Source organism: Onychomys torridus, chromosome 23, assembly GCF_903995425.1.
Source record: "Onychomys torridus chromosome 23, mOncTor1.1, whole genome shotgun sequence".
In the NCBI taxonomy this organism is placed as follows: Eukaryota; Metazoa; Chordata; class Mammalia; order Rodentia; family Cricetidae; genus Onychomys; species Onychomys torridus.
The window spans coordinates 34,476,221-34,764,578 of record NC_050465.1 but is presented as its reverse complement, the minus strand read 5'-3'; the positions used below and the strand labels follow the sequence as shown (position 1 = coordinate 34,764,578).

The 288,358-nt window shown below is 42.9% G+C and overlaps 3 protein-coding genes across 5 annotated transcripts; 2 read left to right on the top strand and 1 right to left on the bottom strand.

Annotated features, from left to right (window-relative positions):
• Nucleotides 1-66,729: 66,729 nt before the first annotated feature.
• On the top strand, nucleotides 66,730-153,870 carry Stat4 (signal transducer and activator of transcription 4). The gene is made up of 24 exons (XM_036173486.1): nucleotides 66,730-66,760; nucleotides 69,221-69,349; nucleotides 71,269-71,413; nucleotides 112,564-112,662; nucleotides 116,120-116,212; nucleotides 119,851-119,929; nucleotides 123,203-123,288; nucleotides 124,907-125,058; nucleotides 126,899-127,057; nucleotides 127,585-127,677; nucleotides 130,407-130,466; nucleotides 130,712-130,729; nucleotides 130,828-130,921; nucleotides 132,627-132,671; nucleotides 142,958-143,041; nucleotides 144,357-144,455; nucleotides 146,415-146,550; nucleotides 147,873-147,922; nucleotides 148,125-148,219; nucleotides 148,521-148,657; nucleotides 149,438-149,629; nucleotides 151,800-151,866; nucleotides 152,254-152,362; nucleotides 153,630-153,870. The coding sequence occupies exons 2-24, from the start codon at nucleotides 69,222-69,224 to the stop codon at nucleotides 153,651-153,653; spliced, it is 2,244 nt and encodes a 747-aa protein (XP_036029379.1). The 5' UTR covers nucleotides 66,730-66,760; nucleotide 69,221; the 3' UTR covers nucleotides 153,654-153,870.
• A 12,546-nt stretch (nucleotides 153,871-166,416) lies between these two features.
• On the top strand, nucleotides 166,417-207,352 carry Stat1 (signal transducer and activator of transcription 1). Its single transcript, XM_036173240.1, has 25 exons — nucleotides 166,417-166,568; nucleotides 166,760-166,881; nucleotides 170,368-170,498; nucleotides 171,120-171,264; nucleotides 173,250-173,348; nucleotides 176,304-176,393; nucleotides 180,007-180,085; nucleotides 181,347-181,438; nucleotides 181,756-181,907; nucleotides 184,797-184,955; nucleotides 185,557-185,649; nucleotides 187,489-187,548; nucleotides 190,116-190,145; nucleotides 190,236-190,329; nucleotides 191,716-191,757; nucleotides 193,626-193,709; nucleotides 194,181-194,279; nucleotides 195,218-195,353; nucleotides 197,302-197,351; nucleotides 197,948-198,042; nucleotides 198,846-198,991; nucleotides 200,382-200,567; nucleotides 201,492-201,567; nucleotides 202,449-202,548; nucleotides 205,763-207,352. Exons 3-25 carry the CDS (start codon nucleotides 170,371-170,373, stop codon nucleotides 205,775-205,777), a joined length of 2,250 nt encoding a protein of 749 aa, XP_036029133.1. The 5' UTR covers nucleotides 166,417-166,568; nucleotides 166,760-166,881; nucleotides 170,368-170,370; the 3' UTR covers nucleotides 205,778-207,352.
• Nucleotides 207,353-210,075: 2,723 nt separating this feature from the next.
• On the bottom strand, nucleotides 210,076-281,338 carry Gls (glutaminase). Of its 3 annotated transcripts, XM_036172954.1 has the most exons (18): nucleotides 280,705-281,186; nucleotides 269,519-269,615; nucleotides 269,056-269,177; nucleotides 264,391-264,520; nucleotides 263,485-263,564; nucleotides 261,619-261,782; nucleotides 254,264-254,322; nucleotides 246,554-246,586; nucleotides 246,410-246,468; nucleotides 244,191-244,257; nucleotides 243,612-243,662; nucleotides 238,416-238,592; nucleotides 236,644-236,775; nucleotides 235,520-235,612; nucleotides 215,802-215,863; nucleotides 214,973-215,049; nucleotides 214,822-214,885; nucleotides 210,076-212,628 (listed from the first exon to the last, which is right to left on the bottom strand). In XM_036172954.1, the coding sequence occupies exons 1-18, from the start codon at nucleotides 281,121-281,123 to the stop codon at nucleotides 212,472-212,474; spliced, it is 2,043 nt and encodes a 680-aa protein (XP_036028847.1). In that variant the 5' UTR covers nucleotides 281,124-281,186; the 3' UTR covers nucleotides 210,076-212,471. The 3 variants fall into 3 exon arrangements, with proteins under 3 accessions (XP_036028847.1, XP_036028849.1, XP_036028848.1); XM_036172955.1 differs by lacking the exons at nucleotides 210,076-212,628; nucleotides 214,822-214,885; nucleotides 214,973-215,049; nucleotides 215,802-215,863 and adding an exon at nucleotides 232,006-234,522 and having other exon boundaries at nucleotides 280,705-281,338; XM_036172956.1 differs by lacking the exons at nucleotides 254,264-254,322; nucleotides 261,619-261,782; nucleotides 263,485-263,564; ... (2 more) ...; nucleotides 269,519-269,615; nucleotides 280,705-281,186 and adding exons at nucleotides 247,343-247,376; nucleotides 250,494-251,393.
• Nucleotides 281,339-288,358: the final 7,020 nt, after the last annotated feature.

Here is a 288,358-nt window from a genome sequence, read left to right as displayed (position 1 = left end):
GTTGAGCTGCCACGTGGGTGCTGGGAATTGAACCCAGGTCCTCTGCAAGAGCAGCAAGTACTCTTAACCACTGAGCCAATCCCTCCTTATTAGAACAATTCCTGCCCTGAGTGCACCAGGCCAGAAGCATGGATGAACATGGCTGTGTCTTTCCACAACCAAGTTTACTGAACAAGTTCACAAAGTCCAGTGTTTTCAAGGGTGGCATTTTCCAGACAATCTCACCTACATTGGTAATCTGGCAGAGGCAAAAATGGGTTCTTCCCTTCCAATCTTAATTGCTGAAGAGTATCTCTTACATCACAGAGTAAACACATCTTTTTACATATACAATATATGTGGTTTACGAATGAATATGACTTAAGAGGCTATAGCAGAGTTCAGAGGGTTTCAGAAGTGGATTGATGTAAATGCTAATGGAGACTGCACAGCCAAGGTGACAGCCCAAGACCAGTTGCTGCAGGGGCCTAAGCTGAAAAAAAGGCTCCACTGTGGAGTCCAGATGTGAAGCAAAAACACCTGATGCAGGTCCAGATAGGACCTAGCCAAGCTGAAACTACAGGACAGTTAAGAGCTCTCTGCCTCTCCGTCCTTGACACACAGTGAGTGTCAGGTCAGTGGCACCATGCCACCACAGTGCTAGGTGCCCAGCATGTTATAGCAGCAAGAGGAAGTTACAGCCTTTCCTTGGCCTGGTGTGACTGATAAGTTCTCTGGCCTGGCTTCCCTGATATGATCTTAATACAGTCAAGTACTCTCTCACCCATCCATTCTCAGTTCACCCTTTCTGTTCCCAGAAATGAGGCATTTATTAGCTTGTGCTGCATGGGTGCTGCTGGAAAGATGGTGAGGTTTATGGGTCCACCCAAGGGCTACAGTTGTCTTTCCCCCTCAAAATGGAGTCAAAAGCTATTTGTAAGATGGCAAATTTTTCTGAGAGCAAGAGATAGCCTGGGAAACCACCGTTTTATACAGTATGGAGTAACTTAGAAAAAGGCACAGCCTGGACTCAACTGTTCCTCTTGAATGGAAAACTCACCTAGACATGAATCTCACTCCCAAACTTCTGCTTGTACAAGAGTCTGTCTTGGGGGATGACAACACCATGAAGCCTCCTGTTTAAACCTTGACTCTGCCCTTCAGACATCTGGTCTACCAAGCCTGTCTAGTCTACGGGTCTTCCGAGCCTGTCACATCTATCCGTTTCCTGCCGTTGGTTTGCTCCTTCTGGGGCTGAAATAATACAAAGCTTTTGAGTGGTGTTTCCAATGCCATCTCACTTCTTCAGTTCACTTCTCATGATGCTTCCTCAACTTCTGAGTGGGGGAATGCAACCGTCTGGGCAGGAAGGAAAACAGTTTGAGCAGATACGTGAGCCTCTCCCTCGACTATCAGACTCTTGAAACAATGGATCTCAAGAAACAGAAATATCCCCAGGAATCTCACACTGGGAGAAGGAAAGGCTGGGGACACAGCGCCAGCCAGAAGAGGAACTTGTCTCCAGGAAAATTTACACCCTGTTGTCTGGCCTTGCCAGTGGGTCTGAGCCTACACATTGATGACAAGCAGGACCTTACGTTGGCTGGACTGCTTAGTTATGACAGCTCACGCCTTACCCACCTTTAGAGAACTGAAGAAGATGGACTTGAATAGGGAGACCACTAGATCTCTGTCTCCCTTCAAAGTGTGTTACCACATTGAACAAGTCTGTTTTCTACTTCTCAGTCATTTTAAAAATTGGTCTTCATAGAACCATATCATCTGATGTCCCCCTCCCCCACTGCCCTGTTTAAAGCCCTCTGAAGCACCCTTCTATCCAGTAAGTGGTCTCTTGAGCTCTCAGCCCCTTTACCCCATGCTTTGCTCAGATGTTTGAATTTGCAAACCATTTGCTTTGCCTTTCTTTGCAGTTTTTAAAATTATTTCCATAAAAAAATTTTACTTTGCTGTCATTATCTTCCCTCCTAGGTCTTCAGCTTGTGACTAGCTAGCTGGCTGGAGATGCAAACCAGTATCTCTGGCTCTCCCGACCAGCTAACAACTCGTAGACACTTGTTTAAAGAAGGAAGCTAAGTTGCTGTCCTCAACGGTGTACTCCGAGCCAAGAGAAATTACAGTTGTATCTGACAGCCAGCTACAGAAGTTACTATCTCATAGGCCATGAAGGGGTCCTCTGTGAGCATGTGATGCGGAATGAGGTGGGTCTAACGACTGTCACCATTTCATGGATGAGGACCCTAGGCCGTAGGAAGGTTCAATAACCTTCCTGAGGTCATACAACTAGTTAGTGGTAGGCCTGATATCAGAAGAAAATTGCAGTTAAATTTGGGTTTGAAGCTGAGCCCTGGGCCTCTAAACATGTTGAGCAGAACAGGTAGAGCACCCTTGAGGATATCTTGAGGACATCGAGCTTCTCAGCTTGCCTCAATGAAAAGCTCTCAGCCTGAGAAACTAAAGGCCACCAAGCACCCAGTCTTCCAGCAGTGCTGAGAACACAGTCTGAAGGGTTCCCACCCGTACCCTTTGTTTGGAAGGATGAGTGCCACCTTGTGGACACAGTTTTCATCTCTCTTTTATCTCCTGCTTTGATATCCACAACTCCACACCCGAGAGGATTTTAGGAGTTAGTTGAATATACATTTACGTACAGTGATACACTTAGCACGGTGCTAGGATCCTGAAGGATGACACACTTTTTCCTTGTTTCATTTTGTGTTTTATTTTTATTGAGTAAACCGTGAAGTTTTATTAGAAACAGGTAGAATTTTTGTCTTCCTTATTGATTATTTTGTCATTTTTTTTTAATAGAAAGGGGAAGTGTATATACAAACAGATTTGTGTTCCATTCCTTGGATTCTCTGTCTGTACAATGAGGATGATAACATCATTTACATCATGTGGTTGAAATGAGACTTAATAAGTTAGTGCATATAAGGAGCTAGGATAGTACCTGGGATACAACAGACATTCAGTAAGTTATGTATTATCTTCATCATCCCACAGAGAAAGAAACCATTCTTATTCAGAGTTAAGAGAAAACAAACAGTAATTTCTGGAATACCTAGGCATCATTCCCTTTGAAAAGGGACTGGTTTGAGAGAGAAGTTTAAACATTAGAACTCGACATCAAGTCATGGATTAAAGTTTCCATTTATTCTAGAACCCCTTCCCAGTTGTCTGATAGAGTAGGAAGGAAAGCTAGGATGAGGGCCAAGAGTGGAGACCCAGGGGTAACTCAGAATCCACAGGCTCCATTTGTGATCAGGGAAACAGATGGAAAGAGGTGAGGTCAGATCTGAGTGGAGATGCAGTTTTTGTCTGGTGATCCCAGGTAATGCCTCTCCCTTCCTGAGCCATGCTCCTCCCTTGGGTAACACCAGTAAAGCTCCTCTATTTCGGATACCTGACTGCTAAGCCATGATGAGATGGTTTTCGTAGTTCCCAGGTAAACAGGGCCCTGCCTAGGCATACTTGAGTTCAAAGAAGGAGTGTAGATGGTCTCACACAGAGGGACCCAGACAGAAAAACACCAATTGTCCTCCTCTTTTGCTTTCAGGTTTCTAGTTTCAAAATGTAGTTCTGTGACCTGTTCTATGGAGTAGCAGCCAAATGATCACTAGACGGAAAAAGTAAATCAAAGCTCCATGTTTTAATGGATTGAATGGACGTAGAAACAGCTGTGCCTCCATGCCCAGATAGTTCACAAGGCAATCCCAGGGCTTGGGAGAATGAGGAAGGAGGATGTCTATGAGTCTGAGGTTCAACTATAGAGTGAGACTGTGTCCATGAATAGCCTAAGAGGGAAGATTGGGGGTGGGTGGGTGGGGAATGACAAGAGAAGAAGAGGGCAGGGGAAACACCGTGAAATGTAAACACTTTCTCTCCCCTCCCAGCCAAGCATGCTTTCAAGGCCTTCGGTGTTGAGAAGTTCTGCTGGGCTTGTGTTTGTGGTAGCCTGATCTAGACATCATAGCTTTAACAGCTGTCCTATAAATGAGGGCACAAAGTCAGGGTGATTTTTATAAGGTAAACGGTGCCTGAGCTCCTAAAAGCATCTTTCTGGACAGAGCACCCAACAACTAGGCTTGAAACTTTAATTATACCTGTTAGCTTCCAGTACCAAAAGCAGGTCATAACAATTAAGTGGATTTCTGTTACGATTGAAACATTCAAATAGGTGGGATTTTAAAAAACCCTTTTGTCGGCTCTTCTAGCTGCTTCCTGACTTCCCTGCCCCCTTTCCATCAGCAGTCATCAAGAGATGCAAACAATGTTTTGTTTGCTTTTCAAGACATGACCTCTCATTGTGTAACCGAGGCTGGCCTTGAACTCATAGCAATTGCCCTGCCTCAGTCCCAAGGGTGAGAGTTCAGATGTAAGCCATTGTGCCCGACTAGACATTTTTAAAGTACAGATAGAAATGAGCTTGTTCTGGTCAGAGAATTTTCCTCTCTGTTCAGGGAGGAAAACTCCAGGAATAATTACTACACATATGCAGATGCAGAAAAAAAAAAAAGTGTTTCAACCCATGGACATGGCCTCTAAACTCTGAATGCTTCATGTCTTGTTAAGATTCAGTTACAGGTTTTTGTTTCTCACATCAAATAGATTTGAAGACTTTACCTATGAAACTCTCTCAAAACACCAACTCCTTCCCTGCACTTAGCTGCACATTCGTCTAAGTTTCCACTGGGGAAGACAGGGCAATGGATGTTCTCTGTTCAGAGTGAACTGTATCTTCTTCCTCCCAGTTAAACCATTTGGAAGACAAATGCTATCTTCCTATCACATGAAACCCTGCTACAAACTGGTGGGGTCCTCCAACGCTGCTCGGCCCACTGGGGACACAGTCTGGCACCAACAGGATAGCACAGCACTTCTACAGAATGGGACTAAATGAATGTTGCTCTAATTGAATTGGAAAGGCGAAGCGGCCCACAGCCAAGTACTGGCATGCAGAACCACTGGGATCTACTGTAATGTCACTACTGGTGAACACTGCTAATTCATCTAAGGCATTTTATCTCCGATGGCTGTGTTTTCCAGTCTGTAACTTTAGTGAATAACCAGTTTTTACTGGAGGAATTGTTTAAATTATGAGGAACATGGGAAGATATTGGCTCTCTAAAGTCGACCTATTAATATTAATAGGGCAATTATTATATTCCACTGGCATTTCATAAGAGATCATTTTATATATTTTTAAGTTCTGTTGCGTGGCTGCTTTCTGACCCAGCAAGTCCAACTGGTTTGCAAGGCTAATTGGTGTGGTACAAATGGCTTTCTGGATGGAAACTGCTCCTTCCAATCCATTTTATTTTGCTCAAATCACCCAATCAGATTTGCTGTGAGGGCTTGGGCAGCACCCAGATCATACTCCTTCCGGTGGGTGACTCTTCTGAGCCAACCACAAATCACAAGTTAATTACTTTAGTTTCAATAAAATTGGCTAAATCAACCTCTTATTTTAAAGTTAAAAACTCTCTTAGTGTAGACAGCCTTAAATTAACTAACTACAGTTTGTAAATATCGCCCAAATTGTCGGGGCTTTCCGATAAAGATGCTGTGAAAATAATAGTGATATTGTATAGATGGTCTGCAAAAAGACCATGAGATTTGTATTTTAAAACAAAGCTGGGTGTGGTGGAATTCAAAAGGCAAATTCAATATATTATGGCCTGGAGAGAAAGACTTATCTTAGAGCTAAGCAACCACGATCTGCATGTAAGCTACACAGTTGGGTCATAAGATCCCACACTCTAAAGCCACTGCAGAGCAGACAATGTCGCCTTCTTGTCTTTAAAGGCACAAGATGGGTTTTACAGGGGAAAAGCCCATGGCTTTGTTTTTTTCATTTCCTTAAACCCAGGGATCCCTGAATGCAACTGTCAAAACACAAAATATGTCAATAAATAAAATAAGGTCTTAATTTTTTAATATTAGAAATTTTATACAGTGCCAATTTCTTTCTTTTCTTTTTCTTTTTTCCTCTTTGTATAGCTTTGGAGCCTTTTCTGGAACTTATTCCGTAGTTCAGGCTGGCCTTAAACTCACAGAGATCCACCTATCTCTGCCTCCTGAGTGCTGGGATTAAAGGTGTGCACCACCACCTGGCTTTCTTTCTTTCTTTCTTTCTTTCTTTCTTTCTTTCTTTCTTTCTTTCTTTCTTTCTTTCTTCCTTCCTTCCTTCCTTCCTTCCTTCCTTCCTTCCTTTCTTTCTTTCTTTTTTTTTTTTTTTTCAATTTTTCAAGACAGGTTTTATCTGTGTAGCCCTGGCTGTCCCAGAACTTGCTGGCCTCGAACTCAGAGATTGATCTGCCTGTGCCTCTTGAGGCTGGGATTAAAGATGTGAGCCACTTCACGCGGCTTACAGTACCAATTTCTAAAGAAAATCTGATTTTATAAAACCTATTTCTTTTGAATGGTCGCTTAGTTTCCACAATTCTACCTTGAAATAGCTGTCTTCACCCTTTCCTGCTCTGCCTGCTTTAATCTAGGTCCTGGAACTCTGTCTTCTGAGACTGTGACAAGTATCAAAACCTAAAGCTCAAACCCAAAGGTAAACAGTATACTGATAAGGCCTTTTTGTTGCTACAAAAAGTGCATGAAGTTGGCACTTTATTTTAAAAGGGGTATGGGATATGGGGTACTCATTGCACAGTTTTGGAAGCTGAAAGTCCAAAATCAGTGGTCCTGTCTGTCTGGCCTCTGGTGAGAGCCCCTTTGGTGCTGTCTCTACACAGTGGGTGGCATCGAAGTCAGAACATGTTCCAGTGCCAGGGACTCCATGGCAAGACAGGAAGGCAGAGATGGGGCAGAGGACCAATCTTGCTATTTTTAGAACAGCATGTTCTTGTGAGAACTTACCCTGGGAGATGACCATTGCCTCCCCGGGCTGGGCTGTGATACCAGAATCACCCTCCATCACAGAATCCCTGCCTCAGCGCCACCACACTAAGTATCATGAGAGTCTATGGGGGGACCCATTCAAGACATCAAAATCAGGCAAGCCTACACACAGACAGAGTTGAGAGTTCTTCAAAAAGCAGCAGAATAAGGAATATGAAATCCAGACTGATGAAGACAGGTGCAGGACAGAAGGAGATGACCCAGGCAGGGGATAAACAGAGCATGGGAACCAGGAAGGGTTTTTGTTCATTGTAGCATGAATCTTAAGTGTTCTTATTAATGAAACTCAAACCCAAGGCCAGTTATTGGGGTGAATGCTGGAAGATCAGAGACAGAGAACAAGCCACAGCTATCTCACCTTGCTAGTTCCTCAGGTGATCCTTTTTCCTCAGGCTGGAAGCTTCTGAGTCCTCCTCCACATGAATCTCAGCTGAACTGTGTTGCTCCAAAGCCTGAATGCTTAACCAACCACATGCTTAACTAACTACATGCTTCACTCACTTAGTTCCTGGTCCTCACGCCTCATATACCTTTCTCTTTCTGCCCCCACTCCCTGGGATTAAAGGTTGGGTTTCTGGGATAAAAGGTGTGGGTCACCATGCTTAGCTGTTTCTAAAGTGGCCTTGAACTCAGAGATCCACCTGGCTCTGCCTCCCAAGTGCTGGGATTAAAGGCATGCACCACCACCGCCTAACTTCTGCTATGGCTTACTCTTCCCATTTTCTAGCCACAATTTTTGGCTTTGTTCTAGTGGCTGTCTGTTCTCTGCCCCCAGATATGTTTATTTCGGGGAACACACAATATTTCAGGGAACACAATACCCACCACAGTTCATAAAATCAATGATGCTTTCCTTCCAAGTGTTCCTTCTCATACTCCCTATATACCATCATTTATGCATACCAATGCACTATTTTTAAAGTAACAAAGTATTCTATAGTAACATTTCTAAGTGAGGCCAGTTAAAGTTGATTTAAAGAAGAGAGTTAGTAAAAAGCACTAAATAGTTCCAGGAAGAGTGTGAAAGTAAGACTGTAACTGAGCTTTGGGAGGCTTGGGCTTGAGGGAGGAAATTCCCTATTTCTTAGCAGGTCATAAACAGTGCAGACTTGGGCCAGTGAGCTGGCTCAGCTGGTAAAGGTGCCTTCTTCCAAGACTGGCCACCTGAGTTTGATCCTCGGGACTCACGAGGTGGAAGGAGAGAACTGACTTGTGGTGATATTGTGTTCCCCAAAATGTTGTGCACCCTAATAAACTTATCTGGGGTCAGAGAACAGAACAGCCGCTAGATAAAGGTAGAGGCCAGAAAATGGTGGCACACACGCTTTTAATCCTAGCATTCCGGAAGGAGAGATCCATCCAGATCTCTCTGAGTTCAAAGCCACACTGGAAACAGCCTGGCATGGTGACACACCACTTTAACCCCAGGAAATGATGGCAGGAAGTATATAAGGCGTGAGGCCTGGTTAAGCTTTTAGGCTTTTGAGCAGCAGTTCAGCTGAGATCCATTTGGATGAGAACTCAGAGGCTTCCAGTTTGAGGAAACAGGATCAGCTGAGGAATTGGCGAGGTGAGGTTAGCTGTGGCTGGTTCTGTTTCTCTGATCTTTCAGTGTTCACCCTAATATCTGGCTCCAGATTCCTTTTTATTAAAAAGGCCTTCTAATAATTCATGATACACAGGCTCCTGTGAGCTGTCCTCTGAATTCTACATACATGCTGTGGCATGTGTGCATTGTACCCCATGCAAACAAAATAAACAAATATGTAACAATTTTCTTTAATTAAATAAAGTGCAGACTATAGTTTAATTTAATATTCCCACCAATTTCTTCTCACAGCCTCCCTTCCATGCAAACCATAGTCTTTCAGGTTTCCATGCTGTGGTGGTTTGAATAAGTATGGCCTCTATAAACTCATGTGTTTGAATGCTTGGCCCATAGGGAGTGGCGCTGTTAGGAGGGGTGTCATTGTTGGAGGAAGTGTGTCACTGTGGGGCCAGGCTTTGAGGTCTCATATGCTCAAGCTATGCCTAATGAAACACTCAGTCTCCTTCCATTGCCTGCAGATCAATATATAGAACTCTCAGCTCCTTCTCCAGCACCATGTCTGCCTGCACACTGCCTTGTTTCCCACCATGGTGATAATGGACTAGACCTCTGAACTGTAAGCCATCCCCAATTAAATGTTTTCCTTTATAAGAGTTGCTGTGGTCATGGTGTCTCTTTATAGCAATAGAAACCCTAATTTAGACACGTGACTTTGCACATGATCATGGTTTGGATATGAAATGTATTCTCAAAACACGTGTGTTGAAGACTTGGTTCCCCAGTGCAATATTCAGAAGTTATAATTTAGGGAACAAATTGGATCATGAAGGCTCGGCCTAATCAATGAGCTACTCCATTGATATGTTCCTATTTGATGGTATCATTGGGAAGTGGAAGCAGGAGATAGGGCCTGGAAGGAAGTAGTCACTGTGTTCTTGGAGGGCTCATCCTGCTCCTGGTCCTTGGTCTCTGCATTTCTCTGCCATCATGAGCTGAGCAGTTCTGCTCCATCACACCCTCCCTTCCATGATGCTCTGCCTCAATTAGGTCCAAATCCTCTGTGCCAACAGAGAGCAGATCAAAACATCAGCAACCCTAAGCTGAAGGCAAATGTTTCCTCCTTTAAATGGTTCCCTCAGGTGTCTGTCATATTTCGGTGACTTCTCCCTACTGAATTCCAGTCTCTTTTGCTTGATGAACTCCTAATCAACCCTGAAAGACCTAGCTCAAACATTTCTTTCTGTCTGATACACAGTACTCTTCAAAGGCAGGATTTCCCTTTTAATTTCCAGAGCTTCTTATACACACACACACACACACACACACACACACACACACGTGCGCACACACACTCACAACACACAATATATGCACACAGACAAGCACATATATGTATGTACACACATATTCATGCACATACAATATGAACACACACACATACACACACGTGCACACACACACTCACAACACACACTCACAACACACACATATATGCACACACACAAGCACACATATGCATGCACACACATATTCATGCACATACAATATCTAAAGGAACTACACATCAAAGTGCTTACTCAGTGTCACACCTCCAGTACCCCAGGCTGTGCATGATATGGAGAAGGCGTGACTCTGCAAACACCTGAGAAACTGCCTTCGACAGGCCATCCGTCCTTTGCTCAAACTGCTCCATGGCCACCACCTCACTCGGGTCCCAAGGAATACAGCAGATCGAAATTCGGTTCTGCAAGTGAGGAGTGACCATCACCCAATAATCGGACACGTCACAGAGAGGAGTGAATAGAGAGGAAAGGCTCTGGGCAGGGGTTTTTTAGAGAGGAGCTGAGAAACTACTGTTTAAATACACTCATGGGCGGGGTCCCCTACAAAACTAATGGGGCCTGCTACGCACTGCTTCCAGAAGCTTTTGTGTCCTCAGTGACCAAGGGAGACTGGAGAGGTGGCAGGAGCAGAGACACATCACTGAGAAGGGGAGAGGACATGGAGCCTCACTACTAACTCTGCGCACACCTACACCTCAGGGGAGAGGTCAACATGAGCGGCAGACATTGGTGACTCAGGTGGGTCACCGGAGGCCCTTTCAATCTCCTCCCTCATTCATTAAGCAGTGCTTTACCAGGCACTAGGTTTGACAGCCACAGTGCGAGGTGCTGAGTGCCCGAAATCATTAAGGTTTAGGCTTTGCTTTGAAGGAACTCACATCCTACTAGCGATTTGACGTGTACAGAAATAATTTCAAACAATTGAGAATGGGACAAATACTTTGTGTTAAACAGAGGACAGCAAAATAAGTCTCAATGTAAAGTTGTTGGCGTGGAAACAATAGATGCGGAGAAGGTGAAGAACGGTCCAAATATTAAAGAAGGCTTGTGATTGCACACACACAGAAAGGGACGGTTATAAGGGGAGGAAGAAGGGAAACACTGAGTCAGCTCTAGGTGCTGATTGAGTGTCACACGCCCCTTTGATTCGAGAAGAGTTAGTGTCTTTGTGTCTGTACCAAACAAGGAATACTGTGGCGTGTAATATTTTTTAGAATACACAGAAGAAATGGGTGAATTAGAGAAAAAAGTCATCTACCAGCCCCACAACTGTGTAATGTACCAAAAATTATGCATTGTTGAACAACTTGGGTTTTCAACATTGTATGAAATCAAAGGGAAAATAAATGTAAAATTTTTTCAATTTATTTGAAAGGGATCTCTGGAGTATAGGGTTGAATTAGTCATTAAGGTCCATGATCTATTTCCATTGGTTAGTGCATAAAAACACCAAAATGTTATTTGCATTTTTTAATTGGACAGTCTTTCTTAATAATACAACTAACTAAACTTGTGTTTCTGACAAAAATGACACAGTCACTGGCTTTGGACTTGTGCACTGACTTCATTTAGAAAGTGGGGAATAACGTAGGAAAAAAACAAACACTTTTCAGAGGCTGGAGCAGGCAGAACAGGGAAGTGACTGGGAAAAAACAATCAGTGGTCGTGGCCACTCTGGACAGTACTTAGAGACGCTTTACGGACCATGCTACAAGATGATCAGTAAAGTATGTTTGGGGGTTTGGCTGATTGGCAGTCCTGATCAGGACTGAGGTCTGGATTTAACTGCTAGCATGGAAGGAGGGAGGAAGAGATGGAGAGAGGGAGAGGGAGGGAGGGAGGGAGGGAGGGAGGGAGGGAGGGAGGGGACTATCCCAATGCACAAAACGTGAATTAAAAATGTTCAACAGACAATAATAACAGGCTTGCCTGTGGTGAGAGAGAGAGAGAGAGAGAGAGAGAGAGAGAGAGAGAGAGAGAGAGAGAGAGTTATAAGGCTCTGGATTCCATCTAGGATTCAAAAAATACTAAATGTGAAAAGAAACGGGATGATGTGGTTGGTGACGGGGAGAAGTTAAACTGGAAACAGAATAATACTTTTTTGTCAACAACATGAATCAGAAGCTATCTCTGACACACTGAAAAGCTAAAGATCTTAAAGTGGAAGTGTCACCGGGCTAGAGTTCTGCACCTGGCAGACATGTCTTTCTACATTGAAGGCATAGTCAGGATGAACAGAGGCTCCCTCCATCCCTCTGTATTAAACACCGAAAAACCAACCTACACATATGCGCCAGTGTCTGTTTACACACCGGACAAGTCAGGGCAGGACGATGACCTCTGAGAAAAGCTAAAGAAGCCAGCTCAGCTCTGATTACTCCAGAGAGAATCCACGGCATAATGTGAATAGAGGAAAATCTGAAAAAGAGCCTGGGTGTCTGAGACCCCAAACAAAACTCCCAGTACTAAACCTGAAAGAGAAGTGGAGCACAGCAAAGTAAAGAGAGTGGAAATGACTCAACAGGATAAATAGGAAACCAAGTAAGTCAAGAGAAAAAGCCATTTAATTCAAAGACAGAAGCCACCCACAATGGACTATGAGGTGTGTGTGGGGGGGGATAGGGGGTTCAATTACAAACAAAACAAAACAAAACAAGGCTAGGGATGTGACTCAGAGAGACAGCACTTGTCCAGATGTGACAGGCCTTTTGATCCATCCTCAGCACCACCAAAACAGCAGCAAAAGCATGCACGTATACATCTACATGCATATACATATATACACTGCAGCACGAATTCTAATTAGTCTTAATAATAAAAACCCAGAGTCAGATGTCAGGGTAAATGTGGAAAGTTCAGAGCAGTAAAGGATCAGCCAAAGTCACCTCTTACCTCCATGAGTCCTCAGACCGAAAAGGGGCCAAGGTCTTGTCTCTGCCCACCTTATAGTCCTCTCTCTCTGCCCAGCCATATCACTTCCTGTCTCCTGTCTATATAGACCTCCAGACCTCTATGGTTAACTAATGGCTAGCTCTGCCCTCTGATCTTCAGGCAAGCTTTATTTGTCAGAACACAAAATATCACCACGATACACCTACATACACATGTATATCAAGCTATGAAATACATACAACTGGAACTCCAGAAGGAAACAAGAAATAAAAAATTAGAAATTAAAGGGAAAATAATAACTAAACATTTTTAAATATCCTAAAAACTATAAACTACCATATTCAAGAATTCAAACAAAGTAAATACATTTTAAAACAGAGATGCGTCCTTATAACAAAGCTCTGAATATCACTGCAAGAGAGAAACTTAAAAAGAGCAGATGTGAAAAAAGACAGAACAAAAACGTAAGACAGTCAAGCTATTGTCAGAAATTCTGTAAGATCAGAACAACAGTTCAGCATCTTCAAAGTATCGAGAGAAAAAGAAAATCACCACTACAGCATCCTAAATACAGAAACGCAGACAAATGGAACCCGAGGGAATTCATCAATGCAGATGTTCCTCCAAGAGCATTCAAGGAAGTTCCCCCAAGCTGAAGGGAGAAGGAAGGCAGGAACAGATGTGCGGGATAGAGAATAAGAACAGATAACTATAAAATGACTTTTTAAATATCAGCAAAGCAAATCCAGTCCTATTCTAACCATAACTGCGAGAAATTAGTTTTTATGAAAAAATTGATTTTATCTAGGGAATGTAAATATGGTATAAGATTTAAAAAGCAACAAATGCAATTCATCATATAAATGTACTAAACCACAAAGCATATGATCATCAAAATACATGCAGAAAAGAGCCTCTTAAAGTGTCCACTCGGGGCTGGAGAGATGGCTCAGCAGTTAAGAGCACTGACTTCTCTTCCTGAGGACCAGGGTTCAATTCCCAGCACCCACATGGTGCCTCACCACCATCTGCTACTCCAGTACCAGGGGATCCGAAGCTCTCTTCTGGCTTCCTCGGGGACCAGGTATGTACGCGGTACACAGACAGACGCGCAGACAAAGCACCCATACACATAAAATTAAGAAGTGTTTTAAGAAGTCCACTCTCCAGTGATAAACACACTTGGGAGAATAGAGAAAGGGATTGCTAAGGCCACAGCATTAGCGCCTAATGATAATGCCACACCGAATGACTTAAAAAACTGGATTCTTTTGCCTTAAGATAGGAAACAAGGAAAGGGTGTCATTTCTTACAAACTGTAATTAATATTACTGTAGACCCCAGCTGATGTAACAGTGGAAGAAAAAGAAGTGAAGGGGTGTGGAGTGAGAAACAGCCACATACCAAGCTTGTCTATACAGAAAACCCTAAGGAGCTGGGTGGTGGTGGCGGCGGCGGCGGTGGCGGAGGCGGCGCATGCCTTTAATCCCAGCACTCAGGAGGCAGAGGCAGGCGGATCTCTGTGAGTTCGAGGCCAGCCTGGTCTACAGAGTGAGTTCCAGGAAAGCCAGGTCTACACATAGAAATCCTGTTTCAAAAAACAAACAAAAAAAGCACATTTGCTACTCCTCTGGAGCGCCTGAGTTCAGTTCCCCGCACTTGTGTTGAATGATTCACACTGCCTTTAACTCCAAATCCAGGGATTATGTGTCCTCTTCTGACACACACACACACACACACACACACACACACACACACCCCCCACACACAAACACCCCCCACCCCCCACACTACTTCATTAACTAATTAAAATAATAAAACAATAAAATTAAAATCAAGAATATATAGACTCAAAAAGATGTAGTTTCTACTAATCAATAAAAGCCATTTCTAGATGAGAAAACTTAACAGTCAATAAATATATGAAGATATTCAACATAATTAGTCATCAGAGGAATGTAAATCAGGATTCTAGTGACAAACTACTTTATACCTATTTTGCTGTCAAAAAATACAAAAGAATGGGCTGGAGAGATGGCTCAGAGGATAAGAGCACTGACTGCTCTTCCAGAGGTCCTGAGTTCAATTCCTAGCAACCACATGGTGGCTCACTACCATCTGTAATGAGATCTGGTGCCATCTTCTGGATGAGTGCAGGCAGAACACTGTATACATAATAAATAATAAATATTTTTTAAAAATACAAAAGAAATGTTGTCTTTAAGCAATAGGAGTCTAATAGATTGCAGTTTGGTTGAAGGGGATTATGTATATAGTTATAATGGAAATAATCTTACAAAGGTAGCTTGAGACTACTTCCCAGATGTTACATGGCAGCTAAGCCTGGTGTGGGTGACTGACACTCAACAGGCTGAATGAAGCGGGAGGATCACTTTGAATTCAAGGCCTACCTGGGCTACAGTGTGAGACCCTGTTTCAAAGGAGGGGGGGGGGGAGGGGAAAGGGAAGGAGGAGAAGGAGGAGGAGGGGGAGGAGGAGAAGGAGAAGAAGAAGGAGGAGGAGGAGGAGGAGGAGGAGGAGGAGGAGGAGGAGGAGGAGGAGGAGGCCATCACAGGTAGGTTAGTCCTAAGCACCTAAGGTTTTGAAGCTCAGGGCTGGCTATGCAGGGTATGGAAAATTCCTTTCTTTCATACAATGTTTTATTTTGGCATGCTGCTTTCACTATTTCAGCACAAAGGAATGAGGAAGAGAAGAGGTCAGATAGTTTGGTAAATAATTTAATTTAATTTTTGTCTCAATGAAGAAGACACCTGGATTGATTGAGTGAAGCTTTTGGCCTCCCTCAACACTTGGAAAGTCCCATAGGAAACAATGGATTAAATGTCATCTAGAGTTTTAAAATGTGTTTATCCAAGGACTCCGTTACAGAAAGTGTAGCTGTGGTTGAACATGACGAACAATGCCATGTTGTAGCACAAAATACACACAGAGCATTTTTAAAAGTCCTTCCATTAATTTTTTTTGTGTCTACAAGAATTTTGTGATGAGGTGGGGGCCATGGGACTCGGAATGACGGCTCCTGCATGGTCAGGGTGGGATTAAAGCTACCTGGTTGTCTTGTGATCCCTCCTTTTCTCGAAGCACTCTTATTTCCTCCCTACCCGCTTTCTTCGTGTCTTAATATTAATTGTAAGCTTCTAAAAGCACTTATTTCCTGTTGAGAATTTCAAAAAGCCGACCGGGAAATTCCCACTGCTCGCTCATAGCCCTGTCACTCAGATGGCGACCACTGAGATGCTACTGTGCACCTTTTTCTTTAAGCATATGTATTTTAGAAGTATCAGCCAAAACAGGGAGGGGCATGTGGCTCAGAGGTAAAGGCACTTGTCACCAACCCTGATGACCTGAGTTCCATCCCCAGGTCCCATCTGGTAGGAGGAACTTACTCCAGCTAGGTGTCTTCTGACCTGCACGCGCGTGTGCGCGTGTACACACACACACACACACACACACACACACACACGTACACACACACACAGTACATACACACACACATACTCACACACACATGTACATATACACACACATGCACACACACATGTACATACACACATAAACACACACATGTACATACACACACAAACATACACACACATGTACATACACACACAAACATACACACACATACACACACATGTACACACACGTACATATACACACACAAACATACACACACATGTACATATACACACACACTAACACACATAAAAATAAATAAATGTAATACATTTTGAAAATAAAATATATTTTATTTAATTTGTTGTGATGTGACTTTTGGTTGTCAGTTTGATGCCAGTACCAGTAGAGTAAAAATGCAAATAAGTCTCTGGGCATGTCTGGGCATTTCTAGATCATGGTGATCAGGGAAGAAGGGCCCACTGGAGATGTGGGTGGCATCATTCTTGAGCTGGGGCCTTGCCCTCGGCTTTCTGATGGTAGCTGTATTGTGACCAAGTGCCTTATGAGCTCATCACCAATGCTCTCTCCATCACGTGGGCATATTAGACTCAGGTTTTTTAGGATAGGACACCTTTTGGAATGATCTTTGTAACATGCCACCTACCCATGCCCTAGACTTCCCTGGATTTTACTATGTGTTTTTTGCTTGATATTGTTTGCACTTATTGTAATTCCAACTTATCTAGGTCATTATCGCTCATTACTCCTGGACAATATTTGATAACTGTCTCTTTGTATATAGTCTTGTATTAGGTTAGAACTTTATTTAGATAAAAGGGGGAGATGTAGTGGATAGCCAACCCAGCATTGGCCTGGAAGTTCCAACCCCCACTGAGGCTTCAGTAATGGTCACGCCCACAAGGTGGGGCTGAGGGAGGACGCTGAAGACCCAGGATTGAGAGGAGAGGTCTCTCTTGGTTCTGGGACCCTAGATGCTGGAGGTAGACTGAGCAGAGTTCTCCAGAGAACACCGCTGGACTGCGCCATACCTTTGCCAGACCATACAACCTATCCCTTCATTTGTAAGTTACCCCACAAAATAAACCTCCCTTTTAACTACGTGGAGTGGCCTTAATAATTTCACCAATAGACGGTGAGCTAAAATAACCAGTTCCCTCACTAAGTTGCTTTTGTTAGGGTGTTGTGTCAGTAATGACAAAAGGTTATCTGCTTTAGGATACACACTTTTTCACTTCCTGTGTAATGGAAACATTTTTTAGATTATTACATACCTTTTGACTCCCAAGAGCCATAGACTGTCTAATAAAAACCCTAGTACCAGGCACGCGAAACATCCTTTCAATTATCAGTCAGGAGTCCAGAGACTCACACACAACACAGGCTTTCACTGTTGCTCCTGGTTGTCTCTCAGAATTTGAAGCTAAGTCCTTATTGCTGAAGACACCAATTTGGACACAGGAATCAGGGGAATGGAGCTGGATCTTGCTCGAAGTCCCCTCCTGGAAGATTAGCTTTCATAGAACCAGAAGGGGCTATGCAAGCTTCCAAGGTAAGGAAGCAATCAGTCCTGCTCAGCTGTGACATCCATGGTCCACAACAGTGACAGTATGGTAAGACATCCCTAAAGCTGCAATGGTGGTATTCATGTCCTGGCAGTGACCAACAGCTCTCTAATTGGACTTAAGGCCCACTTAATAGGGAAGACAAATCGTACCTGATGCTGGAAACCTGGCAAAATACCCATGGCCAGTGATGTCATGGATTTCAGAGAAGAAACTACTGCCTTTACCAAACCTGTGTGCTTCCTAACTGCATTCTCAATACTTAGCCTTATACCCAAAGATAAATGTAGCTCTCACCCCATGTCGGTACCACATGTTGGACCAGCCACAACTGGTCCAAACACAGAGAACAACAGGTCGTGGGGTGCCCAGTCCAAGCAGACACACCAACAAGGCAACCTCCACACCTATAGCTCAGGGGGCATCTCAGAATGGAGGGTAGAGAGATCTTCAGGGCCAGGAGACCACGGAGTCTGCTGTGAGATTGTTTCCTGGAAATGACAGGAAGGTATGATATGACTGTCTAAAGAGTATCAGTGCAAGGACACCACCCATAGACAGACTAATGTGGAAAGAGGACATCTCACACACCCTACCCCCCATGGAGAGCTGTAGGTCATTAAAGACAGTGGAGAAAAGGAGAATTAGTCTTCTCCAGGGATGAGCCCCCTAACTGATTGCATAATACCAAGGGGCTGGCCCTAAAAACAACATGTACATACAAACAACACTAAACAGACTCAGTAAGTGGTCTTTATATATTTAACCATTTGTACATATATGCATGTATAACAATCATTAAAAAAAGAGGTCATGAATTTGAGAAGGAGGTGAAGTATAGGGAGGGCTGGAGGGAGGAGGAAAAATGATGTAATTATATTTTAATTTTTAAAATTATAAATAAAAATGCTTTTTGAAACAAACTTTATTTTCTAGATAGTATTATAGTATATGAATATCTTGTTAATTTATTTAACCAAGATATTCTATCATGGACTGTTCTCAGGACTTTACCATTAAGGAGAATTCAATTTTGTGTGGGTATATACATGTCTCCTTGTATGAATCTTTGAGGATTTTAGTTGTTTGTTTTATTATTGAGACAGAGTTTCTTTGTGTAGTCCTGGCTGTCCTGGAATCCACTAGGTAGACCAGGCTGTCCTGGAACTCAGAGATCCCCCTGCCTCTGCCTCCTGAGTGCTAGGGATAAAGGTGTGTGCCACTAAAGCCCAGCCTAAGTCTTCTATGAAGACTCCTGCAAGTGGCAAATTTGAGGCATGCTTCTTATACTCTAAAATGCATGGCCAACTTGCCATTATTCCTGACTATGTGCACAGTCAGGAATGTCCAATTCCATGATTCTTTGTCAATGTTGTTAATTGTCATAAAAATGATGTCAAAAGTCAGTGAAAGTAATATTTATTTTAAAAATAAAAATATGTACCCCCTCTTGAATTTAGAAACTCCACCTATGAATATTTGTTTTGAGAGTTATGTTCCTCATGTGTGAAACAAGGCATAGTCAGAGCCACTCACTGAAGTGTTATTCATACAATGAAAGAGTTGTTAGGCTAATTACCTATTAAATGGCGAGATGCCCTATGAATGAATATGGAAAAATATTGTAATTGTAGTCTTCAAATTTTAAGAAGCAACTGACATTATGAAATACTTTTTTTTTTTTTTTTGTATGAAAAGGTGACATCAGGGTAAACACAGAACCAAACAAAATATCTGAAGTCTAATTTACACAAGTTGGGAGGATGGTGGTGCCAGGGTGTAGAACTGGGTGGCAGTGGGGAGTGTGTCGGGGAAAGATCTCCTCTTGAGCACTGAAGCTGTTTTTGTTGGTAGTTATCTAAAATGAAATAAAACAACCATGTGTGAACAGAAGTCAGCTCTGCTTAGCTGCTTTATTTTATTATTTTATTTTATTTCTAAGGAGAGGGGAAGGCGATCTTATGTATGCTAAGCTGCCTACCCCACTGTGCTGGTTAATTGTATGTCAACTTGATGAAGTTAGAGTCGTTTGGGAAGAGGGAGCCTCCGTTGAGAAATGCCATGGGCAAGCCTGAGGTACATTTCTTGATTTATGATCTACGTGGGAGGGCCTGAATTACTGTGAGCAGTACCAAACCTGGGCTCTCTAAGAAGGCAGACTGAACAAGCCATGAAGAACAAAACAGTAAGCAGCACTGCTCCACAGCTCCTGCATCGGCCCCTGCTCCTGGGTTCCTGCCCTGACTTCCCTCAGTGATGGACGGCTGACGTATGAGATGAAATAAACCCTCTCCTCCCTGAGTTGCTGATGGTCATGGTGTTTTATCTCGGCAAAATAAGCCCTGAGACAGATATCTACCCACGAGATGGGCCCTAGACTTTGAGAAGACAAGGCCCAATGTGGAGAAATGATAAAGAGTGAAATTGAAGTTCAGGGTCTGTGGAGACCATACAGATGATGGAATGATGGGCCAGGGCTGTTCTGAGGAGCCAGTGCAGCCACTCGATGCTTGGTAGTGACAAAACATACTTAACAATAGATATTTTTTAGCTAACATTTGTTGGATATTTATTGTGCTCCAGATACTGGGCTTAAAGTGGGAATGTGTCTCGATAATAATTCTTTATCTTAGGATCATTCGCCACTGTTAATGGCTGTGATTGTTCCTTTCTGAAGGCTAGCTTGCTCATCTGCCCTAACCTTCCCTAGCCCCTGTTCACACCTGGCTGTTCCCTTATTTCTCCACTGACAGTTAGCAGACCACCATGGGCTTGCTATGTTGAGTCTCCAGACATGACTCATTTGCCGATAGGGTGTTTAAGTATATTTGAGATGGAAACATTGTAAACCAGTCTGAATGGCGGTTTGCCCCTGTGTTTCAGCAGTATGAGAACAAAGTATGGCACAGAAAGTCCACTTCTGAGAGTTAGTCATTACAAAAGAATCAGAGATGTATATAAGCACACACACACACACACACACACACACACACACACACACACACACACATTTTTTTTTTTTTTTTTTTTTAGAAAAATACAAGGCCCTAGCAACAATGCAGCTCCAGGCTCTGGGATCTGGTAGACAACAGAGGCAAGCAGAGCTGACTTTTTCAGCTGGGCTGTGTATGATCTCTTCTGACACACCCTCTTCCGCTTCCTTTCTGTTCTTGCTTGTCCCTGTGGATAGCGGAGGTTTCCACGCCGTGTAAAACAGTGCCTGGGAGATGATCACATCCTTGCTGGCTCACAAGTGGTCATGGAAACATGGGTCTTCCCTGTCTTATCAGCACCGGCAGTCCCGAGAGCCACCGCTGAGAAGAGAAGCGAGGACCTTGGCCAGGGTACAAAAAGAAGACCATGGTTAACAGGTTGGAAAATAAAGCCTCCGAGACAAGTTTTAAGGAACTGGATTTTTCCTGGAAAAAAAAGAGGAGGGGCAAGTGGGTGACTCAAGTGAACAGGGGTAATAATGAAGGGAGTGGTGCCCAGTTGCTCCCAGGCCCAAACCCAGCCAAGGAACATGCTCATCCTGTAACAGGAAGAGCAGGGCTGCATGGGAGCTCTTTAAGACCAAGGCTGAGAGCAACTTCCATCTCCCCCAGCTGTCACCTGGCCAGACACACTTTCTTTATGAAACTTAACAAGTAGATCAGGTGATTCCTCAAATACTTTGCCAGCCTTAGTTCTTAATGTCTTCCTCTCCCATGGTCTCTTTTATTTTTGTAAGCTCATCAGAAAAAAGTGATAAAAGTTCTTCCTGGATAGAAAAAAAACATGACATGACCCACTTAAAATTTTCTTTAATAGTGTCTTTCCTGGATGTAATGCAGTAAACTAAAGTGTGTGTACTCTCTGTAAGCACACAACCAGAACGCAGCTAGGGAAGTGTGCAGGACTGCACACAATCAGAACACAACCAGGGACATGTGTAGGACTGTACACAACCAGAATGCAGCTAGGGAAGTGTGCAGGACTGCACACAATCAGAACACAGCTAGGGAAGTGTGCAGGTCAGCACACAATCAGAACGCAGCTAGGGACGTGTGTAGGACTGCACACAATCAGAACACAGCCAGGGAAGTGTGCAGGTCTGCACACAATCAGAACACAACCAGGGAAGAAGTGTGCAGGACTGCACACAACCAGAACACAGCCAGGGAAGAAGTGTGCAGGTCTGCACACAACCAGAACGCAGCTAGGGACGTGTGTAGGACTGCACACAATCAGAACACAGCCAGGGAAGTGTGCAGGTCTGCTTTCCCAAGTTAACTTTCATCAGTCAAATAGTGGTGGATATAGTTTGTTAAAACAAACAAACAAACAAACAAACAAACAAAAAACAAAACTCAGCCGGGCGGTGGTGGTGCACACCTTTAATCCCAGCACTCGGGAGGCAGAGCCAGGTGGATCTTTGTGAGTTCGAGGCCAGCCTGGTCTCCAAAGCGAGTTCCAGGAAAGGTGCAAAGCTACACAGAGAAACCCTGTCTTAGAAAAACAAAAACAAAAACAAAAACAAAAAAACCCAAAAAACTCAATGAAGATGATTTAGAACATTTAAGTTCGAGGCTTACATGGAAAATAATAACTTTTAGAATCATCTAGAGTCCAGATTATGCATTCTTCTGTGTTTTGACTTAACTTTAAAGGTAGTTGCAATTTTTGAATGTCCCTTCCTATAAAGAATTCTGCAAGTCAATGCAGAGGAGACAGAATGTCTCAGGATGTCTCATCCCTGGGGTACATTGATACAGTACAGATTCTGGTTGATAAGTAGTTATGAGACATTTAATACTTCAAAATAACAATAGCCGCCCTCCGATATCAGCCAAAGGTGCGCCAAGTACTATTCTTGGTAATCTTCATAATGCCCTGTGAGGACGGCATCGGTGTCCTCATCTGACAGGCCATGACACAGAGGTGAGTCATTACCAAGTCGGAGAACTAGTAAATGATGACATGCAGGTCCATTTCCAGGTTTCCTGGACCCAAGATCCCAAGTTGATTCTCTATGAACCTGTTCCTAGATGATAAACACACGTTGCTATATGATTCCCCCAGCATAGGAGTGAACAATTTAAGGTGTTATTTGGTCAAACTCTTGATGTCATTATTTTGTTTTCTAAGTCTGAAGGTAAGTAAAGATCATATTTAATGGTGACATTATTGTTAATCAGCCTGGATTCCTGTCTACGTCTGAAATTTCATTTTCCACCTTCTCCATGCCATTATTTGCTGACCTCTTTTGCCCTGAAGCTTTAAATCTTTAGTGTTAGGACTTTTAATTCCTACCAGAAAGCCTGGACCTTCCCCAAGCTTCTGAAAGGCAATGCGGACTCTAACTAGACTTTATGGAGTGGCCCATGGATTCTTTCCCATAGCATCAACCATATTTGCTGAAAACATAAATCCTGTGTACATCATTGATTCTATTGAGTCAAGACCTTCTTTAATACAGTTTTTATTCTTTAAGAATTTCATATTTGTGTGCAAAGGAATATGATCACATCCACCCCTATTTCCTCCCTCCAACCTCCCTTGTACCTTGTATTCCCCAACATCTCATCTCTCGTCTCTCTCTCTCTCTGTCTCTCTCTCTCTCTCTCTCTCTCTCTCTCTGTGTGTGTGTGTGTGTGTGTGTGTGTAGGTGTGAGGCCATTCACTGGAACACAGGGAACCTGTCAGTGGCAAAACCCTCAAAGGTGGTTTATTCTTCCTTCCCCTGTAGCTAGCAACCACCAATAACGCCACAGTAAGGGATGAGGCCTCCCTATTTATGTTGAAATTTTGGCTGGCTTGATCTTCTGCAGGTCTTACGTGTATAACCACAGCTACTGTGAGTTTGGCTACAGCAGCAGTGGCATGTGTAGAAGACAGCATTTCACACACACACACACACACACACACACACACACACACACACACACACCATCCTCTAGCCCTTATATTTTTCTACCTCCTCTTCCACAAGGTTCTCTGAGCCTTGAGGTCAGGAGGGGGTTGATAAAGATGTCTGTTTAGGAATAAGCACTCACAGTCCCTTATCATCAGCCCTTTGACCAGTTATGTACCCTTGCATTGACTGCTGACCGTTGTAGAAAGAAGCGTCACTGACCAAAGCTGACAGCAGCCCAGGTCTCTGTGTGTAAACGTTAAGTGTTTAGAAGATGGTTTGACAAGATTACCATTTTGTGAAACTACACCATGGGTTGTTCCCACTCCAAGCCTATGAGTTCTTGAGCCAAGGGCTTTTGACTAGGATTACAGTACCAAGCATGGTATTCCTTCCTGTGAAGCAGGCCTCAATTTCGAGTCAGAAGGCTGTGGAAGAAGAGTCAGAAAGGGAGGAAGTTCCCTGGTCAGTTAGTTTGAGACTGATTTCTCCATGTCTTAGAGCTAAGATGTGCAGCGGTGTCAGCTGCAAGGCTTGCCATGTAGCTGTTTTAGGAAGTCAAGGGCAAGTGCAATAGCCTGTATTGTTGTGGAGACCCGAGTCAGAATCTTTAGAGATCAAGAGATATACTGAAAAAGCATGGTAGCTAATGTTGACTGATAACTGGACAGCATCCGAGATCACCCAGGAGACAATCTCTGAGGGAGATTCTAGATTGGGTTGACTGAGATGGGGTAATTCACCCTAAGCATGGGTGACACCGTTCCATGGGGGTATGTTCTGGCTGATCAAAAGGAGAAAGACTGGACATGAGCAATCATGTCTCTCTTCTTCCTGACAGCAGATGCAGTGTGACCAAGCACCCCACTCTCCTGCTCCCATGATGGGCTGCACCCTCAGACCATGAACCCAGATAAGCCCTTCCCTAAGTTAACTTCGTTAGGTATTTAGTCAGGCAAAAAGAAAGGTGACAAGCACAGTATCCATAGTCCTTTGCACACACAGCAGACCTTGGGTGTTCACTGCGATCACTTGGGATCCTCACTCTGAGCTCTAACTTCTCAGAGTCTGATTTGTTTCTGAGGTGGTCTGGATACAGGATTTCTCAGAGTTCTCCAGCTGATTCAAATACATATCAAAGACCAGAATTATTGTCCGAGATCTAGAGTCATTTTCAGACTTGAGTATTAAAATCACCTGTGGAACTGTGAATGCCCAGGCTGCTGGCCCATCTCTCAGTCTCTGATCCAGTAGGTCCTAGGTTGGACCCACAGAGGCACTTGCTACTGAAGTTCCAGACTCCGAGAGCCGCTGGCTCAGTCCTGAATCCACCCACTGCTGGGTTTTAACTGAGGGAAACATCTGCCACCTTCCGTCTCCAATCTAAACACATTTGCGTGTGTTCATCTACTGTAGCCTGATGATTACCATTATAAATAGAAGATTTACTAACATGTTTTTTTAGAGGAGATTTAGCTTGAGATTGAGGGAGTGAAATCAGCATTTATTTCGAATAGATAATCATGCTTCCTAAGCAAATTCTCCATGTAAAGTGGGAAGGAACCCAATCAGTAGAGATCTATAAATATGTAGGTCGTCCCCAGTGATGTGTGTGCCTGCAAGTAACAAGCCATGGAAAAGAAAATGTTTTTGCAAAAGCACATGGAGGAATCTTGGCCTTTTCGTTTGGGTCACTATGGTTAGAGACAATAGGTATAGAACTGATGCTTTAGGGACTAGGGACCATTGGCCAGAAGCAGGTCACCACAACTGGCTTTATAGGCTGTGCCAAGCACTACCACAGGGGCACCATGCAGGCTTTGGTGGAGTTATAGTCTACCCTCTAGAATATGATAGATTTTCAAGAAGACTAAATATTATTCTGGAGTTATAGAAACCTTAGCAATCCAGGCAGAAAGACCTGGAAAGAATGACAACCCATGCCCACAGGTCAATGTTGAGTTGACTGCTCTGCCCTTACCACACACACTTCTGTTTCCAGGCATTGACTCTGGATGACCCCTGGGGGAGAGACGAGGAGGACAAAATAATCCTGGGGACATGAGAATGGATTTGGGTAAATCCTGGTATCAGTCCCCAGGTGATGGGTGATGTTGCTCTATATGCTGTGAATGTGTTGCTCTGATTGGTTGATAAATAAAATGCTGATTGGCAGTAGTCAGGCAGGAAGTATGGGTGGGATAAGCAGACAAGCAGAATTCTGGGAGAGGAAGGCTGAGTCAGGAGATGCCAGCCTGCCATCCAGGGAGCAGCATGTAATGGCACACAGAACATGTGGCAACATATAGACTAACAGAAAATGGCTGAGTTTAAGTGTAAGAGCTAGTCAATAGTTACCCTGAGCTAATGGCTGAGCAGTTTTAATTAATATAAGCCTCTGCATATTTACTTGGGTCTGAGCTACTGTGGACTGGGCGGGATACAGGAAAAATTCAACTACACCCAGGGACAGGAGAATCACAGAAGGAGGCCTTTGAGTGGGGTAAAGACTGTGAACGCACAGGTCCTGAAATTTGCCTGGAACCTCAGGGCCTTCTCAGAGGTGTGACAGAAGATCTTATTCCTCAGCTGTGCTCCTTCGTGCCTTCCTTCCTGAGGGGTCCTTCATTTCTTCAGATGTCCCCCAAGCTCACCTTAGAGCAAACCTAGACTGCACGTATCTGGGAATTTTCCTATTTTAATTACCCTTATCTGAGTTGAGACTGGGCTCAGTCCTTCTTCAGCTTGAATTATTGAATACAGCTTGAGGACAATCAGGAAGTTTCCACTCCATCTGTCGGATGCTCTTTATGGAAACTGCGTGAGCATCATGCATTCTCCTGGATAGAAGAAGCACATTCTGAGACTGGGGAGCTGAACTAGACTGTAGGGGAGTCATGCCACGGGAGTCATTCAAGCACACAAGTCATCTGTTTTTATGCTAATCTTCCAGGAAAAAAAAGAATGAGACCTGAAATGATTGCTTCTTCCAGGCATTTCATCTCAAACCCATTGTTACAGACTTAACCAAAGGTTTATTCACCCAGAATTCATATCTTGAAACTCTACATCCCAGTATGTATGGCTGCATTTTGAGATAAATAAAGTCACAAGAATGGAGCCCCAATCCATTGTAATTAGTGTCCTTATAAGAGGGAACTCCAGACAGCTTGAATTCTCCAATTACCATTTCAGGCATGTGGTTACATAACTGCTTATCATTAGTCCCTAAGTCAAGAAGACAGGCTTCACCAGAAACCAAATCAACCAGAACCTTGATCATGGATTGCAGGGTTTAGAAATGTGAGAAAATAATTCCTGTTGTTAAGACACTCAGTCTGTGGTATTTTATTACTGCAGCTGTAGCAGATTAATAAATTGACACTTCTCTTCTCTCCTATCCACAGTGCAGGCTTCATCAGGTTAAAGCTCCTCTTTGCTCTGCTATGGTATCTCCCTTTCCTCATCCCTGCACTATAAATAGTATAAAGGACTTCCACAAACCCCGCACACTCGGCAGGTTCTTCCCCTGCACTAGCTCAGACAGAACACACAGTGATGGGTAGCCATAGAGGGAACAGAAGAAATGTCTGTGAGGGCCTGTTTGCCAGTATCATTTAGTAGTTACTGAGAAAGCATCTATCCTTTTGCTAAAACTTTAGATAGCGTAGCTGGGAATGGCTCGGATTCCAGATCAATAATCAAGTAAACAAAGGTTATCATATCATTGTGGAAGACTTCATCTGCCTGACCCTCGGCACCTGTCCGTCATGCCTGGCTTGGAGTTGCCAGACTTCTTTTCTAGCAGACAGCTTGAGATCTAGGAGATAGCTATGCAGGGAACTTTCTCATTAGGAGCTTGGAGGTGGCATCACTGTGTCCCTGACTTGTCACTAGGATAATATAGCTAATCCTCAACAGGAAGCTAGGCTGGGCAGTTGTGCACACAGTGGATGCAACTGTGTCTGCATGTAGCAGCTGCTTACAGAGATGACTGGGCCAACTATCACTTCCTCCTTTCCCATTTGTTTAACAAAAGGCATATAAACAGGGTGCATCTAGACCAGGACAGGTAAATCTCTCCTGTCACTCAACAGAAAACTATTCATGCCACGACAAGACTTATCTAACAACTAAGCCACTAACAGAGGTTGGAGGTAGGACCCAGACCTAAATGATGCACGTGTTTAACTAATGCAAATGTTGCTCCTAATTCTAAGCCAAGAATAGGGAAATAAAGAAAGAATGCCTATAAAGGTCCTTGCCAAAAACAAATACACTAAATAAACACACAAACTGCCATCTAATTTCCATGGGTCTTATTCCTTCTAAGTCTTCAATCACTGAAAGAATAGATGTAGAGAGATGTATTTAGAGAATACTCCAAACAAAATGTTAATCTTTAGAAACCATGCAAAGTAATATGAAAAAATAGTTTCTAGAGGCCTAGTGTGTAAACTTTGTAATCTAAGAATCAATGATAGAATGAATGTAACTGAAATTAAGGATTCAAACCAAATTGTTTAGGCCACATAAATTCTTACATATTCTCTAATTAAAAATAGTGTGTGTGTGTGTGTGTGTGTGTGTGTGTGCACTTGAATGCAGTATCTGAAGAGGCCAGAAGATTGCATTGGATCCCTTGCACCTGGAGTTACAGGTAGTTGTGGACTGCCCAATGTGTGTTCTGGGAATAGAACAATACATGCTCTGAACAACTGAGCCATCTCTGCAGCCCTCTTGCACATCCTTAAGGCACATACTTTAGAGAAACTCCTATACTTGGACTGCATCTATGGAACAGGTGTCAAATTAGAATGTCTTGAGTTTTACTGAGGGGATTTTTAATTATGGATTCACGTCAACCATAATAAACTCCCTCAGTAGAACTCAAGAAATCCTAGTTTGCCTCAAGAATGTGTCAGAATTTATTTTCTATATAGTCTATATGGGGAAAATTCCCAAAGACCTTGTAATAACTGAAAGATGTAAGTCAGCGCATCCCATGGGCTTCCTTTTATTTCCTATGAGAAACCCACACCACCCAATGTCTATATAACTTTCTAACAGGTTTGGATGCTTAATGTGAGTATATAGGGTCTGCTTGTGGTTGACCCTAACAGTCATTTTCCATTTCTACTTAGTGTCTGAGACTTAATTTATGAACAGAAGTCAGATAAGCCTTAAAAGACTACATTGCCCTCTCACAACTCTAAGTGGGAAAGCTTGGGTCTGTCTGTACAAGCCAAACGTGTAGGCATCTAAAGAGCGCCCTACAAAGACAGAACCTAGCTCTTCTACCTTCTAACCTGCTTCCTGGAGCCTTGGCTCGGTGAGCCACCTTGGTCTGTGGCAGCTAGAGCTACATCCTGAGGATGTTGCTGCAGTCTAGGAAACAGAATCCCCCGGATACTCAGCATGGACCACTTAGCTCTGGAACTCTTATGCACAAGAAGGCAGCTTCTCCCTTATTTCAGCCACTGTGAAGTTTTCCCTTTTTTATTGATTGAGAATTTCACACTACATGTAATCCACTCCCCTTCTCTCTCCTCCAATTTTGTCCCGTCTCCTCCACCACGATTCCTTTCCAATTCCATATATTCTTAAAAAAAAAAAAAAACAAAAAAAAAAAAAAACCATTAATCTACATAGTGTGTGTGGGTGTAGGGCAGTCTCCTGAAGCATGTGTAGCTTATCAGGGGCTACCTGAAGACAACTGACCCTCCCTCCATTAGCAGCCATCACTGGCAGTAGTTCCTCAGCAGATGGGGAAATTCCTGAGCTGCTCCCCCATCCACATTGAGCTCTTAGCCAGCTTGATCTTGTGCAAGTCTTGGGTGTGCAGTAGCGACTGCTGTCAGCTCATGTGTGCCAGGTGCTGTAGTGACTCGCCACTGGGACCACAGATGTCCTCAACAAGGACAGAAACCACTGTGAATTTTGCTCTGGATTGCATCTGAGTTGATATGAATGAATATACTCAATATAAATCAAAAGCAGTAGGTTTTAATTTTATATTTACTAGATCCCTCTGGTATCTGGGAGAGGAGATGCTTGGTATCCTTAACAATAGGGAGGAACCCTTAAAGCATAATGTTCTAGCTACTCCAATTTAGGTAAATAGCCCTACAACTCTTCAGTGGGTGCTGAGGCTATCAATATGCCAAAGGAAAATTAGAGTCACCTGAATCGGTAATGATGGCACAGTTCCTTTATTTGTTTGTTTGTTTGTTTGTTTGTTTGTTTATTAAGAAAAGAGCAGATGGGAACTGGGGAGATGGCTCTGTAGGTAGGGCACTTGCCAGGCAAACACAAGGTCCAGAGATCAGGTCTCTGGAGCCCATGTAAAGCCCTGTCTGTCCTCTTGGGGCTGCTGTGGTAGGATGGGCAGCAGGGACAGGAGACTCTCTGGAAGCTTGAGGGCCAACTAACCAGCACACTCACATGGCAGCGGCCAACAACATGACAGCAGGTATTGTCCTGCGCCCTCTACACCCACCCACCTCCACTTACGTGTGCCCCATGAATGCACAAGTGGGAAATGTCATGTACACACAAAGGACACAAAATAAAGAAAGAACAGACCATGTTTGCTTTAATAGCTACCATAGGAACATTTTGATTAAAACTACCTAGTCTTCTAGAAGATTTCTTTCCCAATAAGTAATCAAAGGGAAAACATTTACTGGAAATTTTATAATAGGAAAGAACTTTCTTTTTGGCTTGCAGAATAAGTGAGATCTCATGCACATGATTATGCTGATTGAGCATTGTGCTGATTTTTATGTGAGAATTATTTTATTAGAATAGTTTTATACTTAAGTATTGCAATAATTTCATTTTGGTCTGCAAAAATGTGTTTTCCACGAGATAAAATAAAATAAAACCACAAAACAATAGAGAATGTAGAATTTTCAGATAATATACTTGAACCTTGGAGTTAACAAAGATGTAATATTTTTCTTCCTTTTATCCTGTTTTCCTTTTCTCTTTTCCTCTCCCTTTCTTCCTTCCTTTCTTTTTCTTTCTTTATTTTAATTTAAATCAGGTGAAAGTCTCACCTGAGTAAAACTCTACACAGACAGGCAGGGAGCCAGTGCGTTCTGGCAAGAATCAGAGGCAGGCCTCCAGGCAACTTGATCTTTAAGCCAAACTCAGATAAGTTGGGAAACCTGTGACCAGAGAGGAACCTACTGAGAACTTACTGGCTGCGTGCCAGTCTCCAAACAGAGCTGCAGATAGCAGCAAAGTAAACAGTAGAAGCAAAAGGTTAATGAACAAAGCCATTGGAATAAGTCCTTAGTGCTGCTTTTTATGTAAGGGAACAGGAGCTTCTCCCAATGCCAGGCCTCCAGGTGTCCCAGCTCTCACTCACTTGTAATCTTTGAATTTTTGGAATTGAGTCCCATCAGTTTCCACATTTTCTTTTTCTCATGAAGCTATCATGGAGGCAAGAATTATGCCCCTAATTCATGATCTACATAACAGCGTTAATTGCCTGTCATGAGGCCTAGGACACAGTAGGTCATGTTGGGTCAGCAGGCAAATGGAAGGATGAAAGAATGATTTAGAAAACAGAAGTTGGTGAGTTTGAGGCCAGCCTGGTCTACAGAGCGAGTTCCAGGATGGCCAAGGTTACACAGAGAAACCCTGTCTTGAAAAAAAAAACAACAACAAAAAAAACCCCGAAACAAACAAACAAACAAACAAAAATACAATTCAGAAGAAGGTATGACCAGGCACACAATAGGCAAGGCATATTTAACTGTAAATCACCCTTAACTATCCCCTTCAGCCTGCTAAAATCAATAGAGAGCAGAGGGTTTGTTTGGGAGAAAGGGAGAAAAAAATATCAAAGAGAAAACACACTAAGGAGATGTGAATTAGGCTGCTGAGAAGTTTGGCCAAATTGGCTGATACTCAAACACACTGTACACACACAGACACAGACACAGACACACACACTCACACACTCACACACACTCACACACGCCCCACATCTTCTAGTGTCCATAGCTGTCCAAAGGGAGTAAACAGAAAGGTGTACTCTGATAGGTTGTAGAAGTTATACCATTTCTGACCCCAAGCCTGACAGTGGCCCTCAAAAGCAGCCTTCTTATGTGGCAGGATAAGGCAGGGACCACAAGGGAGGTGGATGAATTTGCATTTTCTGCTGTTTTCCCTCTGGCTGTGGACTCTGGCTGATGAGTAACAGAACACCTGGAGGCCGGGCAAGAAAAAGGAAGAGGAGGAAAAGGGGCCTCCTTGTCTAGAAAGTGAGTCATACCTGGGGTAAACCACAGGCTTGTCATCCATTTTCCTACCTAGGAACATGAAGCTCATAGAAATACAGCCACAGAAAAGAGGCTAGAAGCATGATAGACCATGTGACCCGCGTCACTACAGCCATCACTGTCCTCATCCGGGCTCTCAGGACAAAAGCTTCTCCTCCGTCACGGCTGGAAGGGTTGCAGCTGTGAGATTCGCTCCATCAATAAAAGTGACAGAAGTCACATTGAAACTGTGATGAGTCATCATTAAACATCCATCAGAATGAATAAAAAAACCAAGGGCAACTCATGTGGAAAGTGAAGAAGGGCCGCCCAGCACTGCCCCAGGGATGTAACCTGGCAGGGCACTCTGAGGCACGTCTGGTGATTTCTTGTGAAGAGTGGTGTTCCCTGGCTGCTAAAAAGCATTTGATGTGATGTTTGTGTCTCTGTTTAACCGCCCACAGATCTAAGGACCCTGGATTCCTACGCTGGGTCCTGACAAAGGGGGTCGTCTGTGCACACACACATTTTCGGTTTCTGAGTACCATGGCTGTCCTGCCCTGTAATGTTTAATCTCATAAGACAAGCAGCGGCCTGCATGTGATAGGGCTGTGAACAGACTGTGTGCTTACAGGGAAATAAATGGAAGAGAAACTGGGAAAACCGGGAAAGAATCAGTAGCCTGTACCAACGTCAATCTTTTGGTCATGATGTCAAGTTATTAGCAAAGTGTTATCACTGGAGGAAACTGAGTTGTGGATACGAAGAGTCTCTCTGCCGTATTTCTTTTAAGTGCAGAGAACTCTGATAGTGTTAGTTTAGTGTGTGCGCGTGTGCGTGCGTGCGTGCGTGTGTGTGTGTGTGTGTGTGTGTGTGTGTGTGTCTTGATGAGACTGTAGGATGATCGAATAACAAACAATAAGTAAACGACACACCATCAAAGTAAAGCAAACCCTTTACAGGCAATTCTGACCCTTCTAGATTTCTGTGTTTGTCTTTAAGTTTACACTTGTTTACTCTCGAGCCCTATCCATGTTATTCCCCTAAAGAACCTTGTTTTTGTCCTTTTTAAGGGTTAAAATTGTTCATGCAAATAATGTTGAATTGGAAAAGACTGAAAAAAAAATGCTGACATAAAAATGAGACAAATAAATTCACACCCAACCCCACTACACAGTGGTAATTTGAATAGTATGTTATAAAAAATATACCATAATAGCAGCTGGGAGATAGCTCACTGTTAAAGTGCTTGTCACATAGCCTTAGAGCCTGAGTTCAGATCCCCAGCAACCTTGTGCGGAGACAGCGTCAGGACGATCCCTGGAGCTCACTGGCCGGCCAGCCTGGCTGGATCAGCAAGTTCTCGCTCAGTTCAATAAGAGACTGGCTCAGAAAATAAGATGGAGGGGCTGAGGAGATGGTGTTCATCTGGTGGGGCGCTTGCCATGCAAGCCCGGTGACCTGCATTCGACCCCCCAGAACCCAGGTAAAGGTGGAAAGAGAGAACCAAGTCCACAGAGTTGTCCCCTGACCTCCACATGTGCATTACCGTACACGCACACATGTGCGTGCGCGCGCACACACACACATACACACACACACACACACGCACACGCACACGTGTACACTCACACAGACACACACACGCACACACACGCACACGCACACGTGTACACTCACACAGACACACGCACACGCGCACATGCACACGCACACACAGCCTCATGTCATATACACACACAGTATCTGACACCCACTTCTGGCCGGCACACATGCCTACACACAGTGTACTTGCATGTCTTAGTCAGTTTCTATTGCTCTGATGAAACATTGTGACCAAAAGGAGCTTGGGGAAGAAAGGATTTGCTTCAGACATGGTTCTCAGGTCATTGCGGAGGGAAGTCAGGGCAGGAACTCCAGGCAGGAACCTGGACACAGGAACTGAAGCAGAGGCTTGCTCTCCATGGCTTCATTAGCCGGCTGTATTACGACATCCTGGACAGCCTGCCCAGAGGTTGCACCAACAATGAGCTGGGCCGTCCCACATTAATCCCTAATTAAGAAAATGCCCCAAGGCTTTCTGATGAGCCAGTCTTGAGGAGACATTTTCTCAGTGGTGGATCCCCTTCCTAGATGACTAGCTTGTGTCAGGTTGACAGAAAGAATTAACCAGGATAACACACTACAAACATACGTGTGTGTGCATGCACACACACAGACACAGAGGAAATATGCCAAAAAAATTTATAAATCCAGTGGTGGTAGTGGCGGCGGCGCATGCCTTTAATCCCTGCACAGAGGCAGGTGGATCTCTGTGCATTTGAGGCCAGCCTGGACTACAGAGAGAGTTCCAGGACAGCCAGAGCTACACAGAGAAACCCTGTCTTGAAAAAACAAAACAAACACACACACATAAAAGAAATATACTGTCATAGTTATTTTTAGTTTTTACATTTTTATTATAATTAATGAGCAAGTGGATGTGTTTATTTATTCTGCATGTGTGCTGGCATGAGTGTGCCAGCATACTTGTGGAGTCCAGAAGACAACTGACGGGAACCAATCCTTCCCCTCCATGTGGGTCATCAGGCTTGGCAGCAAGCTCCTTTAGTAACACTGAAGGCCCCAGTTTTATAACTCATTTTCCTTAAAATAATCAGCATTTTAGAGGCCACCAAGATGGCTCAGTACGTAAAAGGCTTCTTGCCCAAGCCTGACAATCTGAGTGTGACCTTTGGTAGCCATGTAAAAAACCAGATGCAGTGGCTCATCTCCTGGAAGGTTGTTCTCTGACCCCACACGTGCATCAGGGCACATGTGCACCCCCAAATCACTCTTCTTTGAAAGTTTGTATTTTATTTATAACACTGTCCCTCCATGTTGAGATCAGTAGGTGGTGTCAGTGTCAACGCCTGGGTTATGTGACAAGCTATAGTTCTGAATTTATGCAGATGCTGCACGCACTGTTTCCTCGGAATCATGGCAATGCTCAGAGATAGCATCTTGCAATTTCAGACCCATGAAAACGTGACTGTAACTCCTACCTAGATTGATTCCCAGAACCAAATAAACCAGGTATGATGGGACATACCTGTGATTTCAGCACTTGGGAGGTAGACACAGGGGGATCAGAAGTTCGAGGTCACCCTCAGTTACATAGCAAGTTGGAGACCAGCCTGTGATACATGAAGCCCTGCCAAAAACAAAACAGGAAGCTTCAGAGATTGCTCCTCCTGGATTTCTGTGTGCCTCGCTAGACCTCTTGGGTCTGAGGAGTCTATGCCCTCCAAAGTTCCCCATTACAAAACAAAGTAATAAAGGTGACTATGTGATTGTGTATGTGTCAGATCTCAGCCTCCTGATGCCGCAGGCAAGGACACATGCATGTGAAGAGTTGCTATTTCTTCTGTTCTGGGAGAGGTAGCTTTTAGCGCTGAGTACCGCCTGGTAGACCCAGAAACCAGCTCCATTAGTTCCAGTGCTTGCCTTGCACAGCTGATGTGATGATCGTGCCTTCAGTGGGCCGCGTTTATCTGTGTTTTCCTTTTACACACCAGTGTATACTTCTGTGGTGGAAGGAGACACAGGAGGAGACCCGAGAGCGCAGAGATGTGTCTCCCCAAGCTCTGCTGCTGTTTTCTCACTCCAGTTTGCTTTACCATGAAGTCAGAAATGACGTTCTCCCTTTCACAGAAGACACCCTGCGCCAGCCTCAGGGAGTATGGTGGTTGGCACCTACTCTTGGAAATCTGAAGCCAGCTCCTCGTTTTTTGTTGTTTTTTTTTTTCCAAGCTGAGCTGGGGAAGATACTCAAACAATTAGGTTGCCAGGCTAATTTAAAACATGATAGGAAACAGATTTTAGCATGCTAGAAGTAAAAATTTAAAAAAATTAAAAAAAAAATGCTTTTTTCTCTGATGGAAAGTAAAATGAGACGTTTCACGGGATATTATTTGGAATAAGAAGACAGGAGATAGGGCTGGTGAGGAGGCTCAGTGGATAAAAGTGGTTGCTGATAAGCCCGAAGACCCTAGTTTGATGCCCAGGTCCCACACAGTGAAAAGACAGAGCCAACTCCCCACTCAAGCTTCCCTCTGTCCTCCACACCTGCACTATGGCATGCACAGCCCCCAGGAAAAGAATCAAATAAGTATAGCAAGATTCTTTAAAAAGAAAAAAAGACCGGCGGATCCCACAGCAGCTTTGGTCGCTTCGGACCTTGGGCGATGGAAGGCAGAGTTCAGCCTTTCAGTGCTCTGAACCCTTTAGCACAGACACCAGGAGAGCAAGAGTTTCCAAATGGCGTCCCAGGTCATGCCTCTACCAAGAGAAAGCAATGTTGGACATATTTCCAAGAGACATGCTGTTTCTGTCCCAGGTGCTCACCGGTCCTTACAACAGCCACAAGTGTCTCCTTGCAGGCCATGCTACAGGAGCAGAGTCTGAGGCTTCAGCCGACACACGGATGCAAGAGTCAGGGGGAAAATCCTTCGCGGAGTAGAAGAAAGCGAGGGCAGGCGCCCCACTGCACACAGTGGCTTTTGTTGACTGTGCTTCCTTCTCTGGCTCATGCCTGATTTCATCTCTAAAGATGAGGAGGCTCTGCCTCTGCAAACACAGCTTCTTCTTACACTGATTCATCTGCAAGGAAGGTTGATGTTTATAAAAGATTCTTTTTTTTTTTTTTTAGCTCCCAAAACAACAGGATTCAAAACACATAGCATTTTTCCTTCAAGATTGCTTTTAGACATTACCTCACTGAACTAACACCTTCAAGAGACCAGTAAATACAAGGGCAGAGTTCGGGAAGCTCCGCCCACCTGCTTATCAGTGTGATACTGTGGAATGAAGATTGGAAGGGAGGCAGGCAGCCCCCCTGCCCGACAAGTGTTTATTTGATTTGGGGGCGTCTCTTAAGGCTTCTAAAGTTCATACTCTCAGATGGAAAATGGAGAGTCTGAATCAAATGATTTGTGTGGAACCTTTAGTTCTTTAGGCCCATGGAGTTCTGAAGTGAGACAGAGTCCTTAGGAAGACAGGTAGGGACCCATCTTCGCATCTTTAACATCTGGGCCTAACTGTCACATCAGGCTTTGTTTCCTTCTGGATATCCAAATTCCCAGAGTATGTGCACCAATTGCCCTTTTGGTGATTGAATAGCTCCCCCAATCAAAAAGACCCCAACAGTTCATCCCAGCACTACATTGTGAGTCCTGCCTGCTGCTGGGGCCCTTGAAAAGCACCAGCAGACACCGCCATCCCCGGAAGGAGACCACTGTAGGCACATGCTGCCCAGGCAGGATCTCGAAGGGCAGGGGCGGCCCTAGATGGGGTTGGTGCACCTCAGATGTGGGGGAGGCGGGCATAATGAGATCTCTGACCAATAGGAGATGAGAAATACAAGGACCTCTGAACAGGACGGCTTCTGCTGCTGCTTGCCCAGAAGACTCTTCCAAGAAGCCATTGTTTTCCTGTGGTGTCTTTCCAGGTGTCTTTCCAGATGTCTTTGCGAGACTGAGCGACTGCTGTGTTTGTCCTGGAGTTCTGGCCAGGCCGGCCACACACTCCTGGGTAGCCAGCTGTTCTTCCCTATTCTTGGCCTCATTTCTCCTTTTCTCTGGAATCCTACCCTATAACAAAAATCAGCACATGAAAATGTCACCTCAGTTTCCATTTTCCACAGAACCTGGGCTGGTACATTGTAATAGGAGCACCCCCAGAGAGCAGACCTCCAGAGACAAGGTTGGGTCTCCACAGCCGGTGGTAAACCATCAGGCCACCATCTCCGGTCTGCAATGATAACAGCTAAAATATCTGTCTGGCCTTGATTGGCATGTGGTGGAGGCAGAAGCTGAGATGTTGTCATTTGAAGTGGTTGTGATCAGGATGGAGAAAACATGGCAAGGAAGGTTTTATGTGGGAGTCGTTTCGATGGCATTGGGATATTTACAAAAAAATGAGTAGGAAACCCAAGGAAGCGAATTGCCCATTTGAGAGACTTTGTGAAAGCCTGGGGGTCTCCAAGAAAGTCTTTAAAATCTCTCTATACCCTGCAGCTGCAGAGAAAATGAGAAAGACAATCACGTCCAGGATTGTATGTTGTAAGGTGGTAAACCTATAAGGAAAAATGCACAGCCTCCAAGCAGCTCCCGTGCCAGTGAGGGCTGACAGAGTGTGGGCACCTGGCATGGGACAGGTGGTGGCTAGTACTGATACCTTGAATATCCAGCTTTCCCTGGCCCTCCCTGGAAACTAGCCAGATGCTTCACTTACAGCAGTGGTTCTCAAGCTTCCTATTGCTGTGACCATTTAATACAGTTCCTCAGGTTGTAGTGACCTTCCCCAACCATAAAATTATTCCATTGCTGTTTCATAACTGGAATGTTGATACTGTTATGACTCATGTGGAAATATCTATTTTCCGATGGTCTTAGGTGACCCCCGTGAAAGGATCGTTTATCCTCCTTCCCCCTGCCCTGAAAGGGGTCGTGGCCCACAGGTTAAGAATCTCTGACTTGCCAGGTGGCGGTGGTGCACGCCTTTAATCCCAGCACTCGGGAGGCAGAGCCAGGCAGATCTCTGTGAGTTTGAGGCCAGCCTGGTCTACAGAGCAAGACAGGCACCAAAACTACACAGAGAAAACCTGTTTCAAAAACCAAAAACCAAACCAAAACAAAAAGAACCTCTGACGTAGAGGCTATGTGATAGGAAGTCCTACATGGTGATATTTGTTCTCATCTAGGTCTGACTGCCGCTGCAGCTCATGTCCTCCAGGCTAGTAGTCATGGCAGAATCTCAGAAGGGTCTGGCTGGCCCGGTGAGGCCTGTTCCACAGGAACGATCATGGTAGCAAATATATAATGACGGACAAATGCAGTCTCTGGTACTACTTTCCAGAGTGGAAAGATATCTGCTCGAGGTTTCCTTGAGCTTGGGGATATATTCAACCACTCTTAGTGCCGCGTGTAACTGATGACGAGTCCCTTGAGGGATGAGGGTAGCTGCCACACCCAGGGCATTCCCCGGGGCTTCGACAACCTCTGTGCTCGGCAGCATCTATCAAAGGATAACTGCTCAAAGTGACTTCATTTACTCAGGCTCTAAAGGCAGAAGCCCCTCGGGGATGGAGACCTGTCTGTCATCGCACCAGACAAGCAGTAAAACTGAGCAAAATTCGGCAAGAATGAGAAAAAATGAGTTGGGTGAATGAAAAAGCGGCTACCCTTGGGGTCGCTGTATCGGCATACTCAGTAACTGGACCTGCTGTCTCCAAGCCTCTGAGGGCTTTCCACAGAGAAAACCCTCAACAGTAGGTCTCAGTCCTCTTTTGGGAGAAGGAAGACCAGTGAGATCTGGATACCACGTCCAAGTGGCACAGGGAAAGGTTTGCAAAAGGCTTTGCCTCCCTTTTTTTTCTTTTTAGAGTGCATAATATGATGATGACATCTCCTTCTTCCCTTCCTTCTCTCTAAACCCTCCCTTATGCCCTTTCTTACTCTCCTTTGGATTTATGGCTACTTTTTTTTTTCCTGATTGGTATTACATGCTTGTATGAATATGTATATTCATATATATTACTAAATATAACCTGCTCAGTCTGTAACAATGTTGCTTGTTCATGTGTCTTCAGGGCTAACCGTTTGGTGTTGGATAACCAGTTAGTGTGCTCTTCCCTGGGAGACTGTTTCTCCCACTCTCTGCGTGCCTTAGTTGCCTGTGGTCCGTTGTGTAGGGCTGAGGCCTCATGGTCAGCGACCCCACTCCACCCATGTTAGCATCACTGTTGTTGTCCTTGCTCGGCTCACGTTTAGGCAGTCATGTTGGTGAGGCTTTGTGGGTGTAACCCCACCTCTTCTTCATGCCTCCTGTGAAAAGAGAGCATCTCACACAAGGATGAAAGAATCATGGTGCCAGAATCATGTGCACCCTCAGGCTCTGTCCTGAGGACTCTGTCACCAGGAAGAGAGCAGAGGGGTTCCTGGGCATCCTGGCTGCCATGTATAACTAAAGAAATCTCTGACATGAGGGTGTAGGGCGATTCCAGTCATATCTGAAGTCAAATGCTCTCAAGTCCCTGAGCTGGACCTGCTGGAGCCATTGTCTGGATTCCAGCATCAGTTCCAGGAACAATAGCCGGTGAGTGTGGCCACCGGGGTTGAAGATTGGCCAGGAACCTCAAGTTCTCCGCAGGAGCATCAAAGCATGCTGTACTGAGGTTGCTCAGCAAGTTCCTCCAAAATCTGCAGGGTCACCAAGGACGGAGCAGACCTCCTGCCAAGCAGATAGCTGCTTGGAGCTGCAAGGCTGAGTGAAGCAGAGAAGGGGAAAGCTGTTACCGCTGCACACTCCGGTCATGCTAAACAAAACCGGTGTGTGTGTGTGTGTGTGTGTGTGTGTGTGTGTGTGTGTGTGGTGTTTTGTGTGTGTGTGTGTGTGTGGTGATACGGTATGGTCATGTTTGTATGCATGAGACAGTGATCCAGGGTAAATCAAAGAAGAAATTTTACTTTTCCCCTCAAGAGAACCAGAAAGGCCAAGTGGGAAGACTCCAGGAAGAGTATGGCTACACACGAGCTTGTTGAGATGTGAACCTAAGAGGAAGAGAAAAGAGGGCTCAGGCTCTGTTCGTTATGGAAATCTCTAGGCTGCTGAGCCACTGGACTGAGAGTCAGATGGCCAGAAGGACTGGCCTTAGAGAGAGAGAGAGTAAAAATAATGACCCAGGGTCAGAGAAGCATCCAGTCTGTGGAGACCAAGATTCAGGGAGCTAACCTGGGTGTTTCCACAGTTTGGAGCAACCCCCTTCTTGTATTCTAAGCACACAAGCATGTGATGAGCTATAAGAGGACTCAACAAATATTTGCGTGACAAGTAGTTATTTTGAAAAACTCTGGAGAAATTGCTTTAAGCATTCAAAGATTCAAACTTTTGCAGGCTGATTGTTCTAGTAAAAATCTTTTTCCCCGCCAGTTCCATACATGCATATAAAAATACATATGTGTATAGAGAACATGGAGGGGAGGGAGGGAAGGAGGGCTAGTGTGTTAGTCAGGTGGGCTTGGGGCCCAGGAAAGGGGTGCAGCTGAAGTGTGAAAGTGGTCTGCTGGCAGGATGCAAAGAATTCAGCATTTGTTTCTGCTTGTTTAGTTTTTCTTCTATTTAGACTTTCATCTAGTTGGATGAAGCCGCCCACCCTACATAATGGAAAGAATCTTTTCTCGAAACCCGATTTAAATGTTAGTTACATGTTAAGAAACATCCCAACAGAAACACTTAGAACAATATTTGACAAAACGTTGTAAACAGTACGTGAGTCTATTTAACTGGATTTTCCTTTGTTTTTCTGCACTAAGATACTGAGTGCATTTCCTGAATCTGGGAGAGGAAAAACCTGAATGCTTTGGCTAGATGACTAAAGAGCACCTTTGGGGCATATACATGGATTTGTTCTCTGGACTGTCCCCACACATCATCTGGTCCTGAGTGTCACAGGCCAGCTAACATCCTAAAATTTGTGCTGTTTAGTCATAAGGTGACAGTTTTTCTGGCTTTCCTGGGACTTTTGGGGTGTTGACATTAAAACTTCCATGCTTACAGAACCCCCATCTTATGAAAACCAGGATAAAGATTGCTCTCATATGTGAGCTATGCTAAACTGCCACCCACTTCCCTCCAGGAGCCGAGAAATAAGATGATTATTGTTTGAGCAGATGGAAATCACCTTCTGAGGCTGCTCACCCTCACTGGCAGAGATGCGAACACAAGCAGATGGCCAGCCACACAAGTGTTGCCCCTGCATGGCTTCCTCATTTGTGAGGGCTCATCAAACACTTCGTGTGCTGTCCTGGTGATTTCCCATCCAACATCAGAGTTGCTTCTGTGGCCTCTGGCAAAAGCCAGGGCCTCTCTAAAGGGTCCATGCCCTTGCATCAGGCACTAGGCAAGGCCTGTGATTGGCTCTGGTCTGTAGGTCACAGAAGTACCCATGACAGCAGGGTGGGGTCCTCCAGGTGTTCAGAGCCCTCCTGCCAGGCCATAATATTCCATCTGAGCAAAGACATAGACCTGTCACCTTCATGTGGCATCTGTTTGCTTCCTGGACCCATTCACTCAGTCAGTGTGTAGAAGTACTTGGAGTTTTCCAAACTTAATTTGGGGCCATACATAAGAGCCATAGTGTGTCAGGAAAATGCCTGAGGGGAGAGACAGGATGGCGCTGATGTCTTGAGGACCCCTGTTTCCTGTTGGCCAAAGCAGTGCCCTTTTCATTTATTTTCGCGTTGGGCACCCACACCAAACTGCTCAAAGAAAGTATGTGTTCTCCTGAAAATGTGTTAAATAAAATACAGGGTGAAGAGTATGTAGAATGCTTCTCTCTGTAAACCTGATTATGGAGCCTTTGAACTCGAGTGTTAAAATGAATCCACTATCACGGTCTTCCACTACACAAACATCTTTGCCCTTCCCTGTCCTTTCCAAACACAGAGCCCCTCTCCTTTCCTGCCCCCTTTAAATGTAAGGAGCGAGAACTTCCAGGTAAATTCAAGCACCGTCACTTTCTAACTGTGGGGCTGTGACAGGTGAACTGCAGCTGTCAGGGCCTCGGTTCTCGGTGGGTTCTGGGAGGAGTACGTGAGACAGAGCACATAGAGTTCCTGCCTGAAGGATGGTGACAGTACAACCCTGTTCTGTGCCACTGTCCACTCTGCGCTCTCCTCTCTCGTCACCCTCCTGCAGTCCACTTGGTTCTGGTTTGGGGAGCCTCTCGTGTTCTGGCAGAGAGACACTGAGGAACTAGTGAAGAGATGCTGTGGGTTTAGGGAGGGATACAGGGAATGACAAATTGCACTGCCATGCTGCCCCCGCGTCTCCTCCCCTGCTTCGGATTTGAAGTTCCAATTTCTCTTATGCCACAGTCCTGTCACAGCCTGGGTTCAGGTCTTGAGACAGGGAAAAGTCGCCTGCACAAAGAAATGAATTGTCCGATTACCAAACAAATTTCACCTGAATAGCTCCAGCTGTCTTTATACATAAAAAACAAGCATATTTTTTCCATACTAACAAGTTTTTTTTTCCATCCTCCTATGTTAACCTCTGGCAAAAATATGTCAAATATGTTGCCCCCTCACCCAACTTTTACATCAAAACATCCCTTAAACCCAAAACGACACTTACCATTTTGCTCGCTTGGCCAAATATGGAGCCAGGTACATCCTGTCCGTACAAAACTAAGAGGTGATTGACATAGGCACACATTTTCAAGAACAGCAATATCGTTCAAAACTTAACAAAGCAATGTACAGAAATAGGGGTGAGTTGCCTCCAAACAGTTCCTAGGGTCTGGAGTGACAGCTGGTATCCCCACACAAGAAACCTGAGATGCATCAGCTCCCAAAGAATTTTAGGGGAAAATATTCAAGAAAAGAATGGGGTTTCCAGGAACAATCACATCTGTCCCATGTGTGACTGACAAAGTGAATTGTCAATATTCTAAGAGAGAAGAGAGCATGCTGGTCTCACGGTCCCAGCAGTATTCTGTGCTGTCCCAAAGTCCACTGGTCTTTGCCTAGTGAGACTGTCCCCATGGGCCTTTGCCTCATCTGGAGACTGGTTGGATAAGCACTCATATACTGGTCTGAAATTAGGCCACGAGACTCCCAACATCTTTATGCCTCCCCGGACTCATCTCCGTTGGTTTTCTATTGCTGCACTGAATCACTATGACCCAAAGCAATCTGGGAAATAAAAGATTTATTTCAACTTACGGTTTATACTCCTTCGTGGAGGGAAGTCAGGGCGGGAACTCAGGGTAGGAATTAAAGCAGAAACTGAAGAGGGGTGCTGCTTACTGGCTCGCTCTCCATGGCTTGCTCAGCCTGCTTTCTTTTAGCACCTAGGATAGTCTGCCAAGGTGTGGCACTGCCCACGGGAACTGAGCTCTCCCACAACAATCACGAACCAAGAAAAGAGCCTGGAGTTGCCTAAGGACTAATATGATGGTTGCAGTTCCTCAAACGAGATTCCAAGACTAAACTCACTAGCACATCCTTGTGTGTGTGTGTGTGTGTGTGTGTGTGTGTGTGTGTGTGTGTGTGCCAGAGGTCAACCTCAGATGGCTTCTAGATTACCTTCCATCTTATTTTTTTGAGGCAAGGGTCTGTCACTGAACCTGGTGCTCACCAATTTGACCGGCAAAGCCCCTGGAATCCACCTGTGTCCACCTATCCCCAGCTCTGGGTTACAGGTGTGCACTGCCACACCCCGCCTTTACATGGGTCCTGGGGACCTGAACTCAGGGTTCTACAGCAAACACTTTACCCACTGAGCCATCTCCCCAGCCCTGTCTTGTTTGTTGGATCTGCCCCAACTGCTGTCTTGTTTCCTTTCTGTTGTTTTGACTTTTTCTGCTCTTTTTGGGGGCCCACCATCCAGCTCCCAAATAAATCACAGATGGCGGCTTACTATTACCTATAAATGGCCGGCCTTAACTTAGCTTGTTTCTAGCCAGCTTTTCTTAAATTATCCTGTCTACCTTTTGCCTCTGGGCTTTTTCTCCATGCCTGGCCCCTACTGTTGTGCTCTTCTTGTTCTCTTGCTCCTCGATCTCTTTTCTCTCTCTTCTCCTCCTATTCATCCTCTCTGCCTGCCAGCTCTACCTGTCCTTTCTCCTGTCTTGCTATTGGCCGTTCAGTTCTTTATTAGGCCATCAGGTGTTTTAGACAGGCAAAGCAACACAGCTTCACAGACTTAAACAAATGCAACATGAAGGAATGCAACACATCTTTGCATCATTAAACAAATACTCGACAGCATAAACAAATGTAACATACCTTCAACTAATATTCTACAACACCCTCCCTACTTATCTATTTTTAAATTAGTACATAATACCCTTGGTTCTGTCTTAGCGTTTTTCACACGTAACTTGCTTTGTTTGTCCCCCTGGCCCCTCTTCTCTGCCTTGCCCCTCCACCCTCCCACCTCCAGTAGCCTTCTCTCTCCTTCCAGTCACACATGTTTCTCTTCATCTGACCAGTCAACCCGACGGTTGACTCAGATACCAGCTCCTCGGGGAGGGCCCCCTTCTCTTCCCATCTGGATCTGAGATCCTCCTCAGCGCCCTACCATAGGACGCATCAGAAGACCATGAATGCGTGCTTAAATATTTTGCTTTCTGTAGGACTCCTGAAGCGAACAAACTCCAGCGAGTTCTAAGAGGATTGTCCTACTGGAGATGGGGCTGGTGGCCGTGTTTTATGCACTGTAGCCCAGCTCTCCGCCCACTCTCTCCAGCTGAGACGATCTGGAAAGGTCTGAGACCCTGACTAGAACCGCCGTCCTGCCACCTTACGGGGGGCTTCCACCCACGGGTATGCCAGTGTTGCCCTGGAACGTAGCAAGGCACACACGCCGCACCTGTCACCCTTAAAGATCTGAGTCAGATGTGAGCCCCGACGAGATGATTCTGGCAACAGCCAGGATGAGGGACTCTCTGAGACAGCATGGAGAGAAGAACTGGTTTCATTAGATTCTCTCTACAGGAAAATATGAAACAAATTCTGTAATCAATAGTGGGATGGAGCATGGGAGAATTTTATGAGACTGCATGAAAGATGTGCAAAGTCGAAAGCACCACCCGGAACTAGCAGGAAGCAGAGCATGTGGCCTGTGAAGGAGCCGGTCACTAGAGAAAAGAGAGCGGAAGTTATATGTAGAGAGAAGCCGACACCATGAGGCAGAGAGAATGGACAGAGCTGGAGCCTCGCAGGAGGGAAAAAGAAAAGACAGAGAGAGAGAACCGAGGCGGGGAGGGGAGAGGACAGTCCACAGGAAGAGGTAGGGGTAGTCAGAGAGCTCCTTCTGAACTGTGGCCACCTGCTTTGTCCCCCAAACTAGGAATCTCTGTGACTTCTCACTCATCACCCACATCCCCTTGTCAATGCACCCTCCCCCCATGTCTCCGAGATGCAGTTTTCTTCTCCACTGCTGCTGTTGCTGCCTTGACACAGGCTTTCTACAATGCCTGGTTCTTCTGCAGTGGTCTCCCTCAGCCTGTGTGTGCCCAGGCAGCTGGCCACCATTCTGCAGTAGTCTCCCCCAGCCTGTGCCCGGTGCAGCTGGCCACCATTCTGCAGTGATCTCCCTCAGCCTGTGCCCAGGCAGTCGGCCATCATACTACTCCATCCTTTGGATGACAAAGGGATAGGTCTTTTCTCTCTGCCTGACATCCTGTTTTCATCTGCAACATCTGGCCTCCAGCAGATCTGATTTTTCCTGCCACAGTGTGTCTGGCCTTTGTTCCTGTGAATTCTTAGCCTTTTCTTCGGTTTGGCAGCCTCCTGCTAAAGCCTTCAAAATCAGAGCTGGGGAGGTGACTCCGTGGATGAAAGCACCGTGGGCCAAGCCTGGTGAGCTGAATTCAATCTCTGGAACCCATACAAAGTGGGAGGAGAGAATCAATTCCACACAGTTGTCCTCTGACATCTACTTGTGTTCTGTGGCATGCACACACTTGTCCAACACACACACACACACACACACACACACACACACACACACACGCACACAGAGACAAACACACACACAGAGAGACATAGACACACACACACACAGAGACACAAGCACACAGAGACACACACACAGACATACACACAGACATACACAGACACACCCCCCACCATCACCACCGATGATAATAAAAAGCTGTCTCAATGCTGTCTTTGTCTGTCACTTCCCTGTGGTTCACAGAGGTCCTGCAGGGACAGGCCTGGGCTGTGAAGGAGAGCCACGGGGGAGACAGCCGTTCTTACCGTGTGTATCTCTCCCACCTAGACACACCAAAGAATGGTTTCTTTCCTTTCCACATTGATTCTTAAAGAAATGCCTCAATTACACACTGCAACGCTGGGCTTGTGAGAGGGCTCAGTGTAAAGAAGTCTGCCAGCAATGCGATGGTCTGAACTAGGTTGACAGAGCCTCCCCAAGGGAGAGAATTGACTTCGGCAAGTCATTCTCTGACTTCCTTATGCACATGATGGTACCCTCCACACATACTCCACAAACAAACAAACATTTAAAAGATTTTTTTTTAAAAAAAAGCACTAAATGAAACACAAGCAGCTGGACGCAGAAGTGAAGGCCTGTGGCCCTCCAGGTACTTAGGACACCAACTCCAGCACACTGAACCTTAGAGTTCTTCTGTCAGCTGGACTATGCAGTTTCACAAAAATAAAAAACAGACAAACGGGGGAGGGGGGGAAGGCCACAGGGTGGGAGGAGGGAGGACAGGGGAATCCGTGGCTGATATGTAAAATTAAATTAATTATAAAATAAAATAAAAACAAAAACACCCAAACAAACAAAAATCTTAAGTTTAAAATGAAAGAAAGAAATAGTGTAAGATAGCCCATTTTCTTTGATCAGAATCTGTCAGTCTCCAAAACTGTTTTGGAAGGAACTCTGTATCCAATGGATGTGGAAACCCATTATGATGCAGAAGTGCACACACAAAGAGCTGACGACTTGCATATTTCATTCCTCTGGAAAGTGATGACAGATTGAATAACATCTTCTTTCAAGAGAGGAATCCCAGTAGACTGGATGGAGGTGTTGAACTTGGAAACCTTTAGTAGCCGAACATGATGTGCTGAACATTAGTTCTAGGACTCATGAACCTGGCTGCTTCCACTGGCTGAAAAATGATTTAAAGTCATTTAATTAGATGGCAAGTATTTTCCTTTCGGTTGTGATTTCCACTTGATGGTATAGGATAGAAAACGGGCAGGGATGGGCTGCTGCTGATCCAAGGGAGCAGCAGACTAGACTGGGTGTTGCTCCATGTAGGATTCAAAATTTACTGCAAGCCAGCTTTTTCAAGGCCTCACACGTGTAAGCTAGCATACAACCTCTCCTACAGTGAGCTTTGCCATCTGGAGTGGAGTGTGCTCTTGAAATGTGTCAACCACCACGAACAGAGAGAGCATTCTGGGCTGGGAGACCAGCTTCACTTAGTAAGAAGTGAATGCCATTTCAGTTGGGAATGTGCTGATAGCCATTACATTCAGAACACCTACCCACCCAAGGCCTCTCCCACAGAAGAGGATTCCTGGGAAAGAAAAGGCTCCCCATGCAGCCCTAATTCTAAGAACTTCCTCAGAGTCTTGCTTTGGTAGTATTTAGAATCCCAGTGACCCTAAAGCCATGTGTGGTGCCCTTATGCTGAAGGGTAGCCTTTCTCCAGCCAGCTTGCAGGACTCCAATCTTGCTAGCCACAGAACTTCTGAGTCACCAGGCATCCTTAGAGCTATTTCCTGCCACACTTGTGGCTGTGATTTCAGTGCTTTCCACACTAAAGGTTTGGGACCAGATCACTGTTTCCTCCTCTCTGGCTGGAAAATGAAGTACAGATCTGGTTGACACTTCAAACAGGCCAGAGCCAAAGTTCGATTTTTGTGCTACTGTTACTTTAAAAAAAAAAACAAAAACAAAAGTGTGTGCATGTATGTGCACTAGCTTGTGAGCATGCACTCATGTAGGCCAAAGGTGAACCTCTGACATGTGGAAAGAAGAAAAACCCATCAGCTGTTTTAGGGGAATAGAGACCTATCCCTATGAAACACATTTCCTCACACAGGGAAGACCTGTTTGAGCCCAGCTCAGGATGTGAAATGTCTCAGATCTGTAGAAGGATGATAAAGATCACTTAGATTTAAGGGTACATGAGAAGATTTGAGAAGTCATAGGATCAAGCAAACTCGATTTAGGAAGACTACAGTCAAGAATTGTCACCTGAAGTGATGCAGCCAGAAGTCCGTATTGGAGATGAGTCCAGAATTGCCATTTACAAATTCATATTTCTGATGACTTCTGAATACATCTATGTGCTGAGTAACGCATCAAACTGAACTACCTTAAAATCTCAGTCTTGCCTCTCCTTTGCCGTTTGACCTTGAATCACCTACTTGAACACTCTGACTCTCCATCCCTCATCTGTAATGGGGGGATACTAAGTATCTTGTGAGGATTATCTTAAGATGAAATGTAACCAGGTCTCTCCACTCTGTTTACCCCAGTGAAGCTTCCGCCTACTCCCAGCTTCCTGCGGAAGCCAATGCCACCCCACCAGCCCCGCACTGTCTACCCCTGCTCCACATCCCATGTCTTCTCCCAGTCACGGTCAGAAACTCACGCAGTCTAGCCAGTCTGCTTAATTACCTCGCACTCATGTGTGCGTGTTCCAGTCTCTGTCTGTTCTAGCAATGGAATAAACATGAAAGGCGGTACATAGCTTATACAAATTAGTGTCTTGGTTTTTGTTTTGTTTGTTTGTTTTTGTTTTTGTTCTTTTGAGACAGGGTTTTTCTGTGTAGCTTTGCGCCTTTCCTGGAACTCACTTGGTAGCCCAGGCTGGCCTTGAACTCACAGAGATCCACCTGCCTCTGCCTCCAGAGTGCTGGGATTAAAGGCGTGCGCCACCACTGCTTTTTGTTTGTTTGTTTGTTTTTTGTTTGGGTTTTAACCTACTGTGGCCATTGTTCACTGTTGATATATTTGGCAAAATATACATGACAAATATATATATATATATATAATGAACTAAATGAGATGAGTAAATGAATCACATCTCGTAGGCACCCATATTATAAGGAAAATGTTTAGTAACTGCCTAATTTAGATGTTTTACATCAAGTTCATAAGTGAAATACAAGAATTCTGTTGAAAAGCAGAATCTTGCCAGAGATGTTCAGATGAAGTTTCTTTAATGAATTATTTTTGCAAAATAGCATGCATAATAACAGCAAGCCACAGAAAGTGGGAGTGTTATAGAAACATACATTCAAGAATAAGTTTCCAGACCTATAAGGAAGGTAAAAATAAAAATCAACTTTGGGAAGATTGAAATAATTTTCTTTCCATATGCTTTGTTCTATCTTTATTTCTGACTGTGACAAGAGCAAAGATGGTTAAAAAAATACACTATCTGTAAGAGCAAGGCACTGGGCTAGCAGCACATGGAAGCTGTCAGGAGCAACAGGCAAACAGTACTTTAGGAAATCTGATATCCCATCGGCCAAAGCTCCAAGTCCAAGACGGTGCAGAAGAGCCCAAGTTGTCATTGAAATGGTTGAGTTTAAACGTTATACGTTTTTACTCAAATTTTTTTAAAACCATAGTTTATTCTAAATCTTCAAAGTAGTAGAAAGAGGCAATCAAGACTTAGTTATCTTGTAACTTCTGTTCTCTGATTTATATAAAATTATGTGTGATAAAAGTCATGATCAAAATGCTTTTCAATACCACCATTTTCATAGTTCATCAACCAGCTATCTTTTTTTTTTTTTTTTTTTTTTTTTTTTTTTTTTTTGGTTCTTCAAGACAGGTTTCTCGTGTAGTTTTGGTGCCTGTCCTGGATCTCACTCTGTAGACCAGGCTGGTCTCGAACTCACAGAGGTCTGCCTGGCTCTGCTTCCCAATCAGGGATTAAAGTTGTGCACCACCATTGCCCAGCTCCTGGCTATTTCTTTATCCCCAGTAACCCATTTTGTAATTAAAACATTTAGTGTGGGGATCAAATGAAGTCCTGAGTGGATGTGTATTGTTGGCATGGGCACAGCCATTTCAAAAACCAAATTCTTGGACCATTATGAGTGGCAAAGCCTTCCCGGGTTAGAGGGACGGCAAGACAAATGCTGGTAGTGTGTACAGAAAATTTCCACCATACCTTTCTCCCGTGGACATTTATGGCCTGAAGACTGCTTCCCAACAGAAACTGTTACTACTGAGATTAGCTAAACCTATCTCCTCTTCAGCTGTGCACCATAAACTCTGCCTCCTTATTTGTGGGTAATAACGCTGTTTGCAATCATCCCAGCCCCTGTTAAAACTCTGAATGGTAAACATGCTGAGCATCCAGGTGCTGTGGTTTCTCCATCAGAGAGCCCAGACCACCTGACTCCAGCTTTTCTGTGTCCCTGTGTTTGTCCTTCATTCTCTTACCACCCTAGTTAGATCAATCCCTGAAGCTATGCCGAACAAAGCAATCCAGACTTGCAAAAAAGACTAATTAGTAAAGTGCTTGCTAAGCAAGCCTAAAAACCCAAATTCTGATCCCAGCACCCACATAAAAAGTGGGGTGTGGCAGTGCACATCTGTAATCCCAGCACCAGGCATGCAGAGAGGCCCACCCTGGAGCTTTAAGGCTAAGCAGCTTTAATGAACCCAGGAACTCCTGGTTTAATGAAAGACAACTGTCTCACAAAATAAGGTGCAGAGCAATGGAGGGAGACACTACTGACACTGACCTCCGGCCTCCAAACTCACATGAATATGTCCACACACTGAATAAAAGACGACATTTGGTAAGTGTTAGTAAATAAATGGATTGCTGCAAGGGAATGCAGAAACTGTCCTCTCAAAAGCAGCTGATGGTAGCTGTTTGTCTCAAAGTTCAATGTCTCAAGTGAACTAAACAGTCTCCATAGACCCATGTTTGGAAACTCATTTAAAGTTTTTAAAATTACAGTTTTCTTTGTTTGTAGACGCAGGAGGGTCTAGGCACATCATGGTATACATGTGCCGGGTAAAGGAAAGCTTGCAGGAGCTGGGTCTCTCCATCTGTCACATAAGCCCTAAGGACAAAACCCAGGATGCCAGGCTTGTCTACACAGATCTTTACCTGATGAGCTCAGCTTCAGCCCAGAAATTCACATTTTTAGCAGCAGAAAATAACATAATATTTTCGATGAACTTCGTTTTCTTAGATTTGGATCCGTGTTCCAGGTGCAACTCTGGCTCTGCTCTCCATTTCCTTTACTCCGGTGTTCCATGATTCCTAGGGCCTGGCTGTGCATCATTTCCGCCGATGAACTTACAGGTCTAGAGCTGATCCACAGACATTTGTCAATCATTTATCGGTAGGTTAAGATGTTAGATTGTTCTTCTGTTGGTTATTTACTTACTGTGGAGTCTCCCGCTCCTGTTCTAAGAGTTGAACTTCCACGTCTTTATTTTTCTGCTAAACCTTTCCCCCAGTTTTACACAACTATGTTATGTGGGCTCTCTCCCCAGGTGTCCCGGCACTTCCCCAGTCCTCCATGAAATGTCAAACAGTCTTTACCCTGCAGAGAAGTCAACCACGTCAGCAAGGACTCTGCAAAGTAAGTCTTGCCCCTTACAGGGTTGAATGTGACTCTAAAAGGAGTCTGCTGTCTCTCTCATTTTCTTTCTAGAGCTTTCTATCTTCAGGCTTACCTCTCAATCCCAAAGATGGAGTCTAAACTAGGTGACCTGATTGGTTGTCCAATCAGAGGTTCAAAGTAGAGGTCATTTTAAAATAGTGTGTATAGACTGAGGCTTAGGCGTTCCTCACAACAAAACCTAAAATGAATTGGTATCATGGCCACCACTCCAGAAAAGTTCTAGTCTCACATCCCAGACCTCACAAAACTCACCTTGAAAATTTGAATTAACTACAATCAGAATGAAAAAGGACATACGTCTAAGAAGACACCCCATCATCGAGAGGTGGGAAACTCGGGGTTTCTACTGTGCTAGTGAATAAATAATAAGCCCAGCACAATGTGCACTCTGAGCCAGAATTCACACAATGCAGGGCACAGCAAAGGCGACTTCGACTCTTTTCCCAGGTTGGCTTTGTTTCGTGGTGTTCTCAGGGGTAACCTGACCTTGAGTTTAGTATAGGTACCTTTTTTGAGAGCTAATTGCCTGCCACCAGATAGCATTCTTGCCCTTGGTTATCTCCAAGGCAAAGAGCAGCACTGTTCAGAGTTCCCATTTAAGGCATTAAGTGGGGTGTGAGCAGAGCCAACTAACACAGTTTGGTGCTGTCAGGACCACAAGGGAAGACAACAGAGTCACTGTAGGTCTCACTCTTGGCTCTTGGCCCAAGGCACAGTGTTAAAGTTCCAATCTGGAGATCCTGCCCTTTGCAGAAAGATCAGTTGTCTGGATGATTTAATTGGGTTTTCCCCTGTTAATCCCTGTATGTAACCCATTGTTACAGCTGTTAAGCGGCATCCGGTGGAAATTTCTGGAAGCGGTATAGAAATTATTTGAAATCTAAACACGGGGAACTCAGCCTGCCCTGATGATGTCAGTTTCTGTTTTAGTTTAAATATTTTTAGTGGAAAGCCAAGTGAAGCCAGACTTCTTGTTTACAATGGGGCAGTATTGAGCGTAGGCAAGAGGACAATGTACTTACAGTAGAGTTACCACTGTGTGGTTGGTTGTGTCCAAGTTTCGTGTTACAGCTTGTTAACTGGATGTTTCTGACAGGGCCAGACGTGACAAGCTTCTCCACCCTGAGGGGATTGGCAGGCCAGGAGCCATCTTTTAGGGAGTTCTTCACTGTATTACTGTGGATCTCACAATCCCTGGTTTTATTAATCTGCCTTTACATAATTAGCAGTACTTGGAATTTTCTATCCTATGCATCAATGAGAAAGTGAATGCAGGGACCAGGTCTTTATATTATAAGTGAATTAGAGTTTCACATAACAAAACAACCGACTTTACTGGCTCTACGTCTTTCCTAAATAAAGAGCTTAAGAAACAGCAATTTATTTGGAAGGGGCAGCCAGAGCACTTGTCCGAGCTGGGGGCTTTGCTACGTGAATCTGCCATCTTTAGTTGTTAGATGACTTGAAAGGTAGACATCACTATGGTGGGTGCTATGAAGAGACAGGATGCCCGAGCCGTCTAAGGAGTCACCACCCTGTGTAAATCTGACATCCCTGAGCACCTAAGGCAGAGAGGTTTTGTTTTGTTTTGTTTGTTTGTTTTAACCTAAATTAACCAAATGCCTAACTCCCAAGTATGCATTAGACCAGAGGCAATGTTCAGGCGTCCAGCTTCAGTACTGCCCAGAGTAAACTCCCATTGGCTAGTCCTATTTACTTCTCCCTTCCTCCCCTCCTACATTCTCCCTGGTGAATAGGATATCAGTACATTGCCTTTAGCCATACAGCAAGATGGTAGGGTCCAGCTTGTCACTCTGTAAAACCTGTGACACCACAAGGGCAAAACATTACATGATCACAAGTGAGAGACTGCCGAAGAGTAATACCCATCTCGTTCAGTGCGAAAGGAACTTAGGAACAAGGGAAAATGAACCCTAGTCTCCATTGTCACACCAGTGAATTAATTGCTTTCCATGGGAAAATAGTGCCCCCTGGTGCACACACAGTGTGCTCATCTTCCTAACGGGCCAAGGAAAAGGGACTTTTACAACTTGACAAACATCAAACTTACATATAGATATGACAGAGTAATCATTCTTCAGTTTGTTCTTCTCTATTGTACATTCTTCTCTCACTGTGTGTGAGACCACTCGCCATCCATGATCTTGCATGGCTCCAAGACTTTGCAGTCTCCACAAGATCAGTAAAGGACACAATCTGTGGCAGCTGGTTATGCATGATCTGACTCTACGCAATAAAATAGTTCTGGGAAAATAAGACATGCCTTTGAGGTTTCCTAGTTTCTGGGGCTGAATCCATTATTTTCATGTGCTGTGGAGCTACCTACCTCAGTGCCACTGAACCTTCTTCTGGAAATGTCCAATTTAGTCTGGTTTCTCTTTGTTTCAGACTAGCTATTATTGATCAGGTCTACACAAAGGAGACAGAGCACTCTACTCTGTTAGTTCCTTTGGGCAACTTCTGTGTGTAGCAAGTCGTGATGCTCATGTTAAGTCTTCTGGGGAAGATCTGGTACAGTCCTTGCTCTGCATGACAAAGAGGCAAGTCTGGAAGCTTTGTAATAGAATCGCGCTCACTATCAGGTAAGTCTGGGGTGGGTCACCTCATTCTTCATGAGAAGACCAAATTGACTAGAGCAGAGATGTTTCTGTTCCCATCTTACCAAATGCTCAGTGCTCAGTTGTCTTTCTAAAAAGGGCAATGTTTGGCTTAGTTTCTTCAGCTTCTTTCCTTCTTCACATCCCCTCACCTCCTGAAAGATCCCCAGTAGATACTAGAGAGGTGCACACGTGATCAGGGCTGCGTCAGCATGGGCAAGACATTAGCAGCTACACCAACTGATGCATGTTATTTGACCACAGGGTGCTAGTGCTGAGCCTGAGAGGATTCTACCAAAAGACTTTCAGCTCCATCATACTTCATCTCCTTTGTTCCCTGCACCAGCAAGACTAAAGTTCCCTGATTCTTTCCTCACCTTCTTATTGGTGAAATTATTAAGGCCACTCCACATAGTTAAAAGGGAGGTTTATTTTGTGGGGTAACTTACAAGTGAAGGGATAGGTTGTAGGGTCTGGCAAAGGTATGGCACAGTCTGGCAGTGTTCCCTGGAGAACTCTGCTCGGTCCACCTCCAGCGTCCAGGGTCCCGGAACCAAAAGAGCGAGCCCTCCTCTCGATCCTGGGTCTTCTGCTTCCTCCTCCGCCCCGCCTTGTGGGCGTGACCATTACCGAAGCCTCAATGGGGGTTGGAACTTCCAGGGCAATGCTGGGATGGCTATCCACTACACCTTCTTTTCCACAATGACCTCGTACAAAAATGTTCATGCTCAGTGTGCCTGTGACCATGGCAACAGCCCCGAAGAATCCAGTCAATTAAAGAAGCAATCATTTGGAATTGCTGGGGTGGAAGACACTTGAGTTCCTTTCAAGACCTCAGATATCTTATGAGGTACCTTCCCATTAGAGAAACCTCTTTATCCAACTAGATGGAGCTCCATAACAACAGGGCTCCTAACTCGGGAACTGGAACCGTTTACATATCAATCCCATTTGCCCCCAACAAGTCACTCTTGCTCAAGGAACAAATTGAACAACTTTTCTCAGAATCCCAGCACCAGCTACATTTGTTTAGGATGCTCCCATAACACCCTGTATTCAGGATCTTTTCCTCACAGTGCAGAACGAGTCCCATTTACTGATTATTTAGAGAAAAAGTCTCAAGGAGCCCAAGTTGGCCTCAAACCTCTATGGAGCTGAGGATGATCTTGAACTCTTGAACTTCTTGCCCCTGTGAGAGCTGGGATTATGGACATGCACCACCACACCATATCTGGCTAAGGATGCCAATTTCAGACCTGCATTAGCACTGTCCTTAGGAAGACTGAATCCAGCACTTTCCCCTTGTCCAGACAGAGTTCTGCTTATGGACTGCGAGCTCTGTCCTATGCAAACAGGAGCTCCTGAATACAGTTCTTCTATTCCTCCCTTTGTTGATGACAAACTTCTCCTGGCATTTGTTCACTAAAGTTCCTTTTAGCAATCATTCTGAGTTGTTGGGCATTTATTCTTGTTTGTTTGGTTGCTGTTTTCTTTTCAACATAATATTTTTATTGATTCTTTGGGATTTTCATATAATATACTCTGACCACACTCACTTGCCCAGTCCTTCTATGTCCACCCCCACCCCAACCCCTCCCTTGTGACCTCCTCAGCATGTGTGCCTGTGCACGCATGTGCATGTGTACACACACACACACACACACACACACACACACACACACACACATCCAATTTGTGTTATCTATAAACTCACTGGAGCATGGTAGAACTCTCAGGGGCCTGCTCCTTAGATAAAACTGAGACCTTCCCCTCCCTCACCCCTGCCAGAAGCCACCACTTGTGGAGAGCTACACTTCAGCATCCTTATCACATTTTTTAAGAGTTCTCTTTGATGGCTTCCTGTTTAGGCTGTTACTCTGGGGGGAAGCATTTCACTGATGTAACTGCAGAAGTAGCTTCCTTGTTCTTGGTTGTTGTTCGTTGAGACAGGGTTTCTCTGTGTAGTCCTATCTGTCCTGGAACTCACTATGTAGACCAGCCTGGCTTGAACTCAGAACTCTGCCTGCCTCTGCTCACAAGTGCTGGTATAAAAGGTGTGCACCACCTCATGCCACCATGCTGGGCTGGGTGTTTATTATTAATACTGTTGTTCCACAGGGCCTGTGTTAGTGTCTGATACTTACTTTGTTTTCTCTGCTGGTTCAACCCAAGTCCGTTGTATTATGATGAGCATGATGTGGGAACTCAGTAAAGATTTCACAACGAATTAAAAAGATTTTGAACAAGGCTACAGCTTTAGCAACCTAAGAGAACCTCTGGGAACTTCTGCCATTGGCTGTGATGAACTAACAGGGATTTGAATTTGAATTCCAGACCATCTTATAATATGAATATGGGTCATACATAGAATAAAAAGTATATGCTTGACATGGAATTCAAACTGAATGGGAGTCTTGTATAATTCATTTTCCTTGCTAATCCTGGCAACCATTCTGGTATAGATTGATCCTCACATCTTGAATGGTAGAAACAATACAACAGGAAGCTGGCCTTCAGACATTGGCTAACGGGCAGTGCAAGGATGTGATGGATCTCTAAGACGTGAATGGAGGAGGCAGCCATAACCGGATAGTGCTCCCTGGAGGATGCCCCCAAGCTTCCGGACTGAAGAGGGACTCACGGCATGGCAGCTTCTCAGAGTTGAGGTGGCACACATGAGTTTGGGCATGCCTAGCTGGCTAGAATTTACAGAGCAGAATACCATAAAAGGGACTGTGACCCTTTGGTTGAGTGCTGGTTGGCGTGGATGGGGAGCAAACGCTGCCATGGAGCAGGTAGAACAATTTTGAACCTTGCACAGGCAAGGCCTGGAAGGCAGGCATTGTCAAGTTGAAAAAAGCTCAAGATCCAATTGGATGCTGCCCGTAAGAAACCCACCTAAAATATAACTAACTACGTTAAGTGAGCAGATAGGGCAAGCGAGGCACCAGGCGCGTGCTAATCACAGGAAGATACAATTTCTGTAAATATCGATTTTAAAAAATCCAACGGTAAAGTGGGCTTCGAGGGAATGACCATCATTTCCTAATGACTGAGAGAAAGGTACAACATGGGCTGGGGATGCAGCTCGGTGCAGTGTGTGCACTGTGCCCTCACATCGATCTCAAACAACTCCTCAACTGGACGCCCCTCCCCCCCCAACAAACCTGAGTGTTTCTACAGTTGATAGCAGAGTTCGGAAATATGTAAAATAAAGTGACAAGTCAAGATTTATAACTAAAAACTTCAGTAGTCATATAATATCAGATGGAGTAAAATAGGCCTGATTGCAATTGGCCGAACTCTCTATCCTTCAAGAAGCAGAAAAAGAGTAGTCCTAAATATTTGACAAAGGTAGACCATTCTCTGTGTCATAGAACAAGACTCAATAAGCTTATTAAGATAATTTTTAAAAAATCACCTAACTACAACAGTCATGCTGAAAATATGGAAAATCTCTAGAAATGAATCCACACACCCTAAAAACAACAAAACAGAACAACAGCAACAGCAAATTCCTACAAACCCCGAAACTTAAGGAGTCACAAACAAACACCAAGCATTCTCTCTCTCTCTCTCTTTCAGGGGAGGATGTAGCAGGAATCTTAAAAGTTCTAATTAATAAAATCAAACCTGGGGCCAGTTATTGGGGTGAATGCTGGAAGATCAGAGAAGCAGAACAAGCCACAGCTACCTCACCTCACCAGTTCCTCAGCTGGTCTTGTTTCCTCAGACTGGAAGCTTCTGAGTCCTCATCCCAATGGCTCTCAGCTAAACTGCTGCTCGAAAGCCTGAAAGCTTAACCAGCCAAAAGCTTCTAGTTTCTGGTCTTCACACCTTATATATACCTTTCTGCTTTCTGCCATCACTCCCTGGGATTAAAGGCTCACTTTCTGGGATTAAAGTCACCATGCTTGGTTGTATCCTTGAACTCACAGAGATCCAGGTAGATCTCTGCCTCTGGAATGCTAGGATTAAAGATGTGTGCTACCACTGCCTATCCTCTATGTTTAATATTGTGGCCGTCCTGTTCTCTGACCCCAGATAAGTTTATTAGTATGCACAATATTTCAGGGAACACAGTACCACCACAGGAGGAGGTGTTTGAGACAGTGTTTCTCTGTGTAACAGTCCTGACTGTCCTGGAACTAGCTCTATAGATCAAGCTGGCCTCAACTTGCAGAGATCCCCTTGCCTCTGTCTCTCACCTGAAATATTTTCAACACAATGAATGAAAATTTACATCCACTACACTAAATTTTCTGGAACACAGGCTGAGCAGAGGAAAGGGGGAAATATAAACAAGCTTATGGCAGGAGAGGAAGGCAGAATCAGCCAGTCACTGATCTAAATTCCTACCTAAGAACATGAGATAGAAAACAAGCCAAAACAAAAGTAAACAGAAGAGAAATAAAAACAGGAGAAATATTTTTTTTTAAGGATAAAAAAAAAATCAATGAAACCAAAGTTTATTCTTCAAGAAGATCAATTAAAAAAGCCAAAAGAAGACACTGCTTACCATTATCTGGGCTGAGAGTAGTGACCGATACAGACCCTACAGGATTTTTTCTTTTTAACAGTTACTGAATTTTGAAGCTGGATCTCACTGCTGTATCCTTGGCTGGTCTGGAACTCACTGGGTAGACAAAGCTGGCCTGGAACTCACAGAAATCCACCTGCTTCCCAAGTGCTGGGATTAAAGGTATGTACCATCATTTTTGGGACATCTTTATTACAGTGTGTTATATGGGGTCCCCCCCTTTCTCTTTCTCCCTTCCTCCTCCACTTTCTTGTTTAGTTTTTGAGACAGGGTTTCTTTGTGTAACTCTGGCTGTCCTGGAACTCTCTCCATAGGCCAGGCTGGCCTGGAACTCAGAGATCCGCCTGCCTCTGCTGAGTGCTGGGATTAAAGGTGTGTGCCACCACTGCCCGGCTCAGTTTTCTCCTTCTGTTATGTGGGTTGTGGGGATTGAACTCAGGCCATCAAGCTTGGCTGGAAGCACTTTTATCTGCTAAGCCATCTCACCAGTTCCTTACAGATATTTAAAAAGAAATAGTATAATTCTATGCCTATAATATCTCAGGTAAATGGATAAATCATTTGAGAGACATATGTTATCAACGGTCACTTGAGAAAGAGCAAACAGATAACTTCAACGGTGACAACCAAGCAGGGTGTAGTTCATAAACACATGAATAGTTTTAACACTTGAAAACCAATTTAGTTCATTATAGTAACAAACTAAGAAAAAGTGCTTGTCTTAGGTACTTTTCTGTTGCTGTGATAAAATCATGACCAAGACAACTTATAAAAGAAAGTGTTTGGTATGGTTTATGGCTTCAGAGGAGGAGAGTCCATGACGGTGGAGAGAAGGAACAGCCGAGCGCTCACATCTTGATCCACAGCCATGAGGTAGGAAGAAAGACACTGGGAATCAGTCTTTTGAAACCTCAGGATCCAGCGACACACCTCCTCCAACAAGGATACATCTCCTAATCCTTCCCAAATAGTTTCACCAACTAGAGACCAAGCATTCAAATATATGGGGGCCATTCACGTTTTTTTAAAATTTATTTATTTTATGTGCATTGGTGTTTTGCCTGCATGTAGATCTGTGTGAGGATGTTGGGTACCCTGGAACTGGAGTTACAGACAGTTGTGTGCTTAGGCTTGTCTTAACAAGCTCCTGCAACTTAAATGAACCTATTCTATTAATCTGCCTTCATTCACATGGCATTATCTCTCTTCCATCTTGCATCTCTTGTTTCCTCTCCACGTTCCCTGCTGTCTTGCTGGCATAATCTGAGCACCTCGATTCCTCTTCCTTTTCCCCTTTCTATCTGAAAATTCCACCTATCTCTCCTGCTTAGCTATTGGCCATTCAGCTCTTTATTAAAGAGTAGCCAATCAGAAGGCACCTTAGGCAGAGACATATCTTTACAGGTGTACGGAAATACTCTGCAACAGAACACCTGTTCTATTCCAGGCACAGGTGGACACTGAGACGTGAAGAAAAATCATGTTCAGTCTTGATACTCTAAATATTCATCTTTGGGAATCAACATATAAACACACACACACGAAATATAAAGTGACTAGGGGGAGTTTAACTGGTCAGACAAGTTTTGGAAAAGAACTTTCAATTCAAATATCTTGTCCGCGCTTCAAATTTCTGCCTCAGCAGTGACAGTCCTCATGTGGACAATACAGACAACGCTATAGAGCCAGACACCTTGCCAAATGTTTTGGAATTCTTTTGGCAATGTGTCTGTCATTGTGGTGTGTTGGGACATTTTAAATGCATGCATGTATCTAAGGATGCTGATGGGTTGTGTCCTGGTTTTCGTTGTTTTGCCAACTTGACACAAGATGAAATCATCTGGGAGAAGGGAACAGCAATTGAGAAAACACCCCCAACCAATTGGCCCTCAGGCAAGCCTATGGGACAATCTTTCCGTGAATAATTGATGGGGGAAGAAGGCCCAGGGTGGTGTCACTCCTGGTTAGGTGGTCCGAGCTGTACAAGGAAGCAAGCTGAGAACTCCATGGAAAGCAAGCCAGGAAGCTACACTCCTCCGTGGCTTCTTCTTCAGTTCCTGCCTCCAGGTTCTTGCCTTGAGTTCCTGCTCCGAATTCCTTTTGTGGTGGGCTGTGATGTGGACTGTGAGCTAAAACAAATCCTTTCCTCCCTAGTGGCTTTTGGTCAAGGTGTTCCATCACTGCAATAGAACCCTGCCTAGGATGGATGGACTGTTTCTAATAATAGACGGCTGTGAGTGTTTTGAGTATGGGCTGCAACAAAGTAGTGTTGTGAAGATTAGGTAAACAGTGCAGATGAAGCTCTTAGCACCATGTCTGACAGAGTTCCAGCCAAGTGAGCCCTATTGTTTGGAAGAGTCTGGCTTGTACATTTCAATGCTTGGACAGTAGAGGGAGCACAATCATTAGGAACCAGACTTGAGAAACCTTAGCTCAGAGTTCTCAAGCTGTGGGCTGTGACCCCTTTGGGGGTGTCAAATGGCCCTTTCATAGGGGTCACCTAAGACCATTGGAAAACACAGATATTTACATTACGGTTTATAATAGTAGCAACATTATAGTTATGAAGTAGCAATGAAAATAATTTTATGGTTGGGGGTCCTCTGAACATGAGGAACTCTATAAGGGTTGCAGCATTAGGAAGGATGAGAACTACTGACTTAGATTTTTTTTTCTTTCTTTCTTGTTTCCACCCCCACCCCCACCCCCGTTTTTCAAGTCAGTGTTTCTCTGTGTTGCCATGGCTGTCCCAGAACTTGCTCTGTAGACCAGGCTGGCCTGGAACTCATAGAGATCTGCCTACCTCTGCCTCCCAAGTGCTGGGATTAAAGGCATGCGCCACCACCACCCGGCTGTTATTAAGCCCTTTTTAGAAGACTTGTTCTGATTCTGGGGGTGACCTGAATGCAGATGATCTGGGAAGACCCACATCAGACTGTCTTGTCCCAATAATGTTCACAGTACCATTCACCTGGTCCTGGCACATGCTACTGAGGAATGGGATACGGTTTTATGTATGTGTATAGTCTGTGTGTCCATCATCCTAGTTCAACTCAAGAAACATAACAGAGGAGAAGAGCCATAAGGTCTACCACAAGATGAAAACCAACACATGCTTATATTATCTATACAAGAAATGGGAGGAGATGGAGCTGACTTAATTCTCTTTCTGGAGATAACAGTGATACCCCTCCATCCATCCATCTATCTATCTATCTATCTATCTATCTATCATCTATCTATCTATCTATCACCTATCTATCTATCTATCTATCTATCTATCTATCTATCTATCCATCTCTCTCCATGTATATATTTCTCTATCTCTCTCCTCCAAAATAAGTAGCTGTCCTTGGTAGAACAGAAAAGCTCAGTCGGGTGAATGGATGTGGCTCCATTCTGCTCCTTGTTTTCCAGTGTGACCTGCTGCCCTGGGCTTCTCCTTTGCATCCACTTACCATCTATATAATAAGGGAGAAGAGAAAGGAGGAGGATCAACCTTTGACCTCCAGAGTTCCCCATAACTTGACAAATTATTCTTTTACCAACAGCTATTATTGCCTGGACATTCCTCCTACCTAATTACCATAAGGTTTATAATCCAGCATGGGGTAGTATCTTTACGGAGGGAAGGAGAGTCTGGGGGGACTTTCTAGTTTGAGATTCTTCATAGGGAATGTGTTTTAGAACTTAGTTTGCTTGTTTCACTTGGATAATTTTCATTGTTTGGTTCTAAGGTGGGCCAGGGCCAATGGAGGGACTTAACTGTTCAGACTGTCTTTAAACAGCGGGGTTAGCGCCTTTCTGAGATGCCTCCTTAAAATGGAGAGGCAGGAGGATGAAGATAGGCGTTTCCATCCAGAGAGAAGTATGCTCTTGACAGAGACGGCCTTGGAAAGATCTCATGGGTAACGTGACTGCTGTGCACAGGGGTGTTGCATACAGCAGGTGCTCTCTGTCACCTGCAGATTTTCACACGTGGCCCCAGGACATTGTGAGGGGCTTTGAAGTATTAAACTATTTTTTATAAAAATGTTTTGCTTTTCAGTAAATGGATGATTGTATTTGCTACTAAAAACGAACAAACAAACAAACAAATAGAACGAAAACCACACAAACTGGCAGCAAAGGAGGCAGTGCCAGTGCTTCCATCTTGACCGGAGCCTTCATTTCACATACTTAAAAACACTTAATGCTGTTTAGCTAAAGAATATTATTGACAAGGTGGTTAAAAAGTTGTACTAAGTCTCGGACCGCCAAGGTGAATTTTTTAATAGTATGTATGGTGGACCAGGACGTTACATATGAAGGCATAAATGCGCCTCTCCAGGAAAAGCACTGTTTGGTTGCCTGAGTTGCCAGAGTGATCCTGTCACTACTGGAAAGCTGGTGACCTGTCAAGCAAAACCCCAAACAGGGATACTCGTGTTCCCTACCATGAGCTCTGCAGCTTCCTGGCACCTACGGAGCCCATGGCGACATTTCCAGATATGGATTTCTATCATTGTGGATGAGCTGTCCCAGCATTCTGGGTGTCCGCATAATTCAATGGACTGATATGGATAAGAGTTCCACCAAAACTCAAGATACAAAGGGCTGGGCTAATCCAGTGGCTGGGTTCCTGCTCAGAGTGCCCAGGGCCCTGGGTTTGATCCCTAACCCTGAGGGAAAAGCCACACAAAGTGAAATACAAGTCAGACCAGTGAGGTTTACAGGAATAGCAGACACGAAGACTTTTGAGAAGGCTTCAGGTTCTACAGCGTTGTTGGCTCCTGAGAAACGACCACTTACTGAGTGAGAGTGTGGTTTCAAAGTGTAACTTTGTAACTTTCAAAGTGTAACATTGTAACGCCTCATCCCTTTTCGACTGTGTAGCTGATGTCAGTCTGGATTTTCTCCGCGCATTTCAACCAAGTGCTATTTTACAACATACTAATTGCAGGAGCAGATATGAGCATCCAACTGTCATTCTCAAGACAATGTACATCAAGACAGGGAGGTGCTGCAGCCTGTAAGCCCAGCTTGGGAGACCGAGGCAGGAGGATCAGGAAGTTCAAGGTCATACCACGTAATGAGTTTGAGGCCAGCCTGGGCTACTTGAGAGCCTGTCTCTAATCAAACCCTAAAGCCTCTCTTCTCACTGTACTGTTATGTACTGTTAAATAAAACATGTTCATTTTAACATAGAATGGGCATGTTATTGGAAGCTTGACTAGGTGACTTCAGATTTGAGTTTTAATATTAAACTGTTGCAGAGTTGTAATACACAAACATGGGTGTGCTCAGCGGTTTTTAAAAAGTGTTAAGGTGTCTCAAGAACTGCGTGAGGACAGCTAGTGGAGTCATGTGGGGAAAGAGAAGACACTCCATTTTCTGCAGCAGACCCTCAACAGTTAAATATAACAGTGAGGAGACAAAAACCAATGTGACTAACACTCCAAGGCAGGAAGTAAAAGTGTGAAGAAGTGGTCTTTCTACCTTTGCTGTCCAGGATGGGGGCCACTAGTCACCAGGGGCTTTGAGACACTAGAAAGAAATGTAGTCCCAACTGAGAGCTCTGAGACTCTAGGTATTCAGCGCGAAGGAGCATGGAGTAGCTTACATACAAATGTAAGTTTTTACACTGATTGTACCCAGGAACGTTACTATTTTGTGGTGATTTGTGCTATTGAAGCTAATTTATCCTGTTTTTCCTATTTAAATGTGGATGAGCCCCGGGAAACTGCTCAGTGTTGGCAAAGAACTTATATTCAAGTATGGGGACTTGAATTAGGATCTCCAGGACCCATGTGAAGCTGCATGGGACCATGCAGGAAAATCTCCAGCAGCTTTCAGGCTACCTGGGCTGGCTGACTCAGTGGTAACAAGAGTCCCTGTTTCCAACAGAGTTAGGAGGCAAAGACTGGACACCATTCTCTGACTTTCACTTGAGATCTGTGGTGTGCCAGCACTCACACAATGCCCTGCACACACACACACACACACACACACACACACACACACACACACACACCCTGGAAGAGAGATGGGCACAGAGGGAGGGAGGGAGGGAGGAAGAGAGAGACAGAGAATAAGAACATGATGAGGATCTGAAAATCCAGGGAGTGCATTCTGTTTCTCTCAGACAGCGGTGGTTTAGAAAGGATAACAGAAATTCAAAGGAGGGAAAGTACTGTGGGTTTGGGGCTTGGTTGAGGTCTTCACAAAGGCTGAGGTTTCACTGTGCCGAATGGCTGGAGAGGGTCACCGTGAAGGGGACATGGGTAGTGGCCAATCGGCTCCCGGGAGGGAGAAAAGTTTCCTGGGTAGGTTGGGGCCAAACTAAACTGAACTTGGGTGTCAAGGATATGGCTCTGTAGGTATGTAAGCAGAGAACAACTCATAGGAGACACGGGAGTTCTCTAGCAGTTCATGGATCTCCTGAAACAGGACTTTATTCAAGTGGGAACAGAGCAACACAAACTTCTAGAAACTTCCCTGTGGCTAAGCAGCCACGACCTGGCCCTCCTGAGCTGAGCTGTAAACGCATAAAGTTGGCCACAGTGTTGGTTGACACATGGTGAGGAATGGGTGACATCTGTGATATTTTGTCACCTGGGAGAGAAGGATCCAGGTGGTGAGCCTGTGGGATGGTGTTTGTGTGATGCAGGCGTCTTGCCTGGGTATTCTACCCTGGACACGTGTATCCAGGCAGGGGGCATTGCTCTCTTAGTTCACTGATTTATTTTGCTGAACCTTGTAGACCCAGTTTAAGGTATTAATAGCGAAGGTGCTGAGGCGGAAATCCCAGTGGCTACACCCCTGCTTAACTTGGCTTACCTGCTGGTCCTCAGTGTCTCCAGACAGAAAGTGAGGTTTAGAGCCAAATGGAATCTAGGCTGCAGACCCAGCTCTGCGATTCTAGTACAGGCCCAAATCACAGAGAAACAAAGAAGGAGGAGCACCCCACAATGACCAGGACAAGGTTACTCAGAGTAGGAGGAAGCTGGTCAGAGAGGGCAGACCCTGGGAACCTTCGCAGGAGTTGGCCCAGACCTCTGAAGGAGGCAGTCCTCTGGCAGGAGAGCAGACCTGAGGGAGGTTGGTGTACGGTCCTGGTTGCCCAGCGCTCCCATCCCAGGGCGGGCTCACTCCAGAAAAAAGTACGGTTTTGTCTGAAGAAAACAGGCATCCCAGGCACCCCTTTAGCGGGGGCGGGAGCAGAGGGTCTCTCCGCTGGTCTGGGAAAGCCTGAAAGAAAAAACCAAAAAACCAAAAGCCCTCACTGGAGATTTTATGGTACTCTCGGGCCGTTTGTGAGCGCGGCTCCTGGGGATGGGGGCTGCGCAAGGGTCTTCGGCCTGACTTCGCAAAGCGTTTCTAGAACAGAGTGGGTGGGAACCGACTCGAGTCCCAGAAACCCGAACACTGACGCACAGGAAAGCCTCGAGTGGGTGGAGAAATGCAAATCCCCCAGTGGCATGGCATCAGCCGCTGCGGACCCACCCTGTTGGCCGATTCTGACTTCGGACTTGAGCGGGACCAGCACCCGGACCGAGCCAGGTAAGAAGAGCTCGCCCCGCGTGGGGTCCCTCCCTTCTGGGCAGCTGGCACGGTGCTTGCTGCTTGTTTGAACATGCCTGGGGAGCGGTGCCTATAGAAAGAAGGGTCTTTCTTCTTACCCTCAAATCACCCAGTAAAACCACCTTCCGAGGAGGAGCTGAAGTTCTGGCGCGGGTCTTCCTGGAGGAGGAGTGGGGAGCATCGCTCGGAAGCGGAGCGGTGGGGTCGGGGCTGCTGCGGGAGGTGTGTCCGCGGGGGGGCCGGGAGAGAGCCCTCTCCAGTCTTTGGAGCCGGGATGTCTGACTGGAGATGGGCATAACTGGGTCTCAGAGAAACAGCACCCAGCTAGGGCAGCGGGTCACTGTGGCTTTGAGAAGTCTGAGTGATGCTGCAGGCTGGGTCGCCCCCTTTGCAAAGGGGTCAGCAGCAACGCAGCTGGCTCCCGGGGATGGACCCGAAGCCGGGAGGGAGCTGCCAGGCACCCAGGTTTTAGATGGAAAGTACCTGTCCTGAGGCAGGAGAGTAAGGCCCTTAGAGAGTGAAAACAGACACCCCGCTGGAGGTCTGAAAACAAAACCACACACAACAAACCCCAAAAAACACAACACAACACAAACAAAAACCCCAAAACCCTTTATTTAATTTCTTAAGGTTTCACTGAATGTTTTAATGTTTACTAACACTTATTTCATGTTTTAGAAAAGTAATTTTAAAAGTAAATTATCAAATCCACTCGCATCCCCTTACCCTCCGAATCTTCTGTTCTCCCCAGAATATTTCCTCTCAACTTTATGTGTTGTTTTGCGTTTGTTTTGAACCCACCGGGTTCACTTAGTGCTGCCTGTGTATGCATGGGTGACGGGTGTAAGACTGTCTCCTGGAGCATGGGTAGCTTCAGGGACCGCATCCCTTCCTCAGCAACTATCAGTTGCCTTTAGCTCCTCAGCCAGGGATGGGGCTTCCTGACAAGCTCAAGCCAGCAAGGTCTGCGGGCTTTCATCACCAAGGGCCTCCCAGAGAAGAGGGTCTCTCTGCACCGTGAGTGGCTTTGCTGACTGATTTAACTGTAAGGTAAATTTTCAGTTAGAAAACAGACTTGCGTTCGAACCATGGAAAGGATTTAGCAATAGAAACAATGGATGTGGCCATGCTGTCTCCAGCACCCCAACCCCTTCCCCCTCGAAGGTGTCACTATACCAAGGCTTTGTCGCTGGTAGGTGAGGAGAATGCTTCAATTTTGTTCCCAGATCTGGGAGGTCTGTCAGAGCTGCACACTGTGGGCAGGGGTCACATCCCCTCTCCTGGTCCTCACTTGTTTGGAAACCCAGAGATGCTTCCTGTCTTACCTACTCACGGCTCCATTAGGAGGGCTGCACATGCATCCTTAAACAGGCATTTGTGAAACATTCACAGCATACCCTACCTACATGAGTGCTCATGAACAGAAAGTCACAGGCAAGATCAAGATGGCTTCTCTTCCTATCTACTTTCTCTCGAGTGAAACACCACCTTTTTGGGGGGTACATTTTAGAGCATTTAGTGGGTGCTCAAGGAAAAGATGTCTTAAAATGTTCCCACTGAAATCTGAAGACCGTTATGTATATACTCAATTTGTTCTACAAGCAAAAGGAAACATGCTGTGACCTCCTAGATGTGTTGAAATATTGTTATTTACAGTGTGAAAGTTTTTCCTCTGACTTAACATTACTAATCAAGGATTCTGCATTCCAAAAGAGCAAAATACAGTAACTCCAGGAGGATTACGTCATACAGATAGTTCTAAGCTAGGAAGTACATTACAGCCTCCTTGCTGGCCAGATTGGTTTAGAACTATTTTGCACGGGTATAAGTAGAACCCAGGAGAAGTACACACTTGCAGTTCCTCAGGAAGCTGCCCCAGAAGTGGGCAGCCCCCCAGAAAGTTGGCTGGAGAGTGCAGAAAAACATGAGATAAAGAAAACCAGCCTTAACATTTTCATGTGATGAAGCTTTGCGAAGGAAGGCATGGATATGCCTTGGAGGACAGTCGGTGTGGAGGACATGTTTACCTTCGGGGGTAGGGTGGGGGGATGGTTAGGGAGGCGGATTTGCTGACCACAGACTCTGATGGAGTCTGTGTGGATAGTCGGGGTAGGGCATGGGGTGTTTGGGGAGGAGGGGCAGGACTTCCTTGAGCAGAGGCCTAGGAGGTCATGGTAGAGCAAGGAAGGATGTGGTTTCGGGGGCAGACGAAAAAGTCAGTCCTGCATTAGGGACACCTTTTAAGAAAACACTAAGAGGAATTGCTGAACATCGGGCTTTAAATGTATTTTCTCCTTCCTTTCTTCTTTGAGAAACTACAGAAGTTGATTTACCCCCTCCAATGAACTAATACCTAACTCTGTCCGAGGCAAGAAAAAAGCCTGCCTTGTGGCTCCCGACGAACAATTTTAAAACTCTAACTTCACCCTTTTTTTACAGCATGTCTCAGTGGAATCAAGTCCAACAGTTAGAAATCAAGTTTTTGGAGCAAGTAGATCAATTCTATGATGACAACTTTCCCATGGAAATCCGACACCTGCTGGCCCAGTGGATTGAGCATCAAGATTGGTAGGCTAAGATGGATAGATAGATGCTCTGTGTCCTAGCCACACACGTGTATTCTATGGTCTGTTTTTGACTCAGTAGATGCATTCATTTCGGTCAAGGTTTTGGAAATCCTTCTCAAAGGCGAGTTTCGTTTTGTCCACTATAGATGAAAACGTAGAGATTTAGTGCACTGCCTTTAAGAACCTCTCATTCCAATTACCTCAGTTACTGGTTCTACAGCTGTGAAGAGACGCCAGGACTAAGACAGCTCTTATAAAAGAATTTAATTGGGGGCTTGCTTACAGTTTTAGAGGTGTAGCTCATTATTATTATGGCAGGGAGCATGGTGGTTGGTATACATGGCGCTGGAGTAGGAGCTGAGAGCTACATCTTGGTCTGGAGAGAGAGAGAGAGAGAGAGAGAGAGAGAGAGAGAGAGAGAGAGAGAGGATACGCTGGGCCTGGCTTGGGCTTTTGAAACCTCAAAGCCCACCCCTAGTGACACACTTCCTCCAACAAGGCCATAGCTCCTAATCCTTTCAAATAATGCCACCCCCTGGTGACTAAGCATCAAATATATGAGCCTATGGGAGCCATTTTTATTCAGATCACTGTACCAATGTTTTAGGCATGACACATCCCACAGAAACACGTCCATTAAACATGTCAGTTCTGTTATTATAGACTCAATGCCAGTAAATCTTCTTTTTAGGAATCCCTTTCCACCTTCAGTGGAAACATTCACCTCCCTCAAACACACAATGTCCTGCCCACCCCCCACCCCCTGTCTTATTTTCAACAAGCTCCTTCCCTGTCTCTGGCTGTCTCTAATTTATTAGAATTATAGGAAAATGAAGGAAACAACATGCTCCGTGTTTACCATACCAAACTTTGTACATGAGAAATAAATAAAAAAAACCCCAGCTGTTTCTATATGAGTATGAGACTCTCCAGTTAATAAACATTTTGCAAAGCTCCGTTTCCCCTATAAAATTAAAAATTTCTTTTTGCTTAGTCATCTTTTCTGTTGTGTCAAAATATAAACCACAGAACAAAGGATTTTAACCACTTTTAACTGTACAGTTTAGTACTAGTTGCTGTATTTGCATTGTTCGAGACTTATCACCCCTATCTGCAGCACATAGCACTTCAGTCTGAAATTCTGGCGCATTAAACAGTAACGCTGGTCCTCAATACTCAGTTCCAATCTATTCTCTCTCTGTCTCTCTGTCTCTCTCTCTCATCTACAAATTTGAATATAGGGGTACTTTGTATGAGGGAACCACATATGTTTCCTTCTGTGGCTGACTTCTTTCACTGGATAGAACATTTTTCAGATTCATTCTTGTTTGCACGTACCAGAGTTTTCTTGGGATTTGAAGCTGAATAGTTGCACTGTGTGGATACACTACCTATGGTCACAACCCTGGACTTACTGATGGACATTTTGGTTATTCTACCTTCAGGTCATTGCTAGGGAAGCTGCTAAGAGCAGCCAGATGCCAGCGCCTGGTCTCCTCCCAGCTGATTGCATGTAGACCTAAATACAGAGCTGCTGGGTCCTCTGGCAGTTGTGTGTATTTTAAGTAATTGTCAAACTTTTCACACTCTTTCCGCCGCTTTTCATTCCATTCAGCAGTATATAAAGGCTTCAATTTCTTGCTGTTTTTCCAAGACTTGTTTTCTGATTTTGTTTTGATTTTTTTTTATTAATAGCCATTCCAATGGGGATGAAGTGGTATCATATTGTAGTTTTGATTTATGAAACTCTAATGATTAGTGATGTTGACGTTTTTTTATGTATTCATCTTTTAAAACACTTAAATGCTTATCACTGTGGAATCAATCTGACATTTTAAAATGTATATGGTAGAGAAGTAAACCTCTGTTTAACTGTTTCTTATCGGGTAGTAACACCTTGGACATTTTTATTTATTTTAGGGAGGTGGCCTCTAACAATGAAACTATGGCGACAATTCTGCTTCAAAACTTACTAATACAGTTGGATGAGCAGTTAGGTCGTGTTTCCAAAGAGAAAAACCTGCTATTGATCCACAATCTAAAGAGAATTAGGAAAGTACTTCAGGTAAGATGCATTCTACTTTTAAAAAGAATCGATGTGCACGTCTTAAGTTTGGGAGAAAATCTGAAAATGTACTCTTAAATTACTCTCAAAGCAGAGTTCAAGGTAAAATTTTTGTTTCTTCATCATTTAAATTTTTCTTGCTTGTTTTTTTTATTATATTTACTTTAAAAAAATTTAGTCTAAGATTCTATGGAAGTGAGGTGTGTGTGTGTGTGTGTGTGTGTGTGAGAGAGTGAGAGAGAGAGAGAGAGAGAGAGAGAGAGAGAGAGAGAGAGACTCATCTGGCTTATTTCTTAGTTATCACCACGTTTAATATCATGGAAACATTTAAAAGAGCGGCTATTCATGGCTGCCCTGTGACCATTCCGTGACTTCGTCTCTTGTGTAGCAATGAGAGTTAGGACTCTCATTTGCGTGTGTAAAGCATCATGTGTGATGTAGTTGACTAAATAATGTTGATACATTATTATTAGCTTAAAGCCCGAGTTAATTAAGGTGAATTGAGTATGATTCTAAGGATTTTAACAAACATGTCATTCATCTACTATTACAACATTGAAGGGTTTCGTCGTGCAGAAGTCTCTGTGCCTCGGTCTTCTTCCTTCCCCATCCCACGCCGAGGGCCTGAAATCAGTGGCCATTTCCCCCCTGAAGTTTGCCTTTTCTTTAGTGTCTCACAGTTAGAAACACAAAGTTAGTGGCTTTTTAAAGGACTGATTCTTCCATCTAACAGCAGGCACTTAAAGCCCCGATTTCATGCTGTGATAGATTTATCGTTAATCACTAAATAATATTCCAGTGTACTTATTTCATTCATTCTAAGTGAAGCTCCTGTTAGGAATCACATGTGGGTGTTCCAAGGGTCTAAGTTTTCATTTCTTCTGAGTCATTACTCAAAACCATGATTTCTAATGTTGCTATTCTTGGACTTGGTTCTTCTTCAACTTCCTTTCTTTCTCCCTCGGATAGAATGATGCACACTCATAATAAAAATGGAAACAATACAAAAAATATGAAGAAAGCTAGAAACAATCCAAAACCTAATTCTTGGAAATAAGCATGCTAATATTTGACAAGCATCCGTCCAACTCTCATCTATACATGTGTGTTTGCAGATAGCTCAGTAGAGTAGATTGAAAGTTCCACCTGCAGAATCTCACTCCTGTCTCCATACATCACGTGCATGCACAGATGGGAAGTGAGACAGTTACCCCCACCCCACCACCAAGTCCCCATGGCCCGCCCTTCCATTCATCCTTATCAATGCATTTTTTTTTTTTTTTTTTTTTTTTTTGTATTTTGAGACAAGCCTTTTCTGTGTAGCCTTGGCTGTCCTGCAACTCACTCTGTAGACCAGATTGATCTAGAACCCAGAGATTTGCCTGCCTCTGCCTAGTGCTGGGATCAGAGGAGTGTGCCACCACCATGCCTGACCTATAATTTCTACATCTGTTTTTTTCTTGTCTGAATCTCCAGCAAGGGAAGGATTTTGTTTCCTTCACTCTTATATCCTTAATGCCTATATAGTGCCAAAGCACACAAAAGGTAGTCAATAAATAATTTTAATAAATAATATGGGATTGTTGGAGTAAAAGTAGAATGGTATTATATAGAGCAGGATGGCCTTGAACTCACAGAGATCCGCCTGCCTCTGCCTCCCATGTGCTGGGATTAAAGGTGTGTGCCACCACTGCCCAGCTCTGAAAATAAGTTTTTATCTGTATTTATGGAATATTAAAAATTGTTTATCAAGTGTTTCCTCGTGTCCAGAAAGATTTTTTCCAAAGAAAGTCAACTCAAGTTAACAAAACTATGAAAAGCATAAGAGGGTGGAACATATGTACTATCTGAAGCTATATTTGACTTTGACTTAAAGATATTAAATGTGAAGAAACTGTTAGCCACCTGTCACTCCATCTCTGTGTTTATTAGTTACACTTTCCCATTCTGTTGTCAAACTGCAACCTATATTCCTTAATTTTATATCTAAGTGGATTCAGTGCACATGAGAACTTTTTACTATTAGTTCTTCATAAGATTTAAACATTTTAATTTATTAATTGCTTAGATTTTTATCAAGTAGTTTTTTTCCAAGAAGGTTTAAATGATAATATATAATATTTGAGAACTTTTATGCCTAAGAATGTCTGTACTTTAATCTTTCAAAATAGTTATTTATCCATTGTGTATGATATATGTATGTTTGTGGGTCAAGTGTGCCATGTCATGTGTGTGGTGGTCAGAGGAAAACTTTCAGGAACTGATTCTTTCCCTCTACCAAATAGGTTTCAGGAACTCAATGGAGGTGGGCAAGCGTGGCCTTTACTCTCTTCAGCCCAGGTCTGCACTTTAAGGGACACTGTGGCTGGGTACAGAAACCGTAGGTTGCTTTCTGTAGACATTGCTCCACAGACACTGAGGGAATGCTAGACCAGTCACATGTTTGCTTGTAGTTAAGATGGCCATGATGCTATGACTAAGCTAGTATACTCTCTGACCTCTCAAAAAGGTGCAGGATGCAATAATAGGATAGTCCCACAGATGCACACCCACTGTGCATCAGCACTACTGATAGGGAAGGTTCATGGAGAATAGCATTCTTCCGCACAGATTTATGTAATAAACTGTCCTTTCATGTATACTGGTTTCCTGAACTGGTTACAATTGTTTCCGGACCATCTAGAAAAGGCATGAATTTGAAGGTACAAAGCTTGTTGGTTCAGTCTGAGTACTCAAATGATACCATGCAGTTTGGCATCTGTCTACTCTTTCTAATACAAAACACCATGGATGGCTCTCTAGAGCTTTGTTGATATTTTATTTCTCTGAAAACTCATCTATTTCCCCTTATGTCTACTGTGTCCCCATCCAGAGGATGATGTAGAATGGGTCTTTACTAGTCTCTTCCATTTTGTTGGAGTTTTATATTGTGTGTTTGCACCGCTAAAGAATATAGAGTAGGTTTGTGGCCTATTGCATCTCACATAAATGAGATCACACTGTCTTTACACTTCAACAATGCTTCATAGTTCCCAAGATTCATCAGCACCAACCTTAGTTGCAATAGCCTCTCCATTTTTATTACTACACTGCATTCCTATATATGGATATATCAAAATTTGTCCATTTTATAGTTGGTAGACACCTGAATTATTTACCATGTTCCTTTTCTGTTTCAAATATCATTGCCCTGAACATCTAGTATGTGTCCCTTGATACCTTGCAAGAAATTCTCTACAATGTGTGTCTAGGGGTAGACCTTCTGCACTGTGGAGTTTATATGTCTTTAATTATGCTGAATATTGGTGGTATATACCAGCTTATCTTTGTGTGCTTTTTCTAGCTTCATTGCTATGTTTTCTTTTCAATTTTTCCTTTTTCATGAATTCATTTAAATTTGTATTTTAACATATACTTTCATTTTGTAATGCTTTCATTGGATATAAATAATCCATCATTCCATCCTTGACTCTTTCTGCCTAGATAAACTTTAAGATGACCCCCACTACACACAAACACTGTAGAATAAGGCATAACCACACCTACCAAAATTTGGAGGGATTGTAGAATAGTGGTTCAGAAGTAGCTGCAAAGCTACTTCCAGTGACAATAGGGAAGATAGTTTCCATGTGTTCTGAAAAAGAGCTCCCAGGTACAGTAAAACAAAAAGTTCACAGCAAACACAAGACAAGTTAAAATACATGGCACCAGAGAAAACAATGTGATTATAAAAAAAAAAAGAGAGAGAGAGAAAAACAAAACCAAATAACATGTGAAGAAATGAGACTGGGCGCTAAGTTGAAAGCTGTCAGAAGTGGAAAGTTAAAGCGGTTTCTTTACAAAACTAAGTTACAAAGTCCACCGACTTAAGACTCTACCTAAGTTCTTACCAGATTGAAATGTTCCATGGAAGATTACTTGTTCGTCACGATTTAATGAGTACTGGGCCACACTATAAGTACCTGGCCACATTGTAAGTACGAGGAATTCAATTAGGGGATGTCATGATCTTGCAGTTTAAAGAGTTCACACTTCCTGTGTTTTGGTTTTTAAATTTAGATGAAATTTTATGGGTAGTCTTCAGGTCTGCGTGGGATGGGGGCCGCAGGCACGAGCATCTGCCCTGATGCTAGAATCTTTTTTTCCTGTCAATCAGAAAGTTCTGTTCAGAGTCTCGGTGTTAGTTCTGTGGTTAGTAACTGCGCCACCTGCACAGTGCTTTTCACAGGCCTTGGTGGGAGGCTGAAACTCAGTGGGTGAGGTGATCCAGAAAGTGTAACCTTTAGCATACCTGGCCTACACTCCGCTTCACCATGGCCTCTGGGTTGGAGTGTGCTTGGGTAAAAATGTCCTCTTTGTTCTGTTAATGTGACCAAGTGAGTAAGGTGCACACTTGGCAATGCCAGGGAGAAAAAACCCAAAAAACAAATCGAGAATTATTGCTTAACACACTGAGGCCCTCTGAATTCGTCAGATCTTATCCCCAACCCACCGCTTTCTCAGTTCGCTCCTCTTCCTCCCCTCTGTGCTACACACACACACACACACACACACACACACACACACACACACACAGAGGGTGGGAGAGAGAGAGAGAGAGAGTCAAGAGATAGCCACAGCCTAAGCCCTGAGAGGAAAGTGCAGCCACTTTGTGTAATCCAAGGGTCACACAAAGCGTAAACCTCCGAGTGGAAGGTCCTGTACTCCCTTTCCATTCTGCTACTGAACAGCTCTGTCCATTTGTCAAGCTGCGTTACTTCCTCAACCTGAGAAACCCTCCCTCAAGATCTGTCATCCAGACAACTGTCTGGTACCCACCTCACGGCACTTCCATTTCCAAAGGCTCAGAGACCTACGTGTTCTGAATTAGTTGTCGGGACTTTGGGGCCTGATTTGAAACAGGATGGTGTACAGTTTAACTCCTTGTTTTAGGCACATCCCACCAAACTGGAATCCAACACCAGTCACAGATGTTTCTGAACAGTTCAACTTCGACTCATGAATTGCTTTGTGTGCATTCCTTCAGCCCTTTATCCTCTCTAAGACTGTTTAGAGAGCTCTCTAAGAAATTAAACCTTGGGCTGTAGTGGTGGCCCAGTGGTTAAGAACACTTGCTGCTCTTGCCAAGGACCCAGGTTCAGTCTCCGCACTTACATGATGGCTAACAATCATCCATGACTCTAATTCTGGGGATCTAATGCTGCCTTCTGACTTGAGGCACCAGGTGTGCACACAGTGCACACGCATGCAGACAAACACACACACACACACGAAATAAAAATAAATAAATCTAAAAAAATCAAATTTTAGTGATTTATTACTTGAGTGAATAACAATCTGACCTTTCCCTGGACTCTGAATGTTAATGAAATTGATGTGAGAGTTGAGGACGTCTCCATGGCATAGGTACTTTGTGTATACTATAGAACATGGGTATTTCTGTTTGCTTGCAAGTGGACTCATGTATGTGGTGGTGTGTGTTGTGTGTGCTTATTCCTCTGACGTGGAGCCTCTCACTGACCCTGATGCTCACCTTTTCACCTGTAATGGCTGCCCAGCAAGCTTGTGGGACTCCTCTGTCTCCACCCTGCCCATAGTGATGGGGTTACAGGCACATACACTACATCCGTATTTATGTTGGTGCTGAGGATTTGAACCCAGATCCCTGATGCTGGCACAGCAAGCACCCCTAACCACTGAGCCAGCTCCACAGCCCCCATGAGTCCTGAATGATCTTCAGTCATCTATAACCATTTGATTGACTGCTTTGTCAAGAATAACCTGTTCCCACACCAGCTGCTCTGTGGTCCCCCAGTACAGTGCACAGTAAAGTATAAATTGGTATAAGTAGCTGTAATGACTAACACTGACTGTCAGATTAACAAGATCTATGATCATCTAAGAGACAGACTTCTGGGCATGTTGGTGTAGCTGGAAGTTTTCCTGTGTCCCGGCCTGCCGGCATTTGGGACAAATCTCTCCCATTTGCATCTCCCAGGTAAACACACACAAGGCTTATATTAATTATAACTGCTTGGTCATTAGCTCAGGCTCATTACTGACTAGCTCTTACACAGAATTAACTCATAATTCTTATCTATGTTTAGCCATGTGGCTTGGTATCTTTTCTCAGTTCTGCCTTGACATCTTGCCTCCTCCGTGTCTGGCTGGTGACTCCTCACTCATCCCTTCCTCTTCCCAGAATTCTCATCTCTCGCCCCAGCTATACTTTCTGCCTGGCTACTGGCCAATCAGCGTTTTCTTTTTCAACCAATCAGAGCAACACACATTCATAGCAAACAGAATGACATCCTACAGTTGGTCACGGAGTTTATAGATTTAACACTTAATTGGGAGGACTCTCCCCAAATGTGGGTCCTAGACTGAAAACAGAGGGTAAATCAGGCTGGGCACCAGCGCTGGTTCCTCTCTGCTTCCTTACGGCAAGGCACACACTGTGAGCAGTCGCTCCACGCTCTTGCTGCCGCTCCTCCGACCCCCTGTGATAGGCTGTGCACACTCGAACTGTGAGCCCAGCAACCCCCTCCTCCCTCAAGTTGCTTTCCTTGGATATTTGCTGCATCAACAAGAAAAGCAGCCAGCAGCAGCCAGGAGCTATGGTGACACTCAGAGAATAAGACCCCGTCTATGCTCTCAGTGCCAAGAAGCCTGCTTCTTGTCATCTTACCAGAATACCTGCCTTAGTGAAGAGACATGGAAGGGAAACGCAGCCTGCTTTGGGGCACCCAGCTTTTGTAATTCCTCCCCTGTCTGTCCGGACTTAACGTTGGCTGGCTTTCCACAGCCAAGCACATCATCACAGCCTTGCTGCCTGCTTGAGCTTGTCCTGCTCCTTGCCGGAACAAGAAAAATCTCCCTGGAGATATAGGGAGAGGCCACCACCACCCGGCCACAGCTACATCTTTAACATGCCTGACACTGCCGGGCGGTGGTGGCGCACACTTTTAATCCCATCACTCGGGAGGCAGAGGCAGGCGGATCTCTGTGAGTTCGAGGCTAGCCTGGGCTACTGAGCAAGATCCAGGAAAGGTGCAAAGCTACACAGAGAAACCCTGTCTCAAAAAAACCAAAATAATAATAATAATAATAATAATAATAATAATAATAAATAAATAAAATAAAAGAAAAGAAAATGCCTGACACATTATGAACCATCCAGTTAGCAGAACTCCACATCTGACTCCCATCCAAAGAGATGGTGCTGGGAACACAGCTGGTGAGCTGCCAGCACTACCTTGCTGGGTGTTACTTTGTCTTTCCCAAAAGAAGCTGGCATTTATGTGGACAGTTAGGTGTGCCACATTTGGCCAAAACATAAAAATTAAGAACATTTTAGAAAAGAATGTTCAATATTCAAGTTTAATGACTAAGCAATCCATTTCTGAGAATGTATTTTAAATTCATTGTCATGCAGGTCAAGAGAGGGATAGACATCCAACAATGGTCATTGTCTTACTAGTCGTAAAGTGGATCCTAAACGCCCGTGCTTGAATGTCTGCAGAGATTGGAGTGTTTTCCCACACACTATTATCCTATCGAAATACTAAAGCCCTAACAACTTAATGTAGTGGAACAGAAGAAATTATTACAATTGCTAAGGTTCATGTATGGTAATGTTAGTCTTTGTGAATACACTGTAAATTGCATAGTCCAGTTTTCTCTGTAAAGAACATAATTATCCCAGGTGAAATAGTTACGCTCTTGTATAATGAAAGAAGTATCTACTATCAGTAAGAGCCAAACCAAACCAAAATGAAATAAACCTGGCTACAATGATTCCTTGCTTAGTGATGGACACATTCTGAGCAACGTGCCATTAAGTGATGTCATCATTGTGGGAACATCTCAAAGGGTTCCTATGCAGCCTGGGTAGTGCTGGTCAGTCACTTACCAGGGGATTTTAGTGTAGACAAGAAACTCATTTGTGAGACAGAGGAAGGGGATGCCTGTGTTTCACACATATTCTTTTATTGCTATGCTTGCTTATTGTGATAGAAAAACAGTGATAAACCAATGCTGTACCACAAGCACATGATGAAGGTATTGCATCATGATGTTACGGCAGCTAGGGTATGGCTATGTCCCAGCATTTTAACCTCCATAAGAATCTTATGGGATCATCGCTGTGCCTGATACATTGTCTTTTGGCACATGACCATGTCCTGAGAGGGAAGGACTGCTACAATGTGTCTCTAACAGTAGAAACTGTTTGGGTGATCACCCAGGGGCAGTAGGGGAGAAAGGAATTCTCACCAACCACCAACATTTCTATTAATTGAGCTCTAAAAGGAATAAACCCAAATTATATAAGTATTAAAATGAAAATCACCAGATTGACAAATCTTGTTCTCAGACATCCTTGGGAGAGGGCCCAGCAATCTGATTTGTAAATGTTTCACAGTGAACCGCCCAGGCTAAACCCACAGCCTTCGGATACGTTTCCTAGAAGTGGAATTGCTGTGTCAACGGAGTGAAAAATGTTAAGGCTTATGATAAGAGCTGCCGGGTTGTCCTCTGGTAATGTGCCAGTTCACATTCCCGCCACAGTGTGTTGAAGTTTATTTCATCGCCCGTGTGCCGTGGGATAGAATGTTTTAATCTCTGCCAGTTTGATAAATGAAAAGTGGCATATCTGATTTATTTCGACAGAGGCAATAGTTTGTTGCAGTTGGTTCTTTGTGGGGGCATTCTGTCCCATCTGTCTTCCTCTTGAGCTGTGTAGGTCGATTAGTCTCCTTCAGTTAGTACTTGGTGATAAAAGCCACCCGAGGAGCTTGTTAAAACGTAGATTTGTGGCCCCACTTGTAATTCTGGTTGTGCAGGTAGAGGTGGGTTTAGATATGAGGGTAGGCAAGGGACGGTGGTCCAGGGACAGAGCTGTGCGCCCTGGGCAGGAAGATCACAATTACAACAAGCAACGGAAAATACACACTATGCACAACTTGTGTTCTTAAAAAAGACCCCTGCTCATCTGTGCCATTTCCCTTCTGCCATGTTCCATGTGGGCTGCTCTGTGTGCCATTAAAATCTGCATTGGTTTCTCCCTCTTCTGCTATGTCGCAGCCCTTAGTGTCCAAACAACCATCCTGACACTGAGTAATGCAGCCACCACTTTAGATAGATTATTATTTTCAGTTGGTTCTCACCTAATGAAGGCAGGTGAAACATTATTTTAGAGCAAGGGGCTAGCCTAGACTGTAACTATGCAATGAATTACACACATAATACTTAATCAGAGGCAATGCCACTCTGGAAGGTGAGATCTGGGGTCAGAAGAGCCTTAAAGAATTTAAATAGAAGCTGGAGAGAGAACTTAGCAGTTAAGTTCACATTCTGCTCATGCAGAAGACTTGACTCTGGTTCCCAGCACTCACATAGGTCAGCTTACAACCACCTATAACTACAGCTTCAGTGATCCAACACTCTCTTCCAGACTCTGTGGGTACCTACACTCACAGCTGGACATACCCTGAAACATGTACAGTTAATCGAAAATAAAACAAATCTTCAAAAATTAGTAATCAAGAAGTTCTCTGCTGATGTGAAACTTTTACTTCCCAAAAGACAAAAATTGAAAACTACACATAGTTGGGTGTGAACTGGGCAGCTAAGGAGCCTCTCACAGTGAGATGAATTTGGAAAAGAAGGGTTTTCAATCATTCTTCTCAGTGTTGTCTGGTTTAAAATTTCCCACAGGCGTATTAAAAAAACAGCCCTGGTCAGCCCCACTCCAGAGCTACTGTTTCACCTGAGAATTTTTTTAAAGTTCCATAGGTATTTATAACAGGTGCAGCCAAAGCTGAACCTCATTGCCCATAAGTAACAAAAAACAGCCATGTGAAGTTCACACACACGCCACTATTCTTTCTTGTGGAAGTGGAGTCCCAAAAATGTAACTCATGCCTCTTGTCATTTCTGTCAAGTCTGAGTAAATTTGCTTCTAGTCATTCATTTATCCAGCAAGTGTGCATCGAGGGGACTCTGCTGATGTTGAGAATACAGCAGGCGACAAGCAGAGATGTGCCCTGTCAGCCTCTGTGACACAGAGAAAGAAAGTACATGAGTAAGCAGGATTCCACCTACTTTCACCAAGGAGACCGCCCTTTCAAACACATTGCCTTTCCTAATCGACGTCTATAAATCTATGCCTTCTAATTTATCAGAAATATGTACTGATATTATTGAGGGAATTTCTAGGTCAGTTGAGGTTTTTTTTGGGGGGGGGGAAGGATGGTCCTGAAATAACACTTGATGTCTTTTTTTTTTTTAAGATTTATTAATTTATTATATATACAGTGGTCTGTCTGCAGACCAGAAGAGGGCATCAGATCTCATTACAGATGGTTGTGAGCCACCATGTGGTTGCTGGGAATTGAACTCAGGACCTCTGTAAGAACAGGCAGTGCTCTTAACCCCTGAGCCATCTCTCCAGCCCATGATGTCTTTCTTTCAGTGAGTGTTGCATTAAAACTCAGCTGGCTCTCCTTGACCTACACGTTAGCTTGCAGGGCAGCTGTGCATCAGGAGAAGCCGAGGGAGACACCAGCCCAGGCTGGAATGGAGAAAACGGAAGGACCCCATAGACAGGTGCTCACAGGTCTATGCAGCACTACCAGCCCATCCGGCTCTCATCGGCCTCAAAGGAAGCCGTGAACAAAGGGGCATGTCATTATTTTCCATTGTTTCATTAAAAAATTACTCTTTTACAGTTTAATCACACACAATATAATTAATATATTTTGTTCCCGTTCTCTCTGGCACTATGTAAACTAGCCTAGCCTTGAATTCTCAACAATCTTCCAGACTCAGCCTCCTGAGTTACAGGTGTGAGCCACTATACCTGGGTAACACATTTTAATATTTTTCCTTCAGTCCTGGGGGCAGATCTCAGGTTCTCTCACATGCCAAAGTACATGTGGTCTTCATATCACCAATACAAGCATACTATAATGAAGCCATGACCTTTCTCAAAGTATCCCATGCCATGAGAACTGATTTTTCCTAAGGGTTGTAGTTTTTCTGACAATTCATCAGAATTCTCAGATTTTCCCCATGATTCCAAATGAATCCCCCAGCAAGAACTGTCTAACTGATATGGCCTTGTCTGAACGTTTAGGTAGCCATACAGTATCATTCAACAAAGAACAAAGTATTTAAAATCAGAATACCGAGGCTATGGATATGGCTTACTGGTGGAGTGCTTATCCAGCATGCATAAAGCCCTGGGTTCGATCCCCAATGTAACAAAAGCAAAACAATATAATCAGAATGTAATTTGAAGCCCCCCCCCATTTATATGTGTTGAATGTATCTTTGTATAACGTATATAAGAAACCACATAATTTATCAAGGACTTCATCGTTCTCTGTAAATGGTTGGAAGTCAGTTTCTGAGTACTGAGGTCATAAGAGGGCCTGGACCAAGACATCAACATCACTTGGAGAATTTGTGTTGTAAGCCGGGAGCCAGACGTGGTTGTGCACAGGTGAATGACAACCGACCCAGACGCATAGCAGCATCCAGACCAGAGAATCTGTATTCCTAGACCTGTGTGAGACATTGAAGCATGACTGAAAACAGACCATACCTGCCCACAAAGCTGCTTCCCTGGCCTGACTGTGAGACTAGCGGTCACCTTGGTTCTCTGTACTCTTTCTCCTAGTGAGTCCCAGCCTTTCACTGGATGTACAAGTTGGAGTTGTCAGTGAACCTGTCTGGCATAAGGGCAAGACATGGCTACTGGCTGAGGGGACAGTACTTAGAAGGAACAGCCTAGTGCAGAGCATGAGCAGCTCTGGGGTCTATTGAAGTGGATCTGCGAAATCAGAGCTCCAGAGCCCATTCAACCAGAGGCCCTCATCTGCACAGTGGAGAATCGTCACACTGTGAGAATGACCTGCTCTTTTTGCTACTGCGTGGCTGTGTTACCTGTGGCTGGGCTCAGGATTGGGCTCTTCGGCTTCTTATCCGAAGAATTAAAAACAAGGGCTCACACAGACTAGGAAAGAGATAGCCATTCAGAGCAAAGCAGTAGTACAGATTGCAGAAGGACACACTGCCAAAAAGGACAGCAGTCCACAGGATGAGAGTACCCAAGGGCTTGAATTCAGAACACCCTTTTATGGAGTTCGAGAGAAGAGAAGTCTGGTTACTAAATGGAGTAGTCGTATTTTGATTGACATATGAGTCATATACTCATATTTTCTACTGTGCACATCCCTTTCCATAATGCGTTTGATTTTAATCATATGTATGCCCAATTACGCATTGGCACTGGGTGGTAAATATGGGATTTATCCTAAAAAGTTTCCAGAGGGCACAATTTTGGTTAGTGTACATGGCACCCCAAACCAGTTCAGGCTGGATCAAGCCCTTCTGTTCTTCATACTCTGGTGCATTGGGAATACACTTGAGTAGAGACTGTCTACCATTGCCCAGAGTACACATAGCCCGATGTAGGTGGGATGTGAAGGAGATGCTGAGGTTGCCCGGCATGTTGTTTGGAGAGGGCTGTGTTTGCATAGTAGTAGGTGCAGGTGATGAAATTAGGCTGCCAAGTGCATTAGTGCAAGGGTTTATGCCAAAGGATGTCCCAGCGTACTCAACTATTTTAGGCTTGCCTGCCTCAATGGTTGGAGTGTTGTGTTAATACTTAAAAAAATATTTTCCCTCCTTTTTTCTATTATTTAAAAATATCCTATAAGCACAAAGGTGCTTATACTTACATGTAAATGAAAAGAAAATGAGCATGACTGGAGAGATGGCTCCGCAGTTAGTCCAGGGAACTGGGTTTAGTCTGCAGCACACACAGCAGCTCACAACCAACTCTAACTGCAGTTATGGGGACCCAGCTCCCTCTTCTGGTCTCCTCAAGATCTGCATACATGTAGTGTACAGACACATGCAGGCAAAACAGCCACACATACATCTTCTTAAAAAGAAAACAAAATGCTCCCCTGGTCTTAGTTTGGAATAAAGTCTGGGGCTCAAACTGACATTTAAAATATTCATCATTTAGATCAATGGATGAAGATGTGGCTCAGTTGTCCTGGGTTTAAACTATAATCTCAGGCCAGGAGATCAGGGACTTCTCAGCCACATTGCAAGTTTCAGACCAGCCTAGGTTATAAGAAATAGCTTCCTTTCACCCACCCATACCATATTTCAAAACAAAAAAAGTCATCCTAGTTAATCATAATGGCTTAAACCATCCCAGCACTCGAGAGGCAGAGTCTGGAGGGTCCTGAGTTCAAGGCCAGCCTGTATTACGTAGCAAGCCCCTCCAAACACAAACCAAATACTTTCTGCCACTTTGCCTAAAGTCATGGAAAAAGAAATCCTAAAAGACACATGCAGATTAACTCCAACCCCTGCATCAGAGACCAGATCATATCAGTCCCCACTGCTCCCACTCCCCTAACCTCAGGAGCACGATATTTTTCTCCTAACAACTGCCAACTTCTGTGTCACGTGTGCCACTGACTCAGAAGCACATCATGGTGCTCGCAGGCCTGTGTTCTTCTAGCTTGTGAGTTTCAGAGGGCGAATAGCAGGAATCACATTATTAGTGGGTAGACTGATTTCTAATGGATTGACCTGAAGGTCAAATTATATCAGCTGTGGGATCCCAACACTTACTACAGTATTTAGCATGTGACTGTGTTCCAATGTGTTGGTGGAAAACGTGCTTTTTTTTTTTTTCTGGCTGTACAATAATATGTATCTTTGCTTATGAAGCAGAATCAAAACGTGAAGAAAATGTTTATCTTTTTTAATCACACAAGCATTGGAAACAGCAGCCTATCAGTTCTAAAATCACAAATAACAGCAGAGTAACAACATGAAAAGAGGAGCATAAATCTGGGTCACGGTAGTGGGAACCACCTCCTGGCCCCAGCTCACCCTGAATTGGAGGCATCCCCCCTCCCTTCCGTCATTCTCACACTGGCTTCTCCCTACTCTAGAGGAAGCCCCTCATTTCTGCAGCCCAGGACGGTCGGGATCCATACATGAGCGCTGTGGCATGTGAACTATTTTGGTAGGTGAGCCCCAGTGATGTGCAGGCAAAAATGATGTCCCGTGCAATGTGGCGTTAGCATGATGTCCTCTGAAAGGCTGGCTATGCGCAGGGCGTGGCACACACAAACCCCGTCACTCGGAGTTGTGACTTCCTGCTAAGCCGTAGGGAGGAAGTGAGAACAGCAGGAGAAGCGGTGCCGATATGCTCCTGTCTTGACAGTCCATTTTGTGTGCTTCTGTTTTCTATTGCAGAGCACTCCACCGTGCCTGCTTATGACAGGAAACTTAGAAAAATAGCATTTTAGGTACAACTGGTGTGTATGTAACAAGTTATCAGCAAACCCATGTTTAGGGAACAGAATTCTGATACCATGGCTTTTACTAAGACATTCAGGCTATACTGTTTTTTACTGAGTTAATTTCAAAACCATCTTAACTTCCAGCATCAAACGCAACACACAAGGCTTGAGTTTTCCATCGTTTCATGAATAATAATTGCCTCGGGGGTGGCCATCCAGTTGTAAAACAATAGTAGCCCAGGCTGAATAAAAAAACAGCAGCTTCCTGTATCTCACACCTGGGGTCAGACCACAGCTTTCTTCAGAAATAATGTGTATTGACAGCTTGTCACTCCAGGGTTTAAGAGAATCCAGTAAACCTTTTAGGGTGGCTGGGAGGCAGGGGCATGAATATGAAACACGACGTATTTGAAGATGTTTTTGCTACACAAATCACTTTCTCTGTGTTCAACCCTTGTGACCCTAGCCTCCTCTTCTGCTCTTAGGGAAGGTCCTCTAGGAGGAAATAGGGTGTTAAAATGGAAGAGCCACCCAGAGAGTTCAGCACACTGCTCGCTGCCTGTGGTTGTATACATCTATACTGTTTCCCAAGTCCTTTTGCTAAAATGCCAATGTGAAACCCTCTGTTTACCTTTAGCTCTATGTTCCTCTTCCACGTGGTAATCACCGCCTTATGAGACCTTCCCAGAAGCCCAAAGGTTTACTGGATTCTCTTAAACAGATTCAACCTTGTTCAAGTTTGCCAAGCTAGGGCTGGAGAGATGGTTCAGCTGTGAAATAGGGGCTCACAAGGAAAGGCTCACACAAAGGCTTGCTAACCTCCTGTGAATTTTTTCTGAGCATTTATTTAAAAGAAATGCTTTTTTTTAAAAAAATCCCATCAAATACAGTGCTTTCTCTCCATTTCATCATTTTCAATTGTTTGTCTCACACAAGCCCTAAACTACGTGATCCTGTTGTATCCCTCAACACTAAAGGGTCATAGTAATCTGCATGGTAATCTAGAGGTCACATTCACAAAGGGCAAGGCAAAGGAAGAGATGCTCGTTCGATGTGAATGTTTATAACACCCAGAACAGAGTTGAGGATTGTTGATTACAAACATGTGGGGCAAAGGCATCAGCGGCATCAGTGATGTCTGCTGGCACCGGCTCTGAGTGCATGGGGAAGGTAAGCATAAAAAAGGTCTGAGCAAGTGTTACAGGCGAACCAGACTATGTGTGAGGGCACGTGCCGGGTAAGACAACAGGAGACTTAGGGAGCTGGGACTAGGGTAAGTTTGAGGCACCCTGGCTGTCCATGTAAGAGTAGCTGAAGGCAGGTGTAGCAACTGTGTGGGGGTGAGGTTGCCCTTCTTGCAAGAGGGCACATGGAATGCAAAGGTGAGCAATGGTTTTAAAGCTTTTCAGTATTTCACCAACTAGAAAGCTGATATGGTGGATTTCCCCCTTTTGGTTTGTCTAAAGAGTCCAAAACTTGAAGACAGTACCTGTGCACCATGTAAGAATATACCACTGCCAGGTGGGTGACACAAAAAATGTGGTATTTATGAAACTCATAACCACAAGAGCTGCGTTTTTATTGATTGATTCCTTCCTTGAGTTTATCACAACTTTATACCTTGTATAGATTGTGCCATACTATCTAAGTAAAAACTTCACCATACAAATGCCTACATAGGCATGTATACATCTTAAAATAATGGGAATGCTCACTATATATGCCTAGCCCAACAGAGTGCTAACTATTACCACCTCCGCCTTCAAAAATCCCTGGTGGATACTTGTTATTTCCTGCATTTTATAAAAGAAGGAATCTAGGCTTGGAAAGGCCAGAAAACTGCCAAAGGTCACAGAGCTAGGGAGCATTGAGATAAATCTGTTTTTCCCAATCCAGAGCCTGTGCCAGGGTGTTACATAGGTAGATTATTTCCCCAAATTGCGTCTTTCTTCCTCTCTAACATATGGTTTATGATACTTCAAGATCTTTATTAAAAGTTTATGGTTATAGACTCACCATCACAATAAAATTACAGTATTTAATCACCCTGAAATTCTTCATGTTGGCCGTGGACCACTTCACTAGAGTTCCAGACCCAGATAACCGCTGAGTAGTTTCTCTGTCCCTAAACATCTGTCTTTCCCACATCACATACCTATAGTCACAGAATGCATCACATAACTATAGTCACAGAATGCATCATATACCTGTAGTCACAGAATGCATCATATACCTGTAGTCACAGAATGCATCATATACCTGTAGTCACAGAATGCATCACATAACTATAGTCACAGAATGCATCATATACCTGTAGTCACAGAATGCATCATATACCTGTAGTCACAGAATGCATCATATACCTGTAGTCACAGAATGCATCATATGCCTGTTGTTACAGAATGCAGCCCTGCACATACCACGTCCTCAGGAGGTAAACGCCTAGGACTTCTGAAAGTGCACTGCTGTTTGAACCCGGTTTGATCATGGTTCATGTAATCCCCAAATGGTAGGCTTATGTTTCCTACACGTCTAATTATACATTTAACACAGCCTGCTTGGGTTTTTCTATCTTGGTAAGGATTATTCACTAAACAGCAATCATTAACCTAAAACTTTGAGGTATAGACATAAAATGAGTATCTATGGGAACTGTCTAACTTGACAGATTTTAGTGTAAGGATGTACATGAGAAGCCATTCCCCCAGTGAAAATAACAAACACAAACATTATCTCTAAATACACCTCATACCCCCCAGCCTACTTCCTACCTCCCCCACCTATCCCCTTCCCCGGCAACCACTGGTCTACTTTTGCTCACTACAGGGTTGTCTAGAGTTTGAATAGAGCAGCATAGTATGTGCTCCGTTTTTTATTTTATCCTTTGAAAAGATGCATTTTATGCTTAGGTATATATGTCTGTGTCTCTGTGTGAGTGTATGTCACATGTGTGCAAATGCCAACTGAAACCAGAGGAGGGCCTTGAATCTGGAGCTGGACCTATGACAGGTGCGAAGCTTCCAGATACCCGTGTTAAGAACCAAATTTGTGGCTGGGCAGTGGTGGCGCACACCTTTAATCCCAGCACTTGGGAGGCAGAGCCAGACGGATCTCTGTGAGTTCGAGGCCAGCCTGGGCTACCAAGTGAGTTCCAGGAAAGGTGCAAAGCTACACAGAGCTTTGCATAATCTGGAGGAGCAGCACAAGGCCCTTGGGCTCCTTTTGAATTGGCTTCTTAGGTCACTGTTTTCCAAGTTCATGAATATATTTGCGTGCATTAACACTTAATTCCTTCTTACTGCTGAGGAGTGCTCCATGGTATAGACTTTTTTTTTTTTTTAATGATTTCATTTAATGATAATCTAAACTTTGGCATATGTAAGGGGTAAAAACAAATCAGATTTTACAATTAAGTTCTGTTCTTTAAGCTTGTTAATACTTATACATACATCCTTGAAATTTAAGTGGGCATTTTAATTGAACCAGATGGGGAAGAGGAGAGAAATGGAGGAGAGGGTAAGGAATTTGCCGTAGAAAGAAAGAGTATCATTCTGTCTTCTAGCACCATGAAGAGCTAGGTGTGTAGCTCAGTTGTAGAGCATGAGTCCAGCCTGCACAGGCCTTGTGCTCTCTCCCCAGAATCACAGACAAAACCTGTAAGTTAACTTTGTGTCTGACTCTTCAATGTATGAAAATAACACATACAGCTTGGCATTGTGCATACAATATTCTGTTTGGTAGCTTATATTTATATAAAGTAATTTAGTATATGGTACTATATACATTATTGAAACACTGGATACAGTGCTTCCCTTTTATCATTAAGTTAATTAATGATACAATTAATAATAAATTAAATTAAATGTGCAACTTTTCTTTGGTAGTGTAGTTGAAACTAGGCAATAAATTCTTCCATCCTGGGTGCATTCATACTACAAAATAAGAGGAACACTTTAAGGAAAGAGGGATGGCTTTTGTTTTTTGCCAGACTTCAGATTGGAATCCCATGATGCCTCGCTCCAGATGATATGCTAGAGAGACTCATGAAGTCAGGTAGCTGCAGCTTCCTTGGCCCTCAATTGCTTGCCTATAAAATGACAATAGCAGTCTTGAAGACTTAAAGACATTGGGCTTTAAGTCAAATGGCATTTGTGAGCACACAATGTGCAGGAGACACTTGTAAATGTTCCTTGGTCCTCTCCCCCATTTCTGAGCAATCCTTAGACATATGGGTAGATTCTTTCCCCAAATTGTGATTAAGCCCATTGGTGTTTTGGCACTTTCCAGGTGCTTCTTACCACATATACCCCTGAGCCAGAACACAGAGGCCTGGGAGCACCCTTGAACAACTGTCTGAAGGAGCCCTGTCTTCCAAGAACTGACATCAAGCCAACTCTGTGGCTATGCACACTGAGGGAAAGGGGGGCTTGCTTTGTGATCACATTTCAAGGAGTGACTCACTGAAGGCTGGAGGCTCTTGTGTAGCTAACACCTTCCATGGGGCCTTTGGGAGACGATATGGTGGTTGGTCCTAGGTAGGAGGGAACAGCTCATATTGGAAACCAGAGGCTTGGACACTGGGTCTTTATGCAGTGTAACAGGGTACCAAGGACACTTGGACTAGCTAGAGTCGACTGTCAGAGGTACCAATTAGCAAACCTCTGCCGTGAGAAACCCAAAGAAGTTGCCAGGAGACCTCGAGAGGACATTAAGTGCTCAGAAACAGTCATGTTGAATTAGAACATGACAATTAAAGCCATGGAGTTGTTGCAGAAGCGTAGATGTGGGAAGTGTCATGGTGGAAACCTCTTCAACACTGCTGGACTAAGAAGGCTCCAACACAAGTTAAACATTAAAGAAGAAGGGTTAGGAAAACCCTCCCTACACTATAATAGAAGGGCTTTCAGGGGTCACTGAAACCTGGTTTGAGTTTCAGTCAGCCTCTTAGAAGGTCTATGATCTCACAGAGCAATTCGTTTACTGAGTCCTCAGTTCTCCTGTCTAGGAACATGTGAGTCATAGAACCTAAGCTACTGAGCGATGTGTCAAGAGCAGGGTAGGCAGTGTCCTGGATCGGCCAAGTGAAATCCTGGAGGAAGTGAATGGAAAACATCATTCTAACACCTTCCTTCTCCTGAAAAACAAAAACAAAAACAAAAACAAAAAACCCCTATCATGTTCTGTAAGTTTCCAAAGAAAAACTGAATTTCTCAAATCTTTGGGTGTGTCTATGTGTTCATGTGTGTGAGTGTAGGTCCCGGGACATCCTCAAGTGTCAGCCCTTGTATTTGAGACTGCACACACTGAGTAGGTGGCCCTCAAGCTCCCAGCAATTCTTGATCGCCTCTGTCTCACCATGAGAGTGTTGGGATGTCAGACACATACCTTTTAAAAGAAAAACGTAGGTTCTGGGGATGTGAACTCAGGTCCGCGGGCCTGCAGCTTCCCCTTTACCCACCAAGCCGTCTTCTTACTTCCCTGGAAGAATTTTTTTTTTTTATTTTTATCAAAGGTCATCAAATTTCCTCTTGGCCTCCTTCTCTCTGTATGGTGGGAACGATTCCACTTGGTTTCCAGAGGTACTCAGCGCAAATGTGTTCACCAGACATTTCAAACACTTCTTTCCCTGGGAGGAAACACAGCACACGGTCACTGCTTGTCAACATGTGAACATTTCTGGCCGTTGGCAAGCGCCTTTGTAGATAGGAAAGTAAATAAAGCAAATACCTGGTGATTTTCCAGTAGAAACCCAGCGGTTTCTGTTTGCCAGATGGAAAGAGGTGTCTCACAAACGCTTATTTTTCAGATATTTTGGTAGACATGGAAAATTCAATTGAGTAAAACCATATTTTTTAGTGAGTCTCCATCAAAACTGAGTGGCATGTCCTCAGTGTTTTAGAAATGTAGGGGAGTTTCCATCAGTGCATGGCTTGCTTTGGCTGTGACCTTTTGGCTGGGTTGCATCTGTCAGGCCTGACCACAGAGTCAAGGTCCCAGGCAGAGCGTTCATTTTCTCTTTTTACTTGTTCACTGCCCAGTTTGCTAACCAAAAAGATTTCCTTTTCTACAGAGAAAACTCACCCGCCTTTAACCCTTGCACAACTGTCATGCACGAAGGGACGAGTGAGACCAGCAGCGCTTCACCTGCCTCTCGTCTTCTTCCTCCTCTTCATCATTTTGTATTTGATGTCCTTGGCCTGGGCTGTCTAATGTCAGTTTCTGAATCTGTTTCTCAGGGTGTGCGGGTGCTGGTGTGTGTGTGTGTGTGTGTGTGTGTGTGTGTGTGTGTGTGACTGTTTATGTGCCTGTGCATGTGTGTGTGTGTGTGACTGTTTATGTGCCTGTGTGTGTGTGTGTGTATGCCTGTGTATATATCTGTGTGAGTGTGTGCCTGTGTGTGTGTGTGCCATGTGTGTGTGTGTGTGTCAGTGTATGTGTGCCTGTTTATGTGCCTGTGTGTGTGTGCCGTGTGTGTGTGTGTGTCAGTGTGTGTGTGCCTGTTTATGTGCCTGTGTGTGTGTACACTGACACACTCACACGGCACACACACACACGGCACACACAGCACACACACAAACACATATACACACACACAGGCACACACTCACACAGATATATACACAGGTTTATACTAGGTGCACACCTGTAATCCCAGCAGCCCAGAGGTGGAGGCTGGAGAATCAGAAGTTCAAGGTCATCCTCAGACACATGGGAAGTTGAAGGCCAACATAGGCTGCCTGAGACTTCATCTTTAAAAGAATGTTGTCTATAGATTCTTGGGGGCTTTTATCCTACATAAATTGGGGACCTTTCAACATAATAAATACTTGCTTTAAAACTGTGTAGATACTTCATTGAGATTTGTAGCAGAAGATCAAAAAGGAGTGATAATAATTAGGTTGAGAACAAAGGAATTAGACTCTTTTTTATTTTTTATTTTACATTTATTTTTATTGTATGTGAATTGGTGTTTTGCCTGCATGTATGTTTGTGTGAGGGTTTTGGATCTCCTGGAACTGGAGTTACAGACAGTTGTGAGCTGCCATATGGGTGCTGGGAATTGAACCCGGGTCTTCTGGAAGATCAGTCAGTGCTCTTAACCTCTGGAGGGCCGTCCCTCCAACCCCGGAATTAGATTCCTTTGCCAGGGAAAACTGAAGCCACATGGGCTTTCTCTAAAAACAAAATATCAACACTACAAAAAGACAAACTGTGGAAAGAGTGTAAGGCTGGTGTGTGTGTGTGTGTGTGTGTGTGTGTGTATGTGTGTGTGTCTGTGTGTGTGTGTGTGTGTCTGTGTCTGTGTGTGTACTCTGGGTCAGCCTCCCTGTCTTGAATTCCTGCTCTATTACATACATGGCTTGTAGCAACTCCTTGTTCTCTGGTCTTCCCTGAAAAATTGGGACAGCAGCAGAACTGTGCCCACCACCTGCAGCAGGAGGTTACTGAGACTATGACATAATCACATGAAGAGCTTGATACAGTGCCTTCCACTCCGGGTCATCCAGATGTGTCCTTTTATAGATATTGTCACACCTAGAACTGAGTGTGGATGGCCAGCTTGGCTTGCTTTGTCATATCTTTCTTTCCTGGAGGAGTCCAGGAATAATCACTCATGAAAATGGAGTTTCGTGTAATACTCGATGAGAGGCTCTGGGTGCTGTCTTGCTGTTTGTAAAGGATGTGTGCTTGCTTTCCTGGAATGATCTGTTGGTTCATACGCATTTTCCAGAAAGCTCCTTAGATTGGACCCATTTCATTTCCTTTCTCAAAAGCGTCCGCTACATCGCAGAACTCAATCAGCACCGGGCACACGTTTTGATTCGTCTCCTGTTCTGCCAAGTTGGAAACGTTCCCAGGCCAAGTAATTTACTTGGAGAAAAAAAAAAAAAAAAGCCTCAAAAGCATGAAGAGACCTCAAGCATACAGGTTCTTTTGTAGCATATGTGTTCTAGTGCATGGATAATTATTTTTGGCTTGAGGTAGGCTGACACAAAAGCAGGAAAATTAAGAGCTGGAAATCCATTGCCACTCTTAACTCCAGACGTTAGTGATGTTTCCATGAAGCCCAGGGCTCCCTGAGCAGAATTCCTCCTTAGCAGCAGCCGTGCTGCCCAAACGCCTCCTCGGCTCCGGCTCCTCTCTGCCATCTTCACAGGAAACCCCAGTGACGGGATTCAGCGTCTCAGACCATGGACGAGGCCCCGTGCTGTAGCCTGTATTTTCCCACTCTAGCTGCCCAGGTTACTTATTTTCCGTTTAACAAAAATGCTGAAGTTCTGTGGATATAAATCAGGGCAAGCTTAGAGTTTACGATGGAAATGACCTGATAGATGGTGGCCCAGCCAGACCATCCAACAGCATAGGTTTATTTACTGTTCTGTTTCTGAAGACTCATGTAAAAAATGTTAAGTGAAAACTTTGGACTACAAATATGCACCTGGAATGCCATTATATATCTAGATTTTGGGGGAAAACTTTAGATTGGAAGGAAAGATATCAAAATGTCAGCCATGCTTCTCTGCGTGTGTCGCAGTAATGATTTAGATTTCCATATTTTACCTTGCTCATTTTCCATCTCTTCAGTAATAGGTATGAATTCCATTGATATCCTGAAAAACAATTTTTAATAAAATAATCCACTGTACTAAAAATCAACCTAGAGGGAGGACAGCAGTTCTATAACTGATTCATATTTTACAAATGATGTGTATTTATATGATCATCACTTTATTTATGTGCACACGTTTGTCTGTGAAAGTGAATGCCACCTGTGTGAGGGTGCCTGCAGAGGCCAGAACAGGGCATCCGATCCCTTGGAGCCAGAGTTACAGGTGGGTTAGAGCTGCCCAGCTTGGGTGCTGGGAACTGACCTGGAGTCCTCTGTAGGAGCAGGAAGTGCTCTTAACCATGGAGCGGTCTCTCTAGCCTTCCCCTCAATCCCAATTCTCCTCCTTTAAAACAGGATTGTAAACCTGTACTGGGCACCGGACTAGGTGCCATCACGCTTGGCTCTGGTTTGCACAGGATATTGTACACTCTGTTTTTTATTGTACATTGAAAAGATATTAAGGGAGGGGGCTGGGATAGGGGAATGGTAGGATCCAAATTATATTTTAGCATGGTTGCTCCAGCTGACATGTTGAAGTAACCTTGTGGGAGGGCACAGGCAGAGAACATGGCTCAAAGACAGTGGTGAGCTAGGCTGACGAGAATGCTTGTGATAAAGGGCTGGAGGAGGGCTGAATTCTGGCTAATTATGCATTACAGCATTAGATTTTAAAACTATTTTCCCACATCCTGGCATTTATTATATGAACATCTATTTATGTCTATTTATATTTGATGAGTAGAAGCCATGATGAATCTAAAAAGCATTGGGTATAAGGAGGACTTCTCTCTAAAAATTAATGCCAAACCTGATGCTCCCTGGCCTCCTCAACACCTACCTGCCCGGTTCCTACAGTGATTCTGTCCCTAGGAGCCAGATAAGACAGGTTTTTTGTATCCAGAAGTAGGAGCACCTGGTAAGTTGAGTCTCAGTGTAAGAAGGTTGCAAACACCAGCCAGCAGTCATATTTAATACACTTTTCACCAGCTGGCAGTATAATAAGAGAAAACTAGAATTTTAAATTGTCATAATTATTCCTTCCAAAGGATATTGCTTTATGCTGTGATGATATGCCTTCTTTCCAGGCATTTGGGAAGGAATATTCCACATTTAAAATTTTTTTCATTTTATTAGTTATTATTATTGTGTATGTATGTGTGTATGGTATATGTGTGTGCATGCCCATGTCATGATGCATGGGTGGAGGTGCACATGTGGAGGTCAAGGGAATACTCTCAGGAGTGGAGTCCCTCCTTTTACTGTGGGTTCTGAGAACTGAACTCAGGTCCTCAGGCCTGCACAGCAAGTGTGCTCTCTTATCTGCTGAGCCATTCTGCTGGCTGATGAGATGCTAAGGTGGCTGTGGATCATCCTAATATGTTTATTTCAGCCCCAGAATCCTGTGCTCAAGATTTCTGGGCCTTAAAAATCCCAAGTCTGGAAAACAAAGGTCAGCTTCATAGCTAGATGCAGGAGACTCTCAGGGGGCTCCAGAGAGAAGCTGATATCTGTGAGCTCTTGGACAGCCTGAGCTACACAGTGAGTTCAGGGCCAGCCAGGGCAATGCAAATAAACAAAGCAAAATCTTTCATATGTACCCACTGTGCACTTCTTTTTTTTTTCTCTTTATTAAATAAATAAAAATAACAAGTAGTTATAGAACTTTATATCTACAACACGGTCTTATATTCTCCCAGAAAATGTTAGAGCTGAGCACGAGGAAAACTCAGTTCATTGGCGGTTTCCATACCAGTAGGCCTTTTCCTGCTCAGTGAGAAGAATGAGTTTTTCGTCTTATAATGAGTACTATATATTAACTACAGGAAATTTGGAAAATAAAGACAAATGAAAAGCAGGTGTTATCATAGTCTTACAGGGGTATTTCTTCTGTTTGTGAATTTAACTGTATATGGAGAGATGCCTTTTTTCACAAATCTGTGTTGTGTGGTTATTTGAGTGGTATTTTGCATGAAAAGATGATAAAAAAAAAAAAAAAAGGCTCTGGTACCTGGAATGCTCCACTACTTACTGCTCACAGTCTCAAAGTGCAGTTGCTCACCAGAGATGGTGAGTGGCTTTCTCTTTACCTGCTGTAAGACAGGAGCCCAGGGGAACCTATATGTCTCACTGTCTGAACAGTTTCTTTCAAGTTCAATAGAGAACAACAAATATTAAAAACATATTAGTACTCGATGAGATTTTTCTCAAAGTTAAGTGTTAAGATGAGAAGGGGAGATAAGGGAAAGGAAATGGGCCATTGGAATATTTTTATTTTATTTATTCAGTTTAGTTTAAAAACTATTTAAAGGAATTTAAATGTCTTTAATTGAAATAGAAGCACATCACTTTCCATCCTCCAGCCCTTCCCAGAAACCCTCCCTCGACCCCTCCCAAGCCCTCCCTCAAGTTGATAGCTTCTCTTACTTTGAACATTAACATTGCATACATTGAAACACAAGAATGTATGTGTACACATATGTACACACAAATGCATAAATGCCACCTGCTAGCTCTGTTTTTGTTGTTTGTATGTCTGCAGTTGCAGGGCCGAGCACTCTGCACTGGACAGCCAGTAAGAGGACTCATCCGTGGAAGAAGTGCGTTCTGCTTCTCCTGGTAGTTACCAGTTGTCTGTGGTTCTTGGTCTAGTGGGGGGACCCCATGAAATTTCTCCCTTCCATGTGAACATGTCCATCGATATTGCCATTGTTCCCCTCCTGTTTATGAAGCCATCTCTGGGAGAGATTGACTTCCTAGTATTCTGGCTGTTCCGGTCTTCCTGCCTCTCTCCCACAGAGTTCCCTGAGCCACAGATGCAGGAGCTGTGATGCTCATGTATCCATGTGGGCCGCTGATCTCTGTATAGTGTTCAGTTGTGGCTTTCTGTGACGGCCTCCATTCACTGTGAGTGAACAGAAGTGTCTTTGCTAACGAGGACTTCAAGTTTATACTTAGCATGAAAATCTCTCACAGGTTTCAGATAAAATATATGAAAGGGCAGGGCCGGGCTGGCACACACTTTTAGTCCCAGCACTCGGGAAGCAGAGGCAGGTGGATTTCTGTGAGTTTGAGGCCAGCCTGGTCTACAAAGTGAGTTCTAGGACAGCGAGAGCTGTTACAGAGAGAAAACCTGTCTCAAAACAACACACACACACACACACACACACACACACACACATTGATTAAAACTTATTTATATATACAACATTACAACATTAAAATGTGAGATGACTAGATTTTAAATTCTAAAATGTAAATGAAATGTATACAAGGATCAGTCAGATAAAAAATCACAAAAACCAACCTTGACACCCTGTAATAAAAGATTGCTAGGTGACAGATGTCTGATTTACAGCAAGAGACTCTGAGCATGTCTTAAGTATCACAGGATAGACTTCTGGAAATGATCTATTAACACTCTGTTGTCCGAAGGACTTTCTAGGAAACCATAAAACAAGGCAGAAACCTAGGAAGAGCAGACAAGTTGGACTGAAAAATTTAAAAGGAGACTATGCAAAGAGAACAAAGTGATGAACATTGGAAAGGGTCCCATGGCGGGAAAAAGAAAACGGGTAGAATTGATGTCATGGTGGATAAAGCTGATGCCATGGAGAACACAAAGAAGACACGGGAGTCTCATGGGAACGTGAAAGAACACGGCACGTGGAAATCAGACAAGGGATTGGTGGAGACTAGACAAAACGGAAGAGAAGGAGAATGGCAGCTGAGAACAAGTTCCAGAGCCCCCGCCCTGAGTTAACTAAGAAACCATGTAGGCATGAATTCGAAACATTTGAGCCGGTGAGATGGTTCAGTGTGTCAAGGCTCCTGCTGCCAAACCTTCAGTGGCTTGAGTGAGGATGGCCCCCCAGACTTGTGCATGTGAGCACGTGGTCCCCAGTTGTTAGAGCAGTTTGGGAAGGATTAGGAGGTGTGGCCTCTTTGGAGGAGGTGTGTTACTGGGGTGAGCATTGAGGTTTCCAGAACCCAGGCCGTTCCCAGTTATCCAGCTCTCTCCTCTATCTCTCTCTCTCCTATCTCATTCTCTGCTTTGTGGTTTTTGTCTCAAGATATGAACTGTCAGCTACTGATCCAATACCATGTGTGCCGCCATACCCTCTTCCGCCATGGTCATGGACTCACCCTGTACAACTGTGGGACAAAATCAACTCTTCCAGAGGTTACCTTGGTCATGGTGTCTTATCACAGCAACTTGAGAAGTAACTAAGGCTAAGCCCGACCACCTGAGTTCAGTTCTGAAACCCTCATGTTAGAAGGAGAGATGCAAGTCTTCCAAGTGGACCTCTGACTTCCACAAGGACTGCAGCGTGCACCCCACTCCTCACCTACAACAAATGAATGTCTAATTAAAACACGCCAAGTTTGTTATCTGCCGTGGAAATTCTAAAACCTTAGCTTTTATTCCATATAATAAAACTCTGGCTTCGATGGTGTTTCCCTCATCGTGGAACACTGCCTTGGTACTAGTGAAATGGTGTCAGCGAGGAGATGGGAATGTGCATAACCACTGACCACTCTGTCAGCACAGCAGCCCACACTCGGCAGTGGACGTGAAGTTATCGAGTAGGGGTGGTAACAGAAACAAGGCTGTGTGTAAAAATACTTCCGGTGAGTTCAATAGTCATTGCTGTTGGCACAATAGACTACTCACATAAAGGCAACAGTTTGTGTAGCAATAGACAAGCAAAAGAACTGGGAAGCCGATGGAGCAGAAGGCGGTGTCTTAAAGTGTAAGCGATGATCCTCCTGTTATGAACGTGGTTTTCCTTCGGAATCAACATAAAACTGAACCCTGACCTTTATAAGCAACCACCCAGTGAACGAGCTATTGAGAGAGCCCAAAGTAAAACACCGAGTATATAATGATATAAGACAAAGTATTGTCGCCACGCTATTTGGTAATATAGAATGAAAATGAGAAAATAGATATGACATTAATTTGGTACTAAGGACATGTAATCTTTAATTTACTGCTTATGAGATTTATAAAGCCATTTTAAAATGTCAAATTTAAACCCCAAAGTAATAATCGGGACAAATATTGTAATATTAGAAGAGACAATTTCAAATGAACATTTATGGATCAAGTTTATGGAATTTATGGCATATTAAGTAACATTAAATCACAATATGAAGTAGAAATTATAAACAAAAAATATAAAAATGTGGAGTATTTTAATGTATCTTGTTCAGTTTTCTAACAAGGTAAAAAATGAGCAAGATCTAAATGTTATAATTTAAGAAGTTTGGGTTAATAATAAAACACTTTGATGGTGAAAAACAAAAATCTAAATGGAAAAATTATTTTAAAAAATTAGACCAGGGCTAAAATAGCCATTCAATCACTATTAAAATTATATTACTGAAGAATTTTAATGTATTGAAGGAGTACCAGTTAAGCAAAATAGCAGATTAATAATGATACATAGTATGCTTTGAAATGTATTTTTAATGTATGCCTATAGGCTATGCACATGGAGAAAATATACTGGAATGCATCAAAATATTAAGATCACTTATACAGAGATTTAGATGATATTTTATCTTCTTTTGAATTTTCCTGAATCTTAGTAATTTTTGCATTTTAAAAATTCCCACAGAGGATATTTTTACTTCTGCAATCAAAAAAATATGTAGTATGTAATTGACCTTAATTTAATAATGATTATGTGAATGTCCCACTTAGTTCTCAAAGCTTAGGAGAAAAAGCAGGGCAGAGATTTCACGGCAGAGGGATCAAGGCAGTGGACGGAGGGTGGCCTTTCTCTAAATGTCATTTTTGATAATGTCATGAAAGCCCTGGATTTTGACTTCAAACCCTGAGGACTTTCTGGGGCATTCTTTAGGTAAACCGTCACCACAAGGGCTGTGTTCAAATGCTTCTGGATCAGGCTGTCAAATGCATCATTAGTGCCCAGAGGACACAGAAGGTACAGATACACAGCTTAATAAGAGTTTTCACCCAAAACAATAAGAGAAAGGTGAATACATCTCCAAAATGATCTCTAGGTCAGCAAGAGACTGAGGGATGGAGGCAAATGCATTTGGATTGAAATGGGAAATGGAAAAATGGTCATGGAGGCCCGGGTCAGTCAGCCTGAGAGGCTGACATTTGAGAAATGCAGGACCTCAGTTAGCATCTTCTGCAGTGTCCCAGTGGAGAAGGCAGGCATCTAGTGCAGCACACAGACCACCGTGAACTTCGCTCTAGGGGCCAGCACACATGCTCCAGCACTCTGAAGAGGCTCTGGGTCTGTCCTCAGGTCTGCAGTGGGCTTCCAGGTCCATAAGCACTAACCCTCCGTTATTTATGGGCCACTAACAACACTTGGAGTTCAGTCTCTCACAGGGTTCCAATTAGTCGTCATGCTTCCACCACCATTGAGGTGGACTTCAGACGTTTGTTCGGTGGGGCATGTACCGGGACTTTGACGATTGCTTCTCAAATGTCAACCCACAGAATGGTTTTGTTTCTTCTGATTGGAAGATTCTCCACTTCTGGTTTTAGGTCCCAATGCCCTATATTTTGATCATTATATGAACCAATTTTAAAAATTACCAATAAAACTCATTAGAATAAAAACTGTTTTGTGTTTTTTAACCACTTAAATTAAGGAGGTCCTCTTGAAAATTTAAATGATAACGACAAGTCTAAAAAGAAAGAAAGAAAAAAACCCCTAAAATTCCACCAAAATAAAGCAACCACTATTTACATTTCAGCTGCCATCTTTTTGTACTTTTGCTGCATAAGCACCCACATATCATTTCCCCTAAAGCAGATTGAATCACACTTACAGCTTTAATAAACTTTTTCATACTCTCTATTCCCCACTTCCATGCACTCCATCAGCACCACCCTTACAGACATCAGTGTTGGCAGTTAACAGGCATTCATATCCATGATCCCATGATTAAATAAAAGTGGAAACTGTGAATTATGCCCCTGTGAATGTGTGCATGTGGTTACAGAGTTTTGTAAGTGATGACGTCAGGAGTTTACCACTTACAAAAACGAAACTTCATTATTCATTTCTCTGCTTTCCAAATTTCACTTCACAGAAATCCTCTTACCGATGGTAACAAATGGTCTGCAGTGTGGGTGCACTGCGATTTACTGGGCAATTCCTGCTCAGTGGGCAATCTCCAAATTTCCAGTTGTTCATAGATTATCATGGGCATTGCTTTAAGTTTTATGGGATAGGAGTCTAGAAATGTACTTACTAGTTAAAATCATAAGCATTTTAAAACTTGAGAGAGATGAGATTGCTTTTTGAAGATGTCAAATTCACAATTCATTAGGAAAATAGGAAAGAATGATGTGTGCGTGTGCGTGTGCATGTGTGTGTGTGTGTGTGTGTGTGTGTGTGTGTGTGTGTTATGTATATGGTGTGCATCCCAGGGCACAGCTGTGGAGGTCAGAAGACAACTTGTGGAAGTTGGTTCTCCCTTTCCATGTGGGTTTTAAGGATTGAGTTCAGGTTGTCAGGCTTGGCGGCAAGTGCCTTCACTCACTGATTCACTCACTGAGCTCTCTTGCTGGCTGCAGCTACAGTTGTAATTATCTTTCATTTTTGCCAGTATGATTTTGGGGAACTCTTTTTTCTTTCTTTCTTTTCCTCCCTCCCCTCCCTCCCTCCCTCCCTCCTTTCCTTTCCTCTCTCTCTCTCTCCCCTCTCTCATTTTGATGACACTGTCTTACAATTGAGAATTTATGTTTTTAATTTATTCCTTCTTATAGCAGGAATCTTAAAGAATCTTATTAATAAAATCAAACCTGGGGCCAGGTATCAGGGTGAATGCTGGAAGATCAGAGAAGCAGAACAAGCCACAGCTACCTCACCTTGCCAGTTCCTTAGCTGATTCTGTTTCCTCAGACTGGAAGCTTCTGAGTCCTCATCCAAATGAATCTCAGCTGAACTGCTGCTCCAAAGCCTAAAAGCTTAACCACCCAAATGCTTAACCATCCAAGTGCTTAACCATCCAAATGCTTAACCATCCAAATGCTTAACCATCCAAATGCTTAACCATCCAAATGCTTAACCATCCAAATGTTTAACCAGCCAAATGTTTAACCAGCCAAATGCTTAACCAGCCAAATGCTTAACCAGCCAAATGCTTAACCAGCCAAATGCTTAACCAGCCAAATGCTCTAGTTTCTGGTCTTCACACCTTACATATCTTTCTCTTTCTGCTGTTACTCCCTGGGATTAAAGGCTGGATTTCTGGGATTAAAAGTGTGTGTCACCAAGCCTGGCTGTTTCCAATGTGGCCTTGAACTCACAGAGATCCACCTGGTTCTGCCTCCCAAGTGCTGGGATTAAAGGTGTGCACCACCACTGCCCAGCTTCTGCTATGGCTTGCTCTGACCCATTTTCTAGCCACCATTTTTGGCTCTGTATCTAGTGGCTGTCTGTTCTCTGATCCCAGATAAATTTATTAGCGTGCACAATATTTTGGGGAACACAATACCCCCACACCTTCTGAAACTTTAACATTTTCAGTATGGTCCTGGCTTACTTAATTCATAGAAGGCCTATATTTTTCTTGTATTTGTTAAGTTTTTTTTTGTTTGTTTTTGTTTTTTTTTTTGAGACAGGGTTTCTCTGTTTAGTTTTGGAGCCTGTCCTGGATCTCACTCTGTAGACCAGGCTGGCCTTGAACTCACAGAGATCTGCCTGCCTCTGTCTCTCGAGTGCTGGGATTAAAGGCAAGCACCACTGCCGCCGCCACCACTGCCGCTGCCATCAACTTGAGTGTGCCTTGCTTTTCTGGCATTTATCCTTTTGGTACAATGTGTTAAAATTCTTAAATAATTTCTCTTGCTATTTTGAAATGTAATTTCCCCCTATTTCCACTTATAATTATTGCCAACGAGAGTATTGTGTCATCTTGTTTATTCATGATATAATTTTGAGTCCTGTTGTCTCTGAGATACACTGTTACATCATCAAGAGAGATGGTGTATGCTTTCTTTACAAATATTTACACTTCATAGTCTATCTTCTTCTGTAATCTTATCTGAGCACTTTTTAATGATGACAGTGGTGTATGCATTATTGTTCTGGCAATAAAGGAGAGAAGGTAACTAGATGATTCTATAAGAAATAGATGGCCCAGGCATCTGTCTTTGTGTATAATGAGTAAGACTCATGGTTGGATTCTCCCCAGAGCAGCTCGGGACATTGTTGGAGGATCCCATCTAACCTTCCAGAAGCTAAACCACCATCTCACACTAGGAGTGTGCTGCACCCTGCCCTCCACCTAAACAATCTCAAGAACAGTTTTATGTATTGATGTTGCTTCGGAAGCATTTAAAGTCAGGCATCTGCCAACACAAAGATCATATAATACAGTTTTAAATTTTGCTTTCAACTAGAAATTCTAAAGAGGTCACATGTGGGCTCACTCAGGGTGTCTGCAAATTCAGTGGGTTGTGTTACAGTCGAGGCGAACATTGAACTTGATGAACTCGCTGCTTTGCTGGAAAAAGCAAGCCCAGTCTTCAGTAGAAGACCTGCTTTACCTTAGTACCATGAAGGCTGCTACTAAGAATATCCCAGAGGGAGCTGGAGTCAAGAGCGGCCAGGGCTTTACGTTCTCAGCATTCCTCATTAGATCCTGCAAGGGCACACAGGAGCACTCAGCAGCAGGCTGTCTTTACCAACAAGTAGAACTTCCACAAGCTGTGAGGCCTCTAAGTGACCTCAGCCCAAACCACTTATTTCGTGATCAATACGTGGCATCTTTCCACTATTTGTTTATGCACTGCACCTATCTTCAGGTTCCATAAATAATGACTGCCCAGAAAATGATAGAATGTCTGACGAAAATCAGATGAAATGCAGTTCATGGTTCACAGAGTCTAGTAGCCAAAAAGGTATCAGGTTGTTGTTGTCTTCAGGTAGTAGTGACTTGGAAAGCCCAAAGTCGTAGAATGAAAAGCAGCTGGCTTTGAGGTTGATTGTCCTTAAGTTTCTGGTTCTATGACTCCTTACAGACCATATAGTCCTCACACGTGACGTAACACCTGTGCTTCCTAATGCAAACCTTTCCAGTTCTACCTGGGATTAAAGTTGCCTGTAAAGTATACTGTAGGTAGTCAGTAAATGCAGGGACTGTTTTTCTTGTGTTCAAGCATTTGTGATAAGGTTAGTATCTACCTTTGATTGTTTCCTGCTTAAAATTAAAGTGTATCTATTGCAAGCTGTGAATTCCCTGTGGACACAGACTGATAGTCATCAGAGTGGTCTCCAACTTCTCTTTTGACTTGACTGACAATTTTCAAAATCAAAACTCATCTTTTACAGAAAATTCTGCAGAAATCAAAGTGAAAGATCTGCTTTGGAACATATATATAAATGTGTGTGCAAGCTTTATGATTTCATTTAGTTTTAATTATTAAACCAACACATGCCTAGCTATTTAAAAGAAATTCCAAAACCAGAGAACTGAAGTAGAAGTGAAAACCCCATCTTGAGTCTGCTGTCCAGGGTCGTCACTGCTGAGCGCTTGGCACTTGCTTTCCCCGCCTTTCTATGCAAGAGAAATGTAGCTTTTAACGAAGGCTTTGCTAACAACTCTGGCTTGGGAGCTAATTACTTGATTCAGAGCCGCTTGTGGTGCCTTTCTTGTGAGTCCTCGAGAAATGCCAGGAAAGTCCCCACTGTCATGTATTAAAAAAAAATACACACACAGTCTCACATTTTCTGAAGCTTCTTTCATATTTGTAGTTTTATATTTTATATTTGAGTTCCTTTTATACTTCCTGGAACACAGCTCAATCAGTTTGGTCATGTCTGTTAAACTAGGAAGAAATTGGGTTTTGCTGATTTATGTGTATGAGAGTCAAAACTCCCCTAACATAACCTTGAAGCCATACAGAAACCCTCTATTATTTAGAGTGCTTTGTGAGTTACAAAGGTCTTTTCAGTTGACTGGCGTGCTCCTCACAAGCATCAGTCTCTCAACTAACAGGGCAACTAAAGCAATGAAGATTAACCAGCGGTTTACTCAGAGCCACGAAGTGAATGTCTGAGGCACAGAATCAGGTCCTGTGGCTTTGTAGAACTTCGCAGAGTAACTGTCACATTTAGATTTGGTCTCCGTGGTGTGTTAGTCCTTTGTCTTGTTGCTGTGACTATGCCTGACAAAAGCCGCGTGAGAAAGGCAGGAGTGGGAGGCAGCTGGTCACACTATACCTGCAGTAAGGAAGCATCGACCAGTGACAGTGCCCAGCCCAGGACCCAGCACATGGAGCTATGGCACTACATTTGTGGCAGTCTTCCTACTCCAATTAACATACTCTAGAAACCCCCTCACAGATGTACCCAGAATAATGTCTCCTTGGTGATCCTACAAGCTGTCTGTCAAGCCAACAACCAACATTAGTCAATCAAAACAGATATAGGACATTGTCCCAAGAACGTACTCAGAGTTTACAGAAGACATGCCGAGTGCCTTTGGGAAGCATGTTCCTAAGAAACACACCATAGCACACGCACACTTACAGCTGATTGTTAGCTAGTTAAAGCGCATTGGTGTTGGCATGAAGAAAAGAAAATGTACACCTTTTGGAAGCTGGGTGTAGTAGCAAAACCCTGTAGTTGCAACGCTCGGAAGGCAGAGGCAGGTGGATATCTATGAGTTTGAGGCTAGCCTGGTCTAATAGTGATTCTCAGTCCAGCCAAGGCACAAAGTGAGACTTTGTCTCAAACAAAACAAAACAAACAAAACCTTTGAGAACCTACACTTCATTTCTGTATCATCAAAGCCAGCTTTGTGCTGGGCATGGTTGGATCGCACTAGAGAGACAGAGAAGCAGGAAATCGAGAGTTCAAGTCATCCACAGCCTCAAGGTGATTTTAAGGCCATCCTGTGCTATGTAAGACTCTGTCTTAAGAACCCCAAACAGCTGGGCGGTGGTGGCACACGCCTTTAATCCCAGCACTCAGGAGGCAGAGCCAGGCGGATCTCTGTGAGTTCGAGGCCAGCCTGGGCTACAGAGCAAGATTCAGGACAGGCACCAAAACTACACAGAGAAATCCTATCTCAAAAAATCAATCAATCAACAAATAAATAAAATAAAATAAAATAGCCCAAACAGACAAACAAACCAACCAATCTACTTTTGCCTGGGGAAAACACTTCATTTTACTTCACTCATTCCTAGTGAGAGGGTAGTAGCTTAAGGAGGGAGTGGGTAAGAACTGTCACTCATAAATAAATAAATGAAATTCCTGAAAAAACAGAGCAGAAAGTACAGAGTTCCCACATACATCCTACCTTCCCATCCTCTCTCCCACCAGCCAGCCTCTTAAATATTGTATTAACGTGATACATTTGTGGTAACTGGCGAACTGACAGTATAGTAACATGGACCAATGCCGTGTCTGCACCACAGAAATATTACGCAAGACTGTCTCACTGCTCCCCCTCCCTCCATATCCTCTTTGCTCCCCCCTCCAAACCCCTGGCAACCACTGACTCCCTTACTATCTCCCTACCCCGTGTGTGTGTGGGGGGGGAGGGTACATGTGTTCATGTGGATGCACATGAATGTGAAGGCCGGAGGTCAGTTCAGAGTGTCTTCCTCAGTTGCTCACCACCATGTTGTTTGAGACATGGCCTTTTTCTGAACCTGGAGCTCGCCAACCATGTGTAGATGGTGTTTGTGTGTGAGTTTCCACCCTCCTTAAATAAAAGAGTGATAAAAACTAGAGAGGGAGTGCCAGATGCCGTGACAAGAGTGTGTTTAATTTTTAATTTTATTTTCTTGTTCTTGTTCTTGTTCTTCTTCTTCTTCTTCTTATTATTATTAATTTTTTTGTTTTGTTTTTCAAGACAGGGTTTCTCTGTGTAGCTTTGCACCTTTCCTGGAACTCACTTGGTAGCCCAGGCTGGCCTCGAACTCAGAAATCTGCCTGGTTCTGCCTCCCGAGTGCTCTGATTAAAGGCGTGCGCCACCACCACCCGGGTATTTACTTTTATAAGAAATTGCGAACTGTCTTCCCAAACCCCTTCATTGTCCACACCCCCGTTAGCCGTGATGGCGAGCCCTCCCCTGAATCAGCTCATGCATCGTATATTCAATGCCTCTTAACTGCTGTCATTGTTATTGTGTGTGATGTGAAATTAGGTCACAGCCATTCACGTGCTTGTCATTTGACTTATACCCGCTGTTGTAATAACACATGTTGTTTAATTGCTTTGTAAATGTCACCAAAGTAGAGCACTACAGTTGACAGTAGGAACAAATAGTTGTGTGTGCAGAAACAGTCACAAACAAGTCAGCATTTGACACTTGTCTAATATGTATTTGCGTACTGGTTAAATGATCCAGATTCATCTTTCCTCGGAAAGCAGCAATAGAATGCTTTACAGGACGTAAGAAAGGAATCCACCCACCAGGTTGTATTCTGTAGCTGAATTCAGGGTGTACAGATTGCCTGTCACACTCAGTGGAACTGTGGCAAGAACAATGGCCAAATCGCTTAGAAGAGATGGAAGAACTCTGAACAGCCAGAAGCTGTAAGCTTGGCACAGCATCACCTTTCAAACACACATCTGTGTCAGAAGTTTCCTGCTGTTGGAACAGAACACACTTCGCTCTGGCACGATGCTACTGCAGGAAAGTGAAAAATGTGTTTAATCAAGCAACTAATGCTAAGGAGTGGAAGGTGTATTTGCCTTGGCAAGACCTAAAATCATATTATTTGGAGTTCTGGGGATCTAAAAAGGAAAAAAAGGAAAGAAAAAGTCTTTAAATGACATAAGATTCAGATCATAAAAAGCATGTATCACTGTTACCTTGTATCAGCTAATTAGTGCAGTTGCCCTCTATTTAATTAAAATTGTACAACAATATCTAAGGACAAGAACGGTGGCTAGAGAGATGGCTCAGAGGTTACAGCCATTTGCTACTCTTGCAGAGGATTCAGGTTCAGTTCCCAGCACCCACCTACATGTGATTCTCAATAGTCTGTAATTCTAGTTTCAGGGCATCTGATGCCTTCTTCTGACTTCTGCTGGCACCACCAGGCACATGCAGGGTACACATATATACATGCAGGCGAAGCGCTCAGACATGTAAACAGTAAGAACAGCCCCAGTGGTATCACTGAAAGTAGTAGTCGATGGATACAGACAGGTAGGTGTACCGTCAGTAGCAATCCCCTCATTGCACAGTGGTGTGGTTGCTAGTGACAGTGTGATCAGACCACTAGAACTCCTAGTGTGTCAGTCAGCAAACCAGCTAGCCATCCTGGAAGGGATTTGAAGGTCAGTTCTTGCCTGAAAACCCACTACTGAGAACTTATGGTGAAAATTTCAGTATGAAACCTTGCAGAAAGGAGAAAGTAGCTATCTGTGCTCTAGAGAAAGGCGTCACTAGCGTCTGGACAGCCCACAGGACTGCTCTATGGACAAACACAGCAGGCTATGAATCTGAGCTTGAACAAGACTCAGAAAAGCTAATTCTAAATTAGCAAAGAAGGGCTAGGAATGTGTTAGCCATGGTTTTGTTTGTTTGTTTGTTTTTGTTGTTGTTGTTGTTGGTGGTGGTGGTGGTGGTGTGTGTGTGTGTGTGTGTGCGTTTATCCTTTCATGTGTGTATAATACTGGTTACTCAATTGAGTATCTATATCCACTTTGAAATAGAGTTCTTGAAATAAGATAAAATGTATGTGACTAAAAAGGATTATGTCTTAGTTAGTCATCTTGCTTTAGGGTAAAAATGGTTACTGGAGATAAAGATCAGTTCATAGCTATGAAGGACTTTAATCATGAGCAATATATTATGCATCTCAATATTTCTATCAGAAACAGAAGAACAACTTACAAAGCAGCTTCTTTCAATAACTTATAAAATCGATAGTTAAAACCAGCCAGCACCAAGACAGAAATTTACACAAAATGACCCCTGACTTAATAAAGCAGAATAAATTATTTGGACCCAACAACCACAGAATACTCATTCCTTGAAAGTTAGTGTGAAATTTTCACATCTTATCCATATGCTGGGGCCACAAAGCAGATATCAACAAACTTAGGGGCTGAGGTCATCAGAGTCTCTATCTGATCAAAATCAAAATCTATCAGAAGTTGTGTTGTAGGAGAAGTAGAAGAAAATTCCTGTGTTTGGAAATTAACCAGTATACTTCCAAACAAGTCTTGGAGGTGAAACCTGGATGGCCAGGAGATGATTGAAAAGGAGGAAGATTCTACCAATGTTGTACAAGAGCCGATTAACGGGTGTAGAAAATCTAGAGGAATCCACAGACAAAAATTTAGAATTTACAAATATTATAAATACATCATTAGAATCCTTAGGAGTCAGCAACTTTGCTATACTCAAAATCAACACACAAATTGAACGGTTTCTATATATCAGCCACAAGAGGAAGCTATCAGGTATCTTTGTATCAAAACAGTATCAACTAAACAGAAGCAACCCTAACAAGATGCTTCAGATCTCCTGTGTAAAATTAAGAATGCTTATTAGACATTCTACAGTTGTAATATGACTGGATCATACCAAATCTCCCTTAATGGCTCTGAAGATCCAGCGGTACTGAAACTGTCAATGGTGTGTGTGTGTGTGTGTGTGTGTGTGTGTGTGTGTGTGTGTGATTGTATGAATATATGAGGTTTGTGAGTGTGTTAGCGTGTAGGGGACTCTTACAAGCTGATTCTGAAATCTGCATGGAAATGCAAAAAGCCATATTCTGCTTGCTATCAGGACTTACCATAAAACTCCAATGACACCTCAATGTCACCTCCAGTGATCCTTAGATGATCTCTAGGATGGAACCGAATACAGGAAGAAGGACCTCTCATATATTGGTGGGAACACAGGATTTGTGGCAGAGCAGGGCCAGCAGAATGGGAACAAAGCGTTCTCAATGAATGTTGTTGGAATTGTGCATCCAAAGGAAAAACTGAAAGATCTTCCTCACTGAAAAGCTCCAAATACACTGCAATTAACAGCAAAGCGAGTTTATTACAGTTGCTAATGTTGTTACTCTTAATATTACAAAGTTTCCCTTGTTTTGCAGCTAGAAGGGCCGGCTAGCATGTACCATGATAAAATCGTAGCAGCAATCACAGCCATAACATTTCCAACCCATAACCCCTGAGTTCATCTAGACTCAAAATGATAGAAAAATCCCCACTATAGAATCTTAGCAAAAGGTTTATTAAGCACATCATTAAATGTTCTAATCACTGGGGAAAAGACTAATAATCCGACTTTGCTGCAATTACAAACCTCTGTTGATTGACACCAGGAGACAGCGAGAGGACACCGCAGAGAGCGGGAGACCTTTGCAACACCTTGACATAGAAAGAAGTAGAATGTCGCAGGGGTCTCCCTTGGGATTGCTTTGTCCCTTGCCACCAACACACATGTTGGGGTTCATTTTATTGCTGATCTGAGATCTATACACATAGTCAAAGGTGAGCAGGAGCGTGTCTTTAATACTCAGGAAAGTGAAATTGTCATTTGACATTGAATACATAGTGATTTTTCATAAGACATCTTGCCTCAGATATTGGAGTGAGGCATCAAATTAGGGGGTAATTGAGAAGTGAAAATGTATTCTTTGATGAAAAAAGTGTGGAAAGAAATGAGTGACGTAACCTCAGCAGACGTTGAGGGAGGCAGAGGGAAAAGAGAGTGGTGGAGCTGAGTTTGACAGAGGACTGAAGAGGAGCTCAGAGTGTCAGGACGGCACCTCCGTGGGACGTCCTCCATCCTGAGAAGAACAGAGACAGCACCGTGTATCTGCAGCCTTAGAGAGACCCTCATCACAGAAGGACAAATTCTCAATTAGTATCAATACCAGAGCTCCCAGATTAGCCCTAAAAGAAACCCTTTCTTAGCAATGAAACATTTTTTAATGCCCTTCAGTTAAAAGATGAGAAAACATAGGTTTTGGGGGAAAAAACACTTAAAGGCAAGCTGTATGAAAAGAACCAAAAGATGTTAAAATTAACAGGAGTAAATTCAAATAGACTTTGCAATATAGATGTTTTAGAAACATGATATTCCCACAAACTGTGTGGAGTCACTTTCATATCTATGCCTTCTGAGGTTCAGTTAATTCCTTTGTTTTCTGCTGGAAATTTCTGATCTAAAGAAGGAAAACATTTTTTAAAGAGTGAATATGGAAGAATAGGAACTCAGTTGATTTTTTACCCCAGTTTCACAAATGGAAATGTTAATCGACACAGAATCTGATAAATTATTGCAGAAGTCACAGCTATAATGTTTACACCAACAACCTTCATGTTTCTCCCCAGAAAGGTCCTTTGGTTTAGCTGTCTGTAGAATCTATTTTTGATTAGTGTTAATTTTCTGCTTTTCGGACTGTTAACTTTTTTGCTATTGACCTTTTGTCCATTTCATGGGTATCAGTAACACCTCAAGAAAGGATGGCAGAGATTCAATTAGTGTGCTTGTCTCCTGCGCCTCTTGCTAATCTTGCCTCAGAAAAGTCTAGCAAAGAGGTTTTAACACCACTATCTAAATGATGGTGTTCCAGAGAGCCCTGTAAATCAAGGCTAGAAAACACAGTGCTTGCAGGTAAGATAAATGAGTGCACACTCGTTGCCGGGCACCATGACAACCTAAAGAGATTCATGGTTTTCATTTACAACAATGTATCTGATGGCTCAATTAGTGCCTGGGGCTGCCAATTAACAATGTATGCATCGTTAACCTTGGCAATAAAAATATATGCATGCTTCAATGTCAAAAACATTATTGCTGAAATGTGGGTAGAGTTTTGCTTGCGTATAGTGTTATGAGGTAGTTGACATGAATGTCGTCAACTGTGGATCACAGCAGAAAGCTATCACATGTACATCTAAGACCCTCTTGGTTCTTGGGAGCTCATAGGACATAGCCACAGTGTCTTAAACCTGCCTACGACCTAAAATAAGCTGACCCTCTAGTGTTCAGGGTCTCTCATAAAGAAATGCTCAAAGAACAGCTATTGAGTCTTGAAAGTGAAGAGAGCAACTTTCTCTCGTAAGAGTCCAGATATCCAAGGCACTACAAAGGATTAGATTATTGGAACAGATCCCAAATAATTTTATAGGGAGATTATTGTTGGTTTTCAAGTATGACATTCCTTATGATGTCAAAGCATGTCATGCTGCTTTTGCTTACTGTTTTTCAGGGGAAGTTTCACGGAAATCCAATGCATGTAGCGGTGGTAATCGCAAATTGTTTAAGAGAAGAGAGGAGAATATTGGCTGCAGCGAACATGCCTATCCAGGTAACCTTTTCTGATCCGTACTCATATGCATTGTCTGGCCCATTACTGGCTTGCCAAGTGATAGTTTCTGAGTGTGTGATCTTGCTTTCTCCTTGAGTCCAGTTTTCTGCAGAATCAGTTTCTTCTTCCCTGTTGCTGGCTCCACCCTCCTTCCAGGCACCCGTGCTCAAGGTCTTAGGCTCATCTCTGAGAAGTTTCTTGTCCTTTTTGACATAATTACTAAATCTTTTCAAATCCCTTTTTTTTAAAAAAAAAAATGGGGCCTCATGTAGTGCAGGCTGGCCTTGAGCTCACTGTGTAGCCGAGGCTGGCCTTGTGATCTTTCTGTTCTCCTTCCAAGTGCTGGGATCAAGATGTGTGGCACCAGACTGGCTGCTCTAGATTCCTGTCTGTTTCCATGGCTAAGTTCTGGTCTAAGATCTTACAATATTAATCTAGGAATGCAGTGACCTCATTTCAGTTAACTTCCCAATTCCAGTTTGGACTCTGCCTCCTCGGCTGTCTGTCTTCACAGCCTGATCTTGACTGATGCTTCCAGACTGTCTGACTCCTGAGTCTAAGCTGCTACTCCACCGACAGGAATTTTGACTTACAGAAGCTCCCTAAGTACTTGTTTGACTGTTCTTTGCCCTAATGTTGTTTATAGTATATTTTTATCTCATTCTTCTGAATGTGATAAGAATCTAGCAAAGATAAGTAAAGGAATTGATAGTCTCTAAGACATACTTTTTTAGTTAAACCAACAAGAAAAAGATTCATAAAACAATATGTTTTCTAAATGACATTCTTCATACTTTAGTGAATCATACAACTTATGAAGATCTAACAATAGCGTATTTTTTTTAAGTATTAAAACTTCTAGCCGGGCGGTGGTGGCACACGCCTTTAATCCCAGCACTCAGGAGGCAGAGGCAGGTGGATCTTGTGAGTTCGAGGCCAGCCTGGTCTCCAAAGCACGTTCCAGGAAAGGCGCAAAGCTACACAGAGAAATCCTTTTTCGAAAAACCAAAAACCAAAACAAAAACAAAAAACCCTCTAGTTACGATCAGGCTATGGATGTTTTTGTAAGATTTAGCAACTTATTATTCCTGGATGATAATAAATGGTCTTGTTTTCATCTGAAAACTGTAGTTTCTAAGCTATAGTTTAGGGTTGTCCATTTTTATACCTGTCACATATATGGTCATTCCTGTCTCATCTCTGTCTCTATCTCTCTCTCTCTGTCTCTGTCTCTCTCTCTCTCAGGTATATGTGCCCTCTGCTCTCTCCAAATGTCAAATATTAGTCAAATCCAAACATTTAAGTACATACTAATCAAAGGAACTCTGAAAATATGTTAATATTGCATACTACTATAAAAAGGAATGTTTTTGTTTTTGTTGTTGTTGTTATAGTTTTTTTGGAGCTGAGGACCGAACCCAGGGCCTTGCACTTGCTAAGCAAGCGCTCTACCACTGAGCTAAATCCCCAGCCCCAGGAGTGCTTTTTTTTTTTTTTTTTTTTTTATTTCAAGTAGGTAGACAAATCATGGAATAATGGAGCTGGACATGATGAAAGGGAAGCTTTCCTAGTCTGAAGGATGTGGGATAGTTAAAAACACTCCACCCAGAGTTGAAAGCATGGGTTTTCCTTGAGGTCCCCCCACTGCTCTGCTGTGTACTGTCAAGTTATCAACCTTTCTAACCTGTTCTCTGCTCGACTGTATGGTGCAGGGGCTGCTTACATGCCTTGTTCTCATCTTCAGATCACTGTGGATCTTTGTGTTTAAAGGCCACACTCAGTGTCAGATCACTGTGGATCTTTGTGTTTAAAGGCCACACTCAGTGTCAGGTTATTAGAGTGGCCAAGAAATGGTGCTTGGAGGAGCCACTTGGCCTTTCTGCTGAACCAAATCATTTTTCCATTTCCTGCAGCAAGTTCCCTTTGCTTTAAAGCAAAAATAAATCACATCTCAGCAGGTTCAACACCCTCAACTGCTAATTTAAGCCTAAGTTAATGTGATCCTTTAGGACTAATTTAAAATTACATGAAGTTCAAGAGTAATGGAAGTAGGCTGTAGGAAATTATGAACATTCTTTTAAGACATAAAGGTAGGAGCTGGAAAGATGGCTCCATGGTTAAGAGTGCTGCTGTTCTTCCAGAGGACCCAGTTCAGTTTCCAGCACCCACAGACTAGCTCACAACTGCCTACAGTTCCAGCTGCATGGCATCAGGCTTCTAGACTCTGGTGTCACCTGCACACATGTGGCACACACACACACACACACACACACACACACACACACACACAAACACATGCACACACACAAAGATAAAATCTTTTAAAAATCACAAAATAACACATTTTTTACTATTTAGTGTTAATATTACATTTTGGTATATGTGCTGTTCTTGTCATATCCACTTAATTCCACATATCTATGCACATATTCATATACTTATGGATATATATATATATAATATATGTATATATATAATATATATGTATATATATATGTATATATATATATATATATATATATATATCTGCATGCATATCCAAGTAGAAATTAAATCTAGTGTTTTATAATCATGGGCTGGAGAGATGGTCAGCTGTTAAAAAAGGCTAGGCTCACAACCAAAAATATAATCTGCTTAGTTGCTTAGATTGTAGTACTGTCTACATCATGTCATTTAACAGTTTCTACAGTGCACAGAACCAGACTGACCCAAGACTTTCTCTAAGGCCCCAATGAAAGGACAAAACAAAACTTCAGTTCTGTGTCCTTGTCCAGGAGTGGACTTAACAAGGCTGATTAGGGCTGGAGCCTGTGCCTCAGAGGAGCCAAAGCTGTGTCTTCTGGGGACCCACCTTTTCCCCTTGGACTGTGGTTGTCTGTCCTTAGACAGCTGTCTGAGGTATCCTGTGTTCTTGCCAACACTGTCTGAGACTTCACTCTCTGCTGACCTTGGCTGCCCCCTCCCCAAAAACAGTACATATGATGTTGTACTTCTTAATGAACTTCCTTGGCATAAGTGACCAGTTTGTGTTTGATCTCCAGGTTTCAGCTGTTGATTTTTCTTCTTTATTTCTTGTCTTCTGCTGGTTGGGGACAAGTGGCACCCAATGTGAGGCACGAGAATGGGACACCAAGCATGGCTACCAATTGTCCCAAACTGACAGGAACAAGCACACTGAACTAATGTTCCCTTTGTGTTTTCATCATGGCATCTGAAAGTTTTGAGTTGGTCTGACTATGGACACTACAAGCAGAATTTTTATCTGTTCTGGGGGTGGGAATCTGGAGCCTTGTGCATTCTCTGCCAGTGGGTTATATGCCCGGCTCTTTCAGCGGGGGTTTTAATGGTCATAGAGTATTATATATCACATTGTTCTAAACCTCGGGTCAAAGTAGGTCAAATAACCATAAACACATTTTATCAACAACAATGAAATCTCAATATATTCTTTTTCCAGGGACCTCTGGAGAAATCCTTACAAAGTTCTTCAGTTTCAGAAAGACAGAGAAATGTGGAACACAAAGTGGCAGCCATTAAAAACAGTGTGCAGGTGCGTGGCCTTATGTAGATGTCTCAGGTGAGGAGTGGCGGTCTGTGTGCCACAGGCCAGTGCAGACAGATCTCAGAGGACAGTGTGTTTCTCACATGCCGCATTTGTACAGCAAAGATTCCCTTGAGGAGGCTTTTAAACTTGACTTTTTTATGATACCAAGCTGCCACAGTATCTGTCTTCTAGAGTAAGTGTGGTAACTTGTAGTTCTTAAAAAGTACAATTAGATACATTTCATCTAATTGACTCTATATTCTTTTATTATCCTTTACCTGTAGAATCCTTTAGGTCACTCACTTCCTTTGATGTTAGAACATTTAGTTTCCCCTCCCCATTGGTCTTGTAGATTTGTAACTTTCCTTGATTTGGAAAAAAATCATTTTAAGGTAACAGACTTTCCGCTGTGTGGTATATAGAGATAATATCAAATTCCCTTTCCAGAATCTATGTAGCATTTATTTACTTGTTGTTTTTTCATGGAAATAGAAACAATTCTCTAAAAATCAGCTACAGACAAGGCAAAGCTCTCCACACACTGTCCGAATTGTAGGCAGAGTTTCAGTGAATGGACTTGTAAGCTTTACTTCCAGGAAGGTTTAATGATCTTTCACAATAAGTAGACAAGCAGACATGCCTTTGTTCCCACCATTGCAAAGAAAGAATCAGACTCCCAAAGCAGACCTAAGGCCAGTGCCTGAGTATATTATGATGGTAAACCAAGGACTGTACCGATGCCATGAGTATGTAAAAGCAGACCATGGCTATTGTATCATATTAAATAAGGATGCTTATGTGCATTAATCAAGTACACAGATGGCTCCAGTGTTTTTAGTGGATATTAGTATATGATAGGCCTGAATCCAAGACCCGGTGCCTGCCAAGTCAGTTCTCCACCACCGAGCTCCATAGTCCTGGGATTCCTTATTAACTCCTGAGAAGTTTGGTGCAACCTAGGTTCACCATTTATAGCTCTGCCCTGATCCTTCCCTTGGGCCCATAGACCATCCCAGGTCTGCGAATGTTGGTTGCTAAGGTCTTCTTTGAGATTGCCTGTCCAGGGACCACTAGGCCATCTTCACACAGAGTGAATGACACAGCCTGAGAGGAAACACCAGAACCTGCACTCAAGTGAGCGTTAACTTTGCGTCGCAGGCCATGCTCCTGAGTTCCCTGTGGGAACAAAGCTAAGCTAAAGCCCAGGACAGACCACCTGCTTGCTCAGCTCCTCCCTACCCCACCCCTATTCAGCAAGTCCTTTCTGAGAGCACACCGCCACTAGATCCCTGTACCCAATCCAGGGTGCAGGCTGATTCCAGGATGCCAGACCTGGCCCCTAGACAGAGCAGTAGTTTCCCACCCATATACTTTGCTGCTTGGGCCATAACCTCCACCTCTCCATAGAGTGTTCTGGAATGTAGCATTCACAAAAGGATTCCTGACCATCATGAGAGGTCTTGAAGTTATCACAACAAACATTTTACAAAATTTTTTTTTCCAAAAAATCACTATACCTGGTGACAATTATCTGGAGCTCTTTAATTAGTTTATTGTTGAATTTTCAAATCATGGTTTAATATACTTTTTATTTATTTAGGTTTTTTTTTTTTTTTTTTTTTTTGTTAGGAGACTCTGAAAGCATCTTTTAATTCTGAGGTCAAATGATATATCTCTGCTTTAAAACTATATTTAATTTTATCATGTGTCTCCCAAGTATGTGAGTTCGCTGTCTCTTAGCAGTCCATCCCTTTCTGTAGATCTTTGCTCTTGAGAAATCGAACAGTCGCGTGAGCTGCTGCAGGTGTGTTGAAGGGGTGGGAAAAGGAGCAAAGACTTTGAAGCTGAACTGGATCCAGGTGGCTTTGCGTTCTCACCTGGAACTTGTCGCCATGTGTCTGTGAACCTCAATTTTCTCATATGAAAAACGGCGGGGTGCCGGAGGACAGTGCATGTAAGGTTCAGGCCCGATGAAGTCGCTGAAATACTGTAGTGTCGTTACCAGGTGGACAGTATGCGGCAGAGTCAAGAGCCAGTGCCTTTTCGCAGATTTAAAAATGTCAAGAGCGTGAGCTAACAGAGGAAAACAGTAATCATAGCTGATGCTGGCCAGGCATGTGCTTGATAATAGGCGATGTTTTAAGCATTATATACAACTCAGGTGACGTGACATGACCCCCCTGAAGTGAATGCGGCTACGGCCTTTCCTTTGTGCCTCCCTCCCCCTCTCTCCCTTTCTTCCCCTCCCTCTCTCCCTCCTCCCGCCTCTCTGTTCTATAAACAGAGGCATGCACATTTTATGAACTGTGGCGCACACCTTTAATCAGGAGGCAGAGGCAGGAGGATCTCTGTGAGTGTGAGGCCAGCCTGGGCTACAGAGAGAGTTCTAGGACAGCCAGTGCTACACAGAGCCTGTCTTACAAAGAAACAAAACAAAGCCACAGAGGTGAGGCATAAATTCATACTGACCCCAAATTTGATATTTTTCCTAATCAGTAATTTAAACGGTGAAATTGGGAGATTGTGGAGACAGGGAAGGATGTGTGCATCTTTAGAGAAGACCTCTTGGGATGAGGGAAAGCAGTCTAAATGCAGGATTCGGTAGTTGGGCTTGGGGCCAACACAGCTGTGCTGCTGCATTTCCTCAGACATGCAGCTCACTTCACATTGTCAAGCTTGTGTTTTCTTTTTCTTTTCGTTCTTTTTCTTCCCTCGCCTTTTTGTTTTTGAGACAGACTTTCTCTGTGTAGTCCTGGCTGTCCTGGAACTCACTCTGTAGAGCAGGCTGGTTGGCTTCAAACTCACAAAGATCCTCTGCCTCTACCTCCTGAGTGAATGCCAGGATTAAAGGCGTGTCCCACCATGGCCAGGCTCAAGCCTCTTTTCTTTGTCTGCAAAAGCAAGAATGGACACAGTGGGCTCTTGATGAGTAGTGAGAGAAGGTAATCCATGAAAAGCCGACATTCAAGGTCTCAACTATTATGACTGAACAGGAAACACTAATGGGTTTGGAGGGAAAAAAAGACAAAAACGCAAAGACAAAAACGGCAGGCATGTGTTAAGAAATAGGAAGAAAAGCTACTTAAGCAGAATTGTCCTAAACCGCGCTTCTCTGATCATTGTACACTAGGGCAAAGTAGAGCCGGAGAGAACAACAAGATCAGTTTTCTCCAGCAAATGAAGTTATATGATCAGCAGCTCTTGTAACTAATGGAGAAATGAGGGGGAAAAATGCTGAAAGATTTCCTATGCAGAAAGAAAAAGAGTTGGGGGAGAGAGATCGCTCAGGGGTTAAGAGCACTGTACTCTTGCAGGTGACCTGAGTTTGGTTCCTATATGGCAACTCATAACTCTGTCACTACAGTTCCAAGGGATCTGATGTCCTCTTCTGACCTCCTCAGACACTGCATGCATAAATATAAATATTTCTTAAGGTGGAAGAGAACGTTTAACTCGGTCTTCCAGCGGAATGCAGCTTTCCTGTGGAGTAGCTCTTTGGAGGTGTTGGCTCCTGACAGACGCTGTTGGCAGCTGGGATGGCCAGTGTATTATTGTTTACAAGTACATATGATGTTTCTATGGTGTGCTTGAACATTGCAACATAGTTGGTATTTCCTTTTGATCATGTTTTCTTTTGTTTAAAGATGACAGAACAAGACACCAAATACTTGGAAGATCTGCAAGATGAATTTGACTACAGGTATAAAACAATTCAGACAATGGGTAAGTGGCTGTTTTGTCTATAACTCTACATGGGGACATAAAAGTAGCATAATTATTAGGGCTCTTCACCAGTCAGAGTCAAGCTGCAAGCAAATTTGATTGGTGAGCCCCCCACCAACTTCATTTTTGAGGAATGTAGACAAAGAATATTTCCAGTTTTGCTTTTTGCCTTTTCTCCATTTAGGTTATACATGTATATTTATTTACTAACCAATTCAAAGCAAATTACAGGTCACATGAGAAATGACACCCACTGCCATGTGTATCTCCCCCTGGAAGAACATTCTAAGGGGTCAGAAACTCAGGGCTGGGTGTGGTGCACATGCCTAGAATCCCAGTGAGTCGAAGGCTGAGCAGGAGGATGGAGAGCTGGAAGCCAGTCTGGGATACACAGCAAGAGTCTGGGATACACAGCAAGAGTCTGGGATACATAGCAAGAGTCTGGGATACACAGCAAGAGTCTGGGATACACAGCAAGAGTCTGGGATACACAGCAAGAGTCTGGGATACACAGCAAGAGTCTGGGATACACAGCAAGAGTCTGGGATACACAGCAAGAAACTTCCTCAAAAGAAAAATCACTGGCTAGGCTCTCCTTCAACTTGGCATACCAGACTTTGTTGACTACCATGGAAGGAAGGCCTTACCCACTCTGAGGAGTGGATGGGGGTAGAGTGGGAGGGAGGGGGAACTGAGGTTGATATGTAAAATGAAAAAAATTTTAATAAATAAATATATTTAAATACAAAAAAAGAAAAATAACTAATGAAAATAAAAATAATCATCTAATACTGTCAGGAAGTTACTGATATTTGATGAGTTCTTACAATTTTCAAAAATTATAAAGTAGAACTATGCTTTTAGAAAAAATTGCAAAGTAGGCAAAAGCATTAAAAATAAAAACCACATGAAGTCTCGCAATCTACAGATAAACATGGTTTAAAATGTCTTACATTTTTCTTTACATAGTCACAAACATATATATCTAGGTATTTATCTTCCAAAGAGTTAGACATTTTATAGATATTCATGTGTATGAAATTTTAAAGTTTTTATCTTTAGGTATTTCTAAGACAATTTTAATAATTGAGTAAATGTCAAAATACAAAGATACTGAATTTATTTGACTCTGTGTACTTAGACATTAAGTTTGTTTCTAGTTAGATGATTTTTAATAGATGGATGGAGAAAATGAAAATACTTTTAAGGCCTGAGATGCATGAGAGCAGAAGTGGATTGATATTCTGTGCTATTGATAACTATGCTGCAACTATTGGGCTAATCGCTGAGGTTCTAGTTGGTTCTGTGTGGATTCGCTGCAGAACTGTGCCAGTGTATATTTGGTTTCCATCATTATGCTCTGCTCGTGTCAGAGACTAGAAGACATTAGACACATGTCTTAGTTACTTTTCTATTGCTGAAAAGAGCAACTTTTAGAAGAAAGCATTTCATTGGGGCTTGCTTATAGCTTCAGAGGTTTAGTCCATTGTCATGGCGGGAAGCATGGTGGCATGTGTGTAGGCACTGGAGCAGTAGCTGAGAGATACATCTTGATTCATGGGGGAAAGAGAGAGGCAGACCCTGGGCCCGGTATGAGCGTTTGAAACTCAACAGTGACACACCTCCTCCACAAGGCCACACCTGCTCCCATCCTTCCCAAACAGTTCTACTAACTGGGGATCAAGCATTCAAACATAGCAACTATGGGGCTGTTCTCATTCAAACCACCACAAGGAAAGATGGGAACCCTGTGATAGTTTTACAGTTTTACTTATCTCAAAATGTTTTTAAAAGAAAGCAAAGCTAAACATCTATATCACAGAACCTCCTTTAACTATTTGGATGTTAACACAGACTGTGAAGGCAGCATGAGTGACTATTATCGAATGCTTCCTTTTTTCTGAAGAAGGTGTTTTGCATTCTCCTGTCCTTGTCAGGATGCCATGACTGCTGTGAACAATGCAACATGTCCATGATCATTTACATGTTCAGACTTTCTCTTTAGAAGAAACAGTGAAGCTTAGGTTTAATCACTTACCAAAGGCGTCCACAATCCTAGAGAAATCTGGAAACACTGTGTGTTTCATCAAGTGTCATTGAAGACAGACTTATTCCAATTTCCACATAAGCTATGAAGTTTAAGATTTACAATATGACAAGATGTTGTTAGACAATAAGACTGTTTTGAATGTAGCATTTACTTTGTATGTCACCTCAATATTTTTCAGCGTTCATGTGCATTATAAAGAATTAAAAAAATGAATCCAGGTGCGGTGGTTTACACCTGTAACCCAGCACTTAGGAGGTGGCATCAAGGAGAGTTTAAGATCATCCTCAGTCATTCATACAAGTGAAATGAAGGACAGCCAGAGAAACAAATTATAGAGGAAGCTGGAAAATATTGGCTAATGAAGTTCCAGTTGATAAAGCAATAGACACACAACATTTTACTGTGTGTAGTACCCAAGAATTTGTGAACTGTTACAACCAGAAATATCATCCTGAAAAATTAGTGATAATTAGTAGAGAAATTTGTCACAGTAGTTTTGTTTGGCATTTTTTTTTCAATTACGCAAGTTAGAAAAGCATCCCCAACCCTCAGCATTTGCTGTGTACCAATAGGTCTAATGTTCAAGCTAAGCAATAGGGTATTTATTGGTTTATGGCCTAGCTTCTCATCTGAGGGACTAAATAGTTCTTCATTTTGTTTTATTTTCTATTCTTTCCCATGACCAGTTTTGCTGTGAGGATGGGTCCATTTTGTAAGGAAAATGAGAAAGTAAAAATTTAGTTTTATAGTTCCTGTAAGTTGACTAAGACTAACTCTATCAGGCAGAGATGAAAGGGTTGGGGAGATGGTAGAGGCTGTAGAATGAGTCACATGATTTAATTACAGGCACAAGGAATTCCCCTTTCCTTATATCTAACAAGTATTTTTTCCTCCATTCAGGAAGAGCCAGTAAAATAAGTCCATTACAAAACCTTCCTCTGTCCACCACCGAACACTGAGTACTAGGTGAAGAGCACCCCTTCCTGCTTGCAGCTAAATCAAAGGTCCCCATGCATGCTTGGCTGAATTCTTTCTGGCAGGTCAAGAACATTCCCAGACTGGACTTCCATGCTCAACACCAGGCGCCCACTTTGTCTCTAACAGCCTTGACCCTGGTCCAGTCCAGGGCTGGTTTGGAGCTGGATTGAGATGGACTTGACTTTGGGGATAAAAGACTTGTCCCAGAGATGATGACTCTGAACCCGCTCTCCTTCCCTTTGCAGACCAGGGGGACAAGAATAGCATCCTAATGAACCAGGAGGTTTTGACACTGCAAGAAATGCTTAATAGCCTGGACTTCAAGAGAAAGGTTGGTGAAGAATTTGCCTGGTGTTCTTTCCCTAGACCTCATCCTACTGAAAGTAGGCCTCAGAGTTTATCAGTTCCATTTATGCTGCATGAAAAAAAAAAATGGTACTGTTTCCAGGAACTGTCTTCCGTGACTCAGTAAACTTGCATGGCCACCCTGTCCCACACGCCCCTGGCCTGTGAAATGCTGCTGGAGATACCATTAACTTAAGGTGGAAACTGTACCAATTTTTATTTTTCACTGTTTAATGTGCTAAAGTGAGTTACACTACACATTTAAAATTAAAAGCTACTTGATGACTTAAAATATGATTGGAAAAATTAGTGTTCTATCGTCTATTCTGAGAGTGACATGCTCATGAAATCTCCCAAACTTTAGAAAAGTTTGTTGGCAACCAAACTTAAAATAGTTTTTGGCTCAATGAAATATTTTCAAGAGATTTAATATTCCTTTTTCAATTCTCTACCTGTCTTTAAAAGTAAATACAATTGGTATTTAACCAATAGCTGTTAAATCAGTTGTTCATTTCTAAAAGATCACTTTCTGATGAATGAATATGAATCCACATAAGTTTTTTTCACCTTAAATTGATTATAAATATAACTAAAAATATATAATATTGCAAGCATGGGAGGAATTAGTCCAAGCTAAAATATAAGGCTTTTATGGTTAATCTGTTTAGATCTTACATGTACCATCTTATTTTGCTTGAAAAATTCAAGAGAGAAGGAACTCTGAAAATAATTTAACCCATCCACCAATCACATATAGGAGATAGCTAAGTTATAGCAAGGTTAAGTGCTTGTCCAAACTCTCAGTGCTAGTGAAAACCTGAAGAGAAGCTCCAGCTCCTACTCCTCATGCCTATGAAAGTTCCTTCATGATGCCTCCCTAAGCACAAATAAAGTCTGAAGAAAAGGAAAAACACAGGAAGACCCAAGTTTTAATCAGTGTATTTGCAAATAGACTGATAATCACATTCATAAAAAAACAAAAGTAGAAAGAGGGGCTGAAGCAGTGGCTTCAGGGTTAAGAGCACTGGCTGGTCTCCAGAGGATGTGGGTTCTATTCCCAGAACCCACATGGTGAGCACTCACCACCAACTGAAACTCCACTCCTAGAGAATCCAACACCTCTTCTGGCTTCTGTGGGCACTGCACACACATCCTCTGGACATACATGCAGGCACAACACCCATACACATATAAAGAAGTAAAATAAACAACTGTTCCAATGCATGTTTAGGACAGCGAGATTCAATACTGGCACAGACGTTCCCGTTGGACACATTTAAACTGAAACGTGGGGTTGGGGATTTAGTTCAGTGGTAGAGCGCTTGCCCAGCAAGTGCAAGGCCCTGGGTTCGGTCCTCAGCTCTGGAAATAAACAAACAAACAAACTGAAATGTGAGGATGTCAACTGTGGCCACGTTCTTGTGATATCATCCGATTGTAACAACTTTACTGTTTGAAAAGGCAACGCTATACCAAGTAGAAACTAGTCTTGATCGACTATTTGGTTAACTTTAATTAACCTTCATCTCTCAGATGAGTGTGCTTTGTGGGCAGGATTGTAACCTGGGTGTTCTGTGGCTCTGTCACCTGCCGTCTGTTTTTAGGAAGCGCTCAGTAAGATGACACAGATAGTGAATGAGTCGGACCTGCTCATGAGCAGCATGCTGACAGAAGAACTACAGGACTGGAAGAGGCGGCAGCAGATTGCCTGCATCGGTGGCCCGCTCCACAGTGGGCTGGACCAGCTTCAGAACTGGTAAAGCCACTGACTTTAGTTTCTAGTGAAAACCACAGGAAGTGCAGGCTTCAGTGTGCCAGCCAGAGGACAGGTTACACCACGCTGGGAACTATTGAACTGTTGAGCACCAAGGCTCCTCTGCTCAGTGAGGTCTTGGCTCTCCTCCTCTGGGAAGGAAAAGGAAGCCTTTCCCATGCATAAGAATTCTTCAATTTGCAGACCTGATATCCTAAAAGACTTGAATGATTCTTTTGAAGCAAACAGTGCATTGTCTTTAAGGATAAACATTAGCTTCAAAAATCTTAAAAAACAAATTTTAAAATGTGTGTCTTACAATACGAGTTAAACGTTTAGTTTTATGCTTTCAAACACATTCACTTTGTTAAGGATGTTGGTCAAGGATGTAAAATTTCAGTTGGAAAAAATAAGTTTAGAAAATCTATCACACATCATGATGGCTGCAGTTGGAAATAGTTCATATACTCGAAAGTTACTTAGTATATTTTCTGTTCTTACAAAAAGGTTGTGTGAGACAATGCATGTGTCTGAGTTTTGATTTGGCCATCCTTCACTATACAAACACAGCATAACACCATGAATAAAACTACAAAAATACACAATGTTTGCTGGCCAGTTAAAAGAGAGGTAAGCTAGGCATGGTAACACACACACTGCCATCTCAGGGAAAGGACACATGATCCAAGCCATCCTCATCTACATAGCAAGACCCTCTACAAAATTATAACACAGTAACAAGTGACATGATCTCCAGCAGTCGACACAACAGGGCATCTCTATTTAAAATACAGATATGCCATTAAGTGTAGATACTATCTTTTTACATTGCAAGATAAAGATGTTGACAAAGTTTCCTTACTCATACATACAAAATAAGACTGTCTGAAAGAGCAATAAAAAAACATGCAGAGAACCAAAATCTCTGAGTTAAAATTCAAAATTGCTTTCTAAGGGATAATCCCAGAAGTTTGCCATGCCCCTGCTTGTTCAGAGAAGTAAAGACATGTCCTCATTTTAAAACACACTGATTCCCCTCCACACTCTAAACCCAGAAAACTCTGCTATGAAAACAAGTCTAGCAATGAAGGGGGTGGTGAAGGCCCTAATGGTGCATAGGGTGAAGCCCAGGAGGGCCGCAGCTCGCCCTGGTCCCTCCGGTCTGATGGTCTGATGCTTGGGAGAGGAGCTGCTGTGAGGATGGCTGAGGTGCCCTGCTCCTCTGGCTGCAGCCCCCTCCTCTCCCTAGTCCAAATTAGTCTTTCTTGTCCTCCTTTAGCTGACCTAATCCTCACCTCCATCTCTAAGGAAGGATCAGCACATAGGGAGCAGGATTCCACTCAGAAACAGCAGCGAGCATTCCCAAACACTGGGTAACTTCTGCCAGAACAACTCAGTCCTCACTCTCCACTAACACTAAGGAACTGTAAATGTGCATAGTCGGGGAGGGAGGTGGCTTTTACACGTAACATTCTCCGTGTCTTGTACTCTGTGTTTTAAATTGTTCTGTCTATGACTCAGTGAAAGCCATATTCTTAATGTGCATACTTAAGAGGATCTAAAGACCAATTAAAGGGGATTTGGCTCCAGATGTGGACAATATTTTATAAAGGATGCCTGTAAATTAAAATCACAAATTAGAAAATACTTAACATGATAATGAAGAGGAAAAGGTTTAGGAAAAACAATAAAGATCGTCATCAATCATAATTGGGATTAAATGATTTGTTTAATTAATTTAATCACTTAATCATTTATTAATTATGAAATATGATCAGCTGTTAAACTAGCTCAGTCACTAACTGGGGGAAAAAAAAAAAACCTGTCATTTGCTGTTCAATAGCTTTACCCTGTTGGCAGAAAGTCTTTTCCAACTCAGACGACAGCTGGAGAAATTAGAGGAACAGTCTTCCAAGATGACTTATGAAGGAGACCCCATCCCCACCCAGAGAGCACACCTGCTGGAGAGAGCCACCTTCCTGATCTACAACCTTTTCAAGAAGTGAGTGCGTCGCTGTGATGGCAGCACCGAAACACATTTCCATTCTTTACTCCTCAAGCATGTCTTTTCCATATGGTAATGAACCTCATCACCTACCTCCCACTCCATTTTCACATCATAGAAAAGAGGAAGGATTTCTTCTTGAGAGCACATCCAATAAATGAGGGTGGGAAGCGCTTTTGTAAGATCACTGGAGAAAAAAAAAAAAAACCTCAAATTTTTGGCACCAGAAGTTCCAAAATGGCATAAAATTAAGTGTCTCTTTTGTTATATAGGATAAGCATGGATCTTTATTGAGTCCATAACAGGTAATTAAGAATTACTATTGTTAATTAGGGATGACCTTCAGACATTTTTTTCCTGTCATTTTACACTAAGGATTTGAGAAGCTGCTCAGAAGACTGGAGTGGAATGGGTGTTTCAGCATCTTCCAGATGTAAAAAGTTTGGACTTTGTGGGGAAATAGCCTCCAGTTATCCATGGATAACATCTTTAATGTTTTCCAATGTTATTTCCTTCTCATGTAGCTCATTTGTGGTTGAGCGACAGCCGTGCATGCCAACACACCCTCAGAGGCCGCTGGTACTTAAAACCCTCATCCAGTTCACTGCAAAACTGAGGTATGCAGAACACACTCGGTTGTTTTATGTCTGCGGCACTACAGCCACGGCTAATTATGGCGCCTTACATCCAGCTGTTCTCCGTGGAGCTCCTGCTGAGAGCCCAGGCTGAACTTGGGCAAATCCCTGCAGAAAAGTTAGCATGAGAGCTTGCTTGTCAAGAACGTGACAACGTGGGGTATTAATGAAGACATGAGGGATATTAGCACGAAAGTGTGCAGTCATAATATCAGGCACTCTGGGACTAATTGCCGAAAAGGTTAATGTGAGAAAAGACTGGAAAGACAGAAGAGGAGACTTGTAGGAGAGCGAGCGTGCAGAAATAATGGCTGAGTCTGTTCTGTAACTGTGGAGCAGAGAGAAATAGAACAGACAAGACAGATGGGGACAGGCTACAGAAGACGGAATATCCAGGAAATGAGTGGCACACGCTTCCCCTGTGATAACCCGGTAATGGTTTAGTGGGTTTCCCACAAAAACTCGAGCACTGTAATTTTCAATACATCCTTGCTGAGTACCTGAGTTAGAGACATGTGGGCTTGGGTGATTTTCACTGAACTTTCATCGCGTATTTGTTACATTTTTATGAGCGTGAATAATCAAAACTTAGGTTTTCCCTAGTAAACTTAAGACAACGTGTTTCAGTCTCACTTTCAAAGATTTTGATTGTGCCTTCGACTCCAGGCCAGGAGCTGCACATTCCTCATCACTAGGAATGCGGATCAAATTAAAACGCCTTTATTGATCCCACGGTGGAGGGCAACTGAGGTCCTGTGGCAGGACTCTTAACCACCTAGCAGCACTGGAACCCAATTTTTAAAGGGAAGACACCTTTCAATTTGCATTTCAAAACCTCTAATTAAATCTCCTAGTCGATTTCGATATCTTTGTATGAAATTTGCACCCAAGATACAAGAACAGAAAACAGAGGGGATTAGCCAAGTTCCTTTTTCAAGTTTCTCTCTTAAACATTGTTCATTGCTCATCTCCAACCTCTGCGGAAGCCAGGAGACAGTGACCAGGGAGTTAGGATGGAGATGTGGTGGATATTCTACTTTTTACTTGAGACATCCGTGTAGATGACAAGGAAATTGGAAATGCTGGATGAGAAATGAAAAGATAATAAGGACTGTCTAGCAAAACATTCTGAGTGGAAGAGGTCCCTGAGCAGGTAGCATTTAGTGCTTATTTGAAATGATGCCTAAGCATAGGTCCCTGTCCTGGTGTGAGCACCCTGTCCTCCTCCTCAGCTTGACTGCTAGGTCTTCATCCTCCTTCCCTGCACTCTCTTACTAGATAATGCAGACTTTTCCTCTAAAGCATCTCTCTGCCATAGCATTGTGATCTCCTGTTTCAAAGAGAAGGCGACATGGGAAACTCTCGGACAGCGGTTCCCGACCTTCCTAACACTGCAGCCCTTTAATAAAGTCCCTCATGTTGTGGTGACCCCCCACCCATAAAATTACTTTTGTTGCTACTTCAAAACTGTCATTTTGCTACTGTTATGAATTGTAGTGTGAGAGGTTGAGACCCACAGTTTGAGAACCACTCCTCTCGGCTCAATCAGTGCTTGGCAGTGGATCAAACCCTTTCCGGAGGAGGACGATGGGAAAGAGAACTGTCTGTCCATGCCCAGGAGACCAATACACCCTGTCCTCCATCTACTACTGACTTCACACTCAGCATGTTCCACCCTGAAGCCAACCTGTGCTTCATGCAAGACGTCTAAGGACCCTTTGCCTCGCTGCATGGGCATCTTCGCGTGGGCTGTTGATGAGCTACAGTTTTGTGTCTCCAATACTAATGCATTTCCTCCATTTTCTATAAATCCTGCCTGGCTGGATTCTTTTCTTCTACACATAGCCATGCCCACTTTTCTCCTTTAGCCAATCTTTGCTGCATGAGTTTTCAAATATCTGAGCCTATACTCAATATACATGAGGAGTTGAGTATATAATGGATGAATGTATAAGGCTTAGGATGGATGGATGAACGGATGAATGGATGGATGGATAGATGGGTAAGTGAATGAGTGAATGTGTCTGCAGATGCAAGGAACCCACAGAAAAAAGCATGTCATGGATACCTTGGGGATTTTGGGGGGCAGGGGAAACAAAAAAAGAGCTGACTGACATCCAAAGAAGGAATTCTTACCTGAGTTTGGATTGTTCCTTAGTTTGAAATTGTCTTTTTTAGTTACAAGCATGTTTGCTGCTATGAAAAATATATAGCTCTTCTTGAAATTACAAATATAATTTAATAGAGATTTTCTGTAGTCATTTTAGAAATTTGGTCTTTCTCAGTATTTTTCACCATCAAAATTCTCAAACTTAGTTTTGCTAAGTTCACAAAACATTTGTTTCTGTAGTATGAGGAAAAGAGGGTGTCGTGTTAATAGACTTGCAAAGAACCTTTCTTAAATACTTATGTTTCAGATTTCAACCCATACACACAGCTGTTTATCTGAATGGGCCAAGGAATCTAGCACTTATCAACTGAAAAAAATGTGCAAACAGCCAGTGTGTGTCAGTAGTGACATTGACTGGTGCCAGCAGAGTCACAGAGCAAACTCACGTGGCCTTACATTTTAAAACACATTAACATCTAAGTGGAGATAATGTTTTATTTATATGTATATGCTAGAAATATGTTTAGTTATTTCAATGTAGGAAAAGCTTTTACCATTCCTAAATTTTGATCTTTTATTCTTTATTCCTGTTTCTTTCCAGACTACTAATAAAATTGCCAGAACTCAACTATCAGGTGAAAGTGAAAGCATCAGTCGACAAGTAAGTTTTCTGATTTCATTTCAAATAGTCAGTGAAAGGTCTTTTAAATTCTTATATGATAATTTTAAACTTTTGTGTCTATTCTCTAACTTTACATATCACTATACTTCAAATACTTGATTTCAAGTTCAAACATTTAACAGTGAAGACTTAGATGATGCTCTGTGTAGTGAGACAAAGTAGTCTAGAAATACCTTCCCGGGTCTAATAACCAGCCCATTTAAAGACTCTTCTTGGTTTTACAGGAATGTTTCAACGCTAAGGTAAGAAGATATTTACTTTGTAGATTTTTTTTCTTGATATTATCTTAAGTTTATGTTGACCCAAAACCTTTTTTAAAAGTGAAGATTTTTCTCTCTAGCAATAGAAGATTTGTGCTTTGTGGAACTCAAGTCAAAGCCATGTCCATTGAGGAATCCTCCAATGGGAGCCTCTCAGTAGAATTTAGACATTTGGTAAGTAGCAAATAAGATGGCGTAAACATCTCCCCTCTACCCCTCACCCCTGCCACCTACCCCTGCCACCCACCCACACACCGCCTAAAGCTTGGCTAATAGGCTGTATAATTCAGAGTATTTTGTTGTGTTCCTTACATGAGAGTTTCTTATGTGCCACCGTTTCTTTCTTATTTCATATAGTTTCTTACTTAATTTACTTACTGTTAAAATGAGTTTCTTCCATAATTTCTTACTTCTCACTATGATAACATTAAGTACCATAGTGAGAAACAAGCTGTCATTATTGACAAAACAGTAGAAAGGACATTGAGCAGGAATCCTGACAGTGAGTTCTGAGCAACTGCAATGCAGACATCCCCAGTGACTGGCCAGTGTTGATCCTAACCACTGCAGAGAAACATTCCCAGAGTCTGGCCAGTATTGATCCTAACCACTGCAGAGAAACATTCCCAGAGTCTGGCCAGTGTTGATCCTAACCACTGCAGAGAAACATTCCCAGAGACTGGCCTGTGTTGATCCTAACCACTGCAGAGAACATCCCTAGTGACTGGCCAGTGTTGATCCTAACCCCTGCAAAGAAACATTCCCAGAGAAGTGGCCTGTGTTGATCCTAACCCCTGCAGAGAACATCCCCAGAGACTGGCCAGTGTTGATCCTAACCATTGCAGAGAACATCCCTAGTGACTGGCCAGTGTTGATCCTAACCCCTGCAGAGAACATTCCCAGAGACTGGCCTGTGTTGATCCTAACCCCTGCAGAGAAACATTCCCAGAGACTGGCCTGTGTTGATCCTAACCCCTGCAGAGAACATCCCCAGTGACTGGCCAGTGTTGATCCTAACTACTGCAGAGAACATCCCCAGAGACTGGTCAGTGTTGATCCTAACCCCTGCAGAGAACATCCCCAGTGACTGGCCAGTGTTGATCCTAACCCCTGCAGAGAACATCCCCAGTGACTGGCCAGTGTTGATCCTAACTACTGCAGAGAACATCCCCAGAGACTGGCCAGTGTTGATCCTAACCCCTGCAGAGAACATCCCCAGTGACTGGCCGGTGTTGATCCTAACCACTGCAGAGGTCTATATTAAATGCAGAGCAGTTCTGGTTTGTTTTTTAAAGTCCCCCAGGAACTGACATCCAACAAAGCATGGCAGGAAGCACTTTCATTTCAGAACAACTTAGGCTGTTTTGGGGGTGTCCCAATACACCCTTGTACAGTCTGTCTTGGCATTGTCTAGAAAGCTCTGACCCCACCCCATCCTGTGTGCTTCTCCTGTTTACCACTTCCTCTTGACCTGGAGTTCTCTTCCTGTCTTCTCTCTCTCTTTCTGATAGTTCTTAGATTTCCGAGACCCTATTGCCTTTCTTTCCGTGAGCATGCTATTTCTTTGGTTTATTAACACGTAGCTAGCATCCACCTGAATGCTGGATGCCTCTGCATCAACCGGAAGGGTCCACTTTCTGAAACACAAAACTGGTTAGCAGAAAGACATCTTCACAGACAAATATATGATGACTTGGGGTTTAGTTTATTTTCCAGTATTAACTTCTGTTGGATCTAGGCAGAGAAGTGAGGTTTCAGTGAGTGAGATGACATGAGTTATTGTTGAAGAAGTCAAAACTGTGACAGTAGGAGGTGTGACCAACTTGATATGTTCCTGATAATGATCCTCCATCTAAACTCTATTATTTTCTTTCAACAGCAACCGAAGGAAATGAAATCCTGTGCTGGAAGTAAAGGAAATGAGGTAGGAAATACCAACCCTTGGGGAATTTTTCTAGGAAACAATCCTATAACAAACACCCTTTCCCCAAAGCTCTCAAACTGCTTAATTTTATATCAAATGGAATCTATGTTTCCCTGATTATAAACATCAGGCTTGGTCATAGCAGATCATATGGGAATGTTTGAAGGGTAAAATTAAAATAACACATCATACCACCCTGCAGAGAAAACACTAACCTACAGGGGATATCAGTCTAATCTTCTATGCCTCAAAAATATGTCAGACAGGCAGTGGTGGCACACACTTTTAACCCCAGGACTTGGGAGGCAGAGGCAGGCAGATCTCTGAGTTTGAGGCCAGCCAGGTCTACAGAGTGAGTTCCAGGACAGCCGGGACTACACAGAGAAACCTTGTTTTCAAAACAAAACAAAACATGTCACATACATTGTTTCATTACCTTTTGATTGACATGGCTACACATGGCTAACAGCTTGTCCTCATGCCCAGTCCCTTTGGAGAATGATTTAAATTGTTTCATTGTATTTTATATAGGTGTCTTGGTTTCTTTAATTAGCCCTCCACCATGGTAAACTATCTTAAAATCATTTGTTTTCCCACAGATGTGAAGTAAGTTTCAAAAATTAGGGCACATTACATGAAAATCATAGCTGAAGAAATAATTCTTTAATTGTGTAGCATCAATTACTTTGGTCTCTAATGTTCATATTTTACCAAGTGACTTGGACAAACATGTCAGTTTGAACACCCACATTCCAGTCAGTAGATTGGTCAAATCCTGACCATGAATGCCACCTTTTGAGTTATGCTGGAAAAGTCAGCATCCTATTTTTTAATCTTCATGTTTAAATGTGGGAAATCTAAGTTTGAGTCCGAATTCCTAACAGTGTTATGTTTGGAAAAATACGATAGAGAAATATTGTACTTGATGTTCTAAGAGATGGGATAACACCTGACACACCCTGCTTAGAGATGCTGCCTAGGTGAACCTTAGTCCTTGAAGCAAAGCAGTTGCCCAGCTTCAGTGTTACAGTTCAGTTTGTACAGATCCAGTCACCAGGCTTTGAAATTACAGCTCTTAGGACAAAGATGTTTGAATCCTTTAGAAGAGCTATATAAACCTAGAATCGAGTGGCAGTCTATCACACACCCAGGCCACATGACCCACCACAAAAGTTTATGTCACGCACCCCTCTATCAACTCTTCCTCTTCCCAGTTGTACCTTAGAAATCATCATATACCCATTGACAAGCTGTGTTCCTTGCAGAGACGTCACTGCTTAAGGCAGAGCCTCAAGCAAGTCTTCCCTCCCTGTAACGCCACTTGAGTGGAGCGTCTGAGTTTGAGGGTTCTAGCAAACCAAATAAGTAGGAGGAATTCTTTCCCATGAAGGTTTTTCTAAGTTTCCTGAACTACTGTGATAAACAAAAGCCCACGACGCACACCTCGATGGAATTTTGAACACAGTTGTAATATTTCATTCAGCTTGACATCCCTGAATGTTATTATTTACAAGTCTGAACAAACCAAGCACAATTATTCTGAACTTTTCTTAAGCAAAACAGATGCAGTGGGAATACATCTAAACAGTCAACTCTTGCAGTACATTGTCATCTTTATCAACGAGAAATCAAAATCTGTCCTGGGGTTTCCTTAGAGACAGAACTCTAAGCAAATCATCTTCCTCTATAGAAAATCTAAGCAATGTCTTATTAGTAATGTCTACTTATATTGCTTTGAATTTATGTCCTCTTATTTTCCAGTTGATAACAAAACCATACAGCCATACAATGACTTTGCTTCTTTTTTATTTTTTCAAGTTTGCTAAAGGAGAGCCATTGTTTAAGATATTCCTTGAGCTCCCCCTATTGATAGACTGATAGTATGGTGCCAAGGTACATCTAGAACAAGCCAGAGGCTCAAATGCTGTTCTGTGTGCTCAAGAAAACAGTTGACTGGTAGGAAACATGTGAAGAAAGATGATCCAGCCATCGGGGGTTTTGTCAATCAGTAGAAATGACCAAAGGGAAAGTAGACTAGAAGGCATGAGGTGGTGTTCATAAAGCCACAGGGCTATCAAACGTCATGACACATTTCAGGAAGGCAGGAAGCAAGGGTACCAAAACCTTATTTTCAAGCTTCAAAGGTTGCTATTGCTTATCTAGGAGCCCCTGCAGCAAGTGCACGTACCCTGCTGAGAATTCATTTAGTGGTTCCTCCTGGTGCATACTATGAACTGGGTATCGGGGTTAACACTGTTGAGTAGATAGCATTCACATTCCAGTTAGGGGAGCTGAGCTCTGCTTAAGTTTGCAAAGGTAGTTTAATGTCAAGGATCAACATTAAACCCAGGCAGTCTGTACTGCTCATCCTTTTCACACTCTCTGGGAGGGTGCAGCACCTCATGCTTCCACCCTACTTCATACATTGCCTGTTAGTTCAGAAATGGGGGCTATTTCAGCATAGACTCCTTGCCAAGTCTAGAAGGAAATTATCGTAACACTTCCTTAGGAAATGTTAATGCCTTTCATCTGCTGCCCCCCTCCCCCCCCCCCCCCCCACCCCCCCCCCCCACCCCCCACCCACCCCACCCCACCCCCGGCATCCCTGCTACACTTCTGGAGAACGTGAAAACAGCACTTGATTTGGGCTCTGCTTCTCGTGGGAACGCTAACTTGAGCTCACTTTTCTCTTCTCAATTTCCTTATCCACAGAACATGGTTGATGTACCCCTACACATCTCAGGGGTTTTGACAGAACCAAGTAAGGATGATGCGTGAGTTAGCTATCGGTGGTATGTGAGCCGAGGTCGGCCATGCCTCTTACAGATCAGGACTCCATGCTGCCTGCTCTGTGGAGGGCAGATATTACATTGATGGGAAACTCACATTCAATGACTTGAAACAACTGTGGATCCTTGTCCTTCTCTGCCCATGTGCCACATGCTGAGCGTGAGACATGGCCTCTTTCATGGGACATAGGACACAACCTCTATCTGTCTCCAAGTCTGCAAGGCCTCCTCAGACTACAGTTTAAGTATGCCTCCTTTTGTAGACTTCTTGTCTTGAGTTTCCTGAAACCACCCTAAGTACTCCTACGCAGCGCGCGCACACACACACACACACACACACACACACACACACACACACACCATAACCACAACAACCAAACACAAGCGCACACACAACTTTGGGTTCTTAAGTTGTTCTTGTGATTGCGAGACTCATATTGGGTGGCTGTTCGGTGACAATGGAGACAGCAAGGAGTTGGGGATGACATGTTCCTTAATGTCTTCGTTCTCCCTTAGGTTTAAAGTACCCCATAACTGCAGGCTTCGGCAAAGGGAGGAAGTGGCCTGAGACTCATTCTGTTCTCAAAGATCCAGGGGACCCAACAGGGGCTTCAGGCCTCCTCGCTGTGGACTGTGGATTGGGAATCAGTGTGACTCAGGGTTTTCACCCTTGCTTATACTGGGACAGCTTTACCTATTCTTGTTTATAGACAGGAGCATGGATGGGGAAATTTAAAAATGTGTTTTGAAGTTTAACAAAACAAGGAGGCTCAGGTCAGTGGAGATGATGCAGTGAGTAAAAAAGCTTGTCACCAAAGCATGCTGACCCGTGTTCAGCTGTGGCATGTACCACCATGTACTGTGAGTCGTGGCTTGTACCCCTCAGTCTCCACACTATCTGTTTTTATTTTTAAACTCATTAGAATAGATAGTCTCTGAACAAGCTTCTTTGACTAAAATCTTACAGTCCTCAGAAGTACAGCGTAAGGTAGGAGCTTCAGATTGTTTTAAAATCTTGTTTTGGAATATCTCAGCCTTCCTTGAGTCTAGCAATCACTGCTTGCCTCCCCCACCTTTGTCCCTTCCCAGGGAGAGTCACAATAACACTAAGCAAATAAATAAATGATCCTGTCACCTCTCAATTGAGCAGGCTTGGAAGCTACTACTCTAACCTGTAAAATGAGCATTCCTTGGAATGACCTTTCTCCCGGGTCCTTTCCCAATAGAGAGCTGGCCAGAGAGAGAGAGAGTACTGAAATGTGGAAACTGTCTGCGGAAGGCTGCTGGGATTACAGTCTCTCCAGCTCGCTCTTTGTCCTAGGCCGAACTGATAAGCGAGTTTTAGCCACAGACTGAGATGCTGTAGTTCTAGGTGGTAGAAAGTCTCGAAGTTCAAAGAAGCTATTAGTAAAGCCTGAGTGACAAGTTTCACTTCACAAAACAGCCGAACAGGTGTTCTTTCATGGTTCGGTGTCCTCGGACACGGACTCACTCCTCACGACCGACTGGGCCCTGGCATTTCACAGCAAGTGTTTTTCTTTGAACTGAAGGGAGGGGTTGTAATACTTCCTTTAGGAGAGACAGCAGCAGCAACATCTTCCCATGAACCCGGCCCTTTCTGAGTGCAGCCTCCATTCAGTGTCCTCTTCGTCCATGCTGTCCATACCTGTCATTTCATGTGAGTCCGTGCCTCCGCGCTCTCCTGTGATGGTGCCATTAGCTCTCTCTTCCCATGATTTGCCAGCATCCAAGCCAGTTCTTGGTTTTGTTTTTGTGTTTAAGGTGCTGGATAAATATTTGCTGAGAGGATTGTTTCCTAAGTGCTGCCTCTTTGCCTGTGCTATTATGTCGGTTACAGCTTGTTAAGCAAAGGGCTGGAATTGTGGTGCACACAGGTAATCTCAATACTCAGAAGCAGGGAGGAGGGAAGGAAGAAGTGTGTGGCAGCTCACAGCAAGTCTGAAGCCAGCCGAGGCTACAGGACACCCACCTCAAGCAATCGGACAAACAAACACAAAGGAACGAACAGGACTTTCTTCTTCCTGGAGGATTTGAGTATTTGTTCATATTGCCTTGGTTTCTAGGATGTGCTCCTACACAGTCAGCAGAAAAAAATAATAGGGACAGGCTGAGGGAAAGACTCCAGGACTATGAAACTGAGCCGTGTCTGGCTTGGGCAGCACTGACAAAATAATGAAGACTGTGATTGATGGCCCTGGAAGTGTTGGAAATTAATGATGCATCTCTCTGCCAGACTTCTTTTATCCAGTCCTGTGTATTGGATATTGGCCTCATTGCTGTATTTGGTTGTAAATGGATCAGGAGGTTTCAGGTAAACAACATAAATTGGTTAGAGTCACCAAGAAGACTTCTTATCATCCAAATCAAATCAAAACAAAACAAAAAAACATAAAGCATGAAATTTTCCTCAAAGTTAAAGGCATGTGCCACCACTGCCCGGCCTGACTCTTTTTAAATTAAAATATAATAACTCCATTGCCCCATCCCTCTTACTCCTCCATGTCCCTAACCCTGCTCCCTCCCAAACGTGTGTGTGTGTGTGTGTGTGTGTGTGTGTGTGTGTGTGTGTGTTCCAAGACGCTACATTTGGATGTTAAACGCGTGTGTCATAACTTTAAAAAGGCAGAGGGAAATATCCACAATGAACTATTACATGCATACTTACTCATATGAATTAAGTTACAGAGTAGAATGAGGGGGAAGGGAGACGGGGCTTTTCTACTCCCCCAAATATATACAACTCTGAGGTGCTGAGCTGGTCAGTTAAGTTAGGTGAAGACTGTATGTCAAGGCAAGAGGCTAGACCATATTGTAAGAGTTTGTTAACTTGGTTTATGGTTATTTGTGATCTGTGCTCCTGACCAACAAGCAACAAGTCGGTGTTCCCACAGCCCCCTTCTTGGGCTCAGGTATTTTACTGGAGAGGCCCCCAGAATTCATGGAAATATGCATTTCTATTTCCCAGTGTATCATAGAGGCTATTACAAAAGATAGATATATATAGAAGATACGTGGGAAGGGCTGTGGCATGCCACCTTCCAGGAACCTCCATATCATTCAGACAGAACCTTCTCCAATCTTGTCCTTTGGAGTTTTTCACAGAAGGATTATGTAGGCATGGCTGATTACATCATCACCACTGGGGATAATGCAGCTGTCAGCTCCTCTCCCCTCCTTGGTGTTTGGGGCTGGTCTGAAACTTCCAACTTCCTTCCTTCCTTCCTTCCTTCCTTCCTTCCTTCCTTCCTTCCTTCCTTCTTTCCTTCTTTCTTTTTTTTCAAGATAGGATTTCTCTGTGTAGTTTTGGTGCCTGTCCTGATCTCACTCTGTAGCCCAGGCTGGCCTCTAACTCACAGAGATCCACCTGCCTCTGCCTCCCAAGTGCTGGGATTAAAGGTATGTGCCGCCACTGCCACCACCACCACCACCCGGCTAAAACTTACAAATTGTAATCGTACACTTAGTGACCCTAGCATCCAGCCCCCGTCCTGGAAGCCACCAAAGTCACTTCATCAGAATAAAAGATGCTCTTGTCATCCAAAAAGTCACAAAGGATTTAAAAATTCCGAGTCAGACCTTCCGATCACTCAAGACATTGCACAGTCTGTGTCAGGAAATGAAGTCAAAGACCAAATATTAGAACAAAGGAACCTTGAGGCTTATGTGGGGGCACACACCTTTAACCCCAGCACTTGGGAAGCAGAGCATGTAGATCTCTGTTAGTTAGAAGCCAACTGGGTCTATGTAGAGGGTTCCAGACCCTGTCTCAAAACCAGACAAAATAACAACAGAGGGCTCTTCTGGCACCCTACCTATAAAAGCCTTAGAAATCCCAAGAACTAGAGACAGAGACCACAGGTGTATTTATTATGTCACAGTATTGTAGGACTTCCAACTCTTCCAGCTAGAGCCTTCTCGACCTACAGAGCCAAGGTCATTTCTAGGTGCAAGGCAAGCCCTGGGAACCATGATTTTCATTTGAGGCCCTTCACAGACATGGAAGAGAAGCCATGGAGCCGAAGGGCCATGCCTTAGCCATGCCACCATGTTCTTGAATGGAACTCTGGGGTGTCAAACTGGTCAGTTAAGTTAGGTGAAGGCTGAATGTCATAGCAGAAGGCTAGACCATATTGTAACAGTTTATTAACTTGATTTGTAGTTCTTAAATATTTAAACATATTACTATTGGGTTTTCATGTGCATGCTTGCTGGAGGCGTCTCAAATAATCTGCACATTCCTATCTACTATTGAACTGGATAAACACATAAATTGAATGCCACTCCTTTGTGAGCATAAAATGACAATGTAAGTTCCTCAGTCATCTTGGTGATGTGCTTGCACAATGTAAGCACCTGTCTTCACAGTTAGTGAGGTTTTCTCTTCTGTAAAAGTAGTTTGATGCAGTTGGTGCCCCAGTAGAAGCCAGCTACTTGGTCTTAGGCTCAAGGACGATGATAGACTTCAGTGCTGTGTGGAAAAGAGAAATTGACTAGGTGGTATGCTCATGTACTAGGAGTAATTCAGAAGTTGCCTAAGGAATTTGCAAGCAGCATTTACACATAATTTTACACAGCATCCATAACCTAGTGCAAAGTGACTAAGTCCACTAATGTCACTATATCTAGGCAGTCAAGCATAGAACGACCTGGGAAGAGACTTTTTCACTCTGTGCTTTCTTCTGAATAACACATCCTAAGTTTAACATGATCAGCACTACTAAAGTTCTCTCGAGTAATTCTTATTCATATCACATTTGGCTAATTTTTATTATTTTAACATTAATACAATGGATCCAGAATTGTTATTGATACCCAGTGTTATTCCTCCACTTCTCCCAGGGTGACCCTGTCCTCTGGGAACTCACCCGACTTTTAAAATTTAGACAAGTCCATTTCTGCCCACTTGTTCCTAGGCTTGTTTTATGAATGGTTTAAGCTTTCTATCACAAAACTTCCCGTGTCCCTTTGAGAGTAAATCAAATGTTAATGGACCACATCAAGAATAATTGCTTCCAAAATTCTGCCTGTAGTTCTTGTTAAAATGCAAAATCTGCTTCTGTAAGCCTGAGCTAGACACCTCATTTTTCTAGTAAGCTTCTGGAGGATGACAGTTCTGGTGGTTGTAGGCATAGCGAAGTACTGTAGGGTGTCATCAGAGAAAAGCGACCATTTCTCTCCCAGTCATTCCCACCTGAACCACTGTCTTTGAATTCATTTTTTGAGCTCTGGATATAATACTGGTATTTCTTGAGTCTTTAAATTTTTTGTATTAAATTCCTAAATTCTTTCCTGAATACAGGATTAAGTTATGACTGTTTTATTAGAAGTATAGGTACACACAGATTTCCCTCTACTTTCATATATTACACAAAGTAATTACACTGATGTAAAACTTAATGTCTGAGTCAGTCCGCACACTGGGATTATGTTCCCATCCTTACATTGCTTTTAGTTTTATCTGGATATGGTAGTTCCTTGAGTTTTTGCTTAATTAAGAACCTGTCACAACTGTAACCCCAAACTTTCCATCAGAATGAGATGCTCCCTCATTATGGTCAAGCACCTCAATCTGACTGTTTCTCTTCTCCTTGTCTTCTATGGTTCTATCCCCCATACTCGCGGCTAGTGAAGTTTTCTGTTATTTAAAAATACAGTTTTGACCTGATTTGGGCTCTAATTTCTCCCTCCAGTCCTGCCTGTTCACCGACCAACTCTGTTTACAATTGTTACTTGGCTTGCTTTTGCTTGATGGTCTGGTTCTCTTTTCTGTGTTAAAGTTCTCTTCATTTCCCTGCTAGGGATCTCCTCCCCATTCTTCTGGCTGGGTCTGTGCCCTCCTCTTTCTTAGCTGACTCTTTCTTTTGACTTTATTAGAGGAATTCTTGCAATAGCTTTCAGAGAGAAAGTTGCAGGAGCCAGCTCCCTGGAGCTTTGCTTATCTAGAACACTTTCTGTGGGCACACTGGACTGGTAGTTTGGGTGGGTATAGAAAACTGAGCTGGAAATAATTTTCCTCAGAATTAAAAAAAAAAAAAACCTGCCTTCTAGTTATTTTATTTTATGTTCTGATTCTCAATCATTTGCAAATGGTACTTCATTTCTGTACTCCTGAAACCTTAGACGTCCCATTTAATCTCTGGTTTTCTGAAAATTTACAGTGATGGGGTGGGTATGGCTTTTCCTTATTCATCGTGACTAGCATCCTTGGATTCTTTATATGGTTGCTTGGCACAGAGTAGTATCCATATCCACTCACTAAAATGGGATCATTTGTCATTTATTTGTTGAACAAACTGAGCCTGGTATACATTTTTTACTTTTTAAAAAATCGTTTGCTTTTTGTATTTTCTTCAGAAGTTTTTTTGTTTGGTTGGTTTTGGTTTTTTGTTTCTTTGTTTGTTTTGCACCTGTATTTCATGTGAGAGACTTCGTCAAATATCTAATGGTCATTAGCTTGCTGTTTCCCAAGTGAGGCCGTAGGCCCCATTTAGAAGTCCCCTGTGTATAAGTCTGCAGAATCAGGATGAATTATCAGAGCTGGGTCTTTCTTGGGGAGCAGCTCAGCTCCCTAAAAGTAATACTTGTGAGTTTGCCTTTGGTCTGGTCCACATCCAAGGTATATTTCCTGATGTCAATGCAGACGGGGATTGGACTTCACCACAGACTTTCACAGAATCTTCTTCCTTTCAGCTTGACACAGCACCCCTGCCCACAAGTTGTTCTCTACCCAGGATGCAAAGTTTTCCTAATTCCACTGACTCCTCTGCTCTGAAGAGAAAACCTCTCATCACTTGACCAGGTCAAGGAGTGGTATAAAAGTCAGTGTGTGGCCAGGACTCTAGGCTGCCCTGTTTGGGCTCTTTCCAGCCTCAGAGCAGTTAAGAGCTTTGAACCTCTTCCAGCTTCTGCACACTTCCCTGCCTCTCTCTGGGAATCTAGATGACAATTTTGTTTTACTGGAATCTTATTAAAGTTTCTGGAGCAAACAGAAGAAAATGTATGTATCTCACATGCTATCTTTAGCCAGAGGGGCCTTGATTTCTTTTTCCAATCAGTTCATTATGAGATTATAAGTTCTTTCTATAGGCTCATTAATACATGGCTTTTTAAAATTAGGGGTTTTTTTGGTTTTGTTTTTTGTTTGTTTGTTTGGGTTTGTTTGTTTGGTTGGTTGGTTGGTTGGTTGGTTGGTTTTTTTTTTTTTTTTTTTTTTGCAAATCCAAAGAACTAATTTTCAAGAATTAGAATAAAAAATGACTTTGCATTTCAACTACTGAAAACATACCAGAGTTTTAAAAGCAAGAACTCATGTTTTGGAAACTGAAAATCATAGTTTGTAGGAAAGAAGATTTCTCTAACTTAACCTCGTTTTAAAACAATAATATGGGATTTTTGAGGACACTCACTTTGTGAATTGCCAGATCTCTAATAGAAAAGCTGCATTTGTAAGAAAATAATCCCTGTGTTTCCCCGTAGGGCTGCCACATGGTGACAGAGGAGCTGCACTCCATAACCTTTGAGACCCAGATCTGCCTCTATGGCCTCACCATTGACTTGGAGGTGAGGGTTTCAAGAAACACATACTCACTAGTGACATTCTCAGCCACAAGTCAGCATTTACAACGAAAGCCCAGTCATTCCAGGCTTTGTCTATTCTTCACATAGTCTTTAGAAAAATAGTGCATCTAGTGTCCACTAAGTGGTTAAGATGCCATTCTGGTTAAATAAAAATGATAAGAAAAAAAGTTCATGACCATTGTGAATTCAATAGATGTTGAATAATTTGTTATACACATTTTTATTATTTTCCTGAATCATGAATACTTAATAGAAAGCGTAAAGAGAAATAACTATCCTTGAGCTGTGTCATATAGTATTATATTTTCAAAAATTTAAGTTACATACTAAAATCTCTTGTCAAGTTTCTCTGCTGTAATGAACAAGGGGAAGCAGTATGGACGTTGGCGGTACGTTGTTTTATGATCATCTAACAGTCGCCATTGAACTCTAAGAATAAAGAAACCTTGGGGTGTTAAACTGAACACGTTAATTATGAACTCTTTAAAGTCAGGGCATTATGCTTTGCTTGTACATCATTGTCTGTACACAATTCCAAAAACATGCTAAAGGCCCCATATATGTTGAATAATCAAATCGTGTATCCATTAACATGCTCCATTTCAGGTATCTTGAGGGTGATTCTACTTAACAGTGTGTTGTTTTAGATTCTGCCTTTTCCTTTTTGACGGAGCATTCAAATGTGTGTAAAATCCTCCACATCTTTCTCCTAGGCCACCACTTCCATAAGCTGCTTGGTTCCTCGGTTCCTGGGTATTTACTAGCCACAGGAACGTTGTGTCTATTAGGAAGGGATTAGTGTACGGTGCTTTGCCTCCCAAGCTAGTCTGTGAAAGCCTGTCTGCTTTGTAGGATAGAAAGCTGCATCAGTGATGGTCTGAAACTATTCTTCAGAAGCAGACAGGGCAGCTCCAACTCCCATAGGGCACCTCTCCAGTAGGGACTTTAATTGGGCATTAGGTCATAATTTGATCAAATTTTTTTAGTATATCTTAAAATCATCACTAAAACTACTTTGGTTGTATTTGGGACATTGTGTGATGTAAGGAAGTATAGTCATTTCCCAATGTCCAGAAAGATACTGAGGAAACTGCCTGATTGCTAGCTTCAGGTGCCCTGAAAGGGTTCCTGTCTTATTGTGTTCCGGCTTATATGTGCTCAAAAGTTATTCACATGGCACCTGGGTACCAGGATTGGAAGAAGGGGGTTAATTTGAAATGGCCTTCTAGAAGAGAAGGTCAAGAGTAGTATTAATGCAAGTTTGGACTACCTGTAAACTTCTTTTTTTTTTAACTAGACAAGCTCATTACCTGTGGTGATGATTTCTAATGTCAGCCAACTGCCTAATGCTTGGGCATCCATCATTTGGTACAATGTATCAACCAACGATTGCCAGGTAAAGTTCCTTTTCCTGTCTCTCCATTTCTCATCCTAGGTAACTTTTTCTTTCAACAATGTGCCTGTGGTGGTGGTGAGGGTTTTTCTAGATGTGTGGGTCCTGTTAGGTCATGTTTAAGGTGTTCTGCTGGAGCTGATGTTAGGTCATGTTTAACGTGTTTTGCTCAAACCGAACATGACGGCACATATCTAGAATTCAAGCACTTGGAAGTCTAAGGCGGGGAGACTGTGATATGAAGCAAGTCTGAGTCAAACCTGGGCTACATAGCAAGATCCTGCCTCAAAATTAAGTAGAACAATAACGAGGAGGTTGTGTGTTCTGACAGACTTGTACTGTGAGAGTTCTGGCTAGTGGCTGTGGCAGGTGCTGGCCATTCCTGAGTTCTGACCGGCCCCACGACTGCGTCACTATGAGTTCTGACTGTCCTGTGGCTATGCTAACTGGACTGCGGGGAAACACCTTGTTCCAGAACTTTCTGTCTAATTGCTGCCAGAACATGATGTCTGACTACCTTAACTCTCGGCACACTTTTTCTCAGTCTCTTCTAGAAAGGCACAGAATTAGTTTCTAAATAAGCAGCCAGGATATCCATCAATCTTGCCTGAGTTCTGGCAGCACAAATTTTGCAGTTGATTAGGTATAGATTTGAGCCTCTCTAAGGTTTAGGCTGGATGTTAGTGCCATCTGGTGGTCATTTGAGGCACTTGACCAAACTGGACTTAGTCACTGTGCCCATTATAGATGTTTTTACATGAAAATCAGGGAAGGGAAAAAAGAAAAAAGGATTATTTCTACACTCCCTCTTGCTCTGTTCTTAAGACAGAGACAATGAAACCCCAAACTGTGTGTTGTGTTGACAAATATTTAATTCCAGAAGAAACAGCTAAAATAAACCATCCTTCTTTACACACACCAGTTTCTGCCAGAAGAATTATTTCCACTGGGTGACTGTGTAATGATTAATCACTAAATGAGTCCTCTTTCTGTGCCTTTTCCTTTTAATGGAATATTCCAAAACTGGCTCAGCCCTGTTCACCCCCATCCCCAGATGCCTGGGCATCTGAGACAGATCAATAGCTCAGCCCTGTTCACCCCCATCCCCAGATGCCCGGGCATCTGAGACAGATCAATAGCTCAGCCCTGTTCACCCCCATCCCCAGATGCCCGGGCATCTGAGACAGATCAACTTCGAAGAGAAAGGCTGTTGGGGGCTAAGAGTCCTCCTGGGCCAAAGAATCTACGGGATAATTCTTTAGTCTCTAAGACCAAGAAAAGCCCTCGGCACTAAATGACACTTTCTCTTCCAACCTTGGGGAATGGGAGGAAAGTGAGGTGATTCTGTCCTCCAGTTTCGGTGCAGCACCCCACTTGGATTTCCTTAGCAACATTCTGCTAGGAAACTGCCAAGGCCACCACACGCACTCTCCCAGATCTGGACACTGAGGTCACAGCCTCTTCACGACTTCATACCAGGCAACTAACACTGACTTATTAACCCTCTGTTCCTTCAAACTCCAAGCTCTCATCCCTTAATTAGACTCTGCCCTCACTGGTCATTTTCCAGACATACTTCTCAAGGAGAAAACCTCATCCCTAGAAATTCTTCCACTTCCCTTCTCTTCTTCCTGTCTTGTGATCTTTGTTGGATGCCCTCTCTCATGATGAGGCAATTAAACATGTTTAAGATGGATAGTATTTCGGGGAAGGTTGTCTGTCCAGTTACAGTAACTACTTGTGTAAGTTGATTGCTAGTTGAGTTGGCAGTCAGGAAACAAGTGATTTTATCAGGAAAGACGGATCCCGAGTTGTATTATATTAAGGAACAAACGCACCAAAAAGATTGACAGTCTGTATTGTTGACTTCCCTTGACCCTGAATTTAAATCAGGACTGCGATGTGTTCAATGTGATGTTCCCCATGCGATTAACAGATACAATCACCATGATTCTATTTCAGAACTTGGTTTTCTTTAATAATCCTCCATCTGTCACTTTGAGTCAACTCCTGGAAGTGATGAGCTGGCAGTTTTCGTCCTATGTTGGTCGTGGCCTTAATTCAGACCAGCTCAACATGCTGGCAGAGAAACTCACAGGTGAGAGCTATAGGCGCGGAGGGTTTGCCTGTTTGTGGCACCTGAGTGTTTTAAAGCGGTTACGTCACTACCATTGGTAAGAGTGATGACTGTCACAATTCACCGAATACCTACTATGTGTTGCCTGCACAGGGTTAAGTGTTATTTTACTTTTAATTCTCACAGTGTTCCTTGGGGCCAACAGTAGTGTCTTGGTTTGAGGACACTGAGGCTCAGGGGTCACAGCCTCACCACACAGCCAGGAGGCAGCAGAGCCACACTGTGAGCCAGGCCGGTGCTCCTTCCTTTCCACCCACACTCTGGTTTCTAGAAGTGCTTAAACCACTTCCTCTGAATACACTGTGAAGCTTTTCGGGGTGATGTTAGCCAGCTAGAACACACTAGGTCAAGTACAGGAACTGTAACAGAAGTTTAAACACACCAGCAATGACTTAGTTCTGCACATTAAGGAAGCTTCAGTGTCTGGATTTTGCAGACGTCATCAGCACTTCATGTACTAACGTCAGTCTAAGCTTTGCCTGAGTTGCTTAAAGATACCCGAATTTTGACAAGCGAGCACCCTCAGCACCAGGGAGAGCTTACACTGAATGCATGTGCATTTGCCGTTAAACTAGTACCAAAGCCCGATGCTGGCTTGCTTGCCATGCGCACCTTTTGGCTCCTCGGTGGGCATTCAGATACATCTGGTCTTTTGGACAATTTAAACACTTACTGAACATAATTTTTTATCCTGAATTCATAAACAGCAGCAGTAGCTATTGGTAAAGTTTTGTTAATGAGTAGCTAACGCTTTTAAATATATTAGTATGTTACCAGCAGTAGCACAGATTAGTAGGAACTGCAACTGTAATCTCAGTGTCTTTAGCAAATTATCCACAGAAATGTAGTTAGTTTCCTTAGACTTTCTCTAGTAGTAACCTTTTCAGTGTTCTAGGTCAAAATAGTTGCTGCTGCTTATTACTTAAATGGTTTCTAGTCCGTTCTTTTCATTTTAACAGGCAAGTCACCGCCCTATGCTGTTTCTTCCCACAGCTCCTTGTCCTCCATTGTTCTTCCTTCCTGGGATGGCTTCACTTAGCCCTCTGCCAGCTCATTCCCCTATTCATGGAGCTTCCTAAAGCCATTGTCGGCTCCTCCCTCATAAAGCAGTTTACAGATCCTGAGTTCTTAGGCACCAGGATGACACATCAGACCCTCCATAGCACACAGACATTGTATCTCCATTGCAAGTCCATGAGAGATGCTTGCAAGGGGGCGGGGGAACTAAATCAAGCACAGAATGAAAAGTCTCACTGTTGTTAATTTGTTTTCTTTCATTTTAGTTCAGTCTAACTACAGTGATGGTCACCTCACCTGGGCCAAGTTCTGCAAGGTACAAACGGCAGTGGGGGGTGTTGTCTAGGAAGTTCTTGGTCATGATGCTGCTTTCTAAGGCACCTATGCTTTGGAGGAGTTCCTGGATGAGGGTGACTAACACAAAGTCCTGTCCTGCTCACAGGGAACATTTGTCAAAGTTAGAATGAGTTCTGTCAGGGTGTGGCTTAAGTCATGGATGTGCACCTTCCTCCTGACAGGAACATTTGCCTGGCAAACCATTTACCTTCTGGACCTGGCTTGAAGCAATATTGGATCTAATTAAAAAACACATTCTTCCCCTCTGGATTGATGGGTGAGTTTACAGACTCTCTTGATCATATGAATACTTTTTTTCTGCTTTAATTATCTTTTTTCCTTTTTTTAAAAAAGTGTATTTAGGAGAAAAAAACACAATTGTAGCTTCTACAGAGACTATTCTATAATATTATCTATTCTATAATAATAGATTGTACATATATCCTATATGCATGTATTGTCTAATATATATGAATTGTGTAATGATACGAGAGTTCGGTCTATTCTTTATGAATGAAATAAATGAAGATGCAGCAATAATCAGATGAGACCATATCTTGCCCTTGCTTTTATTTTAGGTACATCATGGGCTTTGTTAGCAAAGAAAAGGAGAGGTTTCTGCTCAAGGATAAAATGCCCGGGACATTTTTGTTAAGATTCAGTGAGAGCCATCTTGGAGGGATTACCTTCACCTGGGTGGACCACTCTGAAAATGGTATGTAGTCACACTCACTCATTGGTTTGAATATAAGTTGGTCCAGCTGGCCTATAACCAGGTACCTGTGAGTTCTGAAAACCTACCTTGCCACCCTCTATTGCACATACAGTCTGCACTGGCCAGACTTCAAAAGCTCATACCTTTTTGTAGCAGGAATATTAAATGGTCTTATTAATAAAAATAAAACCTGAGGCTAGGTATTGGGGTGAATGCTGGAAGATCAGAGACACAGAACAAGCCACAGTTTCCTCACCTCACCAGTTCCTCAGCTGGTCTTGTTTCCTCAGACTGCAAGCTTCTGAGTCCTCATCCAAATGAATCTCAGCTGAACTGTGTTGCTCCAAAGCCTAAAAGCTTAACCAGCCAAAATGCTGAACCAGCCAAATGCTGCTAGTTTCTGGTCTTCATGCCTTATATATCTTTCTACTTCTGCTGTCACTCCCTGGGATCAAAGGCTTGCTTTCTGGGATTAAAGGCGTCTGTCTCCATGCTGACTGTATCCTTGAACACACAAAGATCCACTAGCTCTGCCTCCCAAGTGCTGGGATTAAAGGCATGCACCACCACCACCCAGCTTCTGCTATGGCTTGCTCTGACCCATTTTCTAGCCACCATTTTTGGCTGTGTTCTAGTGGCTGTCTGTTCTCTGACCCGAGATAAATTTATTAGGGTGCACACTATTTTGGGGAACACAATACCACCACACCGTTTAGCTATGGAGATACCAGGGGTAGGGGGAATGACCACAAAGAAACGTTCCAGTCTCTGTGTTTTCAGGAGAAGTGAGATTCCACTCTGTAGAACCCTACAACAAAGGCCGGCTGTCGGCTCTGCCTTTCGCTGACATCCTGCGTGACTACAAGGTCATTATGGCTGAGAACATTCCTGAGAACCCTCTCAAGTACCTCTACCCCGACATTCCCAAAGACAAAGCCTTCGGGAAACACTACAGCTCCCAGCCTTGCGAAGGTGATGCCCTTTGTGTTTACTTTTCTCTTGAGGTTTTGGAAAATGATGCAAATCGGAACAAAGAGAAGGAAGTTCCTCCTTTTCATTACTTGGACCTTTGTAATATCCTAGGGTCAGATGGAGGCAGAGTCTAAGGAAACTAAGTGCTGTGTCAGTGGTTAGTAAGAGTAACGTTCATAGCTGCAGCTAGACTTCACCATGGCCAAACCAGTCCTGTGTAGAGCCTGGAGTTCATCCTCCTTCAAAGAGGAGTGCTGATCCTTGTACTTCTGTGGCTGGGGGCGGGGGAGGTGGGGGGAGAGGTGGGGGGAGAGGTGGGGGGGGGGGGGGGGGAGAGGGCAGTGATTGCAAAAATGCAGCAGGTCTGGAGACCTGTATTTTGTAAAGGAACTTGAGAGTTAAAAAACTAAGTTTTTCTGCTTTACTGTGGTGTGTGTGTGTGTGTGTGTGTGTGTGTGTGTGTGTGTGTGTGTGAGTGAGAGAGAGAGAGAGAGAGAGAGAGAGAGTGAGAGAGAGAGAGAGAGAGGGAGGATGGAACTCAGGCTTTGATGACTACTAGGCTAGTACTTAACACTGAGTCATATGCCCCATCTGGCCTTACTGTAATCTTTACTCAGAGTGTTTATTCTCTGCCAAAGAAGAGACATGGGGATCTGTGCTTCATTCTCCTACCTTGGCAAACTTTTCTTCCACGTACCCTAAGGGTCTAGAGGAGTAACTGTCCAAATAGGCATTCAGTAAATATTGAATACATAAAGAAAATTCATAAAATTAGCTGTCTGAGGTAAGGGGGCTCACCATTCTCTCATGAAAGCACAGTTGGCCTCTGTGTCCACAGTTTACACATCTTACTCAGCCAACCAAGGATCAAAAATGGCTTTTAAAAATTGCAACTGCATTGAACGTGTAAACCTTTTCTTTCTTCTATAAACAGCATAGGATAACAACTATTAAAACATCATTTATATTGAAGCAGTATTGTAGGAAACCTAGAAGTGATTTAAAGCATATAGACAGGTGTGCTTAGATTCAAAACAAATGCAACGCCATTGTACACAAAGGATTTGAGCACTGTGGATTAAGTGTCTGCAGGGGTCCTAGAGCCCAGTTCCCTACAGGAACCGAGGGAGAACAGTATAGGTCTCTAAGGCTCTTCAGCTGTGACTAGAGGAGCACAGTCTTGTGGAATATCCTACAGCTACCACAGAAAGTGTAACTTATTGCCACCCAACTTTATCTGAAAGAAATAAAATACAGAAGAAGACAAATACAGAGGACAGGCTTTTAGCATCACTCTATGCCTAAGAGAACAAAACACAAGTGTCAGTACAACAAATTAAAAGTGGAACACTGTACTGCCATGTGCCATGTGCATGGTGCAGCTGGGAAGACCAAGGTTTGCCCATTACCATTACTGTTGGACTGTGGTGGTTGTCATGGTACAATGTTACTTCTAGGCAAGCTGGTGTACATGCTTCAAAACCTCTGTGTAGTAATAAGGTTATAACTGGTGTCCTAATGAAAATGAAAAGAACTGTGTTCCTATATGTGTCAGTCAAAGACAGAGATTTGTTGGGTTTACAGTTTGGAAGGTTCAGTCTATGGAGGTTGACCCCATCACCTCTAGGCCTGCAATTAGACATCATGGTGGGAGTGTGTGACCTGGAAGCAGAGAAGAAAGAGGATGATGTCTCAATATTCCTTATAAAGCACACACCCAGTGACTTTCCTTCCTCCAGGCCCCACATTGGAAAGGTCCTACTACTCCCCAGTTGCCCCACAGACTGACAACCAAGCCTTTATGGCAAGGACCTTTGGGAGACACTACAGCACTATAAATTTCCTAATACACAAATAAAGAAGATACAACTGCTGGACTTTAATGCAACATGAAGGGCAGGTGATGGAGAGTCTCAGTTGTCTTCAGATATGTTAGAGTCATTAATGTTTGAGGTCACATCAGCCTGCTAAGAGTCTTGATGTTTGCCCTTGCATTTCATGTTTGCCTGTGTGGCTATTTCTTCCATTCAACTAAAAGTATTTGTGAATTATGAGACATCCACATTATTTATTTTCTTCTGAGCATTGCAGATATTTTCCTAGATGTTTCATTTCCAATTTTACCAATAATGCTAACATTTCTCCCCAACATTGTGCCTTTCTTTTTCAGTCTCAAGGCCAACAGAACGGGGAGACAAAGGTTATGTTCCTTCAGTTTTTATCCCTATTTCAACAATGTGAGTAACTTTAGTCACATGTAAAATATTTATTATTGAATTGATTTTTTCAAAAGGCTTTCCTAAAAGATTTAAGGACAGATCAGAGCACATATAACAGAGGATAAAGCATTTTTAATGCCCAATAAAGCATTTTATGTCTCATTTCTTTGAACACATAAAGCTAGTCTTCAGGGCACACTCTCCAGTTTGTTAAGGCTGGAATTATAAAGCTGCCTTTTTATATGCCATATATTCCATAGCAGATTGAATGCTCTGATATGAAGTGATGAATTAGGCAGCTCAGTGTCACAAAGAGATAAAGCGCTCAGCGAGTCCTGGACACAGCAGGTTACCATGAGCTATTATGTTATAACCCTTGTAATACTCTTCCGTTGTCTCTTTAAGCCGCAGCGACACCATGGAGCCACAATCTCCTTCAGACCTTCTCCCCATGTCTCCGAGTGTATATGCTGTGCTGAGAGAAAACCTGAGCCCCACCACAATTGAAACTGCAGTATGTCCTTCCCATTTCAATGGTCTAGGGTGTTTGCAATGAAACAAATGTGAATCCCAGGGTTCGCAGCACTGCCTGGTGAGGAGAAAGCATGGTTGCTAGCCCAAGTTCAAGAGCCTATCTATAACAGAAGGTGCTGTTGGTGTGGCATGCATGTTGCTAAGTATGTAGATACCAAGAGCAAACACTGTGGCTTGATAGAACTGCTTTAGGGTGTTTACCACAACACCAGAGGGCCAAATATCCCTGTACCTCTTTCTGGTACAGCCATGGGCCATACCACTCCCCAGCACACACACAACCAAGGTCTGTAAGTCTACTCTGGCAATTCTCTTAAGAACTTCAGGAACCACAAGTTCCAACTTCTCTTGGTTGTTGTATAGCCAGTCTCTGTGGCCCTTCCATCTAGCGCATGAAGAACCAGTAGAAGCCAAGTATTTTTAAAATAATTTATTTAACTTTGCTTTATGTGCATTGCTGTGGAGGTGTCCGATCCCCTGACACTGGAGTTACAGACCGTTGTAAGCTACCACGTGGGTGCTGGGAATTGAACCCGGGTCCTCTTGAAGAGCAACCATTGCTCTTAACTGCTGAGCCATCGCTCCAGCCCAAGCATAAGTATTTTTTTAAGAACTGTGTCATCATCTATAATATTACTTGGGATTCATTCTATTTGTTTCCATCCCCCAGTGCCATAAAAGGGTTTAACAGCCCCAGTTTCCATAAGGTAAATATATCATGCGAATACATCAGGTGAACAAAACCTTGCAGGGATCTGGATCCCCAGGAAACTGGTTCCTGGCTAAAAGTCAAAAGGTATTAAATTCTTCAAGACTTCCAAGGATGGAAAACCCATGGCTTACTCCAATGTTGAATGTCCTTAACTCACCAAGTTACTTTTATCTATCTGAAGTTTTGCCATATTTTGTACCCATTTCCTATTATTTTTAGTGTGATGAGTGGGTTTTTAGTTTTTAATTATTGTGTGTGTTTGTGTGTTGAACAAACTTTGGGGCCTTTGGGGCAAGGGCTTTCACCTGCTGAGCCATTTTGCCTGCCTGGTGAGTGGACTTCTTAGCGCAGTTTTTAATCAACTCAAATTACACCTTTTATTTCAGGCTGATCAGCCCTAATTACTTTAATGAATTCTTGGTTAATTGGTAGAAAGATTACAGATTGTTTAGTAGACAGAAGAGTGTTTACTCCCTCAAAACTGATTCATTTGCAAACCAGCTTCCTTAACAATCATTTCTGTTTTCAATCTTAGATGAAGTCTCCGTATTCTGAATGATGGTATAAAGCGACTCTTCCAGGAAGAGAGCAGATGAAAACAGACACTGTTCTTTGCCAAAGTCCACAATTCATTTCTTCAGCTTTGTAAACACCGGTTTCTAGAAAATGGCACAAATCCGAACCTTTCCTCTCACTAGGTAATATCCCTAACTGGGAGTGCCATGACCGAAATGCTAAAGACCAAAGCTTCAGATAAACACGCAGGAAAAGACAGCTTCGAGAAACCTATGTTCGTGACAATATAACAGAAGACTGCTTTGCATGCATTGTTTCTGACGTTATTTCTCAGGTCTTATTTATTATTTTGGCTCTGGAAGCTATGTTCACATTTCAGGGTGGGTCAAGAATACAGTATCATGTCTGAATTATTCAAAACCACAGGAAGGTTTAGCTGGAAACCCAGATAAGAATCATCAAAGTAGATCCAAGATGAGGGGATGATGGGACATGAACAGCAGAGATTCACAGGCCCCAGGGTTGAATCATAAAGCCTCCAGATTGCCAGGCCAACCTCATCACATCTGTGATGCTCACAGCTACTGTTACCACTACCAGGCTGGGTCTCTCAGTAGGAAGAAAGATCCAGAGTCATCCCTGTACATAAATGCTCTAACATTAAAGGCATTGCACATGGACAGATGGGTAGAAGTCTCAGGAAATGCAGAGTGGGATGTAGATAGCAGCCTGTACCTGGGATTCCTGACATCACCTGTAGGTTGCATACTTCCCATCTTTAGAACATGTTGGATTGGATGGGTTCAGCAATCCCTTCTGATTCCACTGTCTCTGGTCCTGGTAACTTAACCTGAGACTACGGAGGGGGCAAGACCTTTCAGTCTGTGGTAGAGAGAAGGGAGGTGCTTGACTGAGAGGCATCACAAGTCTATAAACTGCAGGGTACTTTGGGCATTATTTCAGCCTGACTATGGTCCATGATGTCATTGCTTACTCTGCCTTTGGCCTTTCCATGTGTATGTATTCATGTTCACACATGCATACACACACACACACACACACACACACACACACACACACACACTCACAGCCAGTTATCCTTATCTCTGGTGCTCACTCACATTCCTAGCTAAGCTGCCAGCTGCCTCTAGGGAGCAGCCTGCCACCTGTCCCAAACCTAGTCCTTTATCCATTTGCTCTTGATGGTGTCTTGAGTATGTGACAAGGACCAGGCCAACATCAGGTCATTCTCAGTTCCTACTGCCTTCTGGAAATCAGCTTCCTGAAGTCGCCTGAAACTGACAGTCAAATGGAAGGAAATACTATAAATGTGGGTGGTAGAGCAAGCTTGTAATGTCCTACCAGGAAATGCTGCATTGGACTAAGATGGCAACAGGGTTTTAGAAGCTTCTCATTCCCTGGTATTTTTGAGAAGTGCCACAAATTCATAACTACCCAGAAGACATTGTAAAAAGTTTTCAAAATAGAGCTTGGTGACAGAATGCCAAGGTTCCCTGTGTGTTCATAGCCATCACGTGCTGTTTGGGCTGGAAGGAGGGTTTGCTCTCTCTGCTAGAAGGAGGCGTTGCCTTATGAGTTCAATAGGTGGTTATTTTTATTTGCGTCCAGGAAAATCAAAATAAGTTCTCTTTCTAAGCTTAGTTTGTATTATTTTTAACCTAGGGCAGGTATGTGCACATAAGTGTAAGTACCCTCAGGCTCCAGGGGTATTGGATCTCCCTGAAGCTGCAGTTATGGGCAGTTGTAAGCCACCAGGTATGGGTTCAGGGAACCTAACTTGGCTCCTTTGTGAACACAGTACACAACTAGCCCCCCAAACCAAGTTCTTGACTCCACAGTTGCAAGATTTTTCCTCAAGTGAGGCTTGTACTCCAGAGATCATCTTTTGGGGTGACAGGATTTGGCCAGAGGAGATTCCTGTTTAGTCTAATTTAAACTGGACCACAAGCTAGAAATGCAACAGGATGGAATTTGGAGCATATTTCCACCAAACCCTACTGCCACGGGTTTTTCTGTTTAACTGTGGTTTAGTTTAGACTGCTATAAAAGTACCATGACGGTGTGGCTCCAGCAACAGGAACTTACTTCTTCTCACCATTCCAAAAGTTGGAAGTATAAGATCAGATGTCAACAGGGGTGGGTTCTCCCACTTCCGGGCTGCAGAAAGTCAACGTTTCATCTTCTTGTGTCATCATACAGCAGAGAGCGTCCCAGGAGCTCATGTGAGGGTGACAGTCCCGTTCCTGAGAGCTCATCTTGGGGAGAGCCACAGGGTAGAGCTTCTGTGACCTAATCCCCGACAGAAGCAGGGAGGGGACATTAGCTGGCTCTCGTTGTCAGCCCATCATGGCGGGGACACATTGAGGAGCAACTCCAGAGGACGCAAGGGCAAGGCTGTTCTCAGTGTGGCAGACAGACATCAGAAAAGGCAAGTCAGAACTAAGAGTAGATTGAACCTCCAAAGGCAGATAACCTACTTCCTCAGCTAGGCCCCATCTCCTAAAAGATCCATAACCTTCAAAACAGTGGCCAGAACCAAGCATTCAAAGTATAAATCAGTGGGAATATTTCCGATTTAAACCTTGATTTCAGCATGTGAACTTGGGAGACGCAAACCTTCAGTCCATAACAAGCTGATGGCAAATAAGATGCTTTTAATGAAATAAGATACAGATGATTTGATTTCAAAATCTTTCCCTTCTCCTCTCACTGGCCTCAGACCAATCACAGATACACATTTTCCAAATCATTTTTAATATCACTTCGATTAGGGAGATAGTTCAGTCAGTAAACTGTTTTCATGCTAGCACCAGAACTGGAGTTTAAAGGCTGAAAACCCACAGTAAACACACACACACACACACACACACACACACACACACACACACACCCACACATACACACACACACACACACACACACACACACACACACACACACACACACACACACACACATACACACACACACACACACACACACACACACACACACACACACACTCACTCATCCATCTGTAACTGCAGAGCTAGGAAGGCAGCACCCCTGAGGCTCACTGGTCAGACAGCCTCAGCTCCTAGGTTACCTCCAAGCCAGTGAGAAACCGAATCTCAAGGGAAAGGGAGGGAGCACTTGAGGACTGGCATTCAAGACTGTCCTCTGGCCTCTACATTCGTGTGCAACTAAGGGATTTTTCTTCACCTCACGTGGTTCAGGAGGCCCGTGCACTCCCTGAAGTAGAAGGGATAAAATTTTGGGTCAAGCATAGGACTTTTCTGTGCCATTGAGTAAATAATGACACAGTTCAGATTTAGCAGATTGGGTACTGTTCACACTTGCGCCAATTTCTGACAAAGGGCAGATACCTTTTAAAAGTTGAACCTGAACATTTAATGATTCAACTGATTGCATGTTTTAAATCTGGCTTCTCAGTATAATTAATATCCAATAAAATGAACTCTGTATTGTGTCAGTATGAATTCTAACAAATCCATAGGGTTATGAAATCACTGTAAAGCATAGACCTATCTGGATCCTTATGAAGAGGACTCTGCGATAAAGCTACAAAATAAATCATATTGTGATAAAGCTACAAAACTCACTCACCGCAGAAGCCCAACAATCTGAGTTTGGTCCCAAGACCACACATAACAAATGTGATGCGGCAGCTTGCATCTGTGACCGATGCAGAGACGGAGAAGTGTGTAAAAACTCAGTGGTCAGCCAGCCTGGAGTGTGCAGCCTGGTAGAAACAAGAGAACCCTCAAAAACAAGGTGGGAAGAAAAAAGCAACTCCTGCAAGTTCATCTCTGACCTCCGCATGGTCTCTGTGCACACGTGGGACTGCATTCACACATCCAAACATCATACAGTAACAAAAATAAAAATGGAATCCTTTCACTCCTGCTCCAAATCTTTGGGTGACCCCTAACTCTCCACATTTTGCTGGAGTAGAGGGATAGAATTCAGGGGCTCATGAATTTGAACTGCTAGCTTTATTTCCACTAACTTTTAGCTGAGTTGAGATTTCCATCAATTTTGAGTTTAAGGCAGCAAATCATAGCCCATGCCACCTGTGTCTCAGGTCACAGTCCTAGTCACCTCGGAATATTGTATACACTAAGCACAGTTTAGGAATTGCATTCCTCAGCCCCTCTGCTAGATCCCAGTTAAGGCCACTCATAAAGAAGCACTTACATTATGTCACATAGGTGATCTCAGTCTGGTTCTATGTATCACCAAGTTCACTAGATATATATTTCTATTTATATATATTGTAACTGGTTTCCTTTTTAATCTTATGAATTTTCACTGAAGACATTATGCTTTGAGATGTTCATAGGTTTTGTCAGACTGCCAAAAGGGTCCATAATATAAAAGTATATTTAACATTAAACCTTGAATAAGGACAATGATTCTTAACAGATCTTTCCAAAGTCTGTGAGGCTCTGACTACCTCACCTCCCCGTGCTGTTTTCAGTTCTCCAGTCTTGTTCTGCCGACCCTCTCCCCTGGATAATGTTCACACATGCTTCGGGCTCCGAATAGCCCCCTCTCTGCCAAATGTGCTCGCGTGTCAGCATGTGGGAGGAAGGCTCAGCTCACGCCTTTTCTACAGCTTCCCCTAAGTCCCCCAGCAAGTGCACATCTCATGTGTCTTCTGCAGGCATGGGACAAGGACAGCCCTGTTAGCAGGACTATCCCCAGAATCCAGCACAATCTAATCTTAATGCCAGTGCTTGAACACAAGAACAACAACAATGGCTCATCCCTTCTCTTGCTTCTTGGTTGGCCTGCAAGACCAAGTTAGAATTCTCTCTATGATACCTACAACTCTAAACTCACAGAACAGTCTCCTGTACACATCCTGTCTAACCACAACACACCTGTTTTCGATATGGCATTGAACACACTTCCTCTCAATGTTGCTTCAAGCTCAACTTCTAAGCTCTGATAAATGATCTAGAACCATGTGTTATTAACTCCCAGCTTTGCCTTGATTTAGATATCTCCCATGTGTACCTAACAGCCCCCATGTCTGTCCATTCACAGGTGAACCCAGTGTCCCTGAAATATTCCCTAACCCTGCCTTCCTTAAACCTATGTCCATTGCCACTTGTGCAAGGCCCACACAACATTCTGTCAGGATTGACAGTCATTGCCTTAAACAGCTATTCTACAGATGCAAAGAAATATAGAAACCATCCAGACAGGCTAAACAGGCAGTGAGTGTGGGGGCGGTACAAAGGACTGGCTTTCACATTTATATTCTGTAGGGAAGTTTTTCAGAGTATATATGCACAACCCAGTAGGCCTAAGGGCCTTTGTAAGGTCTGAACAGTTGAATTAGCCTGTGATCCCTCCCCCAGTGTTAATGATAGAAATGCATTAGAAATAATCCTGAGAACTGCTCTGTATCAAACATTGCCTTTCTCATGCAGGATTTCCCACCTGAGTCATAACAATTTCTGTATCTATTCACTCAGTTCTCCCATGGTGAGCACACAGTATCACTCTATGTATTTATAGGGGAGAAGGTGATCATTATGTTGTATCCAGAGTCCCCCAAAGACCACCAAGAGAACAAATCTGATGCAAAAGCAAGAGTCTTTTTATTGCAAGTTAACTAGGGTCTGACACAGCAGCAGAGCAAGAGAGACCCTGAGTAGCAATGGGGCAGGGTTTTTAAAGCAAAGGGGCTTGGGGTCTACAGACTTCATAGGAACAGACTCGGGATTGGTTTATGTGAGAGGCAATCATGTTAGTAACTTTTAATTGGCTAGGGTTAGTTGGGGTTTACATTTACCATTTTGGGGCAGGCCTGGACAAGTCCCAGGCTCTGTCCTTGAGCTGTCATGGAGGCTGGCTGGCCTAGCACGTACTGACTGTGGGGGCTGATTCAGTGGCCCAGGCTCTGTCCTTGACTCATGAACATATACCTCTAAGTTGGGGAGGGGTCCCAGACAGTAAACAATTGGCTGAACCTTGAGCAGTCAGAATACGTGCAGAAAGGGAGCTACTGCAAGAACCGTGTCTTTTGTTCATGGCCCTCCCAGAAACTGCTTACTCAAGTATCAGGAAACTGAAATTGAGGCCTGATCTCTGAGAAAGACTGAGCAGCCTGTTATGGCATCTGCTTGGCCCTTTCAATTGCACACAGAGACACATTGAGGCTGTAGGTTTCTTTCATGACATGTGAGCTGAGCAAAGCTGTAGCATAGCGAAAGTCTCTCCTGAAATGGCTATGCTCTGGTAAGGATAAATGAAAACAGACAATAATACAGAGGGGCAGACTTAAGTGTTATGAGGATTATAAAACGTTATTGGAAGAAGTGATCAGTGGAGGCCTTTACAAGGAGGTGACACAGCTAAATACAGCAGGGGGGCAGCCCATGAACTTGGCCCATTAGCCAGCATCCCAAGGACCAGTAGGTTAAAAACTTGGGGTATTTCACGAACCCAGGAAGGCAAGGGTGAAGGGAAGGAGCCTGAAGTACTGACAGAGTGAGATAACAGGAGGAAATAGGCAGATGGGACCAAATTATGTAGGGCCCTCTGTGGGGAAAGCGAAAGGCTCTGGATTCTATTGCCACTGCTGTAGAAAGCCAAGAGAATAAAACCCGGGAGTGGTGGTATAAAACTTGCTTCCTTATATCTAAGTTTGTGTTCAAATGAACATCTAACAGGGATTCTTTTTAAATGAATACCCCCACCCCGTCTTTGTCCTTGTGGAATGGCTTCTGCGGGGGTGGGGGGTGGGGGATGGGGGTGAGAGGTGAGGGGGTGGGGCTGGGCATTTGGAGTCTGTTCTTGAGTGGCTGCATGCCTTGCCTCAAAAATCCTTAGTAGGTTCTGCACTTGCCCCACATTTTCATTTTGCCCTGGGCTCTGCGTATTATCCTGCTAGTCCAGAGTTGCAACCTGGGAAATAAACATGGTTTTTCCTTGTGGGATTTATGTATCAACTGTATGTCGGGGTGTGCAAGTGGGGTGTGTGGGTCCTCTCTGCCACTTAGGCAGATCCTCCACACTCTACCTAGACTGCTGCAATTGTCACCCATCCGTTCTTATTCGCTGAGGAAAGCTACAGGACTCAAACTCTCTGCCTCCCAGGTTCAGAGAAGTCATAAAAACGACAGGCAGGGCCCAGAGCCTTTTCTTTGTCAGCCGAAGTCAGAATCATTTTCCAGTGACTAAGCGATTCTCATCCCTTCTGGTTCTTCCACACGTCTGTGATCACCCTGGGTGGCAGGGGTCACGAAAACACCAGGACAGGATGTGCCTGCCCCCCTGCCCTTGCTCCTGTAGCCAACCAGGCGCTCACACCCCATCTCTGGCTCAGGACCTGGGGGTAGCCCGTGTGCACGCGGGGAGGGGGGAGAGAGTCACGGGAGGGAAGGACGAGGAGAACGAGGACCCTCCGCCCACGCAACCGCAGCTCTCCACGCGGGGGAGAGCCTTCCGCAGTCCCGCAGACGCGCGGTGCGGAGGGGGCGTGGCGGAGGGGCGTGGCGTGCGGAGGGGCGTGGCGGGCAGGCTGTGGGAAACCCCCGGGCCGCGCCTGCGCACTGCCCGCGGGATGGTGCTTTCGCTTTTCGGTTTCCTCGCAGAGCCGCGGCTTCTCGGTGCCGGCTGGTTTCCCCGAAAGCACGTGGTGCGGCTCTTCCCAGCAGCCGCCTCCACCCCCCGCGGCGGCGAGCACCGTCCGGGCCGCCCGTGGGGTCCTAAAGCTCGGCCAGGCTGCCCCTCCGGGGATAGTGGGCATTTAAAAATGTAGGGGAACGTGATCCACCACCTCAACGTTAGCATTCCAAGACTAGCTGCCCTAGGCTTTGTTTATTTATATTTGCAGGGTTCTTACAATACAGACTGCTTTTATTTTTATTTTTTTATTTATTTTAGTTAGCTGTTAATTGGATGTTTTCCAATGTAACTAAATAGTCTTTGTCAGCATAACTTTGATATTCTGTCACATGAATTGTGCTTTGATTTGTCAGCTGGACGACTCTTCACGGATACAAATGGAGCTCTGGTAACAGTGCCCTCCACCAGCACAAACCTTTCACACATAGCTGGTTATTTCCCAGTGGTAGATTTCCTGTTAAGTCCAAGAATATTGTAAAAGTCTTCACAAATTATATTTATTGTTTTGATATGAATACGCGCATGAGTTTATGCGCACCACACGCATGCAAGTGCGCTCAGAGGCCAGAGGATATGCGATCTCTTGGGCCTGAAACTGGCGTTACAGATGGTTGTGAGTTGCCCAGTGTGGGTGCTGGGCACTCAACCCTAGCCCGCTCTAAAAGCAGAATATACTCCTAACCACTAAGCCATCTCTCCATCCTTAGCATTTTAATGTTTAGTAAAATTTTGCATGATGTACTTACTACTTGTCATTAATTGAAAGAATTTGGTTTGGCAGTTCATGGCCAGTCTCTACAAAGTGTTTTGGAAAGAAACATATTATATGCAAACAGCAAGTTTACAACGTGGCATGTACCTTGTATGTCAACAAGCTGCAAGGTACGGGGGCTCTTACAGAGCTGCTATTGGCTGAGAAGGAAACACACACCAAGATAAGGGACTATACAAAATTTAAACCCAATAATTAAAGTAATTTTAAAAACAATCTATTTCCATGTGTTCAACCATGTTCCAGATACACAAAAAGGGCGTATATCCAATGAAGTGGCATTCTTGGGAGTGCATAGGAGCAAGACTTAGAGTTGGCAAGGAGAAGAGAGAAAGCATTGGCAGGCATTATAGGAGTTCCAATGGATAGCCATTTGGATTATGGCAATACCACTGACAAGAAGGTATAGCTAAATTAGACTATGTCGGGTGAGAGGCAAGGGGAATTTTACTAGACATTTATTTGCTGGATATTTAGCTGCCATTTTGAAACAGATCAAGGCTGTGAAGAAATATTCTAAACCTAAGTTTTTTGATGAGATTGTCTTAAGCACACACAGGATAAGGCATTCCTTGAAGAGATGCTCCAGGGGCATGCCATGGGAAAGGGAAATAGGCCTGTTCCACTTGAGAGTTTTTGTCTAGAATTCAGTTCTTAGACGCTCTGCTCCCACAATCTGTATCAGTGATTATATATATATATATATATATATATATATATATATATATATAATGCAACTTAGCATGGCAAAACAACCATTTACCACTGCTGGTTAAAGACTAGCCAATGTTCTGCTCATCTGGGTCAGACCATCTGATCTTGCCGCAGTTTTCTCACAAATGTAAGGCCTAACCCTGAAGAACAGCACTGACCCCACAGTGGCCCATGTGGGGTCACTCCACCCCTCAGGCTAGCTTGACTTGTTCAGGCTCTGACACTGTGTAATGTTAGCCTCCAGCTGACACAATGTCATATCTGTTGCCTAATATTGTTCCAAGGAAGTCATAGGTCAGCCCCGATTTCAAGGTTGAAGAAAATGTTCCCTCATCTGTTAAGGAAGTAAACACACTGCCGTATTGCAGAGAGGTGCAGGAAACAGAGAAGAGGCCAGCATGGTGGCCGCTGAAAGTCCCGCAATGGAAGAAGGACTGTGTAAATGATAGTATCTGTCCATTTGCCCTGCCTGTTCCGTTTCTATTTGCATGTTTCTATTTCTAGTTACTGTAAATATTTATTTAATGACTTAAAAAGTGTTATAAATGCTTAGTGCAAGAAGATAGGTATAACCAATTAATGTAAGTGGGTGACTGGAGAATATAAGAAGGCGTGAATAAGGAATGATCTTGTTTTTTTTTTTCCAGGAAAAAATAAATGTTCTCGAAATGAGAGATTCAGAATGCTTTCTCGGGGTCTTTCCCCACAACATCATGAATCGCGAGTTACTCCAGTGCCTTCATTATTTGTTGTACAGTTTGGGTCCCAGGTTCCTTACCACCACAGACTTCCTTTTGTCTGCATACTAGCTCAGGCATGCTAAAGCATAATTTCTTCTTACCTGATGCTTCTGGTTGATTTCCGGTGATTAAAGGGCATCTTGTCATACCCTGGCCTTTTCTTTCAAACCCTATGCAAGTCTTTGTATTTATTGTATACAAGTATTTGTATTGTTTTAAATTTTTCCTATTGGTGAAATGGCCAGCAGTGTCCTAACCTGCTGAGATTAGTTAGAATGATTATTTTGTCATCTGTTAAGTAGCCATTTCAGAGAGGGTGGGTGGGGGAATCTCAGATACACAGGATAGCAAACATGGAACAGTTCTCCAGTGGCAGGCTCTACAGGGTTGCGCGGGCCTTTTTCTGGATCAGGCTGTAGGAGCAGCTGCACCTGGGGATGCCATGTCCTGGAAAGAGAATGAGCAAAGAATAACAAATTGTTGCCAAAGAGGGTGGCAAGTACTCGGACAGCAGGACACCACCATTCCTTTTGCTGGCAGAAGTCTCAAGCCTGAGTCAGGGCCCAGAGAGCAATGCTCTACTCTCAGTGAACCCATGACAAGTTAGGAAGAAGAAAAAAAGATTTGAAAATTATAATTTACCAGATATGGCATCAATTGTTGTTGTCTTTTTTAAAGTTTTATGTCTTTTGCGTATTTCAAATTGTTGTTACAAAGATTCAGCTTCCTGAGTTGAATCCCTGGATTTGGAAGTTTCTTTCTTGTAGGTTTCTGTTTTGTTTTTGGAATGGTTTTGTTTGTTTGCTTGCTTGCTTGTATGTTTCATTTCTAAACATTTGAGAATCTAATATAATTACAACACTTTCCTCTTTCCTCCCTCCAAGCCCTCCGGTACACCCCGCCCTGCTCTCCTATAGAGTCATGAACTCTTTTCTCACCAAGTGTTCTTTGCATGTCTGTAACTTAAGTACAGTCTGTTCAATCTGCATACTCTTACTTGTATGTGAGTTTTCAGGGCTGACTTTTTGGGCCCTGGAAACCTCTTCCCTGAGGAGGACCACTCCTTCTCCCAGCTTTTATTAGCAGCCCGTAATTGAGTAGAGTTGAGACCTCAGACTTTCCCCTGTCCCGTTTAGCAGCTGATACCTTACATGGTAGTACCTACAAAATAAGAGAGTGATTTCCCTCCAGAAACTGTAGTTTTTAGACACAATAGGACTTGGACACTTCAAAAAAAAAAAAAACATAAGAAAGAATTAAAATGAAAACTCTGAGGACAAATTATAGACAAATTTAATTGGGTAATTAGGTAAGGTGAGACCAGGCAGGAAGAAAGGCAAGGCTGTTCGTGGAGACAGCTCTGCGCTGACTTCGGGAGGATGAATGTATGACAAGAAAGTAGACTGGACAGACAGAGAAAGAATAATGGCTGTAATGTGCACGCATCTATGCACATCCCTGGGAACTTCTCAGATCCTTGTGCTACCCGAAGTTGCTGGGTTACTCAAGGATTCAGCTTCCATCTACTCGAAGGAACCACCGGATTCTACAGGTGTACGTTCCGAGAGGGTCTAGTCGGGCCTCCGTCATACCCACGTAGAGAAGTGACGTTTGATCCGAGGTTTTAAGATGCGTTACCCACCAAAGAATTTGGAGAGCGCACGTGCTTGCCTAGCAAGCGCAAGGCCCTGGGTTCGGTCCTCAGCGCTGGGGGGAAAAATGTCCGCACAAGCTCTTTAGAGAAAGTGACAGGGGACAAGGCGGCTTCATAGAAGATACCGAGAAATTCGAATTGTGTAAGAGCAAGCAAAGCCGTCATGAATTTTCCAGATTGGAATGATAGGATTAGCTTCGCAATTAGATGCACATCATTAAAACGACTACCTGGAGAACGAATTCCGTGGGCGTGAAGAGCTGCAGCGAGGCTGGCATTGGGACGCTGCTGCCATGACCCATGTTGGGGGGGAGGTGGGGGAGACAGAGGGGAGTCAAGGAAACTTAGGAAGGAGGAGGAACAGAGACCCATGGAGGTTCAAGGCCCAAGTGGTGCAGACCAGGGAGAAGGCACATCGCTTCTGTGACTTGTCACACATCATTTCCAGGCTAAGAAGGGTCTGAGGAGAAAGCTGGTGGCTTTTGTTTTCAGTATAATTTGTCTACAGGGTCAATAGGTATCCAAGGACAGGGGAACTGTGGGGCTTGGGGGAAAGCCAAGGGTTGGTATACACGCATCTAGGAGTGATCCAGGACATGGAAGCGAGAGGGGAGGCCATCAGAGGTGCAGTGGGAGAAGGGCAGAGCAGGTCCTGACATTAGCCTTTAGTGGTTTGGTAATGGAGATGGGGACCCCAGAAGTCTAGAGAGGCAGGAAGGTGCAGAGGTTCTGTAATCTATCGTGATGACTAAGGCGGAAGAAGTTTCCATATCGGAGGTGTCAGCTGTATTAAACCTTTGTTTCTTTCTTAAACTTCTTAACTGGATTTATTCATTTGATTTCATGTGTTTTCGCTTGCATGCATGTTATGTATGTGCACTGCTTGCATGCTTGGTGCCTGAAGATGTTGCAGCTCTCCTGGAACCTCCACGAGGGCCCTGGGGACCCCACCTCCGTTCTCCTCTGCCTGTAGTCACAAGCTCGTCCCCAGTTCTGCGTTCTCAGCGATGCGGCTGGTTAATGCAGGGCCTCCGAGGCCGAGCCTCGGCCAGCACAGAGCCTCCTTCTCGCTGTTCTCCAAACTTGTAAACAGGACTTCCAGTCTGCGGTTTGCACCGCGCTCCTACACGGGGTGGGGAGACCCGGGACAGGAAGGCGGAGCGGCGGCCACGCAGCACAGTGGGGGGAGCGGCTGGCCCGCGGAACAGCCGACTAGACCCCGTCGCTGATTGGCTGGTGCGGAAGGGGGCGGGGCGCGCGGGGCCTTTTCTCCCGCCCGGTGCTTTCGTTTTTTCAGCCCTGAGTCTGTCCAGGCGCCTCGGTGACCGCGGGGACCGGGACCCTCAGACCCCTTTGGGACGCAGCTGAGCGGCGGCGCAGGGAGATCTGCCCAGGCTCGGGCACCTGCGTGCAGTGAGTGAGCCCCGGGTGCGGGCGGGAGCGGGGCGCCCTGACCCCGGCCATTCGCGGTGCTGGGGTAATAGAAATGGATTTGTGCAATGGACAGCTCTCCCCGGAAGACGCGGCAGCTTCCCTCTTAACCCTTGCTCGCCCTACCTCCTGTCTACTTTCCGCGGCCGTTAACAGTTTCTTCTTTTTCGCAGTTGTTGCCGCACTGTCCCGGCCCCAGAGCTGCCGACACCCTGTGCGTGCAGCAGGCACCCAACTTGCTGTGTGTGGTGGCTGCTCCTGTTGAATCCCTCAGCCTGCACCGGGAGACAGCCCCGTAAGTGTTCTTGACAGTACCGTAAGTGTTCGTGGAAATGAATGCATTTGGAAGCTCGGTCTGTAGCAGCCCTTAACCGGGTTTCTGGAACCTAGACGTGGTATTTAGTTACTGCAGAAGCACTAATGGTATCATTATTATTTAAAAAATAACTCCCGGGCACTACCAAAGAGTTCTGGGGTAGTTGTACAGGTGGGTGAAAGTTGTTTTTATGTGGAAGAAATTACTTGAGCGCTGACTGCTCAGTGAGCATCTGCCGGACTCAAACTTGTAGGATCATCATGGGGTTTGCCTTTTTGCTTTTCAGCGCCTACTGAAACATACAAGGTTTCAGTTGATTTAGGCCATATACCAGGCACTGTTCAGGGTCCAGAGGATGCTAATAGCACAATGAATCGCCTCCGAGGCTCTGATGCTTACAACGCTGTGGTACGCTTCCCAGGGAAGATTGGAGCTGATGCTGTAATAGCAAAGCAAAGTGCCACGAGGTTCTCACCCAAGGAAGCTAGATGTGGGTGTGACAATGGACAGCTTTAGGAAGAAGGGCCATTTATATAGAACTTTGATTGTTGGCAGCAGTGTGGTCCAGTCTGTGGCCCAGGGTAGATGAGAGGGTAGGATGTTTGTTGGAGGCACCCCCAAACTTGGTTTGAGCCGGGTGATGGAGGGTCTTGCCAGTCCCGGGTTTAATGAGAATATGAACTTGATTCTGGGTTTGTTAAGATGACTCTGTTGATGCACGGGTTTGTATCCAGTCTATATGTGTTTTAGCACACACAGTCCTAGCCAGTATGTGCACAGAGGAGTAACTAAGTATCTGACAGTACATCACATTTACTTTGGGCACGTCCCTAATGAGGCAGGGGTGGGGTGGGGTGGGTGGGTACTGCTTTGGACATCAACATAGGTAAATAAATCAGGTGTAAAAAATCAAATTGCTACATAGACATGCCACAATGGTGGGCTGGATGCAAGGACCAGATGACGCCATAACAGGCTGCTCAGTCTTCTCTCAGAGATCAGGCCTCAATTTCAGTTTCCTGAGACTTGAGTAAGCAGTTTCTGGGAGGGCCATGAACAAAAGACACAGTCCTTGCAGTAGCTCCCTTTCTGCACATATTCTGACTGCTCAAGGTTCAGCCAATTGTTTACTGTCTGGGACCCTCCCCAACTTAGAGCTATGTTCATGAGTCAAGGACAGAGCCTGGGCCACTGAATCAGCTCCCACAGTCAGTACGTGCTAGGCCAGCCAGCCTCCATGACAGCTCAAGGACAGAGTCTGGGACTTGTCCAGGCCTGCTCAAAAATGGTAACTGTAATCTCAACTAACCCTAGCCAATTAAAAGTTACTAACATGATTGCCACTCACATAAACCAATCCCGAGTCTGATCCTATGAAGTCTGTAGACCCCAAGCTCCCTTTGCTTTAAAAACCCTGCCCCAGCCAGGTGGTCATGGCGGCGGCCCATGCCATTAATCCCAGCACTCGGGAGGCAGAGGCAGGCGGATCTCTGTGAGTTCGAGGCCAGCCTGTTCTACCAAGTGAGTTCCAGGAAAGGCACCAAACTACACAGAGAAACCCTGTCTCAAAAAACAAAAACAAAATAAAAACAACCCTGCCCCATTGGTGCTCAGGGTCTCTCCTGCTCTGCTGCTGCGTCAGGCAGACAGAGAGTCCCGAGTTAACTCGTAATAGTAAAAAGACTCTTTGCTTTTGCATTGGATTAGGTCTCTTAGTGGTCTTTGGGGGACTCTGGGTACAACACTGGAGCCCTTTTTAGTGGTATTTGAAATGGTAGCTAGCTTTGTCCAGACATTTCTTCGCTGTCCATTAGAGGGACATTTGGAGCAGACAAGACTTCATCCCTGCACATGAGTGTTTGAAAACAGGTATTTATCTACACATCTCCATACCTCCCCTGAAAATACAGACCTTTCCCTAGAGGTCTGGCAGGACCAGACAGGCTTCGCCACTCTGAATGTGGTGATGCCCATGTTCACTGGTGTGTGTCCTGTTATGTGATGGTCGTACAAAACTTGTTCTTAAGACTTCCTTAAATTAGGGATTGCCATAATTTTTAACCTTTAGGATTATAATATAGAAACTGACTTCATAGTTATCTGAAGAGAAAAGTGCTACTTTATTCTTTCAAAAGCATTTAGCAATGCTGTTTGAATAAAATTCTCTTGTGACACGGTGACTCACTGTGTAACCTTGTAGGCTAGGCTTGCGCTCTTGGTGCAGCTCAGGCTGACCCAAGTGTTGTGATGTCAGGTGTGGTCAGCCAAGGGGGCTGTTGTTTCCGTCTGTGGAGATGGCTTCACGGCACACAGTTCCTGCTGTGCATGCATGAGGACCCAAGTTTGGATCACCAATTAAAAAAAAAAGACAGGTATAAAGACATGCTGGTGTGACTTCAGTGCTGGGCGCACACAGCTTGCTGGGGAGCGAATCTAACCAAAATGGGTGGAGTTTCTGTCTCAAAAAATAAAATGGAGAAGGCATTGAGGCTGGAATCCTGATAATAACCTTGACCTCTCCATGTACCTGTCAGCACATATACAAAAATAGCTCCTTATTGAGATGTAAGCTTTTTCTTTTGTGCCAGATTTATTGTTTGCTGTCGGAACAAAAAGAAAATTTATTTCTTTTAAAATTTGTTTAACAAAAATACTTTACCGTATGAATCATAAATATAAAATATCAGCTTGAGTCAGAGAGGTGGTTCAGTGGTTACAGCTCTTGCCATCAAGCCAGAGAACCTACATGGTGGAAGGAGAGACCCGACTCCTACAGGCTGACCTCTGACCTCCACTCACGTGATGTGGCACATGTGCACACATGTACACAACACATACGATAAAGTGTAACCATAAAATACCAGCTTTAAAATGTAATCTGTAGAAACACTTTTAGGAAGTGCTTGTGATATCTTAATTCTAATAATGTTTTCTACTTGTTTGATAAAGAAGTAGCAATTCACTGTAAAATATTTATTGGATGCCCAGTTTGTGCCAGACATTGTTCCTTCTCTTTTCCTTCCGACAGAAAAAGATAATGAGGTACAAAAGAAAGCATGTGATGAGTCTGGGTGATAAATGCTCTGCAGAAAAATATACCAAGGGAAGGGGTAGTGTTTTCCCAGGAAGGGTGGGACCACTGCAATGAGATGGCTGGAGTAGCCTGCCCTGACCCTTGAATACAGACCTGAGATGTTTTTTTCAAAAGAACTGATCCTCAGCATGTGGGCCTGACCCCTTGGACAAACCTATATCTCTAAAAAAAAATATTTACATTACAACTCATAAAAAAAATAGCAAAATTACAGTTCTGAAGTAGCAATGAAAATGATTTTACGGTTGGGAGTCACCACAACATGAGGAGCTGTGTGAAAGGGTCACAGCGTTAGGGAGAGTGAGAACCGCTGGTCCAGAGGCTTTGCCTGGAGCAGGAGCTGTCTGTTCACGCGTGTGTTCTTTCTGCAGAGGATGTCTCAGTGGTATGAACTGCAGCAGCTGGACTCCAAGTTCCTGGAGCAGGTTCACCAGCTCTATGACGACAGTTTTCCCATGGAGATCAGACAGTACCTGGCCCAGTGGCTGGAGAAGCAAGACTGGTAAGCAGAGGTCACTGGCCAGGGAGTGAGCCCCCCGTGGCCATAAAACCAAAGTCATCGGTCATTTCTAGGCTGTTCTGTCATTTACTTATTTATTTTTGTATTTTTTTTTTTTTTTTTTTTGGTTTTTCGAGACAGGGTTTCTCTGTGTAGCTTTGCACCTTTCCTGGAACTCACTCTGTAGCCCAGGCTGGCCTCGAACTCACAGAGATCCGCCTGGCTCTGCCTCCCAAGTGCTGGGATTAAAGGCGTGCACCACCACCACCACCACCTGGCGTGCTTTCTATTCTAAAACATATTGTTCGCTAATGGCAAGAGCTTTAAACATTCTGAAAATATTTGACATAGAAAGTCCAGGCTCCTGTGGATTTTTTTTTCCTTTCTGGAGATAAATACCATGAATAGTTTTTCCACACAATCTCTGCCGCTTTCTATAATTTTTCATGTCAGTTGTGTGTGATAGAGATACTATGCAAATTGCTAATAGAAACAATGTCACCTTGAAAAAAAAATAAAACTAAGAACCGCGTTATCTTTTGATAATCTTAGTAAGGAGAGCAGCATTTTCTTTTGAGTGTTTTGAGTAGTGTCTAGAACGCATTGTAAATTCCCATCTCCTAGGGAGCACGCGGCCAATGACGACTCCTTTGCCACCATCCGTTTCCATGACCTCCTCTCTCAGCTGGACGATCAGTACAGCCGCTTTTCCTTGGAGAACAATTTTTTGTTGCAGCATAACATCAGGAAAAGCAAGCGCAATCTTCAGGTACGAACGGGCTTTGCTGGAAGTGTTTCCCTGCTTACATTATTTCCCCTCGGCAGATGCTAGTCAGGACACACTCACTGGCATTTAGAGAAGTTACGGGAATAAAGAAACTCTTTCTGTGGCTGCTATTTATAAGGCATAAATAAATGCAGTTTCTATTTGTTTTAGAAACAAGAGTTTTCAGGTTTAAGTGGGATGCTATAAAAACTCCGTTTAGCTAAACATTGTTAATATTTAGACCAAAGAAAAGGGGGCTTCATTTTCAGAGCAGTGAGCTATGGTCACACATTAAGCTCCAAGAAATTTTAGTGATCAACTAAATCTGAAGCCCTTGTGGGTCCCAGTGAAGATATCCCAGGACGGTTTGGCTCACCTGAGGCTTAGTCATAAGTGGGTGAGTGACTTGGACTAGACCCACTTTGCCTTGCTTCTGGCAGACTTGTCCACCATTGGGTGTTCAGATGTACTCCCAGCATGCCCTTAGCCTGGCTGCCACATTTATTCTGTAGAGTAGAACTTTCTTGTTTTAATGGAGGTGAAAGGTCTCATGTGATACACCAAGCATTTCACCCTGGGTAACTGGCTGCCTTCTGTTTTGCTTTCTTTTTGAACATATCTGTGAGTTTATGTCAGTGAGAAGGAAAATCATATTAAGTTTATAAAGTTTTGCTCTTACTCAGGCTGCGTGGTGGTGACTTGGTGTAAGAACATGATTGCCAGTACTTTGACAGTGGAAACAGAAAAATCGAGATGAATATTTTTTTTTTCTAGTTAAAAGTATAGTTGTACTTCAGTTCCTATGTTGAGGAATTAGTTGAAGACTATCATGAGTAGTTCTTAGATTGTTTGCATTGTCTCCATTTCCTAACATAAGATCACTGGCTTCAAGATTCCGTATGGATGGATACCAGAACATTACTGAAGAGGTGTAGGTATGGCTCAGTGGTCAGGGTGCAGGCTTAGTCTGCCTGAAGCCCTGGATTTTATACTTAATACTGCCCCAAACCCTCATGATCAACATATGAAAATATTTTGTTTTTAAATCAAATTGCTCAAATTTGGTAAGTTAAAGTAATTTTTGTCCTAATTTATGAAAGAAGTATTTTGTTTTTATGAAAATATGTCACTGGGCATGGTGGCACATACCTTTAATCCCAGCACTCAGGAGGCAAAGGCTGGAAGATCTCTATGTATTCCAGGACAGTTACAACTACATAGAGACCCTGTCTCAAAAAAACAAAAACCGAACCAAAACAACAGTAGCAAAAATAAAATCCCTTAAGCCAGATTTAGTAGACAGAAAATAAGCTTCTTGAGGAATAGAAAAATTTGTATTAAACCAGGATTTTACAGACTTTCTATTCATGACCTCTTTTTACTCAAGAAATTTTTCCACAACTTCATGCATATCAGTAGATAAATTAGTTACACAGATCAGGCATTTATTGATTAATAAATAAAATAAATTTATTTTAAAACAATTCTTTGATATATGTGTAATTCTACCATTTATTAAAGATGAAATCAAATTTACCTATGTGTTAATGGAGTCTTTGTCTAATATGATAAAATTCAAAGATCTGTTAATTTTATTCAGGCTTGGAATGTAAGAAAATATCAAAGGCTCTGTTTCCCATAAGTAAGCCATTATGTTACCCAAAGAGCAGGAAACTTTGTATGTAGACTCAAACCCTGCAGTTAATCGCATGCGATCCTCTGCAGTCTGAGCCAGGCTGGTTTGAGCCTGTGGCGTGGTGCTCTGCGGAGGCAGGTGCTGTGCTCGGAAGCAAGGCGTCAGTGGGATTGAACGGTGCCACCCAGGAAGCAGTGCCAGAATCCTATGTGTCTGACTTTTAATTTACCCGTAGTTCTGCACGTTCAGAAGCCTTTCAGGGTTGCCAGATTTCATGTCATCCTCATATTCCGTTTCATTCTGACCTACAGTTACTCTGAAATTTATTTTTATCCTAACCGTCTGTGTCTAGGATAACTTCCAGGAAGATCCCGTACAGATGTCCATGATCATCTATAACTGTCTGAAGGAAGAGAGAAAGATTTTGGAAAATGCTCAAAGATTTAATCAGGTACTTTATTCTGAAGCGGGTACTGACGGTTAGAATAGAAATGTGTTGTGTATTTCACAGATATTATTACCAGGGCCTTTCTTAAGTCACTGATAATACACCTCTGGCTTTATAACTTCAGAAAGCAGAAACAGTCAGATCCAGGGGTTTTCTAGAACTATGCTGTAAGAAGCGTCATTGTCTAGATGAGTTGATTCCTAGTGAGAGCGACGGCATGTAAGCCAGGTACTTGCAGGTAGGGGTGAGGATGCCATGTTGGTTGTGACATGGCCGGGCGGGGCCTGGGTCTTCAGGAGTGGAAGCGGGCGGAAGCGTGGGGTTCTGGTAGCCTTGCCGAGGGGTGGCCGTGGGAGGTGGGAAAAGTACACCAGTTCAGGGTGTGTGGGGGACAGCAAATGACCACTTTGCAGTTGTGACTTGAGTCACTTGGAGAATGCCGTCTGCCGAGGGAGAAGGGAGAGAGAGGCAGCAACAGGGTGTTTGCAGGACGCAGCAGATTTGGGAGGAGAAGAAAAACACCAGTAGGAAAATAAAAGCTTCATTACTTCAAACAGTGCATGAATCCGAGTCATAACACTGCTGTGTGTGGGCACATGGCTTTGCTGGTCATCGTGGGGGCCTTCCCAGCAGCTGGGTTCAGCGAGGTTTAGGGCGTTTTTCATTGTTTTCCTAAGAAGTGTAGTGGTGCTTGAGGACAAGGCAGGCAGGGGGCTGTGAAACCATGGTCGTGTGAGTTCTGGCCAAACCATTCCAACCCTGGAAGGAGGATGCAGAGGACACGGTAAAATGTCTGCCTACTGCATTTCACCAACAGATAACGCTGTGAACGGTGCCACCGTGGGGGACGAGAACAAACAGAATGTGGCCAAGGCCTTTTTCCCTGCTTTCCCGACCCTTTGTCTGTCACATTCCAGGAGAGCCTGGTCTTTCCTGAGGCATTTAGTTACTATTCCCCTATGACAGTGAAAACACCTTGATGTGCTGCGTACGTAAATATTATGTACCCTAAACTGAAGCTGGATGGTTCACTCGGTACCTACCTTAACGTGTGTCAGCATTAGAGTGAACTGTGGCTGCCTTGACGCCCAGTGGAGGCAGACGTGTGTGCGTGTAAGAAGCCTGCGGAGGAAGTTCTTATTTATGTGGGATTCTCATACTAGCGGCAGCAGGCAGTGAGTCTCCCTGCATGTCAGATACACTAGCTTGCAGAACAGACTACCCCCACCTTTGCACATGGGTATGCCACTCTTCCCGTTCGACCTCCAGCCTAGAGTGGGCATTGTAAGCGGCAGGAGTGGTCTTGGTTCTGCCGTACCAGCCCCACCCTCTGGCTAGTCATGGGGACTTGAAGGCTGGCCCACTTTTGAGCTCCTGTTAAAAAGGCATGTGACTTGGGGAGAGGTTCATTTTGAGCCTCCCACATGACACCTGAGGGTTGAACACGTGGCCAAGGCCTCTTTGGGTGTGAAGGAGAGTCTCGGTTTTGGGGGTGGGGTGGGATGAGGCTCGGGGAAGGTGAAAGGCACAGTGGGCGCCCTTGCCACAGCGCTTTAGTCTGACCTTTCTTTGACGTTCCCCCCTTGCTGACGTCACCAAGTTCTTGGCTTCATTAATACACAGGAGTAGGGTGACAGGTCTGGTATGTGTGTGAAAATAATGCAGTTTTGCGGGAGAGTGGAATCAGGGCCATGTGGATGGAATGTCCTTATACATGAGTGTGGCTCCAATAGGTTAAACATGTCAACCGTGCAAAATGCTGAGTCCATTCAGAGCATTTCAGGAACATAGAATTATATAGAAGCGTTGACACAGAAAGTGTTGTCCCCTATGTGTGTGTGCGTATGTGTGTGTGCGCCTGTGTGTGTGTGTGTGCCTGTGCATGAGCACGCTGACGCCAGAGGAGGACGTGAGAAGTTTCCTGTTTGCCTCGCCACTCTCCGCCTTAGTTTTGAGGCAGCATCTCTTACTGAGCAGGAAGCTCTCCTTGGGCTTGGCTGGCCAGCCCTGACTTCCTCAGGCCGGCCTTGCCTGTCTCTGCCCTGGGGTTACAGGAATGCTCTGATGTGCCTGGGTTTTACACAGTGACGGGTACTTGAGCTCAAGGTCCTCCTGCCTTCACAGCGAGGGCTTTTACCCACTGAGCCTTCTTCTCCCCAGCCCACCTCACTGTCTCCCTTGTTTTTCAATAAAATTTTTAGGAAAAAAAAAAACTACATTACACATGTTTTTGTAGGAGACTGTAAAGGTTTTACTGCTGCTTTTGGTGCTTCTGTGGTCACAGTGTTCCTGGGTCGTTGAGAGCTTTAGAGTGGTCTGGATGATAGTGGCATTCAGTGAGTCCCGGTGTGGTCCCAAAGAAGCAGCTCCTTAGTAGGAGATGGGAGTAGGGCAGAGGGGTGGAGGCAGGGGGAAATACCAGAGTCACATGAATAGGCTGAGGCGGAGGGTCTTGGGCTCCATGTCCATTGCCAGACTTTTCTACTAAGCAGCATACAGCACTAAGGCAGCCATCAGGGAGTGTATCTCATTCTTAACATTCTGTCCACACCCCTGGTCACCCACCTAGCCTTTGATAGCTGGGGAGGAGACCAGGAAGTCGGGATCCACCAGTGACCTCTCCTTCTATATGGGTATAATGTGTATAACCTGTGTGCAGCATTTGACAAACCTGAAGTAATGCTTACATGCTCCATTAAATGACACAAATTAATGGAAACTTGTACAAACCCTTGACGTGAATATGCCTACATTTCTGCAGCTTTATTAGTTTGTCCACATTTTCCAGGGCTTGGGAAATGAGGATTGCTTTGTTTTGTTTTGTTTTGTATCCACATATGGGGAGTCTGTAGTGAGATTTGCAATGGCCACAAGGTATGGAACTGGCTTTGGAATGTAACCATGTGAGTAAATATATCAGAGAAAATGATGGCCATTAACACTGCGTTTCTCATTAAGGCGCAGGAGGGGAATATTCAGAACACTGTCATGTTGGATAAACAGAAAGAGCTGGGTGGTAAAGTCAGAAGCGTGAAGGACCAAGTCATGGTGAGTACTGAGTGAATATGTGCATTTTCCTATCGCTTCGGAAGGGGAAATGTTTCAGTTTCTCCCAGTGTAAACCTAATACAATAACTAATCTAAGTTGGAAGAAAAAAACCGTTCTAACGCTCTGAACAGAAGTAGACACGGTCAGCTCTGTGTCTTACGGCCTCTGCTTTGGCCTCTAAATCCCGAGCTTCCTTTTCTTCTTTGTGGCTCATGCAGCCAAGGCTGACTTTGCCTTCATTGTCCAATAAACCAGATGTTGCCCCTGTTGGCCTTTCGCATCCACATTTCTCACAGGGTGTCGCTGGAGTTCCATGGGGCTCCAGGATCACCGTGGCCCGTCTTCTAGACCACTGTTTTACTCTAGGACCCAGAAGATGAACAAAAACCGTTTCATTCAAATACATCTCAGCACACTTGATTAGACTAAGGGGTCTACACCAATTTTAGATGACACCCCAAGACAGCTGATGGAAGGAAATGACTGGGGGGACCCTCCTGCCTCCCCAGCTCCATGTGATGGTTATTTATGGAAAAGGCCTCTGAGAGGTTCAGAAGTGCCGCAGGTCTGGGTAACAGGAGCAGGGCCTGGACTCGGGCTTCAGGCAACATCCTTCTGAACCCCAGATTTTTGCAGCAGCTTTATTCTGCACTCTGTCAGGGAAATGCTCCACTAAAGTAGAAGTATATGTCCCTAATGTGGAAATAGCAGGGACATCCAGAGGAGGAATACGTAGATACGTGACTAGATCTCAAAACAATGATGAGGCTTGTTTGTAGGGTGAATATACGTTTTCTTGTTCAAGTTGAACTGTGTCAGAGTAAGAGGGCCCTGTTAATCACACCAGGACTGCCCCAGTCACCCAATCACACCTGCTCACCCTGTTAATCACACCAGGACTGCCCCAGTCACACAATCACACCTGCTCACCCTGATCACACCAGGACTGCCCCAGTCACCCAATCACACCTGCTCACCCTGATCACACCAGGACTGCCCCAGTCACCCAATCACACCTGCTCACCCTGATCACACCAGGACTGCCCCAGTCACCCAATCACACCTGCTCACCCTGATCACACCAGGACTGCCCCAGTCACCCAATCACACCTGCTCACCCTGATCACACCAGGACTGCCCCAGTCACCCAATCACACCTGCTCACCCTGATCACACCAGGACTGCCCCAGTCACCCAATCACACCTGCTCACCCTGATCACACCAGGACTGCCCCAGTCACCCAATCACATCTGCTCACCCTGATCACACCAGGTCTGCCCCAGTCACCCAATCACACCTGCTCACCCTGATCACATCAGGACTGCCCAATCACACAGGCACACCTGCTCACCCTGATCACACCAGGACTGCCCCAGTCACCCAATCACACCTGCTCACCCTGATCACACCAGGACTGCCCAATCACACAGGCACACCTGCTCACCCTGATCACACCAGGTCTGCCCCAGTCACACAATCACACCTGCTCACCCTGATCACACCAGGACCGACCCAGTCACCCAATCACATCTGCTCACCCTGTTCACACCAGGACTGCCCCAGTCACCCAATCACACCTGCTCACCCTGATCACACCAGGTCTGCCCCAGTCACACAGGCACACCTGCTCACCCTGATCACACCAGGACTGCCCCTGTCACCCAATCACACCTGCTCACCCTGTCACACAGGACTGCCCCAGTCACACAGGCACACCTGCTCACCCTGATCACACCAGGACTGCCCCAGTCACCCAATCACACCTGCTCACCCTGATCACACCAGGACTGCCCCAGTCACCCAGTCACACCTGCTCACCCTGATCACACCAGGACTGCCCCAGTCACCCAGTCACACCTGCTCACCCTGATCACACCAGGGCTGCCCCAGTCACACAATCACACCTGTTCACCCTAATCACATCAGGACTGCCCCAGTCACACAATCACACCTGTTCACCCTGATCACACCAGGACTGACCCAGTCACACAGGCACACCTGCTCACCCTGATCACACCAGGACTGCCCCAGTCACCCAGTCACACCTGCTCACCCTGATCACACCAGGTCTGCCCCAGTCACCCAATCACACCTGCTCACCCTGATCACACCAGGTCTGCCCCAGTCACCCAATCACACCTGCTCACCCTGATCACACCAGGACTGCCCCAGTCACACAGGCACACCTGCTCACCCTGATCACACCAGGACTGCCCCAGTCACCCAATCACACCTGCTCACCCTGATCACACCAGGACTGCCCCTGTCACCCAATCACACCTGCTCACCCTGATCACACCAGGACTGCCCCAGTCACACAGGCACACCTCCTCACCTCTCTTACTTCTAGAGGACAAGGTTTTCCACAAGCTTGTTTTTTCCCTACTGAATGCTTCACAATGAGATTATAAAATCATTGAGACTCAAATGTGATAAGGGCTGGGGAGGTGGTTCAGTGGATAGAACACTTGCTGAATAAACATGAGGATCTGAGTTCAGATCCCTAGAACCCATTTAAAAAGCCTGGGATGTCCAATTACATCTGTAACCCAGATGTTCTATGGTGTTATTGATACTGCTGAGGCTTGTTGGCTGTGAGCCTAGCACCAGGATCAGTGAGGGACCCTGTCTCAAGGAAAATGTACAGCTCAGTGTACCAGAGGGACAGTGTCTTAGTTAGGGTTTCTTTTGCTGTGAAGAGACACCATGACTATGGCAACTCTTATAAGGAAAAACATTTAATTAGGTGGCTTACAGTTCAGAGGTTTAGATGATTTTCCAATATCATCATGGCTGGACACGGTGGCATGCAGGCAGACATGGTGCTGGAGAAGGAGCTGCGAGTCCTACATCTTTCTGGCAACAGGAAATGGACTGTCTCACTGAGCATGGCTTGAGCATATATGAGACTCCAAAGCCCTCCTCCACAATGACACTTCCTCCAACAAGACCACACCTTCTGATAGTGCCACTCCCTTTGGGGCCATTTTCTTTCAGACCACCACAGGCAGGATGCCGCGTTATCATATGTACAGTTTGATGTACCAGAGGTCTAGGATACCACAACATTTACCACATTATAATATGTACAGTTCACTGTACCAGAGGGCTGGGAGACCATGTTATAATGAGTGCAGTTCAATGTTCCAGAGGGGCTAGGATGTCATGTTATAATATGTACTGTCAATGTACCAGAGGACCAGGATGCTATGTTATAATGTGTACAGTTCACTGTACCAGAGGGCCAGGAGGCCATGTTATAATGTGTACAGTTCAGTCCTCGCCATGTTATAATGTGTACAGTTCAGAGCACCAGAGGGCCGGGAGGCCATGTTATAATGTGCGCTAACCAACTTTGCGGGCATTTGGTTATCTATCATCCCAGACATAGATAAAGTCCCCCTGCTAAAGCTGCTTTCCTGGTGCTTGTTTCTCTTCTCATCCCATGGTTCTGTCAATAAGGGATGCACCAGTGCTCACCTCTCTTATGTTCAGCTGGAAGCCACAGGCTTGTTCTTATTATTGAGATATTTTGTGTAAAAGATTAAAGTTCTGTAAGGCTGGCTCATCTTCCAGGGTGTTAGAAAACTTATTTATATCCTTATTTGCAGAGCATAGAGCATGAAATCAAGACCCTAGAAGATTTACAAGATGAATATGACTTTAAGTGTAAAACCTCACAGAACAGAGGTAAGAATCAAAACAGTGTCCGTTGGCTGTATTTTTTTCCCTGTCTACAGTAGTGAACATTTGCCAGATGTTTTCTGATTGGTTGAAGCTTTGGGCTTCTTGATGACCCAGGTCAGTTTTAAGTGCTCAGGTCTGCTGACTGTTTGGGCCAGATGTTTTCATTTGGCTCAATATCTATAATTCAGTCACTAGATGCGCATAGTACTGCCCACCCACCCCCAGTGGTGACGATCAAAATTGTCCTCAGCCATTGTCAGATATTTTCAAGGGAAGAGGACGAAATATTTGTTGGCGAAGATAGAATGGTACACAGATGGAGTTTCTGTGTCCTGACACTCATGGACACTGCCGTGGCACAGCGTTTCTCAAATGCGACAGCAACATCCCCTGTTCTATTGTTGCTACTGTTTTTAAAAATGCTAACAGAAACTAAAATGACCCAGAGGGCCAGTCGACAGAACACAGGGCCCTGGTAGTCAGTTGGTCACTAGGGAGAGCTGATTAGTGTAGCTGGGAGATGGATGGGGGAAATGGAACCTCAGCTGCCGCCTTCTGGCTTGTCTGCTCCTCCCTCCAGGCCATGGATGTGCCTTGTATACACTTACGTGACGTTTTGCACTTGGTTATAATCGTGTAAGCAAAATTCGGACCATGACATAAATGGCAGATTTCCAGTTTTACGTGGAAATTTATAATTTTCCAGTTGACGTGGTTTGCTGAGAACTGGTTCTTGGTTTAAGTGTGGATGCACTTAACTGTTTCTGTACTTGGGATATTTTTTCTCATTTTTTCAGTGAACACTGCCTTAATATCTTTCCCTGATGCTGTGAGAAAATAGTCTAATGAAAGCAGCCTAAGGGAGAAGGGTTCCTTTTAGCTTACAGTTCAAGTACAGCTCGTCACAGTGTGGGGTCAGTCAGCTTGAAGGGCTGGTCGGGTCGCGTGGACAAGCAGGAAGCAGAGAGAGACAAATACACGCTGTAGTTAAGTCCCCTCTCCCTCTCTCATACAGACCACGATCACTGCGTAGGGACTGGTCTGCCCACAGTCAAGGTGGGTTTTCAGTCCCCGTAATCAGTAACCCCTCACAGGCATGCAGGGAGCCTGTCCCCAGGTGATTCTAGATTCTGTCACGTTTACAATCAGCATCAAACGCGAATCAGACTTTTCATTTTTGTCACGTTTCATTAAGTCTGTGTGACCCTTGGCTTGAGGTGGGTTGATCTTCTTGCACATTTATACTTCTCTTCTTCACCCACAGAAAGTGAAGCCAACGGTGTGGCCAAGAATGACCAGAAACAGGAGCAGCTGCTGCTCCACAAGATGTTTTTAATGCTTGACAACAAGAGGAAGGTAGAGGCTGTTTAAAGGAAGGGATTTCACTCTTTAATCACACTTTGTTCAGTTCGGGGGGGTTGGGGACGACTTGCAGTAGTCCCTCCTCTCCTCCCACCGCGTGAGTCCGGGGAACCGAGCTTGGGCTTGGCAAGCACCTTCACCTGCCGAGCCAGCCCACGCACAGCCTGGAAAAACAACGAGATCTATAGCCGCTCTGCATAGAGCTCCAGCCGAGGACGAAGAGATCTATCTGTCTGTGCTTTGCTTTTAAAAAAACCTTTCAAAGCTCGGTAGTTACAACCGGATTTATGTCGCCTCGGTTCTTCCTTTAGGAGATAATTCACAAGATAAGGGAGCTGTTGAACGCCATCGAGCTCACTCAGAACATCCTGATTAACGATGAGCTCGTGGAGTGGAAACGAAGACAGCAGAGTGCCTGTATCGGGGGGCCGCCCAACGCTTGCCTGGATCAGCTGCAGAGCTGGTAAGATTTCCCCGGAGTGCAAGGCTGCCGCTGGTGTGCGGGCCATAGAGGAAGAAGAGCACCTTTAGGCCGGTGCTGCATTAGTCAGCACTGCATTGGAGACCCTGACGTAGTTCAGCCTCTGGCCCTAGAACATTTGGGAAAGGCTGTGGCCACATGTTCATCCACGTCTGCATGGTTTGGACACGCCTCATCTGACTATACCAGGACCCAAATGACATAGCTGTTACCTACCCCATTTACCAACTTGAGGCCCGATACTTATTAAAAGCAAAACATCTCAAGGGATTTTCCAGGCTTAAATGAAGTGATAGCTTCTTATGGGCCAGCCATCCATTCAGTCACCCATCCACTAAATAACCTGTGAAATGTTGGCTGGCCGGCAGACACTGTTCTGGGACTTGAACACCCAAAGAAGATTGATGTGTGGGGCCTTCCCTTCGAGAGCTCTGCACTGGCTGAGAGTGAAGGGCTGCTTTAGGGAAATAGGGAGGCATTTGTTCCATCAAGAGATTCATGTGATGGAGGAACAGACGTGAGGGCATGCAAAATGGCCTGCTGGATGGCGGGAGAGGGGACGCGCGGGCGGGAGGCGCACTGCTGGCCTTGGAAGAGCTCAGCCTCTTTCTTGAACCGGCTTCGCCCAGCTGGCACTTGAAGCAAAGCAGGCTTCTCCCTTACACAGGCTCTGCCTCTTCTCTGCGTCTTTGTGTAGAAAGGTCACAGCAGCAGGCTGGAGGACAGACTAGAACAGAAGTCCATCAGTCACTTTACTGCTGCCTGTTACTGTGGTCCAGGGAGGTCCAGGGAGGCCTTTGAGAACTGCTGAGGGTGGAGCAGAGGGATCCTGGAATGAAAGCAGAGGGGTGGTGGGCTGAGATGGCCACCAGGGCCGGAGGTCTAACGATGCCCACCAGGCACCCAGGGCCGGAGGTCTAAAGATGGCCACCAGGGCCAGAGGTCTAAAGATGGCCCCCAGGCACCCAGGGCCGGAGGTCTAAAGATGGACACCAGGCACCCAGGGCCGGAGGTCTAACGATGGCCACCAGGCACCCAGGGCCAGAGGTCTAATGATGGACACCAGGCACCCAGGGCTGGAGGTCTAAAGATGAACACCAGGCACCCAAGGCCAGAGGTCTAATGATTGCCACCAGGCACCTAGGGCCAGAGGTCTAAAGATGGCCACCAGGCACCTAGGGCCAGAGGTCTAAAGATGGCCACCAGGCACCTAGGGCCAGAGGTCTAAAGATGGCCACCAGGCACCTAGGGCCAGAGGTCTAAAGATGGCCCCCAGGCACCTAGGGCCAGAGGTCTAAAGATGGCCCCCAGGCACCCAAGGCTAGAGGTCTAGTGGGGTTATTTCCTTGAGACTGGACTATTTTTTTTTTAAAGTTAAAATGAACATGCAGCTATTATCTTTATTCTGTAAATTGTCTGTATGCCTGTCCTAAATGGTTCATTGGTAGAAAAGAGTTCCCCAACCCTGTTTGACCCTTGTGCCTTCAGGGTACTGCCTCCCTAGGCCCTCAGCTGGTCAGCCCTGGGCTGTCTGGAGACCGTGGTGGTTGCCACAGGTGGACCCTCTTTCAGTGGCACTAACTCTCAGTGTGTAGATTGCCATTTTCTCCGTGAGTCACCGTTTGAAGGGATCTTCCGGGAGACACTGGGTAGATTCTCCCAGCCACCCTCTTCTTATGTCATGCCGAGGAGCCCCCTGGTAATGCTCTGAGCGGTCAAGTCACCAGAAGAAGGTGTTTTCTGCCAGGAGAAGGTGTTTTTTTCAGAGACGTTCTACTCTGGCTCTCTGAGCAGTGTAGCGCTCCCACGTGCCTGCCTCAGAAGCTGTGACACCTTGTAGAGAAAAAAGCAGCTGTCCCTGGCCTCCCCCTTGGGCAGGTTTGTGGGGTGTGACCTGTGCCGCCTCTCCTGTCTTTCCTCTCCTCTTCTAGGCTGCCCCAACCCCAGCCCCTCACAGTGTCTCTAGGAAGCCTTATGGTGTCAGCCCTTCCTTAAGCGATGCCACCTGAGGGCCTCTGCTTTGCTGGTCCCCATCTGTCCTCCGTGTGCTGCCCTTTTGAAGTCCTAGATACTTTGAAGTCAGAGGTCACCGGGAGCCCTGCCCTGGTAGACCTGCTGTAGAACAGTGTTTCTGTTGCTGTGATTAAAAAAAAAAAACATGACTAGGGGTTGGGGATTTAGCTCAGTGGTAGAGTGCTTGCCTAGCAAGCACAAGGCCCTGGGTTCGATCCTCAGCTACACACACACACACACACACACACACACACACACACATACCCCATGTCTAAAAGCAGCTTGGGGAGGAAAGGGTTTATTTTAGCTTACAGCTCTAAGGTCACACTCCTTCACTGAGGGAAGTCAGGGCAGGAACCCAAAGCAGGAACCTGGAGGTGGGAACTGAAGATGAGGCCAGAAAGGGGTGTTGTTGCTGGATTGCTCCCCTTGGCTCGCTCAGCCTGCTTCTTACCAGCCCAGGGTTGGCACCACCCACAATAGGCTGTCGGCCCCCCCCCCCCCCCCTCACGTCAGTCACTAATTGAAAAAAATACCTCCTCCAGGTTTGCCTAGGGCATTCTGATGGAGACTCTTGCTCCATTGAGATTCCTTTTCCCAAAAAACAATGGCTTATGTCAAGTTGACACACACACCCAGGCTTCCAGAACTGAGCAGAGAGAGGCCTTTGACCATGTTGTAATTCTTCAGGGCTAATTTTTTTTTCTCTACAAGTGAGTGAGCCAAGCGTTACCACGGGCCCCCATCTCCCCATCTCTCCGACTGTGCAGTCTAGCACCACGTGTCGATTCTGCCATTCTCCCTAAGCGGGCTCCTTTGGGGCTGGCTCACTGGGACTCCGGTCGCGTCCTTCCCCAGGTTCACCATTGTCGCAGAGAGTCTGCAGCAGGTTCGCCAGCAGCTGAAGAAGCTGGAGGAGTTGGAGCAGAAATTCAACTATGAGCAGGACCCCATTACAAAAAACAAGCAGGTGTTATCAGACCGCACCTTCGTCCTCTTCCAGCAGCTCATTCAGAGGTGAGCCCGGCAGGGTCGGCTGTGTCCAGGAGCACATCCGTGGCCGTTCAGACAGGGCGGAAGGCCGAGATGGGCTATGCAACTCCTCAATGGCACTGGCTCTTGCTGGCCCTGCAATCGATGGCTCTTCCTGCCGTTGGCTTCCTAGGGAAAGTGTAGCTGTTTCACTTCTCCTGCCCCTCAGCCAGTCTGTGTCCACCTCGGCAGGTCTGACCTCAGCATGCCTCTCCCCTTCTCCCTGTGCTGTGGCCTCAGGACTGCCAGGCTGTCCTATCCAGTCTCCTGACTCAGCCTCCCAACCAGCCCTTCACCCTGGCTCTGAGACCCACAGCAGGCTTCTGGTCTGGCCCCTCATTACCTGCTAGCCACACGGTTCCCTCAGGCTACACCTTCAGGGCCCCTGCCCCCAGGGACCCGGAGGCCACTCCACACTTAGAGCAGACTTGACTTTTCTTGCCCAGTTTGTTGGCTCTCTCCAGGGTCTTCACTCCTTCAGTCTGCCCACCTACTTCCTCTTTGGGGAAAAAATCATTTATTTATTTTTGCTGCTTCAGCTTTGATGGAAAAGCTAATGTGTCTATGCTTTCCTGGACGTTGCCAGCTCGTTTGTGGTGGAGCGACAGCCGTGTATGCCGACGCATCCTCAGAGGCCGCTGGTTTTGAAGACTGGGGTGCAGTTCACTGTGAAGCTGAGGTAATGAAGTTCCACGCGCTGCCTGTCCTGGAACTTGTGTCTTTAATCCCCCTCCTCTTTTCACCCCGACTTCCTTCAGACTCACGGGCCTCCCGCCTCAGCTTTCCAAGTGGTGGGATAGCAGGTGCGCACCCCCTCATCCAGCCCTTTGATTTCCTTCTATAAAATGGCTCTGTAGCGTGCTCCAGAGAAAAACAGTTTTCTAGTGGGCATTTTAATATGAATTCTTACTTTGACATAGCCAAGGACTAGCTCAAAATAGAACTATAGCTAGTATAGTTGTAAATATACACATGTGCCTGTTTTTTTTTTTTTTCTAATTATAAACTACATTTTCTTAGTAAGAGGAACTCAGAATTTCAGAAATGCGTATAACAGACAGTAAGTTCCCAGCAGCCTTCCCCCTGATGTGCATAGGCTCATAGTGGAGCTTTGTGAATCCCACATTGACACTGAAATAGTGTGTGAGTGTAGATTATGGCATCTGCATTTTTCTGTGAGTGAATTCCTATCTTTCACCAGGCTCTTCCAGTGGTCTGTGATCTAACTGTCTGTGGACAACTGCCGTAAACAACCCATGTCTATCCCCCCATAATTCTGTCCATAAATATAAAAACACATGTGTGCATGTTTCACATATAGACACATGTGCATAAATACATGGCATGCAGCATTTCCGTTGTTAAAACTATATTTGTATGTAGCCTGCCTTTCTCCTTGCTGCAGTTGTAGAGATGCTCTGTATCTGGTTCGGCATATTCTAGGGGTTGGCTACAGTCAACAAGCATTGCTCTGGGATGAGCAGTAGACCCCACAGAGATGGGCTTGTCTAGACCCCACAGAGCTGGGCTTGTCTAGACCCCACAGAGCTGGGCTTGTCTAGACCCCACAGAGCTGGGCTTGTCTAGACCCCACAGAGCTGGGCTTGACTAGACCCCACAGAGTTGGGCTTGTCTAGACCCCACAGAGCTGGGCTTGACTAGACCCCACAGAGCTGGGCTTGACTAGACCCTGCACAGCTGGATTTGTCTAAACCTCACACAGCTGGATTTGTTTAGACCCCACAGAGTTGGGCTTGTCTAGACCCCGCAGAGCTGGGTTTGTCTCCTACAGGGTGCTGCTGTGGGTGTACAGGCGCTGTTTCTCTGGCAGTCAGTGTTACAGCAGCACACATAAGCACCAGCGAAACCTAGAACTCACAACTGAAAGGAAAGAGGAAATTTCCCGTCACCTGTTCCTGATCAGAGGCTGCAGGTCCCCCCACACACACGCACACGCACACACACGGTCTCTAGCTATCAGAGCAGGGGCACATGTCATCATTCTGGTCTCTTTCTACACCACCAGTGTTGAGGTGCCATCCTGCGTTTTTTGACTACGGGTAGCAGGTGTAATTTAATGTCTTGGCGGAGCTTTATATTTTGTCCTAATAGCACAGGCAATTAAATACAAGTTTTGTAAAGAGTGATACTCAGTTTTTGCCCTTACAGCACTGGTCAGAAGTGGGGATTTGGGTTGAAACTGTGTTGGCGGGGTTCTCTGCGAAAGCACTGATTCACTAACGGTTGGTTAGAATGTAGTCAGTGCTGCACGCCCTTAGAGTTTAGTGTTAGAATCTTGTGCCAGCATTGTCAGCTAGGGATTGATTCTACAGATGCACATAAGGAGAAAAGCCAACTGGCCATACAAACATGTCAGTTCATTGTAATCCCCCTAACCTGTAAGTGAGGAGAGTGGGTTACATACATGTTTACAGTTGGGGAATTTGCATAATAATACATTTCAGTCAGTAGGCTTTTTTTTTTTTTTCAAGGTAATGACTGTTATTTTTCTTTTCAGACTGTTGGTGAAATTGCAAGAGCTGAATTATAATTTGAAAGTGAAAGTCTCATTTGATAAGTAAGATTTCTTTCGTCTCATCTAAGATGCTTTTTAAAATACTGGCTTTGTTAACCTCCCCATCAAAGAAACAGACTGGACATTCTTCCCAGGACCCAAGGCTGGACTGCAGGTCCTGAGCCTGGCCAGTTAGGAGAGGCTCCTGTGAGCTACCCAGGGCCACCACAGACCTTCCTAGCAGGGTGACACCACCAGCTCCTTTTCTGAGGGCTGAGACTTTCTAGCCTAAAGAACAGAGGAGAGGAGATTGCCGGCATCAGGTCCAAAGCAGTAGGACCTGGCACCTGACACCTGCTAGGCCAGCCCCAGAGAAGAGGCCCTTAGTCCAGCACACACCCAAAGATCCAGGCTGTGGTCTGCAGCCAGTGGGGAGGTTGCTTCTGGAGTGACGTGAGAGACGTCTGGGGGTGGGGTGAGGTGGCATTCCCTTGTGTCTCCTCTAGACAGTGGTGCGAACCCAGTAACGGACAGGATCTTTTATGGCAGTCCAGATGAAGGCGCCTCATCCTATTTGCCCTCGGGCTACATCTCCGTTAGCACTGACCCAGCCTCACCACTGACGTTTAAGGAACATTCTCCCCGCCCCAGACACCTGCGGCTTTTGTTACATTGTGCTGTGTGCTGATTTAGCTCGTTTCAAAATGCTGTGTGATGATTCAGACCCGCTTCCTCGGCTTTCTGTTTCTTCCTACCCCGTTATGAGTGTTCTTCATTGCTCTCTCTGCCTGTGCCTTCCCTGTGGTCATGCTTTGTTTTTCTGTGTGTCCATTAGTTTTTGCTGTGTAGCAAAGTGTCCCCAGAATTCAGTGGCTTTAAACCTCAAAGCTTATTATTGCTCACTTTCTGTGAGTTGTAGGCAGTCCTCTGGTATAGCTCGATTGGGACTGGCTGGCCCAGCATGGCCTCCTTAGCTGTCTGGAGTCTCAGTGGGTGGGACTGGCTGTCCTGGTATGGCCTCCTTCCTATCTGGGTCTCAGTGGAACCACCGGGTTCATCTTCAGTGGGCCTGACCTTTCTACATGACAGCAAGCAGGCAAGACCTGTGGGGGTTCGCTTGGAATGTGCGCAATACCACTGCCTTCCCTTGTGTTGCTAGAAGCTCGTCCAGGCCCCTGAGGTGCTGGGGTACTTCCCGAAGCTCCTCACACACACACACTCTGCTGTAGCTCAGTTCTCTTCCTTGTGTGTCCTTTGTCTCTCCTGTTTATTCCAGGTCTGCTTTTTCTTCTGAGACTTCCCACAGCAGCTTTGTATCACAAAGCGTTTTCAACACAGGGGAGGAAATAGGTTCCTTTTGTGGACATTTTTATTCCTAAAAGCACTGACCTTCTAGTTGAGATAGAAGAGTGAACTTTTGTGGGTGAGCCGTACGGACATATATTTCCTGCTCTATGCCGTTTGATAGAACATGACCGTCTCAGCTCATTTTTGTGTCGCTATGACAAAATACTTGACCTGGGTGCTTTTAAAGAAGTGAGGTTTATTTATCTCACGTTTTGGAGGCTAGGAGACCCCAGATCCGGTGGCAGGGAACGGCCAGGGGCCTGTGCATGGCGTCACATGGCAGAATTGCCTGCGACAATCACCTAGAAGAAACAAGAGCAAGCCGCGACAGCCACTTGGCCTTACAAACCTGCCCTACAATGCAGACACTAGTCTTCCGGGGCCTGGTGACCGAACCCCCTCTCCTCGGGACCCAGCACTCAGCATCACTGGGGACCAAGCCTTTAGTACATGGTCTCTGTAGCAGAGTGCAGCGCGACAGGAATGACTGGATTTATATTTGTGTGGAAATCTTCCACGGTTTGGACTTCGGGCTTTAGGAGACTGCCTCACCCTGGGCTTAGTTACCAGCATGGAGAGAGAAAAGGGAAAAATTTAACCTCAGGCTTCAAACTAAAACTGTCCGACTTCCCCAGGTGGTTGAGTTTCTTGGTATTTTCCCGGGATCACTCCAGACAGTAGAGAACATTGCTGTCTGTGGCTCCCTAGTGCCTGCAGAGGGCGTACACGAAGCATGGTAGTTTACTGAGCTCTTCACACCCGTTAACAGTTCACCCTCCTCGGTGCACTGTGCTTTAGGGGTGGTAGCAGGCTGTATGGGAGAGATGCAGGGCAGACGGCTCACTTGCCTGAGACCATTCCGTCACTGCTGGGCGTGGGGAGGAAATGAATGAGCCAAAGGACAGGCAGACCGCAGGTGTAGAATATTTATTACGTTGTTATTTTGCATGTATTTTGTGTTCTTTTGAGACTGGTGTGCTCTCCGGTACAGGCTGGCCTGGACCCCGAGGTCTTCCTGTCTCTGTCTTCTGCACCCACCACCCCTGCTGGTGGATTTGTCTTTACTCTTGGCTTCCTTTCGTCTCATTTCCTTTCCTTTCCCGCAGTAGAGGAAGAAGACACACTTCCTGAGTAAAGAGGGCAGTGGGCCAGGAAGTAACTACAGACGGCCGCCTGCGGCCCCTGCATTATTTTCTTCCTTTTATTTATACAAATCTGTGTTACCATGTGCATCTATTAAAACGTATTTCAGATTTGCATGTTTTTGTTTTTTTTTTTTACAGAGACGTGAACGAGAAGAACACAGTGAAAGGGTAGGTGAGACGTCTTCCTTGCACTTCCTTGCGGTCTTGTTTATCGCGTAGTTGGAAGCATTTTAAGGATTTATGTCTTGTGCTACACAGATTCCGGAAGTTCAACATTCTGGGCACGCACACGAAAGTTATGAACATGGAAGAGTCCACCAACGGAAGCTTGGCAGCGGAGTTTCGACACCTGGTAGGCAGAGGGCGGGGCGTCTACCCTCCAACCCCGCAGCTCCCCAGAGTTTTCCCGAGTGCGAGCAGTGGGAAATATTACAAGGATTTAGATGGTGGCGATAAACAGAAAATGAAGGATAGCCTCGAGAGGGCCTGGAACCTTTTCCAACGGGCCCTGACTGTCTCTGCCCCAGTGTGGGGCGTTTACCCACCAACCCCACAGCTCCCCAGAGTTTTCTTGAGTGTGAGCAGCAGGAAATATTAGATAGAAGGATTTATAGTGCGGAGATAAACAGATAGAAAATAAAGGATAGGCTCGAGAGGGCCTGGAACCTTTTCCAATGGCCCTGACTGTCTCTGCCCCAGGGTATTTATAGAGACGCCAAGGGAGTGGAGCAGAAGACCTCCTTCCCCAGCACAGCCAAGTGCAGACCATCTCAGACACCTGCACTCAGGCCCGTGGCCCTAATCATCCTCTCTGTAAGGACCTGCTGGGTAAGAGCCACGAGGAACCTGAAAGTGGGCTCCCACAGCAGAGCACTTTGTTGTCTTAAAGCTGCCGCCGGTCCCTTGAAACCCTCATGGTGTGGTGGTCGCTAGACTTCCCCTGCCATGGCATCCTGGTCCTTCTCCATATCCCGTTTCTCCTCGCTGTGTTTTTGGACAGGCTTTCTCTAGAAACACTCTTGGGGCTGTACTGATCTCATAAAGTTCTTCATAAAACTGGCACACACATTGATTATATAAGCACCCGCCATCTCTGTCTCTGAGCAGTTGCCATGGTTCCTGCAGTGTTCCCAAGGAAACCATTCCCATGCTCCATCTTCACCTCTCCCGCCTTCCAAGTGTGTAGCAGCCCGATTACCGCTGTTGCAAGCGGAGGCCCCTGTCCACGTGTAGAAAGGCAGTGTTTCCCTCTGCCTCCCTGAACCCAGTGCTGGGATGAGCCTGAAGGGAGGTTGATGCACTTTGTTCCCCGGGTACCAGCTTGTGAGCGAGCCACAGACCTCTTAGCTAGAGAGCGACTGTGAGTGAGGCAAGCCCTTCTGTCCAGCTTGGGTGTCCAAGAGTGTCCAGAACAGCCCTTTTCACCTCCAGGATTGAAGTGTGAACTGGGAGACTAGTCGGCCTGGAGTGCCGAGCCTAGCCTGCTGAGGCAGACAGGAAGCTGCTTCGTGAGCTCGGGGCCATGATGCTTGATGTACCATTGCACACAGAAGGGCCTTGGCGCTGGGCATCATCTCCATCTGCGTGCCCACATCCCGCCAGGCTGCTGGAGGATTCCCTTCTCTCTTGTTCTGTGGAGATCGTCACGTCTTGCTTTCTAGTTCTGACTAGGGACTGATTTGCGAATAAAGATATTGACTGGGATGATTAACTTGCCATTTGGTTTCTCCTTTTATAGCAACTGAAAGAACAGAAAAATGCTGGCAACAGAACCAATGAGGTAGGCATCTCTGGGCTGTGAGTGGGTCCTAACCAGACTGATATGTTTGGAGAGGACACATCACAGAGGTCCTCAGACCTGACAGGGAAGAGCATCTGGGGTGTCTGGGAATGGTGAAAATGTTCTGCCTTTGTACTTTTGGGTGGGAGGCACTTTAACCCATAGTCTCATTGGACCCACAAAGACAGCCAACCAGCTGGGGCATGGTGGGCTTTGTTATCGTTCCTATCTGGGTGAAGAAATGGAGACCCAGAAGTTAGCATGATCTACGAATACACAGAAAAGCGAGAGACTCAACATGACTATCTTAGTTATGTTTACCAACTGTGATGAAACACATGATGTTTCATACATGATGAAACACCATGAACACAAAGCAAGTTGGGGAGGAAAGGGTTTATTCTGCTTACACTTCCATATCACTGCTCTCCACTGAGGGAAGCCAGGACAGGAACTCAAGCAGGGCAGGAACCTGGAGGCAGGAGCTGATGCACAAGCCATGGAGGGGTGCTGCTTACTGGTTTGCTCCATGTGGCTTGCTCAGCCTGCTTTCTTACAGACCCAGGACCACCAGCCCAGGGATGGCACCACCCACCATGGACTGGGCCCTCCCCCACTAGTCATTAATTAAGAAAATGCCCCACAACCAGATCTTATGGAGGCGTTTTCTCACTTGAGGCTCCCTCCTCTCAGATTGACATAAGATTAGCTAGCACAGTGGTTGATACTGAAAACCCAGTGTTGCAGAGGGTTCCCGGCCAGTGTGTCTCCTACCCAGGAGCCTTGTCTTGTCGAAGATCCCTTTTGACAGCCTGAGCCTTAGAAGTTACATCTGTGGTGATTGAAAAATGAATGATGGTTGGGCAGTGGTGGCGTGTGCCCTTAATCCCCAGCACTCGGGAGGCAGGGACAAGCAGATCTCTTCGAGTTCGAGGCCAGCCTGGTCTACAGAGTGAGTTCCAGGACAGCCAAGGTTGTTACACAGAAATTCTTTTTCGAAAGAAAGAAAAGGAAAGAAGGGGAGGGATGGGAAGAAGATAAGGGGAGAATGAGGTGGATAGAGGGCACAGTGTCTGCCTCTGGTCTGGCTTGAAATTGTCCTCTGCATACACCATTTGCTGTCATTCCACATCATGACCAGTAGAGGTCACTGGAGCAATGAGACAAATGCTGGTCTGTGCAGCATAGACACCTTCCAGTGAGTTTTGCACAGTTGTCTTTGTGGCCTCCTAGGTCTAGCAACTACCTCTGTAATTCCAACACGGTGTGACACTTACAGAAGAGATGTGGATGAAGGCACATTTGGAAACGGTCCCTTTCTTTTCTTTCTCCCCAAACCCCCCACCCGGAGACAGGGTTTCTCTGTTTAATCCTGACTGTCCTGGAACTCTATCTGTAGCCCAGGCTTGCCTTGAACTCACAGATCCACCCACCTCTGCCTCCCGGAGTGCTGGGATTAAAGGTGCGCGCCACCACAGCCCTGTGAAAAGATTCCCTTTACCAAACCAATGCACTTATGACCGCCCAGCTTCCGAGGGTTAGGTGGTGCTTTCAGGAGAGGCCGTCACGGGTGAGACATGAACTCTCTGTCCTGGTTTCACCACTGCCAGGCAGACGGTGGCGGTCAAGAGGATAAACCCACTTGGAGTTGCCATTTTCCCGATTGGTGTCTCTTCCTCTAAGTAGATTTGCCATAATTACAAACAGCTCCGAGGGAACACCAAGGAGCCTGGAACAGTAAAATCTGGGGTAGATTATTGCATCCTGGAGTCTTCTGGACTCCAGTGGGCTTTAGGATCTCCACAAGCTGTCTGCATTTTGGGAGTGGCAGGATCAGTGACCGAGCTGCTCTCTTTTCCTTTGCCCAGGGACCTCTCATTGTCACTGAGGAACTTCACTCTCTGAGCTTTGAAACCCAGCTGTGCCAGCCAGGCTTGGTGATTGACCTTGAGGTAAGATTTACAGCTTCCCAAGGGAGAATGCACTTTATTTTCACTTCTGTGAAGTTCAGTGTTTCAGTTTTTATTTCAGAGTTAGCTTACCTAATTGCTAAAAAATGGACAATCCCCTTAAATTTTTTTTTATTATTTTAAGAATTTATGTGTGTGGATGTTTTATCTGCATGTATGTCTGTATACCACATGTATGCCTGGTGCCTGCAGAGGCCAGAAGAGGGCATCAGACCCCCTGGGGCCCCAGTTACAGACAGTTGTGAGCCCCCATGTGGGTGTGGGTGGGGACCAAACCTGGGTCCTTCACTGCCGAGCCAACTCTCTTGTCCCAAAGGTGATCTTTTCCAGCGGATACCAGGTTGGCATGAATGATTTAGGAAGCTTGAAACTTGAAGTAACTTTAAAGTTTTGTAAAAAGAAATGTTCTGATGGAGAGATTCCAATGATCTCAAGGTCTCTGTTCGATTTTAGACCACCTCTCTGCCTGTCGTGGTGATCTCCAACGTCAGCCAGCTCCCCAGCGGTTGGGCCTCCATCCTGTGGTACAACATGCTGGTGACAGAACCCAGGGTATGGAAAACACATTTGCTTTAGTACGGTGGTTCCCCAAGACTGGAGCTGCCCGCTGCTCCTGTGACCCTGCGGCAGCACTAAGAGTGACTGGGGAGTAGTCAGACGTGGGCAGACTGGTGATTTCCCTCCCGTGTGGATGAACTCCGGCAGTCCATGATTTTATCTCTGGTTGTAGAGTGAGTCTCGTGGTGGTGGTGTTTGTTTGAAAATTTATGGATTTGTTAAGTGAACATGCTGTTTTCTCGGAGCATGAATGGACTGCCGATTGGTTACTTGATTCTCATTAGGTGAAATACTTGTGTGCTCTAAAGTAGCCAGGAACTCTTGTTAAATACAGGATCATTGCTTCCAGGGGAAATACAGAGTTCAGCTTCTGTCAGCTTCTAGTCACGGCATTTCTGTCAGCCCATCGGTACATAACTTAAGTGTCTTTCTTTTTAAAGGCACCTTATCTAGTGTGTTTGACTTGTTACCACTGACTGTGTAAGCCATGCCTGCATGAAGTTTATCTAACACATACATCCTCTCCATAATGGACTCCTGGCTTTCTTGTGTGTAAGCACATCATACCACATCAGCACAGTGTGTGGCACGATTTTAAACGATGAAGTCACCAACAAAAGTCACAAAAATTCAAAAACCAGAGAGGCCAAAACAATTGTGAGCTGCAATAAAAAGCCAGGATATTGTTTTGTTCCATCACATGTGGGAACACCAATCTGTGACCACAAAGTGGCCTCAAGTATTGATTTTGGGGTGACAAGTAAGTGTCAGTGAGTAAATAGATGCTGACATCTAATTCTGAGACTTCTCACCCCAGCCGTGACAGCCTGTGTGTCACAGAAGCTAGCACTGAGCTCTGGGGCAGGCTGTGCCTGCGCTGCCTGTGGCCAGTGGCTCCTATGTAACCCCAGCTTCTGGGTGTTTCTTTCTAGAATCTCTCCTTCTTCCTGAACCCGCCTTGTGCACGCTGGTCCCAGCTCTCAGAGGTGCTGAGCTGGCAGTTTTCATCGGTCACCAAGCGAGGTCTCAACGCAGACCAGCTGAACATGCTGGGAGAGAAACTTCTGGGTATGGTGGACACGCGGCTCCTGTCAGCTCTCCCTTTCCATCTTCCTTTATTCTCTGTTTCTTAAAGGTGGGAGGATGTTAAAAATCAGGTGGCTTTTTAATTACAGCCAAGTGATATTAATGCTTTGAAAACGAAATTAAGTCCTGGAAAAGGAAAAGTGAATCCCACCTCTCCCTTAACATTTCTGAGACGGGATCTTTTATTATTATTATTATTATTATTATTATTATTATTATTATTATCATCATCATCATCATCATTACCATTATTATCATTATTATTATTATATTTGTGTTTTAATTTTACACATCAGCCATGGGTTCCCCTGTCCTCCCCCCTCCTGTCCCCGCCCCCACCTTCCTCCCAGCCCCTCCCCTCCATTCCCATCTCCTCCAGGACCAAGACTCCCCTGGGGATTCATTTAAACCTGATGGATTCAGTACAGGCAGGTCCTGTCCCCTCTTTCCAGGCTGAGCAAAGTGTCCCTGTGTAAGCCCAAGGTTCCAAACAGCCAGTTCATGGACTAAGGACAGGTCCTGGTCCCTGAGATGGGATCTTTTAGATTATTAAAATATGTCACATGAGCCCGAAATAAGTTATTGATGGGCAGATGAGATCGGACTTGTCCTTAGGGAGTATACGAGGAAAGTCCCTGACGCAGAATCAAGTTCTAGGCTTAAAAGCCCCAGACCCTTGTATCAAGGCAGGCCCATGTCGCAGGAGGCAGGGTCAGTTTTGCTGATCAGGCAGAGTCTGGACCGTGGTAGCTAATTCTCTCAGTGGCTGATGAAGAAAAGACTGATCACTGACAGATCTTCCAGTGAACGGGAGTATCTGAACCATGTCTTTCAAATCCATCAACACTGTTGTCTGGATTTGCTGTCTGTGTAGCAGGGTGGCGAGGACTCAGCGGAAGTGGTCTGTCTAACCCGTGGCCCTCCTCAACCCATGGCCCTCAGCAGAGCCTTCTCTCAAATGCACCCATTAACAGAAGTCTAAGATCTTGTTCTGTATCTGCATTTGATGGGATGCCAGGAGGTTTTTTGTTTTCCTGCTTGTTGCTTATCTGTGGTTTTTGTAAACGAAGGCAGTGGATTAACATCGCTCAGACCGTGTGCTGGTTTCATTTCCACGGCTCATCATGATTATCGTTTGCAGAAGGTGAAGGGAAAGAACCAAAGTCTAAAGCAAGCTTGTACATAGAATCGAGTACCAGCTCAGCTGGTCACTGGGGGTGATCTCGGTCTTACCTCAAACTCTTCAGTTAATCTGTAGGGCTTTTGGCAGTGGAGACTTCATGTCGGCAGTTATGGGAGCAACAGGAAATGCTGCTGGATGCGAGTGGGGCAGAGGGCTTATCCAGAGAGCCTTGGGAGTTGGGGGGTGGGGGGCAGACAGATCATGCCACAGTGAGATCAGCTAGGAAGGCAGTGTCATGTAGCGAGATTTAGAGATTTGTCCTCTCTCCGAGAAGGGGAGCTAAGAGGCAGCAGATGGCAGGGCTTTCCAATGCTTCAGCTGCATACTTTCTAATGCTTCTCTGCATACTTTCATAATCAGATGCCCAGTAATCCCCACTCATTCCTTCATGCGGTTAGCATCCATGGTGGTGCCCATCTGTAATCTCAGCACTGATGGAGGCAGAGGCCAGGGAGCGGGTGATGAGTTTGAGGCCGGGCTGGGCTACGTAGAGAGACCCCTGTCTTACAAAATAAAGAAACACGGGAAATAAAAGGACCATTCATAGGTTGTAGACAACCTTATGGTATCCACTCAGTCTGTGTAACTGCTGATCCATTTCCAGTTAACGTACCAGAGCGTCAACCATGACGTAATCACCTTTGCAGTGAGCTCTTCCATCTTCCAAACTGTTCTGACTAGAGCGTCAGGACAATTACAGTCCAGTAAAAAGGCTGTTTTTTTTTTTTTTTTTTTTTACCCCCTTAGGTCCTAATGCTGGTCCTGATGGTCTTATTCCGTGGACAAGGTTCTGTAAGGTGGGTGCTGCGTGAGTTTTATAGCTGTGATCCTGCGTCCTTTCCACTCTGGGGAGGCTTTCCCATTTCTCATCTTGGTAGTTCACTGTTTGCTTATTCTGGCGTTTTTATCTGCTGCCCCTCACACCCCGTGAGCAAGTTGTTTACTTTCCTCTGGTTCAGGAGGTCGTCTCCAAGCCAAGCCCGGCAGGAAGCACCTGCCTGGGCGATAACAGTCTCCAGGCCCTCACAGCGCCTCTTAACCAGCAGGGCTTCGCCTAAGGCCACATGAAATGTGTGCAGTGACTTGTGCAGAAGCGCTCAGGCCGAGGGCACTTGCACAGGATGTTGACACAGGGGCCACCAGCTGGAGCTGAGCAGCTCACCCTGGCCTCTGCTAGTGTGAGGGCAGCTCTTGTTTTCCAGTTCCCCTGGGGTGCTGCAGTTGGGAGAGGACTCTAGGGAAAGGAAGAGCGCCTGTAAGTCAGTCAGAGGCGAGGGACCCAGGCGCCCCCCACTCAGGGACAACTACCACTCATGCCTGGGCTGGGCCTCTTTGGAAGGGGAAGGACAAGCCACTGCTTTGGTTAACCAAGTGTGCGTTTCTGCACTTGCAGGAAAATATCAACGATAAAAACTTTTCCTTCTGGCCTTGGATAGACACCATCCTAGAGCTCATTAAGAAGCACCTGCTGTGTCTGTGGAATGACGGGTAAGGGCCACCGAGCGCTGGACGGATGTGGACAAAGTCTGGGCTGGGCTTCATCCTTTGGAAGGATTTCTGTCTTCCTCATGGACATGCACACCTAGATGGTGTCAGGGTTGTGTCACAGGGGACCCTTAGAAGATATGTCTTAGGATATATGTATATAATTTTTAAAAGCTAAATTAAAACAAAATCCTCCAAGGGCCGCTAATGCATCATTCATTCCTACGAGAATTGTCAGTATTTACTGTAGTGCCCTAATAAAGAAGCAAAACCCACCAGGTGGGGTGGTGCATGCCTTTAACCTCAGCACTCTGAAGGCAGAGGCAGGCTGATCTCCGTGATCATAGCAAGTTCTAGGCCAGCCAAGGCTACACAGTGAGACGCTGTCTTAAAATAATCATAATAACAATAATAAAAGAAAAGGTGTTTAGCTCATTTGTTCTCAGATCAACTGATAGTTTAACAATAGTTTTCAGTTGACAAAAGGTGCTGGTGTATGAAAATATACCATCTGAGGCTGCATCTCAGGTGTGAGATGCAGATGCAGACATTCATGGTGTTTAAAATCAGAGACTAACCACAGAAGACCCATCATTGATGGAGCTTCACACCAGTGCCCATTCATCCTGATGCTTCCTTGAGCAAATCCACGTGGAAGGCTTACGTCCCAGTCAGACATTTTGAAAGTATACATTTTTATAATATGCTGTTTTCAAGTGGCGGCCATTTCTCAGAGCGTAAGTCAAAATGAAAATTAAACCCATGAGTGAAATACAAAATGTTCCATTCATCTCTTTAATGTCCAGGTGCATCATGGGCTTTATCAGCAAGGAGCGGGAACGCGCCCTACTCAAGGACCAACAGCCAGGGACGTTCCTGCTTAGGTTCAGTGAGAGCTCCCGGGAAGGGGCCATCACTTTCACATGGGTGGAGCGGTCCCAGAATGGAGGCGGTGAGTGAAGTGTGTCCCGGCTTTTAGGCCTGCCGTGCATGCATGCCTGAATCCGGCACTGCGCCCGGATGGGGCCGTTTGTGTAGCTTTGGGACTGAAATTGCATATCCCTTCAGTTACGCATCTGGGCTCTCTGCTGCAAGAGCCTTAGACCACCAGGAGCACTGGTGACAGGCTGCCCAGGCTTTCTGTTCCCTAAGAGTCAATACAGTCTGCACCCCATTGTTGGAAGGGATCACATGTCCCACAGTGTAAGATTTCAGGCTCAAATCCTCCAGGATACCTTGCCTGGGCGAGGACCGGCTTTGTGAGAAGCAGGTTTCTCTATGCACTGTTGTTACAGGGGCTGCTGGGACGAGGTGCAGCTCCGCCCACCTTCGTCTCTGCCTGCCATATCTTAGATTGCGAAATGACTAAAACCACTCCAGAACCTTGGTGTTATACAGCAGGCTTCTTGTAATAAAACAGAACAGAAAAGTAAGAGTAACAAACAGATAGTTACTTATGGCTTGCAGTTTACAGAGTGGGAGCTGGATTACCCTAGGATTTTAGATTCAGAAAGAAGGGATAGCCTTCTGATTCTACCCCGCCCCCATGAAAAAAGGCAGGAGGTCAGGAATCAGGCTTAGTGTGGGCAGTGGACTCCGAGGTCTGCCCAGTTTCACTTTTTCCTTGTAGTTCATTTCCCAAGCCCACTGAGAGATGGGGCCCGGAGACTGATCAAGAGGAAAACACTTAGCAGCCAGGAAAGCGTTGGCCACAGGATACTCAGAAACCCAGAGGACTGAGGCACAGTTTATGCCCTAGGGGGCTAGGGGGAAGAAGCAGCTTGCAGCATCTTGGTTTTGTTTTAATAAAACAGGGTTTTTGGGGCTGGGCAGAGGTAGCGCACACCCTTAATCCCAGCACTCTGGAGGCAAGGCAGGAGGATCTCTGTGAGTTCGAGGCCAGCCTGGTCTACAGATCGAGTTCCAGGACAGGCACAAAGCTACACAGAGAAACCCTGTCTCAAAAAAACCAAAAAAAAAGGAAAAAAAAAATAGGATTTTTCAATATGAAAGGAAAAGTAGGGAGGAAGCCAATCTTTAATAATGTGATCTGCAGCCTGAGCCCAGTGACCCAGCCAGTGATTAGTTATCTGTGGACAGGCATTGCTTTGTTAAGGATGCAAGCTTTGGGCTAGAATTAGACCCTGACCAGAGAGCAACAAGTTAACTAATAGTGAAGGCAGCGCTTGCTTTTCCTCCTTTAAGGAGGATTATCGTGTCTGTGGAGGCCCTGGGTGTACAGACGTTGCAGGCTGTACCTGGTTCTCACTGGGCTCTGTCTGCAGGGCTGTTGTCCTCTTTGAGGTGCTCGGTACTGAGCCTCACTGGTTTCCTCCTTTCAGAACCCGACTTCCACGCGGTTGAACCCTACACGAAGAAAGAACTTTCAGCTGTTACTTTCCCAGATATTATTCGCAATTACAAAGTGATGGCCGCTGAGAATATTCCAGAGAATCCCCTGAAGTATCTGTACCCTAATATTGACAAAGACCATGCCTTCGGGAAGTATTACTCCAGGCCAAAGGAAGGTGAGTGTGAAGCAAGCTGTCGTGCCCCGTGAGGGAGCTTGCAGTGAGCGACTTCCTGGTGTTCAGTTGCTCCCAGACAAGTTCAGTAAATCTCATTGGTGCTCACCGTCCTGTGGGTGGATCATGGTGACAAAATGCCACCCCATGTGGTTAGTGTTACCAACCCATCACTTTTGAATTGATGAAGCAGGCTTTTTAAAATAGCATGAACTCAGTAAAGTTAGGGAAATGTATCGATTGGCCTGGTGCAGATAGAAAGACACGAATACACACTTCTGTTTTAAGGATATTGGAAAGGCCCATTTCTGATTTTGTATATTTGTTACCACTTTTTCCACACGGAAGGGTAAAGGAGAGGAACCAAAGCTAACTAATGTCTTGTAGCCTGCTCGGGTTAAAGCGGAGGAAGCCAAGATCTCAGATAAGTGAATCCAGGTCGGCTCCAGTACTTAGCAGAACCTGTTGTCGGGACTGTTGTGGACAGGATTCCTTGAATACAAGTCTGCCTCTCAGGTCATGGGATTACATTTGGAAAAAGTTCCAATTAACCCCACCCAGCTAATAGCTGTGTGAAGTCTGAAGTCTAACCAGCAGTCCCTTGACTCTGGAGTAAAGATGCCTTTAGCCTCCCCGACAGCTGTGCGTATTCCATCAGGGGACCAGCAAGACCGTGGCATGCCTGGGCTTCGTTCACCTGCTGGTAGATTCACAGCCTGGGGAAGAGGAAAGCGGCTAGACCCCTGGCTTCCTCCTGCTTGGTTCTCCATTCCCACCGGGGTTTTCAGATAACTTAGGCAGGAATGTCATGACCCCGTAAAGTTTCAGGGCACTAGGCCGTCAAGTCAGACAGAATGACGACAGAGTGACTGTCTGTTCCATGGGATTTCCGCTAATGTGATGTATACTTGATGTGCTTGCTTCCAGCCCCAGAACCGATGGAGCTCGATGACCCTAAGCGAACCGGATACATCAAGACTGAGCTGATTTCTGTGTCTGAAGTGTAAGTGAGCACAGAAGACTGACATGTTCCGAACCTCAAGCCAGCCTCGCTCCTGGCTGGGGCCCACTGATTGCTCTGGCATGTAGCTTGTTTTCCTATTGTAGTTGATGTGGCCACCACGGTCGGACTTTTTGGAAAGATCCTAACTAGTCCCAGTGTGACTGCTTACCAGCATTTTACTGCCTTAAGATAAGCCACAACAACAACAACCAAAAACCCCCCAAACAGAACAACAATAAACAAAATAAAAATAAAACAAAGCTGTATGTAAGGAGTATACTTTCTCCCCAAACTGATACTTTGAACAAGTATGAATAAAAGAAACAAAAATGGATAAATGGGAAAGTAGTTCTTCTCGATCAAGGAAAGGCCGAGGTCGTAACTGAGATCCATCTTCTCCACCTGTTTTTATTGTGTTGTTTCATTCCACAAAAGGTAGAAAGTTTTGGAAAAGTCATTGTCAGTTTTTTGGCTTGCGGCACTGTCTTGGGGTGAATGGATGTAGCCTTCATGTAAAACCACTCTGTGGAGCAGCCTAATCCGCATACAACCCTCAAGGTAGGGACGAGGGATTCCCCAGACATTCCTCCCGTGCTCTTCTGTCCAGGGTAAGCCTCACGAGCCTGCCATCTCCGGATGACACGCCACACGCTCACCCCGAGGCTTCACCCAGGCAGCAGTGGTGTAGGCTTCAGTCTGGCAATTGCTTACTCGTGTCCAGCGAACCCCCCGGGGCCGGGCTGGGACTTAAACCTCCCGTGGTCTTCACTGTCTGAGGAAAATGATATAAAGTGGTCACTTAATCACAGATAACAGATGACAGTGTCTCTGCTGCCTACATACGTAACCCGCTGTTAACACTGTCCCCCTCTCTCTTCTAGCCACCCTTCCAGACTCCAGACCACAGACAACCTGCTTCCCATGTCTCCAGAAGAGTTTGACGAGATGTCCCGGATAGTGGGCCCTGATTTTGACAGTATGGTGAGTACCGTGCCAGGCCGTTCCCAGCCTGAGAAAGCCTGAGCAGGCGTACTGCAGCAGATCGGAAGTCTGCCTGTGAGGAGCAGCCTTGGGCAGAGCCAAGGAAAGGGCTTTTTGTTTTTTTCTTAATAGATGAGCCTGCATTTAAGGTAGCTGCATGATCAGCAGGATTTTATCCCCCGTTTTCCAGGTGCTCACATCCCCTTCCTCTATGAAGTAGAAAGGTCTAGCTGTGTAGACAGGTCACACACTAAGGGGCCACGGTGGGTGTTCAGAGACCGAGGAGTCTACCCGGGGCTTCTGTAAAGGCGTTCTCTCTCTTTTTTTAATTAATTAATTAATTAATTAATTAATTAATTAATTAAAAAGGCGTTCTCTTTAGGACAGGACAGATGCCTGTTGGCATGCTTTGTAGCTCAGATCTAACTCATCCTGCCAGCGTCTGGGGCTGTGAAGGACGGCCATGATGACCGGTTCAGGGAGGGAGTTAATGGGTTTCACGCCCTAAACAGAAACACGGTGTTTGCAAAAGAGAGACCCTTCTTCGGGGAGAATGTTTTCAGCAGAGCCAATAGGGCCACTTGCCCACGTGTTTTGTTTGGGGAACTGGCGGTCTTGCCAACGCTGTTTAGTTTTAAGCCCCCTTTTTCACATGGAGTTAGGCCAGTCCATTTCCAAAGCTTGCTTAACGCTTTCAAAAAGAATTCTCTTAGCCGTGGCAGGCCTCTCTTCATCACTGTGTACTCGGTGCCTAGCAAAAATGTGTTCAGTAAGGAGAGCATCAGAGAAGCGGACAGGAGAGGGGGCGAGGAATGTGGGAGTCAAGCTTCTCACACAGACGCTCACGTGCGCAGGGAATGCCCGAGTGTCGCCTCAGCGATGCCCGTTTCTCATGTGTGACTTTGACTTCAAACAGCTCATGAAGTAGACTAAAAAGCTTAGAAAGTACTTTCCTAGATCTGCCTGGTCGTAGAGATGCTCAGCTAGTGTGTGATCACAAAGTAACTGCTGTTTCTTGGTGGAGGGGGCCTTCGGTCTGTGTAAAGTAGCATCCTGACCTGACTCTGGAAAGTGTTTTGTAAATCTCAGATGAAAATGGAGTAATGGTAAAGTTTGATTCAGAAAATGTAAAACAGATCCAAGGGTCCAAAACTGGGGTGAGCTTTTACCCCTCCTTTGTTGCTCAGAAAATCAGATCACATCACCCCTGCCTCTGTGTGCCAGACGGGAGCTCTTTGCCTCTACTGAGGTGAAGGCGAGGCAGAGCTGGGTAAGAAGCCTGTGACTGGAATTTGGCATACAGAGTTCCAGCTGTCATCACCATTGTTCCCTGTGACCCACAAAAACTAAGCCGCTAATTCCTCCGTTTGTACAAGGGACACTGCTTTCAATGTGCTGGCACGGTGATGCTGCAGAAGCATTTTCCACCCTCAAACGAATTCCAGAACATGGGTTTGTAGTCTTTGGATGCCCCGTGTAGCCATTCTGTTCTAACAATCTTATTTGTGTGATTTATGGAATAGATACAGAGGATATGTAGATATAATAAGTTAGTATGTGATAAATACCCACTTATCGTAGTAGTCTCCAGGTGAGCCCCCAACGATCTCTGGGACTCTCTAGTGGAGGCCCTGCTCCAGTTAGACAAGGTGAGGATGAGCTTGGCCTGTTGAAGCAGCGTAACTTCAGCAGTGAGCTCCGTCTGCAGGCCTCTTCATGACTTCTGTCCTGCCTTAACTCGGAGTAAGAGCGTGAGGGATGAGATGGCTCTGCCTGGAATCCCAGCAGTTGTGAGGCTGAGACAGGGGGATGTCACGTTGGAGGCCACACTGGGCTACACAGACTTGGTCACAAAACAAGTGGAATTAGGTGTGTGCTCTGAGGTGAAAAGGACTCTGAGCTGCCTTATCCCCACCAATGTGGAGGTGGCAGCCATGGACTAAAGAGGCAGGAAGAGTTGCTAACCGGGCCAGCCTTGGCGCTCAGGCTCCTGAGGTGATTGTCCACGAGGGCCGGCCAGTATACCAGGGTGTTTTATGGTATGGTATTTATGCAGTCTGACATTTCCATACAATAGACTTGCCTCTCGAAGCTGGGGTAGAACCAGTTAGTTCACTTTCCTGGAGGCCTTTGTCCAGGGCTCACACCCACACTGTTTTCTTTTGCTGGGCTGGACATTTCACAAATGCTTTCTTTGACCAAACCTGTGTGTTAGGCGCTATTAGCCAACTTAGTACATGAAGAACTGGAGGTTAATAAGCCAATCACAGTGACAGGATTTGGATGCAGGTTCTCTCCCTCTCTCTCCCCGTCTCCCATTCTTCCCTTCCCTCCCTCCCTCCCTCCCCCCTTCCTCCCCCTGCTCCTACAGTACACCATTTTAACTACAGACTTTGTGCCCTCAACCAGACTGCAACCTAAGAGGCAAACCCTTCAACATGCCTTTCAGTCTAAAATTGCTTTCCTAAAACTCTCCAGAGGCTTTGTGGTCTAGCGCTCTATGTGATTAGTTCTTCTGGCATTTGAGGCTGGAGAGTCTTGGTGTGGGGCTGCCCTGTCCACGGATGGATGTTTAGCAGCACCCTGGCGTCTGCCCTCTGGAACAGATGTGCCAGCAGCACATGCACACACGTACCCTCTAACGGCAGTGTCAGCAATGTCTTGAGAGCAGCCAGGGGACAGAGCCATCCTCGGTGTGAGCCGGTGTCCTCTGACGGACAGTTTATTGACACCTGTATCCAGGGCAGCTGGGCAGGCGAGGGTGGGGAGCTGAGGTGCTTCCTAGTGATTTTACTTCTCTGGCCCACATCCGGGACACAGGCTTTGTTTATTTTGCGTACTCAGTCATCATTTCCTCTGATCCCCCTCTCTCTCTCTGGCATAGGGCTCAGCATTTCCTCACATTTGTTTTGAATGAGCTGATTTACCATTATGCTGTCCCCAGACTTGCCTAACAGCAGAAAGCTTTATATCGTCTGTCTGGGTTAAGTCACAAAACTAATCCAGCAGGCCAGCGAGTAATAACCCATTGGTTTAGGTGATGTAAGCGACCCTGGTAGTCCAGGGAGGAGAGGACATGCTGGCCCTTCTGGTTCCACAGTGGGCATTTGCTGTAGGGAGCATCCTCCTGCTCCAAGGGCAATGGTGTCACATATATGAATCGCATGTCACGGGACCTGTGTAATGAACCTAACTGCATTTTGTCTTTTTGCAGATGAGTGCAGTATAAACACGAATTTCTCTCTTTGGAGACATTTTCCTTCCCATCTGTGATTACCTCCTGCTACTGTTCCTTCACATGCTGTATTTCTAGGGAAATGCAAGGAAGAAGAACATGTTTGTTGCACCCTGTTGATAGCAAGTGGATATTTCTCTAATTAGAAAGCTGTTACTTTGAAGGACTTCATGCATCTTACTGAAGGTGAAATGGAGAGTCACTTACGAAAAGTAGATTTTGTGAACAAAAGACCAGAGATCCACCCAAGACATCAGGACTAGGATGCGAGTGTTTTGGGAAAGGTGAGGAATATAAATAACATCTAGTAAAGGCTGCGTAGTCAGTGCCCAACTGCTACACATCACTGGACAGATACACGGTTACGGGGACCCTTCTTGATATAGGATATTTCTGTCCTGAAGACACTGGCATGTCCACTCTGCTTTATGGCTGGAAGTTTACCTATGGCACAGTTCAAAGCCAACTTTACATGCAGTGGTATTATCAAACTATAGTGGACATCCTTCATCTGAGTGGGAGGAAACAGTTGTGTTCTTATGTCTTCTGTGGTGGCCATGTAAAACTAAAGACACGATTCTCTTCAGGGAATTAGCTTTGTTGTTGGTTGTGGCTAAATGAAACTAAACACCCATAGAAGAAAGAACATTTTCCAAAATTCACAAGTAGCTTCTGTTAAACATATACTCCACTAAGCTAAGTGGGTTTTGCTGTCATCCTGGTCATCGGCTGAATAAACTCTCTTTGCACATCCATTAAGGGAACCAGCTTTCTTAAGGCAAATAATTTTTTAAGTTGAAATTACGGATACAGATAAACCTATCAGTTTAATCCATATTCTTAAATGGGCTGTCTTTATTGTTTTTAGCTGGTTGTCTTAATTAGCCATAAAATTGGAAAAAGTAGTAACTGACTTGAGTCATTAGCCAAATATGAGTATCCAAAAATTTCAGAACACACCCCATAGAAAGGCACTGAAAACCATTTTTCACGGATAAATGCGTTTTTACGACATTACACTCACCAATGGTTCCATGGTCTGTCTGTCCTGTGCTTTGTCAGACACCTTTCTGAGGGACCACGTTTTATGGCGTGTGCTGATTTTTCACGTTCTTCAGTGGTGCCAGCCCAGTCCAGGGGCTCAGGTTGGGTTGGTTGGCGGGGTTCTCCTGGGTTACAGACCTCTGTCTCCATAGCTGTGGCTGTCCCCCACCGTCATCTCAGCTGTGTTGTCCCGTAATCTTTTGCTTTACTTAGCTGGAGATAAGTCCACTTCAGACCCCAGTGCAAAGCATTTGCACAGTCCTCTCCTGGGACGGAAACAGAGGCCTCCCCTTTCTATGTACCGTGTGGGATTAGCCGGGCCCTCACAGACTCTTACATTGAAATGATCGAGAAACAAAACATTTAAAAAATACTGTTTCCAAATGCTGAGCTCTAACTATCGCTTATGTCGTTGTCTATTGAGAACATTGTTATGGTTTCATTCTGTTGAACGAGACTTTAAGAAATGTTAAAATGATGTTAGTCTCCTCTTAGTATTTAATATAAAGATATTTAAAATGTCTAGTATTGTGAGTTGGCTTAATATGTATCTCATTTATGTACCAGGTCTATTTTAAACTAAGATTAATAACACTGTTTTCTAAGTGTTGCCCTTGCTCTCTGTCCTGGTAGTCACAGTAACTATGGCACTTTAGGGCAGGCACTGTGGTGAGGCCACTTCTGAGGCAGAAGCACAAGGATCAGGAGTTTAAAGTCATTCTTGACTACACGGCAAGTTCAAGGCCATCCTAGGCTACATGAGATCATAACTCTTGAAAACGGAGGGGGCAGGGACAGGAGAGGTATCTAAGTCAGTGGAAGACAATGTGTTTACATTCTTGGGTCATTGATGTTTTAAGATGTCACTAAACACGTCCTAGCTTGAAGGTGTTTGTGTTTGAGTATGTCTAGGGTGGTATTTTCTAAGAATGGTGCATATATGTACCACTTGGGATAAACTGATTTATTTAGGCACTTTCTGAGGTGGCATTACATAAATGGAATCTGTTGGCTGCCTGAAAACTAATGTGGCATGTGAAGGCATGTGTCAGCAAACAGAGCAGGCCCATGACACCCGACTGCCCTAGGGAAGATGCCAGACTAAGCTGGAAAGTTGAAAATTCTTTTACTTTTGGAGCTGGAAGGCTAATCCCCATCTTGAGAGTCTGATTTACCCAAAGGCATCTTTTGTTTAAAATTCATTCATTTTTTCATCAAATAACGCCTCGAACCAGGCGTTATTCTGGATGCTTGGACGACACCTGTCCCACTAAATAAATGGCTGCCGTCATAAACGTACGTCGTCCTAGGATACTGAGCCGTTTGCTCAGGAGTCACTTTACCCATTCAAGTTGAATAGAGATTTTGTGAAGCAGGAATAGCCAATGACCCATGGATTAGAGCACTTGTTGCTCTTGCAGGAGAACTGGGTACAGTTCCCAGCACCCACATGGTGGCTCACAGGCATTTATAACTCCAGTTCCAGGGGATCTGATACTTTCTTCTGACCTCCATGGGCACCAGGCACTCATGTGGTGTACATACACAAAAGCAAAACATTTATACATATAACCTAATTTTTTTAACTAGTAAAAGCTACAGATAATATAAATGTTAGAGGAAAATATATATATTTCCAAGAAACAACATTTAAACCAATTGTAGGAGGCTGAGGCTACTCAGTATTGTTTGAAAGCCTTGACTGTTCAGCAATAATTGGTGAGATTCAGCTCTCAAGTTCTGGGAAGCCAACTCTGGCTGTGAATTGTGTACTCTGACTTTAAAGGGACAATGTGATGTGTGCACAAAGCTGCCCAAACGGTAGAGCTGTCACATATCTATCATCCGACTTGTGAGTTTTATATTGTATAATGCTGTAATGCTCAATTGCAGCCTTTCCCATGTCGTGCACATAGATGAAGTCATGGTATTTTGGTGTCGTGACTGTCTGGTTTCATAGCAGATCTGCTGATCATGAGAAAAGGCAGCGAGAGGCACAGCCGGCCCCGTAAGGCCCAGTCAGGTCAAGCTCCAGAAATAGAACTGAGCCCTCTGAGCAGTCCTTATTACAGCCTCCAGCCCGTGGTGTTAGCATCTGTCACCTCCCGTAAAACAACTGCCTTAATTGTTACTAAGTCTACATCCTTCTACCCCAAACACATATACCGTCTAGCCTTTCATACCTAGATAATTTCCCACTCATAAAAAATGTGAGAGCCACCTAGTACATCCATGGATTGCTTCCTTGAACATCCATGATTTATGAACTTACTCATGTTACTATAGGGATTAACAAAATTAACCTAAACTCCTAACAAAAAGTGACATAAAAATAGAATGCTCATTATCATCTTAACAAATACAACTTTTCACTATTGGGGTTATCTGTGGGCTCTGCACTGCTACCAAGATTCCATCTGCAGATAACATGTGTGCAGTAGGAGTTGACCGAGGTTGCAGCACTTAGCACTGTCATGCTTGGCCCCAAAACTCACCCGAGAGACTTTAACTAGTAACTGTTAGCTAATGTGACTGAAGATACGCATCTTACCTGTAACTGTGCATTGGGGTTCAGGAAAAGAGTACTGGATTAAGAGTTCCATACCGTGGGCCACTCTTGGGTCCCAGCTCCATCAAAAAAAGAGTGGGTTAGAGCAGAGAATTCTATGTGTCACTTCTAGTTCTAAAATATCAGTGATAGAAATGGCCCAACACCACGGCTCCTATAACCAAGCAGTGTGGTTTCTGGCACAGAACTCTGATAAAATGAAAGTGGGATTGGTGTGGTGTTCACATACCTTCTCTATGGTCAGAAAACCAGAAGCTAACTTTAAACCCAAGAGGACCAAGGCGTTCTGGCTTTGGACCTGAAAGACACTCCCACATGTGAAGTATTCAGGGGAGCCACCAGCTAGTCCAACTCAGATCCTGGTGTGACAGTACTGGATCAGCTCTCCAGGTAGATTGCAAGGCTCCATGGAAACGTGCTCTTATCCAAGGATACCTGGAATGGCATGATCAGCAGGGTATCCTGAGCACTCTAACTGTACTAGCCCAGTGCGGCGAGCTTCCAGAGACCTGACCTAGCCTGCCCACCACAAACGTCAACAGCGAAGTCCTCACAGCTCTCATCTTGGTCCTGTGTGCTGCCTGGCTCATAGCAGGCTGGATGTAAAACGGCTACACACTTGTAGCTAAGCAGTGCAGGGAAAAGCTTAGTTATTTTAAGAAAATTCATTTCTCACAGCTGGTTTTCAATACATGTATTTATTATGCTGTAAAAAGCAACGCTACCTGATCTCACTGAAAATAAATATTTTCCAATTTCAGAATACTTACAATGTATAGTTTTAAGATTTCATTTTGGGAAATGTTGGAAGTAAATACATTCATAGCTTTGGACTCCCCAGGAGGGACCTAAATTCAACATCAGGTCATCTAGTCCCTGACAGCCAGCAGGATCAACAGTGAATCCAGCTGTGCAGCTAAAGCAGTGTGAGCAGTGGTAGGGTGTCGTGTCTTAGCAGACATGGGCACTGCAACAGTGAGAGCAGAAGCAGCGTAAACAGAGCTTCAAACCAACATGACCATGTCATGTTTCCATGATACCAAAAAATTACACAAGGCTGTAAAGCCAAAACAAAAGAGATCTTTGGAGTTTACTGATGGTAGCGGTAACAGCTCATTCAAGCATTTAAACAAAGTGTTCTCATTATCATCAGCCAATAGCAAACAGCCAGAGCAGGACCTGGTATACAGTCACAATAGCATGAGGGAAAAAAGTGTAAGTAACCAAGCCACAAAGACTTTACAAAGCAGCACTGATCTCAGAGAAGGTGACAACTTGTGTCTTCAAACAATATACAGAATAGTATTCAGAGAAGCCTCAAAGTCACTGGCAATATTTAAGTCACACATTGAACCACACAATGCCAGCTGCTTTTGGAACAGTGTTCTCTCAGTACACTCCAATTAAAACATGTTCATTCCTTAACTCTGGGGTTGATGCCTCTATGTGGAATGTTCCAGGTACCACCTGTCTTGAGGCTTGTGGAAGCAGGAACACAGTGGCAGGGCTGAGTGCCTACCCACCATCCTCCCCAGTCTCTGGAACTTAGAAACCTGGTGGTGGTGCCTGGCTCAGGAGAGGGACACTAGCCACAGTCTCATCAAGGGAGGTGCTTGCCAGAGAATGGGAGGGGATGGCTGAAAACAGGATCGGAGCAGCTGAAGGCTACTGGAGTGAATAATGTGCCATCAGGCGGCATAAAAGTCAGATGTCATGTGCTGACAGAGAGAGCCAAAGGAGAGGCTGTATCAACATGGTAGCCACTGGTATGTGTGCAGTTTCCAAGAAGTGCATTTGTGTGGGTACGGGTATGTACACACGTGCTTAATTATCAGAAGTCCTCACTAACATACCCCTCATCTCTTGGAGGTATAATAGGGTACAGTATGTTCAATTCCTAGAAAATTGTGTTCTTTTCTCGGGTCCCTTTTACCTGTTTCCTAAGTTAATCATAAATCACTTTTCCAAAACAAAGAAATGGTGAGTCTAAATTTACAACGAAGTGATCTGTTTTTACTGAATGATACAGTCCACCGACAGGAACAGAGGACACCTGGGGCCCTCCAGAAAGGAGTGCTAGCTAACACAGACTTCTGACAGGGGTTAAAAGTAAATGTTGTTGGTAGCTGTTCCTAAATGTATCATTGTCCTTTGGTAACTGAAAGCATCTCTGAACTTTTCTTTATTGTAGAAGCTGAAAAAGAACTTAGGAATCTGCAGTAGCTCTGTCTTCATTCTTGAGACTGACAGCTAATTTAGACATCTTAATTTTGGTTCATCTTCTATAAATGGCCAAGCTCTTCTCTGATGCTAGGAATGTGAGACATGATGACTGGCTGAGGAACCGTGAAAGCTGCAGAACGTGCCAGCACCCACTTCCCAGCTAAGGAAACACCACAGAGAGGCTGGCCTGAGGGCTACAGAGAAAGGAAAGGTTTTAAAGTACTAGAACTATATTCACACATATGTTTTTTGGTCACCAAACATGTCTTAACAGATTCCCTGATAAAATCTAATCGGAATTGGCAAGTCCTATGAACAGTTAGTGACTATTTTAATATTTAAGGAGCCACACCGTGAAGTGAGGAGACGTTTTAAACACTCAACCATGGAAGTGCATACAGTTGCTCAAACACTCGAACTAAATCTATATTTGAATTCTTGAAAATCACACTGTTTTTGTCTAATGACAGCATCGACCCCCTGGGAGAGACTGTACAACAGAGCTTAACTCATAAATGCATATGAGCATATCAGCACCCAGGGCTGAAAATTTACAAAGCACACAAATCATGAAGAGCACACAGGTCAGCTAGCATTGGTAACTATTCTTTTACATCAAATTATACAACGCACGAGGTAACTAGCGCTCACATTATGAAGGGAGGTTGTTTTATTTCTATTTTTTTCCCAAAGAAATCAGATTTGTCCTGTGCGCACAGTGAAGAAAACTCCAGTAACGCTGAAATGATAAATGTAAAGTGCACATCACTACCAGACAGAAATATACATGTTCTTCATAATCATGGTCCACAGTTAATAGGTAAGCAGTTGAAGTCTTGGGGTTTCAGACCATTATAACAACCCGTCGAGGTTCTTGTGGACAGTTTGATCCTCCTTTCCATTGTCAGAATCCCCTTGAGGTGTGTACTGGACTTGGTATTCCTGGAGGATTTTAAAAACATCATGGTGTCCAAAGTGCAGTGCTTCATCCATGGGGGTGTTGTTCCACCTGTAGCACAGCACAGACAGTGTCACACTCGTAACTACTGAACGGAGATGGTCGCCCGGCACCCCAGGCTCTAGGCCCAGGGTCCATGGCCAATCAACGACAGCTACATTATTTCAAGTGAGAACAGCAGAAACACACAAGAGGACTTAGAGTTCAGAAAAAGGGTCTGAGGAGCATCTGATAATGACAACAGGATGAGGTCTATGAAGAGATCTTGTCTCCACAGCCAAGTACTAAAGGAGGGCCTTTGGAAGCCAAGTCTAGTGTCGCAGATATTTAAAATCAGGCAGTAACATGTAAAAATTGATGTTCCTGTGAATTCAAGCCCCACTAACCTCTACAAGTCTTCCAGGTTTCTAATAACCTCGTGACATTAAATACATGTTAGGTAAGCAACATCTGCCCAGAGGAAGTGACCCAGCAGGCGTAGGAAGCTGCATACTCAGCTGGCCCACGGCCTGACCAGAACTGGGAGGGGAGATGGGAGGTTCAAGGACAAGCAAAGAGTTGCCACGGCAATGAGTCATCTGAGCCTTCTGCAAAAGTCCACCGCCCAGCAAACACCAGGCATGCTCCTTGGCTCCTGGCTCCTTTACAACCCATGAGCCCACCCGCTCAGCTCTGTCTGCTGGCTCCGGTTCCTGTCCCACCTCCCTGCTTTTGCTTCTTTCCATCATTCTGTATCTATCCTGAACCTTTCACCTTCTTAACAGGTCACAACATAAAACAACAACAACAACAACAACAACAACAAAAAGTGCTTAGTTCAGCATTTAAATGTCCTAGTGGCCTGTTCTTAGTATTTAAAAGCAGGTAAGTAACATTTTCTTATGTTTCTCAAAAAAACAGCTGCACCCTTCTGTATGGCTTTCATTAAGTCATTGGCTCTAATGTGATCAAATATTTGTGTTAATTTTGGGGGGGGGAGAAATCTGCCAAGTCATCTTCTTTACTCTTTCATTTTATCATGAAAAGTCCACTGGTAACAAATACACTGTTTCATTCTTGCTATTCTATAAATTAGGTGATACTGACTCTATTTGATGGGGGAAAATACTCCTGAGTCTAGGTTTCTGGATACACAGTTACCAAATTATTTAGCTACCTTTGCCTATAAGATGGACACTGTATTTCCACATTCTTACAGGCAAATCTGGAGTGGAAGAGTTCATATGGTGAATACTTCCACATGTGTTAACTAGGGTCAGTCTCTTACTCTGGAGAGAACTATGAGAGCACTATACTGGGTAGATGGGAGGACTGTCAACCACCTTGAGATTTTAGAGGACCGCCAACATAACTTACTTCAATCATTCTTTTTAATAACCATTGGAATGAAGAGATAGCCAACATATCACCACCTCGCAAAACTGCTAGCAAAGTTCAGATACTGACGCTGTAACTTCTCACTTGTTGTACGTTGAACCAAGAAGATTTAGACCCCTCAACAAAGGCTTGGCAATCTCCTCCGCTCCCTGGGAGGTAGCCAACCTGCCCCAAGCCTGATGGTGCAGCTCTCAGGCTTCATTCCAAGCCTCCTTCATCAAACAGCACCAAGTGTGGTCCTCTTGCAGTTTCCTAACTCTGCCACCTCACCCACTCCACTCGGAGGGGATGCCCAAGCAGAGGGCGCAGAGGTGCGCGCTCACACTGCCTTTGGCCCCAGCCTGGGAAGTGGCCGTGCAGGCCAGGAGGAGCTCAGAGGAGCAGAGTGTTCCAGGTAGTTCTTTCCACCACAGGCAGAATTCCCTCCTCATCCAGTGCCTTCAAATGTCCTTTCCTTCAATGGACCACTGAAAATTCAACTTCCACAAAGCCTTCTAAAACTAACTGCACCAAATCCAGGAACACCAATCAATCCCAACACACTCAAGAGGAACTGTTTCACAAACTCTCCCCCGCTCCTGTGTTCTCTACCCTGTGTAGTTAGTCTTGTGAGAACAGAATTCCCATTTTTTTCTTTTCAAATACAAACAAATGAAGTGTCTTCATTTGGGCTTATAGTCCAACCTGAGATTTCCGAATAAGATACTACTCTTAGATAGAGTTTGATATCACACAGAAATCAAGGTCTTGTGTCACCACAAATGTAAAAGCCCCTTGGTGGATTCACATGTAACCATCGCTCAATACCATAATTCTGCGTATTCAAATTGTGTTATCAATTATGTTAGAAGGCAATGTAATACTCACCTGTCCTTGGGGAAAGGGTTTACTTTGCAAGCTTCCAGCAAAAACTTAACAACTTCAACATGACCTATATCCCCCAACACACAAAAAGAGATTTTAGTCTTGAGTGGACTCTGAATCCGAAAGAACTGTAAATAAGTGGCTCATGTATTACCCTCTGCAGCAGCCACATGGAGTGCTGTTCTGGAGTCATAATCCCTCTGTTCCATGTCCATGGCTGACAAAGCAAATCTGAAAGTCCATAAACAGCTACTCACTACATAAGATTAATTTAATTCAGTGGTAACATTTACTTCATCAGTTCAAGCTAGGCCTCCAATTGGGGTTCCATGCTCTACCAGCTTCATGAATGGTAACCAGTTCACCCAGTACAAACTTGTGGGTAAATTCCATGTGATATTTCTTCCTTGGCTTTGCTACTTTGAAGTAAGGTAGACATTAGCTGGCTCTCCCAGAACTAAGCTTCATTACATTATTATTTAAACTCAAGAATAGTATTAAAGAGTCAAAAATGCCTATAGTAAAGCTACATGTTTTCAATAGACTCCCATTCTTTAACCAGTTACACGTACTAATAAACCTTTAAAGCAGCATGGAAATCAACTTAGCCATGTCCACTTTAAAGGCTAGCTGCAACTCAGAGGGAACTCACACTTGGTATTCAGTGGTTCGTGGCCTTTCTAATCCTGGTAACAAGCACAACACCAAACACCCTGCCTCCTACCTCACCAGTGATCCGTTACAGTGAACCACTAGCCAGTTAGTGGGCTGGTTACCACAGAGATCTGGGCTTTTATGGAAAGATGAGAAGCAGGTCCAGGTCGCTGGAGCGGGGGCAGTCTAAGCGGAAGCGGGGTAGTTTATAACTTGTTTGGTGACTTTTATTAGAAGTGAATGGGACCTCAAAATTAAGACAGGTGCTTGAGCAGATAGCTGCCCCTTCAAGCACCCAAAGCCACAGCACATCCACCCAGGCAGCATACCTCCGGAGGGCAGACACATCTCCAGTATACGCAGCAAACAGAAGGTTTATTACCGACTTTACCTGTGAACAAAGAAAAGACAGACATTTGCAGGAGGAGGCAAACACTGCCACTGCTATGCAGCTCCACATGCTTTGAACTTCAGCTATACTGATCAAACCTTATCCTGGGTACACATCTAAAGAACACACTCGGACTTTTCTTTCACCAGGACTGGTAGAAAACTAAGTAATAAGATACGTGTGGAGAAGACTAGAGTACCAACAAGATTAGAAGCTCGGAACACTGACATCTACGTTAGAACGACTGAGACTTCCTTAAAAATCTCACCTAGCATGTCTCACTACTGTGACTTCGTCTGTATGTGGATGAAAGTCATGTCACATACTGCAACCAGCTCAGGCCACATGACTGTCTCATCCCTGGCAGTGTTATCAACCCCACTAGTCATCGACTTCTTTGCCAATCTGAGACAGACGTTAGTGTGTGTCGCTGTAAACGTAAGAACAAAGCTAGTCTTCACTGGAGAGTCGTGATCATTGCCCAGATGACTGACGTGAACCACAGCATGCTCAGAACACAAGACACTGCCTAAAGGGTAAGTCCCTGCGGCAGATTGCTCCAAGGCAAGGCAACTGTACTTTTGACAGTTTCTGCTTGGTTTTACAGTTCAATGGAAAAGGCTAGTAACTCTATGACCAGCAGTCTTGGCCTGCTTTCATCCAGACTATCTACCCTGATTATTAAGAACCAGACACTACTAATCATACACTGCCACATTTACACCCTGTAGCTTTAGCATGCACCCTGATGACTCCACTGAATGGGACTTGGTGGTAGACACAATAATCTGAGAAACAATGTAGCCCAGCTCTTCAGGAACAAGTCACAACCCTGGAACTGCTTCCCTCCAGATATGAAGCCTGACGTTGCCTTCACTGGATGGTTCCCTTTCCACAGCCTGTGAACTTTAAAGCTGACTGCTGAACGTTGCTGACTTCTACGACTTAGCATTTCAAGCATATCCTAGAACCTAGCCCCCCCCCCCCCAATTCTCCATGAAAATAAAGGCCAATGGTTGGCTATGTTCTTAAAACAGGAAGTTCCCTTGTTGGAGACCCATGGGCACACGGGACTCTGTGGAGTGCAGAAGCATGGAGTCTATCTAGCTACCGGCGACACATCCCTAGGCACCATTGCTTACTTCTATCACATCAGAAGTCCTCCATGCCCATTCCTTCAGCCCACAAGCTGCCCTGCCTGCTACCAGTCACTGTTCCGGCCAGCGTCCATGTCACTGCTGCTCCAGAGCCAGTGGGGGAAGGGACTTTCACCATGAAGACTCTGAAAGTATGTCAACACCACTCCTCCAAGTGCAGCTGTCTGACTTCTAAAAACAGGTCCCATTAGTCTCTTGGTAACTTCCATGGCTCTGCTGAGTTAGGTAGGCATCACCACACATGAATGCAGTGCCTGACGTGTCCAGAAGAGGGCATGAGATTCACTGGACTGAGTTTGAGACCGTGCTGAGTCCCCCACAGGTGCTGTGAACCAAGGGTCTCCCACAGGGGCAAGCAGTGCTCAGCGCGGAAGAGCCGTCACTCCAGCTCCCCTGTGCTGTCGGGCCACAGGAGGCTGACCCCCACTGTCTGCCTCTGCTCAGTTTCTTTTTCCTCATTAGTTTCTTTTATGCTATCTGCAGGCAAAGCCCAGGGTTCGAGAACCCCACTGATGACCCTAAAATAGCTGATGCTGATTACCTCACTGACCACATAAAACTCATTTTCCCGACTTCTCTCACTCTTCTTCAGAACACCAGCTTTCCCTCCTTCAATCCCCACCTCACACGGCAGTGCTGTTACTCATGGGTTATTTCTTCACCTGTTCGTGCAGACGCAGCCTTCCAGACTGCCACCCTGCTGCCAGGGCCTTTGCTTCTAGCTTGTCTGCCATAAAAATCCCTTCATTCAATCTGACCTTATGGTTTTCCCCTTTTAGGGAGTATTTTTGGAATACCTGTTTTCACTTCCCTGAGAATTACCTCCACATTCTGTTACCAGTACTCTCCAAGCTCCCCTGCTTTCCCGAGCCCAAGACACTGCAGCACCCCGGGCACCTTCCTCTTGATTGCTGTCTACTCTCCTGACTCGGTGTACTCCAAAGGCCGTCACCATCCTTGTTTTAGCAGTGCCCTTCAGGTGGGTTCACATTCTTCTAGTCAGAATGACTTCCCAATCAATCACTTTAAGATCAAAGGTCCTAACTCTATTATTTATTTATTATAGACGATTCCTAATTCCTAACTCTGTTGACTCCACCTGACTACCTAGCTGACATTTCTCGTTCAAAATTGGAGACAGGCCCGAGTCCTCTGTCCACCCTCTGACGGGCCAGTGCCTCCAAGGTAGTCAACAGACACCTCATGTCCAAAGTGGATCTTGGCTTGTGCTGCCTTCCTCTCCTCCAGGCTCTCCTAGTCTGTGATGACACAATTCAGTCCTTGTTCATTCTAAACCCCAGAAGTCACCAAGAGCTGATGCATTTGCTTGTTGGGTCCTCCAAAGGGATGGTTGGCTGAAGGCAAGTAGGGTGCCCAGCACCAGCACCAAAGTTTCCTATGCACAGTGCACCTGCTGAAAGGGAGGGGGGCCTGCGAGCTGAAGTACCGATTCAGGGAAGTCTACCACACAATGCTTATTTCTGTGCTTACAGCCCCCACCCAGCTTATCCTCCAAATCCTCCAAAACATTTATAAACCCACCATAGACTATCACTGCTGCTCGAGGCCTGCCTAGGCCACAGCCTTACCTCATGTCAGGACTACAACAGCCTACCCACTCCTGCTTACCTGCTGCCACAGGAATCTAACTTGCAGACATTCTGTTACCTCCATCCTACCCCTCTACCATTACACACAGAACTCAAATGCTCTACTCCCTGGCTGCACTGCATGCCCTTCCCTACCAATGCTGCTTACCTGTCAGCTTTATCCCACCAGGAAGCATTTGCTCATTTTGCATTCACAGCCCCCCACCCCCCCATCCCCGCTTCTCCGAAGACACTTTCCCCCCAGTGAGGAGAACCCTCATTTTACCCAGGTCAACTACTGCAGACTTCCCCTACCTTTTCTTCACTCCTTATCCATAACTTTGATTTTTCCACACAGGGGAACTATTATTATCTGCCCCCAGCTTATTTATCTTTGTCCCATTGAATATAAGCTGCCTGTGAGCAGAAATCTCCTTTTCTTTTCTGTGACCTGAGTTCATCATGTATCCTAAGTGGCCATTAATACCTACTGAATGAAGATTCTCCCAAAGCATCTAACATTCAGTGTGACCACTGCCTGGAGCGGAAGCTTTAGCCCAGGAGTCAAGGTTCTCCAGTCTTGCTAATATGCTTTTCCCTCTCAATTTTGACGTAACACAGCCGTTCACTAGGCCTTTGTTTCTGCATCTGCTTGTCTTGGGTTTCTCTGTTCTCCATACTGAAGCCACTCAGCCTCCTACCTGCCCTGCTGCAGCATGTACCAGTACTCATCAGTAGGTGCATCTCTCCACAACCCGAAAGCAAAGTCTGCTCTTCAGCCGCAGTGCACGGTCTGTCAAAGTATTGTCCCTCTACCCATTTCTCAATGAGATGTCGTTGGTGCCCCTCTGTAAACACTATCCAGTATGTGACTGGAAGTTATCTCCTACATTTGCCTCCTTATAGCCCCATCACGTATGACCTTATGATATATTTATGTTGTATCTTACCTCCCCCACAGAAGAAACCCCCAGATTCTGGTGTATACATCAATATTATATTACCCACAGTTCTAAACTGTTACCTTTCCTAAGCAGTAAAAGCACTGTGTTTTAGTTACTGTACACATAGCGACATGCCTCTGTTCTGGGTTGGACTTGCTTGAGTGCTGGGGCCTGAACTTAGGCCCTTGCACACTTGAGGAAAGTGTTTTGCCAGTTCTTGCTTTTTAAAACCCTGAATTTAGACCAAAACATCTTTGAAGATAGTTCTCCTTATAATTAGTCTATTTAAGGTTAATAACACTAAATCCTCAAGCACGCTTCAGTTCAGAGAAACACAAATTGAAATTAAGCAAGCAGTGAGTACACACAGCGACTTTGTGATAAACAAGAGCTTGCTTTAACAAAACGAATGGGTAACTAACCATGGAGGTTTATTATTCCCACTAAAACAAAGGCCCGAGTTTGGCCCAAATCAGTAGAAAAAGCTTGATCACAAAGTCTCTCTCCGAGACAGAAGGCACTAGAAGGCATCACATGCCTGGGTACCACTTAACAGTATCACAAATGCCTCTTTATTTCAGACGCATTTTCTGTTTTAGAGTCCCTATTTGAAGCCCTGGCTGTCTTTGAACTCCTATCCTCCCATTTAGCCTGTGGGCTCCTGGGATTACAGGGATGTGCCATTTATATCCTATACCACCTAAATTCAGTTTATATAAATCATGAGCTTTGGGTAGAGCATCAAGAAAGAAAATAAAATGAACAGCTTCGAGACAAGAGGAGTCTCACATTTACTCAGCTGTAGTCTTTCCCTGCTCTGTTCAGTTAAACTCAAAGTCCCATAGAAGGGCCATAGTGAGGACGCTTAAGGGGCTTTAATCCACGGTTAGGCCAACCCTGATGACACGGGCATGCTCAGAGTTACAAAGGCTCTCCCCTACCCTTCCTCTGACACTAGAGGTCCAGAAAACAACAGGTTAACAAGAACTGCAGAGGCAGAACACCTGCTCTGATTCCTCAGTAACAGATCACAGACCAAACCGGTGGACAGGAGCCTCTGTAAACGGAGAGCTCTAACCTTTAGTGTGTACCTCCCGACAGTGCAAGCCTCCTTTGGGGCATGTCGTCAGAAGGTTCATAAATTAAGTGCTAAGTGCCCTTGTCTTGCACGTTTCCCTGTACTATTTTCCTTATCAAATCTTTGTCAGAACTTGCCAGAACCAGACATGGTTATCTTGGTTTATTTGTACAAAGTCACGACAACAGTGGAGCAGAAATGTTACAGGTCACTCGAGTTCACTGGACTCTGCATACTGGGCATGTCCACACCTCACCTTTTCTGCAACAGCTGTGTGTGTGTGTGTGTGTGTGTGTGTGTGTGTGTGTGTGTGTGTGTGTTGTGTGTCTGTCTGTCTGTATTAAGCTTACTATTCTAAAATATGACAGAAACCCTAACATCCCAACATCTTCAACTTCTTTTGAAGTTAGAAGTTCAATGTGACTGTCTGTTTCTCAAATACCCTGCTAACTGCACCTGTAAGTAGCAATTATTAGAATTATGTATCATGTTGAGTGTATGTAGTGGATAAATTATGAGAAATTCAACATTTAGCGTTAATTTAAATCCCTGACAGGCCAGATTAAAATATGCAGATGGCTATGTTTTCCCTATTAAATGCTACTGAGACTAAGAGCCTTGGCTTGAGGTTACATGACGCAATCAGGGATCAGGTCCAGAACTTAGGCATCTGCATTCTCAATTCTGCACATGACCTTATATTCTTGGCCAAAGATGAGAAGGAAACCAAACAACTTAGTTCCAATTCCTGAAGGACCTTTGCTAAACACTGGAAGGGAGGAAGCTGAGAGAGCTGGGAAGACTGGGCCACTGGTTTTACTTTTCTGTCTCCAGCCGGAAACGGCAGTTCCTTGATTTTTTCTTCCTTAGTTTGTCTCCACGTACGTCTTATCCAGCTCTGTTAGAATGTTCTAATGAAAAGCCTAAGTAGGTGACTGAAAGGCTGTCCTGTCTGACCAGCCTGCTCTCCATCTCTGCTCCCTGCAGTATCTGTTGCATGGAATGGATACTTCACCTGTTAAATAAACCACGACTATGGATCCTATTTTGTTTTAAAAGTCTCAAACTTTCTCAGTAACATGTAATCAAGAAGTCTTCCTTAAAAATGGCTAGCAGCTAAAACAAATCAACAAAAAGTTGAGACTATGTCATTACAAAAATAAAATACAAAGCACCTCCTCTCCTTGGCCGAGTCAAAGGCTCAGAGCATTAAATCAAAGTAAGTTCCTGGGCTTCTGTCCTAAACCTTTCTTCCTTCCAGATGAAAACACACATCTATTACAGTGTAGCTAAAGGAACAGTTTTAAGTTGCCAATACATGGGAACCAAATGCCTTGCCAACAAGTGTAGAAAATAAACCCATGCAGTGTTTATGAGCAGACGCCTACCACTTCTGAACCACTTGACTTTACAGCGCTGGGATGGTTAGGTGGGCTGAGCGGGAGGCTACCTGCTCCTAAGCTTTCCCATGAATGACTGGGACAAAGCTATTCATGTGCTATATATAGACAGAGCTAATGCAGACTGACTTGCTCGGTCAGATCAGGGGATTAGACACAATCCTTTAGAGGATGTGATGCAGCCATTTCATGGTCAGAGTTCCATTTTCCATGCCACAAACACAGAAAGTTCTCTTATGGTAATCTCAATAGAGAAATCAAAAAGTCAACTTTACGCTAAAAGACAGAATTCCTACTCTATATAAACTTCACTTTTAAAATACAAGGCTAAAAATGGCAGCTCCAAACTGCATTCTACTCTTCATTTAACTCAAAAACAGTTAGGCAAACCAGTTAAAATTTCTCAGTAATGTGTAATCTAAGAAGTCTTGCTAAAAAAAAATGACTCCCCATTAAACAAACCAACAAAATTAAGATTAAGATTATGTCATTAAAAAAAAAAAAGCACTTCCTCTCCTTGGCTGAATCAAAGGCTTTAAGTATTGCAACTGGCAGCTAGGCATGAGTGACAGGCTGGGTTGGGTATCAGAGAGGCACGTGGGCCAGGAGTCTGCCTGACGCCAGGGACCTCTATCAGGCCACGAGATCTCCAAGCAAAAACTGCAATGCCCAGATGAAAACATGCTGTGATAGGAAGTCAAGAGATCCTAATTTTTATTACAGTGTCAATCAAAATTTTTTCAATGATGTGAAAACAAGGGAAGAATTCAGTTTGATAGCAAGTGCAAAGATGTTAGTGTATCTCTGTTCTCGGTATTTAATTCTCTAAGAAGTGAAATCCGAGAGTAAGAAACACTGGCAACAGTTTCTTATCTTGGTGGATCCTATGACCCCGCTAATGCCAATGACTGGAGATTCAGTGCACTCAGAAGCATTCTCCTTATGCTGGATTATATGAGCAGCCAGCAGCATAACTTTGTGTGCTTTGGGGTGCCACACTTTAAGCAAAGGGGCAGTAAAACAGAAAAGAAGACATTAGTAAGGACAGAGGCAGCCTACTCCTCTGAACGGCAAAACTGCACTTTCCATGTGGACCAAAGAGGACCTGCATTGCTCTGTCCAGTTTTCACCCTGGGACTTCTCTGGGCAATACAGGTGTTACAGAGGACAAGGTACCACACGTGCGGGATGGCGAAAGTGCTACATCTGCTTAGAGTTTGTATGATAACCAGATAAAATGAGCCCATCAAACCTCTGAAGAGACCAAAAAAAAAAAAAAAAATTGGTTATCAAATACTTACATGTTACCTCAGGAAAAAAGAAAACAAACCAGGGCCCTTGAAACCCAAGGACGGCTACAAAGACTTGGGTGAACTAAAAATAAATGCAAACAAGGCACTGAAAAGGGGCCGGGGCCTATTTCTTCTGAGAAACAGTCATGGCAATGTTATGACTTTATTTCAGCATTGCATGGCCACCCTTTTAGAATGCCCACTACACTGACAAGTGGGCATGCGTTTTCTAGATACTGTCATCCCAGCACACCAACTGCCTTGACATTGGGGGAAATCCCAATCCTCACTCGTCTATAGTGAACCATACTGTTTCACAATTCGGGGAAAAGGCCAATGTGTACTTTATGGGTCATATACACAGAGATGTGACAGTGAGTTTCCATAGTGTTTTTGCAGGGCATTTTCATACCGCTGTAATCTGACCATTATTCACATTACAAATACTTCTAACATATACAGAAAGCTCCTGCATCAAGGATTTTTACTATCTTCAAAAATAAAGTTTGAAGTCTGATATGTGTGCATACATATTTCCCAACATCTTTCATAAGACTTTACCATTGCTTAGCAACTATCCTTATTTTAGCATTTACAATGTTTTTTCCTTCTGAGTACTGTGATTATGTAACTGCCCCATGTTTGGCTTAGCATCTGTATTCTTCTAAGAATATTTTTACTCTGGAAGGAGGTTGTGCATGGCACAGGACTTACTTCATAAATAGTCCACTTCTGAGCATGTGATGCGTCAGTGCAAACTCCTTAAGTAGAACCCCACTCCAGAAGGGGGCAGGGTAACAACCTAAAGCATGCCAGGCATGTCTTCTGTGTGGACTCTGAAGTGGGTTCTGAAGCCTGCTAAAACCCACTGTAAAACCTTTTGCTTCCCGATCTTTTGCGGTTGCTATCTGCTTAAATCCAAATTCAAGGTACACTTCCCCAAGATAGTAAACATGGCAGACTGCCATGGCTGCCACCCCAGCGGTATTTAAGGGACATTGCCAAGTCTCCTGGTTCTTCCTCTTCTACATCTGAAACCTTGCAGTTTACTTCTAAGCTCATGATTTATTCAACAGGCAGCACCCTCCTCCCCATGCTCTCCAGGCAAAGAGCTCACCCAGCTTCTAAACCCAACCACGCCTACAAATCTGCCTCTGCTTTCCCTGTCCTGCTTAGACGGAGGTGCTTTCCCTCGTCCTCCAGAGCCTACTTAAACTCTAATTCTGACAGGGTCACTTTTTATCAGCAGTGAAGAGTTCTAGGACGTTTACGTTTCAAACGAAAAGTCAGTCTTTGAAAACAAGAGGCAGAGCTAGGGTAGTGAGCAACAATAAAGAATGTCCACAGCATCCACTCTCATCATTTTTTTAAGTGAGATGACATCTTCACACCATGAGGGGGTGGGGGAAGACACACAAGCACAAAGCCTTCATCTTAATTATTGAGTTCAATATTCCCAACTGCCAGACATACTTTTCTAGACTCCTGACAGCCCTGTGTTTTCTCTACTGGCTCCTTTTCCCTTGTGAAGGTCCCTTCTGCTCCATCCTACTTAGCGGTTTCTTAGGGCTCCACCTGAGGTCTGCTTTGCTTCTCACTTGTCATTGTCTCCTTAAGCGGCAACATTAGACCTCTCCTACTGCCCTGTCCTACATGTTCGAATGGTCACCGCTGCACCTTCAGAGTATACACCCCACAGCTCAAACACTGCTCACTGTCAGATCAGTATCCATATGCACCAGTTGCAGTAACATCATCTGCTCGGGGTAGCAATGTGCTCAAATAGAATTACTTCCTTAGATCCAGTCCCATCACTGGAATGAAGAGCACCAGGTGGGTTTCTGAGAAAGCTTTTTCCTGATTGAGGTGCCTCTTTTCTCTCCCCACTTTGCCAATGCAGCTCAGGCAGAGCAGCCAACTCGTAAGTATAAGGTGACAGGCACAAGATCTAAGGTTGCTGAGAGTGCTAGTCCCAGAATGGCTTTTACACTTGCTATTTTAGAAAACAACCCTTGCCACTCTTAGTCAGACTTAATTCTGTAAGAGCACTAGCTGAGCTTATTTCTTCCCCTCTCCCCAGATGTTCTGAGGGGCTTCAGCCTTATTGCCATTGCTCATCCTAGACGTGGCAATGCCCTTGAAGTCACACCCTTCTCATTCACTGGATGCTAAGCGTATCCTCACACTATCTCAAGTACACTACCCTTAGGTCCTTAAGGTGGCCTGTTGACCCTGCATACATGCTTCCCAAACTATTCCAAGAAATACCTGTGGAAGAAGATCTGGAGTGCACAGTAAAATTTTACATTCTTTACTGCAGCACTGTTTACAACAGAAAAAAACAGGAAACCTTCCTAGGTTCCTACGGATAAATGGATAAGGAAAATGTGGTATATACACAGAGTATTTATGCAGTCATAATAAGATCACACCATTTGTGGGAAAATGGATGGAACTGTAGATCATGTTATGTAAAATAAACCAGACACATAAAGACATGTTTTTGTTTTCCATGCACAATCAACCATATATAAGACAGGTGAGAAAATCAATCCTGGGGACTGAAGAGCTGGCTCAAAGCATTTCTTGTTCTCACAGAGGACACATTGGCTCACAACTGTCCAAACTACAGTTCCAGGAGATCCAATGCCCTCTTCTGACCTCTGCTAACAACAAGCACACATGTGGTGCAGACAGATATGCAACAAAATATTCATACACATAAAAAACTAAATGTTTTTTAAAATAAAAAAATATACTGGCTGGATGAAATCAGTAAATGGGTAGTAATACACAGAATGTCAAGGTAAATTTACACAGACTAAAACTATTCCATCAAATTCAAATAGCCAAAAAGATTTAACTGAACATGTGCTGTAAAAAGTGAAAATAAATAAAAGTAGTAAAATGCTGAGTGATAATAACCTTTCCCTTTAGTTCTTGACAGAAAGATTTTAAAAGGCTATACGTTTTCATTGTATATAGAAGGCATAATTTTGGACATCAGCAGGGGAAAATACATATAGATTACACACACACACACACACACACACACACACACACAAATGTATTTGCACTACCAGAAGTAAAAAGGGGGAAACACAAAACAAATAAGCTGAGCAAGGACTAAAACCTCTTGGAAGCTATGTAAAATACAGACTGAGAACCCTGAAATGGAGACCCAGAAAACCACATTTCCTATAATCACACAAGCAGGAAAGAAATTCCTAAGAGGACCTAACTATTTAATCACTCTGGAACTACATTTATCTACCACAAAGGCAACACAAGAAACAGAGCAAGTTACAGCAGGTACAGACAGGAACTTGACAAATGACAACCGGGGCCAGTTTTCCCAGGATGTCCCCTAAATGCAGTACTCCATCAGATGCCAGGACAGTGCAATCCGGTATGACCTTGCTCCTAACCACCCACCCCACCTGCATAGTCAAAACCAAGCAACTGCACAAGGACAGCTAGAATGGATGTTGGTGAAGAGGGAGATTCCATCCTTGTCACTGATTCATCATAGTTTTGATTCAGTGCAGAAGCTAGGCTTACTCTCAGAACCATATCTAGAGCAGATGTAAATTCTACTTTGAGCCCTAAGAGATCAGAGTTGGTGAAAATTTTAAATAAATTACATTAGACTGAGAAGACAGCTCAGAGGCAAACTTTGTAAAATACTTTGTTCAGAAGTAAACAACTTTCAGTGTTAACATATTGCCTTAGTGAATGCAAACATGTTTTTGAGCAATGGGAAACATGCACATCTACAGCCTAAAGATTTAAGTAGTACCCTGGAGCTTCATCATCCATTTTTCAATAGGAGTGTTCTGCTTTGGAACAGACACCTGATCGTTCCAGGTCATGTCTCATCATGCCGAAAACTTTCCAAAGTTTCCCATCACACTTAGGTAAGAGGATCTTTGGAGTTGTTTATTTATTTTTTGAGTGAATGCATAATGCATATATAAGAAAATCACAGAATCCTGGAAACATGGCTTGTAAGCGCCTCTTACATGATTAAGTTGTAGTAAAATTAACTTACATAAAACCATAAAGTTTCTTTAAATTCCTGGTCTACAAAGGCATTCTGAAAGTATCAGCCCTTTGATTCTCAGGGAATATTCTCATTTTCATGGTGATTTATGAACCACAACAGGACAAAGCATGGTTGGTGGTCAAGAATGAGCTGCTTTCCTGATGCTACATTCCTGGGAACCTAGGCAGTTTAATATAACCTGTCCTGAATTTACCGTCAATAAAATACCTCATGTTATGTACCTGCCTCAAGGTTTCCATGAGGGTAAGAATAATTCTCAGAACAGGCTATTCACTGGTGGGTGACTCCCCAGTAAGCACGATATATGTTAGCTATTACAATGACCCTAGAGTGAAATATTCAAATGTAAACACTACACTGCCTCTGCTAGTGTTTCACATAGGCCTTGATGCTACAGTGGATTGTAATTGTTGGCATAAAAAAACAAAGGCACAATGCACAGAAAACGTGATCATTTAAGCTAGCAAGATAGACTGCCTGAATAAGCCTGGGCCACACACGTTCAGGCCCAAACCTTTAGAGAAACTAATTCCAGGGAAATTACCTCCTATCTGTACAACTACGGCTCCTGTGATGGAGATCTTTAGCACAGCACATAGGCCTGGATAAGGGATTTTTCCCCATTTTAAATTGTGCCACTTTTAGGTACACATGGTCATTTCAAACTTGTAATTAAGACTACATATAAGGCTGGAGTGAGCTCAGAGGTTTGCAGCACCTATATCAGATGGCTCACAACTGCCTGTGTCTCTAGCTCCAGGGGACATCTTCTAACATCAGGCTCCTGCATTCATGTGTATATATCCCCAGCCCCCAACATCATTAAAAGTAAAAATGAAAACAATTTAAAAATGAGAAATAAAATATGGCATCTCTTCATGAAGCTAGCCTTACTCACACTGGGGTAAAAAAAAAAAAAAAAAACAGTCACAGAACTAGTAGACACTATGTTTCAAAAAAATTAAAATACTGGTTGTGGAGCAGAATGAAATATTAAGGGGTTTTTAAAGAAAACAAAAGATGCCTGTGGTGGACCACCCTGGACAGCCCACACAAACACTAAAACTACCTAACACTTACAAGCATTCTGGAGAAGATCCAAATGCTTGGCCCATATGTAACAGCAGTGCCTGGCAAAACTCTGCAAAGCAAATATCACAGAAAAACAGCCCTCTACCCTGGGCCCCAAACACACCAGGTGACCTGAGTTCCAACAGTCATCTTTAACAATGTAATTCATTTTTTATTTAAACTGTAATTTATGTGCACAGACATGAACCCAAGATGCATATACTGAATATGTAAAATAATAAAGACCAAATTATACTATGCTGAATAAAAGAAGTTTGGGCTTTGTATTTCACGTATGTTTTCTTAAAAGATTAAAAAGAGAAAGGAGAGAAGTGGAAAGAAAGCATATGAGCAACATGGTAATTTAACAATGAAAATCCCTTCAGGGATAACCATGATAAAATTTAAGAAACATCTCATATTCTGCCAGAAGCAAATTATGATATGAAAAGATTAAAAATAAACAGGAATACTTAGAAGTAATCCATGTTGGACTTTTCAGTCAAGATCTTTGAGTAGTAAGGAGAAAGAAGAGCAGGCTAGCCATAGAATTTAATTAACTAATGTATGCCATGGTTTTTTTCTTTTACATATTACTAGTCTCACTTAAGAAAGGAAGTTTAAGACTTAAATTGTATGTTGTCCCGTACACACTGCACAGTCATGATCTGTGAACAGGCACATATAGAACACGGAAGACTTAACTTCAAACTACAGATTGAGATTTTAATTTCACAACAGATTAGTTCCATCATGATTATTCATACATGCATATTGATATTAATATTCCAGCTTCCTAATTTTGGTATGTAGGCAAGCAGGATTTAGGAGTAAAGCTAGAATCTTCAAAGCTGAGATTCGTGTATCTGTACATTTGTAGGGAGAAGAGTGAACTAGGCAAGTTTCAGTTAAGACTTAGAAACAAAACCAGTATCCCCCCCCCCCCCCCCCCCCCAACTTCTTGGTGCTAGGACTAAACCTAGGACGAGCACACACTTGACACCGTGGCTACACATTCACCAGAACAACACTTTTTGGATGGTAACCAAGTCTCACATTTTACAGTCGATAAAGTCTTCAGAAAACAAGGGCATTTCAAGTGCCCACCATGTACAGCATTTTTTCTCAGTAAAAATTAAAATTCCTGAAACCACAGAGTGAAGAACTGCTTATCAGATAATATGCACCAGAGACAAACACATCAGGAATTTTGTTGCAGCCCTTCACAGACGCAAATAAAATGAGCAGCGGCTTGTTATTTTCCATGTTCCTGGGGAATGCCAGAACCCAAAGAAAAACAGCTGTTTGCTTCAGCCAACACTACTTTGAATTTCAATAACTTTCTGTGCATTTTACGATCTTCTTATTTATACTTAATTCCAAAGAAATTTATTTCTAAACCAGTGGTACAATATTCATTTTTAGAACCACACTTCAGTTACACCTTTATTATTATTTTTTAAAAGGTTTCAGGGTAATATTTTTATTTTTAGAACTAGGGTATAATTATAACATTCATTCCTACCCTGACTGGTTTTTATTAACTGCACTATTACTTAACAAAGAATAAAATTAAGCAGTTTTATTTTTATTCATTTATTTAGGTTTTTTGAGACAGGGTTTCTCTGTGGAACAGCCCTGGCTCTCTTGGAAGTAGCTGACTCTGTAGACCAGGCCGGCCTTGAACTCACAGATCCACCTGCCTCTGCCTCCCAAGTGCTGGGATTAAAGGTGTGCTCCATCACCGCCCTGCAATTAAGCAGTTTTAATAAATGTTGATGGTACAATCAACCTGCCTAGTAACTTGCAGTTGTATCATTGCTAATTATGCTCCTCCTTAATTAGTCTGTGCAAACAAAATGTGCCACTATCCAACAGACTGTCACCACAAACAACTGCAGACAGGGCAAGCAGGGTGCTGAGAGAACAGCTGGGTGGGGAACCTTCAAGATTACATTTCTAAGAAATGTAAAAAAATCTTTGAAATTGTGCTGCCATTTTAAATGAAACATGAATATATTTAAATATATGTTCATACATAATTGCCCTTATCAGAGACCTGCCGTGTCAGAGAATGGACTAACTGAAGTACATCTGTTCTGAGTAACCCCAACTAAACTCTAGACTTCATGAGGCAAGGTAATCAGCTTTTACACTGCATCTTCAGGGCTTTGGCTTCATTACACAATGCACATGTAAGACTAACAGAAAGTGGGAGAGACTTGAAAGGGGGGAAAGTCACATGTAAGTAAACTAATCATAAATCTTTTTAAAAAAGATTTATTATTATTACTTATTATTCATTTCCCAGCATTTATTATAAAGCTGGCAGTAGCACTGCTTACTTTAAACTGAATAATCCTTCTTTATAATAAATGCTGGAAAGTGCTTCAGGTCAACGAACCCACAGGCATTCAGACACCCCTACTTTCCTGGCCTTGGACTTTCCCAACATGGTTACTTACTCCCTTGGCTGTGGACAGCACTGGGAAAGACTAGGAGCAGCAACAAGACAAACCACAAATCTTTAACGTCAGTATGAACAGTAATAGATTTTGTTAATTTGAGTTCTTGATGGCAAATCCTGGAGTAGGAATACAGTGATTCAATAAATCACATCTAAAAGACAGCAGAAAGAACAGCTGGTCATTTTCAGAATTGTTCATTTGAACAGGTAAACCTATGAGATGCACACACTCAGTCTATGTTGGCAGTTCTTTCTGCTCACGCATGGGTTCCTGCAAACTACTACACTGTCCAGATTCTCCTTTCACCTTGCTTTCAGTGAGTTAAAAAAAAAAAAGTATCTTTAGCTTAAATAAACATAAACTATTACTCATATCACATGTACCACACTGAAAGTTGTTAACTAGTACTGAAAGTTAATTTAAAACACCACATATTAATGTTAATTAATGCAAACAAGAGTACTTTCCTTTTCAAAAATTTTGAAGTATTTTCAGAGAATCTTTCTAAAATGTGAACAGCAGATCTAGCCAAATAGAAAAATGAACCAACAATGAATGCACGCAGCATATGTGATTTGGATGATACTCTGAACTAAATTGTGAATATAAACAAAAGCTCTTAAAGGTAGAGTTCTGCATCACAGTTAGCCCACTCTACAAATTCTATTCTACTGAGGACGACAACTTTATTCTAAGCAGACACTATGATACACTTTATTGGCTTGGCAATGGTTTCCCCCTATCATTTAAACAACAAATTAAATTGGTTGCATTCTTCATCAGAAGCAGCCTGCAAACAGTATAAAGTGTTTTTTCTTTTTAAAAGTGAGTGTGTGTGTGAAGTCTTTATTTAAATAATTCAAGTACAATGAATGGGGAAATTCCTCCCTACCTTAAAAAATAAAGAATCAAATGACTTTCTGGTATTTTTAGTTTCCTTTCTAGGCAATCTTCAGAACAGTCAATATCTTCACAAAAGATAATTTTTTTCTAAGTTAAAACCCCAAATGTTTTTTGTTATTTTAAATGTCATGGGTGTTTTTTATATATAGATATATAAAAAAAAACCAATAAAATCAGCTTAAAATAAATTTATTGTACAATACAAAAAGTAGGCATACTGGAAAATAAAGGTACATTAAATATACAAAGCAAATAAAGAAAGCTCAACAACACAAATGTTCTCATCCAAACACTAAGATAAAATGCACAACATTTATGCTAAAAACAAAATATTTTAAGAAGAATATGCATTTCAAATGAAATGTTAATGATGGCAAAAAACAGGAAAAAGAAAAGAAAAAATATGCTATCATGTAAATGCTTGAATATCAAGAATCAATAATGGCTGGAAAAATTAAACCCAACAATACTGGGTACTTCTCAAAGAACTTTATTTGAAAAGAGCTTGAGAATACTGAGGGTGAGCCACACCGCAAACTGGCAAAGTGTTCCTGTCCTTTTCCATCCAAGTCTGCACTCACACTCATACTACCTTACCTCTTCTTACACTAACATCTTCCTACAGACACTTCTGACTGCTTGTTCTTAACAGAGTTCTCCAAACACAGCAACTGACTCAATCCCACTTCATATTTAAGTGTGCACTGCAGCATTACCAGAATTATATATAAGAAATGCCACAAATTAATTTTGAAATTTACACAAATATGCACACCACATGAAAATTTTGTCAAGTGGTTATTTTGTAAAGTAGAGCCAATTTTGAATGAAACAGCAAATTTTAAGTATAAAGAACGGAGGAAAAAAACTAAAATCTTTTCTCCCAATTAAGGTGTTCAATGACCTGAATCACAAATGGCCCTGGGTATAACTAAAAGAAATGCTCAATGTCCATAGGAGGAGCAGTGGCCAAGACTTATGAAGCATCCAGTTAGGAAATGCATCTGAACACCAGAGCAACAGAAAAGCCTTTTCTAAAACTCATCATGTAACTATTTAAATACAAAATTTAATAGTTAAATTAGTCCAAGGTTTTTAGGTAGCACTTCTGGGAAGAAACGTCTTTTCTTAATATCATAGCTTCCAACCTTAAAATGGAGCATCAGGATTTTTCTATACCTTCTTAGTGTCAGTGAAGTATTTTTTCCTGCACTGTATTTACTTTGACAGGTCTGCTCTACTGTACATATGCCGTAATTCTAAAAAGCTATTAAGGCTTTTTTTATTCTCAGCCACTTGCCTAAAATTTGCAAGTTTAAAAATGAGTTTGAAAAAAATAAACTTGAAATTGTGAGAAAAACAAGATACATGGATGAAGGAAGAAATGTAAATAAATCTTACAGAACTTTAGCATCACTTTGCCAAGATAATTTAAAAAATAATTGCTCTCAATCGGATTAAATGGAACCTATGGTTCTCTTGAAAACAAGTTTTGATTCTCAATATTGCATTTTTAAAACAAACAGAAGCATTCGATTTAACAAATATTTTAGTTGCATACTCAATACCTTCAGACTAAATTCATTTCATAAGTACTCTAATGAAAGTTCAAAAAGAACAAAATTTATGAGATGTCATAATTTATCACAAAATTTATCATTAGCACTTATGAAACATAATATTACTGAAAGCTAAAAAAACCAAATTTACCATTCATACTTAAATACAACAAAAAATTACATGAATAATATGAAAATACAATCCATTTTGAAGATATTCACTGTCTCTTTTTCTGAGCAACTAACCATTATAGCTTTTTAACAAGAGAACATGTCATTCTCACACATCTGCAATTCTTTGGCTTCACTGGTTCAGTGAATGGGAAACACTCTGAATACATTGTGATTCTGACAGAACAGAGGAGATGCAAACAAAACAAAAACCCAGATATGTTTTAAAGTATTTTACAAATTTTAATTGAATTTAAATATTTAGAGCCAATCTACCACTGTAATTGGCATATGTGTAAACCAAAGCTAATTTTATCATCTACCGCTCTTTTAAATGAAGTCATTTGGATTGCTTTGCCTTATTAGTTTTTTATTTAGCATCGAAGTGCTCTTTACTGTCACTACCAATACCCTGTCAGGCACAGGACAGGACATAGAACTGGAAGAGAAAAACAAATCCAACAATACTTTCATTTTAATATGTAGGTTATAGAACTAAGGACAATGCGGTTATCTGACTATATAGTTAATATTTTAATGTAATTAAAGAAATTGCATTATTGTAGTTCTAAAAAATAAAGCAAATTTGCTTTATTTGTAAATGCTCTTCTAAAAATTAACAAATCTTTTTATTTCTTTATACAAAGATTACAAGCAAAAAAAAAAAAAAATATTTTTTTTAAGTTTTTATGGCTCCAGTACCCAAGGTTGATAGCAATGAAAAACTCGAATAAATACTTAGTTTGGAGGGAAAGAAAGGTCTAAAGCTGTTTCCAAGGTTAAAAGAAGAAGCACTTGCAGCTAGAGCCCACCTCTAGCCCCTCTCCCCCAGGCTCTCCATTCTATACACTATAGTTGTAGAGGTGTCCTCACTTGACTCTGGTGACACTTTTTTCCACACTGTGTCTTTTAAAGCAAGTTCTTGCTGGAGACTCTCATAGTCCAATGGTCCAAAGGAATGCTAGTTGTTCAAGCAACATACACAATTTATTAGTTCACTTGAGTGATGAAAGGTCCAAGCTATAAAATGGTATTTTTCAATGAAAGTTATTAAGATCCATCAATGTATTCACCCACCACCATCTGACATCTTGTTACATGTTACTCAAGTTGACTGGTAGGAAAGTTCTACACAGTCAGCTTTCCAAAGTTCTCAGGTCCTATCAAAGGTTACTCTGACCGGAACTAACACATTTAAGCTGGCACTTACAAAAATGCACTCAGTTCGTATTAAAATTACTACTTTTAAGCACTTTTCTAATGTACTAGGTAATTTTATTCTTCATGTGAGATACAAAGGAATGTTATTAAAATTCAACAGCAAGTCCTTTGGTCCAATGAAAAAGAAAATTCAGTCTGTCCTGATCTTAATAGTAGCTCTAAAAAGAAATGCTTATGCATGAGGCCACAAACTGAGAATAAACAAGACCTTCAGGGTGCTCAGCAGGGAGGACTAGTGCTTCCTCACTGCTTCTACCAACACTGTATCAGGAAACACGTTCTGGAAAAAGTGTTTTGTCTTCAGTGGCCTTTTTCTTATGAAGCTTAAGTGTACCTTTCCATTTACCTATCCATTCACAAAGTAGACAATGAGCAAAACTTAATTTCAAACAATGACTGACAAATATTAAGAGTAAAAACAAGGCTTTAAAAATTAGATTTATAGTACATAAAATCTTCTATCTTATTTTAATGTAATCAATTACAAAATAATTACATAAAGCAGCAGAAACTGGCACTGCTGCTAAGCTAACCATTTCCAGTTTAAACATCAAAAAATGATTTTAATATATCTATGTACTAGTGCCTGAAAATAAAAATGTCAACATCTTCTTTATTTGAAATTGGCAAAGACATGAGACTGCTAGCAAACTGAAGTTTTATCTATCTAGGCAGGCGAGGTTACTTCCTGTCTTAGAGAAAACAATGGAGAAGAATCTAAGAAAGGACTGGCTTACCCTCTGATCACCACCTTCTCTCCGAGGATCAAGCTTTTTTGCAAAGTGTCTCAAATTATCATAGTTATGGAAGTTACACAGAGAAACAAGATCCTGTAAAGAGTTACACAGAGTCCATTTAAGAAATCGGCTGGTTGTTTATTCATATTGCAACCAATTATGTTTTTACTATGAGGCTTCACTAGTGTCTCCCAGCAACCACGCTGCCAGCTAATCAAACAGCCCAATGAGTCAGGAAGAGGAAGGACCCCAGGGTAAGAACTAAACATTAAGGCTCAGTCACCCAAACTGCCATTTTTAATAAGGTCACATGAAGGGCAACTTATGTAAAATAATTATAAAAATACCATAAAATGTATCTCTTAAAAATCACTTATCCAAAATATAATACCATTCTCTAGATTTGTAAAATATTTAAGTTTGAACAGTAATCTTAATTTTAGTTGGGAAGCCAACAAATGTGCAGCACTCAACAAGGGCTCTGGGAAGTAATAAATGAAAATACACACAAAGCTGAAACATTACCAAGAATTAGTTGGTAACAAACCACTAAACTAAAAACAAAAGCACATAATTTTTAAAACTTGTCTTTGTTTTTATTTGCAGTATAAGCTGCTTTGATAACTCAATTATTAAAAGAGATCTGAGTTTTAATTCTCTATTGCCGGGCTCTAAAAAACTGAAAGTAAATTATAATCTGGGAATTAAAACAATCAGCAGTTAAGAGCACTGGCTGCTCTTCCAGAGAACCCAGGTTTGATTCCCAGCACCCACATACATGGCAGCTCACAACTGTAACTTCAGTTGCAGGGATAGGACACCTTCTTTTAGCCTCCAAGGACACCAATTACAGAACATATATTGTAGGCAAAACACCCATACACATACAATTTTTAATAAAGTAAACATAAAGAGAATTTTCTGAAGGAAAATTAAATGGGACCTGTTTTTAGAGGCAATTTGAAGCTTCTGTAGGACCACCTCCAACACAATCTAGTCAACTAGTTCACAGATAGGAAAGTACCAAGGGGATAAAAACCCTACACAAATAAGTGAAAGAGGAAATTCCTGGACAGCAGCTTGAATGCCCCCCCACCCCTTTTTAACTAAGAAAATTTGCTTACGTGACAGAAGTGAATCCCCTTAACACTGTTGCCCATCTTGTCAAGTGGAGGAGACCAGCACATCATGCCCATGACATTGGGGACAACTAAAAGAATACCCCCAGCAACTCCGGATTTGGCAGGTAGACCAACCTGAAAATAATTGAATAAAAGGGGCATTCACATAAATATTTTAATAAATTAAAACATTACGTTTGAGAACAGTTTCACAATTAGGGCACACCTTGACAACCTGAGTTCAATTCCTGAGGTCTACATGGAAGGAGAAAAGGACTGACCCCCAGGTTTTCCTCCAACCTCCACAGGGTAAGATAAGTTCTCCATTAAAACTGCTGTATAGATATGTATCAATATATTCATAATACAGAAAATGAAGTTCAAAAGTGATTGGAATACAGTAGAACACAGGAAAAAAATTCAAAGACACTTTGTAACTTAATGCACTTGAATATGAACTCTGGAGCTATGAATGTTATTTTACAGAACTGTAATCCTAAAAAAGCATACTGATTCTAAATATAATAGTCTTTTCTAAAAAATATTTCATAAATAAACCTGAGGAGTTACATCTTCTTAAGATTTTCTGAAGTATAGTCAGAGAAATAACCAAGCAATAGAGAAATGTTAATACAAATTAATCTCCTTCAAAAAACATGCAAGATGGTATCACTGTATAATGGTGGAATAATTATAATAAAGCACAAAATTAGCATTGCCAGAGAAATAGTCCTTAGTAGATTACTAAGATTCAGATATCAAGTGCTTGACAGAAATATACCACTGCAGCAATCTTGCAAAAACTAAACAAAACAAGCAAATGAAACCATCAGATTATAGTACTTTACAAGTAATCTTGATGATTAAGTATTTTTCTGTTAAATTTAGTGGTGATGTTAAATGATAACACTAACAGTTTTATATGCAATAGTTAAAATTTGTTGTACTACAATGCTGTGCTATGTATTTACAATTACATACTGGAGTACAACAAGATTTAAAAAAGCAAGTATGCACACAGATCAAACAAGATTGGTCATGTATTCATAATTAACAAAGGTGAATGATGAATAACATGAAATCCATTTCTCTATTGTACTACATATGAAAACTGCAGGATCTGCAAAATGGCTCAGTATGGTAAAGGGGCTGGACACTATGTACGATGGCCTGAGTTCAATCCTTGGAACCACAACACACACACAAATATATGAAAAAGACAAATTTCTTTAAATAAATAAATAAAAAGTTACAAAAACAATTTTTGGAAGGGCATTATGATGTATCAACATAATAAGATCAAATAAATACCTTCATATTTCACAAGTACCATACACATGCTTAAAGAACAATTTTTAAACACAGAGAAACTGGTCCCCCAGAAAAAATTTTTTTTCAAGTTTTATTAGTATATACTTTACTTTTAATCAAAGACTCAGGCCTCATGTGTGCATTTTCTGAGTTTAAGGACTTCTTGAGTTATGATCTACCATAATGCCAAGCATTAGCAATGAAATCACAGCAACTAACCTTGTATCATAAAATGCCTTCAGAACAAGAATGGTTACCTTTTACACATGAAAAGTGACTGAGTTCTTAAAGGACATCTTGCATACTATTTAACTGTACTCCTTACTCATTTGTAACCAATTAACCTTGAAAACAAGCCTCTCTCCAAAAATGAAACCGCTTTAGAAGCAAAGTTCAGACTGCATTTTTAAAAGGACCAGTATAGACTAGTTCCTTGCAAGAGAAAATTAATCAGCATTACTTACATGGAACGCAAACTGCCCTGAGAAATCATACATGCCACAGGAATGCATCAAACTCAGTGTATTTCGAACTGCCTCAGGACTGAGGACTCTCTCCCCAGTGATCGGGCAGAAACCACCATTAGCCAAGGTCGCGGCCATCACGCTGGCCGACTCACAGGTCACTTCAATGGAGCATAGCTAAAACAAAGAAAAAACTGAATTATGGAAATTCAGGCTCGTGGTGTTTTACCTCACCTGCCTTCTATCACAACCTATTTTATCTGATGTCACCTACAAATCTGAAATATGGCTTCAAAAGGGATGATTTTACTCTGAACTTGATGACATTTCTAAGATTTCACCTGACCAAGTTCCAGTCATTTTAAGATTTATTCACAGTTGTCCAAATTTGTATTTTGGTGACCGAATTAGGTGAAAAAGAGCCAAACACCCTAAACACTAAGCTTTTTTACTGCTCTATATATTCAAATTTGTTTAAATATTATGTTTTCTATCCATCATACATTATTGTAATAGTGAGAAATAATATCTTTTAAGATAAAGCAACCCTCATCAGCATGAAAAATGATCACTAAACGCATGCCTCCGGGGGGAAGGGGGGGTTACGATGATAAAACAGGTAATATTTCACCTATAACAGAGCCTAGCATTCCAATTTACAGAGCAACAAACCAAGGACAAACAAAACTATTTCAGACAGCCTGAGTGCTCCATGAACCTATACAATGCTACCTTTTAAAGGCCCTAGCAGTTGTCACTTGCTATTTACTGTGGACACTAGATATTCCACAACAAAGAGACAGCGCCTAGGTAAAATGAATTTTTTAATGTAAATGCCATCAAAGTAGCAGAATGAAAGCACGGGTGTCCTCAGGAGAACACTGGCCTTCCACATTAACAAGCCCACATAACATCAACAGCATTAACACTTCATCTCACAACCCAATTTATCCATAAGCCTGAAGAAATATTCCTCGACATTTTATCTTTGATTACCAGCTAGGGGGAATTTCTAACTACATCAGTTGCTACACTGGCCCACAGAGCAGAGTAGGAAAATGCTTTCTAAAAGAAGACTTAGCCAGGTATGTTTGTAGACACCTTTAATCCCAGGACTGAGCTGTTAGTTGGAGGCCAGCCTTGTCTACATTGTGAGTTCCAGGCCAGCCAGACCCCATCTCAAAACAGAGGAAGGAGATTACCATTATCATTGCCTAAGTAGGGTGTAGTTGGAGAGCTTCTCTCCAGGTGCCACCAACCCCCATGGTCCCACAACCCATGTATAAGATAATTGTACAGACAGTTATATTATTTAAACTGCTTGGCCATTAGCTCAGGCCTATCATTGTCTAGCTCTTACTCTTATATTTAGCCCATTTCTATTAATCTATACTTTGTCACATGGCTGTGGCTTATGGGTGTCTTTACATGTTGCTTCTCATGGCAGCGGCTGGCAGTGTCTCTCCTCAGCGTTCCGGTTCCCAGCATCCTCCTCTTCCTTGTCCCGCCTACCCTCCTGCCTGGCTACTGGCCAATCAGCACTTTATTTTATTTTAACCAATCAGAGCAACACATTTGACATACAGAACATCCCACAGCACTCTCCCCTTTTCTTTTTTTTTAAAAGCAAAGTTAACTTTTATATAGTAAAATTACATATAACAAAACAATTATCAAATGGCGCCCAACGTGTTGGCAAGAGTTTCCACCTAAAACCTGAGAAAAAAGATTCTAAAATGGAGCTAAAAACAGCTTCCTAGTTGTCTCTCTCAAGTTAGTGGCAGTCTGCTGGTTTGAGCTACTATGGCGAGTTCCTGGCGTGTGAGTCTGACCTGCAGTGTGGCGGGAATGAGGAATCTACAAGCAGCAATTTACTCTGCTGCATGTTGGATTTAGCCTTTGCTAGTTTTAAAAAAAAAAAAAGTTTCTGGGCTATGCGCTGCTTTGATAGAACTGCTTCTGATAGTTGATGGTTCACATGGCTCCAGACCCAAAGCTGGCGGTAAACTGTACCACCGCTATGTTGGGAAGCTGAGGTGGGCGGAGCCAGCAGCCACAGTGGCTTTTCAGTCTTACAAAGATGGATATTACGCAGAGAATCTGGTTTGTGTTTTCTTTGAGATTTTTAACTACAGAAAAAAGATTTGATCGTAAAAGCTGTTGAGTTAAACAAATATGTAAATTTTAAAGGTACCTTGACTTCAGAATTTGGATATAAGGATATGTTGCTTTGGAAAAGAGTCTCTGCTTTTGTTTCCACAGAAAACCAGAGGCTGTGGATTTGTTCCAAATTAAGATACATCAGGTCTGATCAGCCAAGATCACCTGAAGGGTCTCGGATGATACCATGGCCCAGATGATCCAACATCCACAATGTTTTCAAGGCAACTGGCTCAGAGGTTTACCCTCATGGACTACTCCATAATCCTAAAATTTTCTTTGTGTCCCCATAAGATACAGCGCCCCCCTCCAGCAGGAAGTAGTAAGAGAAACTATGCCCAATTTCCCAAAATTATCAAGCTGGCTTTGGAGATGGAATTGGCTCACTCCTTCTCTAAACTCAGACATACTGCTTAAAAAAAAAAAAAAAAAGGTTAAGAGATTCTGTGTCCCAAATCAGAAGAGCCCTCTGATGTGGGACAGAAATAAAACAACATTTTTATTTAAACCAGGTTGACTATAAATGTGATCTCTTTCTAAAAAAAAAAAAAACGGGGGGGGGGGGGGCGCGGCGCATATGATATAGCTATAATAGGATGAAAGGGTAGATTAACGGACTTACTTCTAAAGAGCAACAACTTGTTTAAAATGTTTTACATTGGTATAGATTTTAGTCTACTGATACAAACTTTAAGTTAATTTTGTTATACTGTGTGCATATTTCTACTCTTATTTAAGGTATTATGTTTGTATAGCTCATTTAAAATTGTAATGGATAATTAAAAATAGATTAATAATTAATCATGTATGATAATCATACTTGTAGCCATGTTAGTTAAGTCTTCTAGGTATACATAGAGATATTTCAGATAGATAGGTAATCTTCAAATACTTCAAAGACCTTCAGAATATGGCATTTAAAATATTTTTAAAATTTAGACTTTCTGGACAGTGAGACATGTCTGCTCCTGGCAACACCGATTTACTTCAGAGAGGAGGATGGGCATTAAAGACACTTCATATCTTATCTTCACCTTGGCAAAAATAGCCATTTGGGCAAGAAACTGTTCTTGCCTGGACTGCTTGATCGACTGGACATGCAGGACCCATAGAAAGGCAACCACTAAACTTTGCTTGACAAAATGATCCTTCAGGTTCCTGCTTTGCAGAGGAAACTGCCAGACATTCTACAGGACACTGAGAGAAGTGACCGAGAGACTCTAGCCCTGTGGGCTGAAGACAAATGCCCCAACTTTACAAAGGAACATTAGGTGACTGTCCAGGCTGCCAGCTGTCTCTGTCTACCCTGCAAGACTCCCTAAAGTTGCTTGCATCCTTCTGGCAGTTCTCAGGTAATAATATATCTTTCTGAGGTCTTTGATGTGGTTGAAGACTAGACAGTTATAATTTCCTCAGTTATGATAAAAGATAAGTTAGATATAAAACTTTAGACTGACAAATATAAGATAGATAGGATATCTTCTTTAATATTGTAACTGTAATTCTTGCTTGATAATTGCTTTGTTATCTGTAATCTTACTATGTAAAAGTTAACCCTCCTTTTTTAACAAAAAAGAAAAGGGGAAGTGCTGTGGATACCACTCTTTATAAATAAAATGCTGATTGGCCAGTAGCCAGGCAGGAAGTATAGGCAGGACAAGCAGAGAAGAGAATTATGGGAGGTAGAAGGCTGGGGAGAACAGACACTGCCAGCCGCCGCCATGGCAAGAAGGATGTAAGGTAATGGTAAGCTACAAGTCACGTGGCAAAATATAGATTTATAGAAATGGGTTAATTTAAGATAGAAGAAGTAGATAACAAGAAGCCTACCACGGCCATACAGTTGGTAAACAATTTAAGTCTCTGTGTGCTTTCTTGGTTGGGTCTGAGTGACTGTGGGACTGGCGGGTAAGAGAGATTTGTCCCGACTGTGGGCCAGGCAGGAAAACTCTAACTACAGTAGGGAAATGCTTAGAGAAACAAATTTTAAATTCCTTTTATCATTTCCTAGTTCATACTTAGAATTAATCAAATTTTGCTTGTCATAAAGTAATTATCTCCTAACTAGACAAATACCAATTTAAGAACCATTTCCTGACAGCTTGATGCTCACTTAGTTAAATTCACTTCTCAATATAGAGAGTACCTCTATGGCTACCTCGATTCCTGTACTAAAGAATCGAAATGTCACAATGTATTTAAGTCGTGTGATTTAAACTATAATAGCCAAAACTCAGTCAGTGTTCTACTGCTAGAGTAAAACTGACACTGACTTCCAGAGACGGTTCCAAGGAGGTCTACACAGCTTGTGCTGTGCTCAGTGCTGTGCTTGCTGGTGAAAGAAACAGGGCTCAGAACCCAAACAGGTCACTACACTGACCTGGATGTATATGGACAGACTGGATTCCCAGTACAGCCTTCACACTGAGTAAATGGTATCTAAGAGCTGTGCTTCCATCAAACTTCATTACTACAACTTGATGAGGTAAAAATACCTGAGGACGGGTTGGATTTCAAAGAAGGCTGTACTAAACTGGTATCTGCACCATAGGAAATTATCTGTGTGGGATGCTCTTCAACATCACACAAATATGAAGATCTCTTAGCTTAGAGGAACACACATACTATGTAACACTGAAGGCATGTGCGGAACAACTCTCAGCACCAATTAAATCAGGATCAAAAAGATGCAGTGAGAGAAGACAGCCAGATAGCACAAAAGAATGACATTTAAAATGCTGACAGAGCCCTCTGAAAACCAAAGTTGTTTGTAGGCAAAAAACAAAAAAACACTAAGAAAACAGAGTAGGAAAAACCAGTTTATAGAACTGCCATTTTTAATCTAAATATATTTCTACATTTTTTTCCTTGTTCCATTCTGATGTGTGGATTTTTAGGAGCCTTTCATAACATCTTTTCAATGCCAATGGAAATTTATTTTCTCATGGGCTAGAATGTATCCGAGACATTAGAATTTTGTAAAATGTGATACATCTATTTATAAAGATACATTATACAATCATGAGCAAAAATTACCTGGAAATAAAAATCTAGTATCCCAACCATGTCTGTGCCTTCAGGAAAACACTGAAAAAAGCAAAATCCAAATTAAAAAAAAAAAAGCAATGAAAACTCTGTCAAACAAAAAAGCACATAAAAAGTACAGTGTTAAGTTTAAGATGTATAAAATGTTTCACTTCAAATCAAAACAGTATGGAGTCTACAAACACTATAAATATAAAAATAAAGAAGTTATATATTATATAAATTCCTAAATTCTATTTTAAGAGACAAAGATAAAGTAATTTGTAATTTATCATCATATTGAACCAGTCTTTTCCTTCTTCAAAGGAAAAAAAAAAGGTTATCAACACTAGTCAGACAGTGAACTTCAAAAAAAAAGCAACAAACTTCAACCAGAATTTACACTATCATCAAATATTCTAATACTACCAGACACATAAAATCAATTTAATATTAACATTAGTAATTTGTTAACACTTGAGTGCTTTGTAAAAACTTTTCACTTTAAATAATTAAAGGCTATTGTTGAGTTCTTAGATGTCACCTCAGTAAACAAAAATAACTTTGAATAGTAACAAAAAAATTTAAAACCTTCTTTTCTTTTAAGTAATATCCTATTGCAAAATTTCGGTCTCCACTTTCTCGTTCAGACTGAAACCTGAAAGAAAAAAAATGACTTAACTTTATGATTGTTCTTGAATCGTATAGCAAAGCATAGCATAAAGATGGTGATCTAACACTTGGTCAGGACTGCTGATTTTGTCTCTTTTACGTCAACAGAACAGGCCATAAGTCTTTACTTACTGTTTGAAAGGACATGCACTCAGATCCTTTCTAAACTCCACTTATTCTGAACAAAGGAACTAAAATCAATGGAAAGCTTGTTAAACTGTCCTACAGAATCACGAAAGCAGACTACGCTGAGGGAACCGATGGCAGTGACACATCAGATCAACAGTGGCCAATCCCGGGGAGGGGGGGGGGACAACGCCAGAAGCAGGAAAAATGGCTGACACCTGATGCATCTGGGAAATGGTCCATGGAGAAGAATGGAGGACCATCTACTACCAGAACCCAGGACAGCTGTGGGGGGTGGGGGGTGGGGAGGGTTGGGGGGAGTTGGAGATACAGTTTCTCTGTGTAATAGCCCTGGCAATTCTGGACCTTGCTTTGTAGACCAGGCTGATCTTGAACTCAAGAGATCCGCCTCCCAAGAGCTGGGATTAAAGGCACACAGCACCATAGCCTGGCTGTCAGATATTCCATAATGGTATGTGTCTGCCTGCATGTGAGCACCACTGTGTGCTTGGTCTCCATGGAGGCCAGAGGAGGTCATCAGGTCCCCTGGAACTAGAGCTGCAGATGGTTGTCAGCCACCATGTGGGTGTTGGGATTTGAATCCAGGTCCCCTGGAGAGTAGCCATAGATCTTACCCATGAGCCATCTCATCTCTCCAACCCCAAGGACCACATTTTTAGGGGTATTAAATGTCAAACAAGCACACAAGGCCTTTAACCAAGTTTCCTTGTCAGATCGTATTTTGAAAGTGTAACTGATACCAGTTGGGGAAAGAGAAAGAAAAAGGGTTGAGATCCAGTAGACTACTGGAACAGAGCTGAAGAAAACCATTCTGTTCTTAATTTAATTTATTAATGGTAATTGGTCACGCAGGGTAACTAACGGGGCTAGAGGCAGCACAGTGATTAAGAGCATTTGCTACTCTTACAGGGACCAGAGCTTGGCTCCCTTAGGTGCCTCACAGGGCCTCATCTCCAGTTCTAGGGGATCTGATGCCCTCTTCTGGCTACCACAGGCACCTTAACACAGACAGACATACACACCTTAAGTGCGCGCGCACACACGCGCGCGCACACACACACACACACACACACACACACACACACACACCCCTATCTATCTATCTATCTCTATCTCTCTATCTCTCTAATCTATGAATTTACCTATCTAAAGAAGAACAGGCTAGGGAGATGGCTCATTTGGTAAAGTGCTGCCGTCTAAGCACAGAGATTGGAGATCAGATTTCTAGAACCAACTGAAAACCCAGGTATGGCAATGCATGCTGCCTGGAATCCCAGTCCCTTCCCTAAGGACCCCCACCATCACCACCCCGTGCCACCACACATACACTTTTCCTTTCTCTTCAGAAAAGGGCAGGCCTCCTATGGATCAGCCAGCCATAATATATCAAGTTGCAGTAAGACTAGGCACTTCCTCTCCTATTGAGTCTGGAAGAGGCAACCCAGTAGGAAGGAAGAGTCTCAAGAGTAGGTAACAAGTCAGAGACAGCTCCTGCTCCCACTGTTAGGAGACCCACAAGAAGACCAAGATACACAACTGTAACATGTGTGACCTAGGTCAGTCCCATGCAAGCTCTCTTGGTTGGTGGTTGAGTCTCTGTAAGACCCTAGAAGCCCAGGTTAGTTGACTCTGTGGTTTTCTTATGGTGCCCTTGACCCCATCCATCTCCCATAATCCCCCCCTCTTTCACAGGGTTCCCCAAGGTCTGCCTAAGGTGTGGCTGTGGATTTCTGCTTCTTTTAAATGTTTCTTTCAGGTAATTCAGACCCGACTAATTTCCCTTTGATGACCAAATTCTAAGTAATGAACTATTCACTGAATAAATTCTAGGGTCCTAAGTAGACTGTGTGCACATACCTATGTGCATGCTTGAATATGTTTATATATAAGAAGTAAAATAGTATTGAAAACAAAATTCTATAGTCTGATTACCAGGTGAATTAAAAGAAGTCTGACCAACTGGAAAAGCCCAAGTAACAAATTAGACTCACGTTGCATTACTGAATCCAACATATTCATTACCAGCCATCTTATTCAAAAATTGCATCACCTACAAACCAAATTAAGAGTATTAGTAACCAAAATTAAATGCTTGAGAAATGTAGTATGAAAGCACGATTCTGTGTTGTACTTACATAGTCAAACTTCTCAGCATTATTTACTCCTTGCTGCAAAGAAATGAAAGGTAAGTATGTTAATACAGACAGGGCTGAGGTTCAGTACAAAGCTAATACAATACAAACTTCAAACTGCTACCACTGTTTTTAATGCACTGTACAGTACTTTTACATCTAGGAAATCCTTCTAAAGTAACTTAATATTTAAACTTTTGTACATGTCAACACCCATATGTTGAAAAAAATAAAGAATTACAAAGGGAATATATATTTTAAGAATATATTTACTAATCTCAGAGTTACAGAATACAAATTACCCTGGAGCCCCTTATCTTTCATACCAGCACATGGATTGCTAAAATGTTAATTCCACAATTTCAAAACTTTTAAAACTTTGCCCTCAAAACAGTTAATAATATATAAAGAATGATTTTCAGTTAAGAACAATGTATTTTTAAAAAGCAAAGTCTTTAAACCCGTATTGAGTTAGAAAACTGAGTTGTTGCAAAACAGACTGATCTTTTCTAATCCTAATTCTAATATATGCAAATGCTGGCTACATTTTACTAGCATGGATAGAGCTCTACCCTCTCTCAGTAACTCTCACTTGTAACACTATTTGAGCTAAAAAATTTTGACTTCATAGTTCTAAAAAATTAACTTCAATTATAGTTAACATTATGTCAATTCAGAGTGTGGAAGATGTATTGTTTCATTATTTCCAGTTATGACATGTTATCTACCACAATGTTATTAGAAAAAGGCCTGTGTAATGTCAGTTCAAGTAGCCAAATGGTTTCATTTTACCTCGACGAAGTTTACAAAGCAGTAAGCTGTAGATCTGAAATCAAACGTATTAATTGGTGATATGCACCCAATAGAAACAATACATCTCTAATTTCTAAAACAGGATTCAAATAAAATAATCTGACAACCATTTTAAAAAGCAATTTGTTAAGAATCTACCCTCAAAGTTCCGAAGCATTATAATTTGGAATGTTGTTAAAGATATATATCTATATGTTCTAGAGTGTCATCTACTGAATAAAATCAGGTCCCTTCTCCCTATGCGAACTCAAGTTATGACTGATAAATATATGAAACCCAACAAATCAGGCTAGTTATAAACTAAAACCACACATACATAATCAGCAGCGGGAAGAAACACCAGAGTATGTCATCAAAATTAGACATTAACAAAACTTAAATAACTTAATGACAGCTAGACTGTAACCCCTATGTTACAAAAGGGGTTATATATTTTCTCTAAAGCATCCTGACATTTTAAAAGCTTTCTTATAATATACCAGAATTAAAAATGTAGACATGTAACTCCAAAGCTGTTCAATGAAAAATAATTAAAAGAAGAAATTACCAACTTCATTGAACTGTTGCAGTTGTCAAAATATTCCATAGATCCTAATGCTGTAAAATATGTAACAACATTTAAGCCACGAAAACCTTTTAACCTTAGAAAAAGCACAAAAAAAAAAAAAAAGAAGCACAACTGTGTTGTCACATGGATAATCACTGGTTACACAACTAATCAGTATAAAATAAACAAGTTACATGAACTTTCATTCTCTGACCTAAGTTGTTCCCTGTGAAATTAATACAAGTTTTCTTAATTGAATTATAAAGTTTAATATAAAAAAATTTCGACTCTATGTGACATGGTCACATATGTGGTCTATTTTATGGCTTACAAAAATTGAATTTTGCTTTCAAAAATTGTTCTTAAGAAACAACCTAGCATGCCTTTAATTTGAACACTTAGGAGGCAGAGGCAGGTGGATCTCTGAGTCCAAGGCCAGTCTGGTCTCAGAGGGAGTTCCAGGACAGCCAGAAATACACACAGAGAAACCCTGTCTTGAAAATAAAAAAATAAATAAATAAACAAAAAGAAGAGGGAAAAAAATCCTGTCTTTATTGTATTATTTATTGCATTCAGATTCTATTATTAAATAATGTTTTAATGGGCATCTGAAATGCCCTATGCAGATTTACGTAAGTAGGGAAAAATAAAATACTAAACAATCAATGGACTAGTAAGTCTCTCTTTCCCCTTTAAGTGTAAAGGCATCTGATTAATGTTTGTTCTTACATCTATCCTGGAAATGGTGATTAATTTAAATCTTTAGTTGCCCTCATCTCTCTTGGAAATATAACAGATTTCTCTTTCATGTAACAGATGAAAAGATCAGATAGATGGGACCTAACTGTAATATTAATGCTTTTGTGCAAAACTCTTATGAGAAAAACATATTTACACATACAAAACAGAGTAAATGTGCTCTGCTGGAAAAAAAAAAGAAAAATTGAAAAAAAGAAAAATCAATTTGCTATGGCATAGTAAGTTGAGATGGGTGAAGGAACAGACACTGTAATAACAGAAGCAGGGAATGGGTAAGTGGGGCTGGTCATTCTATTCTGTCTGTTCACCACTGAATCTTTCACAGTAAAATGTTTGAAAGAAGGTATCAATTTGCTAATCATCTTGCACACCAATTTGTATTATTATCTTTTAGAGCATTTTCTTTGGTCTTCAAATCATAACTGATTTTTAGTTCATATGCGAATTGACAGTGTTTACTGACAGAACATGGTAAGATTCTTACACTATCGTTTATACAGACTCTAAGAATCCTTTCTCATGATCAATGAGCAGACTGACATGGAACGAGGTTTTGTTACAATATTATTTAGTCCTTTCACACCTGGACCTTATCACACGCAATCAATATTGTACTATACTCCACCTGCTTAAGCCTCATTTCACTTTTGTTAGACAAAGGGAAACACCCTAGAGTACTGTTAGTGGTAGTGACAATTCTTATAAGGCTTTAATTTACATGCTCAATACTACTAGCTTCAGTACTTTACAGTGTTGTCTCATTAGCAACCAAGACTTTTACCACAGAGCAGTGAACTGTAACAAAATTTGGACCACATGAGATGGCCTTTCTTCTGGAAAGTGGGAACTACCTAAACCAAAATCAAATTATTTTAAGAAGGGCACATAGGAAGCACATATGAAAAGTAACGTTTTTAAACTGCCAATGCTCCTCGTCCTTAACCCTTCATGTACCAGGGACGCATGTACTCCAGAATGAAGCTCTCAGTACAAGCACTATAACATACTGTGTTGTTTCCATCCTGAAAACGTTCACAGAAGTCTGTAGTAAATACGACTGGAAGAATTTCTAAGAAATGAAAACTGGGAAAAAATATATTTTAAATTTCGAATCTATTCACTAAATGATTTTTAAATGCAAACATGTGGTCTGTTTGAGAAGAGATTAAAGAGACTAATGCTGGCAGATTGTAAAAATGTATCTTGTATAAAAGTGTCTATTAAACTATAGGATTTATATCTCTTTAAGGAAGGCATAAGTGAAGATTTAACAAAGGTGACAGAGCTTTCCTCTGTCTATTAAAAAAATTAATGTAAGTGCTAGGGAGGTAGCTCAGGGTACAAAGCTCAGCTAGACCCACACCCTATTTTTGATACCTAGCATCACAAAAACTAAATTCAAAGAATTAATGTAACTATGTTGGAGTATTTTTATATCTGATTTTACAACATATTTGTGAATGAATTCATATAACTCTGCAACAACAGATATACTTGGTAACACCAAAAAATGTTTCATTAAACAGCCAATAGCTAATCAATTATTATGAAACATAGTCATAAAGAGTGGACATGCAGGCCAATTAAATATTAGAGACCACAGAAGAAAGAGGCAAAGAGAGGTGATGGAAATGATTTTTATAAAAGTCTTGGTTTTTCATCTTGCCACACAAGAATCTTCTGAAACTAAACATTACTAAACTACAAATTAGTATTAAAAACAAAAAAAGAACATTCTTCTAGGGCTTTTTGGAGACAGGGCCCTACTATTACCTATGATTGGTCTAGAACTTAGGATATACACACAACTGAGATCAAACTTACAGAGATCCACCTGCCTCTGCTTCAGAGCACTGGGATAAAGACATGTGCCACTGTGCCCTGCTGATCTAGTATTTTTACAGATTATCTCTAAAAATAAAGGAACAGAACAATTAACTCAGTTGGAAAAAAATCCGCCTTTCATTTAAAAAAAGAAAAGAAAAGAAAAAAACTTCTCAAATGTGTCTACTAATATAAACTCAAGTAAATAAACCACTAAACTCCTGTGTTCCAAATGTACCGAGCCCAGGCATCGTGCACTGCTACTAAACATGACAGACCGTCTGAGATGTGGGTAGTACTAAGAAATCTGCCAGATTATGGCTAATGTGGAAAATGGAAAATACCATATAAATGAATTAAACTTGTCTTGAGTTTTTACAGAGCAACACTTTAAAATCTTCAATGTTTTACTTAAAAAATATGACTGCTTCCTAAAACAGGGGGGGGGGGGGGAGAACCACACACACAAGCAAACTTTTTCAAGTAATAAAACTCAGAAATGATCACTAGAATAGACATAAATACAGAAAATCACACAGCTTATCGTATTTCTAAAATGAAAATGCAATGGTGACAATCGTTTTGTGATTTGTTGCCATCGATTTCTACCCCAATACTCAAGGCATCAGACTTTAACTTTTAAGATAAAACCAGGTCGTTCTATAACTGGCAAATAAAAACATGTGAAATACTGTCTTTTCATCTAAACATAACTATCCTTCATATTCTTTCCTTTCAACCACACAATCACACATTATCAACATGAGATTAAAACAGACTATAAGCAAGTATTCATTCCCTCAAAATTAGTAGCTACTAGAGGAGAAAAGCGAGTAAGAATAACCCTTATGTCTTTTTAATTATGTGCATTTTAAGTGTAAAATTACATTTGTTTTTAAAAAGGTATTTACCTATATAGCTTTGTTTAAAATTTTAAATATTGGAGTTTTCCTATAAGCTTAGTGGTTAAGAATTAATGCAACAGGTTCCTTCTGTCCAAATCCTCCTTTTTCCACAATCTGCTAATCCTTTTGAACATTTGCTCTGCCTCTTCCCCCATTTCCTGAGGATCACCACCAATCCTACAAGGAAAAAATATCAATACTACAAAATTATGAAATAAAGAGTCTTACTAAAGACTCCACTTTTTTTGGAGGGTTCTAACATGGCACCATAACGAAGCCTGAACTTTGAATGGAAAAACAAAACAGTCCTAAGGTCAAGTAAAGAGCTAAAAGCACGGTTGCACCTGGCAGCCATGGGACGAGACCTGCTTCAGGCACTTGAGTTCAAGCTCCGGGAAGAAGCCTGTTTGCATGCAGAGAGCGGGCACCAACTAGTGTCTAAATGATGACTCCTACACCCATTTAAAACTAGATGCAGTTTTGTACAAGTTAAAATAACACAGTATTTCTGCTTTCATAACTGCTAAAGTCAAAGATGTCACTAAGTGAAATGGCAATCCCTACATTAAATATGGCACAGTAAACCCTAACAAATAATAGAATATCAGATTGAGCTCAAAACCAGATTCTACTGATGATACAACTCATCCAGCGTCCATTTCCTATAAATAAGACGACTGGGCTGTTTGGCTATGTTTTATTAACTCAATTTTAAACCATTACCAATTTATAAATTCATAAACATATAGATTGCATACCGATACCCAATGAATCTAAATTCTTTCTTTAACCTAAGGAATATCTTCTTTTTCAGGGCAGTTTTACAGCTGTATCAAGCTTCTACCTTTTAAGATTTACATTATGTTCAGTTAAAAAAAATACTTGTGAAACAGTCTGAAAACAAAGACTCTAAGATAATGAGTTTAAATATGAACTGCCAACTTTGCTGGTAAATTTGAAATTTACAAATTTAAAACTGATCCAATTCATAAACACAAGATGCCTTTTCTTTACTATTGGACCCTCAACTGTACTTACGTTGTCTGTTTCTTTACTGTTCCTAACTGCTCACACTAATGGGGATCAATGTGATTTATGACATATGACTCACCATGGTAAGTGAAACTAATGAAATGATGGTGTGGTATGACCAGACATGCAATTCCCACATGCAGCATGTCAGTGTATTTGACTGAGCCCATAATCATCAAACAAAAGGATTTTTTAACTGCATGCAGTTGAAGTGTTTTGTCAATCAGTTACATATGCCCTCTAAAGAGAAGCCTATTGGTGTGCCATGTTATTTTTTTTCCAATGTGAGCACCCCACTTTGTGACAGGATCTTCCTTCCTATAGCAAGGTCTCATCTCAATCCCCCAGTCTACCTAAGTCACTATGTAACTGAGGAACCTTGAACTCCGACAGCCCCTCCACTGCAGTAGTTCTTAAGACTGAATCCATGAACCATCCTCAAGAAAGTCAGTGCACCCACTACAATATATGTAAAATCATGGAATCTGGACAAAAATGGTTTAAAGCTATCCTAGTGTTTTAAAAGCTTAAGCATTAACAGAGATTGCAGATTAACTTTCCTTAGTTCTAATTCGTTGTTTGTGCAACTCTGAATTGTTAATGAGTGATCTGGTGATAAAGGCCCCTTTATCTATGTATATTTCATACTTAAGGATACCTAAACACAGAGCTGAGCTTGTATATAGCTGCATTGCTCCTTTCTACAAATAATTTTTCACCTCGGGATAACTAGATAGCATAAACTTACTAAAACTAGCTACATCAAAAGATATTTATTTGGCTATAAAATCTAGTAGGCCAATGCTTATAAATCGTTGCCCAAAAATAAGCATATATTTTTTTTAAGATAGCAGTTTTCTGCTTTAAAACTCATTGACAGTTAATGTAGGACTTCTATTACAGCATTATGTGAGTTTTTGTGAACTGGGCTAAGCCTGTAATTTACCCTTCAGCATTCTGTTTGTATCCAGAGTACCCCATCTATAGTAATCCATGTACAAATCCATGAGTTATGTTTTATTCTAACCTGAAATAGACAGGCACAAATTTACTGAGAAACATGTAAGTGTCCCAAGCACAAAATTCATTTTAATAGTTAACACAAGTAGAAATTTAAAATGAAAAGGGGGAGGGATCTGAAATTGCATGATATAAAAGTCTATCACACAACAGAACCATTTTGAAATAAGTATTTCAAAACATCAGCTTCCAATTATTAAGGCAATACAAACACTAACATAAATTAGTCAACATACAATGCCAACACAGAAATGTAAGTAATGTAATAATTGGAAGAAGCCTCACTGTTTTTACTTATGACATGATATAAGTAAAACAAATGAAACAAATTTAAATGAGAATTGTGACAGCAGCTTATGAGGATAAAGACAATTTACTGTTTTTAATAAATATTTTGTCTTAAGCGCAAATTAGAACATGTTACTATATTTACTAATAAAAATATTATATAAAAATTCTTCTTTCTAGAAAAAAGCTTGTTCTTTCTAGAAGCAAAGAGAAAAAAGTATTAAAAACCTTAAAAGGAACACCAACTCCTACTGTTCTGCAAAGTTCTTGAGTTTGTGCCAAAGCTCTACATCCAGAAGTTAACTAATGGTTGGGATTTATGGTGAGTCATATATTTTTCATTTTGTCCTTAGAATGACATCATTGGGAGGGAATAAATAAAAGTCCTAACCCACTATAACAAGACTACTTTCTTAATTCCAAGAGAAAATGAATGTATCGTAGTCCTACATAAATAATCCAAAATACATATTTATCCTTAGTTATTAAATTTCACCAGGTTGAAAGGAAATGTCAACATTTTACCTTTATTAGCGATGTCACAACAATTGCCCCGGCATTTACCATGGGATTATGTGGTTTATCTGAAAAACACAAAAGCAAGAGCGTTGTTCCAAATACTCGGTACCACTTCTTTGGATGCATGTGTACTTTTCTGCAGGGAGAACTGTTTGGAGTAAGGTATGTATCAAACCAGTTGTTCACACCGAGGACTCTGATAATCATACAGAAAAAAAAGAATTCACTCAAGTCTGTAAGAAGCAATGTTAAAAGCACATCTAAAGGTCGTAACTCTGCTGTCTCAATCTTTCTCCACCTCAGAGTTATGATTGACTACATCTCTGTGACTATGATTAAAGCTCACAAAATGCATACATGTAGCTAACATCTATTAAGTACTTGAATGATATTATAGTAAAAATAATCTTGAAAGCTGGGCGGTAGTGGTGCACACCTGTAATCCCAGTACTCGGGAGGCAGAGGCAGAGGGAGAGGCAGGCGGATCTCTGTGAGTTTGAGGCCAGCCTGGTCTACAGAGCTAGTTCCAGGAAAGGCGCAAAGCTACACAGAGAAACCCTGTCTCAAACATCCCCACCCCCAAAAAAAAATCTTGGAAAAGCCCATCTGATGTGATCCCAATTTTACTTTTTATAAAGGTTCTTGTACTTAGGCAAATGTATGTGTGTACATATCTACTGAAAAATACAACACACACAGTAGTGATATGCCTAAGTAAGATTACACTCGGCTACATATAGTCTCTGTAACTTCAACACTTCCTGCCAGTAAAGGATACATTTCCTATATAGTTTTTTGAAATATTTTTATTTTGTGTGTGTTTGCATGTGTATATGTGCACCACATGTATGCTTGGTGACTAAAGAGGCCAGAGGAGCCTGTCAGGTACCCTGGAACAAGAGTTTCAGACTGTTATAAGCTGCCATGTGGGTGCTGGGAACTGAACCTGGGTCCTCTGTAAGAGCAGAATCTGCTCTTAATCAGTAGCTTATCTTTTCAGCCTCTTTTTTAAAAATAAAATTTAACTTTTAAGTTAAACCATAACCCTACCTTTTTCTAATTCTTAAATCGATTTTTAAAAGCTTAACTTATTACATTAGCATTCACTGCACAGCAAATTATGAACACAAAACTCTTGAGTGCATTAAAAATATCCACTTGAAAACATATTTCTAGCAAGGTATGGCACTCAGCACTCAGAATCAGGAGTTCAAGGTTAGCCTGGGTTACATGAGCTCCTGCCTCAAACTACCGAAACAAATTTCTACTTCTGTGCTAATAATTTATTTCCTCAAGAATAAGCTTATCGAGCCTGACAAACCTAGCACACACATTACCCTGTACTACACTAATGGCTCCCTTAAATTTAGCTAATTATATTCCATAAGACAAGCTTCTAGCAACATCTGTGAACACAGAAAAAGCAGTTAAGTGGTTCCTCAAAATAATAAACACAGAGTTCCCAAGGGACCCAAGCCCTTCCGCTTAGCTAATATCCAGGAGCACGAAGTCCAGTGTCCCATCAGCAGAAAGGTAGAGAAACAAACGCCATTATTCATGATGAAGGATTACAGAAAGGAACAAAACTATATGAACATTAAACATAGTAAGATAAGAAAAGCTAATCATAAGGGAATATTAAGTGATTCCATTTATCTTAGGTTTCTCAAATAAATGAGTCTATATAGACAGAAGTAGACTACTAGTTCCAGAGCTAAAAAGAAACAGGCAATAGCTAGGGAATATGGCATTTGTTTTGGAGGCGGTCAAAGTGTTCCAATTTGACTGAATGATGATTTCAAAACTCTACAAATATAGTAAAAGCTACTGAATAGTATACTTTTGCTCCTGTTTTTATATTGAAACAGTGTTAAGTAACCCAGACTGTCCTCAAACTCTTGACTCTCTCATGTACAGAGAGATGCACATTCCTAAGCCAAGCTTCAAACCTGTACACTTTCAATGAATAAACTGTGTGATTTATGATTTGTATCATTGAAGATAAAAATTTTCAGCTTTTTTCTATCATCCGAAAAAATTTAAATCAGCAGTGATAGATTTCATTTCGGTGTCTACACACACACACACACACACACACACACACACACACACACACACACACACACACACGGACTATACCCTGTTCACATGTATCCTCCTCTCCTGTTCTTTCCTTTCCCTTTTCCATCTACTGATGTCTCATACATATTCCTAAACTAGATTCTGTGTAAAAAAGAGAGAGCACATGGCTTTAGATATTTTTCACAAGAGAGAATAAGGATTGTGTACATTACGGTCCATTTCCTTCAATGGAGTCAATGATTCAGAAAACATCCTTTAAAATTGCACATTTTGGATCCAGCAATCCATTCCAGGCACATTTATGCAAAGGAAATTATAACTTTATACTGGAGATACAATTCTTCTGTGTTCACTGTAACATTTATTCACCAGAGCTTGGATACGAGATTGACAATGTAGATGAATGGATATAGAGAAGATAGTACATATAATAAAGGACTATTACTTGGACTTAAAAAAATAAGAAAATATTTACAGTAACACAGATAAAACCAGAGGGTATTACAATTAGTAAAACCAGGTATAGAAAAACAAACACTACATGACCTTCTTTAATGTAGATCTAAAAAATGTGAACTCATAGAAACAGAAAATAATAGTTTTCTACCAGGGCTGTAGGGGTGGAAGAGAAATGGGGAAATATTGATCAAGAAAAAAATAATTGTAACTAGGTAAGAGCAGAATTATCTACTAGATAAATATGACAAGTTAATAATAATGTATTATAAACTTCAAAATTGCTAAAAGAGACAATTTTGTGTTCACACTACAAATAAAGTCTGTGAGGAAATTCATGGCAGTTTGATTCATCTTTTTTTTTTTTTTTTTAAAGCTGGGGACCGAACCCAGGGCCTTGTGCTTGCGAGGCAAGCACTCTACCAGTGAGCTAAATCCCCAACCCTGATTCATCTTTTTATGGTGCAAAGCACATGTTGTACCCCTTCAATGCTTAGTATTAAAAATAAAAACATTACATTCTAAGTTACTTATAAAGACTAGTTCTAACGCTAAGCCTGTTGTTAAAATCTAAACACTGAAATGCCATTACCTTCCCTAAATAATGCTGACCAAGAGAAATATGCTTTCCCCAAACATATATAAAATATCACTTGCTTTTTCAGAAGACTATACTGTGTGTGTATGTGTGTGTGTGTGTGTGTGTGTGTCCAGAGGGAACCAAGAAAGCAAAATACTTACAAATATTATAGACCTGATAGAAAAATCTAATGGTTTTTAGATCCCAAGCAAAGGGAAAGCAGATTCAGAAGAACTTGTTAGATTATGCTCTATATGGGCTTCAAAATTTGTAATCTGTCATTTCAAGTTTCTTGTTTTACAGTAACAGGTTTAAAGCCCAGGACTAGAAGGCATCCAATGTGTGTATATCCATATATACACAAAGTGTTTGCTAACAATATCTGGGCATGATAAATATTGAGCAAATGCTACATAAATTACAATCAAGACTTTTTCAAAGAACAGTAAGCTATTTCCTGGCATGAAATCTACTACGTACTCTACACCTTTGGTTCAAAGCCAAGCACCTAAACCAGAAACTGGTGGAACACAAGAGCATTACTGCTGTATAACAGCAGCCTAAGGAAGACTCAGGAGCAGGAGACCTCATGTTTCCGGCCATGAGGTGAGTACGGCAAAAGGGAAAGGACCAATCTCAAACTCCTCAACATTTATTGGTAATAAAATATCAATTGTGCTACCATTTAAAGTATTTTAACAACACAGAGCTTGGCACACCAAAAAAATGAACATGTAAAACATTTGCAATTTATGGGCATATTTTTCATTTTAACAAATATCTATTTGCACTTGGCAATAAACTATGCATGGAATTCTTTCATACCTTTTTACTTTTCAAACTGCTCTGAATAAGAACTTCATGAAAACCTGGTTCATAACTAGGTGCATATTAAAGTTTGTTAATGCATATTTTAAAGATCCAAAAAGCACTTTTGAAAGGTACTTGGTTTAATCTGGATCTTTATTATTTTAGGTATTATACTAAAATTTATAGTATTGTATAAAAATTAAAGTAACCTGATTATCCCATAAGGACATGTTTTCAATACATTCTACACACAGCTCAATTTTCCAGTGCTCACCTGTGTTTTCCCCAGTCATCCAAGCTCCATTCTTTCTCAGTGGGTCAGCTCTGTCACCAACTCAACTCTTCTTTCCCAAATCCGGTATACATAACATATTTTGGCTTTGTTATCTAACATCATTAACAATATGCAAAACCTAAATTTGTCTTCTAAAACTTTCCATCAGAGGCAATGATTATGAAAAGCTTAACTTTGTCTTCTATTATCATGTATAAGATGTATTATTTTCTATATCTTTCAGGATTAGCTAAATACGTCACTCCAAGAACCAAACCCCTTGCAGGCTCTTGAGCTGATTACTTGACAAGAAGGCTGTATGAATATTAACTGGTCAAGCTCATCACTAGAGGGTAGATAAGGATGGGGCAGCATGGTGGCTGGCAGGTGAAATGGCTGCAAGGCAAGCCTGAGGTCCTGAGTCTAATCACTGGAACCAAGGTAAAAGTAGGAGACTCAATTCCACAAAGCTGTCCACTGTGCTATTCACATACCCTTCATCCACAACACACATTGACATATCATAATAATAAATCAAATTATTTTTAAAAAGAAACTTAAGGTATTTTCCAAAATTGCCATCTCCATGAACGTGTTTCCTCCCTTACGATGGTAGAAAGTACCAGCCAACTCCTCCATCTCAGAACAAAACTATTTCTCCTCCAAACACTTGAAATCACTACATGTGCTGAGAATAACTGCCACTGCTGCTTACTGGGTCACCACATTCACATTAATCCTTATCATCATCATCCTGCATAGCAAGATGACATTGATAACCATATGATGCTGAAGTGTTTACATCACTACAATCCACTAGTGAAGTTTTAAATGAGAAAAAGATCTTCAAACTGCTGTGTTAGGACTGGTATAAACCATGACTCAATAACACAGCATCCTTAAGAACTCAGAACAAGTGGGGTACTGAAGCCTTCCTACCATTCCTTTCAAGATTGCTGGTAGACAAGACCTTGTTAAGTTTTATTATTTCAGTTCTTATGAAAACTAGTACTAAAATCTTGAGCTCTCATCACAATTGTTTTTATAGATCATACCACCAATAAATCATACTTTTTAAAACCACTCATGAACACGTCAAAAATTTTATTAATAATGTTAAATTCATTTACCCCAATCCTTTTACTCCCCAAGAGGATTTTTCAGATTTTCCTAAGGTATTTTATATTACATGTATGGGTGTTTTCCCTGGGTGCATGTATGTCTCTGCACAGTATGTGTGCCTGGTGGTGGAGGCGGCCAGAAGAGGCCATCAGATCCCCTGGAACAAAGCTGCACAGTTCGTTATTAATCTATTGTGTGGTGCTAGGAACCTTGTTCTCTCAAAGAAAAGCCGGAGCTCTTAATCCCCAGGCCTCTCAAAAAGACTTCTAATATTCAAATTCCTACATCTGTTTTTGATCTTTAAATACCTTCCTCCAAATCAGTGTACCTGCCAGAATGACTTAGATTACTCCCCCTTGTCTTCCAAAGGAAAGTACTGATTATATTATAAAATGTCTTAATTTTTTTTTTTTTTAAGATTTATTTCCAACATGGATGCTTGGATCATATTATAAAATGTCTTATCTTCCACAAGTTAACAGAATAAATTCTTTCATTAAACCTGGATGTCAATAGGCCTAATAAATATTTCAGAATGATATCTCAATAAAGCTGCCAATATATGCTAATGTACATTAGCATAACATTATGGTAAAAAAAAGTACAAAGATTATGGTAAAATTCAGAAAAAATATAGCTGCTCTAAAAAACAGAAAGAAAAACATAGATGACAGCAGCTATGACTCTATTTGAAAAACTAATAAAATACTAATGAGTGAGACATTTCATTGTTTTTTTATTTGGCAGACAGAAAATACTGAAGTTCACCTTTTACAATTTTTCCCAACTTCACTTGCTTCCTTCAATTCCACACCTTAAATCATCCAATGGTCAGTGACCTCCACATACCTGCAGGATAAACCAGTCAAGCTGCATGTGCTCAGATCTAAGCCTGAGTCTGAAGTACTGTCTACTTGTCTTGCTTCCTCTCTGAATGCTGGGACTCCAGGACAGAGATGTGCTAAGCAACCCAATTATCTGACGTATTTCTTCCAAACAGCAAATGTTATGAAGGAGAAAGACCAAAAGTCACACAGAAACAAATCTATCTTAACTATCTATCACTAAAATCACAGTATAGGAACACAATATGCCCTCAAATTTTTAGCCCCAGCCCAGTCTAGAGCTTTCCTCAAGTATGAAAGTAACATATGAACACACATACATTATGTGAATATGGAAAAAGAGAAACACTACTCTCTACGGGAACCTGCTCCAGGAGACAAAGCCTGCTATTTCATTTCTGCATGTCCTTTACATACAGTACATGACACTGATTTAACAGAGAGGGTCACACATTTCTGCATGTCCTTTACATACAGTACATGACACTGATTTAACAGAGGGTCACACATTTCTGCATGTCCTTTACATACATGACACTGATTTAACAGAGAGGGTCACACATTTCTGCATGTCCTTTACATACAGTACATGACACTGATTTAACAGAGAGGGTCACACATTTTATGGACAAACAAGGACCAGAGCTCTAGCAATGAAACTGCTAAGGAAACTGATCTAGCTGCTTCACCTTTGCAAACAGGCTCTTTTAGCTGAAATAATTAGCAACACACTGACAATAATTATGATTACCCCAGAACTAAGAGCTGCTCCCATTAAACTGTTCTGAAGTAAATTCTAGGTATTTCCAAATGCTAGCAGAATCCCTGATAAGCAACTATAACGTAACTTATTTATTAATAGACAAGGCCTCACGTAGCAAAGGTTGCCCTCAAATCTGTTATGCAGCTGAGAATGTCCTTAAGGTCCTGGTCCATCTCACCCCATCTCCTATTTGCCAGGATCACAAGCGTACACTGTGCCCAGTCATGGAATGTATTCCTTGCCTTTATCTCTCTACTTTTCTTGCTAATGGTGCAAGATAACCTAAAATAACCATTTTGAAAAGTACGTGAAACTCTATGGTCAACTTTTAAAAATAGGAAAAGGTTTCTACAAAAGCAGAATTCAAATTACTGAGATTTAAACAGAAAAATGAACTACTTCTCCAACCAACTTGTAGGTACTCCTTACCATCTTCATTCAGAAACAGTTTGTTGAATCTCAATCCACTTGGCTCTTTCCCAACATAGCGATGCACATACTCAGTTCCCAAATCATTCACAGCAATGGCATATTTCAGGGGTTTTACACAGGACTGAAGACAAAAGGGAACTTTGGTATCTCCAATAGAATGCCTATTAAAGTCGATTAAAAAAAAAACAATTAGCATCAACTATAAACAGCTGCATGATCGGACTTACTTTTTACATTATAAATTCTAATTCATAAATAATTTTAATTCAACCATGACTGTTGACTTCAACATTAAAGATGTTTAAGAGGTGGCTGGATGACGCTGTATTAAAGGTGCTCACCACCAGGCCTGACAACCAGAGTTTAATCGCTGGGATCCTCATGATAGAGAACAGACTCCTGCAGTTTATCCTGTGACCTCCACAAGGATATGTGTGAGTGCGTGAATATAAACATTAAAAAGAGTTCGTCTAAGAGGGATATTGCAAAGTAAATAGCAAAAGCTTAAAGCAGTCAACAAAGTAAGTTTGGTTCTTTTGTTGTTGTTTTGTTTTTCAAGGCAGGGTTTCTCTGTGTAGTTTTGGTTACTATCCTGGATCTCACTCTGTAGACCAGGCTGGCCTCAAACTCAAAGAGAGAACAAAGTAAGTTTTATCAGATGTTAAATCAGTAATGTTTTTCTTACTACTACCTGTATTCAGAGTAAATTAGGCCTTTAAAAATTATGCCTTAGAAAACTTAACATGTATAATTATAATAAAAAACTACTTTTTATCATAATATAAGGATATTTCAGATTAGACAACTAAGATCACAAACAGATGAAGAAGTTTTCAACTTTACCTTAAAAAGAAAAACGTTTACCTGACTTGTAGCCTTAAACTTTAGGGCATTGCCAAGCATGGTGGAACATGCCGATAATCAAATCAGAAGCAAAGGCTTGAAGATTCAAAGCCTGAGGATAGCCTAGGATTCAGAGTGAGTTCTAGGCCAGCCCAGCTACAAAAAGAAACTATTGATCAAAATTAATAACAAAAAATAAAAACAAAAAAAGGTAAAATTTTATCACTCATATAAAAAAGCTGTATGAACAATACTTACACATTTTTACATTAAGTTGTATTTTCATTTTAAAAAGTAATTTTAAGAAAGGTTTATATTTCTAAGCTAAGTTTTTAGTGGGAAAAACACCTAGATGTATGCCATAATTGTTCTGACATCCAAATTAGAACCTGACAATGACCCTTAATGTCTGACTTCTAGCAAAGTTTTGTTTTTTGTTTTTTGGGGTTTTTTTTGCCTTGAGTTGTGTGTGCATTTGCCTGTAAGTAGGTAGACGTGTGTGCATATATGAGGGCAGTCTGCCATCCAGCTCTGCATCCTCTCCATTTTACCAAAGCAGTCTCCCCTGAACATGGAGCTTGCCTAGTCCCTAGTTTTGTTAGCCTGTTAGTATCGAGGATCTCTCTGCCTCCCTTCCAACTGCTGGAATTACAGGAAGCCACTACATTTGTCTAAGACTTTGTGCCAGAGACCAACTCTGGCCTTCCCACTTGCATACCAAATACTTTATCCACCAAGCCATCACCTCTCAAGGCCCCTCCCTGCCAAAAACAGTTCTTAAAAAAACATTCCCACAGGTTAGCATTTTTCCAAAGGTCTCTCTTAATCTAGGTGTTTAAAATCAAATCACTCTTTACAGTTCTCCCCAACATAACACTTTCTGATAATTCTGCAAGGGGCCTCATTCATCAGCAGCTTGCTTAAAATATAAGCACTTCTCAAATCTAGTTTTGATATGTTTCCAGAAGACTGTGATTTAAGGGTTAAAGTTGTTCTCCATAGATTTTTAAATAAACTTACCTTTGCCCATCTACCGTACAGACAGATACACCCCACAAATCAGGACTGAACTTGGCCAGCTGAGGAATATAGTCAGCAACCTATCCAAAATAGTGGAAAGACATGAAGAGACACAAGATAGGCGGTGTGTTTCCTCTCACTGATGACTAGTTGTTTACAGTACTCAGGAGCATCAGTGTCTTACTTAATGACATTTGTAAAAACTAAGAACACTAATACATAAGCCTGAGAATCAGCATGGCATTAGTGATTTTTGTACCACTCTCTAATTTCCAATACAATCTTTCTTCCTAAAAATGCAGAGACTTTAAAACAAGAACTTAAATACTTTTTTTAAAGGAAAAAAAAAATAAATAAAAAGCTTACAACCTTATACCACTGAGATTATATAAATTAGTCTCAGCTACTACTTGGGGTACTTGGTTGGGAGGACTAATAGATGCCCCATTTGTTGGGGTGAAGGTGTTACAGGTTCTTCTGCAGCACAGGCCAATAGGCTAGGCTCAAACTTGCTTACACAGACGAGGTTTCCTCTGAATTCCTGATCCTTTCTCTCCCTCCTACATGCTGCGAATACAGGTAGGCACTGCCAAGCTTGAATTTATCTGGATAATTTTTTTAAAACTAGAAATATTTTATTTATATTAATGGATATAAGATCTGCAGAAATGTCAAAAGCAATTTTTATTAATTAAAAAAAATGTAAAGCCACTTCAGTTAATTCCCAAATTAATTTTTTAAACTCAGTTTCATTATAGGCAGATAACAAAAAAAGTACTTAGTTTAAAAAGCACCGAATCTAATGGCATGACCTACCAAATTTCTCAATTTGTAAACAAAACACCCAGGTTTATTCTCTTCATATTAAATGTTTATATTAGGAAAATACATGTATCCAAACCTTACCTTTCCTCCAGACTGCTTTTTAGCACTCTCATATAACTCATCAATGTGTGAGGTAAAAGACATAAAGTCAGGAATGACAAACTTTCTTCTGAAGGCTTGTGTTAACAAGACAATGTTGCTTTGAACACACCTGTGGAATGCACAGGAAAACACAGTGAGCGTATTTCCACTGTCAGCACCTGCTAACAGCACTAACTGGGAACAGTAACATTACTGTAAAGGAGGTAAGTTATACAGTCCATTTTAACACATACTCTCCCTGTGTTACTTTCTGTCTGTCCAGCTTATCCTGAACAGATAGACATAAATTAGATGTGTCCAGAATTGTGTCAGATACTAAAACAGCAGTGCATTCTTTGAGGTTTAAGACTAGAACAAGTTTTGTACCCTACTAGAATTGATAAATACTCAACATGAGATCTAGTTAACAAAAATGGGTCTTTACAACACCACAAATGAGGGCTGGAGAGATGGCTCAGAAGTTAAGAACACTGGCTGTTCTTCCAGAGGTCCTGAGTTCAATTCCCAGCACCTCTGTGGTGGCTCATAACCATCTGTAATGAGATCTGGCTCCCTCTTCTGGCCTTCAGGGATACATGCAGGCAGAACATTGTATACATAATAAATAAAACTTTATTTAAAAAAAAAAAAACACCGCAAAAGAGATTATGAATATTTTTCAATTTTACGTAATCTCCAACATATTTTTCTTAGCTTCTATATAACTACTGGGTAGTATTTCACAAAAAGTTAAAATAATTGCATATTTTTTTCATGAATAACACTTTGAAAGCTTCGTAAGATAAAACCAATTTGGTTTGGTCAAACTCAATTTTTGTAAGTGGAAAAACATGGTAAGATGTTAATAAAAGTAATGAATACTTTATAGTTAATTTCTTATGAAGTACTATCATAAATTTTATATTACGAAAACCAAAAGCAAGCTACATGTGAATGTAACACATTACAGAATAAAAAAATGTCTCACTATTAAAAACCATTTCAAAGACACAGTAAACACTCTGATGATTTTAAGCAATACTCTGCTTTCTTCTGAAAAGGATTAAGCCAAAAACATGTTAGTGTAACCTTGAAGAACTTTGTGTGTTGTAGTACATTTTAAACTCTGAGCTGAAGATAGTCTTAAGATTTCTCAGTATCAGTAACTCAGTCACAGAGTATTTAACTGGCAAAGACAACTTGCTACATACATGGACGTCAAGATACAACACAAACTATAATAAATACTTTAAGGCAAGGCCCATAATATGATTTAAAAAAATTACTGGGTAGTGTTGGAGCATGCTTTTAATCCTAGCGCTTGGGAGGGAGGGGCAGGCAGATCTTTTGTTTAAGGCCAGCCTGGACTACACAGTGAGTTCCAGGACAGCCAGGGCTACATAGAGAAACCCTGTCTCAAAAAACACCAAAAACAAGGAAGAAAGAAAGGAAGGAAGGAAAGAGGGAGGGAAGGAGGGAAGGAAAGACAGAGAGACAGAGAGACAGAAAATAATGAAGTCAGACCATTAGTATGAGAAAATATTTATGTAACTGGATTCCTCACAAATAAATGATTATAATACTAAATTAGCATGCTTTGAGGAAAGAGAAAAACAATGGGCATTATTAATGATTGTGTTTAACCTTAAAAATATCAATACTTTCTTAAGAGTGTTCCCAATTCACAGGTAAGCAAATGAAATTAAGAGGTTGAGTAATACACCAATAAAAATTATCACTGATTAAACATTTAATTTTTAAACATCTCAAATAGCTTCTAAAATTCAACTTCCAAAAATAATCAAAGTTGCAAGGGAAATATAACAAGCATACCTTTCTCAAATGAAAAAGCTTAAGATAATTCCTAAAATTAAGTTACTACTTATTTTTAAACCAAATATACTTCATTTTTAAGAAATTACAAATAAAACATGGAAATATCAACCAAATTCAAATTTATCAACCCACACTGTTATTTTAAGTGTTTAAAACTAATCAGGAGGCTGGAGAGATGGCTCAGTTATTGACAGCACTGATTACTTTTCAGGACTCTGGTTCGATTCCCAGCACCCACACAACGGCTCATAGCCATCAGAGTCTATTACACCAATTTCAAGAGATACAACGCCCTCTTCCGGCCTCTGCCCACATGTGGTGCACAGACATACATGCAGGCAGAGCACCCACACACATGAATGCCAAAGTAAAATAAAAGAAACTAACTAGTCAGCACCTTTAGAGAGGAATCACAGTCAACAAAACTGCAAAGAACTGTAGGCACGGTGTTTGTTCTAGCATTAAGATAATCGGCAAAAACCATGTGGAAAGCCTTAAAAGGTAAGTTACCGCGATAGACAATTTTAGTCTTCAGAAGACTCCAACTACATATAATGAGGGGTATTCAAATTTCCCTGGAAATTATTTTAATATGGATATCATCGGTGTACTATAAAATAGAAGTTATTTAAAGTGAACTCCGAGGAAAAAATACTTTTGCCTTTCAGCAAGTAAAAATCTTTCTCTGTGCTTTGATCATTTTCTTAACAATTAAGTCTTACAAATACAATGTACATTAATGTATTACAAAATTTTTCCTCATATAGTTTTTCATTAGTAAGTAATACATAAGTTTTAAGAAAACCAAATAATTACAAATGTAAACCATTTGCTGTCTCTAAAAACAAGTCTATGATCACAAAACTATGATCACACAGAAAACCAGTTCTGTATCTGTGGTCTAAAAATAAATGAATGAGTGAATAAAGAATTTGCTGTTAGCACAAATGTTTTCCTCCTCTTCTAACCTTAATGAATATTAGTATAAAAACACTGACTATATAAACAGGCATAGAGAGCCTCCAATTTTCAAATGTTAAAATTCATTTTGTTCCATGTTAAAAAAGTCATATACAATACTTGTTTCTCTACTATAAAGGCTAAGTAGATTTATTTTAGGTAAAATATCAACACTTTCACTCAAACCTGAATTGTCTACCTTTATAACTATTTCTCTCAGAAGAAAGGAATTCCATGTTTTAACAATTCCTTTCCAGCAATGTGGAGATGAGATTGTTTATTTTTGACAACCTCAAGTAGGTAACTTCGTATACTTGAGATCATAGAAGGAATGTCTCTGGAGTAATCACCTTTCTAAGTGACCCGAAAATGCGCATAGTCAAGTTTTGAATTGAAACAAAATAAAAAATCTTTTGACAATGACTCTCTAGAGACTACTGTGTTTTCATGTCAGGTTGGGTATTGCCTATATTACAATCATAGATTTTTTTTAAAAACTTGAGTTTGTTTAAAGTTGTGGTAATCATTATGTATTAATTCAATTACCAACAGAATTTTATGATTGTGGGTCTTTGGGTTCATAACTGAGAGAATATTTAAATTGTTTTTAATTTCATAATGAAACAATGTTCATAAAGCACATTTTAAAGGTTTAAATGTACAATTTAGTGTTTTCCCTTAAAAATCCAAAGCCAGTTCCCTATACCCATTATTCACAATCTAACCTACCATCAATTAACTATACTCACAGATAAACTAAAGTAACCTTCCAGAAGGCACCATAATCAAGAAAGAGTACTTTGTACAAGTAGTTTCTAAGACAAATCCTACCCCAAAGGCTCAAACCAATCTAGAAGTGAATTCATGCCTTTCACAAAATGAACAGGTCAACAGACTCAACTTCCTAATACCGACTGCAAAGTAAGCTCACCAGCTACACGTTAAAATTGGCTGCATTAAGAGAACCAAGAGCCTTGGTGAGAATTCAGAATTGGCACAAGTGTCACAAGCATGCCAGAAACTTCAGAGAACCTTACTTAAAAACTTACCCCTCCCAGGGACTCTGGTATACCCCAGGAGAGATCTAGAACAAATCATTCAATCCACCAACGAAAAGAAAGGTAATTAAACACACACACACACACACACACACACACACACACACACACACACAAACTTAAGCCTGTAGCTTAGAAAAAAGAACTGTCTTACCGTTGTTTATAATTTTATGCTGCTTTCCATTAACTATTAATAAATTAAAATATTATTTGACTATTTAGGATAAATTATAAACATGTTCTCTATTAAAGCTATTACAAATACAGTAAAGAAGATTAAGAAACAGACATGGAAACTCAGCAATGTTAAAGTGTTCTCATTCAATCAAATCAAGGTTTTAATCTTCAAAGTTGTCTTAAGTTCTCAATTGTTTTCCAAAAAAAAGACAACAACCCAAAACCCATTCATTAATACATTTGAAAAAGAGAATGAGGTCATGCAAACAGATAAATATAAGGTCTACAGAGCTGTCTGAAGTCCTCTTACGCTCATCATCTATATCACCACATGGAAATAAACTTAGACTAAACTGAGAAAGTCAACAACACTGCAGACAGTGGAACACCCAAACAGAATACAATCCCTGGACACAAACAACATTGATAGCAAACTTTCATTACAACAGATTTAAACCCAGTATATAACAGAACTTTAATATATGCCATAACTGTTTTTCAAAGATAATATTTACAGATCCCTTTCCTCAGTAACACTACAGCACTGGTCTTTAAAATGTAAAATCGAGTTTTAAAAGCAAAATCAGCACACAGCATAGCAAATCACCATTAAAGGTTTGGCAGAAATTTTTACTTTTTAAAAAGATCTTTGTCTAGCATGACACCATCTGACGTTGTCTGAAGAGTTAATCTTAACATATCCATACACTCTTTCAACCTGGGATCAGACGTTCGCAATCCTGTAGATTTGAGTGCCTGTTTTTAAAAAAATAAGAGTTTGTAAATATACAGCGTAGATAATGTATATGCTTATTCCAACTATAAGTTTCATTCCTGTATAATAAAGTTTCTACGCAAGACTTGATCATGTATGTGGTATTTATATCACTATTATCCACTTTCTGGACAAGTTTCTCATTGTTTCTTTTTCTTTCACTGATTACCTTGAAGTGAACATGGTAAAAATTTGAAAACAAGAGAAACACTGTCAGAACCTAGAGGTCAGATAAACTTCTAAGACTATATTTCAGCAATAGTGTGTAACTGACTTAATATTACTTCTTTGAACATTGAGAGAAAAAATATTAAAAACTTACTGTAATAAACTTGTGAACAGGTATCTTTTCTTGTCCTTCTGCAATGGTATAGAACAGCAAATCTTCCAAGCTAGGTAACAGACCCTGTTTTATTTTACTAAAGGAGAAAGAAAATAATACAAAATTAATCCTTGTGTGTATAGTCTAATGGATGAAAATCAAGTCCATTATTAAATAACCATGTACCAAACTATAGTTGAGATGATACATTAATAAATACTATAAACATAATAAACACTGATTCACCAGAATCAAATCAGTACCATTAGAAACCACACTGGAAAAAAAAAGTTCAAAAAACATTTAATAGTTTTCAACACCAGGTCATTTTTATTATCACATCCATATATAATTTTAAATCTAGGTTCTGTTTATGAAAGAAGACATACAGTATGTCTCCTAAAGTCTGGGTTATTTCACTTACTATGATGATTTCCAGTGACATGCATTTCCCTATAAATATGACTTCACTGTATTTTACAGTTCAATAAAATGCCACACGGGACATTTGCTTTATCTACCTGATGGGTATCAACACAGTTACACTTCCTGGATAAAAGCCATGGTTGTGTTGAGTCTGAATGGGACTGTAATCATGAACTCCTGACAGAATGTAAGCACTTAATTGATAGTAACTCTAGTGCTTATCTTTTCTCCATGTGCATATATGTGTGCAAGTGTCTGCAGAGGCCAGAAGAGGGCAGCAGATATCATGGACCTGGAGTTAGATCAGTTGTGAGCTTCCTGACTTACAGACTGGGAACCAAACTTGGGTCCTCTGTAGTAATAATATCAAGTGCTTTTAACCACTGGGTCATCTCTCCATCTCTTATAGTTAATTCTTGTATTTTTGGTTGTGAGCCTAGCCTTTAACGGCTGAGCCATCTCTCCAGCCCTCTTGTTAATTCTAAAGCAATGTACACTTACATTAATAACAAACAAACAAAAACAAAAACTTCACATATCATAGAGTATTAGAAGAAAATGTTACCAACAATACTACAACTTAAAACTAATTTAACAAAACTATGCTAAGAGTAACCAAACTTCTAAACGGGAAAGCAATCTTTCCTATCTACTGAACAGCCTTTAAGTAAACAAATTGTCACACACTACTTTAATGTATTCTGGGTGGAAAGGTTTCAGAACTCAAAACATACTCCATTATTCCAATTATCAATCACTGTCATAAATATTATAATGGTAACAACCACAGGTCTGAGCAAGGCATATAACTGACACCTGCAAGCCCAGTACTGGAAAGCTCAGATAGGAAGATCTCCCTGAATTCAAAGCCAGCCTGATTACAGAGGGAAATCTAGGCCAGTATGTGCTTCAGTTGAGACGGTCTCTAAACAGAAAAGAATGGCAGCTCTAAGGCAGACCAATCCACACTGCCTACCTACCATGATTCATACACACACACACACACACACACACACACACACACACACACACACACACACACACACGGGAGAAATATATAACTCTACTGAAGAAAGCAAAAGAAAAAAGAAAGAAAGAAAAGAAAAGAGAAAGAAACAGAATACTAATTCTTAAATGTCATCAATTCTAGAGTAGTAAGTATAACAGCAACTTTCATGGGTACATTGCTCATTTAAAAAAAGTAACAGATCATGTCTGTCTGTAACTGTTTCTGTGTTGTTGAAAAGACCTTTTCTACATGTCTAAATGATTCCTGGATTTAAAGATTATGTAACAGTTCTGAACTAGGATTTCATTATTTCCTATTGAAATTACTTCTCAGTCTCCTAGTATGATACATATAGCGTGATGCACACACAAACACCCCTCTTTGAAAAGACAAAACAGCTGACTCATAAGCATGCTCATTAATACACAGAACATATAAAATTTCTCCTAAAAGAAACATCAATATTGGCATCAATAACATTTATATTTATTTTCAAAACACTGTTGTGCCAACCTTAAAGGCTTTTAAATTTGTGTATTAATGTTGTGAGTGCAAGTAGACATGTCATGAAGGAAGTCTGAAAACAACTCTGCCGAGTCAGTTCTCTCCCTATGGAGTTTCCAATGATCCTACTCAGGTTTCTCAGCTTCGGTGGCAATGCTTTTATTGGAGAGGTGGGGCGGCTATCACCTCTAAAAGTATATCAATTTATCAATACTAGTATGTTTTAAAAATCAACCTTTGTAAAATGCTAATGACAAATCCTCTCATAATTTTGACCTTAGACAGCTTTTTTTAAAAAGCACCTACAATATTTTAGTAACAGAAAATCACTTACATACTGTGCTGTTTTATGAATACTCTTATTTAATCTGTTCTAATTAATGATCTAGTGACAGAAATACAAGTCTTACAAAAATATTACATAATTTCTGGTACTAAACAAATTTACTTGCTGACAAAAATGAGTAACACTAGCTCTATCCACAGAGGGAGAATGATACTAACTCAGAGAGGGTAAGAACCTTCCCAAGGTTGCACAACAGCAGAAATGAATTTTGAATGTATTTCTCTGAATGTGGGATTCAAATTTACTACGGCATTACTCTGACTTATTACCTAATTGCACTTTTCCAAAGCACAAGCATATTTTCTAGGTTTTATCCTGATCTAATAGCTTTAAACAAGAGTTCAATAATACTGATGACCCAATATTTAAATAAAAATTAAACCAGCTGTCAAAATCAGTGAATAGTAACATACCAATTATTTACAGAAAATGGTTTCTCAGATAAAACTTTAGATAATGGCAGTTTATTACTTTAAAAACTGCAGAATAAGCTTTCTACATATTTATCACACCAGTAAATGGTATTTACTTTGCCTAAAAGCTATGTAAATAACACTAAGCATGCACTTTTCACTTATGGCACAGAGTGAAAAAATGAAAACGGTTCTTTATTGCCATGGCTAGCAAACTAAGTAAATGCTTACTTGCTTAGAAGAGGAAAACTAATTTGTATCCATAGGATACATGCCCAAGGTACACGACCATAAAACTGTAAAGACTAAAATTGAGCTCGTACCTGTAATCCCTGCACTCAGGAGGCCAGAGACCCCAGGATTCAAAATTCAAGGCCAGCCAGGGCTACAGAGCAAGTAAGCCTGTCCCCTGCCCCCCAGAAACCCCCCCAGAAATGCCTATAGCTTGTACCAAACACACACCAAAGAGTGTCCTTGCCTGATACTTACTTCTCTTCTCTAAATTATTACCTTTATGGTATCACAACCATGTGTTTTACTATTAGAACTGAGAAGCTAAACACTATTATATGCTAGATGACTATTTTTTCTGCCTTATCATAGTCTCAGCTGTCAACTTGACATAAATTTAGTCACCTGGGAAGAGGGATCCTCAACTAAAGAGCAGAGCAGATTGGCCTATGGTCATGTCTATGAGACATTTTCTTAATTTCTAGTTGAAGTAGGGGTTCCAACCTATCCATCCCTGGGCAAGTGGACCTGAACCTTCTCAAAAAGGCACCACCGGAGAAGACAGTAGTCTTCCTCTGTGGTTTCTGCTCTAAGCTCTGGCCTTAACCTGTAAGATGAAATAAATCCTTTCTATTTCCTGCCCAATTTACTTTTGGTTATGGTGCTACGCTGGCTAGTTACACGCCAACTTGACAAAAACTGGAGTCATTGGGAGTCAGAGACCTCAACTGAGAAAATGCCCCGTCAGATTGGCTGGTGGGCAAGCCTATGGTACATTTTCTCGATTAATGACTGATGTGCTTAGGCAGGTGGTTTGGGATGGTGTAGGGAAGCATCCCTGAGGAGCAATCCTCAGCAGCCCTCCATGGCCTCTGATCAGTCCCTGCCCTGACTCCCCTGATGATGAACTGTGATATGCAAGGGTAAGCCAAATAAACCCTGTCCTCCCAAGCAGCTTTTGGTCATGGTGTTTAATCACATTAGAAACCTGAACTATATAAGAAATGTGTATTTCACAGCAACAGAAACCGAACTAAGAATTGTTAAAACAATCTTTTACAAAGCAAGGAGATTATTTTACAACAAATAGTACTTTGGTACCATTACAGTTGACTTATTCAGAACTAAATTACAGGAAGAAGTTAATAAAAAACAGACTTCAGTTATAAGTAAGGAAAAATGAAATAGCTCTGAAAATATGAGTGGCCCTTTTCAGGTGTGAACTCTTGTTGTCAAAGTATTTAAATGGAAGTAACAAACAATCTTTTTTTTTCTAGTATTTTTATTTGGTTGTTCAAGACAGGGTTTCTCTGTGTAGCTTTACACCTTTCCTGGATCTCGCTCTGTAGATCAGGCTGGCCTCGAACTCACAGAGATCCGCTTGGCTCTGCCTCCCAAGTGCTGGGATTACAGGTGTGGGCCATCACCACCCGGCACAAACAATCTTTACAGAACATAACAGAAGGAGGCGGACAGCAGATGGAGAGATGAATTTTTAAGGTCTCTCCCAAACCTAAATCTAAAAAAGACCAATTAATTCAATAAACTGTCTCCCAGAACTGTCAACAGCAGTTGGTGGCGTACTATGAACTTGGTTAGGTAATACACTCTTCTGGAATATTTTGTGAAAAACACAAAATGAAGTAGAATTAAATGATCTTTGAAGTCATTTTCTAATTCCAATTGTTAATGAATTGCTTAAAATCATGTCATAAGCTAATAAAATCATAATTTTACTCACTTAGTATTTACATATCCTTATTTTACAAGTACATTCTTAACGTAAAAACTATGGGTGATACTTAATGTCGTAATTTTCTTGGTGCAATACCTACTTATTATTCTTATACAACCAGAAATGAGGTATCAGGCTAGCAGCAGGTTATCAAAACTGAAAGGGGTCTTCCCTTTTTTAAGATGTTTTCACACACAAGGGAAATCCTGCTCAGAAGCAACTGTTGAGAGGCAGGAAAACCATGTCCGTAAGAGCAGCTAATACTGCCATTTTTGCTCTGTCCATCTATTACTCTTCCTAAGTTTTCTTTAAAACTTAATATCATACAGTTCACAGAAAATGTTGTATTCTAATGATCTTAGTACTCCATTTCCTTACAGCTTTAAGAAATGGTTAATGTACTTAACTTTAACTAACACATTGATGCTAAGTATGGGAACCCATTACAGCTAGCTATATTTCAGCACAGGAGCAAACAAACTACAGGAGGACCATCCCTTTCTATAAATCTTGCTCCAATATGTAAGATACTGTACTAACAATATTGGGGATAAATTTTTCTAGATTTCAGTTTGTTAGCCTAGATTACTAAAATAATGAATAATTTATGAGTTCCTAAGTTAAAAAATATTCTCCAAAAAGTCTGTACTGCTTTAGTTAACTCCTATCCAAAAAAAAAAAAAAAAAAAAAAAATCCAGTTTGTCAAACTATCAAGAGAAGTTTAAAATCTTTAAAACTGTACCAGAAATGAGTAGATGAAAATATATTCCCAATCCCCGAAATTATCAAATTGGTATTCATTATACCAAAACAAGCTCTATGCTTTCAAAGTAATACTGTCATATAAACTTTTCTTTAGAAATCAGTAAAGAATGCTGAATGCCACATACCAGAGAATGGGCACCTCCCAAAGGAGACCATTTCACTCCAACTGTCATTAGAAAACGTGGAGTTCAGACATTATTTGTGCAGTATTTCATAACCAAGTCAATTTTAAAATGGAATAGGGTAAAATTGGGAGTAAATGTCTCTATGTGCAACCATGTACAACACTGACAGACACCAATAATCACAAATTTTAAAAATGTATTTGTTCTCTCAGCTTTAAGTGTTTCTCTTACAGTAGGTAACTTAGGTGAAAATGTCCACATAACTATATAATATGCCCTTGATTTATATAGGATTTGATATTTAAAGAATGTTTTTTCATCTCAAATATTACAAGACTATAGTAAGTTTTTTTTTAAATTATTGATTTCAAATGTCTTAAAAACTGAAGAAACCCAAGTATCTTCATAAACTTGCTCTTGAAGGTAACATTTACTTCTCAGAGGAAAACAATACCCTTCCTCCTTTTTGGCTAGGTATCATTGCCTCATTAAAAAAAAAAAAAAGGATGAAATTGAGGCTAGAGAGATGCTCATGGTAAAGAGAACTTGTTGCTCTTGCAGGACACAGGTTCAATTCCCAGCATCCACAGAGTGTCTTACAGCAATCCATTACCCCAGTTCCAAGGGATCCAAAGCCCTCTTCTGACTTGAGAGGCATGTGTACATACATGCATGCAGGCAAAATGCATTGAAAAATAATATTTTTTTAAAGGCGAAATTCTACTTGGTAGCTCCCTAATTTTGTTGGTGGCAGACTTCTCAATAAAACACGCTGCAAGCAAGAAGCTAAAATTCAGGATTCAAATGTCTGTGTTCAGTGAACTTTATGTAAAGTTGTTTAGATTATTTTGCAGTTACTTACAGATCATAAACAAGTTTAATGTAAATATTAGGCTTCAAAGGTATGACAGTTACTGGCACTTTCTTCTCTTCCCAATAAAACTACAGGGTTTAAAGGTAGTTTAGCAGCATAACGTGCATGTATGTGCAACATCTAGGCTTAATCCTCTGCGTTGTAACAAACAAACGTACAGGAGAAAGCCTGGCTTATTTACTCCTAGGGAAATCACAAACAAGTGATAACTAAGAAGCACAAAAGAAAAAACTAGATATTCTTTAGACTTTAACTCTAAGAGAATGGTAAGTATTTTCAAAAGACTACTATTTTGAGTTTGTCCTTGTGAGTGTATATGCTCCGGCACGTGCAGGTGCCTGCAGAAGCCAGGCGTGGTGTTGGGTCTCCTGGAATTACAGGGCTAGACATAAGATGCTGGGCTCTGAACTCTGATCCTCTGGAAGAGCAGTAAGTACTCCTCTTAACCACTGAGTCACATCTCCAGCCCTGAATCGTAAATGTCAACCCTTAGAAATTAAAAGTAGATGAAACTGTTTTTATTATCCAATACCAAAATATATTATCTACATCTGCCAAACACTAAATTTCATTTTCAGTACTGTCTGAGGTACATATTATTAAATCTTACTTTGAAATTCAATTTCCACAAAAGACAATACAATAATTTTTGTGCTTCTCACATTCTATTTACTAAAAGTAGAAACTATGAAAATATGCCACACCTTTTGAAGCTAGGTGAAATCACTTTTGTGTGCACTTTATTTTTAAATTTAAATATTCTTATGTAATTAAAAGCATATTTTTTAAATTCCAGACTTCCTGGAGACATGCAAACGTATTTATTGCATAAGGGGCATATAGTTTTTTAGCAACTACTAAACTGCTCTCCAAAATAGTGAACAAATTTACACTTTCACACCAGCATTGCAGGAGATTCTCCCTCCTACCACTTTGGGATCATCATACTTAACACCTGTCAAAATGATGGAAAACGGTCTCATGCCTACTTTAACAGAATGTTTTCAATAATGCACCCTATAAAAATTAGGTTTGTGAAAAGTACATACTAGTATTTCATTTACCTAATCCCTTTTCCTAATAAAATGTCCAAACCAAAGGTAATATACATAAACACATAAACACACACACACACACCCCAGACTTCCCTAAGGATCATTCACTAAAATAAAGACCTTTCTGGGCTTTGCTGAAATTAAGAATATTAATTAGCAGAGAAGACATAAATCTGATTTTTTTTTTTTTTTGGTTTTTTGAGACAGGGTTTCTCTGTGTAGCTTTGTGCCTTTCCTGGAACTCGATTTGTAGACCAGGCTGGCCTTGAACTCACGGAGATCCACCTGCCTCTGCCTCCCCAGTGCTGGGATTAAAGGTGTGCGCCGCCGCCGCCACCACCACCCGGCCTGATTTCTTTTTAAAGTATCTGTTAAGCCAGCATGCAAGTTAACCAAAGTTCTTAATGCCACAACACATTTGTAATTGATAATGTTCATTCCAGTCCATGTTGTTTTCTGAAAGTGATACCCTTCATTAAGATATTAAATTCAATTTCAATGTACAAAACAGACAATTGGGGGAAATGATGAAATTAGCAATACAAATTTTAAATTTCAAGTCATGTCAAATATAAATGCAAAGGCAGAGCCTGGCTTAAGAACTACGGTATTGAGTTAGGGATTTAGCTCAATGGCAGAGCGCTTGCTAAGCTCAAGGCCCTGGGTTCGGTCCTCAGCTGGGGGGGTGGGGGAGACACGATACCTAGGGTATTACCTGTACAAAGATCAGTATCAAAGCTAAATGGAATCCTGTTGAGAAGGTAAAGAGGGAAAGGAGTAAAGACCTCAGTGAGGAAGGAAGAAGGAAGGAAGGAAGGGGCCAGGAAAGCAGACCTAACAACTCTTTTAAAATGAACAGAAGCAAGCCAAGCCGTCTGGTTTCTAATGATGGAAGGAATGGGGAACAAAAGCAAGACCACTGCAGAGACGGCCTGAGCAAAGATCATCATGCTTATCTACAAGCTATCAAATGAACCTGTCATGGTACAACCTCAGACTGAAGGTCTGTGGACAAACTTCCGCCTACAGGTGACATGGTTCAAAGAGTTTTACTAGCTTTTGGGAAAAAATTAAGTAGACAATTTGGTTATCTTCCAATACCTACAATTTAAGATAAGGTTAATAAAATAGAAGGTCCGAGCCGAGGAAAGACAAGCAATATGAACTAATGAGAGTGCCGTGGTTAAGCATTAAGTTTGCTCTGACCTTATTGCCCAACAAAGTTTAAAAATGTGAACTGTACATCGTCTCGTGTAAGACATGTTTCTTTCAAGACAAACTTTTTCTGGGAACTAAAAATAAAGACTGTCACAGGAGTCTGAAATTCAAATATCAACACCTACAACAGGTTTTTAAAGTAAAAGAAGAAATGCTTATTTAGTGAATAAAGCTGTGTAATTGTTCTAAGCCTTGTATAAAATAGCAACTCTTATTTTCACATGGCTATTTCTTAGTAGCACTATAACCCCTGGCGGACATAAGTGCTGGCAAGGCAGATGGACCGCTGCTGACTGGGGAAGGCCTGTGCTGGGGAGGGGCACTTAGAAGGGATAAAAAGCATCTAGAAAGGTCAACTAGGAGCTGACCTCCTAGAGTGAGAGAAATGCTTCTCACGTGGAAAATGAAGCACTCAAGAGGAAAACTTTACTTTTGGAAAGCAGATCACACAGAAACTTCAACCAAATTATGATACTGTCTATCTTCCCTTTACATAAATTCATGACAGTGTGGTTTGAACCTTGACAAAAGGTTCTCTCAGGACTATCATCCTTTTTTAATTGATTCTGAACCTTTTTAGTTATCTAAATTTTGGTGCAAATACACACACACACACACACACACACACACACACACACACCCCGCTAGTCTAGTCCCTTAACTAAAGTCAACAAGGTTATCTTATTGGCACTTCACACTCTCCAGGAATCTGAGCAAACCTTGGGGAATTCCCTCCCTAAACTGGCTTCTTCTGCTGGGCAAGATGAGGGGGGACAGAATGGAACATAAGCCAAAATAGCATTCCTAAGTTACAGCTTTTAAGATGATTTATTAATATTATTAATAGGGCAATGAAACCAGAAACTTTTGGAGAAACCAAACACGAAAGTTCATTTTCCTATCTGACTTTTAAAAAAAGGACACTGGAGCCATTATGGGGGGTGGAGGTGGGGTGTCACAGAACCAGACATACTTTTAATAGAAAGCATCTCCTATTCTGCAGCCTGTGAATATTAACTTCTAAATGGTAGTAAATGCACTTTGCAATTCTCTTAAATGTAAACACGTGTTTTGTGCCACAAGCCTGGTAAGCCAGATGGTAAGGTGAGCCCTGTATGTGATTAAACATGCATAATACACATTCTACTTTCTAAAACATTAGAGGTGTAATTTAACCATGGTCTAGGTTTAAAAAACAAAACACTAAAAGGGATTTGAGTTATCTAATCCAACACATTTCAATAATGGTCATCAAGCTAGTTTGTGGCACAAAACCATTATCACACAATACCACAAATTTTGTTCATCGTTAAATGCTTTTTTTGTTTGTTTGTTTTGGTTTGAAATAACACTTTTCACTCTGGGAAAATAACCAGGAATGTTTTAGGAAGGTCCCCACATCAATTACAGGAAACATGAAACAGGCCTGAGCTTGAGGTTATAAAATTCACACTTTCAATTTGACTTAAGCCACTGTGCAGAGCTGGAAAGAGGATAAAATGCAAAAACAGGACACGCCATGTCAGTATAAAGTCAGAAAAATAGGATACAGGAAAAGCCTAAAGGTCAACGTTTACCTGGTTGGGAAAACTAAATCTATTTATAGTATAGAAAAGCATTCAGGACAGTGTCATATTTAAGAAAACTCAATCTTGTTTAGGCTAAATTCCCACACTACATACACAATGAAGTGTGGGAGCATCCTATCACAATGAAGTGCCCCAAACTACTTAGATTTTTGCATGCTTACGTCACACTTCATTTTTGCTCTCTTTTAAAAAAAAGGGGGGGGGGGGCTGTCAACCTCCCAGAAGACATCCGACAAGCTACGGCTGGTCCCCGTAGGAACAGGTGGTCCGTGCTGCGTGCCTCATCCTCTAGGCCACATGTCCCTATTCCGCCTAATCTCATTTCTGAAGCATTATTTCCGGTGGCCCAGATGGCTCTACGCACGCCAGAAAGATCCACCTCAGAAGGATTAAGAGCCCTCGGCCACATCTGGCATCCAGTGGGATGGCGGCAGAGGCTTAGAGGAGGCAGGCCGGGGGGAAAGAGGGCCTGGAAAATAAAAAAAGGTGAGTCGGGAGGGTAGAGGCCCCCTCTACGCCCGACTCCTCCATGTCACGCGCTGGCGATGGGATGCTCGTGTGGCATCACCCTCGCGGAGCCCAGGAGGGAGGCGGGCCGGGGTTGCGGCCGCCGGCCGGGGCAGGCAGGGGCTGCAAGCAGGCCAGCCCCGCAGGGCGCTCGCCGGCCGTCCCGGGGCGACCCGCGCGGGCGGGCGGGCGCCGAAGGGGAAGTGGGAGCAGGCGGAGGGGCGCGGGCGGGGCCGGGCGGGCCTGATCACATGGCGCAGCCGTCGCAGGCCGCCTGGCATCGTTTTCTTTCTCTTCCGCGAACCCCGGGCTGCCATAGCGCCCCGCCAACGCCCACCGCCCACCGCCCCGGGCCGGGACCCCTCCTCGGCTCACCCACGCCACTCACTTGTCGCCCGCGGCCACCATCTCCTTGCCCTCGCTGTTGCCGAACGCGTCCGTCTCCCCCGGGCTGTCCTTGGGGCCCGGGGCTGGGGAGGCTGCGGGCGGCGACGCCCCGGGCTGTGGCTGCTGTTGCGGCTGCTGCTGCGGCGGCGGCGACGGCGCGCCTCCCTTGCCGAGCTCCTGCAGGATCTCCGAGGGCGAGCTGGACAGGCCGCCGGCGCCCGGGCCCTTGGCGCGGCCGCCCCCGCCCCACCACGGGTGGAGTCGCGCGGCGGCCACCAGGCCCGGGGCCGGCCGGCTCCCGCCCCGGGGCCGCCGGCAGAGCGTGCCGAGGGGCTGCGCGCGCCGCAGGGCGGCTCCGACGGCGGCGGGCGGCCGCAGGAGCAGCTCGCGCAGCATCGCCGAGCCTCGCAGCCGCATCATGCCGCCGGCGCCCGCTCGTCAGTAGAGGATGCTCCGGGCGTGGGCGGACGCGCTCCTCCCGGCACGGGCTCCCAGAGAGGACTGAGAAGAGAAAGGGTCCACGGCGGGGTGTGGCCCCGCTCCGCCGCTGTCGCCGCCGCCGCCGCCGAGCCTGCCGGTTGCCGCCGCTGCCGCTGCTCTGGCCGCCGCGGGCTCCGCACTGAGACGGACGCGCAGGGGAGGGCTGGAGACATTCCGCGCTCCCCAGCCTGGGGGGGGGCGGGCGGACGCCGGCGCCCCGCCCTCCGCGCGCTCTGCCATTGGCTCAGCCTGCCGACCTCGCTCCGGATTGGCCAGGGCATCTGTCAAGTTCGTCTCGGCGCCCGTGCGCAGTCCCGCGGGGTCCGGGAGGGCGGGGAGAAGGGCGCCTGACGTGTGTGGCCGCCGCCGCCGCCGCCGGCGGGGCTCCCCTCCCCTCGGGCCGCCTGAGGCCACGCGGGGCGAGGGCCGCCGCTCCGGAGTCTAGCCGTTCACCAGGCAGGTGCGCTCCCGAGGCCGCCGGGGCCGCCGGGACGCTCGAGTGCGAGCCGCCCTGGGCTGGAGCGAGGCCGGGCGGCGGCAGGTCTCTGGGTCCACGCCTCCTGCTCGCACCCCGGGGCTGGTGGAGGCTGTGTCCGCCCTGCTGAGGGCATCGGTCTTGCCCAGGCAGCCCTGACGAGCCCCATCCCTCTCACAAATGTGCTTAAAACTTTCCATGGTTGGCCCCTGCCCAGAAGTGAAATGTTTTGGAAAAAATGAGCAAAATCCTTTCAGCTATGCAACTTCAGACGTTGTAGAACGTTGGCGACTGGGGACCACGAAAAGGGAGAAAAGCCAGAGAAGAAGGGTGGCTTTCCTCTCCCAAAATCGTTTTTTGTTTTTTTGTTTTTTCGTGCACACCAGTTTTCCAAATTTTTTGAACAGCGATAATTTCATTGGTGCTAGTTGGCTTGAAAGCAAAATTGCAGATACTGGTTTTCTATTTTAAAAGCTGTTTCGTTGGTTTAAAATAGAAGCATCTGAATACCGTTTCTCAAAACCGGCTCAGCTCAGCATCACTTTGTCTAATTTACCCTTGCAGACGTGTGGGTCATGCAATATTCCCTGGGCCTGCCGCACACATTTCTCTCCAGAATAAAAATGTTTTTAAACTATTTCCTGAAACAAGTGTGAGACAAGAAGGGTGTAAGGTGCATCATTAATTCACCAGATGTAGTAATCCGATGACTCTTCTAAATGTTGAACTAGGTTAGTAACCAAAGAGTCTGACTTACTCACATGTTGTATTACACACAGGTTTGTCATGTTTAAGTTGGTTTTTGTTTTTATTTTCTCTTTTTTTCCATTTGCTCTTTAAATGGAAGAAAATGTGAGGAAAGTGACTTGTAGAAAAAAACAGAATTGCAAATTATTTGGGTGGCTTTTCTTACTGCTTCATGTGAATGTGGTGGTTTGAAAGCAAATGGCCCCCCCAAAGGGAGTGGCACTACTAAGAGGTGTGGCCTTGCTGGAGGAAGTGTGTCACTGTGGGGGCGGGCTTTGAGGTCTCTTGCTCAAGCTTCCTTCAGTGTGACAGTCAGTTGACTTCCTCTTGCCTCTGAGTCAAGATGTAGCACTCTCAGCTCCAGCCCATCTGTCTGCAGGCCACTGCCATGCTCCCTGTCATGATAATAATGGACTGAACCTCTGAAACTGTAAGCAAGCCACTCCAATTCAATGTTTTCTTTATAAGAGTTGCTGTGGGTATGTCTCTTCACAACAATAAAACCCAAACTACTACAGTGAACTTGTCAAAAATATTATTAGTTCATCCAAATTATGATGTATTTAGGAGAAAACATCACATTTTGGGGGAAAGATAGTAAAGATTACCCCTCATAACACCTAACTTTTTCCCCCACTGGTTTATGGATGGCTTGCAAACCTTAGTGTCAGTTCAGTTTCTTAGAAACAGCTAGTTATCAGGGTTTGTTTGGTTTTTTAAAGATGTATTTATTTATTATGTATACAGAAGAGGGCACCAGTTCTCATTACAGATGGTTATGAGCCACCATGTGGTTGCTGGGAATTGAACTCAGGACCTCTGGAAGAGCAGTCAGTGCTCTTAACCTCTGAGTCACCTCTCCAGCCCTAGTCATCCAGACTACTCACCAATCCAGTCAATGTTTCCGTGGGAGTTTTTCCTAGTTTCTCCCATTTCTCAGTGAAATGAGTTCTAATGGTTAAAGGTTTAAACACTTTCTAGCATATTTAACAATCAAGTGCTGGGGACCTGACTAAGTGGGAAGAGAGACTAGCCACTTACCTTAACACTGGGCCTGGAAGTGTGTGTGTCTGTAACCCAAGCCCTGGAGCTGGGGTGGGGGTGGATCCCTAGGACTCGGTGCTTGTCACTCCCGCTGAACTGATGAGTTCCAGAACCTCTGACCTTCACACAGAGGTGAGCACACTGCACACACGTGCACCCATGCAACACACAACATAGGACAAGAAAAAAATAAAAGTAAAGAAAAGGCACCTATTGGTAGATTATTTCCTAGAGTTTCTTCTTTCTGAAGGATCAAATGAGAAAGAACGAATGTTACTTCTAACACTTAGAAGACCTGAGCCCTCTACAGGCATAATAAAACAACTAGCAAAAAAGCTGCAGCAGATCAGAACTATTACAAATAGACTAAAAATATGACAGAGCACTTAGATTGTTTCCATTTTACATATTTTTATCTTCAATGGTATTTTAACTACACTGCTTTGGAATCAGTGTTTCTGTTATGTTAAAGTTAACCATATCACCTTCTACCCAAGCCATCCCTATCAAAACACGTCATATGCATGTAATAATCCGAGGAAATATCTGCAAGAAGAAACATTCCCCAGGTTAGTGTGTGGTTAGGCTGTCAGAGACACCCTTGGACCCCCGCTCTGCCGAGTGGGATGCAGCCCCACAGCCCCGGGGAGGTAATCAGCCATCGAGGGAGAAACTGGAACACGTGGCCTATGCTTCCGATCTAACCCGAAGAATGTTGCTATGTTTACCCCTGAGGGTCAGTGTCTTTCCTGGTCAGGAACGGCTAATGCCTCAAGATGGTAACATAACTTCTCTATAGAGTTCCTGTCTTCATCTCACAAACAGGGAGCTTACTGTTTGTTGTCGTTTGTCCGAGAGGAGAACAGAAAGTAATTCTCCTTAGACCGGCAGATCTCAACCTGTGGCTCACAACCCCTATGGTGGGGGTCTGATGACCCTTTCACACGGGTCACCTAAGACCATTGGAAAACACAGATATTCACATTACTATTCATAACAGTAGCAAAATTACAGTTATGAAGTAGCAGCCACGATAATTTTATGGTTGGAGGAAGCATTAGGAAGGTTGAAAACCATTGCCGGAGACAAAAGATAAAAAGACCTGCCTAACATTCTTCCCATTGGTTTCTTTGAAATTCTAGTTGAAGTGTAGAAGGCCCAGAGCCTTTAGACAGCCTTCCACTGCTACTTCCTGCTTGGACAGGCCTAGTGTGGCCTTGCTGGAAAACCCTACTGAGCATGCCTGCTTTTTCCAGTGCTGAACTTAGATCTCCGTTAAGTATTTAAATCTCTCATTTATAAAATGAGGGAAACATAGCATTTATAGGACTGTTGCAGAATTAACTGAGCAGCAAGTGTCAGCACTTAGAACAACACCAGTAGTACTTTCTAGGTGTTAACTGTCCTCTGGTGGTAAACTGTATGTCAAGTGATCAATTCTTAGGTCCATTATTGAAAAGCCAAAGAGGAAATTATTTTAAGCTAGCACCCCTGAATGAGATCATTTATTACTTTTCAGAAAATAGATTTCAAAATATCTTAAAATAGTAAGAGAACGCTGCAAAGATTGATTTTTTTAAAAAGCTGGGCTCAGTTCCCAAAGTACCAGCTACTTACAAATAACCTAAAAAAATAAGAAAAAAAAAAATCACTATGAAGGGGGAGAGTGAATCTACATGTTATGTACAAATATTCTAGCATATAGCAATTACATTTCAAAATCTGCCATTTTAAGCTTTTTCATTGGCCTCCTCAAATATATCTTCCATAGAAATGAAATTGCACCTTTCTTAATTATAATAGCACACAAAAATAATGGAATTTCATTAAATATGAGCAGCACATTAGAACAGTCTAGCTGAAAACACCCTCTATTTGAGGACCCCTGCTGGCTAGAAAGGGAGTTGAGGGAGAACAGATGATTTCCTTCAGTGTGATGTGGTGAAGATTTCAGTTAGCTGAGGTATTGTTTGTGCTTGGGCTACACTGGAAACCGCAGGAGCTCCAACTGGACATGAAGTTTCAAAGTGATTTTCTTAGTTTTCTGTGGATGCATAGAAAATTTAAATCAAACACCCTCACTCAGAGACAAGACAGTCTTATTACTTGTGCCTTAGCATCTGCCCGTGGCTTTTGTAAACAGTCCAAAAGTTAGTCAAGTGACTCCTGCTCAAGAAGAGAGTGTCCTCTGTGATACACTGTAGTATTGTCCCCAAATATTTGTGTCTCTCACAAAGAGACACTTTATTACTTCTCTATTTTGGATTTCAGACTTGGCCTTAATGAAACATGCAAGGACATGATATAACATGCCACCACTGTGTCATCATTTGGTTCTGCTCTCTTCTCTTTTCAAGACTGATTGGCATGTCCAGAGGAAGGATTTCTTCTTTATGTGGCCATCCCAAGCAAAGCCAATGCTTCTGACTGACAAATACCACAAAGAGAAAGAAACCTTTTGTAACTGAGCTCTTAAAATAGCAATTTGAATTTGAAAAATCTGAGGCAAATATGGGGCATTATGCTCACTTTTAGTCTATTTGAAATAGAGTGACAAGAGAATTTTTGTGTTGGTATTGAAAGCTGTCATGGCTCTCTAACAATTATTATAAATGGTAAGTTATTAAAGCAACTCTTGGTTTTAATTTTGCAATCAATGCTGGGTAATACAGCTAGTAAGCAAGGGCGCTACACTGTAAATATTTTTCAAGAGGACAATCTGCATGAAACTATGTTTCAATTGCAGATTGTATAAAAGATACAACAATGGCCTGTATTTAAGTGAAAACTTTGTAGAGAAAACTATTAATGGCTAGCTCAAACATAAAAACAATTCTTTCATCAATAAAACATGAATTTAAAACCCTTTCTTTAAAGGTTGAAGATGTAAATTGTCTTTGTAATATTCCAGTGGTACATGTCAATTGCTTAGTTTTATGGCTAGAAAAAATTATAAGTTAATAAGGGCCCATGGCTAATTAATAATAGAGTTGGTGAAGACATACCCTCCAGCTAGATCTGGCCCTTGACCTCATTTCTTTTAAACCATCAAAGAAATGCCTACGCAAGTTATGTCTACAGACACAAAAACACCCAAGGGTTCAAAATGTCTTCTTTGCTAGTAATTTCCTCAAGTGTGGGACTGGGTAGGTAACCCGAGCAAAGCAGATCAGGTGTAGCACATTAAGAAGTGGAGCCATTGCAGCAAGTAGGACTTGGAATTCACCATCAAAAGGGCAGTAGCTAATCTATCCAGCGAAATTTAGCTAGCATGGGCACAGTTAGCCAGATGATGCTGTGGGATGTTCTGTATGTCAAATGTGTTGCTCTGATTGGGTAAAATAAAGTGTTGATTGGCCAGTATCCAGGCAGGAAGGATAGGGTAGGCAGGACAAGGAGGAGGAGAATGATGGGAAATGGAAGGCTGGGGGAGACACTGGCCAGCCGCCGCCATGACAAGAAAGAGATAAGGTACTGGTAAGCTACGAGCCACGTGGCAAAAAGTATAGATTAATAGAAATGGGCTAAATATAAGAGTAAGAGCTAGACAATGGTAGGCCTGAGTTAATGGCCAAGCAGTTTAAATAATATAAATGTCTGTGTGTTTATTTTACAAAAGGGTTGTTGGACTAACAGGGCTTGGCGGGGGCTGGAGAGAAGCTCTCCAACTACAAGATGAGCCAGATATGCCAATTTTAAAACTCAACCACATTCTATGGCTTTTACTTGCAAGAGTTCACTCACTGTAGGGTGGAGTGAGACAGCAGTCAAAACATCTGTAACAATCATTTGGCTCACGGGATATGTGCTGCTCTACCAGGAAGAGCCCGCATGGTTATAGCAATGTAACTTTGGTATCTTTTTCCCGGAGCTGATTTTGCTTCCCATCACTGGTCTTGACCAGTCATGAACACTGAATTCCCTTACAGGTGCCATCCTGCTACCAAGAAATGATCCCGCCTCATTGCAAAGCCAGTGAAAGGGAGAGAGAGAAGAAGAACTTGGAAGCTCCATGGCATTCTGGGGTTACTGACTCAACTCTGTGACTTCTTGTTACACATGGAACATCATCTTCTTATTTAAATGAATTTTACTAAGTATGGGCTTCCATTAGAATGTCCTACTGATTCAAAGCCACATCATAGAAGTTCCTGTGTCTACTTCAATCGTGGTTTGCTTTGGGCCCTCCTCCATCAGTTAGCAAGGAAAATGCCTCACAGTCATGTCCTCAGGTCAGTCTGATGGAGGCAAGGAGACATCAATTCTTTAATTGAGGTTCCCTCGGCCCAGGTATATCAAATCGGCAGAGATTGGTCATCATGGTATCTTTCTCTCTCTTCGGCTTACGTAGAATTGGTTGCAGCCTCTCACTTGCTCAGATTTTTAAAATGACTGATTTTAATTTTATGTGCATGGGTGTTTCACCTGCATGTCTATATGTGCACCGCATGTGTGCTGGTGCCTACAGAAGTCAGAAGAGGCTGTTGAACCCCCTGGAACTGGAGTTATGCACAGCTGTAAGCCACCATGTGGGTGCTAAGAACTGAACTCCAGTTCTCTGTGAAAAGCAGTTAGGGTTCCTAACTGCTAAGCTATTGCCTCAGCCCCTCAAATTTTTTTAAAAAAATTACAGTAAATTATGTATCTGTGTTTCAACCAATATATATTTTGATGACTCTTCACTTGTTTAGGGGCTACATATGATGTTTTATATCATTTTAAAACAGGGATGTAATAGGAGATACAGTAAACAAACATAAAATTTACTTAAGCTTAGGTTTGAACACGGAGGGACTCCTACAACTTCACATATGCTTTCTTTCTCTCCCCATCCCCCATTAAAATGATGAGCTAACTGAGGCAATTAACTTTACCTTCCTGCTGTCTAAGTGTCTCCGTTTGCTTTCTA

Excerpts from the sequence above, each read along its gene's own strand:
- Stat4 (XM_036173486.1), top strand. The coding sequence starts at position 69,222 with ATGTCTCAGTGGAATCAAGTCCAACAGTTAGAAATCAAGTTTTTGGAG. Across the intron at positions 119,930-123,202 it reads TAAAACAATTCAGACAATGG|ACCAGGGGGACAAGAATAGC; the intron begins GTAAGTGGCTGT and ends TTCCCTTTGCAG. Across the intron at positions 148,220-148,520 it reads CTTCCCCTCTGGATTGATGG|GTACATCATGGGCTTTGTTA; the intron begins GTGAGTTTACAG and ends CTTTTATTTTAG.
- Stat1 (XM_036173240.1), top strand. The coding sequence starts at position 170,371 with ATGTCTCAGTGGTATGAACTGCAGCAGCTGGACTCCAAGTTCCTGGAG. Across the intron at positions 176,394-180,006 it reads GCGTGAAGGACCAAGTCATG|AGCATAGAGCATGAAATCAA; the intron begins GTGAGTACTGAG and ends CCTTATTTGCAG. Across the intron at positions 181,439-181,755 it reads TGCTTGACAACAAGAGGAAG|GAGATAATTCACAAGATAAG; the intron begins GTAGAGGCTGTT and ends TTCTTCCTTTAG.
- Gls (XM_036172954.1), bottom strand. The coding sequence starts at position 281,123 with ATGATGCGGCTGCGAGGCTCGGCGATGCTGCGCGAGCTGCTCCTGCGG. Across the intron at positions 246,587-254,263 it reads TTGTGACATCGCTAATAAAG|CAAGGAGTAAATAATGCTGA; the intron begins GTAAAATGTTGA and ends ATTTCTTTGCAG. Across the intron at positions 235,613-236,643 it reads AGGGGATTCACTTCTGTCAC|GATCTTGTTTCTCTGTGTAA; the intron begins GTAAGCAAATTT and ends AACTCTTTACAG.